Below are 288,358 nucleotides of genomic sequence, written 5' to 3' on the forward strand. Positions count from 1 at the left end.
TTCGTGCACCACCCTGTAGTTATGGTGATGACATATTCAGAGCAATGCTAGTTGCAATATGCACAAAGGATTTATTTTTTGATGTTTAGGCATTAACAATCTTCCTAGCTTCAAAACTGTTCAACTTACCTACTGATTTTTCTTGAATCTCAACTTCCATCTAGAAGGCTGAAAAATCCCTAGATTTCCTGAAAGCACTTCACTATATGTCTTTTATCCAGAAGAACTATGGCTCCAGCTCATATTCTTTCTTGTAAGTGGTTTATTAAATATTGAAACATATGAAGAAAAGAGGAGAGGTCCTCTATTCTGTTGCATATTCCAAGGTTTGCAAGCTCTAACAATAGATAGAAGAAAGCCTATTCAGCAATCTCCTCTTCTGTACAGTTTAGCAAATCTTGATACACAACTATATCTTAGTAATGATTTAGTGTTATATGAGAGGCTCAATGATAACCTTGAATAACTTATTTGCCTCTGATAATCAGGTTCCTTAATTATCATACAGTCCATTCGTAGCTTTTCTTTAATCTTGTACTGGAGAATTAGTACAATCAGTTATTGCATGAACTATGATCAAAGGTATCTTCAACAAATCAGCATGGCATCCTTCATGATCAAGTATTTTGGAATTTTTTTTGGCCCTATATGGAAAAAAATTTGCATTTGCATATGATTAATTTTGATCTAAATAAAAAAAATGGTTTTCAGAATTATATTACTAATATTTCTTTAGAAGTCATAAAAAATCAAATAAAAATAAGTATTGTGGGTCTGCTGTTAAATTAACTTTATTAAATTGTAATTAAGAAGAGTTTGTAAATTTCTAATTCTGAGAAAACTCAACTAATTATTTAAAAAATGTTTTCAATTGAATTATTACATTTGCATCACTGACTAAATGAACTGAGATCTAATGTGATCCACTGTTACAAATTTTAATGAGATCCATTGGTGCCCATACAGTATTATATACTGGTACAGTTTGTTAGGATTGTGGTTATTTTTGTTTAAAATTTATATTTAATCAGTGACTATAAGGAAGGGGTTTATTTCTTGTTTTTTGATCCCAAAAAAACAAGAATTATTTATTCAAATTTTTGATCAATTTCCTCAATTCTTGATGTTGAGGGGCAACTCAAATGGGGTTCCATCTTTCAGCGACGACATTTGGTTACTTCTGAACTGAGCAAATTATTCATAAATTCTTTCCTCGCTTACAGCTTCCTTTCCAAAGCACTGAAATTGTTTCTACCACTGTTTTCTTTGACAGGAAACTGAATTTGAAGTTGGCGTGTTGCTTCTTAGAGTTTGCAATCATGAAATCACCGAGAGCATTGGGAGGGGCTTAAGAAAGCAATCACTCTGCTGCAATGTTTTCCAATGAATGTTAACTGGCCAACTGAGCAGGGAATGTCTAGTAAAAGAACCTAGCCGGAGAGGGCAGCACTGCTAACCCACTTGCCTACAGAAAATAACTTTTTTTTTGGGTCCCCCTCTCTGTACTTTGTTAAAAATTTAAATTCTAATTGTGTTTATAAAAAGTAAAATTCTTTTCAACTGTGTTTTAACAATTATTCTCATCTTGACTCATATGCAGATACAGTTTACGTGTATGGATTTTGTAATGGAAATGGTAAAGGTTTAGTAACAAAATGTTAATGTAGGTATCCTAAATGCAGAATCCTGAACCACAAATTATTTAGTAGGGTTATTAACAATCTGCTTCAATGATTAGTAATTTTCCTAGTGACCAAATGTCTTCAAAACAATTAAACATATATCAGTTTGTGAAGGATATCCATGCAACTAAACATTCCAAAAACTTGTATATGTCCATCACATTTTCATACATTAATTAATTGAGAATATTCAAACAATCAGCTGACTTGTAAATAAAACAACTATATTAAATTGCATTCTGACTTTTCTCTAGTAACTTGACCTTTTTTTACTTTTAATTAATCTGAATTTCTCAAACTACTATTTGTTTTTTATTGACTTTACTTACATAAATTTTTCCAGCATTAAATTCTCCATAAAATGTTTTACCAAGTTTTATTGGTTAATTGGGAATTTTACGAAGTTATTAAACTTAAAATACATTTTTAACTTGAATTTTTTGAGTTGACTTAAAAAAAATATTTTATTTCTGGAAGCCTTTTTTATATTTTTCAGATCAAATAATACACAACTAGTGCCCAAACTATTTTAGTATTGAATTATATTAATAAGAAGCTAAAATTAGCATGAAATTTAATAACCAATAATTTAAAAACAAAATATTTTTGTATCTAGGTTTATGACTTTTCTCATTACTAGTTCTACCATCACCTTCTAAAATAGTATCTTTCATTTTAACACCTTATATATTACTATTTTAACATATGACGAATCCGTGGATTAAAAAAGTGTGGTATGTTTATAAGAGGCCTTTTTCTGCAGATTTAGAAAACTATTTACTTGTTTAGTTAATTTTATCTAGCTTGTTTAACTCCTCATCTCCTTAAAGTTCATTAATCAAAATAATATGCATTTTTAAATCCCCAAATGTTTTTCAAGGTTTCACTCTGTAATGATCCCATAAATGTTAACATCAGGATAATTTTTGCTAGGTTTTGCTATTAAGATTATTCTTAAACAGTGACAACCTTTAGCTTTGTAAGAATTCAGGCTGTTGAAGAATCAGGTGTTCAATAAGGGCTTTCAAATTTATATCTAAAGGTATTGTATAATGAAGAATATATATACCATTTTTATTATATGCCGAAATTAAAAAAACACTATTTACAGAATTTAAGTTAAATATAAATTAATAAAAAGTAATTACATAATCTAATTGTGCACCTGATTTTTGTAATACCAAACAAATAATTATTTATTATAGAATTCTTTAAAAAAAAAAACAATCAACATCACAAGTTTTTTTACAAATACATGTAAAATCTTAAATAAAAAGTAACTTGTTTATTCCTTAATCTTAAGTTCATCTTACTCAGTAAACTTGCAAAATATTTTACCACATTTTAAACTTATATAAAAATAATTTCAGCAACTAATACGCAATTTTTTGTAATTTGTGGAAGTTCTGCCCATTGAAGTATCAGGAGATGGCTATTTTATTTTTTGATATTGTTCTTTTAATGTTGGAAATTCCTTACTGTATGTAATTTAATGCATCAATGATGTCTATGATAATGAAAAAAAATATGTAGATATAATTTATATACAAACTGTTGTGTGGGTAATTTTAATAACTGGCTTTAAGTATTTGTTGTTAATCTTTGAACATAATAACTATCAATTCAAGAGTTCTGTGATTTGATTTATTCCATGTACACATAAGGTTTACTGTTCATAGAACTAGCAACAGACCAGCAAACCAATAGCATTTGGTAAAATTTCTTTTAAATAAATAGATTTTTAAACTTAGATGTTCTTAATTCCATTATCATCTGTTATTACATTATTTATGTACAATTTTTTTTTAATTATATAGAAAGTTTATCCATTATTTCATGCCTAAATTCATTCTTTATATCCTGGAATGTCTTCAAATCCCAGTCCGTTCTTAATCTTGCCAATTCAAAACGATACTTCATACCCTGAAAAATAAACATAATTATATTAATTTACTGCGCACTGACTAAATTATGTTTTCAACTAACAGTATATCAATTACAGCAACAAATAAACATACCTCAGCCTCTATATAAGTGTTTGAATCCAATTCCACTGGATTATCAGTTCCCAATCTATACCTTATAGCTTTCTTAACTAAGTAGCAGGCATATATATTATTGGATTTAATGTTTAAAACACACTGTTCTTTATTTAAATTTATTTCAACCCAATAATGATGTCCAATTGTAGCAGTAACCTCTTTTAAATTTGTTTCTAAAAAAAAAATTGTTAAAAGAATAAATAAATGCAATTTATTAAAACAATATATCCTGAAAAAATTGACTTACAAGTATAAATTTAATATAGGCATAAAAGAATATAAGGTATTTAATTTATTATATCTCTTGGATGAGGTGCACAGTATTGATTTCAGGCTAGAATCAAATAGCAAAAGGGAAAGTTTTAGTTGCAAGAATGGCCATAGATTGATTCCCAATCTTTCTGCTTGACAGCGGCACTAGTAAAGATGGCAACTCCTGAATCAAAAGCTTTCTGTTTTTTTGGAATTTTAGTTACAGTTTAACGTGCATTCCATATAAAGTTACATTGTGATCCTTCGAGTGACAATAACATTCGTTAATGGCGTACTTGGTTTGAAATAACCAGATATCTGTATAAAAGGAAGAGTACGGGACAACTAACGGAATCTGAAGAAACTGATATTCAACATGTGAATAATCTCTCCACCTTGTCGGTATCCCAAAACATCTGTTAGGAAGGCCAACTGTGAACTAGTAATGCCAGTGATGACAGTATAGTGTTTGAAAGAAATGCTTACATATGCATCCATACTTTTTATAGATGTTACAGGCTTTAAATCCTAAAGACTATGGTGTGCATGTCAACTTTGTAATCAAAATGTTGCCATCAAGATGACTTTCTTGATGAATTCTGTTTAGTGATAAGCTAACATTTCATCTTAGTGGAAAAGTTAACACACATAATGTCTATATCTGGAGGATAGAAAAAACCCATGAACTCTTAACAATAAGAAAAGGACTCCAAAAATTAAATGTTTTTTGTGTGATATCCTTATAGCACGTTTACACGCTGTTCTTTTTTACTTTAGCAAGCGTAACAGGAGTTGCTTATTAGGATGTGCTGCTTACATGGCTCTTTCTGTAACTGAAAGATGGATCCGAGAATTTTATTTGTCAACAAGATGGCATGCCTACTTATTGGCATAACACTCTAGAGAGTTACTCTTTTATTCCATTTGTGATTCATTCGTATAAGTCACAGTTATAAAATATTAAATAGCTTTTAAACCCTTATATTCTTTTCTGTACACCTTATACACACATAGCAATATAAAAGCTCATTTAAATCATATCAATACATAATCTCATAATGGAAAACAAAATAATTTTTGCCAATTAAAAAAATTCGGACGCTGATCTCCAGTTTTCAAAGATAAAACCTGTCACTTCTTATTTAATAACAAAACAACAAAAACAAATATAAGAGGCACACATTAAAAAAAATAATAAAACATTATCTGTTAAAGATGGAAAAACATATAGAATGTAAAGCAAAGTTTTTTGTTTCTTTCTTCAAACAAATACAATATCTTGAATTGCAAATAGTTTTTCCTTGCTAACTTACACTGAATATAGATATAACGATATGTTATCACCAATATGAAAATAAAAGATTAAATTATAATTATACTGAATACAGCTAGGTTTAGCATATACAGCTAGCTCTACAGCATATGTTTACATATGGTACTAGATTTTCACTTTATATTACAACATATAACCAGCTTTTAGAAACCAGTAAAGGACAAACTGTAGTCATAATATAACATTCTAGAATTTTACTTTGATTTAACAACAGAATATTATTAATTTAAAATTACTATTATTTTTTTAAATTCAAGCAATTTTTTATTTTTAAATCTTTTATAAATTAAAATTAATAATATTTATAATTGATCCACTTTCACTTAAATGGAACTTGTTTATTCAGACAATACTTAGATCAAAAACTTCACTAAGGATGCTGATAATTATATAAAATGATGATGATGCTGATAGTTATGAAAGACTCTGGAAAAAAGTCCCATTAATTTTAAAATAAGTTAACTTTCAAGTTTAATTAGAGTATTACATTTAGTCATGTTTGGTGCATTTCCAAAAATTATCCAAGTACTTAATACTATACTACTGAGACTATCTTGCGTTATTTCTGTTTTCATTCACCGGTTTTTGCAGTGCTTCAGTATTGCATTCTTGTTGTCCATTATACCTTACTATTCTTACCAAAAAAAAAAGCTTATCTTTATTCCATTCGCTATAATTTGAGATTTATCAGCACAACTTTATCGATTTGTCATAACTGATTCCAATAGTACCTCTATCTAAGAAATACAAAGAAAGAATAAGGAAAGGGAAGGATGTTCCAACTCACAGACTGACTGCCTTAAGAGATATTGAAGAGGATTATTTTGTTCAATATATAACAGAATCAAGTATGAAAGCTGGCACTAACTACAATACCAGAAGATGGTCACAAAATTTCATAAATCAGATAAAACAATATAACCATAGATTATGTTATCCAAATAAGGTAAGTTGAATCATAAAGAATGAAAATCTGTTTTGGTATACATACCAAATTTATCTATACAAATTTGGTTTTATCACTGTTTACTATGGGAAGAATAAATAAACATTTAGGTAATTTATTAAGAAGTACAAAATTATCTTCCTATGGTTTATAATTTTTGATAAACGCTCCTCACAATCTGTTTAATGAATAAAGTACTCACCAGATAGACACATCCACTGATTTTTAGACATTCTATGTGACGAATTACGAAAGATTAGTTGAAAAACTTTATCATGTAGCAAAGAAGAATCAAGTTTTATTGAGTAAAAGACCATTTTTTTATTACTATTGCATTCAACATCATGAATTATTGCAGAAGCAGTAACATCATGATTATCATTATCCATATCATAATCATCCCAAGAACTTTCTGACTTAATGGGTGGTTCTACTAATTGTTTTAATAATTCTGATTTATTTTTCACCAAAGAAAAGAAATATCCAGCATCAAGCTCAACCTGAAGCAAGAGAAATGACTTCATATTGATAACACAATAAAATCAATTTACTGCAAATGAAACTATTATTTATTTTTATATATCTAACCAGTTGCAGACTAATAAATCTTCTTTCATACTTTCTACATTTATGAAAACTATCCCAATCATAACAAACACTTATCAATTGTACTTTTCAACCAGAAGAGCTCACTTATCCAAATAATAACTTTTTTTTATTTCATAATTTATATTTTGAAGATAAATTAAAATTCATATATTTCTTATGAAAGAAGAAAACCTGAAAACATAATCACTAAACTGGAATGTTTGTTGTAGCTTTAAAATTATTGACTCTTGTTTTAAAGTTTTTTATCATTAAAAACCTTTCTTCATTATGTATCCATTGTCACATATAGGATTGAGTTGAAGAGTTTGCTAAATATATAAAAATTGTGAGTAAATTGTTATTAAAATACCACAAATATACAAAAATGATAACATAGTCAATAGAAAAACAATGATATATTTTATCAGTTGTGATAACAGATATTGAGAGATTACACACAGTAAAATTCTTACAAATATCAAATTTATTTACTAACTCGTGCAAAATACTCTCATATTATTTACAAATTAAGTAAATTTTATGTTACGAACAATAATTCTGAGTTTAGTATGAAATTTATGAATTTAAAATTACAAATTTTAAATTAAGATGAAAATGAAATTACAATTACAAAAAAACCGGGTGGGGCTGTGACAGGGTGGACACAGCCCCGTTGGTTTAACATGAAACGTTGCAGACCTTGGATGAAGTTCCTCTGAGTTGCAGACTGACAAACTTATCTGTAGAGTTAAATGGGAGAGCCACCATCATATTTTTTTTGAACAAAACTGAAAGTCTCCAATGGAAAATTCTATTTTCTTCATTTAGCCAATTCAGTAGATAAATTGGTCGGTCTGTATGTCAGCAAGTCACTTTTAGTGTATTGGAGTGAAATAAAAACAAGACAATGACTGTATATTAAATTTTAATTTAACATAAAACAGACACTAAAATTATTTTGACTAATATTCAACAATTTTGTTCAACATTCATCTGTGATATGAAAAGTAAGAGACATAAGGCATAATAAGCAACAGTAGAGATGCTCGCACCATCTGTGTCATTCAGTGAGCGTGCTGTGCCAGCTTTGCAACGCTTCTGAAACCGTCTCATGTGCTCGCTTGGTACCAGACCTTAGGGTACCTGTGTGTGGCCCTTTCCATCAATATGCGCAACTTATATTTCCAATTGACTTTTGCACGGGCTGAGGCTGACATATTGAATTTTTGTACTTTTTTACACATTTACTTTAAATTTAAATATTATTATTTACTTTAAATATTTACTGTAAATATTGTCCAAAATACACTTATTATTACTTAAATCGATCTATCTCGACAAACTCTAAACATAAACACACGAATCACTATGCTATCATGTCTAAGTTGTGAGCTACACTGAATGGAAATGAGCGAGAACTCCAGTTTTGGCAATGTGCTATGCCCCGTCCCTGCCAACCCACTTGCCAGTGATGCAAACTCAATGTAATATCGGCGAGCTGACCATTTAAGTTATAAAATGACACCGCATTTACATCTCTGAGACTAATAATTAAGGCACGATGATATAGACCTTTTCGTTATGCTACAAATTTCTGTTCTGGTATCCGTATGTTTTGGTGTGATTTTAAAGACGTTTCATGTCAAAATCAATAATGAACATTATATTTACAAAAGAAAACTAATTTGTACTTTTAGCAATGAATAATGACTTTGTTCTCTATCCACAATGAAGTCACAAAACAGTTTTTTGTAAAACAATACAATCACAAACAAGAATATACTTCTGATGCACTCTTCATTTGTGTTCTGCTCTTGACTATTGCAAACCATCACTCACTGACTCAGAGCAATAATTACACCTCTGGACCTACGAGTTGCCCTGATTTAAAACATCTGCAAGCCCATCCTCTCCTTTTCATTCAAGTATAACACTTTAAAAACATCTTTTACCACAACTATTATTTTATTTTCAATAATTCTCTCTTGATTTTTCAATTTTCTACTTTTTTCTAATATTTCTTTCTATTGTTTCTCTTGTTTCTTGATTTTTCTCTTTCTACGTGCATTTTTCATTCCCTTTCCCTTTCTCGGGCCATACTTTCCATCTTTAGAAGGTTCTCTCCTTGACACAATATATTAAGCATCATATTCCTTAAAACAAGAAATTACAGACTTAACCACTTACAACTATATTTACAATAGCCTTTCCAAACTGATCCAGTATCACAAAATCTGGCAATCAAAAGTTGAGTGTACAATCAATCCAAAAATATGATTAAAAATCTATTGTTAATAGTTTGAGTATCATGGAACCATTTTTGATCTGAATTAACAACTGAACAAATAATTCTAATCTGCTAAATTAAAAATAGTTTTTTTCTAAATACTCACCTTTCCAAGCGGTACTATCAAGAGAGGTTGATTATCATCAATTTTAGCTATCATTTTACATGATAATTCACTTTCAACAACTGGTGAACATTTAAAATCAACAGTCAATGGGAAATCTTTGGTAAATATTTTATCTAACTTGTGCACGTATGATATTGTTTTGTTATTCCCTAATAACAGAGTCAGATTAAGACTCCATATATCTGGAGTAAATGATGCAATATCACTATCACTTACTATTCTTAATTTTAATTTTTCTTCTGAAAAGCTCTTTCCTAGAAAAAAAATTAAAAACTATTTTTAAATATTATTTTATACATTTTAATTTTATATAAATAATTTAATTAATATATAAATTAATTTATAATCCCTAATATAAAAGAGAATGTCTTAACTGATTCATAATCAACTAACAACCAAAACTATTAAATTTTCAGGGTACCTTTGTATCTTTAAGTAGGCGGGCACTAAGAAAGGATTTTGCAAAATTGGTTTTAAGGGGTTCAAATCGATAAAAGACAAAATTTTGTGTTAACATGGAAATGAAGTAATTCATTACATTTGTCAAATAAGTAATATTAATACATTGCATGTACGCGCAGGGCGACAGAATGAGTGTGAGTGCTCCAGAAAAATGCTGTTAAATTTTACAGCTGTATTTCTCTGTTTAAAATTAGGAATAACAAAGAATTTTACTGCTTAGCAATGATTACTGCTTAGCAGCAATGAACCTATACCGAAATTCATTGAAAACCAACTGAAATTGAAAAACTGGGAAAGAAGGGAGAAAGGGAAGATTGGAAAAGGGGAAAATGAAAAACAGGAAAAGGAACTGGAAAGGGACAAAATAAAAGAGGAAGGGGGAAAGGGAAATGGGAGAAGAGGAAGGGTAAAGGGAAGTAAGGGAAAGTAACGTGAGAAGGAAAGGGAAATAGGAAGGAAGAGCGAAGTGAGCCACGATCCTCTGATCATGATTGGAAGCACAAGTAACCATAGAGCACGGACAAAGCCATGATGGGGATGCTAGATTATTTAGGATTGTTAATAAATTTTTTGTTTATCTTAAATTGTTTATATTAAAAAAAGCATTGCAAGTGAAGCTACATCTATATTGTGGGCGAAGTCATGATGGGGTATGCTAGTTAATACATAATTTAATTTTTATTAAATATATTTATTTTTATTTATTTTTTTAGTATTAATATCAAGATAACTTAATATATAAAGATAAACAAACATGAACTGGTATGAATGTGATAAATTGAAATAGCATCCTGGTATCATGATGACATTTACAGTTTGAAAAACAATTTCACGAAGACATAAATCTACAACAAAATGAACAGAACTTTTTTCAGAAAATCTTTATGTGATATCTGATAAATATTAGTAAAATAAGAACAGAAGAAGAAGACAAAAACAACAAGAATGCATTCTTTATTCATAACTGTAAAAGGAGCTAAGTTGGCAATTTTTTATCTACTACATTTTAGATGTCCATATTTTTATTACTTACATACACATATATAAATTTCTTTTAAATATGTTGTCTAGTATGCTTTAACTAAAACTAAAATTATCAATGAAGATTCTAAAATAGCAAGCTTAATATAAAGTTTAAAAGACAAAACACTTTTTATATAAATTACTAAATTATATTTAACTTGCAATTTTGATATATTATTAGTGATTTTTATTAATAATGAAATGTTTATATATATTTTTTTTTCTCTCTCTCTCTTTCTTTTCTTACCTGCAGAAAACCACGGTTAGGTGGATTTGCCCTTTATAAGTAAAAGGTTGATTTTATAATTTTATATAATAATAATTCAATTTGAAACAAATGGGAAAATACTTCTAGTGACTAATAAAAAAATGTTAATTAAAAATTCCCAACTTTCACAAAATAAGTTCAAGACAAGTGGAGGAAAAACTTCAATCTAATTTAAAAATTCAATTTCTGTCAAGTTAGACTTAGGGTATCAAAATTTATAACTCTTCTGTATGTAAAAAAAAATTGAATGAATTCTTTTTTAAGTTTAATTTACAAGTCATTTAATATGTCAAAAAAAAACTCTCAAGATGTACCCACAATCCCTATTTCCCCATTATCAGAGGTAAACTACGCCTACAAATTCTTCAAACCTGCAAAGAAGTCTGATAATTGTAAACAAGTAATGAACACAAATTCTTTTGTTCAATATGTTGATTATATGCTCACATCCTTTTTTTATTTCTCCCAGAAACACAACTATGGAGATAATTACTTTTGTCAAATTAAAGCAAAAACAAAAGTAACAATACAAAGATTTCGCATTTAAACTACATGTAAGTTGATGAAATAAAGGAAAATCTAGAAATCTGCAATAAAAATTATGAGCTAATAAATAAAATGTGTATTTAAAATTGTTGAACTTTCACTTAAGTGTGTATTATCTCACGCTTCCAAGTAATTATAATTTAAATAAAAACTTTTCCTGATCTGCATTAATAACGAATAAGTCATATTGAATAAGTATGAATAACTGAAATTCTGAGCAAGAGAAAAAAAGGTTTCCTTTGAGCCTCCACTGATGTCTATAAATCTTTAACATTTACATTGCATTACATATCTGTGGACGATGAATGCAACTGAATTTATAAATTAAGGCACCTAAACAATAATAAATAACATTGCATATATAAATATAGTACTTACGTTACTATTAAGTGATTTGTAAAATATGAGTAGCAAAACCATTATTATATTAAAAATGTATTAGTGCTGTTACTTATAAGAAGTTGTTCGATATATCATACTTAACCAAACAATGCAATCTAGGAAAGATTTATTTTTAAAATAAAAACAATTTAATTCATATATCAAATGTTAAAATTTAATAAGTACAATGCAACACAATTTAAAGAATTTGGGTAATGAAAAATATAACTGTAATCACTAATTCTATCATTTTCCACAACAGTAACTGTATGTTTATTCAAATAATAGTAACCATACATCAACTGATTCATATATAACCAGTGCAAGTAATCAAAAACAAATAACTCTTAATATGTATGTATTTTTAATTATTTTTTATATATTTGCAAAGGTTGTTCTAAAAATAATGCACAGATCATCAGGATTCAAATAAAATTTAATTGAATACTGAACTAAGTTTACAGCCCTGTAATATAATTTCTCACCATGTGTAAACACACTTGCCAATGAGGTGGCAGATTTTGGATTCCTGTCAAAAAACATTCTTCGTTGAAGTAGAATTTCCTGTCATGGCAGCTAACTCTTTTTCAAACTGCTGTAAACAAATCTTGGAGTGGTTCTTTTGGGTTTGTTAAAACTGAAGTCCAACTGACTCAAATGAGGGTTGTATAGTAGATGACAACATGTTTCCTAAGCATAAATGATGAAAATACCAACAAGAGAACTCAAAATACATTGGTGTGCATTATCATGCAAAATTTGTACACAACTGCTGATTTTATTTTTTTGGATACAGTTTTTGAACTTTCATTTGCAAAACCTTCCAAATGACATTTCTGTGTAAGAAGCAGCCACACTAACCCTTCACTTGGATTATGTTCATAACAATAACAACACCCTCTTTATCATAAACAAACATCCTTATTTTTGATGGCATGTGATGACATTTCTTTCGTCTCAGAGAATACTGACACTTCTAAGCACTGCTTTGTGACTTCAGTTCAGGTTCAAAATCACATATCTATGTTTCACCAACAGAAATTATTCTATTAAAGAACTGCTTGCCTTTAAAGAACAGTACATGCTTGTTAAAAGTGTTTGCTATTTTAAGAACTGGTACCCATTGCACTGCAACTTTTTTTGTGCAAATGTTTTGTTAAAATGCGGTGTACTATAGTTTTTTTCAATTTCCTTCACCATATGTGACAGTCTTTGCCCCGAACACCATTCCAACAGTAGTGATGCTTCAGTTGTCTACAGCAGTAGATGGTCATCGAGAGCGTGGTCATCTGCAGTACTTCTTCTGCCCTCTTTACACTTTTTATGCTAATGCTGTACGGTGGTATGATCTACAGTATCATTACTACACACTTCCTGTAACAAATGATCAATTATTGGCATAATATTTTCTCTTGTTTTGATTTTGATGTATGCACATTGCTTGAATTTTGTTATGCAACTTTAATTCATTTCTGCCTTGTCTTCAGACTGCATTGATATCACCATGCACATAATAAACTCCAAACCTATACGGTCTGACTTGTGACACTTTAGGCTATAAACTGCTGGTTGCCGCAAGTTGTTCTATGTCTTTGCTTTGGTGTGCATGTGAACAGTGCATTACTTTTGGGACAACTCTCATATATGTAAAAAATATCTCGTATTATTTTATTTCAAAATGAAATATAACAAAAGGCAGTAATTTAAAAAGTTATGAGGTTTCTAAGGAAATAATACTTCTCTGGGAAGGATAAGGAAAAAACATGCTTGACTACCAGAAACAGCACCTAACAAAATACATAATATTTTAAAAAAAGAAGAAAAACAATTTCCAGTTTCTGATAAAACAAAAAAAAGAATATAATTAAATTAGTATAATTTAATAGATTTTATCAACACCATTACCTGAATAACATTTTACTAAAATAGTAAAATATTTATTTAAAAATGTAGTTCTTGAAATTAAAGATATAGCTCTCATAATAGAATCTTCTCTTTGCATAGCTAAATTAGCTTCTTCCAACTTTTTTGTAGTTAACAGTAATTCATCAAAAATCTGTTCTTTTGGCAGAACAAACTTACAAAAATCTTCATTGTAATTCAGAAAAATTTCAGACAAGTCCATCCAATACACACAACAATGTTGTGTTCCAACTAGAATTATATCAGACATGCTTGACAACGTACAAACACTTTGTACAGCTGTAAAAATAGAAAAATTTCATAATTTAAATAACATAAGCAAAGGAAGTAGTTTTATATTTAATAACAATGAATAGAAAAACAAAAATAATGATATAAGTAACTTACAATACAAATAAAATTACATTATACAGAATCAAATTCTAGTCCATACTGAATATTGCAATATTACTATTACTAATAATAATAATTTACAATCTGTTTTAAAAATAATAACTGTAACAAATAAAATTCTATTTGTGTAATTTGTAATTTTTCAAAATTTATAGAACTATTTATAACATCAACTATAAGAAAAAATTAATTTTATTTATTTATTTGTATAGAAGATATTTAACCTAAAATATTTATCTAATTAATAATACAGGTCAACAAAAAAAAAAAATAAATAAAAATAATGTGGAACTGAGGTAAATGTGAATTAGAATGTAATTTTTATGCTGAACGTTAAAATGAAATCAGTTTTTCTTCTTCACCCTCAGGTTTTTTTTTTATCACCTTTAAAATATTGAGAAATTTCTCAAATAATAGAATACAAAAATAATAATTCCTACCTTTATTTTGCAGACATTTATGTTTATCTTAATTTCTTTTTTCTTACTTTCCTTTTGTGACCAGTTAAGTCTTCTCTTTTTATCATCCAGCAGTATTCACTCATTATAGATTCATCCCATCTGCCTTGATAACATTGTTCTTTCTGCAATATATCTTGGTGGAACCTATCTCCTTGTTTGTCATTGATGTCACTCAAGTTTAAAGGGAAAAAGTACAAAGGAGAAAGTAAAAATGAATTTTCAATGACATTCTGCAGTTTCTAAGAGTTCATTTATAAGCTGATCATGATTTTCAGCTTTTTTTTTTCCAAAACAACCAGTAACAACATTTTTGAATGACTTCCATACTGCTAGTTCATTAGGATTCAGTTTGCTGTCAAATATATTTTCCTGAATTAATTTTCTTATATCTGGCCAAATGAATATTCCCTCTTTTAATTTGGTTCACTTAATTGTGAAAAATCTCAGATAAATATTTAAAGCCGTCTCCATCTTTATCTAATGCTTTTACAAAATTCTTCATTAGGCCTAGTTTTATTTATAAAGGTGGTAAATTAATACGATTTGCTTTGACAAGGGGAATATTGAAAATAATTTCCTTTCCTTGGGTAAAGTGATTTCTTTTTGACTGTGTAGTATCTGTAGCCAAACTATATAAGTGTTTCTTGCGCAAGCACAAGAAACACATATAATTCATAAAGCCACTCTGGAGAGCGAGAAGCCCTATTGCTTTCAGGTCAACAATGATTCGCCATGAGTGTTCATCATACTAATAGCTTTTAAAATTTTTGACATACTTTCATATGTTTCTTTCATTGCTACAACATGTGCTACTGGTATAGAAGACAACTTATACGAGTTGTGCAATAGCACTGTCTTCAAGCTCGTTTTGATGAGTCTATAAATGCCAATCATGAATAATATATTCAATATCCAGTTCAGACATTTGCCCCCCTAACATCATGGCAGGAATAAATTAAACCATCTCTTCTAAAGTATTTCAGTAAATTTTCATTTCGATTTCTTTAAACTGAAATTTTAATATCCTTGCTTAATAAATTCCATTCTTTAAGACGTGAACCAACACGTTCTGCTACTTGTTTCGACAAATACAAGTCTCAAATTAGATTGCTCAGTTCTGCTTGTGATGAGGTGAGGGTTCAGTATTTGGTTCTTCTGGAATGTAATTAATATTTACTGAAATTAAGGATTCATCGGTTGAGCCTTCTGGGGAATCAGAAATTTCATTCCAAGTAATTGTAGCAACCAGAATCGGTAAATCAATACCATGAAGTGTCTCATAGCTGAACGAACATTTGGTGTACAATGTTCGCATGCTTTTATTGTTTGAATTGAAACTGGTAACATCTGTTAACCAAAAATAGCAGTTATCATAATGGTTAGTAGGCTCTCGCAAAATCATAAGTATGCCAAAAGAGCAGATGCCCTTTTTTCCTTTTAACCACTGGGTTACTTAAACGTAGCGCTTGATGTATGCTACATGTGGAATCCAAGATTTATCTTGGTCTCCCAAGGGACAGTTAAAATAATGTTTGCAAAGCTGTTTTCAGCAGATTCAATACTGGTTTTCATTGACTTTTTATGGTGAATTCTACGAAAAACATAACAAAAAAATTTGGAGAATTTATAGCCTAATTTTTATTCACTGTAAAATTCAAAATGTTTTAATGAATGAAAGTAAACTGAAATATTACAGAAGTACTTACTTAATTAGAAAAATAATTAAGTTTTAATTTATAAATACTTAATTACTTAAAATATTTTATAAAATTGTTTCACCATGGAGCGCAATAAAATACAACGTGGAAACCCACAACTTAACAATTCTTTATGTTCAATAGAATAATGCCAAAAGTTGTTTGGTCACAAAAAACTTTCACTAAATTTATGGCATCACTTATGAAACAATCTTTATATATGTATGATAAAACCACTACCACAACTAAAGAACATAGCAAGTCATACCTACAGCTGAACTCACACTGAAGAAAATTTCATCACATTGAATTTCTCATTACTTGACTCACTGACATATCTGGCTTGACATGAAATATCATTCAACTGTCATGTATCAAATATAGGTCTACAGCATGCATTACAACATAAATCAGATGTGAATAAGTAAACATACAGACACTAACTTATTTGTATTGTTTGTTCCACAAATGACGGAACAAATAAATTTAAGGGGTTAAAATTTAAGAATGTTACAAGATGGGTTGTTTCAGATTCATATACAGATTCAGCATATAAAATACTATATAGAATACCTACTCCAGATATTGGAGTAGGAAAATCACACATTTTGGTAATGTGTGATTTTTGGAAGCAATGACACAAAATAAAAATTTTGTGTTAAACTGAGGAAAACTTTCACAAAAACGTTAACGTTTCATCTTTTTGAAACAAGCTTACGGAGATGATGCTCTAGGTTTAACACAATGCTATGAATGGTTTTCACAATTTAAAAGTTATCAGTTAATTGAAGATGACCCTCAACCAGGAAGGCCTTCAACTTTAACTGATGACACCCTTGTTCAGAAAATTAACAATCTGGTGCCTGCAAATCGTTGATTGATGGTCAGAGAACTTGCAAAAGAGGTTAGAATCTTGTTTAGATCATGCCGTGACATTTTGACTGAAAAATTGAACATGCACCGAGTTGCAGCAAAGTTGTTCCTTGTTTGATGACCAAGTAGCAGAAAGAACATCAAGTGGATGATGTTAGACAGCAACTTCTTGAGCAAGCCAATGATGATGAAACATTCATGCAAAAGTCATAATGGGGGACAAAAGCTCGGTTTACAGCTATGAAATTGAGACAAAAGTTTAATTGTGACAATGGATTAGCAAAGGAACTCCAAGCCCCAAGAAAGCACATCGTCTCAATCCAATGTCAAAGTGATGCTCTGTTTTTTCAATTTCAATGGAATTGTGTGTACTATCAAGGCGTTTACAACAGTTACATGAAAAAATTCACAAAAAGAAACCAGTATTGTGGCAAGACAACTCATGGTTCCTTCACTGCAACAATGTGCCTGCATAATCAGCTTTGTCAATTCACCAGTTTATGTCAAAAATCAGATGATTGACCCCCTTCAGCCTCCCTACTAACCAGACCTGCCTCCTTGTAATATTTTGTTATTTCCAAAATTAAATTTGCTTCAGGACTGCTTCGTAAAGTGGAAACACTGCTGGAAAAATTGTGTGAATAGGGAATGGGAGTACTTTGAAGGGGACAAGGACTAACAATTTGTAAAATTAACAATAAAAATTAAAAAATCTTTGTTTTGTTACTTTATAATATTGTTGGAATTATAATTTTTCTTTAACATTTTTTCTGGTTTTCTTTTGTTAATTACTAGTTCTAAAATTTCTCTAAGATATGAAGTTCAGTTACTTTCTGAACAGACCTTGTAACATGAAGATACTTTGTTATAAATAATCAATTAGTACTGGACTGTTTTAGTGTAATGATACACACATAACCTGAAATCATTTTAATATTAAAAGTATTTCCAGTAATATTACAAGAAAATTAGTTGGGATAAATAATTTTATGTTAACATCATTTCTGCATCTATTTTTATTAAAACCCAAATAGGTTTCTCAATTTTTAAATTTCTTGTGAATGATTTTTTACATATGAATGGTTGGTTGTTTAGTAACCCTACTCATATTTTAAATAAAAGTTAAACATAACATTTTTGAATAACATTAACATTTAAAAAATAAAAGTGAAAATAAGACTTTTTATATTTTTAGTCTTATTATTTCTGAGATCCATGTCAAATTAGAGCACCAAATTATATTAAAATTAGTATTATTAATATTTAATATCACTATTAAATAAGAAAAAAAATACTCCTATAAATTAGTATTATTTATATTTTATATTTATATTTATTTAAATTAATTCATGATAAAATATACCTTAAAATTAACAAATTATTTTATTTTAACAAATATTTACTTTAATAAATTAAAGCAATTAGTAACTGTTAAAATAATTAAAAGTGTATTTAAAGTTAGTTTTATTTTTTAAAGTTCATTTTACATATTTCTGTTAATATAAAACCATTGTAAGTAAAAAATATTGAAATGGTGCTCACAAAATGAATAAAAATAATGAGCTAAATAAAAGATACATAATATAAAAATCTCACCCTTCACTTTAGACTTTATACTAGATTCTTGAATTACACCAGTATCATCAAATTTTATTTTGGTTAACATAAGATCTGCTCCATCAGAAGAAACAAGAATTGATTGATTCCTGTTAAATAATGCAATATATACTGGGGCTGATATGTACAACAGTTGAGAACTTTTTCCAGTTAGCATTATTAAAAGTCCAGATGAAACCAGCACAAGAATTGAAGAACATTTTTGCAGTTCTTTATCTGGAAAATATCCCACTATTGGTAAGCAATTATAACGGTTAACAAATATGAGTGATAAAAACAGCTACTTTTCTTTCCAATGAAAACACCTACATTACACCTCACTTCATTTTCAACAATGGAAAACGTTTGAAAAATGATAACAGTTAAAGAAAAGGATAAGAAAAGTTTGACAATTCTGGGAAACAGGAGTTACACATCCTGTAAGTTCTTTTTACACTATGCAGTGTAAAAATATACTTTATATTCTGCAGGCAGAATATAAAGTATAAAATTATAATGAAATTAAACACGAGGTTATCTACCTCATAAGGATTTAAGAAGATGTAAAATTGATGGAAAAGAGCTACCCCATTATTAAAAAAAAAAAAAAAAAAATAATGAAGATACAAATATATCAAAGTTTCCTTCAATTTCAACATAACTAATTTTAAAAGTCTATATCAAGTGATAAATATAGTAGTAATTGCCATTAAAATCACAGTTTAATAAATTTGTGTTTTAAAGCAAGAACAGAAATTTTGTATTTAAACAAATATTCATGAACAAGTAATCCTAAAGTGTGTTCAGTATGTAATGTGAGGGAAGAACATAAACAGAATTTTTGGTGATGTGCCCAGAGCTATGTAAATTTAGATTGTGGTATTGAAAGAGACAATGGAAAAAATGAGCTGCAGGGTTACCTAAAAAGGAATAGTTGGTAGCAACTAGTTAAATATTGTAAAAAAGACATGAATTGTTCTAAAAATAAGACATGTATTCTAAAAAGACATGAACTTTTATTTTATTAAACAGTTTAATAATTAACATTGGCTATTGGCCAACTTTTAGTTTTGTTTTAATTTATAATATTGTTCGAATTATCAATTTACTTATTCTGTTTTTCTTTTGTTAATTAGAAGTTTTACAATTTCTCAAACAATCTAAAATCCAGAGGGATTATCTGTGTAAAAGAATAATTTTGAGATATAAATTGTATGGTACATATTTAAGTGTTTAATACAGATAACTATCACTATTATTAGCAAGTAAAAGAAATGAGGATCAAATAACAACAGAATTGCAGGTAAAGTAAGTAGGAACCACCTTAAAGATCGGCAGGTAAGCAGCAAAAGAGTTAAAATCTGATAACTATCCTAATAATGAGAATCAGAAAGGTAATAAAAATTACACAATTAATTACATGCTTAAAATTAGTGAACCTAAAATAAAAGCATATTCCTTCTGATCAAAAGAATTAAATGTTTGGAAATATTTATTTTCAAATTTACTTCATCTTTACATATTTAAATTAGTGTATCATTAAACATTTAAAAAAAAATGTAATAAATAGACATTTTAACACATTTTGTCTAAGATATTAAGAATACTTTATTATTAATAATAATAATATAATTTTAGTGGTATTATTACAGTTGATAGATATTACAGTTTGTAAATCAAGATTATTTCAGTTTCCTGTGATGCTGTATTTCACATACAGCATCACAGTTTGTGGTGCAATCATATGAATAGACTTTGGAATAAATCCTTACCATACATGTGTAATGTTTGTCTACAATCAGCTTAGCTGAGATATAATGTAGGTGTTTAATTTATACTGCATAAAATTCTTAAGTGGTCTTTCAGAGCAAAAAATCCAAAAAAACCTTCATATTTGTAGACAGTTTTGAATTTATCATACATCAATAAATACTAAAAAAGAATCATAACTTAATTTTTGGTGGCCTGGGTTGGTTATTTATGTAAAAAAATTTTTAAACAAGAGATCAGCATTCGAGTTCATCAGTAGGTACTGTTAAAAAAAAACAGACAAAAGTGGATACATAATCTGTTTTTGATCAACAAATAACAGAAAGACCAATAATCCTAAATGATGCTACACACATCATCCTCTCTCCAGCTCTGTACAAATGTACCTTATGCACTACAATATCGTAGAGGTACATTTCACATACTTCTATATTGTTGCACACAGAACATAAATACAGTTTTAGAATAGGTTATTTTGTGCAGGTTACCTCTATAATGGTAGTTGGTTCTTCATGTCCGGTTGTAATCTGTGAAGGAATAAACACTCTCACTTTGGCTGGAATTCCCTCTTTATTACTTTTTTATTAAATTTACTTCTATTTTGATTTTATTTTAATAATATACTGTTAACTATCAATTAAAAAAAATTCAGAAGTCATTATTCTTTTTTCAATAGGAATTAGGTTTGTAGAGATTTCTTCAATCTCTGTTATAAATGTTAAATGGTTATAACCCTTGGAACCCATGGATTTAATTTTTTTGAAATTCAAGTTTGCTTCTTCTTATAAGATAGTGAGTGTACTTGCCAATTATGCAGTTAAATTTCCAAATTTATTATATTTTATGGTTTTCAATTTTTTTACTGAATAAAGAAAGAAAAAAATTAAAAGGTACTTTGTTAAAATATACTAACTTTTCATTCCATACATACATTTATATATATGATTTAGATTTTATTTACTGAACCAATTTTGCAGTATGATATAGAAAAATTTTTACATTCGATAAAAATATTAACATATATTTTTATTGTCATATCAATATTTTAGGCCGTTATCAGAAGGGTCAATCATAAGACCAAATGATCTAGTTTTCTGATCACTTGACAGGATTTCAATTTTATACTTTGCTATTATTATTATTGCACTTCATCTTGGGGTTCACCATCAGCACACTACATCATTCAAAAAGGGGATTTTTCTAAATTTAGTAATTTTATTTCTCTATCTGATTCAACCTTAGCAATTTTTACTTCAAATGTGATATTTTTAAACTTTATATTTTCACTAGTCTTCCAGTTTCCTGTTTCTTTGTACAGTCAGTTCAATTCCACTCCTGATGAAAGCAAGTTCATAAAGTTAAATTCCCACAATTATGTCATGAATAAGTCAGTTACATTACACACAAACACACACACACATACACATGTTTTTCAATTTTTTTATAATCTACATATTTTATATTTTTTTTATAATTTGTTTTTTAAATTTTGGAACACAGGGGACTTTCCAGTACACATTCACAGAAACAATTGCTCTTATTTTTCAACTAAAATAAACTCCATAAACTAAACATGCAGTAACATAAAAAGAAATGGATATACCTATTACCAAAGTTATAATCAATAGCTACAATAGGTTGTAATGAAGAAAATACTGTATGAGCCTGATCAGACTGTTGTATAATGGAAAAAGCCAAAGCTTGTCCACAATTTAATCCAATAACAGGAATTTCCACATCATTCTCATTTAAAAATGGGAAATATTGTTGTTTTAATTCTTCAGACAATGGAACATCAATGCATGTAAACACAACCTGAAATAATACAACTTTACAGTCTTAAATGGAAGATAAATTTTATTATGATGAAACCTATGCCCTGTCGGAATGAAACTACAGTCCACAGATAGCAGTATTACTTTTGTGTAAACTACAAAAACTGCTTTATTTCATACTTATCAACAAATCTTCCTTCTTTTTATTACCTCAGAATGAACACATTTGTTTAGATTTTATTAATATATAAATATAATGAATATATACTAAAATTATTGTTTGTTGCTCAGCTTTTATTGTCACTTCATTTCAATGTAGGGTCAATCCATTTGAAGTGAACCAAAAAACCATAAGCTGATTGCTTGGTCAATTCATAAAAAATTTTAACTTACCCAATTGTTTCCTACATGTTTCAGGACCTTAAAATTATTTTTTTAAATTTTTCATTCATGCAGTTTACCTGTGGTGACCATTTTTGTTACGGTGTGCACATCTATTTCTGTGGTTGTAAGGGTTTACAGAAATAAATCATCACTAGAAAACTGTTGGTCCTGGAAGGATGAAACAAAAAGCAATTTATTCAATTTTTTCTATGTAAAAGATTGGTCCACTGGTTTATTTACCTATCTGTTTTCTTTCTATGAGAAAATTACCAATAAAGTTGAACATGAAAAACGATGAAATTTCACTTTAGATAATTTTTTCAAGAGGCAGGGATGGCATACACAGTTTGAATTATTTGTTTATATGTAGATGTATGTTAGCAGTTTTACCATAAATAGTATTATTGGTTTTATATACATACCCCTTAAGTTTTATGAATTTTTGAAAACTAATTTTTTTTTTAATTCAAATTTTGGCTTCAAATAACTCTGATAGGGCTGGTGATAAAAATCCCAAATTTGCACAACTTGCAGTGTTTTTGTAGATGTTTATGACAAATAAAAAAGTTCCTTGTGTATTGTACTAAAAAAAAGTAATAACTTCTCAAGAATCATGAAAAACCTGTTACAAGCGATACCATTTTGACTCAAATAATTAAGTGCTCCAAGGGGGTTTCTTGTCTTCTTGGCATTTTAATATTTTTATACTTATTACTATAGTTGAAAAAGACTTATTTGAACCGTTCAATTCATGTTAATGTCAATTCGTGTTCATGTTATAACAAGCGCTTTAAGTAATTTCCAGTCATCCGGAACATTCATGTTGCAACATGCTCATTTATGCTTGTTGCAACATTTAGCTTTGCAGTTAAAGATTGGTCAGTCTGACATTAGTCAGTGACCTGAATTTGTGAATTTAGTGATGAAAACCAACTTATTTTTTTACATGTTAATTCAAATGTCACTATTTGTAAATATCATGAAAAAACATTTTTGTCAAAATTCAGTCACCTGTATGGGCAGTTCTGCTGTGACCTTTTGAGAACTCATAAAAAAAAATTAAGAAAACTTCCTAACCTAACCTAACCAAGGCAAATAACATTAGAGCAAGCTCTTAAATAACATATTTTTTCAAATTTAAATTTAGTTCCTGGAAAGTCTCTTCATGTTAACCATTTCAAAAGTATTTTTTCTAAGCAGAACAAAGTACTATATGAATGCAAAAATCAAGAGCAACACAATACACTGCCCCACATCATAATGTTGAACAATTGGATGCTGCTTGTAGCATTTTGGGTGTATCACCTCCATCAAAATTCAAAAAATTAAGCACAGATCAAAGACCATCAGCATTAAAATTTAAAATAAATAAGGTATCTGAAAAATAATAAACTTCCATTGCTACAAAAACAGGCTCTTTCACAGAAGAATAATTAAAATTTTGCAACAATTTATTTTTCTTTAATAGTGTTTATAAAAATAAACCAATATAAAAACAAATTCTTGAAAAAAATATGTATGCTACTCATTGAAATCTCAAAATTTGAATTAAAAAAAAAATAGTTTTAAAAAATTCATAAATATTTAGGAGAAAGTATATCACTACTAATATTATTTATCGTAAAACTACTAACATATACCTACATATAAAAAAATAATTCAAACTGAGTATGCCATTCCTGCCTCTTGAAAAAAATTACCAAAAGTGAAATTTCATCATTTTTCGTGTTCAACTTTATTGGTAATTTTCTCATGGAAAGAAGAGAGATAGGTAAATAAACCACTGAACCAATCTTTTACCTTGAGAAAATATGAATAAATTGGTTTTTGTTTCATCCTTCCAGCACCAATATATTTTTAGTTATGATTTGTTCCGTTTGTTTCATTACAATTATTATTCAGTTATTCAATATTCGAAGCTATCATCAATCAGTTCAGCTGATACCAGAGTGGAAAACAGTAGTATCAGTTACTAAAAATGGCCACAAAAATGACTGAATGTATTATGATGTGAGCTTTTAAAATGTTATATGAAAATAAATTTGGTTTATCATTAAAAATGTATCGATTCAAATGATTTTCACCACCAGCCATCATGAACAAAAACATTACAAATTTACTAAAGCTACCCTCTCTGCTATCTTCATCATATGAAAGTAAACAGAAATGTAAATTTAAAAAAAAAAACAACATATTTTTAATTAGTGAACTCATTAAAAATTATTTTATTTAAAAATATTATTAATAATAATTACCTTATCAACAGCAGCTTCTAAAAGAGTAACAGTATACAAACAACAAAATGTATCTAGCATGTAAACATGTCCTAGTAAATTCTCAGAAAAAACTGAAATGGCAATAAACTTCTCTTTAAAAGCTGAAATAGCAAGTAATGTATCACACTGACTTAAAATCCCTGTCTTAGATTGTACCCAACCAAACAGACAACCTGGAGATAAATCAAACATGTCTATATCACTGGAACACCTAAAAATAACAAAAGATTTTACAATAATCAAGTACAAAATTTATTTACACAACAAATTAAGTAAAATTTAATTGGAAAACAATTTCTTATCTTATTTTTTTGTGTAACAGCATTGGCTTTGATTGTCATAACCATTTTGCCAAAAAATACACCAGGCTATTAATGCTTGACACAAGTAAAAATTACAAAAACAATAATTTTTTATTTCCTTTTGGAGACAGTCCTTTCGTAAGATATGTGGTATCTATCAATACAGTATCACAATGCTTAAATTCAGTAATGTAATACACAAAGATATCTGTTAAATAAGAAGATTATGTTTCTATCTCTTAAGAAAGTAGTGAAAACTGACTATGAACTTTTTGGTAGATATCTTGGACATGTCTGAATCTACATGATAAACATCAACCCTTTTGGTCATTCAGTTGATTGAGTCATTGTTTACTACAGTTGCATATCAGAAAAATGCTAAGTTAAAAAATTTGAAATTTTTAATAAAACTGAAGAATTTGAAAATGCTTTATTGATGGTTTAATGATTTTATTAAGACTACGTATCTCATGCTTGTGTTTGAGTAACACAACTTAATATTCCAATTCAGTATCACACATTGTATATTGACAGACACTGCATGAAAATGTTTGGACAGGATCTCAACATGAAAACGTTTTGTGTAAAGATGATCCCAAGGATTCTCACACCAGAGAAAAGAATGCACAAGAAAATCTACACTGACATGCTGCAACTTGATACCAACCCAAAAAAAACCAAACAACTTTTAATGAAACCTCGAACTTCCAGTAGATTTTGAGATCGAAACAGTTTTGAAAAACTGTTTTTGATCGACAAACGTTGCTAAAATCAAACAACCTCCATGTTTACTGGATATGGTCCCAGAGCATTATTCTAATCTATGCTTAAAGGAACACATTTTGAGTTAGTTGCAGTAAATAAACAATAGAACGGCAGATGTGTTAAAACATTAAACAGAAACTGGTCTGCACCATGCCTTCAAGCAGTGGAAAACAAGAATTCATTGGTATGTAAGAGCAACTGGGGCAATAATGAAGGGAACAAACATCACAATTTTAATAAATATAAATAAGGATGAGTTATTGTATCAATCTTGTTATTTAATAGATACTTCTTGTAAATGTCATCAACAACAAATATGCAAATTAAACAAACTGGGTGGAGTAACATAATCTAAAAGACAAAACTTTCATTTTTAAGGTACTGCGATAGTAGCAGAGAACAAAATAAATTACAAAAAAGCTTGCTAGAAAGCTTACATAGAACTTATTACAAAAGCTTAAATAAAATAGAGAGTCATATAAAGTAGTTTATATTTAGGATTTCAGTCTTTCAGATGTAAACACCTTTTTTTAGAAAAGTAAATTTAATTTATCAAAATTTTACCTACATGTTCAAACTGTAAAATCCTTACTAAGATGCTAAAGGCATTGTGGATTCACACTAAAGAGGGTTTCAACAATCTAGAGTGATCTTTAGACCTAAGTGATGTACCTGTAGTATACTACGGCAATTTACTCTAAAAAATCTTTTAAGATTTTATTTTCATGAATTTCTCTTAAATAACAGAGAACAAATTAATGTTCTCTTAATCAAGATCAGAGATATCTTCTGTTGGAATTTCTTTGACACCAGAAAATTTGTAGATCAACTGACAACTGATAACCTCTATGACAGTGAATTAAAATTGTCATTGACCCACAAAAAGACAGAGATTAAACAGAATTTTTTGTTTTTATTTTTTTACTATGTAGTCAGTCAAAGTTTAATTGTGTTAATAAAAGGCCCTACTCAATTTAGAAGTGTATCATAATTATTCAGAGACTGATTCATCAGTTTAATTTTATTCTATTTGGTGGTACTCATACACAATCACAGAATAATAGCCTGATATAGATATTGTAATGCAACAGATTCATCCCTTTCTGGTATGAAGAATCATATTACCAAGCAAATGAGGTGGTATCAAAAAGTTCCTGGACTATATTCAACAATGAAGCTGTGCAATGCATTTAAGGTCTAAAGCCTACTCAGTCAGTCTACCAGGTTTCCAGAGTCAGTATGGGCAGATGTGTTCAGTCAATGTTTGATTTTATAACTTCATCTCAGTACCAATCTGCTGTAGCTGATAAATCTGAATAAGTTTTTTTTTTTCAGGGGTGAAAAATATTTTCATGTTATCATCACCCAGTAAACAAAAATTAAAAATATAAAATATAACAAAAATAAAAACTTAAACAAAAATATTAAAAATAAAAAAATATGCAACTACTATCACAACTACCTAAAAAATTACTTATAACTACTATCACAGACAAAATATTAAAAATAACTAATATTTAGTATATATATATATATATATATATATATACTTAATATATATATATATATATATATATATATATATTCTTAATATATATAATATATTAGTTAAACTATTATATAATTATCTGATTATATATAATAGATCAGATTCATTGTCATTTACTGTTTCTAGAATTCATTTGAAATTTAGAAAGTGTGAAAGGGAATCTCTGTTTAAATATGTAAACCATAACTTCACTTTCTTTACAAACGCATTTATAAAACTTATATCTGAAATATTATGATATTTCTCTTGAAATTCAAGATTTAACTTGTTTAATTTTGACGTGATATCTGCCAGGACATATAAATCTAGTAGTCATGATATATCATTAAGTTCATGAAAATATGGTCCAGTAGATAATTTCAAAAAATCTCTTATTTCATCTAGCAGACAGCAGAATTGTTTCAGTGTTTTACCTGTACTAAGCCACCATACATCTTCATGAAGAATTATGTCACCATACCAAGTATCTGATATATTAAAAATAATTTGAAACAATCGATAATGTGTAGAAGACGATCTGATATAGTTCACACGAGTTACAACTTTCATGACATGATCAAACTTTAAAACCTTTGCACATAAAGCTTCCTAGTGGATAATGCAGTGATAAGAAATAAATTTTGGAAATGATTCATCCTTAGTACAAAGAGATAGAAATCCATCACCCCTACCAATCACAGAAGACACCACATCTGTTGTTATAGCAACAAGCTTTGGAAGTTACTATCTTTGACAAATTTAAGGAACGCATTAAATATGCTTACTCCCCTAGTCTGACCATGAAGTGGCTACAGTTTGAGAAATGCTTCCTTCATTTTGAAATCATAGAAAATAATTCTAATAAATATATACAACTCGACAATATCAGTACTTTCATCAAACTGGAGTGAAAAATATTCACATCGAGACTACAAATTATTAGAAATCTATTTAAGCCACCTAGCAACAGTTTGATGAGACAATTGTAGTCCTTTAAAGGAAGACATAAGTGCAGATTTATCTTTGTGACCTTTGAGCAGAGATTCAGCAGCTGTGATCATTACTTCTTTTATTACTTCCCAATCACTAAACGGTTTTTTCCTTTTAGCTAGTATGTAACAGATTTTGTAAGAAGCTTCTGTCAAGTTACTAGTGTTCTGAACAGGTTCCTGAACACAGATTGTTGCAATTGTAATTTAGATTTAAGGTCTTTCACTTAAATCAGTTCACAATTCACAGGAAATTTGTTATTTAACAGTTTGTGATTTGTCAAAGATTTTGCTCTATATTACTTCTTTTAGAAACAGACATGCTAGCATTACACAATAAACACACAGGTTTTCCCCTATATTCAATAAAACAATATTGATTCTCCCATTCACTGTTAAAGCTGTAAGTTCTTTTAGCCATGTTAGGACTACACTAGATACTATGTTAATATAATATCTCATAATTTAAAGAACTTCACTTTAAAAACACTGATAACATGTGGAATGTATAACATATCAGGGTCAAATTCATCTCCTTATTGGCTGAAGACTTAATTACTTTGAAAGACAGAAACTCACTGGTTTTTCTAAATAACCAAAAATTCACTGGCCACACCTACAAGAAAATTAATTTAAAAACTCTCTCTCACGAGAAACATATGTTTCTATTTTAGAAACATCACATTAAAACTTATTAAAATAGATTTTAGGAAATACAAATAATGAAAGGGACTCAGTTTTACCAAAGAACAGAAAATTCACTGTCTTTTAAAACTGTTAGGTATATATTTATTAACAACTAACTGGCCAGAAATGACTATCAATAGTTTAATTAAATGTCTGAAAAATCTGTGGCTTTGTGAATAATGCAACAATTACTAGAAAAAAAATCTGTTTTTTTTAGAAAATAAGTTTCAAAAGAATGTCAGTTTGAAATTTATTACAAAGAATGCTTGAGTGGAGAGCAGACCACCAGATGAGTAACAATTAGATAGCTTGTTCTGTCAAGCTAGACCCCCTTGTTAGGAGGATCTTAGAGATACTTATACCATTACAAACATGGTTGTAAGGAAATGGATTTGTCAACAACAATGACAAAGAAATGAACACATATTACAAAGACTGGCAGAATTACTTCTGTTGAACTACTGTAAAATATAACAGCTAAAATATATTTTTTATATCCTTTTCAAGATGTAACATATAATGTTACTTTAAAATATGAATTAGTATTAAAAATTGGTAAATGGACACAGGCACCAAAGATGAAACGAAGGGTGCCATGGCACCCGTAGGACCTGGGTTGGGCAGTGCAATCTAAAAGCACCTGTATTAAGCCGAAGGAAAGCATGATGTACATCACCCAGTATTTTAAGCTATGTATAATGCGCTGAAGAGTAGGCAACACAACCATAATCTAAATGGGAACGAACTAATGAATAATACAAATGCAATATACGTGACCGATTAGCTCCCCAATTAGTGATGCAAAGGACTTGCAGCATATCCAAAGTTTGGAACATTTTGTTTTTAATTGTTTGATGTGTTTGACCCACATAAGGCAGCTATCAAAAACAAACCTAAAAACTTGACCTCAGGAGAAATAACAATTAGCTCTCAATTGAGAGAAACTTGCAGAGCAAAAGGGTCCTGCAGGCTAGAAAAACTAAACAGTTTGTTTTCTTAGGTGAAAAGGTGAAGTCAGTAACCCTAGACCAAGCTTCAAGGTGAGATGTAGTTATTTGCAGTAGACTCTCTGCTGTGGCTGTTGGAACGGGTTGTAATATATATAGCAAAATCATCAATAAATAAAGAACATGAAACAGGTGGCTGTACATATTTAGTAATACAGTTGATAGTTATAGAAAATAAGGTGGGACTTAATACACTTCCTTGAGGCACTCCATTTTCCAAGATGACGTTTAGTTATAAAGTTATCTACAACAGAAACACAGAAATTTTGGTTATTTAAGAAACCCCTAATAAAACCAAGCATATTGTCCTTGACTCCCCATTTTTTGAGGATGTTTAGAATACCACATGGCCAGGCTGTGTTGTATTCTTTCTGATATCAAAGAAGATAGTAATGAGGCGCTGGTGGAGTAGGAAAGCATTTTGAGTAGCTGCTTCCAATGACACTAAATGGTCAATGGAAGATCGTCCTTGTTGGAAACCACACTGTTCTGGAGAGAAAAGATCATGTCTCTATAAGTACCATGTAAGCCTGTGGTTCACCATTCCCTCTGTTACTTTGAATGCTGTCAAGGAAATAGGGCAGTAGATTGAGGGGCATGTTTTGTCTTTACCAGGTTTAAGTACTGGTACAATTATGGTTTCTGACAGACAGGTGGGAAGACTTGTGTGGAGAATAAAAACATAAATATTCAATAGGTGTTGTAGCGCTGAATTAGGAAGGTGTGACAGCATACAAAGACAAATGTTGTCAGGTCCAGGAGAGGTGTCACATGAGTTTTTTAGTGTGTGACAATTCATTAAATGCAAATGGAGCATTTAATTCACCAGACGAATCACCAATGTTTAACAATAATACTTCCATCTGTATCTTGTACTTCTGAAATTCATACATGTTTGATGAAGTGAGAAACACCGAACGGTAACAATCTGCCAAGATACTAGCCACTGCAGAGAGTGACGAAAGGAGTTCTCCTTCATGAATAAGCCCAAGAATAGTTTGTTTTGGTTATCCACAAATTGCATGAATCTTTTTCCACAGCAGACGTGGCAGTAATGTGCGAGATAGTGTCCACGTATTTCATCCATGACTTCCTCTTAGTGTCTAAGAATACCAGATGACATACTGCTCTAGCCTCTCGGTACAAACTCAGATGTTCAGTTGTAGGCCTGCAGTTAAATTTGTGCAGCGCCTGCTGTAGTTTGCTAATAGCATTTTGGCAATCATTCCAACAAGGAACAGAACATCTAGGATTGTGGGATATATCTATTAGCATTCTCAAGTATCAGGAACGTAAAAGAGGTAAGTTGATCAAGAGCGTCTGCACAATCATACGGTGATGGGAAGGCTTTATGGTAATCATTCTAATCTGCCTTTTCAACAATCCATCTCCATGGCCTCCTGTTCACCTTGGGGTCGACACCAAAAGCAGTAATAATTGGCCTGCAGTCACTGCTGCAAAAGTCATCACAAAAAGATCAAATAAAACTAGAGTAAACTCAGTCAGCATAAGGAGAGGTTGATGTTGGGCAATGTACTACCTAATAGGGAAGTGAATGTGTATGACCCATCAATCAGTAGACAAAGGTCCAAGTCTTGTCTCCCTCTGTTTATCATATTTCCTAAAGAGGAGCAGAAAGATGAGCCCCAGGAAATGATGGGCACTGAAGTCTCCTGCCTACTATTAATGATGGTGATAGGATTTGTGTAAGGAGATTTAATATATCAAGAGCAGTGAACTCAGAGTTTGGCGAGAAATAAAAATTGCAGATATGCAATATGAAGGGATAAAGATGTTTACTGCAACCGCAGGATTGAGGATATCTAGTGATATTCTTGTAGCAGATACCTCATTCTGCATGAAAACAGCAACTCTTCCATTCTCTCTAAAAGACAGTTGTCTCTCACAGAAGAAGTTTCTGAACGTTACTGCACCTTGTGGGAGAAAATGCATTTCTTGGAAGTACATTATTAGTGATTCAAGTGTGCAAGTCAGTACTCTAACATCTTCAATGTGGGACCAAAGACCTCGAATGTTCCATTGGATAATGATCATAAATACGGGTAATTATAGATATAGAATTAGAGGTAAATGTAATAAAAATTAATTGTAGGTGATCCAGCTTTTCTTGCAACAGGACAACCGAAACCTTTGAAACACTTAACCTTGTATGATTCTGTAAAGTTTTAAAAGGCATTTTTCAGCTCCAACACAAGTTTTTAAGCTACATGAAAGTTTTGAGGATTGTAGAATATCAGTTGAAAATGACAACTGCTCAAAGAAGCCAACCAAAAAAAAAAAAAACCCAAGCAATTGATGGAAAAAATGTATAAGTTCACTCATAAATGGGGACTAACATTGAACAATTCATAAGTTATAAAAAGCTTCTTTCTTTTTCCTGTTTTGCCTCCGGTAACTACCGTTCAGATAATACTTCAAAGGATGAATGAGGATATGTATGAGTATAAATGAAGTGTAGTCTTGTACATTCTCAGTTCAACCATTCCTGAGATGTGTGGTTAATTGAAACCCAATCACCAAAGAACACCGGTATACACAATCTAGTATTCAAATCCGTGTAAAAATAACTGGCTTTATTAGGACTTGAACGCTGGAACTCTTGACTTCCAAATCAGCTGATTTGGGAAGGCCACTAGACCAACCCGGTAGGTCAAAGTTATAAAATAGCTGGAATTAGTTTAGGGTCTGATAAGAACTTTAACTGAGAACTTGAATGTACACTGTATTGCTGCAAAATTTGTCCCCCATTCAACAACAACCATGAATTGATGTTTGACAGAATCTACGGATAACTATGATCAAAATGTCATCTCTATCATAATGTGTGATAAAAGTTAGGTTAACAGGAAAAAGCTGAGAGAATGCATCAGTCACAGAAGTTTAAGAACCTAAAGTTGCCAAGACCAAATAGGGTGGAGCAGATTCTAAGTGAATTTTGATTATGAGTTCTGTGATCTCATACGGACTATTTACAAAAACGTTTTTTTATCTAGAATTATGGTTTTTTGAGATGTTGAAAGATGTGATATGAAAAACTGAAATGTGTTGCACATATAACAATGCACACTGCTTACACAAAAAAACAGTTTTTGACAGAAAAAATAGGCCACTCATAACTTTTACTTTAGATCAACAATAATGTTAAAATTATATTAAACTATTTAACTGTTTTAAAAGATATTTTTAATTTTATATAAAATAACTGAACGTATAAAGACAAATTTTATAATTCAATTCATCATACTTGAGATCAATCTCTCTCCATATTACAAGAGGTTTCTGGTATCTCAAAAATCTTTTTACTAATTACCTTTGACATAAACATTCTTACTTAATTTATAATTAAAAATAAGTTTTACAATGTAAAAGCAGGTTATATTAACTGCATAACAGACTATAAAACTAATGAAATATTTTTTACTAACCTGTTTTTAGCTTCATCCAAATGATGGACTCTATAATGCAAGTCATAAATTGTACCAATTGAATCAGCGGCATATATACAATGATTTGTCATAAATATATTGATAATAGGATGTGAAAATTTTAAATCATCCTAAATCACCAAAATAAATCAAAATTTAACTGTTAATCCATAAACAACTAAATAAGAATAGCTAACTAAAAGAAAAAAATATTAGCAAAGAATGTGAGATGAAAAATGATAAATTCGGACAAAGACTGTACAAATAACCCAAAAGGAAAGAGGATTGTGGCATTCAAAATTTATGGTGAACGACGGCTAGATAGACTTGGAGAAGAGGAAGTAACATAGTAAATGTAAGAGAAGAGTTGCATAAACTATTCAATAAAGTTAAAGAAAGGTCATGCAAGTTTTTAAGTCACATACTGTGATACTGAAGTATACTTAGATACTAGAGGAATGTTCAGTTTACTTAAAACCCACACTAAAAAATATAAAATAATATTTTTTCAATTCTTAATTTAACATTTTGATTTTTCAGAAGTTGACATCTAATTAACAAACTCATAAAACCCATAACTTGATGCTAAGTAACAAATATATTAAATAAAGAAATTGGAAAAGTATGTCTTTCTACTTTTTATATGGATTTATACCAGATGGGCCAACTCATTACTCTCGTAAAGGTCATTGAATACAAAACAAAAACATATTGAATTCATAACTAGCACTTTATTGAAGCTACATGATTACTTATTACACTGTTTCCCATTTTGTCAATACATTTCTGCAGATGACTTGGGACACTCATAGTTATTTGCAGAGTCATGTATTGGAATCTATTTCTTCAAAAATATTTTGAATAGCATCTTTCAAGTCCTGAATTATTTATGGTTTTGTACATAGTCTTTATCTCTAACAATTCCCCAAAAGAAAAACTCCATGGGTGTAATGTCTGAAGATTTGAGTAGCATTTCTATTGCTCCTCGCCATCCAGTAACTTTCCCAACAAATAACTCACAATGTTTCACACAGATGTTGCATAATGGGTCAAGGCTCCATCATCTTGAAAGTAAAGTTGAAGTCGTAGTTCATTTATAGCTCCAGAATGCCATAGGTTGCCAATATTTCCAGGTGCACCTCTCCCAATTACTATTTCCATTCAACAAAAAAAAATCAAGGCCCAATTACTCCACAACACAAAATACCACCCCAAACAGTAACACCAGGTTGATTTAGTTGCCTCTAAAAACAGCTGTATGGTTCTCAATAGGTACACCAATATCGGATACCAATAGGTACAGCCAGTACTGTGGACATGGACCGTTAATTTGAAACCTCCTTATTACTCCAAATTATCTTAGAAAACAATTCATTATCATCACCTTCTCTTAGTTAATTTAACATTGTCTTGCAAAATTGAAGCCTACGATCACCATCGTCTTACAGTAGGCTATGCATGAGACGAGGTATGTAATGTTTGAATTTGTTCTTATGTAAAATTCTCTGTTCTAGAAATATTCTGTTCAAGAGGTAGCCTATGAGTAGAATTTTTAGGACTCTGGATAACTGCTTGTAAAATTTTAAGCTTCGTTTTATCACTTAATGATGGCTTACCTGACCTGGGGCAGTCTGCTGCAGATACATTTCTCTCAAAACCTTTTACTAAATTATAGACAGCCTTCCATGTTGGAAGAACAATGTTGAAATGTTTATTCCACTCAATTATAACCACCTTTGTACCAGGTTTTTAAAGCAAAAACTCTTTCTTCAGTAAACATCTAACAAGATGTTGTAAACATCTTCAGAAGTTAGAATCAACAATGTTCAATGAACATAACAGCAGTATACACTCTGGTGTTTGTGTCAAAAACTACCTGATAAAAACAAAATATAGTAATTTAAAATTGATGGGAAGATCACAAATAAGATTATCTTAATGTTTACAATGGATAGTGACTTCTGGCCCACCTGGTATACTGATTTTAATTTTATGATTATTTTTTTAGTAATAATTATTTAAAATATGAATTACCCTGCAGTAATAGATGCCATAATGATGAAACGCTACGAGAAATCTGCAGAAAAGCTAGTAAGATAACAGAATTTTATTGCTTTTTATTCTAAGGTTTCCAATTAATTTTCTTGAATTTTTAGACAAAAATAGTTAGCTTTCAGAATGACATGGGATTATAAATTATTATGCTACAACAATCCAATATTTGGCGACAACAAAAAATCTTCCACATAAGTTAAATGAATAAAAAAAATTGTCAATTTGACCAATAAAGTATTAAGAAGTGTAAACCTTGCCTTACCTATATCATTACTTTATTGGTGATTTGGCATAATCTTACATCATTTATGTCGTCAAAACTACACAAATAAATTAAAACATATGGGTTGAATGCAGTTTTTTTTAAAGAGCTACTTCTTTCCAATCAACAAGTTTTGTTACTTAAAGTGTGTTTGGGATTATGTAAATTTTATTCAATAATCTATAAATTTTCAATCAATACAATTTTACTTTTCAGATATTGTAACTACAATTAACTTTACTAAACATCTCAAAATGTTCTTTCACCTAATTAGAATAGTAGTGACCAGTAGTGATATAAGCTGGAACTTGCAAACACTAAAGATTTATATATTTTTATTACAACTTGGTCTTCAAAGAAAGTTCATTTTTTAAATGTTCAACTAGCGTGAAAATGATAATAGAAGATAGCAACAGCTGCAGAATTGTTGAAAAGGTGGAAGTCAAGAATTTGATCTATAACAAAAAAAATAAATTATGGTGAAGAATTTATATGAGTGAGAAAATGAATTTCTTGGAGACAAATCCTGGGGCCATGTGAGGCACTTTTAAGAAATCTTACCATAAAAGACCAGTACTACACTTGTATGCTCACATTCTTCTACAAAAGTTAATAATTTGTGTGCTATTCCATTTTTTTCTCATTCAGAATCGATAACTAAATAAAATCTGAAGAATACGAGACTATTAGAAATGTTTGAAGAAAACTCTGACAATAATAAGATGTTAACAGCAGAAAGTTTTGGTATATGACTACATAAGTATAAAATAAAATTTTAGTAAACAGAAAGGCTTTTATCTATGTCTGCATGCAACTTAGATGTCAGCAAGCGTTTACACACACATTTTAGTTTTACTGGTATGCCAGCAAATGTCAACCTTTACATTCCAAAAAAAAAACTTAGATGCACAATAATTGGTCAGATTTGGGAAAAATAGATTAGGTAGAAAATGACAGTTTTGCATTTGCTAACTTAGCATGGAATGTTTGTAAGAAATGGTTATTATAATACACTGCAATAAAGTGAAAGGTACGGTTGGTCTATTAGTAATAATGCTTATGTGTAAACTGTGCAATCCCATCTGCATTTTTATTCAGAGCCTACAGATAAAACTATAGATTACAATAATGTTCATTCTTTCAGTGTATTTTTAAAGTTTACCTTTTGGATCATTGCAGTGTTATTTAGAAATTTCAAATTTGTTATAAAATTGAACAAATCATTTTCAACTTCTTAGAGATTTATTCAAAAAATTACTTTGACTGGTTGCATTAGCACAAGTTTTGCATTAAGTCAAGCATTGGCAAAATTTCCTTTTTTTATTGATGAATTAATTCATCACAGATGCTTACAAAGCAGCATGTGTATGGGAACATGAAAATCGATACTTTTATAGCTTATTAAAAAATAAAATGTCATGCCTAACTGGGATTCAAACTCGGGGCTTCCAGATTAAAGGCCAAGAATCTATTGGTCTGCCACAGAGTTTGGCCTTTCTTTTCAAGTATGTTTATTTATATATTACCAACAAAAAATTTCAACTGATGTAAACCAGTACAATATAGGAATGCAAAACTTCTTCACTTGTACTACACTACAAGAGATATTAATTGAAATCCTGTTTGCAATGGTAACAGAATAAATGAAACTACTGCACTGTTTTAGTTGTTATAAAATAAGTATTTAGATTACATCTGCCATTAGTCAAGCAAAAACATGTCAAATTTGAAAAAAAAAACACTTTTATACAAGAATAATTAAGATATTTAGCAACTGATATATTAGGATATCAACAATGTCTTTAATCTGGAAGGTTCATGGAATTTTTTACTTGCTCCAAAATTCCTTTTTGGTAATATGTGGATGTAGTTACTAAAGAAAATAAATATAATTAAAATGAATTAGTAATTTAATTATTATTAATTTTCTTAGGATAATGACTCAAGTTATGTCTATTATAATAGTTATGAATACAAGAATGCAATTCATGCTACCAAGTAACTCAAAATAATTTGAATCATATAAGTACCTGGGTAAAACATTAAACTTATTTTGAACCCTTAAATAAGACATGTTATTCTATATACATTCTGAAATAAGTACATCACTAATTATTTGTAACATACCTTTTCTACAGTTTGTTCTTTAAACAAAGCTTTATTTTTTTCATCGATACAATTAAAGATTGTAACATAACACGAATGCCAAACTGCAATAAATAACCTTAAATGATGTTTTATTTTTAAACATTTAATTCCATTAGGAATAAAACGACATCTAGAAACTACTCCAAACGAATCGCGAGTATCATCCATGGTCAAAAATTTAAACCAAACATAATAACAATTTAACTTATGTTCAGATAATACAATGTTGGCTTCAAAACTAATCACCTAAACTTCAACTTTAATTTCCAATAGAATAACAAGAATGAAACCCAACAGTTGATTTATTGGTTATGTTTTTGATTTATTCGTTACGCTTTTGGCGCCTAAACTGTTTCGTAGCCGGCCTCCTTGATACGAGTGGTATTGTCTCGGCCTTTCATCCGGAGATCCTGGGTTCGAGTCGCAGTCAGGGCATGGCATTCTCATACACGTTACAAATCGTTCAACTAATCCTCTCCTCTGAAGCAATACATAACGGTGGTCCCGGAGGTTAAAAAATAACAAACAAAACTGTTTCGTAGAAAAGGTTATCCGAAAACAATGCTACCTAGTGTTACTTTGAGTAAGTACATTTACTAAAAATAAAGCAGATTTTTTTGTTGTAAACCAGGGCATTTCACTTTATCTAATTTTTTTTTCTCAATAACAATTGGCTCTCTTGCGGAGCCATAAAGTAAGTTTCATGACAAAAACATGTGATAAGGGAGTCATTAAGGAACCTCCAAAATAAGTAATACACAATAAACAGTTGCAAGTGTCCAATATGAAATTTCAAGCTCAGTCATAAATTATAAAAATTAATTTCAGCACCATATAGTCCACAAGAACAAACATTAATTTTTTTTTTTTTTGTCTTCAGTCATTTGATTGGTTTGATGCAGCTCTCCAAGATTCCCTATCTAGTGCTAGTCGTTTCATTTCAGTATACCCTCTACATCCTACATTCTTAACAATTTGTTTTACATATTCCAAACGTGGCCTGCAATTTTTTCCTTCTACCTGTCCTTCAAATATTAAAGCGACTATTCCGGGATGCCTTAGTATGTGGCCTATAAGTCTGTCTCTTCTTTTAACTATATTTTTCCAAATGCTTCTTTCTTCATCTATTTTCCGCAATACCTCTTCATTTGTCACTTTATCCACCCATCTGATTTTTAACATTCTCCTATAGCACCACATTTCAAAAGCTTCTAATCTTTTCTTCTCAGATACTCCGATCGGCCAAGTTTCACTTCCATATAAAGCGGCACTCCAAACATACACTTTCAAAAATCTTTTCCTGACATTTAAATTAATTTTTGATGTAAACAAATTATATTTGTTACTGAAGGCTCGTTTAGCTTGTGCAATTTGGCATTTTATATCGCTCCTGCTTCGTCCATCTTTAATAATTCTACTTCCCAAATAACAAAATTCTTCTACCTCCATAATCTTTTCTCATCCTATTTTCACATTCAGTGGTCCATCTTTGTTATTTCTACTACATTTCATTACTTTTGTTTTGTTCTTGTTTATTTTCATGCGATAGTTCTTGTGTAGGACTTCATTTATGTCGTTCATTGTTTCTTCTAAATCCTTTTTACTCTCGGCTAGAATTACTATATCATCAGCAAATCGTAGCATTTTTATCTTTTCACTTTGTACTGTTACTCTGAATCTAAATTGTTCTTTAACATCATTAACTGCTAGTTCCATGTAAAGATTAAAAAGTAACTTTCTTTCTTATGTTCTTCAATTGTTACTGTTGCTGTTTCATTCCTGTACATGTTAGCAATTGTTCTTCTATCTCTGTATTTGAACCCTAATTTTTTTAAAATGCTGAACATTTTATTCCAGTCTACGTTATCGAATGCCTTTTCTAGCTCTATAAACGCCAAGTATGTTGGTTTGTTTTTCTTTAATCTTCCTTCTACTATTAATCTGAGGCCTAAAATTGCTTCCCTTGTCCCTATACTTTTCCTGAAACCAAATTGGTCTTCTCCTAAAACTTCCTCCATTCTCCTCTCAATTCTTCTGTATAGAATTCTAGTTAAGATTTTTGATGCATGACTAGTTAAACTAATTGTTCTGTATTCTTCACATTTATCTGCCCCTGCTTTCTTTGGTATCATGACTATAACACTTTTTTTGAAGGCAGACGGAAATTCCCCTTTTTCATAAATATTACACACCAGTTCGTATAATCTATCAATCGCTTCCTCACCTGCACTGCACAGTAATTGTACAGGTATTCTGTCTATTCCAGGAGCCTTTCTGCCATTTAAATCTTTTAATGCTCTCTTAAATTCAGATCTCAGTATTGTTTCTCCCATATCATCCTCCTCAACTTCCTCTTCTTCCTCTCTAACACCATTTTATAATTCATTTCCTCCGAATAACTCTACAATATATTCCACCCATCTATTGACTTTACCTTTCGTATTATATATTGGTGTACCATCTTTGTTTAACACATTATTAGATTTCAATTTATGTACCCCAAAATTTTCCTTAACTTTCCTGTATGCTCCGTCTATTTTACCAATGTTCATTTCTCTTTCCACTTCTGAACACTTTTCTTTAATCCACTCTTCTTTTGCCAGTTTGCACTTCCTGTTTATAGCATTTCTTAATTGCCGATAGTTCCTTTTACTTTCTTCATCACTAGCAATCTTATATTTTCTTCGTTCATCCATCAGCTGCAATATATCGTCTGAAACCCAAGGTTTCCTGCCAGTTCTATTTATTCCGCCTAAGTTTGCTTCTGCTGATTTAAGAATTTCCTTTTTAACGTTCTCCCATTCTTCTTCTACATTTTCTACCTTATCTTTTTTACTCAGACCTCTTGCGATGTCCTCCTCAAAAATCTTCATTACCTCCTCTTCCTCAAGCTTCTCTAAATTCCACCGATTCATCTGACACCTTTTCTTCAGGTTTTTAAACCCCAATCTACATTTCATTATCACCAAATTATGGTCGCTATCAATGTCTGCTCCAGGGTAAGTTTTGCAGTCAACGAGTTGATTTCTAAATCTTTGCTTAACCATGATATAATCTATCTGATACCTTGCAGTATCGCCTGGCTTTTTCCAAGTGTATATTCTTCTGTTATGATTTTTAAATTGGATGTTGGCAATTACTAAATTATACTTCGTGCAAAACTCTATAAGTCGGTCCCCTCTTTCATTCCTTTTGCCCAGCCCGTATTCACCCACTATATTTCCTTCCTTGCCTTTTCCAATGCTTGCATTCCAATCTCCAACTATTATTAAATTTTCATCTCCTTTTATGTGTTTAATTGCTTCATCAATCTCATCGTATACACACTCTACCTCATCATCATCATGGGCGCTTGTAGGCATATAGACGTTAACAATCGTTGTCGGTTTAGGTTTTGATTTTATCCTTATTACAAACATTAATAACATAGAATAAAAAGAAAGAGGATAAAAGAGAAATAAAGAACAGAAAGAAAGAGAAGTAACAAAGAAATTAGATAAGACACCATTAAACTTGACGGTGTTAGATTCCAATCTGTTACGCAGACCCAAGTCGAGTACATGGACACGTCTCAACCGCCGGACGTCCCTGCTGTTTTCGAGTAGATTAATTGCAAAGTGGTTTACATGATTCTCAAGTCTCTGCAGGTATTTCACACTGTGCTATTGTGCAATCTCACGAACCGACGGGATCTCCAGATAATCGTGAATCTCATCATTCCGCATGAACCATGGTGCTTCGGCAATTACACCCGCTACTTTGCTCTGGAATCATTATATAGCTTCCACATTACTAGTACTAGCCGTTCCCCACAATTCTATACCGTACGTCCAGACTGGGCGCAGGATAGCCTTATAAATTAAGATCTTCTTGGATAACTTGAGGACTGAGTTCCTCCTTAGCAACCAATGAAATTCCCTGTACCTTGCGTTCCGATGTTTCCTCTTCATCCTCACGTGACACTTCCAGGTCAAACGCCGATCCAGATAAAGTCCAGGTACCGCGCAGTCTCCGTTTGCAGGATTAAAACACCATCGAATTACACACTGGGATAGTCATCCCTCCGCATGGCAAATGTGATGTGTCTCGACTTACCTTAATCCTCCATTTTTTTTTGCCACACGCAGACACGGTCTAGCGTCATTTGTAGATTCTGCGAGGTAAGGCCAGGGTCTTCGTTAACGGCCAGGATAATAGTGTCATCGGCGAACGTGGCGACGATGCAATCATCCAGGGCCGGAATGTCCGCAGCGAATATTGAATACAACACATGGACCAGAACAGAGCCCTGAGGGATACCCAACCCAACCTCAAAGAGTCTTGAAAATTCGTCATTACATTTCACCTGAGTAAAACGCTCCTCAAGATAATTCTGCAAGACTAGGAAGTAGGATTGAGGAAGTTGTAGCTTTAATTTAGAGCAAGCCAGCTATTTATCCATACCTTATCAAAGGCCTGCTGTGTGTCTAAGAGCGCCGCCGAGCAGAATTTCCGCTCCTCCAGACGCCCACTGATGACTCTATGGGATTGTTCGATTGTGGTTCGGTCACACCTGAACCCAAACTGGTGGTCCGGAGTTATTCCCTTACTCCCCAACACTGGCCGAAGCCTGTGCAGTAGTAGCTTCTCAAACAATTTAGATAAGACCGGTAACAGGCTAACAGGTCTGTAAGAAGAGACTTTCTATGCAGGCTTCCCTGGTTTTAAAATCATCACCACCTGCGACACCTTCCATTTCGCTGGCAAGACGTCCGCAGAACAGCGTTAAACAGTTAACTAATGTACTCGATGCCTTTAAGGGGTAACATGAAAAGCATTTTGTGCGTCACTAAGTCGAAGCCAGGGGCCTTCCTAAATCGTCTCCCTTGGTTGACTAATTTCAGTATCTCCCTTGCAGAGATCGGTTTAATCGGGAGCTGATTGGCATTGGGATCCCAAGGAGGTTGTTTCTACATAACCGGGGCCTTCTTCATCGTGGGGTCGGAACGTTACCTCTAAGTATGAGGAAAACAGATAGGCCTTCTCTTTGTCAGTCCTCGCCCACGATCCAGAACGCCTCTAAGGCGGGGAGTGTTCCTGGTGATCGTTGCGGTCCCATCGTAGCGTTCCATAAGGAGCATCAGTCCCCATTCAGTTGAGAAAGATTTTCTATGTACAACTTGAATGTCTCGTCCCTGATAGTCTTCAACAACCTCCTCAGTTTCTGCGCCGTCCTATTAAGAAGATTTCTGTCTCTGAAATGCTGCCATTTCCGCCGAAGACGCCGCTTCGAGACAATTAGTTTTGTCACTTCCCTCGGATAGGTATTGTTTCTGACTGAGTGTAAATCTTCAGGTGTAGATCGCCATGCTACCTCCTGCATTACCGACGTCAAAAGGTACGTCGCGTGATCAATATCCCAGGGGTACCGAGTGGAAAAGGGTCAGTCAGTTTCTCTTCAATCCAGTCCTGGTAAAAAAACAAATCCATTCATCTCGTGTGAAGAATAGCCCTTTCCTCCTTATCACCATCGTGCTCAATGTAAGTAGAACCGGCGAGTAGTCCGACGATGAATCATAGTTGTTCTCCACTAGAGTGTATGCAGATGATATACCCGAGGTGACAAAAAAGTTAAGTAAATCCGGAATCTTCATCAGGTCCGTAGGCCAGTATGTCGTCTGGAATACCGATACCACGTCCAGGCACAGATTTTGGACACACCTCTTCAGCGATCTACCCCTGCTGGTTGTCAACTCCATGGGACTCCATGGTCACACTCTCATTACCACTCAAAGCATCTGACAGATTGTTTGCCAAATCGTCTAAAAAGCTCCTTGCGTGCACCCCTCCTTGGGTCCCTATCCAACGACAGTAGCAGACCACATTTCCTGGATGGTACATGACATCCTACAATATCAGATGGCTCCTTGTCTACCGTATCTGCCGAAAGCAGTTGATCCATATCATGCACAAACTAAGCGTACATAAGCATAAACAAAACTAGAAACCATAAAAAGTAAACAATCAAAGAACATTCCTTAGCAATGGAGCAGTGAAACGAAAAGATTCTCCAGGATTATAATTGGAAAAAAAAACTTATACCTAATAATAATTAACTTTCAAAAAGCAACCGCAGATATAAAACAGAATGGAACATAACTCAATATAACACAAAAATAAATTTTAGGTAGAATACACAAACACATGACTATCTCAAAGAACATCTGATTTTAAACTCATGTAATTATTAAAAAAAAAAAAAAAAATATGTGGACACACATAACTTCCTTGTACGCCTATAAAATTACATACACATTTTTTTTTTAATGAAAAGTACATAAAATTTTATTTCATTAATAACTTCTGAAATTTTTTTAAAATTATTGTTATTATTGAACTATTATTTATCATAAACATTATTTTACAATTAGAGATTAATAATTATTAATAAATTAATTTATTTAAATTAAAAAAAAAAAAGGTAAAAAAATAAACGGAGATGAAATCTGATTCAAACTGATGTGTCTTACCCTTGTAAGATCCAAATATTTCATTAGTTAAAATTTTATTTGGCTATAACTGTGGAGCCAACAAAAATAAGTACTACTTAGGATATATTATTGAAAAGCTCTCAATAAGGATTTATTACTGCAGTTAAGAAAAAGTCCAAAATCCAAATTTTTGGGATTTTGGGCTTTTTTGGACACTTTTGGTTCAGTTGACTGCAATCAAAAGGGGAGGTGTACAATTAAATGTGATACAGTCTAAATAAAAAATTTCAACATTCTTCAGCTAATTGTTTTTTAGTTAGGGTTGATACGTACGTACATACGTCATGGTGAAACTAGTCAAAATGGATATTTTCGTTGAAATCTGAAAACCAAAATTTTTTGATTACAGTACTTTCTTTACTTCATACAAGGAAGTAATTAATGAATAAACAAATAGAGGAAGAAAAGTTAGATAGATAAGCAACTCAATTTAGCTCTCTAAATTTGTAAATTTATAAATTCCAAAGTGAAGACTTTATACAGAGAATTTAGAGTACTTCAAAAGAAATCAGAAAAATTGCAACAGCCGTAGAAATAAACCTAACTCATCAGGAGAGCTAAATAATATTTCTTTAAATAAATGGTTACATAAAAGTTCTATCAGATGCTAAAGGAATGTTTTGAAAAATACAACCAAATTAAATTCAAGAAGCAGTAGAGTAAAATACAAATAATAAAGTATAACTTCTTAAAGTATAACTTCTTATGTATAGTCTTGGATATGAATATAGTTATTAAAATATAAAATTAAATAATTCTTGTGCAGCTATTTTAAATTGAAATGCCCACTAAACTATGTAGAAGTATCTGTCAGGGATTAAATCAAAGTCTTAACTAATTTTTTTTTAATAGCACAAATAATAACCAACAATGTAAATGATGTTTGATCATATTTTTTATTTTAATGGCAAATAAATGGCTTGGTCCAATCAGCTAAAAAACTAATTTAATTACCGATACAATTCCAAGTAGTTGTGATAAACAGTGTTAATCCTAGTAGGGAAAAACTGACAAACTAGGAACAAAAATTTCTCAAGGTCTCCATGTGAAGAAATTCTTTTAACTGTTTTTAAAAATATAATCATTGAGAAAAGATTAACTGATTTAGACAATCAGCATGTTGGTCAATTTTATTCATAAGAAAACAGGTATAATACTGTTCTAAGATTGTATGTTAGGTTATTTGATTGCATCAGAAAAAGGGATTTTTTTTTTATTAAAAAAAATTAAATGGATTGTCTTAAGTCCCGTAATTCAGAATTATAAAATAAGAGTTGACAAATATTTTGGTAGTTCGTTTCTAACATCAGGACAAGAAGAAAGGTCCTTTAAACATACATCTGGAAATACCTTCTTTTTTCTGTCCAGAATTTTGTGTTTTTTAAATAGAAATTTATATCACGAGGATGGATTGAGGTATTTTAATGCAATTTGCAATGTCTTTTAAACTAATATTCCCACAAAATAAATGGATTTGTAATTTTATGTTTGTAAATTTAATAACAGTAACCATCTAATTTTTCATCTCATGATAGCATAAGAACTGTTGGTGCTAAGCAAAAATTGTTTATTAGCTCTCTTAAGTAATTCATTGTGAAGAAAATAACCTATAGTTTTCTCATATCAAACCTCAGCTAGATGAGTGTGGTAGAAACTTCTAGATAAAATTTGTTAAAGATTACTTATTTCCATTAAATGACAATTTGTCAATACTACTAAACTGACGTATGACAAGAACTTTATTACTGAAAAATTACCAGTACACCAGAAAAAACCTGTTAAATGTAGAAGTTAAAAATATTTTATATTTATAAAATCATTATTTTCTTTTTTGTAAAATAGGTAAATGAAAAATAGTTTGATAACCAATTTGTCCAAGTATCTCTCCTTTAATGGGTAATACTTACAATTATTTTTCCCTCTTTAACATACAATTTAAACTGTGCCGATTCATAATGGTGATGCACGTTACCTTGTATTATAACATTACTGTCTGTTTAATTTTTTTTAAAAATATTTTTCGTTGGATTAAATTAAAGTTGCCATTAATTAGTAGGATGTATTATTGTGAAGGGCACTTTTCTACTTTAAAACTTTCTCTACTAATAGAACTACACAGTTCCATACTCACTAAAAATGTTATAATTTATAAGATCTTTGATAATTTTTAATTTTTTTTTTTGATTATAATACAACACAAAGTAAATCATACACACAGCAGACAGTGGAACACTAATATCCTCAATGTGTCATAGGATTGGAAAAAGCAGCCAGCAATGGGCAGCTGTTATCAAAGTTTACATACAGCTAGTTGATGTATTTATCTGCTTTTGTAATTAACTGACAATTTAAAAATATTTTCATGTGTAATTTTTCTGGTTTTTAACCAATGAAGATGGTAGGCAATGTAAATGATATAAAACTGTCATAAAATGTAAAAAAATAAAAATTGCAAAAAATAACTGGTTATGTCTGGTATTGAAGTTAAATGACTGACAGTAGATTTAAAAATATAAGTAGCAAAGTGAATTTTTTTTTTGTCTTGGCAGAAATAATGTTACTTCCACAAACATTTTTGCAAGTTTAATTTTATTAATAATTCCTGTATATCAGTATCAGTTTTATGACCAAGCTTAGTGTCAATAGATGTTAAATGGTACTAATTTACGCCTGCTGGTGGTAAATCAAAAAAATAATATTGTTCTAAGGATAACTGTCATTTACTGATACAGCCTTCTTTTATAACAGAGTGATTCTGGTGGCTCAATTATGTGCAATGGAGGACTATCAGGAATTATTTTGCATGTACATGTTTTCAAACAAAATCAGATTTATATCTGAATCCTCTTTCCATTTCAGTAGCATACATTATTACTACAACTGGAATAAACAGAATGGTAAGAGCTAATTACTAATACAATTATAAAACATTTCATTTCTAAAATGATTGTATTGAAATAAGTACTACAACTTAAGAAAACAAATTTTACTGTTAAACTGTAATGTAATATTGTAACTAGGTGAGTAAATTTTTTTTTATCAACTTCCAGACAGACATTCAATGCTTGACTGGCATTTGGGTCAGAACAAACTACTTGATTCTAAATAATTTGTTTTGTGTTTTATTAAATGAATATCACAAATGTACAAACCCGCAAATAAAAATGATAAATAAAAACAGGAATTAGTTGAAAGTGGCTCCAAGTTTTCAATAAATATATTCATTTTTGTTCTAATCAGCTAAAACATTTTCTCCAGTATGGTGATATTTCTAATTCTAGAATTTATTCCTTTTATTATGTACCTTAGGGAAAGATAAAGAATAAAAATTTAATGGCTAATTGTGTCCATTCAATCAATAAATTTTTGATAAATCTAGTTAATTAACTCAAGGTTTGGGGTGTGATGCAATCCTTGCATATATTACTTTAGGTGCCCCATAATTTACAGATCAAAGCTACTTCTCAAACCTTGAGAGATAACCACTTCAGAAATCTACTACCCCCAGTCCCTAGACTTATTCAATTGTGCTGAGGCAACAGTCACCCTGGTCTGTGCCACTGCAATGATGATCCTTATTACTAATCGTACAAAATACTCGTACTAACTAATACATCATACTAAAAACAAACATACATCGTACTTTATTTAACTGTACAGTTAAATTCCAGTTCCAGTTTTTTAAGAATAGTAATGCTACACAGTGTCATATTTGTATTTGGTCCATCAAGTATTAAATAAAAGACAAAACAGAACAAAAAAGAACAGTAACTCTTGAGTTAGAATTAACCTTTTTCTCTAAGCTGTTCTAATTATTTAAACTAGAACGCTTATAGTATTCACTATTATTAATAATTAATTATCTCATTATCAATCATTTGCAATTTGAGTAGATAAAAGAAAAGTAAAATGAGAAATATAAATAATAAAATACAAATAGAAAATAAAAAATGTAAAGTACTGATCATCCTAAATTTGACTGTAGCTGTATTTAAGATGATTCAGAAGTGTATTGTAGCCAATGATCATGGTGGTTATAAACCAATTATTATACCTAAACATGGTTATAAATTCTCTTTAACTTTCCTGTATGCTCTGTCTCTTTTACCAATGATAATTTCTCTTTCCACTTCTGAAAACTTTTCTTTAATCCACCCTTCTTTCACTAATTTGCACTTCCTGTTCATAGTATTTCTTAACTGTCGATAGTTCCTTATATCTTCTTCATCACTAGCATTCCTATACTTCTACGTTCATCCATTAACTGAAATCTTCCTCTTCCTCAAGCTTCTCTAAATTCTAACGATTCATCTGGCACCTTTTCTTAGATTTACACTGGCACCCAATATACCTATTTTATTATCACTAAATTATGGTTGCTATCAATGTCTGCTTCTGGATATGCTTTGCAGTCGACAAGTTGATTTCTAAATCTTTGCTTAACAATGATGCCTCTAACTGATGCCTTGCAGTGTCACCCAATTTTTTCCATATGTATATTCTTCTATTACATTTTTAAACTGGGTGTTAACAATTACTAAATTATACTTTATGCAAATAAGTTGGTCCCCTCTTTCATTTCTTTTGCCCAGCCCGTCTTCATCCGCCATATTTCCTTCCTTGCCTTTTCCGATGCTTGCATTCCAATCTCCAACTATTATTAAATTTTCATCTCCTTTTATGTGTTAATTAGTTTGTAAATTTCTTCATATACACACTATCTCATTATTATCTTGGGCACATGTAGGCATATAGACATTAACAATTTTTGTCGACTTAGATTTTGATTTTATCCTGATTACAATGATTCTATTGCTATGATTTTTATAGTACTCTACTCTTTTCCCTATCTTCTTGTTCAACATGAAACAACTCCTGCCTGCCTTTTATTTGATGCTGAGTTTATTCTAAAATCACCTACTTCTAACATTCCATATTCCAACTTGTAGAATGTTATTATTTAATTTCCTGGCAACTCCTTTCTTGGTAGTCCCCACCTGGAGATCTGAACAGGGGACTAGTTTACCTCTAGAATATTTTACCAAGGAAGGCATCTCACCATCGGGAAAGTCTCATGATTCGTAGAGGGAGCTTGAAACCTTTAACTAATTACAATTATTGCTGAAATTACAATAAATTATGCATGAAAAATACCTGAGTTTCAGTTCAATGCAATCCATTTTACAATGTAATGTGTAAAATAGTCACAAGTGTATCACAGTAAAAGTTATATGCATAATTACAGTGGGTAAATTGCAGTGTAAGTTTACATGAAGCAACTGTAATATTTTCTAACATGGGCCTAGATTCCCACCCAGTTTCATTGAAATCCTTTTTCCAATTATAACTTTGTTCCCCACCCTGTACTAATTAAAATTGTGAGTTACACAATGTTTGTTCTCCAGGAGTGATAATAACTATATTTTACACTGATCCTTTGTTTTTAACTTGGAAAATTTTCAGCCAAAATTGTACTGTGTGTACATTTTAATTTAACTTTAGGTATTAGTCATTTTATTAAACCCATTATGTTAAGAACTGATCAATAATTCATGGATGTGTCAGAAAGAAGACAGTCAATTGCAAATAGGATCACCCATTGGTAGGAAGGAACACAGATAACCTATGAGTCAGACTTGCACCTGAAGAAGCAACTGGAGAGAAGAAATCAAAATTAAGTTAAAATGTTGGGTGGAGAAGGACAATCCACCCATCAAGGTAATATAGTCTTGTGCAGGATCAACTGATTAATTATAAGTATTTGGGTAATTAAGATGTTATTACGTTTCCTTAAACACTACAATATTGTAGCATGTTTGCAGTTCGACAAAGAGAGAAACAAAAAATTTCTTAAATACAATCTATTACTCTAAAAAATAGAAAATAAAATAAACAACAATAATGATGATGATAAATAGATACAACATACAGAATAATAATTCAAATAAAAAGACAAGAGTTATTTAATCGCAATTAAAATAATAAATATCAAAACAGTCCAATTTACTAAAAACATTATGACTGCTAGAAACTAAAAGAACCTAAAGTTCACAGAGTCCACTTTCTGCAAGTATTATTACTTTTACTGTTTACAATAGAACTACCCTTAACTTTATGAAAAAATGGAATACTGTCACTTTCACTACTATTTACCAATAACTCGCCAAACAATTTTCTATATTCAACCACTGTCCACACTTGAATACTTGTGATGTACTCTTCACTGATAATTACCACATTCTTACTGATAATCTGTTATCATGACTGAGTTGAACACAACTCGCAAACTACTGATCATTATCACTTGTTATCATGACTGTGCCAAACTACTGATTCTCTCTGCTGGTCCCTGACAGTATTTATATCCTTTGGCTGCTAGAATTATTCATCATTTTTACATTTTACTCATACTTTTTTATTTATATAGAAAGTGTCATTAAAATTAGACACATAATTATCTCAGATCCTTTTGTGGAAGAGCCTATGAATGGTTTGGAGACCCTTATCCTGAAAACTACAGTTTGAGGTGCTGAAAATAAAAACTAATCAAAAATAAAATGAAAGTTAAGTACTGTTAATCTCTCACAAATTTTCTTTTCATTTATACAGTAAAATATATAAATAATAATAAATTTAATCTGTCAAGAAAAATATTTTTATTTAAATAATAAAAAGAAAACTCTGAATAATGGCCAAATGGGGATTGATATCTAATCATAATGGAAAAAATCAAAATGTGTAATAATAAGAATAAAATCAATTTAAAAAAAATCCTAACATTGCTGATATTAAGAAGGAACAGATATTATAATACAATTATTACATAAAAGTAATTGATAATAACTAAAGTATTTGAGCACATTAAACCAGGTATACCATTCATTAATACTTACGATGACCAAATCCTAAACCTGAAACAGGCACTACGTATAAAACTAGAGGATATTAATCATAGTGTCATATTATTTTATAAAATTATAAAAAACACAAAATAATTCTAACAGATTTTTAATCTAGAATTTTAATATATATGTGTTGATCATACATTACATAAATCATACATTACATAAAAATATGAAATCACATTTAAGACCAACTAATATATCACATTTATTTTTAGTTCAAATGAAGCAATAATTAATTAATCTGTCCAACAGACCAGTAGTCTGGAAGTTGATGATAGATAAAGGCTGGTTTATGATTTATGAAAGATGTATGGAGTAATTCTATTTAAAAAATATTTTTGTTATTTTTCAATTTAAGACGTAGTAATTAATGCTTATACATTTTTTTGAAATAATATAAACATAGCATATCTACACTATCTGATTGATTATCAATTTTCAAATGAACTGTCAAATGAGATTTTGATTATTTCATATAAAAAAAAAAATTGCTGAAAAATAAAAATGAATATTTTAATTTGGTTCTAATTAAAAAAAGTTATGAAAGAATAAAAAAAAAAAAATAGATTTTTTTTTTAATTGACTTAAACAAAAAGAGGAAGTTCTTAGTGAATCCATGTATAAGTTTCTCTTTCACACAAAACAATTTCAATGATTTAAAAAAGAAAAACACTTATGTAGCAGGTTTTCTGGTGGTCCCATCTAAGTTATTCTGTATTACTGAAATGGAAGATATTTTAAACTAAAAATTACATGGGCTATGTACCCATTGAAAGTCAGAGTTTGGTGTACAGTATCAGCAGGGAGAATAATAGGTCTAATTCTTTTTTTAAGAACTATGAACACCACTGAATATTGTTGAATTTTATGCAAATCGTTGAAACGATGTGGAATTGAACTACGTCATGGATATTTTCAACAGGACAGAGACATGTTCCATAACAAACACATAAAGGAAATCATGATTTTATATGAAAACACCCAGTATATATATATATATATATATCAACTCTGCTTGATACCTTTGAAACTGTGATTATATAACCATGAGATCCTGTACAGTCATTTGTATTTATAAGATATTGATGCTACTAAATTTCTATAAAAACTCAACCTTCTTCTTTCTTTTTTCCTGTTTAGCCTTCGGTAATTACCTATCAGATAACACTTCAGAGGATGATATGTATGATTATAAATGAAGAGTAGTCTTGTACAGTCTCAGTTTGACCATTTCTGAGATATGTGTGGTTAATTGAAACCCAACCACCAAAGAACATCAGTATCCATGATTTAGTATTCAAATCCTAGTAACTGACTTTACTAGGACTTGAACGCTGGAACTCTCGACTTCCAAATCAGCTGAATTGGGAAGACACGTTCAGCACTAGACCAACCCGGTGGATTTATAAAAACTCACCAATGCTCATAAACTGAACTATCAACAAAATTTAAAGATGAACTTATCACCATCTCTTAATGAAAACATTTTTGAGTAGTCATTCTATAAGTACTTTACAAAAAATAAATAAATAAACAAACAGATTAAGGCTCATAAAATGCTGAATAGCATTTCAAAATACCCTTCTGAAGCTCTGTCCCAGTAATTTAGGCAAAACATTGTTACATTCTGGCTGTTGTAATGTAGAATTCAATAAGAAGAAACTATATACTGTAAGGAAAAAAAATTCTGCGTATTTACTTTTTTTTTAAATCTTGAGGTCCTATGAGTTATAAAAACTAACTATGGTGCAATTCTGTACGTGTGGAATATGTGATTTGGTATTTACTTTTTTAACATATTTGAAATGGATGAGTAAATCATCCAAAATTTGGTATGACTAGTTTGTATGGGATATTGATGCTATTAAATATTTATGAAAATGGCTTAAGGGGATGGGAAGTATCCCTTTAACCTATGAGGGGACAAATACAGCTAGAAATGTTTAAATTGATATGGCTAGCTTTTAATAACTTCCTCTTTAAAAATAACTCCTTTTCGATTATTTCTGATAGTATAACTCAATATCAATACAACATTTGGATATTTAGTAAAACCTTTGGAATTTTTGCTGTACATCCAAAATGACTCAAAAATGAAAATGGAAAAGTAATAATTGGACACTGAAAACTTCCAACAAACCCTACACTATAATGTTCATGTACTCAAGTAATAACTGGATAGCAGATAGAAAACAATTAGAATTTCCAAAAAGAGGAGTTACAACTGGACTTAAAAACTCACACTTACACAGTTAGCAGAGATGGTTTACTAGTAGGATGTTTTACAGGGTAAAAGGTGAGACTTAGGAAAAGTGGATGAGAGAGGGGGAAGAGGAAAAGAAAGATAAGATTTCTCCATATGTATAAAAAATCCATGTATGAAGAAGATGAGAGGAAGATGTCAAGACCTACAATGAAGCTATCATCATCTTTGGATAGTGATTTAAAAAAGTGAAAAGCAAACTGTCCCTATTATAAGTTTAAGTTTTTACCAGTAATTTAAAATCAGACAAAACAACAGATTCAAAGAAGCTGATAAATAAACTCTCAAAATCAATTAGCTTATCAATAAAAAAAAAATATATATATACCTGTAAAAAATTGTAAAAAAACAATTCTATACTCACTTTCATCAGAAACAATCAAATTTAAATATACTTTTTGTAAAATGTAATGCATATGAATCAACTTAATGTAGACTGGAATAGATATGTTAAGATGCCTTAAAGTGAAAAGAATAACAGATATAAAATTATTTATTCAAGTAGATTTATATGACACTTAAAATTATAAAAAATAAACTTATAAATGCATGATTAATACATGACAATGTAGTACCTAAATGAAACACAAATGGACTACAATAAAAACAAATTACTTTAATTGCAGATCTCATTAAAAAAATAAAAATAATAAAATAATTCCTAATTTCATCTAAAACTGTCATATTTTGTTTTAGGAGTATAAAATACTTGTTTAAAAAAAAAAATAATATTAATTTATTTACAACATACAACAGAAATTTTGGATAAAAAAAAGGTTTCTTCATTAAATAGGTTCCAATAAAGAATTTTTTTACTTGAAAGCAGTGGTCTATACATATTTATATAATCATGGACGGTTACATTTTTAAACTGCATGGGTATAAAAAATATTTACCTAGCCATAATAAGCAAAGTATGCAAAAGCCTAAGATACACTACATAAAACAATTATCATTTAAAACAATAGAAATTCATTAAATAAGGAAAATGCAAAAAATTTCAAGCCATTTACATAATAAAATACTATAAAACATCTTTGAATTCAATGATTATATTGATGACATGCTTAATAGACTAAACAGTTAGATTATGCATAATTGATTGTTAACCTTGAAGTGTAAAAATATATAAATTAAGTTTTTCTAACACCTCTACTTTGAAGTAGAAGTAAATGTTGATGTGGTGCCTATATAATGAATAAGTAAAAAAAAAAATAATAATAAAATGGATCTAGATAAAACTGTACAACTGTACTATACAACCTCTTTCCTTACAACCTCATACTTCAGGTAATAGAATTGCGTACATTGTAGAAGTCAATAAACAACTGAATGTTGGGTGTAGTTTCATTGCTTATTATTAGAATTTGATTAGGATGTTGAAACATAGTAATTCTTTACAAAATTTACTCAATAGATTTTAAAATAAGTGGAAATATTGATTCCAGAAAGCCTTTACAGAGTTACTACTCTGAAATAAGTACTGCATACATTAGCCAATGGTTTTTTTGTACATGAAATGTGAAAACTACCTCTCTTGCCATAATTACTCTGCTTACACGATCACCTTCTATCTCCATACACAAGATGATACAGGACACATAAAATTAAGCAGTACTGGAAAGGAAATTTAATAAACAGAATAATTATTATTATATTAAATAAATCAATAATTAACACATCTCTAATTTATCTAACTGTGTGCAGGTGTATTTACTAGATTGTAGGAAGAGAATGATGTTTTTTACAATCATAGGTATGTAATAAGTGTAATCTCTGAATTTTTTCACGTAGATTCACCCCTGGATGTAACACAAATTTATAGATGCCAATAATAAATGATATGACTAGCCATATTCCGACCATACAATATTAAGAAAGATCTTTTAGAAGCAATATTTCAACAAATTTTAAAAGTTAGTCATAAACACTTTAAAAATAATTTGATTACTGTTAGCATTAATTTAGAGGCAATGGCCATAGCAGTCATTACACTTAACAAAAAACGTTATTTAAAGAAAAAATATTTTAAATATTTTGTAGTAGTGTAAAATCCAAGTTTTTTTTTTTAATGATTAATTCATCACAGAAAACTTGAAATCTTGTACTTAGAAATAAGCACAATAAAATTAAAAATTTTATGTATACAAAATATGTAGATAATTAAATTATGAATGTAACAAGTGAATTCCCAGCATAACTAGTAATCAAACCTGAAACCTTCATGTACGACAGCCTTGAAACCTTCAAGGTCAGATGTACGACAGCCTGTCTTGAAGGTGTGGTGGTAATATTACATAATAATAATTCCTCTTAAAAATCGTCTTGATTTTTGAAAAAAATTAAAGTCAATAATTTGTACGTATTCTTTTATGTATGTTTGGCTTACTCTTCATTGAATGGAACAATTTTGAAATTTTTCTTTTATAGAGTTCTTCTTATATCCTATCATAAGTTTTCCTACATTAATTCAATAGACATTTTTTAAGTAAATAATCTTGTTAAATATGAAGATAATTTTTATTAGTAAGTCAGTATATGAGTTAAGTACGGTTTTGGTATACATCTGCTGTAGCACGGCTGTTGCCATATATGTATTGATTAACTACATTTATTGGCTTGCTACAGATACCATTACGTGATTGTTAGTATTTGTTTACAGTTCCCTGTGCATGTTTAAAACATCTATGAGTATAGACAGTAACGCCAATTGTGAAATATATGCAGTAATTGATTTCTTAAATGTAAGATGTATGAAAGCGGCCAAAATTCATTGATACATTAGTGAAGTGTATGAGGATAATACTATGTCAGATGGAACGGTAAGAAAATGGTTTAGAACATTTAAATAGGACCATACAAAAATACATGATGTGGCGTGGAGTAGGTAACTGTCGTGTCATTATTGATGACCTGGTGCAGAGAGTTAATTGAGAAGTCCATGGGAGTAGATGGTTTAATTTCATCATTATGTAATGAATTTCCTTTAATTTCATGAAGAGTTCTCTATGAAATTGTGTTGTTACACTAAAATTATCAAAGTTGTGCTTGTGCTGGGAACCAAAAATACTGATTGAGTTGTACAAAAACAAATGTTTAGCCAGTGTTTGAATTTTCTCACAAGATATTAATTTTTGCTTGCTTTTTCTAAGCCCCTTTGTAATAACTATATCAAATTTCAATTCTATAATGACAGGAAAAAGTTGGATAGTGATAAATGAGTCAGTGAAGGATACATTTTTTGGAGGTGAGTGAAAAAAAAAATTTTATAGTGGTAAGTGCATAAGTGAACATAACTGCCAGGTTTAAAGTTTCCATCTCTTCCAGTCTTGGCAGCTCCTACTTAATCAAATCCCTTACAGTCATTAAAAATGATTTTTGTTTGACTATCTTAAAGCCCTTCTTGTAACAGTGTGAAACATTAACTTTCTACATATCCACTATTTTGTTATTTTCAACTTTGAAAATAACAACATAGAGACAATTGGGGCTTCTCGTTTTCATCCATAAAAGAGTGAAACAGGATAAGCATAGACTTATTAATAGATTTTTTTTCCAAAATGGACAGAAACTTAAACTTTTGCATGGATATTAATTATGAAGTTCTGTAGTGTTTTGAGGTTTTCATTCTGAATGTGAGCAACATTTAAATCAGTAATGATGTCTATTGAGAAACAACCATGATGAACTATATAAATGAAACTGCTTACTCTTTATTAATTATTCTCCGATTTCCTGAATAAATAGCATAGTTATTCCCTAAGCAGTCTTTAGGAAAAGTAAGGATAAATTTAATTTGACTTACAGTTTTTAAAGGGATAGAAAGGCAAGTCCAAAGCTTAAAAATTTGCTATTTAAAGGTTGGGTACTACAGGCTCCTATAATGAGTATACAGTTTGAATAAAAAAATACTAACTTTGGTCATTATTAAACATCATTTGGAATTTCTATGACTTACATGGGGCAGGCAGTCTGCTTATAATGGAGTTTATTAAAGTCTTTTTACAGGATGATAGGAGGGGACGTCCTATCTCCTTTAAATCCAAAATGGCAGTTTCCAACAAGGCCCTATTTCCAAGTAAATTAATTAAAAAATTTTTTTTGTTGGTTCAAGCAGCCTATTAATACATCTAGTCACAGCAACCAAGTTGTGAGTGTTCCATTTTCATAATCAAGAGGTTTTGGTTTTTTTAAAAAAAAAACCCAAACCTCTATGAGACTTCTATGAAGACTCAGAGAGACTTCTATGTTGTCTATGTTATTTTTTTCTTACACATATCCTAATGCAAATGAAATCTTTGTTTTAAATTATTTGTAATAAGAATTTAGCAAAATAAAATGAATCTCATGTTTGCTGATTATTATTTTACCTGAATAAAATAATTATTAAGTTAACAAACAAATCTTGCTTTATAAAACATGAAAAAATGTTAATAATCTATTTTCCTACATTGTCTGCTTGTTACAATCCAAAAAATATTTTTTTTATAATTAAAAATTATTTTTTTACTTCCTTGTATGAAGTAAAGGAAGTATTGTGATGACGAAAAATTTCAGTTTTCAGATTTCAATGGAAATATCCATTTTGACCTTCCCTGAATCCATTTTCACTAGTTTCGATGTGACGTCTGTACTTACGTATCGCGCATGACTCAAAAACGGTTAGCCATAGGATGTTGAAATTTTGGATTTAGGACTGTTGTAACATCTAGTTGTGCACTTCCCCTTTTGATTGGAATCGACTGAATCAAAAGTGTCTAAGAAAGCCCAAAATCAAAAATAATTTGGATTTTGGACTTTTTATAAGCCTTCATTGAAAGCTTTTCAACAATGTATCATAAGTGGTACTCATTAGTTCCAGAGCTGTAACCAAATGAAATTTTAATTAATGAAATATTTGGATCTTATAAGGGGAAGGGACATTGATTTGTATCAGAAATTTATCTCCTTTCTATTTTTAAAGTTTTTTTTTTTTTTTTTAATTTAAATGTATTGATTTATAGATAATGAATTATTAATCTCTGATTGTAAAAAAAAAATATGAAAAAAAATCAGAAGTTATTAATGAAATAAAATTTTATGTACTTTTAATTTTTAAAAAATGTGTGTTTGGCATTCAATCTAATAGGTGTACAAGTAAGTCATGTGGTGTCCACATCGGATTTGGTGAAACAGCTGATTTTTCGTTTTTGTTTTCATTTTGTTGATGGATACATCATAATAATTTAAAAAAATATACTGTTATATAGATATAAGACATATATTTATATACAGACATATTTAAGACATAGATTTATTTACAGAGCAATAAAGGGACTTTTACTTTATCCTAATATTTCATGTAAGATGGTTGAATTAATAATTGTATAAATATTTGATCTTAATAACTTATATTTTAACAATTGTGTAATTGTCCACTTTATTAAAGAGTTGGAGGATCGAATTTCACTTTCAAATGAAGTAAGTTTAAATGAAGTACAGCAAAAAATGTGTATTGTAATTTAACAATCATGTGGTGTCACATCACATTTAAAAAAAAATTTAAAAATTAAAAATTATTTTAAATTTAAGAAATTTTAGTGTTTTCTTTTATGTAGGATTTTTTAAAATAATTAATCTACCGAATGTAACAGACATACTGAAAACTAAAATAAATTTATTTATTTACATTTTTACAACTTTTATAATACAGTATCTGTTTGTTTCCCATTTCTTAATCCCTCATTTCCCATGTGATCCTATTCCAACATGTTCATAAAAATTTTTAATTTGGTATTTGTTATATTCAAAACAATCAACAGATATGCAATTTTTTTCTATAAATATTATAAATTCTTATAAATATTATTATTACAATTACTATATAAAAAAATCATCTGCATTAGCATGTATGTAAAAAAAATTAAATAAAAAGAGAAACAACACAAATTTAATGCTTGCCATTTGGCTGTTGCTGCTGCTTTTGAATGTAGATATACAAATAAGCTAGTTGAACCAATCAAATATGCTTAAATGGAGTTAACTTGAAAATAGGGCCAAATTGAAAGCTGCCATTTTGAATTTAAACAAGGGAAACTGCCTTTTTTTGTCCTGCAATAGGGCATCAGTAAACTCTGTTGTAAGCTGACTACCTACTCTTGCTAGTTATGAGAAAATCTTTAAAAATTTCAATAAAAAAGTTAAGCCAAATCTGAATATATATATATATATATATATATATAAAGTAGTGTTCATATGTGTGTGTGCTATAGACTAGAAAACTACTGGACTGATTTACACACGGTTTTTTGAAAAATGGTCCACATTGTCAAGAGAAGGTATTGATATCCTCGATCTGACCATTAGAAAGAAAGTAAGGGGTATTTTGAACCAACTACTGAATTATATCCGATAGGTAGCGCTGTTGTTTTGACAATTGGATTTATTCACATTCTGACTTTTATAAAGTGAAAAGTTAAATTTTGTGAAGTTCCGTAATGTTCAGTTTTTTAATGTTTTATCAAATTTTCAATTGTGTTCATTTAATCATATATACTCAAATCTAGCAATAGGGAAGAATTGCCGGGTTAGCTAGTGTAAAATAAAAGAAGTTCTTTATGAAAACTTTTGTATAGATGCTTTATCTATCTTTCATTTAGAAAAGTGAAACTTTTGCAAAGAACAAATAAATAAAAACTCACTAAAAACTGAAATTAAAGAATTAAATAAAAAATTCAATGAATTAGTGCCTACAAAACAAATCTAATAAGTTTTATGCCCAATCATTCTGATTATATGAGTTGATGACTATAATTAAACAACAAACATTGAATTATGCATAACACAGTAAATCATCTTTAAGATACAAAGAATAAAATAATTAAATTTTATTTATGAAAGGTTTTACTGCTACGACTATATTGAACATCGATTACAAGTAAATATATATGAAAAATCTATTTATAAGAAAAGATCATTGATTGAATTTAACAAAACTTAAGACACACTGTATGTTAGTTTTTTGCTCCACCTCTGGTTAAAAAGTAACCAATGCTCTCCTTTGCTAATATCTCTAGTAGGAAATGATAGACGTGAAATTTTAACATGAAAAAGTTGATTTTGTCATACTGTGCTTCAATGGTTAGTTGTTTCTCTCATCGAGATTATTTCCTATCTAGTTCTAAATGAATTACATTTGAATATTTTGTGCTATGATTTACTGAATTAAGTGCAGTTTTTCACACATTCAAAGAGTATTTTAATAACCAAAATAGGTATTCTTGAAGACTTTTGTAGATTATCACAGAAGTAAAGATATATAATCGGGTTACATCTCTATTGCACAGCTCCTCTAAAAGCTGTAGGGAATTGCCAAGAGTTGTAGTTTAATGATAATTTTTATCATTTTGGCTATACAAAAGAATATTTTTTAATTTTTAATTAAAATTTTTTTATAATTTACAAATTCATAATTTTTTCTGCATTCTAAAATGTAGTGTAATGTATGGAATAAGAATTATTTCCACCTCGTTACATTATTGTTTGTTTCCTCTCATGTATGGATGGTAAACTATTCGTGTAGTTTAAATTTTAACCATGTGATTGTCTCTCCATAATGTATTGATTATCAACCTAGACTCTAAATGTTTTGGTTCAATTAGCAGTAGGATTTTTAGACCACTAACTAGTTTTCTTTGAAGATGGTTGTAACAATTTAGATTAAAATTTAAACAGTTATACATTAATAATGATCTATAATTCATATTATATGCAACATTTTGCGGGGCTGAAAAAAAGTTTCTTTTAGGACATGATATAAGTTGAGTTAAGAACATGATCAAGTTAAAAAATTAATTAAAATATTTGCTAACTTTTGATTTAATCATAGATTTTAAATACATTTTAATCAGGTTTTGTATTTGTAATTTTAAAATACAAGAAAGTGAGAATCTTTTTGGATTATTTAGATTTTCATATTGTTACTAAATAAATCAAAACTTGAAATCATAAGCTTCAACAAAATTTTATATAACAATCTGTTATTTTATAAACAACATGTATATTTGAAATTTGAATAATATTGTAAATTTTATTTGTAATTATAAAAAAAAAAAAACCATTAAAAGTTACTTTATCAACGAATATATTTTATTTAATTTCAAATTATTATGTAAAACATTATAATTAGATTAACGGTTCATTAGATTAATGGTCAAGTTCATATTTCATACATTTTATTGTGAGGTGAAGTAACTTTTTAGCTATCAGACTGGGACACTGAAATGGGAAACTTAATTAAAACCATTCTTTTATCCAATATATTATTTTGTGTATACTATAACTTTAATGCATTTCTTTCATTTTATTATAAAGTTATAAATTAAAATGAGCTTTCAGGTAATTCTATCTATTCATCAAAATGTTATAAAAAATGCAATCTTAGTTATAAAACTGTTATAAATTAATCATTGTAGCAATTTTATTTATCCCACTTTATTATACTCTTATTAACTCCTTCCTCCTAGACTAAAAAAAATTAAATTTATCTATAATTGTGTTACCTTCTTCTGAAATATTGTATATTTTATATATATAAATATAATTTTTTAAATTTTCACAAAATTCAAAAAATTCAACATACTGACCACTGTGCCAAGTTTTTAGTTTATATATGTATATAAACTAGCAGCCCTGAATTTTTCATCGCGGAAATCTTGCTTTTTCATAGTAGTTATCCAGTTTTTTCTGAAGAATTTAATAAAAAGAACCTTATGAAAATAAAAATAAAACTATAAACATGTTTTATATCAGTTGAATAGAATATTTACTTGGGTAGCGAAGTGGGGTAGTTACTATACAGTTTTAAGTCTAAGTAAAGTACATAAGATCATAGAAGTAAGTGTTCAAAACTTTTATACTTATTTCACTGCATACAAATAAGTTGCTGTAGCAAGGTGCAGCTGGAAATACTGCTTAGCGTTAGCAACGACAAACTAAAACCAGGTATAAAATCAGGCTTTTAATATATGTACATTATTTGTTTGTACCATCATAACAGCTCAACAGCTGAACCGATTTATATGTATGATCCCATGTTGGAATCCTTATGTTACCGGGAGTGTCATTGGTTATATAAATATATATGTAATTTCTTTCATCATTTCCCAGTATTTTTCTTTTTTCTGTCCAGGTATTTTTCTTCTGTCTTTTTGTTTTTTCTGGAAATCTGAGATGTTTTGGCAATTTCTTTCTCGATAGTGAACTTTCTTTGGTATTTTATTGTGTTATTTTCAATTATTCTACGTATCTTTCAGGTTCTCTAACTATTTGTTGTCGCTTTTTTACATTTTTAAAATTTGTCAATAGCCTATTTGTCAGCACATTAGAATTTATTATTTGTTCGTGATTGGAGAAGGTGATTCTTCTTTGTTTGATAACATCTGATATTTTTTTTCTTTGTTATTGTATTTTCTTTATAACTCATTATTGTATTTTCTTCTGTAGTCTACTTTGTTTTTTATAGATGCATGACCTTACTAAGTATTCCTTATTCTTGTGATTGTAGTTAATTAAACTTAAAACTTAAATTTAAATTTAAGTTTAATTAACTACTACTAAATATCTTAGAAAACTAGTTTCTAAAATTTAAAGAAAGAGAAATTAAAGATTCTTAACGATTCAGAAAATTGTACCTCAATTATTCTGATAGGTACAAATAATAATTAAGATAGTAATTTTTTAAAAATCTTAATAATTTATTTTTATTTTTAAAGAGCTGATAAAATGCATTAATTTGAAATAAAAAATGATATTTCAGTTTAACTATAAAATGGCTACCGACGAGTCATTTTTTCATAATATTATAAGCCTAAATAAAAATGATTGTTCATCAAATAACGAATTGAAACCGAAACACAAAATTTGATTTTAATAATATTAACGTATTTACCTGAGTTTTGGGAGTAGGAAATAACCTCCCCCCCCCATCAATGTTTGTGCAAAAGAAGAAAAGATTTAGTGGAAACAACTTCAAATAATTTTAGGTATCATGTCAAAATGAATAAACGAAAAGAGAATTTCACACATGGTTATTGTCGCTTAACTTGCAGTAAATAGCTTACGTTCAACTTATGTTTTTAGAGAAAAATATTACAATCCTTGCAAATAGATACACATCGATATAAAATGTTACAAATGCAATATAGATGTTTATTTTATATAGGACATATGTATTTGAAAAGAAAAAGATACCGATTTAAAAAAGTAATTAAATAATATTAAAGTCTTTTGTTAAAAATTTGTTAACATTATTAGTATAATTTATTTTAAACAAAAGATACTGCACAAGAAGTTCTAATAAAATGTTATTTCAAAAATTTATTTTTATTGAAATCCCTTAAATTGCATTCATAACTGATCTATAGACAATCTGAAAAATGTATTGGGATTTGGGAAAAAGTTTCATAGTACTTTTCTGGTAGATGGTTTTGGGATTGAAAATACTCGTTAAAGATTAATCAGTACAAAACTTAGTTATTAATTGTACCTACGAAGATAATTTAAAAAAACAAAAGAAAAAAAACGTAAATTTTGTTTTTATTGTGTAAATTAGGGTATCTTTAAAAATGGTAAGAAAAAGAATAATAAATTTAAAAAAATTTTTTCCTGAAAAAATTATTTTCTTAAACATATTTTTTTTTTTATTAATATATTTATCTTAAATTAATATGTTTGTTATATTTAATTAATTTTGTTTCTCAACTTAGTAGAGATTCATTGTATAACTCGTTGAAAAGTGTCCATTTAGTGTTGCTTTCATAGTCTTTCTTATGATTGTGACATATGTAAAACATCTGGTGTACAAATGCTACTACTTGAATCGCTTTCTTTAAGAGTAGTAATGTTCACTTACATACCCAGCCCATGTAGCGCTGATTACATCATCTACTTTTCAACGGGGTTTTCATGCTGATATGTAAAAATAAATTCAGTTCAGCGAAGAAGGTAACGGGGAAATACTTTATTCCCCAAGGGAGGGATGCATTTTTTTGTTTGAGTGAGCACATTGAGAGAGACGCCTGACACAAAACATTGTTGAATATTCGTCTTCAGTTTATTGATAATGTGGAGGATTTGATTCGTAAACTCTTTCTCGAAATAACCCCAAACAAAAATCTGAAGAGAATCTGGGAAACACAGAAGTCATCGTCCTCGACTGACAGTTTGTTCTTCTACAAAAAAAAAACGCACGAAGGTGTGCTAGTGAGTGAATTTTTTTATGTGCCACATGTTTCTCCGTCTTGTTGGAAGAAGCCGTCCCCTTTTCACGATTTGTTAACTGAGCATAGAATTCTACAAAAATTAGTCCCATAATTCAGAAATTCAGAATTATTCAAGAATTATAAAAAAAGAATTGACAAATATTTTGGTAGTTAATTCCTAACATCAGGGCAAGAAGTAAAGTCCTTTAAACATACATATGGAAATACCTTCTTTTTACCTCTGTCCAGAAATTTGTGTTTTTTAAATAGAAATTTATATCTTGAGGATGGATTGAGGTATTTTAATGCAATTTGTAATGTATTTTAAACCAGATTCCCTACAAAATAAACAGATTTGTAATTTTATGTTTGTAAATTTAAAAACAGTAGCCATTTTAATTTTTCATCTCATAAGAGTATAAGAACTGTTAATGATAAGCAGAAATTGTTTATTTGCTCACTTAAGCAATTCATTGTGAAGAAAATGACATATTTTTTTTTCAAACCTTAGCTAGATGAGTGTTATGGAAACTTTTAAAGAACATTTGTTAAAAATTACTTATTTTCATTACATGACAATTTTCGTCAATACTACTAAACTGATGTACGTCAAGAACTTGTAACTCAATATAAATTTAATTATTACTGAAAAAGTACCAGTATACCAGAAAAAATCTGTTAAATGTAGAAGTTATAAACATTTTATTATTTACAAAATCATTATTTTCTTTTTTGTAAAATATGGTAAATGAAAAATAGTTTGATAAGCATTTTGCCTCAAATATCTTCCCTTTAATGGGTAAGAATTACAATTATCTTTCCCTCTTTACATACAATTTAAACTGCGCCAATTCAGAATGTTGATGCACTTCACCTTGTATTATAACATTACTGTCCAGTTTTTTTTAAAAATATTCTTCGCTGGATTAAATTGAAATTGGTATTCAATGGAAGAATGATATACTTTGCGAAGTGTACTTTTCTAGTTTAAAAATTTCTCTACTAATAGAACTTTTATTGTTAATCATGGCGAATTGGTATTGATATAAATTAATTATATAATAATTTCCACTTGCTAACTATTTTTATTTTTATGTCCGAGTGCTTTCGGATATTAATACATCAACAAAACAATTGAGAACTTCATACTAACATGACAGACAATGTCAACATTATTTCTATCTTTTGACGATCATTTGTTGTATTTATAATTTTTGTTTTAAAATTCAAAATTCATTTAATATATTAATTTCTAAACGAAAAATTATATTACATAACACATAAATGTTCCTGCTGAATATCCAAAAGCGTTTGGACATAAAAATAAAAATAGTTGGTGAGTGGAAATTATTATATAATTAATTAATAGATATTTCCATACTCAAAATATTGTTATTTTTGTGGGATCTATGATAATATCATAATTTTTATTTGCTTTTCAATACTAAAAACCTTTATAATAAACTTGATCTGTGGGCAAGGTGATACTGGATAAACCAAATTATAACTTTTAAACATTTTGAATACACCAAATTGTAATTTTTAAACATTTTGAATATACCAAATTATAACTTCTAAATATTTTTGTTAAGAAGTTGAATACTACTGTTTGATTATAATACAACACAAAGTAAATCACATGCACAGCAGACAGTACAACACTAATAACCTCAATGTGTATTAGGATTGGAAAAAGCAGCCGGCAAGGGGCAGCTGTTAGTCAAGTTCACATACCGCTAGTTGATGTATATATCTGCTTTTATAATTAACTGACAATTTAACAATATTTTCATGTGTAGTTTTTCTTGTTTTGAACCGATGAAGATGGTAGATAATGTAAATGATATAAGTCTGTCATCAAATGTAAAATATAAAAATTGAAAAAAAAATTTGAGTACGTCTGGTATTGAAATTAAATGACACTAACAGTCAATTTAAAAATGCAAGTAGCAATTTTTTTTTTTTTTTAGTCTTGGCAGAAATAATGTTATTTCCATAAACATTTTTGCAAACTTAATTTTATTAATGATTCCTATATATCAGTATCAGTTTTATGACCCAGATTAGTGCCAATAGATGTTAAATGCTCTACTAATTTACACCTGCTGGTGGTAAATAGAAAAAAAATAATTTTAAGGATAACTGTCAATTACTGATACAGCCTTCTTTTATAACAGGGTGATTCTGGTGGCCCACTTGTGTGCAATGGAGGACTATCAAGAATTATTTTGAATGTACATGTTTTCAAACAAAATCAGATTTAAATCTGAATCCTCTTACCATTTCAGTAGCATACATTATTACTACAACTGGATTAAACAGAATGTTAAGAGCTAATTACTAATACAATTATAAAAAATTTCATTTATAAATGATTGTATTGAAATAAGTACTACAACTAAAGAAAATAAATTTTACTATTAAACTGTAATGTAATATATTGTTACTAGCTGAATAATTTTTTTTTATCAACTTCCAGACAGACATTCAATGCTTGACCTGGCATTGGGGTCAGAACAAACTACTTGATTCTAAATAATTTGTTTTGTGTTTAATTAAATGAATATCACGAACGTACAAACCTGCAAATAAAAATGATAGATAAAAACAGGAATTAATTGAGAGTGGCTCAAAGTTTTCAATAAATATATTCATTTTTGTTCTAATCAGCTAAAACATTTTCTTCAGTATGGTGATATTCCTAATTCTAGAATTTATTCCTTTTATTATGTAACTTAGGTAAAGATAAATAATAAAAATTTAATGGCTAATTGTGTCCATTCAATCAATATATTTTTGAAAAATTTAGTTAATTAACTCAAGATTTGGAGTGTGATGCTATCCTTGCATATATTACTCTAGGTGCCCCCACAGTTTACAGATCAAAGCTACATCTTAAGTCTTGAGAGATAACCACTTCAGAAATCTACTAACCCAGTTCCTATACTTATTCAATTGTATTGAGGCAACAGTCACCCTGGTCGGTGCCACTGCAATGACGATCCTTATTACTAATTATACAAAATACTCTAACTGTGCAGTTAAATTCCACTTCCAGATTTTTAAGATTAGCAATGCTACAGAGTGTCATATTTATACTTGGTCCATCAAGTATTAATAAAAGATAAAAAAAACAATAACACTTGAGTTAGAGTTAACCTTTTCCTCTAAGCTATTCTAATTACTTAAATGGAACACATACGGTATTCACTATTACTAATAATTAGTTATAATTATCAATCATTTGCAATTTGATTAGATAAAAGAGAAGTAAAATGACAAACATAAATAATAAAACACAAATAGAAAATAAAAAAATTAAAAACATAAAGCACATATCATCCTAAATTCAATTGTAGCATTTAGCTGTATTTAAGATGATTCAGAAGTATATTGTAGACGGTGATCATGGTGGTTGTTATAAAAAGATAGCTTGTCTTTTATGAGTTATATCTTGGAACCACTAGATGATAAAAAACTCAGTTTTTACACAGCCTACATTTAATATGTTTTAAGAAGGTAGTATTCTTTATTATGTTATTCATGGGTTTAAATTTATTTAAAGAAAATTTGTAGGAATTACAGAAAATTAGGCATACATTATTATGTACATATTTGTTGTCATTGAATTTCGATTTTCAGTAATTTTGTAAATAGATTTAATATAAACTATGATTAAAAACAGAACCTTATCAGTTATTTAACGTTCCTTTTTTCATTTTCTTATTGTTAGTTCTAATATGGCAATCGTAAAATAAACTTTTTTCAGCTTTCTTTGAAAGTAAGAATTTTTTTATACGTAACAGTTGCTTTAACTACACCATTATGTTGTAAACATAATTTCAATAACAATGGAAATGAAAAAAAGGTTGTAAAGGAAGGAAAGCAAAAGGAAATCAATTGAAACCAATGAAAACCTTAAAAGATTATTAGGATTAAGTACAGACAGTGTTGTATTTATCTGTGAAACTGTTTCACAGTGAAGTGAGAGTTGACTACATTCCTCTTTTACAAAAACCAGTGATTACTAGCAGTGTTACTAGAAATTTTTTCCTTTACAACTGTTAAAATTATTAAAGTGATGTAATCCATAGAAGTTGTGAAGAGTATAAAGTTTCTTCCCCAACCTGAATTGACCGCCCTTTTGTCATTGATTTTGAATTTACTAAACAGTCTTTTGTTTATTTTTTATTAAATAATTGGGATGACTCTTCTAGAACAGGTGACTGATCAAAGTGCTTAAATAGGTCTTTGCTTTATTCATAAATGCTTCTATTAATTGGATATAATTTCCAAGCTGGAAGTCAGTTTCTTTGCAGTTTTGTTGTTAATCATTATATATTTCTCTTTAGCTTGGGAATGACAAACATTTTTATCGATGTAATTCAAATCATACTAATTTTATCGGACAGTGTTACCAGAATCTCCACTGAAGAAGGTGGGTGACAATAGGGATTAATTTTAATGTAATTATTATAAATTATTTTAATAAAAATTTCCATAAATTTACAGTTCACTTCATATTTACAAAATGTCTGATAAATGTAATTACTGATTTATCAGGTTTATTCTTTGTATTGGTAGAAGACAGACAATAATGTGATTAAAAACAAATGGATAAATAAATTAACACAGTGCATATATTTTTAAATTAAAAACTAAAAAATATGCAGAAAAAAGAAACAAATTCGGTTTTGTTAATAGAAATGTTTAATTTTGACATTTCTTTTAATCTTAAAATAATTTTTTATATAACATTTACACATATTCAGCACAAGCTGTAAGGCTATTTTGAAACACTAAGTTTTTGAAATCGGATTCAATTGATGTAAGATACAATCTCAAATCTGGACCTGTTTGGTTTACTACAGTTTTTATTTATTTAAACATAGTAGTAGACATAGAGCAGTAAAACTCTTTCTACTGACTCTGTAGTCATAAATGATAACAGAAACTTAAGAGTTTCTGACTGTAATAAATCAGGAAGAATTAAGGTAACCAGTGTTTCATAATTCAGCGTTTCAGTAATTCAGGTAACCAGTGTTTCATGACATTAATATAGCATATGATGCATTAATGATCATTCATTAATGTTGCATTAGATCATTCATTAGAATGCACTATGTGATTTTAATTAATTAAAACAGTCTTGTGTTGTTAATGTTGTTATGAACCACTTCTAGATCAATAAATGTGTTTAGTTGATTTTTTCTACAACACTTTCCTTTATTTTACTATTAGTCATACAGTATTGAGTTAATTTGAAAACTGGGAAAAACTTCCTTTTGTTATAAAAAACACTTAAATGTTAAATGTGTTGGGCATTTCAGTTGACAAATATTATTCATTTTTTGCAAATGGTTTTGCGTTTTATGTTTTTTAAATTTATTTCATATATCATTTAGTTCAGCTCTTTCTTCATGTATAATATACAGGATTAGAAAAAATAAATATAACATAAAATAACAAAGAAAACCTACTCTAATTACCAACTCTATTAATTAAAGTTGGATTAATTCTACAACTTCTGGTTTGTCTCTTATCTTACATTGGTGATGTAGGTAGGCATTTTTACTATTACACAATTTCTTCACTTACTTCAAATATCCAACTTATAACTCTGAAAAGATATATACTGCAGGTGAAAATTACTGTGATTCTATACTAAAAATTGGAAGGAAATGTAAATTTTAGTCTGTTTAGAGAAAAAAAACTGTAGTTAACTAAACATCAAAATAAGTTGTACAATTAAGTATAAATATTTAAATACAAATAAAATCAATACACTTTATTTCCAAACAATAATACAACATAATGTGAGGGTTTTAAGATAGTAAACAATAGATGTACTATAACTGAAAAAATCCCCTTCACAGATTAGTTACAGAATAATACAAATCAACAACAAAACTTAAAACTACTGAAATTTGTGATTTTATCATCCTTTATATAATTAAAATTATTATTTTAGCAAAACTGTAATTTTGTTAACAACTTTCATATTAATGCAGATATTAAACACTTCTTTGGCACTAGATATGAAGGTATAGTTTCATTCACTGAACACACTTTGTCCATTAATTATTAATAAAAGTCACTAAGAAATATGATTAGTCTGGTACTAAATTAACTCTATTAGAAATAAAAACATTCACTTTTCTAATCATCTTAATTTTATTTTAACTGTACTTTAAAGCACCAATTCTGCTACAAAAATTTTTTTCAGTAACTTCATTGCAACAACTCACACACATACACACAAAACCACTTCGTGATCTGTCATAATGTTCATTAATAGTCTTTTTTGAACAATTTTAATTTTGATATTAAATTTTACCCTTGACAACACAAAGTAAAAAAAAAAAATTAAAATTAAAATGTATACATTTAATGATGATAAAAATTTTAATGTAAATTTTAAATATCTAAATAATTCATTTTCTATTATTTTTTATGCAGTGATCTTTAATATTATCTACAGAACAGTTGCTTCTTCAGCTATGCTGGTGAATTTCTGGTCTATCCTTGTTGTAAATAGTACCATTTTGTAGCTAGCTCACAAGTAGTATTTTGATTAATAGTTTTTGAGTAAGAAAGTAGAAATTGTTCAGTTTTGTAAGTAAAGAATATTTAAAACCTGATTACGGTTATTTCTTTACTGATTTGTGTGGATGACAAAAGTATTTGATCATGTTTAATCTATTTAAGTCATATGAGAAAACGTTAAATACTATCATTTACTTTCAACTAAACAGAAACTATACAACTCCTGCTTCATTTAACAGCTTTTTATGTTGTCATATTTTGGGGTTACCAGAGTACTGATAAGATTTATATTATTAAAAATTAACTTATTTGGTAACAGCATAAAAGTATAAATGCTAGTCTTTTATATAATTTATTTCATTATGTAATATCTATTTACTTTTAAATTTATAGTCTTTTTATTCCGTTTTTTTTTTTTTTTTTTTTTTTTTTTTTTTTTTTTTTTAATAAGCTTAATTATAATAAAATTAATTTAAGTAAAGTACTTGAAACAATAGTCTTTTTTGTTTCTTTTTTTCCCTCTAACATCAGTGGGTGGAAAACTTATTCTTTAATGGAATTTTATAATTCATTAATAAAATTTCCTATCTATATCACATTTTAAAAACTTGTAATTTTCATGAAAATAAAATGTAAACTCCACATTTACATGGAAAATCCTTTGTTTATTACCCATTCCAATTAGGTATACTTAACTGGAACTGTTGATGCAAACTTTGGAACATAATAATTTTTTTAATGAACAATTACTTATGTTGACTGAATATTATTTTCATATTAATGTTTTTACGGATATTTTGTGATGGTTTAGGCTAGTGAACTTTCACTATTTTGTAAATTCATTTAACTGATTGCAACTAGCGTTGGCAGCACATTCTTGGGGTTTTTTAACTGCTTTAGTTATTTTTATTTTTTATCTTTTTGATAACATTCATTACGTAAATGAAAAAGTTGAGCTTTAATTCTTGGGATTGGTAACCAATCTTGTATTATGCATTTATAAGCCTTTATGTGTATGATATTAACATACAGCTCAGGCATACTTTTTCTTTACTTTATTTGGTTTTCTTATGGTTTTATTTCTGTTATAATAATTTTTATGCATAAACTTGTGTACAGAGAAAAATTAAATTTTTTTATGCATCATGATTTGTATGCTTCTAAAGAGAATGAAGTGTAAGATATATTTATATTTTTTGCTTGAAAAGAAATTTAAAGAAGTTTGCTTATTAAAGGTGAACACAGTAGGTCAACAGATGCGATGACATTTATGTAAGAAGCAAGTGGGAAAATCTATTTTACAGTAGGAAATGTACATCACTGGAGATTACCTTAACTAAACTGCTAACCTTATGATGTGTACTAATAATGTAAGAACAGATAAGGTCAGGTTTAGACTTTACTAGTCTTTGATAGATTCAAAATTAAGTAATTTTTTATAAAAAATGTACTATGCAGTGTAATATACCTTAGTTTGTATTTTTTTTTAACTTAATTCATTAATAAACAATTAAAATAAACTTAAATAATTACTGTTACTAGCATGTAGTTATATTTAATGTTCGTTACTGATTGTTTTATGTAATATCATATGATGGAAGTTAATGGAAGATTATTTAAAAAAATGTTTTTAATTTTTATTTTTTTTTATTCAATGTTTTTATGTTTTCTTAAGTTTTGTCCTTTATAGATCATGTTGCAATTGATTATCATTGAAATTAACGTAAAAAACTTAATGTAAAAAAGAATTATTAAATGATAAATCATTAAAACATAAACACCATTATAAGATGTATTGTCTGAATACTGTTTCTTAAATACGCATTTAAGAACAAAAATACTTCATGTAAAGATTTGTAAATCTCAATTTACAAATTTCTTCAAATATAATTCAAAATAACTTAGAATTAATTAATGATCTAAAAACAAAGTGTTTTCTGATTTTATAAAGTGTTATGATTGAAGATCAAGTTCACTACTATTTGAAGTTTTCAGTATCATTAATTGATTACGTCCTTAATTAGCTCTGTTAAGAAGGTCATCTAACACATGAATGAAGATTACTCAGGTACTATTAACTTACCATACATTATTAAAAATAAATCATTTTTCACCACAACACAGCACATAGACAATAATCATTTGTGATCTATTATTTCATTAAACATTCATTAACTGTCCATTCTGTTAAATGCTTGTGCCCACTGGTCATACCATCTGTGAAGTGCACGATATAATTAATTTCTGTGAGCAGAGAGGCACAGTATTTCTGTGATCCTTTAGGAAAATTACATTATGTGTGTGATATCATAAATTTATTGTGAAATATCAAATAAGATTTGGAGTGATATATCAACCCAAAAATTTGGTGTGTAATGCTCATAAAGGATATGTTTTGAAAAGTGGGAGTCTTATGATGAACACAGTACTTTCAAATCAGTGAGGAGTTGTAGGTGAATTACTAACTGGCTGGCTACTCTGAAAGTAAAGATTTTATTCAAAGCTGGTTTTGCTGGTAATAATTATTGTTGGCTTTTTATTTGCACAATTAAAACAAGATAGTCAGTAACTGTGAGTAAATGCATTGATGCAGAAAGTATTTCAAGTTGTTTCTTTCTTTTTTTGTTTAGCCTCCGAAACCACCATAAGGTATTTCTTTGAAGGCTGAATGAGGTTGATATGTATGAATGTACATAAAGTGCAGTCTTGTACAGTCTCAAGTCGACCATTCCTGAGATGTGTGGTTAATTGAAACCCAACCACCAAAGAGTTTTTACAATAAATTAAATTATCACTGTAGAATTTATTGCTTAGGGCCAAGATATGATTAAAAAGTAATTTAAAGAATTTTAATAAAAATTAAAAGTTAGTGCATAATTACTAAGCTCAATAGGTTAAACAGTAGCTCAGTTAAAATGATCAAAATTAGTTACCGACTTAAATATTTGAATGAATAAAATTTAAATAAGATATGTGCTAGAAGTAACAAAAACAAATACAATATAATTCACTTTTGCTTGTAAATGGACAGTTATTTCATAACTGAATCTAAATCAAGCAAAAGCTGTTTGTCATCAAGAGGTTATTTGTGACAAGGACAAACCAACACTACAGCAAATCTGGGAAATATATTGCTCTACAGTTTTAAAAGACAAACCACATAAAAAAATAAAATTAAATAAAAAAAATAAATTTGATATTTAATTTCATTAAACATTCAATTTGAACATATCTCAGAGTGCTATTTTAAATTGCCAATTATTGACTCAATAGCTGTTTTCACTCAATTAATTATCATCACTGGGATTATTATTATAAATATCATTATTGGGGCAATTAATTATCATCAATGCTTGTAGGAAAATGGCTCTAGTTAGATAATAATTAAGAGCAGACTATAGTGACAGTCACATGGTGATAACCATTTGATTAATTTATTTAAAGAAAAAATACACTTTTAATATAAGCTGAACACTTCGATTGTTAGCCATTAAAATAAGTACAGCACAATTCTTCCATGTGGTTATAACATTAACATATATCAGCATTCATATCCATGTGATATAAGTGATGTTTTGCTACATGATGGTTATAAGTGAAAATTAACAAAACTTAATTTTTAGTGATAAACTGAACCAATTTTTTTTAATATAACATTTAATAACATTAAATTTCTTATCATAATGTACTCAACTGCTTTTGTGGGCATCTTCAGTAATTGATGTTACTGTTTTTCACCTTGGGATCTACTGTTGTTATACAATAAACTCCATTAAAGGAACCGCACAGTTAAAACACAGTAACCAAATAAACATAATCCTGCTAGATCAAAAAACTAAACTTCTCTAACTGCAAATGTTTGAAAGTGAACAAGCAGAATGTAGGTTGAAAATAATAAAATGAACACCAAAAAGCCACTCCATAGCATTATAGAATAATTATTTACCAATTGTCTTGTAGAAGTAAATCTCAAACCCACCGACATTAGGAAATTTATTTTATCTTAGGTAAGATGGTAAACTGCATGCCTACAAACTAAGCTGATCTCCATGGTGGAGCATCTCAGCCTATCATCCGGGGGTCCCAGGTTCGAATCCCAGTCAGACTTGACATTTTTCACATGCTTCAAAAATTATATTTCATATTCTTACACAAAAGATTTGAGCTTATGTAGTGAATTAATTCATTAAGAAAAAAAATTGTTCCATAGTACCTGGAGTAGATATACAGTATCCAGAAAAATGAAAAGGGTGAACTAAAGTAAAATATCACTAGAGTTAGGAATATTAGGTTGTAATTTTCTGCTTTCCACTTTATTTTGATGTTTTACAATGTCTAATAATCATGGACAATGCTACCTAAAATAGTAAATAAATAAAAAGAAAAACAAAAAAATAAAAACATATACAAATAAGTACTGCAGGTGAACATTATGAAATAATAAGGTCGCAGCACAGAATATTAAACAATTCAATTCTAGCATGCTTTTTCATCACATAAAAAAACATCTTCCTAATCAAAAAATCCACTAGTAATTACATTAGCTGATGGCATAGTGAAAAAAAGCAATATCAGTGTCACTGAAAGGACTAACAGTGTCAAGAGCAACTGGAAGTAAGACGTTATAAGTTTAAAAAATGTTACTTTCAAATAACTTTGGTTCAGTTTACCATATACTTAATGTGAAGGTATTCTTCAAATAATTTTTCCTCCAATGAACACCAGTTATACAATATTTTATAAATGTTTATTAAAAAAGGTATAATGTGATTATTATGTGAAACTAAAGTAGGAAGATTCCTCAAATTCACACAATTGTGATGAAAATTTTAATTCAATTAAAACAATATTTTGTTCAAAAAATTGAAAATTTAGGTCTACATATTATATAAAGCAAATCTAAAAACTAGAATTTTTTAACAGAATTGTAAAATTAACACTTTCCTTTTTTACTAAAAAGATCTTTTGGATGATCCAAAAAGTTTCTTTTACAATCATCAACCTGTTGTTACACGTGATCTACAATACTGCCCATGTTTTTGATATACCTTAATGATTGGTCTATTTTAGTTTTTGGCCTATTTCAGAATTTGTCAGTTTCAAAAAGGGTGAAACCAAATTGTCAATTATGTCAAATAAAAAAATAATTTAAAAAACACACTATCTTATCATAAAAAGCTATCAGATATGTTTACTTGAATTCACTTATAACTATACTTGAAAGAGCTGTTAAGCAATAAAAATCTTAAATTAACTGATTATAATGAACTCTAACGAATGAGTGAATGAATGAAGTGAAAAAAATCATAATTATTAAATACAAAAAAAAAAATTATATCTAATATGTTTTTGTTCCAAATCGTGTTAAAAAATATCATCATTCATATAACTGCCTAACAAAAAACAGTTTTAAAATGAGCACCAAATTAGACTGCTATAATACCCAATAATATTACAGGCACTTTCATCAGATAAGAGCCATTTAACCATACAAGTGGTAATTGTATAAAATAATAAATACACTCTGAAATAAGCTCTACATTATTATGATAATGGAGACATTTATTAAAAAATTCTCTAAAAAAACATAATTTAACAACTATAAAACTATAATAATGAATAAACTGTACTTATATTACCAAGTTGATGTAAGACACAGCCGCAAGGTAAGGATTGACTAGTTTTCCTACTCTTGGAGTAGATTGTCTTTGTTTATTCGTTTGTTTTTGTTTTCTAATACTTGAGCAGAATTCATCTGTGGGTGAGATTATTTATTAAAAGAAGAAATACAATCAAAAAATGTAGATGTGTGCACACAGTAGCCTGTGAAGCCATCTCTGGTACTGGCCCAGCGGTGCGTGTATTTGCACGGACGATCTGAGACCTCCATTTAATTTGAAATTGTGGTGGTCTTCTAGTCATTGCAGTTAATCTAGAAACATTTAATGATAAAATAATATTAGCTTTCGGATTAAAAAGTGTTGAATAGAAATATAATAAATTATTAATATTTATGTAAACAAATGTAATTAAAAGTAGGCAAAAAAGGCAAGTAAATACATTTTTGGAAATAGCTGAAGCTTATATATTATTAACAGAGGAGTAGTGGGTGAGAGCTAAAGAAGGAAATGTATACAGAGGTCTGATCTAGTTAGTAAAGGTAACGTATGAAAACTATCCATCTCATGTTGAGATAAGATTTTGATAAAAATAGTTTAAGATAGAAGGCAGTGGAACAGGGAAGTGCAACAGGAAGTGAAAAGAGGTAGAGGAGAAGCTAGTATATAAACTGAATTTGTAGAATGAGTTACTGGTGCTTAAGAAGATAAAAAAAGCAAAAGAAGTACTAATAAGATAGAACATTAATGATAATTGGAGTATTTAGGTTTCTTCATCTGTGTATGAGAGTAATTTGAGTTATTTCAGAGTGACAGAAACTTAATTCTGGATGAAGAATTTCCATTTTGTATACTGCTCATTCTTTTGCTGCTGTAACTTAAGCAGCACAGACATGGACCAGAGGATGAAAATTGAGAGTAAGGTGGAAATTGCTAAGATAAAGTCAAAAAGAATCATTTAACAAAAAATATATATTGACAGGATCTAATTTATTAGATAACAAGACAATAACTAGGAAAGGATAGTCTACTGGAGAAACTTAGAAAATATGATAGTTTGAACATGTTTATAAAAGGGATGAACAGATTACAAAAAAGGCCTTGAAGATTTGAAGAAAATGAAAAGAAACCAATGGGATAGATTTAAATTGGTGATCATGATGATAGAAAAGATGTGAATGAGAAGTGATGGTTAATGAAGAGTTATAGTATAGTTGGAGAAGCTGAAAGTTGAACCCAAGAACACCTGGAAGAGTGAATCAAACATGACTGTGGTGAATATAATATTAAAGTTAATTTACCTGATAGAACAATTTAAACATATGATAATATTTATTTAAAAAATCAATGCTTTTAAAATATTAAAAAAAAGAAATCTTACTTACTTTATAACAACAATATTGAGCTTCCATGGCAGTGAATAGTTTTTGTATCCATCTCTAGAACAGAAAGTGTATAATTCTGTCCCAGTTCTATCAGTGTTTTGTTCAGAGTATTCATGCAAACTTATATTCCAAGCTGAGCATGCACCTGTACAAAATCATAAAATAATAAAAAAAATATATTTTGAAATAAACTTAATAATTTTAATTTACTTATTAGAGAAAAATCTAAAAATTTCAAAATTGAAATTTATAGATTAAGCAATGAGCAGTTTTTTATGTTACACTGATAGACAAAAAAAATCTTTTAATGTTTTTCTAAGTGAGGTACCATTTCTTGAATTGCTTTTTGCACATATTACAGATCTGTAAATACAATTTTTCTATCACCTTTAGTTTTAAATAAATTATGCTTAAAAAAAAATTAAGGGAAAATATAGTTAAAATTTGTAAAATTTATAATTTTGCATGACCATACCTGTGTTAGAATTATTTCGCTGGTGCTTTTCTTTTATAAATAGTCTCAGGCACATCCTGAATTAATGCCCAACAATAATCGGCTAGCATGTTAGTATTCCATTTCTGTTTAATAGTGGCTTTCCATCACTGAAATGTCTTGATGGAAATGTTCACTGTGGTTCGTCACTTACATCTCTGAGGTTGTCCAGGAAAAAATCCAGATGTGAGTGGAGGAAATGTATTTGCAAAGACATATTACATCCCATAGCTCTGTATGAAGTTGTTGATTAACAATATTGTGGTAATTGTCAAATTTTTGTTTGTAGAGAAAAGTTTTGCAAATATCTTTAAATGAAGCCTAAGCTGCAAGCTGAGCTGGAGAGGGGATAAAAATATTTTTTTGGGTTCAACTAAGGGCTCATGAATAATATTCTTCCCACTTGGAGTTAAGTAGTCTTGTTTTTTCCACTCTTTGGTAACATAATGTTTATTCCTAGCTCAGCTGTCCCATTTGCAGAGAAAACACATGTACTTAGTATAGCCTAACTGCATGCCTAACAAAATAGCTATAACTTTCAAATCACCACGTACATTCCAGCTATGTTTTTTATAATTTACTTTTTCAAGAATGTCTTTCATCACATCGTATGTCTCTCTCAAATTAATACCATAATACCAATCATACCATGATACCAATCATTCGATTGGTATCGAAGAATATTTGTTACCATTGTGCAGTAGAACCACTTTTAAACTATTATTCGACGAATCTATGAAAAGGCGCCAGTCCTCAGGTTTATGAACTTGTCCTAAGTGCAACATAAGCTCATCAATATTTGTAAAATAAATCAAATTATTTTCATCAATAAAGTACAGAGGAAGTTCTTTTTGTCAGCTTCGAAGCCCAAAATGTTTGTATTTTTTTGAAGTAAATCCAACCTTTTAGTCTTGATCCAAACAGTTCAGCTTGATTTTTTGATAAATTTAAATCCTTAACCAAGTCATTTAATTCACCTTGTGATATAAGATGTGGCTTATTGAAAGATAAATCAAAATCATTGTTGTCTTCTTCAGTATTGCCTGATTCTTCATTGCTGCTTTCGAAACATACATTCACAGGTGGCTCAGGAACTGAAATAATTTCACTGTGAGGTACAGGCCTGATTGCAGATTGCAATGAAGGATATTTTATTTTACAGTATGTTTAGATTTTTAAAAAATTCCAGACACACTTATTAAACAAAAGTAACAATCGTTTACATGATCCTTTGGTTCATGCCAAACCATATGTGTACCAAATGGCAAAACCTTCTGTGTACCTTTCAGCCATCCTCTTAAAGATACAGTACAATTAGTGCATACAGCATGAGGAGCCCATGTCTTATCCTGATCACCAGTTTTACACTGAAAGTACAAATGATATGCTCTTTTAATTAAAGGTGTAATGTTTTTCTATTTGATTTTATGGTAAACTCACCATATATACAACAAAAGGCATGCACATCATTTACACAGTTTCAAGGCATTCTGACACTGCACTATTAACAAACTTAAGACACCAATAAGACTGAACAAAATTAATTCATTCCTAAATCCAGTGCTTAATACAAACAACACAGCTGTTTTGACCTGCACAGACATGGTTGATCTTGTCCATGAAGGCTCACTCTTCAGTATTAGATATGATGTCACAATATGTAACTCTGATATGATTTAATTCTTTGTCTAGTATTATTTATTTGCAGCTTAAAAATTATGTTAACAAAGTTAAACAATAGAAAATGAGCTAACAAAACACAATATAGGAGCTTAAAATGCTAACTGTTCGTTGGAAAATGAAAAAAATCTGTTAATTAAAATTTACACATTTTTCAAAAGTGGTGGGTGGTAGAAAGATTCTGAGTTTATATTTGTTTTTAGCATCAAAAACAGATTAAAATCATGTATCACGTGTTAGGAAACAAAAATTATGATTATCAGTGTTATTATATGGATGTATGATAATGGGCAAAAAGATCCTTTCCTTGAAAATGAAACTAGTTAAATGAAGCCACATGACTATTCATTACCCTAGCTATGTCAGTATCTCTGGTTCTTGGCTGGAGTTCACTGGTACTTGAAGGAATATAATACTCTGAATTAATTGATAAAATACTGCAGCCATTAATTACTTATTGCGCATACTGTGCAATGCTCAGATAGGAAATGGACTCTCTAGACAAACTTCCAAGACAGATGGATCATGATGAATCCAATCAGATGAATTGGATCAAAAAATCAAATGGATTTTTTGATGTAAACAGAAAAAGGATTTAGAAAGAGGGTGTTGAGAAATAGGCTAATTACTGACCGCAGCTAAACTTCAGGTGAAATAAGATAACAAACATTGAATTCAAGAGTACAAACTTTTATAATATTTTCTGGCAGCTTCTTGCTCAAATCTATACACTCCAGGATTTTACACATATTTATATAATGATATCAATCGTTCCATGTTATGATAGTCCACCTAATGCAGTGCATTACTTTGCATTGAAATATCATTGCATTATAATTTATTATTGCATTTCTTGGAATTTGGATACAGTTCATTCTTTGCATCACTGTTGACAAAATGCTTTACCTCTATTTAACAACATAGCAGATCATATATTCTGTTTGAAAAATAGATATTTAACTTAAGTCACCAGATTTAAAATCTTATGCTTCAGACTTAAAACTTGATGATATGAAGTGAGTTTTGATGAATACTTGAATTTATTGATGTTTGTTTTGTAATTACTTAATAATACTTTTACGTAACTAATTTAAAATAAAATTTCACTATAATTTTATAAACATAACAATTTTGAAACTTAATAACAATTTGAAACTAATTTTATTCTGTTTAATTAAAGTCTTCTTAAGACACTGAAAGTAAATGAAATTTTGCAAAAAAACGAAAATAATAACATAATTATAATTATGTAAATAACTGTTATTTATAAAAAAAAAAATCAAAATCATTATGCTTGTGATACAAAGGAGAAAGTGAATATTGAATATTTACATATGATGAAAAACATATCTAAAAAAACAACTTCCTTAAAATATTTATCACCTCTGCTGCATAGAAGTCCCAACTAACCTTGTCATCAAGTATAAGCTGCAAATAGATTAAATTCTTCCATTAACAAATAATTTTTGGATGAGATCTTTGTTAGAAAATTTAATGAACCTTTATTCTGGTATACTAAAAACTACATTATACTGTAATGATTTATCAGTTAAAACCCAAATTTTGAGACCATTTTACCCCCCAAGAGTTTAAGGGAGAAACCTAAAACTTTTTATGGGCAGCACTTTTTTATGTTTACTTTACTTTCTTGTACGAAGTAAGGAAGTATTGTAATCGTGAAAAATTTTGGTCTTCAGATTTCATTTCCTTTTTTCTTTTTTTAATCTTTTTTTACTTTGTGATACAAAGTAAAGCAAGTATTGCGATAGTGAAACATTTTGTTTTTCATATTTCAACGGAAATATCCATTTTGATCATCCCTGAATCCGTTTTGACTAGTTTCAGTGTGATATCTGTATGTATGTATGTGTGTGCATATGTATCTCACATAACTCAAAAATGATTAGCCATAGGATGTTAAAATTTTGGATGTAACATCCAACGGTTGTAACAGTCTAGTTGTGCACCTTCCTTTTTGATTGCAATTGAAATTAAAATTTTAATTAATTAAATATTTTGATCTTAAAGGGAAGGCACATCAGTCCAAATCACACTTCATCTTTAGTTTTCTTAACTTTTTTTTATTTATTTTTTTAACTTTTCTTTTATTTAATTTAAATATATTGATTTAATAATTATTAACCTGTGATTAAAAAAAAAAATGTTTACAATAAATAAGAATTCAGTTATTCAGTTTATTATTATTCAATGATAAAAAAAAGGAAAAAATGATTAGTGAAGTAAAATTTTATGTACTTTTAAAAATATGTAAATGTAATTTAACAGGTACTACATATGTGTATATGTAATAGATTTAGTGAAACATCTGATTATTTAATATTAATTGAAAATTATAATTTAGAATCGTATTATTTTTGAATTTTCTAGTTTATGTTTAACTTTAATTAATTATTCTGGTATTTCTGTTTAATTTTATCTACATTAAAGTTAACTATAAAGTGACTGAAAAATAGACCCTCACACGAACAACAGTATACTGAGGCATACATACCCAATCTTTAATAAATTGAAAAAAATTCTTACTCTTTTAGTTCATTACTCCTCTGATATTGTCGGAAAATATTCTCCCAAAGTCGGAATTGATCATCATTTTGTTTATTTGTTTTTTGTTGCTAATCATTTAATTGCTCTTTGGTTTGATATAATTTTTCTTGTCTTAATGTGTGTGTTCTCTCTAGTTTTCAAATTTTCTCTCTTTATATTCATCATCCTGTCTTAATCTTTTTATTTTTTCCATGGTCTTGATGTCTTCTTTCTCTTTATATTTATCATCTTCTATTAATTTTTTTATTCATCCCTTGTTCTTAACATTTTATTCCCCTTCATATTCATCATCGTTTTTGAGATATATTTCTTCATATTATCTTTCTTTTTCATATGATTGTTCTTTTTCATTTTTGATTATTCACCAAATAATCCAATAATAAAAATTGCATATTTTACACCGTTAGGTCGAAATTAACATTTGTAACCAGTATACAAGAGTTCACTAAATGGAATCGCTTAATTATTCTTTTTGTTTAAATAACACACCAGAAATCAAAAACTTTTGTATTACTGATCTAGTAGTATGAGTAATAAAGGGACTTTTACTCCATCGTTATATTTCATGTAAGATTGTTGAATTAATAATTGTATAAATATTTGATGTTAATAAAAACTAATATTTCAGCAATTGTGTCTGTCCACATTATTAAAGAATTGGAGGATTGTATCTCATTTTCAAATGAAATAACTTTAAATGAAGTGCAGCAAAAAATGTGAATATGTAATTTAATAGGCGTATAAGGAAGTCATATGTTCACATCAGATTTTTAAAAAATGCATTCCAAATAAATTCTGCATTACATTTTTTGTATTAGTTTTTTAGAAGTAAAAATGATTTGTCAGATAAAACAAATTAATTATGTTTAAATGTATTATTCTTCTGGTATTTTCACAAAAGGTTGTTCTAGTAAAAATATTTACATTGTTGTGAAGAACATTCTACAACATAAAAAGTTTTATTTGTAACTAGTTTGGTGTGTCTATGTTCATGCATGTGTATGGTTTTTTCAAAGATGGATAAAAAACAAGTGTTTTAAAAATGTAATTAAAATTAATTTATTGAAAACTTTAAAATTAATAATTATAAAAGGATACATAAAAATTATATGCATTTTTTAGATGACTGAAAATGTATGAATAATTTATTCAATAAAGTTTGTTATTTTATTCAGAATTTTCTTAAGTCTTCTAATTATAATAATAAACATTATATTCACAAAAATAAAGAATACATACGATTTTGATTTGAAGATAATTCAACAATAAGATTTCTCTCAACATTAGAATCTAGCAGCCACGTACAACTTTGATGGAAAAAATAATTAAGTTGTTCCTTGTCATTCAAACTTTTAGAGTCAATTACACCTGAAAAAATATTCATTCATAATTTAGTAGTATATTTTAACTAATTAGACTAAATAACCTGCAAAAACCTGTACTTTCAGATTTTTTAATTAGTAATAATGTATAATTAATTAATTAGTAGTAATGAATAATTAAGACATTCAGTGTGGGTGCATCTCTGGATGTTTACTAATGCAAACACGAGTGATGGACTAGTTTCAAAATGTTGTCAGTAAACTTGTTTCTTTCAAAATTGTTACAAAGTAAAGTCCAAATTTATACTTCATAATGATCCTTAACTTCTTCCATTTAATCTTCATACATCTTTTATTCTGTTTGTACAAAAATATAAATAAAAAAAAATTCTCTACACACTGAAGATTAATTAATGAGGTATATCGTTCCACTAGAAGCAAGCGTATAAAAAAATATTTATACTATCTTCATAGACCTAAAATATAGACATAACAAAATAAAAATTCTTTTTTCAGAGTTACATCTTTGAGAAGAGTACACTCCAGTAAATGAGTGTTCAAAAAAATTGGTAATGATAATTAATGCTTCAGTGAATATGCTGTTTTAGAAGTCTTTCATAATAAATAACTGTTGACTGTTGATGTGTTGTGTAGATATTGATTAAACAGTCACAATGAAAATGCAATAAAATAACATAAAAGATAAATTTAAATAACAGGTAATGAATTTTGATAGAATATAATAAAATGAGTTTAAATATCAATATACAAAACCATAATAGTATATGAGAAGTTGAAAAGTTAGTTGACTGATCAAAGCCGAGGTCCTGTTCTAACCTATTTTTGACATTTTGTTTGCTTGTAATGGAATTTTGAACAATGAGTTTTATAATTTTTTTTTAAATTTTACATTAAGATCTCATGTTATTAGATAAAACAATAAATGAGTAACAATTTTCATAAAAATTTTTTTTTCAAAATGATGGCACTAAATGACGATCTGTTTTGTGGTAACAGCTGGTTGTCATTTGGAACAGCTATTGGAAAGAGGATTGACTATAAACTCTCACTCACTGATCTGCCTTGCATGTGCTTCATATACTTGCTACTTTATAAATCTTATCCATGTTGTGAATTTATTTATATATCACATTTAAACAAATTTGGAAAAAAGGGGGATGTGTAGGTGTAGTAACTTGGAAATACCTCCTTGATAGTCATCATCTAGTGATGTTTGGTGATCCTGAAAACAGTGCTTACAATATAGCTAATGCAGTAGGATCATTTTTGAACTGAACACACATACACACACACAAATATACATACATGTACACACACAGGGGGAGGGTAGAGAGAGAGAGAGAGAGAGACACACACACACAGACACAAATACACACACATATATATATATATATATACACATACATATATACTCACACAACTATGTACTGCAAAGGTAGTTCACAACTTATGAGAAGCATATATTGAGTATTATACAATGATAAAGTGATGATGAGGAGGAAACATGAGTGGTAATGTACGTGAATGAGCAGTAATGTAGTAGCAATAGAAGTACCAAGGGCTATCATTCATATAGAGTATAGAATGTATCAATGAGTACTCTTAGTGCACTGAACATATAAAGGGCATGCAACATCAACTTTAGTTAAGATGGTTAGATAATGTTTGTATAATGTATAAATTTAAAGTGCAGGTAAGTCACTATTATATGAAACTATGCAAAATAAATTTATTTTATGTTAATTTTTCAATAAATATTTGTAAAAAGACTTTAATTTATAAAATAAACTTTTATATAATTGAAAAATAGATTTAACTATATTTTTGATGACTTAATCACCACAGAAGCTTACAGAGAAGCTTGTGTGTATGAATACGGAAATTTGTAGCGTTTGAAAAATAGCCTGAGTGGGATTTGAATTCATGACCTCCAGATGAAAGGACGAGATGTTATCAATCTACCATGGAGGTTAGTGAAGTCTATTTAATTATTAATCTTATAATGAATTAATCTTCATATTAGAGCCTAGTTTCGAGTTCCAATCAGGAATTGCATTTTTTTAACATGCTACAAAAATTCTTCATCATCCATCTGAGTGTTGTTGCCGAATTAAATAAATTAATAGATAATCCAAACCAAATTTGAAATGTAAAAGACATCAAAACATTTTCAACAAAATTTATAACATACATTGGTTAACTGAAATTACAAGTTATTATAAATATTTATTTTATTTCTGTGCGGTAAAGTAGTGAGTTTGATAATTATTTTTATTTACTTTAAAGCAGGAGAAAATCAAATAAGAAAGTAGACAGCAACTGTATGAAAAATTCTAGATAGGAATGACAAGCAGAAACTTTGAAAACACCTAAAGGAAATTCTACAGCCAAAAACAAATATGTGTATAATAAACAAAAAACTAATTCTGTTGACAAAATTAATAAAAATAAACACTTATTTTTAAGAAATAAAGAAAATATGCTTTAGAATTGAATATTAACAAATTAAAATAATTTGTAATTTAGAAATATTCATAATAACAAAAATAATAAGAAAGAAACTAGCAATGTATAATTAACAAAGTTTGAACATGATGGTGATTGGAGCAAAAAAATAAAATATTTAATTTGAATTATTCTGAAAATTTGTAACTTTCATTTTAAAGATTCTGTTTAAATATGGTACAAAAATAATTATTTCATTATCTACAAACTGATTGTAATACAAAAAAAATTAGTTAATTTCATTTCATTCCTGACACAGTATACCTTTGTATTTAAAATCTCTTAAATTATTTCTTTATATAAAAATCTATTTTGAAGAAACAGAAATTTCTGCAGAACTACTCAATGAAGAAAAATAAAAATAGAAAAGAAAAATTTCAGCAAAAAATGAAAAATACAATTTTACCAAGGGGAATTATATTCCACTTCTAGGATATTTATATGCAGTTTGTTAAGATACAATGTGTATAATATATTAATTCATTTAACTTAATATTTGTAAAATTATATTAATAGTAGGAAAGTGAAAATAAGGATTATTACATTTTTTCATGAGGTGTACACTTCATAAACAGTTTTGAAAAATCTATTAAACAAACAATTTTCTTAATGATTGTTTTTGTTCTAAAAAAATATTTATTTCCTATCATTCAAGCATATGTGGCAAAACCTATGTAAAGTTTTTGTAATGAAAATTAAGCATTTCATGATAGGATATACTCAAAACTGGTTGCATGTTAAAAAATGATCACTGCTGAAAAATGTATCATTTTACATTATACAAATTTGGTCCGTCAAAAACAGTTATATTAGTAAAAAATGTTTTGCCAAAAATACTTAACTTTATGGTAATTTCATAAATATTTAGAATGATAAAATATACAGAAATTCTTTTTAATTAAAATAAGTTATTTTGCTATAAGTATACCACAAAAAAGTGATTTAATTGTTTATTAAATAATTCACTGCAGAAGCTTGTGATGAGAATATGGTATGAATATTTTTTAGCATTTGAATAATATTTCATACTTGACAGGATTCAGAAATAAAAAATTTCAAATGAAAAAAATTGATGCTCTTGGCAATCCTTCTGAAATAATAAAAAAAAATTAAATTTATAGTATTAATGCATCAAAACACATTTTTAAGAATAAATTTAAATGCACAATAAATTTTTACCTAAATGCTGTGTTATGACATGATGGCCACAAACATCATCAGATTTAAAGTTGTACTGAGCTTGGAAAGAAAACCCTTTCATTGTCCAGCTGTAATGTGCAAGTGAATAAACAACTTTTACTGATGACCATGATCTTATTCCCACTGGTAGCCATTCTTCCTGCAAAAATGAAGAAAAATCAAGATTAATGCGTTTTAATACTAAAAAAAAAGTAAAACTGTATGCAGTATCACCCTTCATTGGTTTAACTATAAATTAATGAAACTACCTTACTTTACTAGATCAATTTTAAAATGTATTCTATAGGGCTCATTGGTTAATACCAAACTATTACAGCGGTGGGTGAAGCTTTTCTCAGTGAGACCAAAGCAAAACAATATCTTCAGCATATGTTTGAGATTAATGCAAAATCACAGATCTGAAATGTTCTACTTTTGTCCTGGATGAAAACATTCTGACCTCCCAAAATTGGGATGATACTGAAAATAACTTGGAGGTGCTTTGGCAGATACTATTTCATTGGGTGGCTTTGCTTGGTGTTCTTTTATACTCTTTAGGTGGCAGATTGTTCCTTTTTCTTAATCCATCCATTTATTCTATCCTTGGCCCCTTATTTTCCAAGATTTTCTGTACATTTTGACTAATTATTTATTTACTGAATCTGAGCTATGGATACAAGGACCAGAGATACTTTGTCAGTGGTGTGGTTAGTGAAGGTAGCTCTGTCTACAGTCTTGGCAGTCTGTTCCCTGTTTAGTTGAGTTAAAAATCCTACTTTTGCAAGTGGGGCTGAGATGACAATTTGAAAAGAGATAAGATAAGTAAAGAGATAAATCAGTGAAGTTGTCTCTAATACAAAAATAACGTTGATTAAGTGAACTTGTACCATACGGTCGTGTTGCTGTGCTACTCCACAATAATAGTGTTTTTGTCTGGTTTTTATAGCTCTTTCTTGGAAACAGATAATAGGTATTGTTAGGTAAGTGTTTATTGGATGTGTTTTGAAATTTTTATGATTTTTGGTTAACGGATGGATTTTTTATTGTGATTTTTGTCATTTTGACCTTACTGCCACAGGCAACGAGGAATATAGTGGGTGACTCTTCATTATGCATGATTATTTGGTTATCTCTAGTCAATAACAGATAATATATCAGACGGCAGTAATATAATTAATACAATTATTATTAACAATAGTGGACTATATGATATATATACGATAATAAATAAACAAAGTGTTTCTGATATTACGGGTCCTCTTATATGCGGACGTGTGAGGTGTTGTAGAGCTTGTTTTTTGGTCCTGAATATATTGGTAGTGATAAAAGTGTGCAGATCGTTATCAATCTGATGAACGGTATAGCCACGGGATGGGCAGGAATCCGTTTCATCCCGCTAGGAAGCTGGAGCAGTCACTGGTAAGGATGGGTTGCTCTCTCCAAAGCTCCACATCATCACTGAATGTGGAGATAGAAGTTGTTGGCTCGACCATCGCTGCTACAACGGAATTAAGGGCTTCTCCGACAACCAAGCACCTTCGTGTCATTTCCTCAGATGAGGAAGAGCATTCTGGCGGCAACCTGGAGTTTCTTGCTGGAGATATTGGCTGATGATTTAAGTTAATATATAGACCACAGTACGAAGTGTGAGATTAAGCTTCTCGATAAAGTTCTCACTATATTGGCTTCGGAATTTAGACCTACACAAGTTATCTCCATCGATTGATAAGATAACAATGGCAACACAAACAGAGGTGTATCGAAAGTCTGGTTTGGCGGTTAAATTGGAAAATGGCGCCTCTAACGAGGAATGTATTAACGGTCACCAGGCGTTGGCCCTCAGAATTATTGGCCACTACTGAAGTCATCAATGAGCCGACTGCTACTGATGAGCAGGTGCTTCTTGTGGATTTGGCAGGCCGGACTGATCAACGCTTGCATGATCAGCATTCTCTGGTAGCCCCCTTGGGTTCCTCCTTGTTCTGAGAAGGTAGGGCTAAGCAAGGACAGGTGATCTGGGACAAGATGGAGGGGTCTGTACTCCTAGGCGAAGAATCAACCCTAGTTGGTGGCGTGACATATATGGTTTTTCATAACTCCAGAGAGGAAGATAGAGGGTCTGTATGGCTGACTGCCTGAAGGCATACTGCCTTGTTCTCAGTGAAATGAGTGACCTGGTTTACAGTTTTTCTGGCGACATGGTTGGACACTCATCCCGAAGACTCTTGGCCTACCTCAGTAGGAGCAAAATTCTTCTTGACAAAATTGCTGATAACATAATGTTACATTAGAGGCCAGAAAGGACAGAGGGATAATACAAATATCAGCTAAACTGTAAAAATGAATATTTACACAGAACAAAATATTACCTTAAATCCACCACAAATGCATGACAGAAGTAACCCTGAATCCGTAACAATTTTCAGATGATCAAACTGCGATAAGGGTAATGATGTAGTCATACACTGACAACCTCCATCACCACACAATGTATGACACTGAGACTCAGATTGATTTCTGGTTAATGAAATAATCTAAAAAAAACAATGAATAAAATATATTAAATGAGCTGCTAATTACATTTAAAATGACTGATTATTAATTAACAGAAAGCAGTTAGCTTCACTTTGCAAATTGCATTTCAGAGAAAAGAGCTTTGCTGCAGTTTGATTTGATTAAAAATTTCATTTTTACTGTTTCTTTATGTATGTCTTCCATTTAATTACAAAGAGTAAATCCAGTGCAGAGAGCATAAGTTATAAATAAATATTACTGATTTTTTTTGTGATTTTACTCAGGTCCTTCTCATCAATTCTATCAGTGTAATGCAATTTAATTTAAAGATTAATGTAAATTATGTAACAAAATTTGATATGTTATCTTTAAAAATTAATCTGTAAATATCTATCAGATATAAATATCAAGTACCATTTGCTCATTAATTTCAGTATTTCAAGTACCACTGATATACTGTGGTACTTGACACAGTATATCAGTATATAATTAAGGCTAATTATAGCCTTAATAATATAATTATTAAGGCTATAATTATATTCACTTGGTTTCTCGTAGGTTCAAGATGCTTGCCAAGAAATTTCTAAAAGAGTTGAAAGGGGTATAAACTTCTTAAAGACAAAATTATCGATTAACTTACATTTTAAAATATTATGAGGATTAAAACAGTTGAAAAAAAAAGTTCTAAATACCAAAATGTTAAAAATATTACAAGATTATTAATAGAACAATAATAATTTTATAGTAAATCTATCTGTAAATAATGCTTAATAATTCCTACTACCTTGCTCATGGTATAGCTAAAATCATCAGCTTTAAGGAGCTGAAGTTTGGTAATTAGGTTCCACTTAGATCCTAAGTGTTCAAGCAAGCTTTTGGGAGAGTCCAATTTCTAAGAAAGAAAAGAGTAGCTTAAATCTTCCAAAGGGGATTTTGAAAATAAATAGGGTTTATTGGGTCCGTGGTTATAACATGCATACTTGAGAATGAAAATCTTGTCAGTAGTTTCTGAGAAAGTGAATCACAGGTGTAAAAATATTTAGCAGGTACTATGATTTTTTTTTAATATCTATCTCGATAGCCTAGAACCAAACTTTCATGAAAATCTGATATAATATTTTTTTCAGATATTTTGTATGAATATAAAGTTTCTTTTACGTAATGAAGATTTAATTTTTCAATGAAGGAAAAGGCTTGCTGGTAAAATGTAATAAATAATGTATTGCATGTCGTGTTTATAGTAGTTATAATTTATTCATTCATTTGCATTACGTATGTAGGTATATATATCACAAAGGATTACAGAGAATAAAAAAATAAAATTTTATTAATGGTAAGAACAATTCATGACTAATCACCAAACCTTTGCTGGAAATTGTACCTAGGACCCAAGAATGAAAAGGTAACAACAATTGACCAGTTTATATCTTACAATATTCAGGGGAGTAAACAATTAATTGTTTACATTAAATGATTGTTTAAACTAATTTTCTTTCTTAGAGAATCTCACTATTTTCAGTTACTATATATATATATATATATATATATTTATTTTAAAATGTTGTTTTCCACTACAAGATTTGTAATAAATTAATAATTTTTAAGCTTAAAGCAAGCATTAGCAAAACAAACAAAATTTTTTTTTTACCATGATATAAAGATTTTAGAACTTCACTCTAAGAATATTGATGTGCAAACTATCTCATAATTTTGATAATTACTATATTTTATTATTATAATTTTTTTTAATAATAAATTTCATTGTATATGAAAAGAGATTTTAAGATTGAGTAAAGAGTGAGGTTGAACTAGAATAATGTGTGCACATCATTTTGATAGCTTGCCTCAAATTCAACGTTAAGTCAAGACAAACATAATGTTAGGGCTTGAACATTTAATGTTTTAAAAATATTATGGTTTGTTTCAATGAATCATAATAAATCCTCAATCTTGTTACTTGGTTCTAATTAAACATAAGTTTCTTGCATTTTAAAAACGAAAAAATTTTTTTGATTGCCGTAACATAACAATGCTATTATAAAGTGCACAACAAACTTAAAAACAATTTAGCATTGGCAAGGTAAAATAACATGACAAAACCTACCATGTAGGGTAAAAACTTAATATAAACTATAATTGTTTGATAACAAACCAAACATGTTGCACATTTCATTTTTGCTTAGTTTTAATTTTTTCTGTAAATATAAATATAAAAACAATTTAAATTACAAAAAAAATTATTCAAATCAGCTTGGAAGAATATGAGATAAATGTTCTGAAGAAAAGACTAATATTTTAAATATACTTACTACTTTTTGAATGGTTTAGTTAACTCTTACCTGGATAACAACACTTTGATTAGCTGCAGGAATAAATCTATGGATACATTCAAGAGAACCTTCAACGTTCCAGAAAACATGTTGATTTCCAGAATTATTAATAGTTCCCCGGGATGCAGCACTCATGCCATAATAATCAACATTACACAACGTATCAGGTTGTAGAGTACCACCAATATGTTCTGTTAACAAAAAAGAAGTAAACAAATTGGTTAGTTTAATCAAAGATTTAAATTTTAGTAAGAATAAAATCTGTCAGGACAATTGTAATACAGAGTGATTTGAAACTTCAAAATTAGTATTTTTTAATGGATTTCATTTGATGCTAATAGAATTTAATCTTAATTTTTTATTTAAAAAAAAGGGTGTTTAGATATTTAATAAATTAGAGATGCTTGCTCATGTTCTGCATTATAAACTATTTTAAACAGTAAAATTTAACTCACAATTACAACACATTTCATTCTTTTACTTTCTGGAATCACAGCTCTAGAGCTATGCTGCAAGAAGGAAAGTGTGGTTATCAGTCAAAAAATGGGATATGGGGTTTTTTGCGTTTCTTAATATTTTGTGATCAGAGATTTCAAAAAACAAAAAAGTGGGGGTAATGTTTGTACATATGTAGGTGTATGTGTGTTTGTATGTTAGAAGCTTAATAACTTTTAATCGGATAGACTGATTTTGAAGAAATTTGTAACAAAGACTCACATATATGGGACAATTTATTGGTAAAGGTTTGGGGACATTATCTCCCGGGGATGGGGTAGATAATTTCTTTTGGGTCAGTTTTCTCATAATTTTGATGATTATTATTTTAGATGCTTATCATGTACTATTTAAAAAAAAAAATTGCCCCAAATTTTCCCCTTCCTCAAAGATCGAAAAAAGCTATCTTTTTATTTATAGCATATTTTTAATCAAACTTTTTTTATTTCTTCTTAAGCATAGTAGTACAACTGGCAAAAAATATACTTTGGGTTGGGGAAGCCAATCAAAGTTTAAAAATGTTGATTTAAAAAATTTTTTAAACCTTATTTCGTTTATTTAAAGTTACCTTGTTAGGTAACTCTTTGTTGATTTTATATTTTTCAGTGGAATTTTTTTACTTTTTCCATTTAATATAGTAAATGCAGAAAAATCAAACAATTTTCTTGGGAGGTGGTTTTGGAGCCGAGGAAGCAAAAAATGTAAAAATATAATTTTTTTTGAATTTTTTAAACTTTTTAGTTATCATTACATCTCCCCATATCAGAAAAAAGGCAATTCCAGGAAAGTATAACAACTTTGTTGTCAGCTTTTTTTAAAAACTGAACTATAAGATATCTAAAATATACAAAAAATTTGAAATATCTATGTTCTAAGACACTTACTATAAATAACACTTTTATTGAATGCACCAATTTTTATATCTGATGAATAGAATATCCCAAATATTGTACTGGACCTAAATTTCAAAGGGTAATTGTGCACATGTTTTAAATAATGCATAGAAGCTTCTACACTCTATATAATACTACAACATATAATAATATTAATTAAAAGGAATATTTTAGGGCAGATTTTTGCTGATAGGAATGGCACTAATTTAATCTTATCAGTTTTGAAGATTTTACCCCAAAACACAAAAATAACAATTGTCAGCAAAATATTTATGTTGTATAATCTGATGCATGTGAATTTTAAATATTGTAATTTTATTTGTATTATACACTGATTAACACACTTGCTGGTTAGAAAACATCTAGCTAATAACTATAATAATTCACTATTAGCCTGTTAAAAAAAAAATTATTTTAAATGTTAAGAAATTTTTAAATTATAATCATTAAAATAATTATTTAAAGATAAAATTAAATCTACACTTCTAATTTTGAAGCTAAAACTGTTAAAGGATTCTATTCTGGTAAGTATGGTAAATTAAAAATCCTACAATATATAAAAAAATAAATAGTTACCGTCATGAAAAACATAAGCTCCATCTATAAACTCTTGTTCTGGCTGTGAGGATAAGGCTGCAAATCGGCGGAATAGGAGGCTTAGTATATTTCCTGATGAAAGAAAGGTTTGGTACAGTTGAAACCTGTAAAATAAATTATGGAAAAAATATGTATAGTTTGTTCCCAGAAACACAAAACGATGTCTGAAAACCCCTATTAAAATATTTTTTTTTATTTTTTACTAAATCATAGAAATGGGCTGGTGTGGAAAAAAGAATAATACTGAAATAATTCGACAAACTATAATATTTAATATTTGTAAATTATGTATGAATAATTATGAATACATTACTATACAATAAATACACTACAACGTTTAAATCATAATGTCAGTTTTATATAAAACCTACATAGCACAGTTCAAATTTATTGGTCATCTTCTTTTCTCTTTACTAAGCATCCAGTACTACTTATTAATCAGTCAATTAGTAAGGCTGAATTGTAAAATTTACATCAGATTAAATTATAAAATTAATGTACTTTACTATGTATTACTGACAATTACAAGCAATCTCTTCCAATTCTGATAACAGCATGGTTGAGAATATCAATGCTTTACCTAATTAAAATTTAATAATGCTTTATTTAATTAAAATTCATTTAAAATAAAATGAATAAAAGTGAATAATAAAATGCTTTAATAAAAGTTGAAGACATTTTCAGTTGCCACTGCAACCATCCTCAGTAACTAATGCTATTGTTTCTGATGGTGTTTTTATTTATCGTTTTTATTCACTTTGCACAGACATTTATTAAGCATGTGATTGAAATGTTAGTGATTTGAATTGAGTGTTGTTATTATGAATATCTAGTGTTTTTTATTTGTAAATATTTCATAATGTTCATTGTGCATATTTCATAATGTGTGCATTAATTGTGCACATTTGTTGTGCATTTATTTTGTAATGGTGTGTGTGTGTGTGTGTGTGTTTGTGTACGTATGTGTGCACGCACATGTTTGTGAAATATTGGGGCTGTTATTAATATTGTTGGATTTGTGATTTCTGTGTACAGAATTGCTGATAAATATTGATTGAATATTGGTATGAGGGTCTTTATAGTACTCATTTTATTGTTTATTTGAAGCTAGGTCCATTTTACCGATGAAGAACATTATGCACTTGGAGAAGTTCAGTTTACATTTATTCCAATGGTATTATTGTGTTTGGTTTTCTTTTAAATGAGAAATTATTTTTTTCCTTGTTGTTCTGAAGGTCTCATTGTACTCACCTTCTTTTAATTTGTTAAATATGAATGAATGTTTATTTATGTAGATAATTAATTATGTCATAATTAATATGACACATTTTTCATTTTGTTTTTATTTTTATTTATTCTGTATAGGAATGTGTTAGAGGGTGTGCTGTTTTCCATTTACATGCTTTGTTAACTTTTTGAGGCATTGACTGCTATGTTAAAAAATATCAGCAGTATAAAATAATCAGCAGTACCTATCCAAATAAAAAAAAAAAAAAACAATGTATTTTACTTAGAATTAAAATGCCTGGTTTTATCTGATGGAGCCATAATAATCGTTATGTGATCATAGTATAGGCAGAGTCAGGTATATTTAGTTGCACTGAAAGGATAATCAAACCATGAAGAAGCTGCAGTTTGAGACAAACAAACTGGCTGAAAGTGTAGTTCAAAGTTCCTTCCAGTCGACAGTAGTTTGTCCCTTGCAATCCCCTTTGAAACAACATGGTATATTTATTCCAATGAGAACAGTATATTAATGGTCAATGATTTTGCATTGGCCAGCTTAAATACACGCTTTAAAAATGACAAAATTGCACCTTCCAGAATTTTAAGACTCATCCGAGGAGAGGGTGAGATTCTTAAAGAAGCATGCTTTATCATACTTGGAATCATATAGCATGTGTAGGTATCCATCTGAAATATGATCACTTAATCAGTCCTTAGTGAATTCAAATGTTGTTTAACTTTATTGAAGTATGAGAACTGTTTTATTATTTTTTTAAAAATATGGTTGTATCTTAAATAATTAGTGTTCTAATCCTTATTTTCAAGATATCACTACCTGAAATATTCTAAGTACTTTGCAACCAAAGTTGTCACAAATTACAATTACAATTTAATATATTTTTATCTAGTCTGAAATCTATACACACTCTATAGATTCAGATTCTATTATTATCTGACTAAATATACCAATATAAAATATTTGATTTATGTAACATGGTTGGACTAATAAACTTGGTTTTAAGGGTAAATGACTAATCACTGATTCTGTAACTAGTGTTGAGGGAAAAAACTTTTAATGCTGTGTAGCCTTTATGTAATAGATGACAGCTGTCTAGTTAGGTTAAACAAACCTCAGATTGATGGCTGTACAAAAGATTTAACTTATAGTAAGTATTTTTCAAATAGCATGGGAAATAGTCCAGGAATTCCAGAATGTAGTCATCATCATTAGAAGGCTGTACTATTTGGATTTATTTGTTTTGTAAATTACAGATAAATATTAAAACTGAACTCTTCATTAATGTATATAATCATTCAATTATCTTCAGATGAAATATATTAAAAGATAATTAAACAATTTGTTATAAAATATGATAGATAACTGGTTTAAAAAACAATATATAAAAAAAATAAATACATTTATTGGTCAGCATTATAATTTCATAGAGGGTTTTCTTCTTCCATCTCTCATCACACGTAAGTATTTAATAAATAGTCCAGCAAATTGCATCCTAGCAGAAGATTATAATTATTTGGAAAAAAATTAATTTTGCCATTTTTATCATGTTAATTTTCCCTCTTGGTTTAGCACATCACTGAGATTTTTTTCTAGAAAATCTTGTAGAGATAAACTAAGAACTTAATTAAAATATTAAAAATATTGAGAGGTATATTAACCAACTCAGTCACTGATATATGATAATTACATATATTCATATTTATACATAGTTAATATTTTAACTTTCAGTTGATAAATAATTCTATTAATAATTAGGCACTAAAGTAATATTCAATTAAAAACTCACTTTCCACTAGAATCCCTAGCATGTTTTATAGATGGGCTACAAATTTTCTTCATTGGTTTGTTGCGTTCTAATATAGGACCATCAAACAATTCTATCATTGACTGGCATGATGGTGATCTGCAACAATATTACATTATTAATATAAGAAATATCACAGTAAGATTACTGAATTATGGTTGATTGGATTTTATGGCAACATTAAAAATCTTCAGTTACCAAAATATTATTACTGTTTAGACACTGATAAAAAACTACAAACTCATTGAGAGTTGTAAGTATGTAGAAGTGTTTATTAATGATTGCACGCTTGCAATATTTACAAACATTTAAATTCAGATGAGATTTTAGATTTGCTAATAAATATTTTATTTATGGGTTACTTTAAAGGAATAGGATTAGTAAAATGATTTTTTTTTTACAAAAAAAAAAAAACAAAAAATAAAAAAATAACTTACTTGAATTATTTTATTCAATCAAAATAGTCATGATTGGTAAAATTTGCTTATCCTCCAGAAATGAAAAATTAATCTGAGAATAAATGCTGGATCCTTAAAGGAACTCTTCAGTACTGATCTCTTCAATAATGTGAGTTATCAAATCTTCTAGACTCTTCAGACTAGTCTAGTAATCTATTTTTAAAGTACTACATAAAAAATATAAAGGCTGAAGGGCAGCCACTAATCTGATGAATTCAACTATACTTCACCAAAAACTTGTCTGAGTAAATTCATTAATGTTCATGCAGTACATAAACAGACACTATCTTGTTAAAAATAAAAATGACATATAATTGGGAAAGAAAATTGAAAATAATTTCTAAATAAGTTAATGTTTTATGATAACTATATTTTAAAAAAAACAAATCACATAAGTTGTTGGCTTCTCAAAAAAAAAGAAGCAAACTGTAAACCAACTTTATGTAGTGGTAATATTGTAGCACTGTACTCATATAGATTTATAAATCCATCTTAGTGGAAAAAGCTCAGTTGTTTCAGCACCTATTTTAAACAGAACTTCACAGCCTGTCTGTCACAATTCTATTGTTTTTTCTCAAAATTTGTAAAAATTAATTTTAAAGTTCAGAAATCACGAAACTATTTTTATCCCAGAACTTAATAAAATGGATGGCAAATCAGGAATTAGTTTTGAAATAGCCTTTGGATTTATACTAACCCTGCTTATAAACTATCTAAAATCAACTAGATTTAACAATTGCAGAGGAAGAAATTCTTCCTTATTTTCTAATAATGTGTCTTAAATAAACCAGAATTTTGGGACAGCTGCTCATGTATAAAGTACATAGTTCATAATCCCTTAAACAGTAACTAAATAAAAATACTGTATATCTTTGCTGTAAGATGTAAGAATCATAGGATCTATATCATTCTAAAGAAAAAAAAAATCATCTTTGGTGACCTATTTTTCTAGAAACAGATTCAAAAGAACAAGTAAAGTGAACATTGACTATAAGATTGAATAATTAAAGATCTAGTATGGTGTTATATAAGAAAATAAATATTTAACAAACTGACAATTGTATTTGATGATTAATGCAGTGATACTGATTGATAAATGAGTTAGAATTTGTTATAATATGGGTGAATAGTCCATTATTATAGTAAGCTGTGTCAGATTCAATCCATTAATGCTTAGTTGTAAGAATTCTATTACTGATCTACCATGACCTTCCTAATATAAAGCAGCTAATGCTGTCATATAAATGATGTATAATTTAAAATTTATCAATAATTGCTATTTAAAAATTAAATCTTACTTACTTGAGTTTGTAGTTGAAAAGGGATAAATGAACAACATCATTGAATTTTCCAATAAATATATAAGTACAGTTTTGATTCCAGTCTAAATTTCTTGAGTCAAAATGACCAGATCGTGATTCATTGCCTGAGAATATGATTTCACATGAAGGGCGCGCAGTTGAATGCCAATTATGTCCATCCACTGCAATAAAAATTATGTACAATATTAATTTTTTAAAATTAGGATTAAAACTGGTGAAATGAGATGATCATTATTTTCACTGCCGTTCAATGATTTTCAGTCATGTTGCCCGTGGATTTCAGTAGTAAAAATTTTGTAAAATGATTAGTTTTTGAAGACAAAATGAAACTAATTTAATTTTAAACTATTTACTACATCAATATAATATTTCATTATTAGTTATCAACATTGATATTGATACACTGAAGTTCTAAATTATCGCAGGTAACAGTTTTGAGTTGGGAAGTTGTGCATTTTCTATGATGTCAAAAATGAAATTAGATGCGAATTGTATTCTATTTTTTTTTTTGTTTTATTTATACATCTTTCATTAAATATTTTTGCTTTCATATTTATCATTTAAATAACTCACTTTCAAACTGTATAGAAATTGTTTTACTCGAGTACCATTTTGTTATTGTTAATAATTTTTAATGTTTTTAAAGAATATTAGAATAATTTCTTACACTGATCAAGAAATTTAATAAGAGAAGACTATCTTAAATTAGATTGATGAAAGAATTGCATAATTAGTTCCATGAGAGCTTTTGAAAGAACAATTTCAACCATAGCTTGAAAGTGACATTAATAATTTTTACTACTGAAAAAAAATGTTATCATATGTAAACTACTGTATTAAAAAAATATTATTATCATGTTTGTCATGCTGATTAATGAATTTTATCACATGTTATTTATCCTCTGAAAGTTTTCACTATAATTGTTACAGGCATTTACAAACAAATATCATGGAACACAGTAAGAAAAGAATTAGACAGGAAGTGCTGCAAGTGGAATGTAATTATTAATATCAGAAATTAAAATTAGATTATCTTGTAATAAATAGTATGTGCTAAATTGGAATAATTAACAATATTTCAACAATTTGTTACTATAAATAACAGAGTTAAAAGTGACCAGTGATAATAAATGTTTATTGCAAAATAAATATCATAAGACATTAGATTAGCTTACTTGACTTACTCAGGATGCCCACTTCTGTCATCCTGGATGTTGGTAAAGTAGTGGCTTCTGTAGTAACTGGTTTATCCCAAAACTCAAGACTAGCCAAAAAACCATTGTGATCAAATGGTGGAAGAGAAGAACCTGATCTGTAAATTATAAGATATACATATCTGTAATTAAAACATTAACGATTTAAAGTTGACTTTAGCCAGCACTGCAGTTATTTCAGTGTCGCCTTTAATGGTGCAATTGTCACTGATAGTGATAGTGCCATTATTGGTTGTGTGTTACTACACCCATCTATTACTATCAGTTGTAAACTGTTCATACTTCAGTGCAATATAGTTTTGTTTTTTGCAGTTGTGTTTTTATAAAATGCCTTATTTGAAAGAGGAAGGTTTGGTATATAGTGGAAGCTTATTTGCGTACTGTATCCTTTCAGAAAAACATGTAAAATATTTGGGAAAAAATTTCTGTATGCCAGTATTCCGGCAAAGAGTAGCATACACAGTTTGAACCAATATTTAAGAAGAATTTCAGCTGTTCCAAAAAAAAATCTATAAGTAACACAAGGTAGTATAAAATACGTATTTTGTCTTAAGATTATTTATGATTTGAATTTGAAATCATATTGCATAACAACTGTGCAAAATTTTAAGTCAACAGACTGAAAAATCTTCATTGTTGTGATAGCTTCTCAAAACTGTTGTTGATAAACAGATAGTCCTAATGCTATATTTCATGTCAGATGAGGCATAGTTTCATTTATCTGGGGATGTTAATACAGAATACCCGGTATTGGATTATTGAAAATCCTTACCAGATTTTTAGTGTCTACTTCATGATGAGAAGTTGATGCATGGTGTGCTGTTTCTGGTAATCTTACAATAGGGCCAATATATTTTAATTGAACGGTCAGTCAATTATGTTTTCATTCTTTAATTAAATTTATAGAATATTGCACATTGTAACTGTATTTAGTCTATAGAGTTTGATTTTAAACTGTTCAACTGGTAGTATAGAAAAAATTATACATTTTTCAGCAGGGTGTATAAATGGGTTTTGCACTACTCTGTGGATAGGTGAGAATTTTACTTAAAGGAAGCTGTGCTTGTTACCTGTAAACTGTTTAGTAACTGGAGAAAAAACAATTTTTTGCAGCATGTAGCATGTATTGATCAGTAATATAATCCCCTTATCCTCATTAAAAAATCTTGATTTCCTAATTGATTATGGGTGAGGTGGATATTTATTGCCTGGAGCAACACTTTTAAACCACTTTTTGGGTCTGTTATTGGATTCATTTCATGTTCCTCTAGCAGTAGATAATCTTTTTCTTTGTATGATATTTGTTAATTTATAAGCTGTAACTTTATTTTGAACAAGTTAAGCTTAATTACATAGAATATTTTTTCTGATGGTGTTACGTTAAAAAATTGTTTGATTCTTACTTAATATAAATCCAAGACCAGATGAATTAAAAGCTAGCGTGATGGCAACTGCACCAACTGTCCAGCCAGTTAGTAATTCTAAGGTTTGGTAAGGGTAACTTTTCTTATGTCTCTATCCAGTAAATGCAGAAAAAAGTCTTACTTGGAACAGATTTATATTGAGTGAAACTGAGCATCCATATCTCTTAATAAGATCCACTAAATCATATCTTTATTAACAAAAATTCACCAAAGAAAAGAAAAAACTGAGATAGAATAAATAGATAAAATCTGTTGATAGTAAAATGTTTCTTACGGAAGGTTGAAACATGATTAAAACATTTATGGTTAAAATGTGTAATGACATACAACTATAAAAAAATTGAAGATTCTAACTTAATCAGTGTTAAACATCAAAAGTAAAAGTACTAAATAAAGGTAGATTAAAAAAACGAGACAATATTACATTTTGAACATGTTTACAAATGTGGTATATCAAGAAAGAGAAGGAAGAGATACTCACACCAACAACCAAATAATAATAATGATTTTTAAATGAGGGCTTTGACTAAGGAAAATCTTAGGTTTCATGTTACAATAATAGAGTTATTTTTCATTTAATAAATATATTTTCTACTTCAAATTACTAATAAAAGAAACAGGAAGGGGGTCAACCCTGCTTAGTTCTTATTTCTCCTGTTATATAATCTTCTAAATCCATAACAGTACTTTAACAGAATTAAAATACAATTAAGACAATTAAAAAAGAACAGTAATGTCCAAAGAAACCTACAAAAAGAATTTAACAATTCTTATGACAGTCACACAAAGAGTTAATCTTGTAATGTTAATCCAATAATCTGTTGTAATGTTTCATCTGTATTGTAGTATTATAGGACTTTTAATGTGGAATCATGTGATTTTCATTCATTAAAGATATTTATAAAAAATTCTTTCTCCAAACACACTGAAAGAAAATTGTTTGAAATCCAGTGATCTTTAAAATTCTGTCAAATATTTTATTATTATTATAACCAATCACAGAAACGTTTAAATAATGGACTTGATCATTGTCTGCCTTTTAAATATAAGATACCATTAAAGTAGATAAATTTTTAACAGAAATTTTAATAATAATAAATATAATTTTCTTTTTGTAGATGACCTCAAAGACTCAAAATCTTTTGTAGATAGACACCTGAAAAACTCTAAGCTTGTTATGTGAATATGGAATAAAAATTTTGTAGCATATGAAAAATTTTGTAGCATATGAAAAATTCCGTGCCTGATTGAGATTAATGAACCTTTTACTTGAAACGGTTTAAATACTACTATTCTGCCAAAGGGATTAGTATTAATTAACAACATAAAATTATGCTATATAAATGCAAAAGTTTGTGAATCTGTCTGTTTTTTTTTTAACAGTATCACACAAGAGCCAACCACCCATTGCTTTCAAATTTTCAGGATATATTTGTGTTTTCCCAGGAAATGTTATAAGTTACAGATTGAGGCCCTAGCCCCCCTGGGGGTTAAGATATTAAAGATATTCATAAAAAAATCCTTTTATTCCATTATATTTCTGACACCAGGGCAACAGAAATTTAATCAATAATTCTTTTTTCTTTAATAGTATTTGTAAAATATTTAATATTCTCATAATCTGAGGATAACAAATGCACTGGGGATCCAGGGGGTGGAACCCCTTGGCTACAGATAAACGAATGAAAAAAGCAAGCCCTGACCGGCTAGTTATGCTACAGATTGTACTTTTATTCAACAATATAAAGTAATAATTACTGAACTGAAAGCACTTATTAACTGTAAAAATGTGAGAAGTGTAGGCAATGTCACTGTACACATACAACAGCATTAAGTATAATTTAAAGTATAAGTATAATTTTAAATTTATTGTTTGTTTATAAAACGGTAATGAAAACTGTTTTGTTGAAACATAATGATCCAGTATTTCTGAGAAACAAAGTGATTCCAATTCAAGCAACAATACATGATATTACTAGTACAGAACATTATTAAAGAACATTAAATAATGAACATTATTAAATAATGATTACTGAACATTACAATGGTACCCTTAACTAGTGTTACATTACATTACAGTCACAATTATGTGAAATTCTGTTTAATTGAAAACAGAAGTTAATTAATGTTGACTTGGAGAAATGCTTTCACTTATGCTTTGTCATTTGTAATATTAGGTGAACTGATTATAAATTAGTAGTATGGCATTGTTAATATTAAGCTGAAAAATTATTTAATAATGATTTTATTTTCTGCTGGTTAAAACATACTAACATAACATTCACATTAAAATTAAGTAAATAAACTAAATTTCATTATGAAATTATCATAAATTAAAAAAACTCTTGCGCAGTTCTGTGTAAGAAGACTGACTTTCATTTCCAGTGCCCTCATATGCACTACATACATTCAATTAATGAGTAGACTCTACAAACAAGCATCGTTTCAACTCGCTCACTACTGTCACTTACTGCATAAGTGCCTATGAAAAATATACCACTACATTGTCAACATAACCTCAAATTTAGTTTGTGTTGTCTGTTGTCGACCTAAAATTGAGCGTAACTGAAGAACGACTACCAATGTTTATCAAATTTTCACATGCACATCTTCAGATACACTAATACATCATTTATAAATTTCAATGAAACTGATAGAGTAGTATTGGAGATTTTCGAGCCATGAAATTTAAAAAATTTTTGAAACAATTGAGAGTAACTCAAGAACGACTCAACCAATTTTCATCAAATTCTTACACACACAACTAAATATCAATGCATATCTAACGCATAAATATAAATGCATAACAACGCATATCTAAGTTTCAATGAAATTGGTCATGTAGTGTTGGGAGATTATTAAGTCATAACATTTTATACATGAATGGTATATTCATAATCATCATAGCTCAAAAAATGTAAAGAAAATTCATTTTCAACATCCCACCATATGATTGGAAATTGTACTCAAACTGAGTACTTTTATGTTGTCTGTTGTTAATCTTAAATTCAGATTAACTCAGGAATGATTCAACCAATATTTATCAAATTTCACATGCCTAACTTTATGCACAACCTAAACAAAAAAGCTCTAGTAAAATATACTAATATGAACACACTCTACCGACTTACTGCATTCCTTTCAACTGCTCAGAGCTTGGAATAGAGCTGTAACTGAATTTTGAATTCTGTGGTTTTAGTAGAGAAAGAGAAATTAGTACACAGCTATTGCTAGTTCAATCCCTTTCTATCAACAGAGAACATGTCACAGTCACATGTATTGTATAATGTTTGGTATAAATGTATATGCCATATATTATTGTTTTATATACTCGTGTATGTAAAACAATAATTTTTGTTTATATATATAACTTTATACACATATATAATTTTGTTTATATACATAAACATATATATATGTTTATGTACATACACTGACATGCAGCTAAAGCCCTATAACTCCTATAAAGTAAGCCTTATAACTCCTAAAGTCCTATAACTGTGGATTTTTCTGATGCACGGCTTACACGCATACACACATAACTTAATAAAACTACTTATAATTTTATTTAAATATATATTTTTTCTTTTATTTAATTCAATGATTCTAACTAAAGCGCGCGCGCATACCGCATTTAATTCGAGTAGATGTGGCGGTACTAGCGGTGACGGTCGGCACTAACTAAACTAATGTAATTTCACAACTTAAACAGAACAAATCTCGCTTGTACGGTCGGCAGATGTAGCCGCAATGCTTAACGCACCAGGTACCGAGTCGACCGAGCGATCGAGTTCGAGATCCAACCAGACCGAGTTACTTTTTACACTTCAAATATTATTAATTTATTTAATTCTACCGCTCACCTGTGACGTCACAAGATAGCAGTAGTTTAGAGCTTTTTTTGGGGTGGCGGTGCGATTTTGCAAAAACGTTTTTGGCAAATATTTTTATTTTTTAATTTTTAACAAATGTTTTAAAAAAAAAATGACCTTAATTAGGCGAATCTCAAGATACTGAGCGGGATTTTGCTCTACATCCTCACCCCTTGACCTTTTAAGTTGAAAACTTAATGACCCATAACTGTAAATAATCTGCCCAAGTTTGGTCAAAATCGGTCCAGTAGTTCTAAAGATATAAGGTGATTTAGAGGCCAACCCCGAACACACACGTACACAAACACGCGCGCGCGCGCGTATATATATATATATATATATATACGAACATTAATATGGGAAAATTTCCATTTGGTTTTATGGGTTACTTGGATGTCAAAATCCGGTGAAAATCGCATATGCCCAAATTGGACCGATTACAATACTTTTCCTTTCAGAGCTATAGCTCTGCTACAGCGCTGTCTAGACGGAAAAGTAATATATATGTATATTGGTTAAAAAAGGAAAATTATCTGAATCAATAGTTATAAATTATAACTCTGTTTAACCTCTGAAAAGGAGATAAAAATATATACTGTTTTGAGAATAAAATTAATGACAAAACATGCCAATATGATGTAAAGTTTTATAATATGGAAGATTTATTGTATATTAAATTTAGCCTATATGTTAAGAATTTAATACCGAGAAAACAATATGGCATTTATCACTTTAGTTCATGAATTTATTTCCTTTAGCTTAAAACTAGAAAATCTGGCACTGTATCAAAATAGAAAATATAATTTTTTAAATTCTTTTCTTTGTTGTGTATTCAATATTAATTTGTAGAACTGGGATTATAATCTAATATTGAAAATGAAATCTTAAAAATATGATTATTGTTGTAAAAAAAATGTTAAATTATTTACCTGAACAAATATTATACGTAAATAATAAAATACTAGGAATTTTATAAAAATGTTGGTATTAATTTTTACCTTATAAAGGTTATTAATGTTATCATATTTTCTTAATATAATTCATAAATAAAAATTATTATACATTCTATAATTAAATTACTATAATTCATAGTTACATTATTAAATTTATACTTACGAAAATTCCAGTAATAAATTCGGTCCTGGATAAGTAAGTTCTTGTTTCCGGTTACTACACAGTGTTGCTAATAAAGGACTAGATGTCGTAGGTCCTTGATATATTTTTATATGATCAGTCGAACAGCGACTGAAAATAATAATAATAACAAAAGAATATGTAAAAATAAACTATTATAATAAAGAAATATTAAATTTCTTTTACCATTTCCTATTTAGGGAACACGGTTGAAGCCAAGTATACAATTAGTGAGCTATAAATACGTTTATTTTGATTTTACGGTTCTTATCTTTTAATCAAAACAACTTTTCAGTTTACCATTATTCAAATCGGCGGCAAAATATGTGGTCATTATGTGATACTTAAATAGATGGGGTATATAAAAAACGTTCCACTGACGTAATATCGGTATTGGTTTTTATGAAGTATACGTACATAATATTATAGAAAAAATTTATATTATAAATAGAAATTAATTTTGCGGAAGCAGGCACCGATTCAAAAAAGTGTCAAAGGAATTAATTACGTATTTGGATGAAATTATTTTTTACTTTTTAGCGCATTTTGATTTCGGTTCTATTTTAAAAAATAAATAATTATTTCATAATCTTCTGTGTCTGATTAGTAACGATAAGTTATCGGCGGAATTAATGTGCTTTTTGCTGATATAATGCAGATTCCTCTAATCAACGGCCATTTTGTTCAACCTCCTTGGTGTGAAGCAGAAATAAATTTGCGGCATCAGTTTTTTCATTTTGTGAGCTAACAATAAACATGAGAAAGAAATGACATAGAATTCATTGATTTCTTAAATAACTCGCGTTTTGGGGAAGTTACAATTCGCCAGTTGGAGATGCTTTGCGAAAGAAGGGAGGTACCTTTAACAGAGGAATTTGCAGACGGAAATGCTGCAAGAATATACCCAACTGTTAAATTAATTGAATATAATCGTAGTATGACTGATATGATATAAAAAACAAATAGATTTTATATTATAAAAGCTATTTATGAATCACAAGAAGCTGCACCATATGGGAAATGATTTTTATGGGAAATCAGAAATGATTTTTTCAACAAAAGATATATTTCTATAAAGAATAGGTAAAAAAATATATTGTACACAAAAAGAAACCCAAAAGCAGCAGTATTCAATAAAGGAAGAGGCAAGAGCGGTAATAAAACTGCTGTGGTGGAATATCTGAAATATAAAATATATAAGCCAATAGAGATCGATAACAAAAGGAAAACAAATTATTAGAATAAAAATTAAACATTCCGTACAATCATTAAAGAACAGCAATTGCAGAAAAAATCATTGATTACACTATATTCTACATACAACCGTGTTTGGCACTGTTCTATCATGAACGATAAAATATAATTAAGCACATAATAGAAAATTCATATAATGAAACAGTATAAAGAACCAATAAAATTTATTTTTATTATTACCAATTCTATCAGATGAAAGAAAATAATAAAGACTAGCTAGTATTTATATTTCGATAAAAACAGATTTCAAATTGCATTAAAAAACAAAATTTTTTATAAAGGAATGTAAATCTGTTTTGAAATCTATAAAATTGGTTAATTAATTTCTTTTAAAGATAATTATACTGTTTACTTTTGAAAAAGGTTCAATTATAATTTTTATACAAACAAATTGAAATTTAACCTTCTATTTTTGTTATTCAATCATAAAAGCTTACGGTTGAAGGTAAACTTTCATCCAGACAGATTTATTTTCTTCACCTTCTTTTTTTATATAACTTGAGATCATTTCATTGATTTTTTTTCATTTTTAATGCTGAATTGTTTTAAAAGATTATGGTTAGAGATATACTGAATTATATATTATACAGTGAAATCTCCTTATTTGCACTTCTCTCGTATTCGCAACTTCGTTATTCGCGGTGTAATATTTTGCGATGTCTTTTCTATATGAAAAAACGTGTTTATGCTCACAAACCCCGTAATTTAATACACTTGAAAGATATAATTACAGAAGTGCATTTGTTTGAACAAGACGTGTTGACCCGAGTTTTGGATGATTTTCTAAATAGGTTGGAAACCTGCATTCAAATGAATGGCCACATGAGTGAAATAATTTAAAAAAAATGACAACTTTTAATCAAATAGGTTATTTTTATCTTTATTTGTGTAACAACAAAATAATATTATTTTCTAAATTAACTTTGTACTGCTCATTTGAGAACCGTCCGTTTCCGGTAAGTCACCCTATTCAAGCGAAAATTTTAATAACCTTATTTCGTATAAAATGGTCATTCATTATATAACTCTCTTGATGGAGGAGTCATTTTAATCTATTAATACAAGTATAAATAATTCGTTTTTGTACCGATTACAGTAAGAAATATTTACAAGTACGCTAAATATTTTTAAAGAAATTATTGTTTGAAATTAAACAAAATTATAAATAGATTTTAATTGCGGAAAGAATTTTTACTATTTATGAAAATAGTTAAACAAACAGTATTGCAGAATAATCGGTTTCTGAATGAGCCTAATGTTACGAGAAATGAGTAATATAATGCCTTATACAGCGACTGTCTGTTTCGTGCAAACAAGCTTTTATTTTTATCGTATGCATTGTAGTTCAGTATGCGAAATTATTACCTGTTTTCTTTCTTTTAATTTATGAGCAGTTACTTCAATGTGGTTGTTAATTAAGATATTATTACTGCTTATGTTTTGCTGTGCTGAAATTTGTACGGGAGCTTATCTTCTGTTGTATTCATTGTGGTCATTGGCTACAACTAAATACTTTATTGCGTATAATTTATTTTAGAAGCCTTATTGTAAAAGAGAATCTGTACAAAATGGTTCTGAATCCTGAAGATTTATATTGTATTGGATGATATGAAGGGTCAAATGAATTTTCCACTTATAAGTTTTCAATATATTTTGAATACCTCTGGACAATGTTTCTGTGTTCCATGCTTTGTGATTTTGAGGTCCGAGAAGTTTTGTCGTTTTCATATCCCAAAGTGAAGGTTAATATGTTTCTGTGAGTTTTGTAATTTTGTTGATATGTGAGGAATTATTTACAAACAATAGCTATTATTTAGGTAAAATTTGAATAAATTTCACCTTTTCATTAAAGTTTACTTTAAACCGTTTAAAGTCTATTCTATAAGCCTATATAGTAAAAAAAAAATGTATATATATATTTTTTTCAGTTTAGTAACTTTTTTGTAATATCCTTGCCACTTCATATATATATATATCACTCAGAATTCGTTAAATGTGTATTTTCCTCCCGATAAATAATTGCATTTACATAGTGAATTGACAATGAAATTTTAATTAAAACACAAACCTAACTTTAATTCTAACTAAAAATAAATCGTCTTTGTTTAACCAATCTAAAAACCTTTATTGTAGTAACAAAAGTTATTTATCTTCAGTTATAAAATATAATTATTTTTAAATTTTAAGATTCTTTCTAAAGAATCAAATCTCTTTCCTGGTAAGGAAAACTATAATAAAAATCTGATGTTGACAACACATGACTTCCTTGTACGCTTATTAAATTACATATATACATTTTTTGCTGCATTTCATTTAAACTTATTTCATTTGAAAGTGAGATACAATTCTTCAATTCTTTGATAAAGCAGACAGTTACACAATTGCATTGTGGTGGACACCATATTGCATCAAATTTTTTGTGGGGTCCGTATCAGCATTTTATCTTAGTTTAAATATTCATATTGTTTCACGTCGCTCAAGTAGTTATGTGGTGTAAGTGAGAACGTGTCAGATCCGTAACCATGGACACATCGGTTCGAACCCGACTGCATATATTTATATCCTTTGTAAACTTATTTTTTCAATTTAAATATGTTGCTTTATTAATAATTATTAACCTCTGTAAAAAATTTGAATTATAATGAAAAGTTTACTTCACTAATAACTCCTGATTTTTTTTCAACCAGAGGTTAATAAATTATTAATAAATCAATATATTTAAATAAAAAAAAAAAAAAAGTTAAAAAAAAAGAGATGAAGTCGAATTCCAGCCGATGTACCTTCCCCTTATAAGATCCAAATATCTAACTAATTAAAATTCTATTTGGCTATAATTTTGGAACCAATGAAAATAAGTACCACTCATGATATATCATTAAAAAGCTATCAATGAGGGCTTATTACTGTAGTTAAGAAAAAGAACAAAATCCAAACGTTTTTGGTTTTTGGTCTTTTTTTGTTCATTTTTGGTCCAGTCGACTGCAATCAAAGGAGAGGTGATCAACTAGATGTTACAACAATCCTAAATCCAAATTTCTACAATCTACGGCTAATCGTTTTTGAGTTAGGCGAGATACATACGTACGTACAGACGTCACGCCGAAACTAATCAAAATGGATTCAGAGATTGTCGAAATTGATATTTCAGTTGAAATATGAAAATCGAAATTATTCGCGATTACAGTACTTGCTTCTTTTCGTACAAGGAAGTAAAAAATGAATTAAAACAAGTTTATCTCGACTAAACAGGTATACTGGTTGAATGAAAATTTATTTTTTCTACAGCTGAATTATAACGTATAAATTACGTAGCTCAACATCTATCATAATGGGGTTCATTATGAAACATATTTTTATTATGATGAAGGTGTTCAACCAATCAAAAGCACCTTTTTTCAACCACTGACCAATCAGAAGCGGGTATTGTTTAATGTATCAACTGTTTTTACACGACTACCCAAAAAGGAGTGTAATGTATTTAGGGTGTATGTATTCTCTGTTCATTCTAAGGAGATATGAAATAAATAAACTGCGAGCGTGGTAGTGCGTGTATATACAACACACTAATGTACGCGCCGAGCTGTTGTAACTACCGGGCGTTTACAAACAAATAGTTGTTTATCACCAGCTTCAAAATTGCAGTATAAATTCTCTTATTCCATACTGGATATGTTTTATTTTCTTTTAATTGTAGTTCTGTGTTTCAGTACTTTTTTTGGTACGCGTGAGTGTAAGTGTATATTCGGTTATTGTGTGATTATTGTACGATTTATTTACTGTGCGATTATTATTGATTATTGTGAGATTTGATAGTGTGATTACTCTGTATATGTGTGTACTCGAATAGTTTATCGATATGGCTGATAATTCAGGAACGTCTTTTAATAAGCTGGAGAAAAACTGCTCCTTTTAAAACTGAGCTTTTAAAAAGTTCAATCAACTGCTGGAGAAAAATCGTTGGTTAAAAAGGAAATAATGAAACTTGCTTCTGAATTAACTAGTGTGTCGGTTAGTAGTATTAATAGATTACCGACTGAAATAAATACGAGAGGAAAGGTAGAAACTTCTGTTAAAAATAGAAAACGTGAAAAACCTGTTCTAGGAAAATGGGATGAATTTGACAAAAATGTAATAAGATTGACTGTATATAATTTATTTTTTCAAGATGACCTTAAAAAAATTTCTGGCTGTGATAAAATGTGACAAGAGTTTACCAAAGATTGGAGGTAATTGTTTATACAAATTACTGTTGTCGATTAATTTTTAATTTATTAAAAGAAATAAAGTGTAATTGTTGAACGACAGGAGATCATAATTTGGCGGCATAATTATTAAAAGAAAAAAAAGAAGAAAAGCAAATTATAGAATAACGGGTAGAAATATATTTTATTTTGATGAGTCGTGGGTAAATGAAGGTCACACCACTTCAAGAATTTGGTGGGATATGACGGTTACATCGGTAAAAACAGAATTTCTGTTACGATTAAGCAGGGGCCTGCAACCTTAAAAAAATAAAGGAAAGCGATTAATTGTGGTACATATTGGCAAAGAAAATGGATTTTTAGAGGGAGGATTACTCATTTTTGAATCCAAAAATCTGGAGACTACCACGATAACATGAACGGAGATATTTTAGGAAGTGGTTTAGAAAAGTATTGTTACTATTACCTGAAAATAATATTATTGTAATGGACAATGCTTCATTACAGTGTAGTGTAAAACTGGGAAATTTTCCAAACAGTTAATAGAGGAAACAAGAAATTGCTTTACGGCTGCGATAAAAAAAATCCACTTTGGAGAAAACAATTTAAAAGCAGAACTTCTTGAACATGTAAAACACAATCGTGACAAATTTAATAAACTTTTAATCGATGATTTGGCTGAAACGAAAGGTCATACGGTATTAAGGTTCCCCGTTATCATTGTAAATCACAACTGAGTTAGTGTGGTGCCAAGTAAAAGGTTATGTTGCTCGAAATAATAATACATTTAAAATGAAAGACGTTAAAATCCTGCTTGATAAAGGCGTGAACGAGCTATCAACCGATAAGTGGAAACAGTGCGTAAAGCACGTTACAAAAGAAGAAAAGAAAATGCGGGACTCTGACAATTTTCTCGATGTTGTGGTCGACGAACTAATAATTGATGTGTTGGAGATGATTCGTCGTCAACGCCAACGTCTGGCAGTGATGAAGAACCGGATATAATAGAGGGAATCCAGTGTTTGTCGGACACTGACAGAGAATATGATAAGCAATTTTCTTAATGTTTCGAAGTGGTAAGATTTTGTTCAAGTTATATATTTTACTTATTAAATTATTTTTATTAATATGGTAATTATTGTTTGGGATATTATTGTTTTCGTAAGTTTTATTATATTAAAAATTTTGTGAGGAATTAAAACGTTATAAGTTTAGTATAAAATAAATATAAATTAAATAAATAATTAAAGTTAAATACATAATTAAATAGATTATAATAGTAATTAGAACTATAATAATTATAATTAAATTAAGTGTAAAGTGAGTATAACATTTTGTGAGGAATTACAAAAAACTGTAAGTTCAGTATGCATTATTTTTTAGGCACACTGTTCTAAAGCACTCTGTCATCTGCAGTATGTTTATATGATATCTTCTTAGAATGAACAGAGAGTATGTATATATGTATGTATATCTGCTTGTTCCACCGTAGCAGCTCAACGGCTGAACCGATTTAGATATATGATCCCGCTTTAGAATCCGTACGCTTTAGAATTCGTTACAGCGAGTGTCATAGGCTATATAAATATGTAACAAGGAAAAATTTTCATAGAAACATAAGTCTGAAAACGCATTGTTATCGAGTTACGGCTAGCAAAATATTTGCGCGCGGATTTCAGTTCCCCCGGTGAAATTTCAGTATTTTAGAGGTAAACTTGATGGCTTCTTATGTTTTTTGACCTTTTTTTTTCTGTTTAGTCTTCGGAACCACCTTAAGGTATTAAAAGTGGATGAATGGATATAAAAGTGGATGGATTAAAAGTGGATCAAAGTGGTATTAGTGGATCAATGGATCAATGAGGATAATATGTATGAATGTAAATGAAGTGTAGTCTTTTGCAGTCTCAGGTGTGTTTCAGATGTGTGATTAATTAAAACCCAACCACCAAAGAACATCGGTACCACGATTTAATATGCAAATCTGTATAAAAGTAATTGCCTTTACTAGGATTTAAATCTTATAACTCTCGATTTTGAAATCAGCTGATTTGCGTTGATGAGTTCACCACTAGACGAATCCGATGGATTACGTTTTTCTACCTGACTTGAATAAAACAGGTTCCAGAACTTTATTTACCGGTGGTTTTCATGATACTCAACGTAAAATAGAAGAATTCGATGATGAAAAACATTTTTTTAAGTTTGAAGTACAATAACTTTGTTAAATGATTAATAAATGCGTAAGTTTTATTATAAAAACGCGTTGAAAATTTTATTCTGAGAAAATTGATTTAATGAAGTTTATGAAAAACAAAAAAAAAATCAATTTTTATTAATAATAAACTTAAGATACAAAAACAGCTGTTTTTAATATAATAAATTTATATCTTTGAAAAATTAAAATATTTTAAATTTACTTTCAAAAAATACTCACTGTGGTTTATTTACTCACTCTAATAATTTATTAAATGACTACCTAAAAGGAGTGTAATGCATTTAGGGTGTATGTATGTTTGTTTCACCGCAGCAGCTTAGCGGCTGAACCAATTAAAATGTTTTACCCCGCGTTGCAATCCTTGCGTTACCGAGAGTGTCATAGGCTATTTAAATATGTATGTATGTACATATGAATAGGGATACGACCCTATATATATATATATATATGTTTAAATAAATTTAATAAGTTTGAAAACAGAATTATACTACTTACAAATACAATATAGAAAATTTTCACCCGCAAGCTCTTTAATTATTCTACATTACTAATTATCTTATATTAAAAAACAATGTTTGTCAGTAATGTTTTTTTGTAGTTGTGTTTTTTAATTTTTAATATTTATCTCTTGTTTTCTTTGATTTTAATCCGATTTAGCAGTTACCAAGCAGAGGTTAATTTGAAAACACACAAATAGGTAACTAAATTTCTACATTTTCTTATATTACAACCGCCAAGGCTCGTGTCGTAACTTACTTCGCACTCGTGCATTAATAGCTATAATTAACCGCTCATTGCGTAACGTACTATATCATTTTAAACTAAAATATAAGTCTTAATTTTATTATAGGTAATGTTTGTATATAATTTTAAATAAATAGGAATCAATCCGGTAATTGTGGGGCTATAACGAAAGAATCCCTTAAATTGTAATGAGATTCAAATTCAAATTATGATGTATCTTTACGGAAAAAATTGAGATAAATAATTATTAGGAATAACTTTTAAGATTTTTTCAAATTTTGATTTGCGGGTGTCTTTTCGGTAACATAATAAGAAAAGTAAGGTAATTTATCTAAAAATAAATAACAAAAAAATAAAACTAAACAAAAGTTTAACCTATAAATACATCATCGGTAACGTTTAAAAAGACCTTTTATTTGAAAATTACCAGGTGGTACAAAAATTTATGTTAATTAGATATGCGGTTTATCCTTACGTAACTTTTGCGTTAATTAAACTGCTTTGATAACAAGCACGCTACACGCACTAGTAGCACGCAGACGCTACATAAGGCACATTACAGTAGTAGGGTTGCTTAGAATGACCGGTGTAATAGTAATTAGCAACTCTCTGATCTTTCAGCCGTTTAAAACTTGATGGTTTCAGTAAAGGAAGGAAATGTCGAGAGAGAGAGAGAGAGAGAGAGAGAGAGAGAGAGAGAGAGAGAGAGAGAGAGTGAGAGAGAGAGAGAATGAAAAGACATACCAAAAGACAGACAGACGGATAGATTGACTAACATTAAGACAGAGAATAAGAGAGGATGTCAGTGTTATATATATATAGAACTCGTTTGATATCTCTGGCAATAGTAAATTGCTCATTAGCACTATAACCATACTACGTTTTTTACTTTGAATTCAGAATAATATTAATAATAATAATAATAATAATAACAACTCAAATTATTCTTTCAATTTAAAACAAAATTTTACAGTTATTTCATTTACCCTTTTATTTGTGTTACACATTACACCTTCAGAAAAAAAAAAAAAAACAGAAAATTGCACAATAAAATTACTTTTTTAATTTATTAAAGGTTTTTATTTTTTTTTCTCTTATTAATCATTAGTATTATTTATTACTGAAGTCTTTATAATAGATCTGTTTTATTTTATTTTATTTTTAGTTTTATATTTAATAAAAGATAAAATCATGTGTATTTTAAATTATAAATACAAAAAATATGTTTTCTATTTATAAAAGTAGAAAAATACGTACAATATTACTTTTTTCATTTTTAGTGAAACATTAATTATTTAATATTAAAATAATGTTTATTAATATTTTTTTAAAAATTGAATTATAAATATTTTCATTAAATCCCATGCTGATTTATTACATTTATAAATTTATTTATTTATTTTTTAATAATTTTTTTTATAATCGCATTAACAATTAAAATCATTAGCGGCTTATAAGTATAATGACACTGTAGCGGTAAATTTGTAGTCTTGAACAAATTCAGGTCGACTATTCCTGAGATACGTGGTTAATTGAAACCCAACCACCAAAGAACACTGGTATCCACTATTTAGTTTTCAAATCCGAATAAAAGTAACTTTATTAGGATTTGAACCTGAGAACTTCGACTTAGAAATCAGCTGATTTCCTACGATGAGTTTACCACTAGACCAACCCAGTAGGTTAAATGTTTTTAAAATTTTTTCTTTAAATTTATAAATTTATTCTATTACTAATTTTTTTTACTTATTAAAATTACAACAGTAACACTAAATATTCTTTTTAGAAAAATTAATTTATGACTGAATAATATAGTTTTGAAATAAAATAAAATTGTAACAAAAATAAAGCTGCCAGAAAAAAAAAATTAAAATATGCAAAATAATGTAATTCATTTTTTTTTTAATTTAATTTTTTAATTAATGGAAAATTAAAAAAGTTAATCATAATTTACATACTATTCATTTGATATTGACTTCAAAAAGCTGAAATTTAAAGAAGAATTGTTGAAGTATTTGTCTATTTCTTGAAATCGTTTTTATTATTATTATTATTAAATTAAAAAAAAAAAAAATTATAAAAAATATGAATCGGCCCAAATAAAGCGGTTCGTATGAAAATAATTCGATTGAAAGAAACTTACAGGAAAAAACACTAAGGCTTAGTAAAAATAAAAGAAAAAACTTAAACTGACTGCTGGCGAGTGTGAGACAAAACTCTCTGAAATACAGGATATGCATTCCTTTTACCCTAAGTTTTCCTACTAATTTTCTTTTATTTTCATACAACAATCCAGTATTATGAAACGATAATGACAAAAAAAGAAAAATATCTTTAAATTGCCGATGTAGATAATATAACTTTTTATCCAAAAAAAGTTTCCTGTGAAATGCGATCATCAGAGAAACTTTTTTAATAAAATTAATGAGCGATTTAAATAAATCCAATCGATGAAGAGTAGGCTTTGAGCGTGAATAAAGAAAAACGTGCGGTACGAACTAACAATTCCTTATTTTATTGAAGCCATTTAAAATCGAATTTTCTCTGTGCGTAAAAATAGCTGCCTTTACATTTAAAATAATATAAATACATACTGCTATTTTTTTAACCAACTGCTAGAAAAAAATTCTCAATTTTTCCTATTTTATGTAGTGTAACGAAGGCTCATTCTTCATCAAACGGATTTCGATGATTTTTTTTAAAAAGAGTTTATGAGAAAGTTCGTATGGTGGTCCCAATGTTAAGTATTTCTAGATATTTTAAGTTGAAAATTGTTTAAACTGTACATTAAGACGATCTGTACATATTTTTAAATTTATATACACCTAAGCGAGTAAATTAAAGTCCATTTGGTTGAAGGGGACCTGGAACGGTTGAACATCTCAGAAGAAGAAATCAAGACAAAAGGAAACTTAGGGATAAAATTAAAAATAAGAAAATTGAACAGCGGCAGAAAAGGGAAACGATAGGAAGAAGATGGATGGAGGAGAGGAAGAAGAAACATAGTGAACGGATGAAGAGGTTTTCGGAAGAAAAGGAAAGAATAGAGAAGGAAGTAAAACCACGATTGGCTCAAGTTCATGAACTCTCCCGCTGCCCACTGACATACCTAAACAAATGTTTGTTCTGGGAGAAAATTTACCGGACCAGAGTTGGAATTTCATGGGAACTTGTGAGGGCGGACGATCATTCTCACGTTTCGAGTTGGTTCCGGTCCGGCTGGTAAAGAAAAAGAGTATATAAGTACTCCGGGGAAGACCAGTTGAAATGAATTCTGCGAATCAATTTAAGCGAGATGTTACGACTTCAGTCTGTAAGATGTGAGTCTGCGAGATATCAGTCAGCGAGAGTATTCTGTGGGGAGGTCAGTTAAGGAGCGAATTTATATTGTGAATTAAGTTGGGCGCGATTAGGGTGACGTTACAAGTGGAAATGGTTCGGTGAGTTACCGTAAGACTATATGTGAAAGAGATAATGTATTCATTCATAAGTTGTTAGGGTAGTTTTATTTGTGAATAGCAAAGGTATTTGGAGTGGAAGAATATTATACTTGTCTTATCTATTGTTGTTAATACAAGACTAGGGGTTAAAAGTGTTAAGACTAGCGGTCATGCAAATATCTTTTGTCAATGGGACTGAATTCTGGTTTTCATTATTTATTTACCTGTTAATAAATCCTGACAGTTACTTTAAATTCTCTTTTGTATGTAATCACTGTTATTATTATTATTATTACTATTGTTATTGTGGTTGTGATTACCACCATCGTTATTTGATTATTTATTATTGTCATTACTCTAATTATTATTGTTGTTGATTATTATTATTGATTTGTCTTGTTTTACTTATGTTCTTTAACCAATAAATTGTAATTGTATTAACATTCTCAACTGTCAGTCTCTCAATATCCTGATCGAACCGCGAAGACGCGACAATATGGAGAAGTCTGATATAACTTTCTTATTCAAAGTACCTTCACTTGAAAATTCCAGAAATAATCACAAAACAATTTGGTAAACATAGGTTAATTTATTAATTATAAAAATAAAACATTTTAAACGTTCCATGAAGCTTTAGCTTACGATCGGTAGCTGTCTTTTTACATCATTTGTGGGATATTTTTCATAAAAGCAGCTAAGTAAAAAACAACCAATCTAAAAGGTTAAACATAATACTGATTCATACGTTCTTTAAATTTTGATTTGAGCTGGAATAAAAATTAAAACAACTAATAACTTAACAATTAACTAATAGTTAATGTCCATCTTCGATTCAATTAAAATCTTAAGTAACTGTTACGAATCATCTTTCTTTTTTTGTTTCGTGTCCGAAACCACAGTAAAGTATTACTTAAGAGGATGAATGAGGATGATATATATGTGAATGTAAATGAAGTGTAGTCCTGAACAAACTCAGGTCGACAACTCGTGTGATTAATTGAAATCCAGTCACCAAAGAACACCGGTATCCACGATCTAGTACTCAAATCCGCATAAAATTAACTGCCTTTACTAGGATTTGAACCTTAGAACTCTCGTTGAACCTTTGAACCTTAGAACTCGTCATCTGCGATGACGAGTTCACCATTAGACCAACCCGGTGGATTGTTACGAATCATTTAATTTACTGAAATTGGCCAACGTTAATAATTTATGAGTACTTATTAATTTATATTACAGTTACAATTTGATTATTAACTTGTGATAGATATAGCAAACTTTTTCGGTTTTTTAAATAAGCAAATGTTAAATATCATACCTATCAGGACAAGTCATACCTTGTCGTACTTAATACGTAACATTCATCCATCTATTTAACATAAAGACATAAAAAAAGGAAATAAAAGAAATTGATTTTTTTCTTTTGTAAACATTGCTTTACCACAAAGTAAAATTTTATTTTTCACACCTTAGAACGTAACGGAAGATTTTCTTTTACTTCACAGCGAAAATTAAAAAAAAAAAAAATGTTTTTCGTTCTTAAAATGTCAGTAGTACAATCATAATAGTATGTTTTTCTATAACTTACTATATCCAAATAGGGTGTAACGGATGAATTAAATCAGGATTTCAAAATCTGTCAAAAGAGGAAAAATTAACCGAAAAGTTGATGATCTATATATTTCATTAAGAACTACCCTGATAACTATCGTAGACAGGGTATATATACACATGAAAATCTACGTTACAATCAAATTCTAATAAAAATATTCAGCCTTTTTCTGTAGAACCTTTTCATACTCAAAGTTTCTGCCGCTTCCGGTCAGACTTATTCAATATCCATCATCTTACAATGAAAAATTATTGTTTTTGGAAAATCTAATCTGCTATATTCTCAGTTCCAAGTTTACCAACATTATGTATATTATATATATAAACAGTTGTGTTAAAATATTTTATTAGCAAAATCTGTATGTAAATCATTTAAATTCATGAAAGGATTTGTATGTAAACTTTTCACTCATAATCACACCCATATATTTATTTTACGAACAGATCTGTTTTTCATTAAGGAACGTACTTGCACAATTACAATCTCTGCTCCAACTGCTTTTTCCTATTAATATAAATATGAAACTCAAAGATTTATTAATCGCAGTAGAAATTAATTATATATATATATATATTAAAAAAAATCAGTTTTTACTTTACAATTATGTTTATGCGAGAACACCCTGTTTAACTTAGAGTCAAATTTTTTAATAACATTTCGTAATTATCTTATAATTGAGTTTTTGTAAACAGGAATAAAAATAAAGAAAATATAATCAGAAAAATGTGTAATTAATTTTAACCTGTTTTCAAACCAATTCTATCTTAAAACTGAAACAAATTATACTAACTTCGAAATAATACAAACATATATTTCTTAAAAGGGTTATAATATTTTCGAAGAATCAATGTTATGCGAATCTTATATAAAAATACAAAGACGAAGAAAATAAGATTTTACTTACGAAACAAGCTACTTTTAAAATTTAATATTATATTAATAATTATATTGTATGTTGTACAAATCTTCCATTTTTTATTTTGTTATATAATTATTTTATTTATTATATAATAATACTTGTTTTACGAGGTAAAATATTTAATTAAATGTATATATATTTGGGAATTTTTAGTCAGTAACGGTGTCTTCCAAATTAAAAATTTCTATATCATCAGGAAAATCCCCTTATTGAGAACAGAGTTCAGAATAAGTGGCAATTATAACTTATATAAAACACTGTAAAGTGGGTAGTACGCAACAATTTTCTCTAACATAGAATATTAAAAAAAATATATGTATATAATATTTTAGAAATTTATTATCCAAAGAAATAAAAAACAAAGAACTACCATCAAATTACACAAGATGATTTTTTTTGTCTTCAATCCTTTGATTGGTTTGATGCAGCTCTCCAAGATTCCATATCTACTGCTAGTCGTTTCATTTCAGTATATCCTCTACATCCTACATCCCTAACAATTTGTTTTAAATTTCCAAACGTTGCCTTCCTGCACAATTTTTCCCCTACCGTTTTTTTTTAACCCTACATCCCGGGGCCGGACATCCAATTAATTATACTCGGTCCGGGGGCGTGTCCTTTAACTCAAAGGAGGCCTCCCCACCCACCGGCTAAAAATCCGGCACGGCAGATCGCCCCACCAGGTTGGATCTTCTGTTGACTGCCTCAAATCCCCAGCGAACGGTAACCAGGCCCGACTATGTCGTTCCCAGCCCGCCCGTCAGAGACCGGGTCTCGGTCATTAGCATTGACTGCCTCTATCCACGGGAAGGGGAAGTACCAGGCTCGGCTATGCCGTTCCCAGCATCCCCCCCTCCGCAGCCGGGTCTCGGTCAACTTTTTCCCCACCTACTGGTCCCTGGAGTCTCCACCCGATCATTGTAGGCCTCACACCTAAGCATGCGACCACTCACGGATGGGGCTGTCCACCCTTCTCTACTCTGACATCATCTAGAATTCTCTTCTCCTCCCCTCTGCCACTTTGGCGGTGAGGACTTCGGTCACGAAGGTCTCAAACTTCCTCCAGTTGGCCTCTGACCCTCAAATAAACGTCAAAAGATTCTCTACCTGAAGCCATTAATCCCGGCCGTTCTTCTCTGATTCTGCCATTTATTACACACAAATATGGTGTGTTCTGCGTCATCCTCCCCGTCACAATACATGCAACGGGGAGAGGACCTTCTGTGGAATTTGTACAGGTAACTTTTAAAAGCACCGTGCCCCGTAAAACATTGAGACACGTATAATCGAGCTCACCGTGCCGCCTGTCAAGCCAAAGGTTAAGATTCGTGACAATTCGCTTGGTCCAGCCTGTTCGGTCTCCTGACCGCCACCTCTCCTTCCACTATCTACGGATTATATCTGCGGCCTCAGACCTACCCTAACCGTCAAAATAGAACGTCCGTTCCAGGGCCAACAGCTCAATCGGAGGAACCGACGACAGGACGCAAGTCGCCTCATACGAGACCGTACAATATCCTGCGATGACAGCAAGCAGAACACTCCTATGAACACCCTGAAGGCTCACAATATTACGCCTAACGTTTGTGGCAGCGATCCATCCATACCGGGGCCGCATATAGCAAAGAAGAGGCCACTACAGAGGCGATGAGTCTCCTCTTCTATGTCTAGCCAACAAGGCATTGACCGAACCGTTTCTACGGCCTTTAGGCAGCAATACAGGACGTGGTCCCTGAATTTCAGGTTTTTGTGCGACAGGACTCCCAGTTAGCGTATACATGCCCGCCTATTTATAGTCTGGCCGTCTACCCTTAAGACAAGGTTCCTTACCGGACGCCGAACAGTAAACATGATATATTCGCATTTATGTACGGATAGATCCATACTATGATCACCCAACTATGTTTAAACCATTTGTAGGGCTTGATTTCCTTTTGCCTCCACTTCTTACGTAGCTCCGCTTACAAGAATGCACAGATCGTCGGCCTAAGCAATTAGTTCAGTTGTCGCCGGCATGGGAATCCTCAAAACACCGTCGTAAACAAGAATCCAGAGGAGGGGGCCTAACACTGATCCCTGTGGAACTCTTCGGCCAAGACTACAGTTAATCGGACCATCCAGTCTCAATCCTCATTTGCCTGTCATACAAATATTCTTCGATCTGCCTTCTGATGTAAGCACTGACCCCCTTAACTGTGAGAGCCGCCATTATGGCTTCCCACTCCACTGAGCCGAACGCGTTGCGAACGTCCAGTGAAGTCATGAGCGGAATCTGCCGCGTTCGCCATGTCCCACTACGTACTCTTCCTGCCGAGGAGACTAACCACCTGAGCGCTTGTAAAGTGGAACGCCCTCGCCTGAAGCCATATTGATTAGTATGAAGTCCATCCTTAACATGCACAAGCTTTCAGCTTATATGGTGAAATAATTAATCATCCAAAAAAAAAAAAAAATTGGATGAATATTGCAAGGTATGACGCGATTTTGATCAGACAGTACGTGATAAATAAAAACATTTAAAAATTGATTTTTGAAAAGCGTATAATGCATATTTTAGAATTGTGTAACTTTATTTTTGAAGGATAGAGCCTAATTTTATTTATATACATATTTATAATAGGTAACTAGAGTAAATTTAATTGGGTTTGGTTTGTCCTTGCAAATGTTTATAGAATCAACACGCATAAATAAAAAGAAAGTATTATATATATATATATATATATATATTTATAAAATTAATTTTGTAGAAAATGAAAAAAAAAAGTCAAACTGGAGACGGATTTGAACTCAAAACAAACTGAACTCAATCATAGCATTACGGTGATTGGCACTTAACATAACCTATGGTATATATATATTCATTTATATAAATGAATGCTTATGGAACCAGAAGGTGAGAAAAATAATAAAAATTTTCGGAACCTTTAGTTTTTGGAAAGTATAAACGGATGAAAACGTAATATGTATAAACTAAAAAATTCTCTAACATTATTTAAAGAAAAAGACTCCAGTTTTACAAACACAGATTAACAACGAATAGGACTAACGATTTTTTTTATTTATTTTTTCTTTTTAATTATGAAGATAATTAAAAAGTAAAACAAAAGATAAAACACAACTGTTTGTTTTATTGAATCACCTCTATATCTGCTATGTGAACGTGTAAGTAAAGTTGTTACATTCACAGCTTTTGTAAGCTGCTTTTTAATTTGTTTAATTCTTTTATCTGAAACTAATTACCTGCAACACAATAATTATCACCAGTAAAATATTAAAATTAAAAAATAAGTAACTTTTAAATAATTAGAATTAATGTAAATGTAAAATTATATTTAAAAGAAACTTATATAATTTCCAGTGGCAAAAATAACAAAAAAATTAATTATGGGCTAGATTTTGATACGGAAATTACATTTGTATACTTATGGAAATGACACCTCGTTATTTTAAAAATTAAAAGCAATTCACATTCTTTCATTAGTTTATTTACTCACAGAAAAATTAAAACATTTTCCTCGTTGTCGTGTTTGACTTGTTCCGGGGTTGGGTTAGTTACACATAGACAAAATAAAACAGTTAGTTTTTTGTCGTATGTGACTTTCTCCGAGATTGGTTAAGTGGCAAGGGGAAACAAAACCAAAGTAATATAATAATTAGAAACCGGAAAAACATACTTTTAAATTCTATTTGAAAAATACATTATGAATAAAGTTTTTTTCCCAATCTTTATACCCCTGAGAAACTGAAAGGTTGCATTGACATTTATGAAAAAAGTATGATAAAAGTTTAAGTTAAATTGTGAGAGTGACAATAAGTATTTATAATTTTAAGAAATCAAAATGGCGAACGGATTCTCTAAGCAAAAATATTATTGCTTGAGATTCATTAAATAAACGAAATGTGTAAAAAATACAAATATTTGAGAACCATTTTATTTTAAAAATTTTTATTTTTTTATTTTAAAAATATTTTAAATATGATATCACCAATATAATGAAACTGTATGAGCTATTGGAGACGGTCGTGACCAGCGCCGAATTTGGGGTATGAGTGATTAACAAGAATTCGGAGGGATGTACCAATAATAACCCGCTTCCTTTATTCTTTCCGTTGGGTCCCGTTAAGCTGCGTAAAGTAAAGAAAAGTATCGTAAAAGATTTGTCGATTGAAGTGCTCCAGGTAGAGGAAGGCCCCAGTATCTAATTTGGTGATTGGTAAAATGTTTTGTAAGTTACCATCTTTAGGATTCCCATACATACATAACCCACTTGTGAAGTATAGCAGTGAACAGCGACACTTCGGATGACACGGTTCTCCTCGAAATGAATGGTGTCCCAGATTACTGTGGTTTTAAAACCGAATAAATTTAGTATGATATCTTCGTACAGACCTATAAGCTTCCTTCCTATTCTTTTAAAGTTCTTTGAAATGTTGTTCCTTCGAAGATTACGGCCAGTCTTATAGAAAGGTAACGTTATCCCTGATCACCAATTTGGCTTCAGAGGCGGCTATTTATCCATCGAGAAGGCCAACAGAATTGTTACTTGATTAATGTGTGCCTAAAAAGAAAGAAATACTATACGGCAACCGGCAACCTTCCTAAATTTTCAACGGGCATTCGAAAAAGTTTGGCTTCCCAGTCTCCGTTTTAAACTGAAGTCAAGCCTATCTCAACCGGTCTGTCTTGTGTTACGTAGACGGGCGGTTTTCTCAATTCATATAACCAAGAGTTGTCTGTCTGCATAGACAATCTATCAGGCGTTTCGCAGAGTTCTGTTTTAGGTCTGATTTTATATTTGATATACACTACAGACCTTTCCAGTAGCAGATAATACATTTGCGTTCTTCGCAAACGACACAGCGAATTTGCTATTAGACGGTGAACCTGACTTTAATTCGAGCCAACTGCAAGCTGCACTCGACCTTATCAACGAATAGCTGCGTAAGGGAACTGTGAAAGTAATTTAGCCATTTCGAGTCGTGTGACATTTACCACGAAGAGGAGCAATTGCTCTCCGATTTAAGTGGACAATAATCTCATCCCTTATGTGGATACAGTACGGTATTTAGGGTTACATTTAGATCGTCGATTGACCTTGACGAATCACTTCAGAGAAACGACGAGATAACCAAATGCTAAACTTGCACGAATATACTGGCTCCTTAGTAGACGGCCTCATTTGTCCTTGACGAATAACTTGTTAAAGTTTTCCTGAAATCACTATGGTGTACAAGTATGGGGAACTACTTGTAACACTAACGGTGAAATCAACCACCGGGTTCAAAAGAAGGTGCTCAAGATGGTATCAGGGGCTCTATGGTTAGCTAGGAACGATGAGGTGTACGGGTATCTTGGGATGCCACGTGCTCCTGAGGAGATATGGAGGACCAGAAGAGACTACATATCACAGCTGGACAAGCATGTGAATCATCTGGCGTTGAATCTACTTGACAATATTGAGGAAGTAAGACGACTAAGGAGGGTACGGTACTGGACCTCGCTAATATTTGAGAACATGAATGATCATTGACGTGCATGACTCGTTGGATGATGCAATAGTTATTATGTTAAAGACAGTTTAAACTTTGAGAATGCATATTGGAATTTGATATATGTTGAAGCCGGTAGTTTATTCCTAGTCGGCGGACTGATTCTCTGCTGAGAATTTGGTGTCTTTATTGTTTTGCAACTACTGGTTTTATCTGAATTTAAAATTTGTGACTTGGTTGATTTTACTGTATTGTGACTTTTATTGTTTTATCATTTATCTGTCTTTATTGTTATTTGATACCTTTGTTACCTTGTTATCTTATTACTTGTTAACTAATTACTTCGTTTTTATTATTAGAGGTGATTTTGGTTTGTTTGGCATTTATCCCGCCACCACCCTATTCGGTCGCCCTAAAGCATAAGTAGCCGTTTGTGGCACAGACAAACGACTACTGAGTCTCGAAACAGTTTAGCGACCAGTATCCTAAATAGCTCCTAGAGTTTACCTAACAGGTCATGAGAGGTGATGCATATTATTAATATTGAAATTGTGGTGGGCTGTTTGGATGATCTCCATTTTTTTTAGCAAAAAATGTTACATATGTTCGCAATCCTTTTGGCGACCGATTGATAGAATAAATTGCTCAAAAAAACTTTTTTTTGTTGAACAAAATATTTTTTTTATTTTCTTAACAATTTAAACAGGAAATTGTTAAAAATTTAAATAATGTTTTATTTTTTTATTTTTTTAAGGAGTTAAGCTCTTTTCTTAAACGATTTTTTTATGACTAATTTTTTATAAATTATTATTTCTTTCTTATCAAGACTTCCCGTTTGGGAGTAGAGTGAATCTCTGCCAAACACTCAAACACAAAAGTGAAAGAACACAAGAAAACGACAGACGGTAGTTATTTACAGTAATGGTTAAGCTTCTTATGAAAGGTCGCGACTTCTCGCATAATAAAAAACATACATAAAATGATAATAAGTAATACCGCTTTGTTATGCAGTTTTCTTTATATAAAAGCTATTTTCATAATTGACATATTTACATGTTTTTTACTCCTTTCCCATCCCGGAAAATGAAACCGCTATTTTTATTATTTTCTGACAGCAAGCAAACGTACGTTTCATTTCTTCAGATAACGCACACTATCAGGGTTCAGAAAATACTAGCATATGTATCAAAAGGTTTATTATGAAAAAACTGTCTAATAAATTATACATATAAATGCAATAGAATGTGAATATAATGCTATTAATGATGATGCCATAATAACGATAATGAATAATTATTAATTACAAACAAAAATGATAATTAAGGTAATTATATTGTTTTGTGTATTACTAAGATGTAGGTAAATACAGTAAAATTACAGATGAATTACGATCAGCTGATCTATGATAAGGTAATTTCCACTTAAATGGGAATAATACACATGCGGTAATAATTATTAAAAATAATAAATAATAGAAATTAATACGTAATTATGAAATATATGAGTCTATATAAGATTACACCTTGTTTACGTGTCATAGTCATACAAATCACCCTCATCTTAGATGCCCGTGGGGGGGGGGGGGTTGCTTATTGTTCACTAGTGGAACAAATTGCAATGTACACATTAGGAGAAATAAAAAAGTACATATGAAATAAGTATTTTTTCCCGGGGAAACTGTATTTTCGGTTTTAAAGACAATGCCTTTGTTGTTGGTATCGGAGACAACGACGGTCCATTGCTGTGAGTGTAAAGAAATCGACAACTGCAATCTAAAGGTAATTTTTATGTATTGTGTTGATTGTTTATTAAACTGATCTAAAAACATACTTTTTTGTTTATTTTATGTTATTATATACTCATGACGAAAGTGATGAAAAATTTTTGGAAAAAAAGATTACTCGCCACGGGACTGATTCAGTTACACAGTAATAAATAGCAAAATAATGTTAACTATAAATAGATGTTGCTCTTAACGATTGACTGGCTTGCTTGTTTTTTTTCGAGTTTTTTTTCTAAACCAGTTTGTTATATTTTGAAACAACTCCTTAGCGAGTAAATTTTTTCGTGTTTTTGCACGACTTAATTTACTAAATATTTTTTCTCTGCGTTTGACGCAAAAAATTGTATTTTAGAAATTTTTGAGAGTAGCAAATAGTATTTAATTTCTTTGTATATCAATTTTTTTCAGATTCCGGGCAAACAATTGTTTTTTTTTTTTTGAGAGTTACCTTACACTGTAACTGTTTTTGGGGGGTTTGTATTATTCACCATTTTTTTATATTCTGTTTTTGTGATATAGAATCACTAACACTTTTACAATGAAACTGTGTTTTTTTTTTGGTGGTTGTGATAAATTTTAAGTTTGAAAAAACTCTAACGATGACGGCTAGCCATCGAAATTACTAAACGTTTGTTGGACAGCAAAAATTGAACCTGTACAAATATTAAATACTTTTTTAATAATTTCATGTTTATATATATATATATATAAAATAATGTAATATAAAATGAATGAAATAAATTTCATGTACGAAAACTTGGAATCCTTAATTGATACTATGAAAAAGAAGCGAATTTCTTTCTGTGCACACTTGTTAAGATTATCGCAGGATAGGATTAGTAAGAAAATTATCGATCAATTTTGGTCTTTAAAAAATCCGCCATTATAAATCAAAGAAATTAAAGAAGAAATCCAAGAATTAAATTTGACTTACGAAAATTTACTTAATAAATCCGAAAAATTAAAATTTGTTATTAAAGATCCGAATACCAATTTTAAAGTAAGAACTTTTAATTATACAAAAATGGTTTATTCAGAAGAGGATCGTAAAGCAAGATCATTAAGAACGACTAAATATTGGGAGAAAGTAAAAGCTAAGAACTTAAAGGCCAAAAGATAGGCAAAAAACTTGAATTATTCTGACACTAAAGTGGTCCTCTTTGCGGCCTTAAAAGTAAAAAAAAAAAAAAAAAAAAAAAAAAATGAATGAAAGGAAATCCTTTACAGAATTTGTTTTACATTAGTAGTGAATAAAAAATTATAGCGGGTGTCCTTTAAAGGTGAAGCCAAACTTTAGGAAGTGATTCTGCTTAACATACTAAAGAAAAAATGCCCAGTGAATATAAATCCGAAAACGTATATTTTTCTATCCGTCTGCCATTTTGTGTGTTTTTAAGGAAAAAAAAAATATTTTTCAAGAACGGTTGGAGAAAACGCAATTAAATTTTGTACTTTATTAAAATTCATTTCTTAATAGGAAAAAATAACGATACTGTTCGTTGATAAATTTCAAAATAGCAGTCGTTTCAATTTTTCAATTTTAAATATCTTAGGAATTATTAAACTTATCAAATTGTATTTATTATAAAAATTAAGAACCATTTATTTGTGAACAAAACGACACCTTAGTCGTCAAAGTCCGACGACAAACAACAAAGTTATTGCAAAAGTAGTGTAAATCTATTTGGCGGCTATCTTGTTTTTTTATTATCGTAATTCACCTGATAACTAAATCAATTTTCAGATTAAAATTGCTAAATTAATAATTTTAATCAGAAACCACGACAATAAATCACGATAATAAAAAAACAAGATGGCCGCCATATCGTTTAGGCCTACATTTTGCAATAACTCTGTTCTTTTCATCGGATTTTTACGACTAAGGTATACTTATTTTCATATAGAAATGCTTCATAATTTTTATAATACAACACAATTTGATAATTCTAATAATTCTTAAAATATTTAAGATTGAAAAATTGAAACGACAACGACAAACGACAAAATTTGTCAGCGAAGAGTACTGTTATTTTTTTTTTTTTAATTAAAAAATGGTAGTTTAAAATAAAGTACAAAATTTTATTTCGTTATCTCCAACCGTTCTTGAAAAATATTTTTTTTCCTTAAAAAACATAAAATGGCAGGCAGACAGAAAAGTATGCGTTTTCGGATTTATGTTCACTGGGCATATTTTCTTCACTATGTTAAGTAGAATTACTTCCTAGAGTTTGGCCTAATCTTTAAAGGGCACTTTGTATACATAAACGTTGGGAATTCAATTAATAATTTGAGTATTTAGTTTACGTTATGAAATATGGAATTTTCATGAATAAAATAAAAAATCCTTCGTTTGAGCCGTGGAAATAGTATCATATTATTTTTAAAATATTATCATATATATTTTTATGCTAGTAGAGTTGTTGATAATTTTTAACCTTTACTTTCAATTTTGATTTTTTTGGTTCTATGTCTTTAATTTTATTATCCGAGAAGGGAGCCTTTTGCACAACCCATCGGAATTAGGTAAGTTTTATATAGTTTCTTTATTCGATAACTTTATTTTAACTTTTATATTTCAAAGACTTCGTCTGCGGTATTAGTTTTGAGTTTTATTTTACCTTCTTGACTCTTGTTTTAATAAATTTTTATTACATGATTAATATTAATTTTACACCTTATGAGTTTTATTATTTGGAGTTATTTTACCCTTTTATTAATAAAATTCTGGGCGATGATAACGCCCAGGCATTTTTTGCCCACAAACAAAAAAAAAAGAAAAAACCAAAGGTCCTGGGTTTGAACCTGGACAGTGTCAAGAAAATTTACAACACGTTAATCTTGGCGCAATATCTAAAACCTTAAGAGTCGATACGAATCAAATATATAAAAAAAATACTTTAAAATATTATTTAGTAATTGTGAATCCCATATAGTAATACTCGATTAAGAAAATTCCTTTATTATAAATCATTTGATTTTCTTATTCCACTTCTTTTATGAAAGAATAAATAATAATTTATTTATTCTCCTTTTATAACTATAATATAGACGATTCTATGTTTTATTATAAAGTAAAAACTTTATAAAAAAATAAATGATATTTTATCTTTGATAAAAATTTGCAATATAATAATTACTAGTTTATTACAAATTAAAAATTTGTTTTTATGATTTTGGGAAACTGAATAATAATGTTTAAAATATGTCATATCTTATTCTTTCTTAGAATCAATATTATGTAACTTATTTAATGAAAAGAACTTAATAATCAAGTTATATTTGATTCATCTTAAAGGATAGTTTTATGAATTATCCATGTGAACATAAATGAAATTATATTAAGTCTTGAGCGGTTTGATAATGCGGTTTTGGCAATTATACTATCGTGCGATTTACGGTCACAAGAAAACAGTTCGTAAAATTTACGGTCGATCTTCACCCAAGCAAAGTAAATCAAGTAGGCCATTAGTTCTTTTATCGGTTCCATTATTTTTATTATTGTAGTAACAGAGTGTTCTACTTTATTTTGAAACTCTGATCCCAAATATTCAAAATTTACAAACGTATTCTAACAAGGAAAATTATAAAATAAATTAAAAAAAAAAATCATGTCTAATCTTAGTCGGTAATTGATTTGATATTTAGAAACAGCATACTAATCAAACCATTACAGATAACACAGCTGGTTGGTTGTTCATTTAGAATCTTTTTTACAGCGAAGAGAAGTATAACCTTAACAACTATATTTATTTTTAAATTTTAATTAAAATGTAGATCTTTATGTAGGAAGTTATGAGTTAAGTTAATTGAACTTAATCGTGGTTTTGTATTTTATACGGGAATAGTTTATTGAACTATTTGTTTAAGATAATTTTCGATTATATGGAAATGGTTGGTCAGACCAACCATTTCATGGAAGGAACTAGATGTACGGATTATATCTATACATGACTTCTGCTAATATCGAGAACAGATCGTTGGGTTAGAGTGTATCTACTAGTGCGACTGCACTATTACTTTTCACACTGTATTAGTTTTTGAAAACAAGTACACTGTGCTAAGTTCTATGTTATAAAAGATAAATTCTTATTTTCATCATCGACAAAAATTTGAAAAGGAAATACGAATGAAGAGTTAGCTGAGAAGCTGGTTAAACTTTGTTTGAATTGGATAAGAAATAAAAGAACGATATGCGTTTGACAGTTACAAACAAGACTCAAAAAGTTTTGATATAATTTAGCGAACAATCATTTTTTTAACTTCAGTCCATATTAGCTTGAGAATGCTAAAATTCTTATTCAATCGTGTAAATTTTCCATGAAATATCTCCTACTAACTAATTTAACATTGTCTGAACACTTGATGTTTTAATAATTCTATTATAGATAACTCTGGAAATATATCACTGACAAAGTGTGATTCCACCTCAGTCGGTATGCATATTTTTAGAACTGTCGGACCTGAATTACTGAACACTTGGATCATTTTATTAAATTTTTTTTATATTCACAAAATTTGGTGTGTGGTATACGTTTTAAAAAAAGAATGAATAACAACTCTTCTATTTTTTAAAACTATTTTGAACGTTAAACGAAATATTCAAATTCATTTTTTTTTTGTGAAAAGGACGAGTAGTTAGTTGGTTTGAGTAGCGCATAAAAAATTATCATATCTCTGTTTCTTCCCGTACTACAGATATGGTGTTTGAATCTTATGGGGAAATAAAATTTGTACTGGGTTCTGGCAGTTAAGATCCACTGATTTTACACGGCCAAACTTCTTTTTATGGCAATATTTAAATTATATTTATCTACTGGTTTACTTAACACCCACTCCCCAAAAGTGGATGAAGATGAAAACTACCAATGTAGTCCAAGAATGAACAAAGGAAAACTAAGAAAAATTGGGAAGGATGAAGTAAAACTTACCGATAAGTACACTGACAATAAATATCGTAATTTCTTACAATTTATGAATTTTCAATGAAAATTTATCAAAATTTTAAGGAACATATTTTAATTTTCTATTTTATTGCTTTTCCTTAAAATACTGAAATATAATAAACTAAAAATAGTTCAGCTAAATGGACTCTGACAGTGTAAAAAACAAAAACATAATAACATTAAAAGAGAGGGAGATGATTTCCGTTTAAAATTTAATAATAAAATGTTTATTACAGCAAGTTACAACAGATTTTCTTTTCCTTGAAATATTTTACTATAATGCATTCTCAGGGAGTAGTAAAAGTTCCCGCTTGGAGGAAGTTAAAAACCTTTTTTTTCTTTTAGTTTTACAACATCGGACATATTACATTAGACAAGTATTTGCAAAAGCTATTACTCTTTCGAAAAATTCATATCTCTGTTAGTAACTATTTTAGGGAAACTTATTTGTGTAAAATAATTTTGTGACTGACGGTACATTTAGGATAAAATCTCAATCACAATAAGGGCATAGTAAATAATTTTAATTTAGTATACTGGCTAACAAATTATTATAAAAATGTTTCAATAAGATCGATTTTTAAACTACCTTTCATAAGATCATAATTAAATTATAATAATAAACTTTAAAAGAATTTTCAGCAAATTAAAACAAATTTAATTACCTTATAAATAGATCGAAACTAAAATTGGTTATATAATACAAATACCAACTCAGGCATACTTGTAGAAAAACCAAATTAAGATTCTTTGATCTCAAAATACCATCAGGTTTTTTTTTAATAACGTTTTATAAAAGCGCATCTTTTTCTAGTCAAAAGCAAAATATTTTTTAATTAATTGCAGGAAAATTTAATTAAAAAACACGTATTATGAATTTTCTACTCCTTTTTTATTTTTTAACTTTCAAATTTTACGGGATAAAAACTGTTGAAGTGAGCAGATTGTGAATATTTCAATATCGGCCTCTTCAACTACTTCGGATCTACTTACCGAGAGAGCTATCGATATTCAAAGGCTCAGAGAAAGTAAAGATATTGAAAAATATTGAAAACAGAATTTATATTCTTAGTCTACAGTAGGTACGCATTCTATATCTCAAAACTGCATTAATGGATACTGCGTGAAGGATATAGAAATTCATTTTTCATTTTTTTACTCGTATTTCATTTAACTATATTTTTATGTTAAATCAAATTTTCATTCATAAATTAGAATATGTAAGAGAAGAAATATGAATTAAACTTCCTCATAATCGTAAAGAAAACGTCTCTTGTTTTTTTAGACTTCATTGAGCAAAATTCTAAAACATTATTATTATTAACAAAATATAAATATTAAAAATTAAGAAACATGACTGCCAAAAAATCATTGCTCTTTAATATAATTACTCATGTAGGATAAGTAAAAAGCGTGAGGGTAACAATTTTGTATTATATAATGTTTTGTCAAATTTTTTAAATTTATTTAAATATGTATATATATATATATATATATATATATATATATATATAGCCTATGAGACCACCGATAACGTAAGGATTCCAACACGGGGTCATACATTAAAATCGGTTCAGCCGTTGAGCTGCTCTACAGTGGAACATATATACATCCATACATACACACCCTAAATACATTATACGCCTTTTTGAGCAGTTGCGTAATAAATCATAATATAAACCACAGTGGGTATTTTTTAAAAGGTAATTAAAAATATTTTAGTTTATCAAAGGTCTAAATTTATGGTACTAAAAACAGTTGTTTCTAATTTTACAAATTCAAAAAAGTTTTTTGTTAAGTTTGTTGTTAATAAAAGTTAATTTTTTTATGTTTATCATAGACTTTATTAAATCAATTTTCTTAGAATAAAATTTTCTGCACAATAGAATTAACGCATTTATTAATCATTCAAGAAATTATTGTACTTGAAACCTAAAAAAACTTGTTTTCGTTACCGAATTTTTGTTTTATGTTGAATATTACGTAAACTACGGAAAGTAAAGTTCTGAGACCTGTTTTATTCGATTGTTCAGGTCAAAAACATAAGAAACCATCAAGTTTATCCCTAATATACTGAAATTTCAAAGAGGGAACTGAAATACGCGCGAAATTTTTCCCTAGCTTTAACTCGATAACAAAGTGTTTTTAGATATATGTTTGTATGAATTTTTTTCTTTATTTCAATCTCTAGAATGAGTCTCGAGATTATTTCTCTTTCCTTTCGAATCATCTGCACACACACACACACACACACACACACACACACACACATATACATATATATGTATATATATATACTTATTTATGTAACTTATGAGACCCCCCCGATAACGTAAGGATTCCAAAGCACGGTCATCATCTAAATACTACTTATGAAACAATTAACATGTTAAAATTAATAAAAACATTTGACTACAAAAATATTGCAGGCGAAGAAGACTAACTTTGCAACAAATTTAAAATAAATAAATAAAATAAATTTCATTAAAATCAGTAGAAGAAAAAATAAAAATTTCTTTACAAAATTAGGTAAAGAAAAATGTGTGACTATAATGTGATAATTATTTATAATTATGTGATTGTAATGTATAGAACGAATCAGTTACCAAAGATATTTTTTATATTTGGGTAAGAAATGACCCAAAAATTATTAAAGAAAATTGTCTAGAGCTATCTCTAGCCTCTTTTTTTTATAACGGTTAATGGATTGCACTGGATAGATCAACTAGTGTTGGGACTGATCACCAAATATTATCACTTGAACATCATCACGAAACATAATTTAAAAATTAATTAAAACTAACGTTTCACCTTTTTATGTAAGCGTATATGAGGAAAATTCCCCCAGAAGCTTTTTTTAATTATATTGATGACGTTCTTCTTGGAAATTGTTGACTAATCACCTTTTTCAATTCACATGATCTTAATATTCTGAAAGATCTTTAAAAATTTAACTAAACAAAGGAACTTATATCTTCTTATTTTTTTAAATTTATTTTTTTTATTTATGATAATTCATGCATTGCCAAGAACCAAATTTATCGATTTGTAAGATTCTTTGTTATTTTTAATAGGAAGTTCCTCTGGTTGTCTTGTGATAAGATTTTTTTAGACGTAATTTGAAGTTATTTTAAACGAAAAATTGATTATTTTTGGAAGTGATGTAGATAATTTAAAAATATCTTATATTTATTATTTTCATACTTAGTATTGACTTGTTTAAGCGTTTTATATGTATTTATAATAAATTATAACTTCTCGGTTGGCTGTTAAAATAAGAGAAATACAAAATATTCAGATTTCAAATAAATCACTACACAAATAATAGAAATAAATATAGATATGCAGATAAAACATTTAGATCAGAAATATTCCATTTTATAATTCTTCAGGTAAAAACAGCAAAATAATAAATAAATAATATAATATATAATTATATAATATAATAATAATAAAATAAATATAGATACGCATATAAAATATATGAATTACAAATATTCTACTTTATTATTCTTCAGGTAAAAACATACATTTTACGATACTATGATATTATTACTTTTTTTTTTTTGTTTTCTAAGGGGAGGTAAAAAGCTCTGCCAGTCATCGTCAGGCCCACACCGAAGGCAGTGCGGGGCTCCCACCCGCTAAAAATCTTTCCCTCTTATCATGCAGGGGCCGGATCTAAACCATATATTATGTACACAGCCCCTGCATGATCACCCAGGCACTCTACTATCCAAATTTAGATGATCGGTAGGCGTCTGCAGGGTCGACAAGCGACGACTCCGAGGAGCCCCCGCCGACCATCCTCAGAAGCTGGCCCCCCTTGATCACCCGGCATCAAACTCCATGTCTCTATCGATCCGCATCTCCTCAGCCTCTCGTCGCATCTCCTCATTGGTCTTCTCTCCTATCATAGTTACAGCTGTGATATTATTACTTAAAATAAAACAAAATATAAAACAATAATACAATGTGTTTCGCTTTCAATGCGAGGCTATTTCATGTACAACTAAAAAAAGAACATAATTGTAGAACAAAAAGAATTTTAAAATGAAATATTTGTGATCTAAATATTTTTTTATTTGCGTATTTATATTTATTTCTATTACTTGCGCAGTGACTTATTTGGAAACTGAATATTTTGTGTTCCTGTTTTATGTATGTATATAAAACCTTAAGGCATTCTGACTTTGGAAGTACTTTTACTGAAAATATCTGGTAATTTACTTGAAAAACTTAAGGTGAAAAAAAAACCAGTATATATTCAATTATTTCAGACAGCCATAACTGAATTAGGTAGTAGTAATTTAATAATGCATGTATTTTCCTACATTCCTTTTCATATTTTTAATCAAAACAAAATTTTTGGATAATAAGTTTTCTCATTTTCATTTCTTATGAACGGTTTATTTTTATTCAGGTGGCACTTGGTTTTTATTTATTAATTTATTTTATTGCTTTATTTATTTAAACCAATAATTTTTTTAAAACTATTTAAAAAAATCATTTTGCCATTTTCAAGTTAGCTCCAACTTAAGGTTCGATATTACTTGTTGAGAGTGATTGCTTTTATTTTATATAAACACGACTGTAATTGTATTATTTTGGATATTTAAAACTGCTAATCTTTAAAATCTATTACTTAAAAAAATTTCTTGATGGAGAAGCTACGATCAAAGACTAGATAGGTTTATATTGAGTAGAAATAGTTAGATCAAAAGATGACGATAGCTTTGTCTGGAAGAATATTTTCCGGACTATTTTAGTATGCTTTTTATTCAAAATATTTTTGATAAGGAAAATTTATCTGTTTGCCAGATTGACTTTTAATTAAAAATAATGTTAAGAAAGAAAGGGTTTTCAAGGTTTCTTGACTTCAAGATTGCAGGATTCAAACTCTTCATCAGAATCGTTTAACAAATAAGCTGGAAAACCTTCTAATAAAGAGAAATATTATTTTTGAATTAGATATGTACTATAGTTTTGAATGCAGCATTTGGTACAAGAAAAAAATGGTCTTTTATCAATATGTAAAACTTGTGTAAATATTCAGAATATTTTTAAGATAATTGGTTAGCCCATTACAACAATATATAAATTGATTCTGACCATACGGAAAGGGATGCTATGAATAATGAATGGAGATGATCTCAGGTAGTTGAGATTACTATGGATAAATTGGTGTGCAATGAAGAACTCAAAGAATAGGAAAGCTGGTCTTGATGATGTAAATATAGAGCTCATTAAGTTAGAAAATGGAGGACTAATTCTCCATTTGCGAATTTTACATCTTCTCAATGGCTGCTGGAGGTATTACAAAAATTGTATCTAAAGTTAATTATAAAGTTGAATCATTTTTTTTTGTGAATCGGAAGAATCACATTTATGGGCGAAGTGTTGGATTCACTAACAGGTTCCGCAAGTTGTTATTAGAAGTGCGTGTGTGTGCCTGCGCCCTACCGACTAAACCTCTTATCTCACCAACTCCCCTCCCAGAGCCGGACCCACAATTAAGCATTATCACGGTCCTGAAAGTTGCCATCGCCTCTAATTTGATGGAGCAGCACCCCACACAGGTCGCTCCCGACGGGTCTCGATTCTAGATCTTTTTAGCTCGGGGAGCAGGAGTCCCCTGTTTTCTCGCCGCCACCCACCCGAGCAAACCGGACGAACAGCAACTCCACACAGGGCTGTCCCTCAACCCCTTCCTCACCAGTCCTTTTGCTGCATTACCCCGGCGACATAGAGTAATAGTACTCTTACTTCAGCCACATAAAGAGATAGTAGAGAACCAATATTTACTCTCTAACATCTTGCTGACATTGTTCTCAGTGTTCAACGGACCCACCAGCAACTCGTGTGCCTGACGTTCACCAGCTCACCCGCCACACTCAAAAATTACATGTTCAGGACGTGTCCGTCTCGCCACAGTACGGGCACTCCTTATTGTCCGACCTCCACCTCCCGTACAGGTAAGTCCTAAATGCTCCGTGGCCGGTCAAAAATTGGGTGAACCAATAACGTTGGATCTGGCTGTATCTAAAATTATCTCTATTTGAGTATTAATTAATAAAATTTTGGAGCAGGTGAACCGAATTTAAATATATGGGTTTGGACTTATAGTTTGATCGACATCAACATGTCAGAAAAATGAAATAAATTTGCATGTTTTGTAGTCTATCCATAGAAATTAAAAAATTATCATCAAAACAGAGGAGATTAAGACATTATGAAGTAGTGGCCACATCTTTTTTAACATACGGATGCGAGTTATTGGGAATAATTAGAAAGAACAAGTCTCGATTTTAAGCGGATAAACTGCGCTTTATAAAGCTGTGAATGAATTTTCTAGGAATACCATATAAGAAATGAGATTAACCGGGAATCACTAGGTATTTTCACTATCGATGACATAATCAAACGATATAAATACAATGAACTGAACATTTTTTTTTTTTGAACATCTACGCATAATCTACCCCTAAAACTCTTTTATTATGCACCAACACGAAGAGATATAGGTCGATTATTGAAAACGTGGGCACCGAAACAGGCCAGTTGGATTAATCTATGAAGAAAAGAATTGCAAAAAAAAGCAACTTTGAATTTATATATATTTTTACTTTTTTATTTTTCCCTAGTATATTTTTTATCTCTTTTTTCCTATTTCTCTGCTCCTGGATTACCATCTTAAAATTTTCACTAACCTCAGCGCCTCATAACCGACCTAAGGGAGAGAGAGGCTGATCCAATCGACTTTTTAAAATAAAAAACACAGTTATTTACTTTGGAATTTTTACTATTTTGGTAAAAAAAAGTCGGCTCAGAATAATATATTAAACAAACTTTTATTAAATTTCAGCATTATGAAATTAGTAAAACATCATACTAGGGGGTGAAAAGAAACGTAACCTAAAAGGAGTTTGGTCTTAATTTGATTAAACTTATGAAAATCAAGACCATTTTTAATTCCAAATTGTTGCAATTTTTGTTGTTCGAAGCATCAATTTTAAATAAATATATATTTTCTCTTTTTAAGTGTGTTATTATTAAGTATTAGTTAATATTATAAATTGAATTGCTTGCAGAGAAGTCATAATTTATGAAAATTCCCCCAAACTTTCCCTAATAAAAATTACGAGATATGAGGGCAATATGAGTAAATTTAATTTTGATCTAGAATAACAGTAAAAATACAATAGGACTAAAATAAAAAAATATTATATGAATATGATTCACTATTTCATGAATAAAGTAAACATTAGGCTATGTGCTAATTACGTAATGCAATTTCAGAGTTTGCTGGCGTAGTATCCCGTATTGCATTAATTTACTTGTGTAGCCAGTATAAATGGACAGTATACATTTACGTTACGTCAGAGTCTATAGTACTAATAGTTAGGTTTGTCTGTGTATGCGAAATAAACTTCGATTATTAGTCCCAGTAGCTATGGCGATCGGTAGTTCTAAACCTCCATTCTGTATGCATTAGCAGAAAATACTACTCTACACTAGCAATTTAGGCAATTTACCCAAGTACATACCATAACAAAATTAATATAGTTAATATAAAATCTTTCGGTAAATTACTTAGAATAATCTTTTTCTGAGAAATAACAATTTGATGGAAAATTTAATCAAATTAGCCTGTTGACTCGATTTATAACAATATTATTAGGGTAATAAACAACTGACCGGTTTAAAAAAAAATTATAGATGAGTTAATTCTAACTGTTATTATAATCTATGCTATTTCGTAACCTAAAATATTTATTTAATATACAGTTTAATAAACATTTACAACGACCTTTGAAGGAAATATACTTTTAAAATTAAAAAAATATCCTATAGAAAGAAAGAATTCATTTACCCTTCTCTTGAAAAACATTCTTTGTGATTTGTACGAATAGAGTACCCCTGAATTTATCCCGATAAGCACCTTTTACTTAGTTTTGTTTTTTTCTTACAGTCACCAGTTAAGATAATGTTCCTGATATATTTACTTAAGCAGAGTGGCAACCAGAATACCGTCCTTTTGTCAAGCATATTGTAACTCAAACAGAATTCTACAGTTTTTTCACGGATCAATTATATCTCAAGGTTGAACACACAGCGCATCGTCGGATTTATTTCTGGGAAGATAAGAGAAAAGGACGATTAGGAAGAAAGAAACCAACTTCCTTAGAGAGACCACACACAAGACAAACAGAATGTGCCAATATTTAAAACAATGATTCAATATACCCTTTTAGCTTTTTATATCTATTTCACCTAAATTTTCCCGAGAAATCTCTGCAGATGTACCTCGAATCGATCCCGAATATCTTTAAATACTCCCTTCAAATTCTAGAGTTATATTTAGTGAACTGAAAAACAAATGGTAGGTTTTGTATTGTGTTGAACCCTCTGTCCATCATCCTAAAATCGGCCAATGACCTCATGTACATGGTTCATATAAAACTTCTTTCTGACACCAAGAAGGGTGTCCAACGGCTTGTTAAGCTGATAGAGAAATTCAGCGTCGACATAAGTATGAGGTTTGGCTTAGACAAGTGCATGCCATGTTAATGCCATGAGAAAAGAAGTTTGGTCGCAGATGGATAATTGTAGTGTGCTGTTTATGGATCCCCCTTCAGTGATGACAGCTCTGCAGCGTGGGAAAACCTACTGGTATTTTGGTTTCATTCAAGATATGGGAATCAGTCACCGCCACGCGAAGGAGGCCCTTACATCTTGCCTCAAGGGTCGTGTGCGTGCTGTCATGAAGTCGCAGTTGAACGGGGACAATAAAGTGAAGAGCATCAATAACTACGCTGTGCCACTGGTTGCCTACAGTTTCGGGGTTCTGAGATGGACAAGAACGAAGCTTGAGGGGCTTAATAGGCTTCTTAGAAGTGAATTCACCGGGCACCGAGCGCATCACCTGCGCAGTTCTACAGCTTGCTTCTATTTGTCTAGAAGCAGAGGTGGAAGAGGTGTCGTAGATTTCCTTGAGGTTCATGCAAAATAACTGCAGAACCTCAGGAACTATTTCCTAGGGTGAAGCGAATCCAGCGTGCTTTATCGGAAAGTGGAGAGAAGAGATGAAGGTCTGACCCCATTTCACCTTACCGACAATGACTATGCCCCTCTGAACGAGCTTCCTGATGAGGATAGAAGATGAATGCATGGCGCGCAAGTGAGCTTCATGGGAGATTTTCCGCCTCCGTGCTGGATGAAGGGGTTGACTTTGCTGCCTCCTTTGCGTGACTGAAGGACGCCAAATCGTTTGGGGAGACTGAGAGATTTGCGTTTGCAATCCAGGATTCGGTAGTCAGCACATTCAATTATCGGAAGCATATATTCAAGGTCCCTGCCGTGGTTGTAGAAAATTGCAGTTTGAGTGGGAGAACAAGCGAGTCTGTAGAGTACATCATTGGCGGCTGCCAAATCCTGGCCCCAAAAGAATACAAGTCCCGACACAATAATGTGGCTCGCATTCTCCACAGAGGCTGGCCCTGGATCTGGAACTTCTTGATATGTCTGTGCCTTACTACAAGTATACTTCTCTATCCGTGTTGAAAAATGACCGCTATAGGATTTACTACGGTCGCGCGGCTCTCACGGATAAGCCAGTAGCTCACATTTGTCCAGACATTGTTTGATTAAAATCTGTAAAATATCACCTGGATCATCGATGTGATGATACCACTGGCCTCTAAAATCCAGAAGAAATATGCCGAGAAGCTGTCAAAGTACATGGATTTGGCGGATCAGGTTAAGGAGGTTTGGATCCAGTGAGAGGTTTATAATAGTGTCCATCGTCATCGGCGTACTTGGAAAGATTCCGCACTCACTTCACAGATCACTCATTGGTGTTCAACTTTACCTCTTCCTGCCAATGCAGAAACCAGTGATTTTAGACACGTGCGCATTGATGAGGAAGTATATAATCTCCGAACTTGGTGGATGATGAGCCTGGAGCTCTGACATATGCCTAGTTGCGGTTGCCACAGAAAAATCTGTGTGATATCTTGATTTTACTTAGTTACGCAATAGTTTTAATCCCTTTTCTTGTCTCCTTAAGGTCAGTGGGCCTATTTACCGGTAAAAAAACCGTGATATAATAATATTAATAATAATTAAAATTATTTTTATTTATTTATTAGTTTACAATCATGTTACAATCATGTTTGTATTTTACTGATGCAAATATCTGCCGAGGCATTTACATCGGTGGCATCCCAACCGAGGCCTGGCTGATGACTGTGAGATGTAATCAGTTAGAGGGTCTAAAGACGACCTCCGGTAAAGCCCCTCAGGCCTTGGAACGGAGAGGGTGGTGTGGCGACCGGTAACGTCACAAGGTGGGTGTCTTCCTCCTACGGGGTTGGGATGTATTACAATCATGATGAAATTTCAGCTTTTTTGAGGAATTACATACAAAACTCTTTCTATTTAATCTATAATATTAATTAAAATACAGTACTTTATAATATACAATAATATATTAATTAGTTTTTACATATTTTCTTATTGGAATAATATTTCTCCTATGTTACAAAAACATTGCCTTTACGTGAAGATTATTTCAATTTTAATGTCTAAAATGAACATGAATATAAACTAATTTCACATTCAAATCAAAGCTCTCTATTCTGACAGATGGAACAAAAATTTTAGTTAAAGGTTAGGCTAATGTCAAAAACTGATGTCTCAATTCAGTCTTCAATTTATAAAAGCCATTTATAGTTCTCAAATGAATCAGCACTTCATTTAGATAAGAAGGAACACAAAAATTGGGTGCTGACTTCCCATAACTCGTGAAATATCATTAAAACATGTAATAGTTTCTCTTAATTCATAATTCGTTATTTTATTTTTTTTTTATAAGTATTAACAAAATAATACTTCAAAAGTACAATGTAGATCAACAAGTTATGTAACTTCATAATTCCATACTAGACTTATCAGTATGTCCAAGTAAAACTTTAAAAACTTCTAATTAAAAGGTTTTCGACCGGATTCAAATTTTACTGTGGTCCAAAACCATAAGATGTAAGACGATATCTTATAACTGATTCAACTAATGCAAAATATAGAATCCTTTTTACTGTGAAAGAAAAATATATCAACAACCTGATAGCATTTAAATAAGTCTTAGCCTTTTACATAAAAAAATCAGCTTTAGTTTGTGGGAAAATCCTTTTTTAAGACTTAAATGTTGAAAACCCATTCTGTTACAAATAATATTGGAGAGTTAATACGAATAAAATTTTAAATATAAGTCCTTTTTCTGAATATTGATCAGAGAGGATTGGAAATATGATCTACTCGTACTTGTAGTTAAGAACGATTATTTAAAACAAAATTTTCTGCTCATGTCGAAGCACGTTTAATCGTAAATAATAATGTTATTTTGTCAGAAACCAATGAACACTTAAAGGAAATAGTAAATGACATGGATTTTTAATAGAATAGAAATTTGCTTTGAAAAATAATAAGATTGAAAAAAAGGCCATGGAGAATAGCAAAAAGGAATAAGAAATGAAATAAATAGAAACACAAGGATTTTGTTATTAAGCCAGTAAAATCTTTAAGGATGGTTGAAGTAATGCATTCATAATAAACAAATTGAGACAAGGAGAACGTTTTTGAAAAAATAAGTCTATTAGAATCAATTATATATCTAAAAATTTGGAAGAATGTTTTGAAAAAAAAAACCGTCAAGTGTAGCTCTGTGTGGCCGTGAAATATGGTTAATAAGAAAAATAGAAAGGAAAAGAATAAAGGCTTTTGAAGTGGTAAGTGATACAGAAGGATTTTGATAATCAGAGTTAATTAAATTTAAAATAAAGAGTTCTGAAGTAGGAACTGGTAAAGGAAAGAAATGTATGGCCGATTTTAGTAAAGAAGTGGATTTTAGTAAGAAGAGGTTGGTGGACTTATTAAGATTCAGTTTAATCTGGTGATAAACAAGTGTGTAAAAGATCATAATAAAGAGGAAAACAAAAAATTAGACTGTAGAAAACAGATAACTGAAGATGCTGTGCAATAAATAGGTTGAGATTAACTTATTTCGCACAGAACAGAAAAGAGTGGAAAATAACATCAAACCAGTCAACTGACTGATGGTTTATATTATATATATATATATATATATATATATATATATAATAGAGATATATATATAGATATCATAGATATAATAGAGATATATATATTTCTCTCTATATATATATAGAGAGAAAATAAAGAAAGAAGAATCTAGAAGGAACGACGAAGGGATTCTTTCTAGAAAAGGACTTATAGAAAAGAGTAGAAGGCGCGGGCAATAAAAAATTAACATTTGAACCGTCAAAAGGATGGATCGAGTACTAGTTTTACAGGCCAGCAAGTATAAATACTGCCGGGGACCAGCGGAGAGACAGTAAGTAGTTTTTCACGTTCGAGTTCGGTGCAGAGTGCGATAAATGAGAAAACAGTAACTGTTTGGTAACAACGAGTGAAGAGTACGTTACGACTATTCCATTTTGGACAGTGATTGTAAACAAGAAGCTGTTCGGCGTGTTATTTGTAAACCGAAGTGAAACTGACAGTATTCTATTCATTCATAAAGTGTAGAGTAGTTCTTTCGTAAACAGTAAAAGTAAATAATACTTGTAGAAAGTGAATTGTGTGGGTTGTACGTTTTCCTATTGTTATCTTATAGTTAATTCAAAATTAGTTTACTCGTATATTAGTTATAAAGTTTTTAGTAAGTTGGACTATATTTTAGTATTTATAATTTAATTATCATTGAATCAATTTTTTTTTTTAATTTGAATTACTATTTTGTAAGTTGTATATATTTATGTAATAATTTGTATTTGTAAAAAATCTTTACGTCCTTTAGTCTCTCAATATCCTTGTCTAACGTTGAACACGCGACAATAATATGTATATATTCAGTTTTCACTTATTTTTGACGAGTTAAAACAAATTTGGTTTTTTGGCTAGGGCGAAAAGCAAACTTAGTTTATTAACCAAAAATAATCACGGTTTAATTATGAAATTTTCCCATATGAAGTGATTCAAAACTGGTTTTATTTGCATGACTGAGGAAAACTGTTTTATACTCGTATTTCAAGAAAATCGGTGCTGTTCTAGTTACAAGGCGTAAACAAACATACTATCCAAAGAGATTAATATAATCTCCTGCAGAATAATTGAATTAAACAAATCAATTTTTTAAAATTTATCTTTTATTTCCCTTGTAAGTAATATTAAGCAGATCCTTTCTAAAGTTAATTATTTCTTTTTCTTAGAGGATTTTGTAATATTAATGATAATGTTACGTTACAGATATATTTTTTAATCAGTTACTTTTTATCATGATTTATTATCACGTCACGTCTTCATAATGTTTTATTGACAATTAAATTAAATATTTTTTGTATGTCTGCAAATTCTACATTAAATATATTCGATGTTTAATATATTTCTCTCTATAAATTTCTATTCTATTTGTCATTTTATACTCGAATGAAGTTTGAAGTCAAGGTGGAAAGGTTTCGTTTCACTTTGTTCTAAAAGGACAAATTGACCCTCACCCAACTCATCGTTCTCGACCCTCCCTCATCTTAAGCTTATTTCTTTGATACAGTCCATCTCCTCCGAGTTATTTTGACACCTTTTATCTCTTAACACAAAGACGTCTTGATCAAGAACCGTCTTCTTTATTCTTTTTTAAGATATGTCTCAACCAAAGCTATATTTTTCTTATTTAGTCTAATTTCTAATTATTTAAACTTTTTATTTTATTTTTTATTCAACTCTTTTTTATTTTATGTTTTTTTAATGTATTTACAGAGTTACCTTAGGTACGTATTTATGATTACATTTTATTATAAAAAAATTAAGATTACCCAGTGATTCTCAATAAACTTTGACTTGCGATTCTGGATATACTTAAAAAAAACACCTACTTTTTGATAAGTTAAAAAAATACTTAAATGCACATTATACTTAAACGCATATTATTCCTAAATTTATTATGAATTACTATAATAACTGAATTAACAGAGTGAAAAGTTTATTTTTTAAAAACTACGGTTAAATGAAAAGATTGATGTTTTCTTGTTCTCATATTAAAAAAAAAATATTTACAGAAGAAATTAATAAATTAAATTTTAATGATGTATAAATGTTTTAAGATCCCAGAAATTCACCTAATGAAAAATGTGATAAAATAAATTTCCTTTGGGAATTTGCCCCATCTTGAGAAAATAGCAAGCAAAATAAATTTCCTTATTTTTCTTATAATATACAAAACTAGAGTTGTTATATAAAATTGTTCACAACTAACGAATTTCCAGACATAAAGATATTCGTTAATGAAGTAATAAAATTTAATTATGTGTAATTTAAAAATTTATAATATGATATATCTGAATTAAATGAAATATCCAGCTCGTTAACAATTTAGATCCAAATAAAATAGTCTTTTTTAGTGTATTCAAGATTATAAATCTGATGAATTTTCTAAAGGAAGCACTTTTTTGATAAATAGACACTTAGTTTAAACATCAAATACGATTCATGCTCTAAATATAACTTGTGATTTATCACACACTAAATGATAAAATTAATGACCGGCACAAAAGATTAATAAAATTATTTACCGACCGTAAAACCAAAAACGGGATATATATTCAGGCTATAAACGAGTACGATCGGTCTATAGGTGGTAGCAGTAGAGTACAGGATGCGATAAATAAGGATTAGTAACAAATGGGGGAAAGAAAAGAGAAGGAGAGATAGCATTTGCAGTCCTTATTCCCCATGAGGAAACATGCGGTCTTCCATGTCAGAAGCAGCATCTAGCAAGTAAAGTACCTTCTGGTCACTATACAGATGTAACGAGACTAAAGACCGCTCTCCTGTGTAGTAAAGGGATTTATAAAGCGAACTGTGCATACAACAGTCTAACCTCAAAGAGGAACAGACTTAATATGCTTAGTCGATTTCTAGTTATAACGAAACATACTTTTGACATAGAATAGTAATCTAAGTTATTTTTTGTAGACATAAGTACACTTCAAAAAAGTCATACATCTTAATTATTTTAAAGTACATTTTATGTTATAAAATAGTATTTAAAATTATTTAAAAAAATAACTTTAAAATAATTGTTTAACTTTTTTAAAAATCACTGTTTCAAATATATTACAAAAAATAATACTTTTTATTTTAATTAGAGACATAGTGAAAATTAAATAAATATTTAAAAAAATAAAAATTAGTTTTACTTCGGTGTCGAAAGAGCAAAATATTTACTGGAATTTAAAACGAAATAAAAAAAATTGTTGTAGAAATATTCCCCTGCTTGCACAACAGTTTTTAAATGCTTTTCTTTAACTTTAACTGTTGCAACTTTCCCCCCAAATCTTGCAACCTTAATTAAAATTCATTTCCTGACGTAATACAATGGTGAAATGTTACACCGACGTAAATCAAGCGAGAATACAGTATTCCATTGTTGATTTCATATACATTTCTATATTTTATATACTGAACATTTATAATGTGTATAAGTTGTCGAAGAAACAAGGGAGACAACTTGAGGAAGGGAGCTATATCGACAAGATGTAACTACACATCCGATTGATTTTGACTGTGGATTCAGTATGTTCCAGATGGCTGTTGAAGCGGATTTTAATATAATTAGTGTAGATATTTATTTATTGTTTTGTTCATTTTCTAATGTGTACGTTGCAATCTGTTCAACTACTGATCAATAAGCAACCCCCCTCCCCACACGGACCAATGAGATGAGGATATGTATGACACGTAAATGAGGAGCAGTCTTGTACAGACTCTGACTGACCATTACTGAGACGTGTGATTAATTGAATTCCAACTACCAAAGTACACCGGTATCTAGTGTTTAGTATTCAATTTCGTGTAAGAGCAACTAGCTTTTAGGATTTTAACCTCAGAATCTTCGATTTCGAAAATCAGTTATTAAACGATTTGGGACAATGCGTTAACCACTAGACCAGCCCGGTGGGCTAGTATAAATTTACCTTCTAAAATTTATGTACGCTAATCATATGATTTAGTTATAAATAACTGGTATCATTATTTATAATAATGGAAACTAATTCTCTAGGTTATAATATAAAATAAAACTGGATATAAATATTTTTTTGTTCGCTAAAAAATTAAAAGTTACTTGTCAGTTTAAATAAATACTTGTACAATAAAAAAAAAAAAATATGGTAAAATTAACACTTTACGAAGAGATTTTATGCTTAAGAGAACTTAATTTGTTCAAATGTGATTTCATTTAAGTACAGCTAAAAAGTAAAAAAAAATTGTTTTCAAGAAAATTATTTTTAAAAAAAATTTCTGTTTATGCATGACTAAAAAGAAAAGTGTGAGGCATGGTCTCGTATGCAACGACTTTATAATTAGAACACGCCCCAGGTTTTACTTTTTAGTAATGCATAAAATACAAATTTGTTTAAAAGTAATTTTCTTGAAAAAAATTTTTTTTACTTTTTATAGAACGAATTGTTTTTTTGAAGAAAAGCTTGTTAAAAAAATAATTAATTTTTTTTTGCTTTCTACTTTTTATGCACATTATAATTATTAAAAGTCACCGACGAAGAAAAAAAGTGTAAAAAAACCATTTTCTTTTTAATAAAATTAAGTATTCAGTTCCAAATAAATTACCTAAAAACAATAAGATAAGATAAAATTAAAAAAATATATATATAAATCTGACATGGAAAACTGACTTAAAAAGCAATACATTTAGGGTTGTTATACCGATATCACTTTTTAACGAAACCATTAACTATACCACGTTTCGCTACCGGGTAGCATTACCAAGGGACTGGATGTATTTTGAGTCTCTCTCTTGTTACCAATATTCATCGCCATTTGTATTTATTACATAACTTATTAATGTATTTGCTAATGAAACTTCGATTAGGCGCTGTTTTCAAATTAATAGGTAGACTGTATCGTGACAATTACACACAGTGTCACTTTACTCGTGCATTAGTTATATACTCGTGCATTCTAGCAGAACTAGGAAAGCATTCCGATTATTTAAAGGATTTTTTTTAGTTTATAGAGCATCTTATTTTTTTATTTAAATTAAAATCACGTAGTTAAATTTGTGTAATATAATGATATTTAAATTTTATTTGAATGATATAAATAGGCCACAACTCTTATCTGTGTACGGTCACATCAGATGAGAGAAAAACTATGTGCGCAATTATTTCAAGTCCGATTAGACAAGCAGTACTGACAGACAATGAACGACACATGTCACATCGGGAACCGAGATCTTTCCCTGAAAATATTAATCAATATTATATTGCTTTTTTATCAAAATGGTATTTTACCCTGATCTAACACACACACACACACACACACACACACACACACACACACACACACACACACACACACACACACACACACACACACACACACACACACACAACAACAACACCTCACCACACCACACCACACCACATCGCACCATAAAAAAAATATTCTAGATTTTAGAGATTGAATATTAGCTTTAACATGTCCAAAAGTGGATGAAAATTCGTTTACTTCTCGGTATAAATTATGCATGCCAATAAATACCCCAAATACTGTTACCATGGTTTTGAACCTACACTAAGTTACCATATTGGAATATATCACTTTAAAGTGAAAAATTTCACTTCTTCATTACGTTTTGAATTTTTAAAGTTTATCGTGTAATTAAAAACAAAGATAACTTCTAAGAATGCATTAGACCTTAATTTGGAAAATACTAATTTATTTAAAATCTTTTATAATTTAACTATAGTTGCATTTTACACTGAATTCCGTCTACTTTAAAAACAAAAAAATGTAATGCATACCCATCATTAAAAATATAATCATCTAATTAGAACGATCCAGCAGCAAGGAACAAGTGTCCAGGCTGTACAATAAATAGGGAGATAAAACATCCCTAGACATTCTTGCGTTCCGTTCCGTTCCGTAGAACAAATATACAGAACCAATCCCGTTCTCTTATCTGATTAAACATATATATTTCCTAAGTAATACTACAAATAAATTTTCTAATTAACATCAGTTAAGTTCAATAATAGCCGTAAATTTTGTTTTATCATTACCCAAGTGAGTAAAATAGCAGTTTTGTAATACGAAATTATAATATGATAAACGCATTTGAAATCACAATTTAAATGAATGATTTATGTAATTTTCAGTCAGTTTAATAGTAATCGACGAAGTATCACGCTTAGTTTAATCAAAGATAATACCATAATTACAATTATAACGTATGTGTTGCTTGTTTGAATAGATAACTGTAAAACTAGTAAATACTTCAAATATAATTACCTAGGTCATAAATCACACTACATAAATTTAAAAAAAAATATAAGAGACTATCTCTAATCACCGAGATATATTTTTTTTAGATCTAACTGATTTACTTTTTAGAAATCTTAATGAGATTTCTTTTTTAATATAAATTAATGATTTTAAAATCCTGCGAGTCATTTAGTTTTTACATAATGTTTACATTCAGTACGAATTTCATTAGTATTTATAATCTAATTAATTCTGCTGAAAAACAGTGGAGGTGCTTGAGGACGTAACGCCTTTATTGACAAACGTACTATAATAAAATGAAAGGTAAATTATTCTAATGTAAATAAATTAACAAAACAAACCGAGATAAATTCTAAGCTTTCCTTCGATATTTAATTTAGGCCTTTTAAATCAGTACAAATAAATACTTTTGTAATTCGTTTTTGTGCTGTTTACAATGATGCATAAGATGAATGCTTTATCGATGGAAAAATTCTGTGTGAAAAGTTAAACTTAGCGTTAAGGAAGAGATTAATGAAATGTTTTATTTCGAGCATGATGCTCTATAGAACTGAAACGTGGACGATGAGAAAGGCAAATAGAAAAGGAATTGAGACTTTGGAGATGTGGGTGTGGCGTAGAATGATAAATGCCAGATGGTAAGACCATATAAAAAATGAAGACGTGTTAAGGAGAATCGGAGAGAAAAGGAAAATTCTAAATGTGAGCGATAGAAGGCCTGGTGAATGAAAGGAAAGGAAGAGGAAGGAAGAGATTTTAAATGATGGATGGGATTATGGAAAAGGAAAAATATGCGGAAACAAAGAGGTTAGCAAAATATAGAAAAAGGTGGAGAGCAGCAACCGTGACAGGACCTCCCTAATAGCAAAAAATTATGAATGAATCGATGGAATGCTTAAATTTTATTTTATTATTTACAATAAAAAATTTAATTTATAGCTTTTTATATCTATTTTATTTATAAATTAAAAAGACTTAAAAAGATGAATACATAAAAATTAGAATTTTATTTCGGTTGGGATAAATCGGATTGTAATTTCATTTATTATAGTGTTTAAATCTTTCACATGTTATCTGAAACTGAATTGAAATAAAGTGATCAAAATCTTTCTAGCGGTTAATAAAATATAAAAGTGATAAAAGAAATAATACGTAATGTAAAAATGACATTGTTTTGTGGAGAATTTCTGATCTATCTAAGCCGGATAAATTAGAATAGTACTTTAATATACGCTTAAATGTTTTTGCCAGGAAGTTTAGAATTGATGTGTTGAAAATCTGTGAAAATCGGATTGCGACTTTTAAGGTGTATTATTTAGACAACAGTACTTAAACGTCAATTTTGCTTTCATACATTAATTTCATCAAAATACAAAAAAATGGAAAATACAAAATTATCTTTCTAAAGATCTGAATCTGAACCTCCTTTTTTCATTTATCACTCTAAATTGTTGTAACTGCAATAACGTTGATCTTCTGGTTCAGAGGATAAACTTTGATGAAATGAAGCATTAGTGTTTATTCTGTAGGTGTTGTTGAAAGCTGATTACTTATAATCCGTAGCGCTTCTGTGTTCCACTCCAATTCTATTGATAAGGATTCACATAACTGATTATATGTTCCGTGTTTTCAGTAGGACACTTAGTATGCTGCTCCTGTTCTTCTTTTATTATAAAATTAAACATCTAAAAAACGCAGTCATTAGCACACAAAATCTGAAATTTAGAAAATCCTTTCACAACTTAATGAAAAATACTCTATTCAAACAAAATGTTAAAAAAAAATAGATTTTTTAGAGATATACAGACTGTTGTTATCGTTGGACAGTAATTGAGCCAGTAACGCAGTCTATACTAGAATGAAAAAAAATCGATTCAAATTTAGGTGAAAATTGATTTTATCTTGGTTATTAGAAGAAATACACTGAAATCTAAATTTCATACAGAGCTAAGCCTAGTTGAAAAATATTATTTTGTTTTGATTAAAAAAAACACTTTCCCATCTAAGTAAAAGCTACGTAGAGAATGTATTTTTTATAAAGAAATTTAAGTATTGTAAATAATTTGTTTTTTTACAATATATTTGTAATGGAGTTTTTATGCCAATGATGCGTTTCAAAAACGCATAAGGCATAAGCCGAAGTACAAAAAAAAAATTAGATTTTTTGTCTTAGACAGTAATGGTGTTTATAATACTATTACCGTCTGAAAGTAACAAAGTAAAGATGTTTGTATTGCTGAGTAATAAGTAAATTACAGTATTTTTGAGAATGTTAATGGTTCTCAAATTTTCAGGAAGGATAATGTTTTGTGTTAAGTCTTATATTGTTATTCGGTTTTATTATAAGACGAAAGCTTAATGTAAAATTCGTTCATTTAAAAAAAAAAAAAACAAGTTCAGGGTAAAAGATATGTTAAATAAAATCAGTGTTTTTACATATTTTTGGATACATTTTTACTTTTCTGGCTTCATATCTCTAAAGCTAAGCTGCTAGAAAGAAAGCATCATAATCAATGAAACACAGGGTATGAGTTTTTTTTCGAGTTTCAAGACCCAGGGAACCCCAAAAAAAATAAATAAAAAAATATGGGGGTTATATTCGTACGTACGTACCTGTGTTTGCGTGTTCGAAGCTTAATAACTTTTGACTGCGTAAATAGATTTTCATGACATTTGGCACAGAGGCTCGTGAATATGAGACATTTGTTTGGTAAAAGTTTGGGGTCGATATCTCTAAGGAGTGAGGTAGATAGTTACTTTGGGGCCAATTTTCTCAAAATTTTGAAACCACAACGCCTTTTTATATTAAGCTTGGTACATATGTACATCTTACCATTGAAAAATCAAGTCAAAGTGCCAGGGAGATAAGAACTTCATCTGACTTTATTTCAAAATTTTACTCCTTAAATAGCAAAATGTTTTCATATAATTTATTGGTTCAAACTTGAACCGAACTATATGGTTTGGTTTACATTACAGACAGCGATTAGACAATTATGTGAATTTTCTAGCAGTTAATCTCCTGGAAAACAGTGAAGGTAAGTGGCAACTGAAACGTCTACGTGTGCTGGACTTGGAGTATTTAAGTGACATTTAGGCTAGTTCGGTGTCATATATATCATGAAATTTATTTCTATATCTTAATGAGGAACCTAGCTCGTTTCTACTAATTTCCGCGGACTTGTTACATTACTACCATTACTATTTTCTTTATCTTTATATATTATCAATAATGTTATGGTTTATTTTTTTGGTTTGTATTTTCATTAGATTTTTTGTGATTACTAGTATTATTATGGCATTCTTTTTACATTCACCGGTAAAGCCCAATTAATCAGAAAATTGTATACAGTGATATGTTCACTAGGATGTTAGTAAAACGTGTATTGAATCTCAATTGTTCAAAGAATTCGGTAAGAATATTGTAAAATCATTCAAAATCAGAGTCTGGACGAAAGAGTAAATTATCATCTCAACTTAAAAGAACGCTTACTCGCCTAGTAATAGAAAATGAAGCGTCGTCGGGTACGGAAACAAGTAAAGAGAAGACGCGGTTAGTCAGTAGACTGCAAGACGCTTAAACACTTCTTTGATGAGTTATGAATTAAGATGTGTAATTAGACATCTTGAGATCAAAATTATTGTTAAATTTAATAATTTGCCATTTGAGGAAATCGATATTATCTTTAAACAGGGTCGAGACACAAAGCATACAGCGAAACCAGTGAATTGGCTCAATGATCAGCAATTTAGTATTGTAGGTTGATAACCTTATACGATTTTAATTCCACAAAAAAAACTCGGTCCCATTAAAAGAACCTGCTGATTATTTTGAACCACCAATATCGATTAGCATTAACATTCTTTGAAATAATATCAGCTCGCAATAAGATTCTATAAGTAAGAATACCTTATAAATTTAGCCGAATGTTGAATCCAGCGATCTAATTTTTCAGAGCATATAAAATTCTGATGTGGATCGTCTTTTTGATGAGTGGGCAACTTTAATTTAGATGAGAACTAAAAAATTGACGCACTTTATTAAAAATTATTAAAGGTCAAAGCCAATTCCAAAAATAAAAAAAACAAAAATAAAACAAGAAAGAACTGAAGGAATGGACGAAAACGTTACTCAAGTGACAACTTAATTTCCTGGAATTGTCCGACGAATAACTCACTTTTTAAAGGATTTGAACAGTTAGCTTCTCCTTTAAGTTTTCATAGGAGAGATATTTCTATTATCGGTAGGGTCGTGGAAAGAAAAATCTGCTAGAAATTTCAGTGGTGTAGGCTGTTTTTTTTTTAGCTAATTTAACGGCTTCGATTTAAATTCCCTAAAAATATAATTTTTATTTATTTGATCTACAGTTGTTTTTATCTTTACTCTGTATTATCATCGTATGTTATTTTTTTGCCAGAGACAAGCGTCTTGCACTATTTACATTCCCCTCTATTTTTAGCTAAACTTTTAAGACATGACAGCTCCCATTTTAGTTTGTAACTTTTACTCTTTTTCGGTTTCTCAATCTTGCATATTCTATTGATTCATCTAACACTGTCTTAATCAATTCTTTTCCTCTTATGATATGCACCAGTTATTTACCTCCATTTTAGCCATCATATTGTAAGCCCAGGATTTGTGATCGTTTAATTAATTAATACTCACGAAGGAATCTATTTGAACTTTAATTCAATCTTGACTCTTTTTGAAATATAAATAATGGATTAATAATTTTCTATGATTTTATTTATTTCTGACTATATTTATGGCGAACTCACTGATAAGATATTTGTCCTAACAGTCCATTAATTAAACAGAATTAAGAATCATTGGATAACACAGAAACATTTTACCATTTGAAATAAATTAACAATATTGTTGTAGGAATAGAAGCATTAATTAGTATACATATATCCCATACGGGATGTTAACTTTGTCGTGCTTTAGTTATAGAATATTTTATGATAAGGAAGAGTTGGTGACTACCGTCAATGACCGACCGAATTGCCCGACCACATTAAGTACCTAGTTGCCATAGTAACTTATCCGATAGAAGTTTCGGGCAGTATCTTATGTATTTTAATATTCGTATCACTATATTAGAATTAATACAGTAGTCGTAAATACACAGTTATTAGTTTCAAATTACCCACTGTATCAAATGATTTCAATTATTTAAGGAATTGTAGGAATTCAAGCCAGTAATTTTCATTACAATAATATGCTTATTCTCCCGGTAATACAGCACGTACACAGTAAATTTTACCAATGTTGGAGAGAATTTATGAATATTTAAACTTTGTACTTCATCGCTTATTCTATTTGCTAATTTACTGTTTCATATATAATGTAAGTGGGCAAAAGTCATTCCACAGAAATGTGAGAGGATAACTACACTTTGTCCCGGTAGATATTGTTATTTATCTAGTACTCCTTATATTAATGTAATTTCCAGTACACACAAATAATGTATTAAACTATATATTATGCAGTTCTTTCGTTATTGCTATAGTGTATCACTTGCAAAAGAAAAAAAATACATAAACAAAAATAATATATTATTCATTTAATTTTTAGTCAAGTTTTAAATATTTAAAGAAGCTATTTTGTATGATATATATATATATATATATATATATATATATATATATATATATATATATATATATATATAGTATTATATATATAAGTATTAACTATTTACTTCCTATTTCTCAATTATCCATTTTAGGTATTTCACTTTAGTCTTTCTTTGTTTACCTTAATAAACAATCTAATAAGCATATTAACTAACCCAATATTAAAGTATGTTTTTAATATTGACCAATCCCATTCTACTTTTAATGAGACTTAGTAGTAATATATATAAATATATATCTATATAAATAAAAACGTAAATGATCGTTTGTTCAAAATCTTAAATCTCCGGAAGTTCTTCACCGATTGCTTTGAAATTTTGACACAACATTAAATTCGAATACACGCATGTTTTTATATACCTTTGATGTCACACCTGTGACAGGTAAAAACATGTTTTTTTTTCTTTTTAAAAACAGCGCTATTTGTTGGACGTAAAAGCTACACACGTTATACTAAATATTTTACGATTCCATTTCAATCTTTCCGATTTGTGTGTCCGCTATAGACTAAAAAATTGCTGGAAAAATAAAAAAAGATGAAAGTCATGATGGTAAAAAGGGAAGAAGGGAAAATGAAAAAAAGAAAAAAAGGGAACAGGAAAAACGGGAAAAGGAAATGGAAAGGGGAGAAGAGAAAAAAGAACGGGGGAAGAGAAATTAGGGAAAGAGAAACAAGGGATGGAAAGGGGAAGGGAGAAGAAAATGGGAAAACGGGGAAAGGGATGTGGCAAAAATGAAAATGGGAAAAGGAAAGAAAGAAAGAAAGAGGAAAGGGTAAAAGGGAAAGGTTACATTTTTTTGTGAAGTTCCGTAATGTTCATTTTCTTAATGCTTTATCAAACTTTCAATTGTGTTCATTTAATCTATATATATATATATATATATATATATATATATATATATATATACACGAGGTGCTACCCAAAAGTTCGGGGAATTTGAATTTCGCGCGCGAACCAGTGCTGGTACGACCTGCTGCCGCTAGATGTGGTTAACAGTACTCTGTGAATCAGTGTTCCAACAGCTGTGACGGTGAGAGGCTGCTTTGTTGACTTTCGTGCGGTTGCGTAACGTTGTGTTTTACTGCGTCGGCGAATTTCTAAATGGCAGATTTTAGATTTTAAAGAGCAAAGAACCTGCATCAAATTTTGCTTCATGCTTAAAAAAACTGGTACAGAAACCCATCGCATGCTTGTGGAAGCATTTGGTGACAATGCTATGAGTAAAAGTAAAACTTTTTTATGATACAAACAATTCAAAGATGGACGAACGACAGTCGATGACGATGAGCGTTCAGGAAGACCATCAACAAGCGCAACACCGGAAAACATCGCGAAAGTGCGAGGGGCTATTGTTGCAGATCGACGATCTGTTGAACAGATCTGTCGCTGTTGAACAGCGACCAGAAACAAAATCGCGTAGCTGTCAGTAGTGAATTGAAAAATTCAGCAAGAGATGACCCTAACTTCATCTCCAACATCATAACCGGTGATGAGACATGGGTGTACGGGTATGACCCTGAAACTATGCAGCAGTCGTCGCAGTGGAAGTCGCCAAGTTCACCGCGGCCAAAAAAAGCACGCCAAGTTCGCAGCAAGTGAAGTCCATGATGATTGTTTTTTTCGACATCGAAGGCATTATCCATAAGGAATTTGTTCTTCTTGGTCAAACTGTCAATGGGATGTTCTGTAGTGAAGTTTTGAAGCGGTTACGTGAAAGCATTAGGCGCAAACGTTCAGATCTGTGGGGTAACAGCAGCTGGGTTCTGCAACATGACAAAGCGCCCGCGCACACATCGCTAGCGAATTTCTTGCCTTCCCAAAAGACGGTAGTGATTCCCCACCCATCCTATTCGCCTGACCTTGCCACGTGGGACTTTTTTCTCTTTCCGAAAATTAAATTTCAATTGAAAGGCCGTCGTTTTAACACAATTGAGGAGATTCAGGAAGAAATGCAGAACGTGCTTCGAACAATTACACCTGCAGACTTCGAGGGATGCATGGAATCATGCAATCAAACGCTGGGATCACTGTATCAATGTCCAAGGGGATTACTTTGAAGGAGACAGTGGAAATTATAAGTTATGGTAAGCTATTTTATTTTTATGGTAAAATTCCTCGAACTTTTGGGTAGTACCTCGTATATATACCGGGTGATATTTAAGTATGGATACAGCTTTATACTGCATTATCTGAGAGGTATTTGGAAACAGAAAGAAGTGGGGTTCTACATAGCTAAAAAAGTTTGCATTGTGATGGGTTTTTAATTTTTGTCCGCCATCTTGTACCCGCCATATTAATTTTTTTAAATAGGAAGGTGGACAAATGATACATGATTTCGATTTAAAATTTTACAAGAAAAGGAATGGTGAAATCCGATATTTTGTTAATGCCTTCGTTATCGAGTTATAATCATTCAAATTTGCAATGAAGAAAAAATCGTGTTAACAATAAATAAAACGATGCAAAACGCGTTGTATGAACAATTTTATTACATTTACATTCATAATGCATACACTAACGAAATTTTTAAGCATTGTTACAATATTGATAATAATAAACAATAAATAATAAAGAATTCATTAATTTATAAGGAAAAAATTTCATAAAAATCAAAAAAAAATTGTTCATAAATGCGTCATGAACAGAGGGATTTATTTCCAGATGGTTGTATTAAAACCGGATCTTGCTTCGGTCAGTCGACAATCATTTTGGAAATTTATTGTATTTTTTTTTAAATTTTAAAAATATGCAAAAAACATGTAGTATATTGGAAATACATTGTCGATAGTCATCAGCCACTAATATTCAGTGTTCCTGGAAACAGTGCTAAAAATATTTGTAAAACAGTAAAATTATATTTCAAAATTGCTGAATATTCGACAATTAATTTCAATTGATAATTAATTATGTTTTTTACTTTACTGCAATTTTATTTTATTAACTCAATTTCATTGTACTCTCAATTTGTAAAAATGTAGGAAATGAACGATGTTTACTGTCGGAGAATTAGTAGTAATTTTCGATAAATACATTAATCATTGAAAACTCTCAATTTCAGAAAAAAATGTACGATTTTTTTTCATAAATTTGACCTTTCTGTGATATAAGGAAGTGGTTTTTTTGTGGTGTCGCTGAACGGTACGGTCGTTACATTGTTTTATCAATTTATTATTTTTTTTTTTAAGTAAGTTAGAAAATTAAATAAAATTATTTACTTGGAAAAGAACTATTTTTTGGGGGGTTATGTTTATTATGTTTTCTAAACTTATAATTAGATTTTATGGTTTAAATATGGTATTAAAATAATTATTTACTCCTGTACCAAATTATATATAAGTATTTCGTAGTTTTTGAAAATTAAACTTAATAAAAGATTTGTAACTACAAAACTGACTCAATTTTATAAGTTAGTTTACTTCTATTTATGTAAAAAGTACGTTACACAATAAAATAATTGTCGTATATTAATAAAAAGAAACATTTCACGGTAAATAGGAAAGAAAAGATAGTTAATACAAGATGTGAAACCACCTATCTTTTTTCTTTCACAAAATATTATTTTATAATCTATTAAAAATTTACCGCAATTTTTAATAAAACAATTTCTCTTCCTTGTATTAACCAGATTAAGCTATCATGACGATATATAGATTGGACGGTATATTTGTTTGTTTCCTATACTTTCAGAACGATTTTACATGCATTATGTGGCTATAAAAACTGTGAAATGTAGTGTAAATTAAAAACTTAACTGCTGAAAATAATGATACCAATTACGGTCATTTGATAACATTAAGCTCTATCAAATATTAACTCAACCGAAGTAAGCTACGAGGTTTTGAAAAATTTAATTTTATGTTTCTATACGATTATGCACAATGTTTTTCTAATTTTGATAAATTATAGAATTTCTTTCTTCCTTAAGAAAAAAATTTTTCCTTTGGAAAAAGCTTAAGATTAAACAATAATTCCTTTTTTATTAACAGATTTAAACAATTCTATTTTCTCATTAATGTTTATCGTATTATTTAAATGTTTTCCTTGAATTTGCATCAGTGTGATTGAAATTAATTATTCAACAACATAAATGAAAACTGATGATGATAGTTTAAAATTCGAAATGGCAATTTATCTTCTTATTCTTTTTTTACGTATATGTCTTTTGTATGTATCTAGTGGGGATAAATTATTTTAGTAACCGTTTAGTAGAGCTCAATCTGTATATCTGAAATACTGAACTATTATTTCGTTTTGATGGTAGCACTTTACTGAATAAAATCAAACTTAAAATTTTAAATAGGTAGAAATATTTTAAAATTAATTTCAAATCAGTAATTTGAATACCATGAGAATAACATATACATTTTTTTAACCGGTTGATTTGCATCAATATATGTTTAAACGGATTAATCACTCAAAGAGAAAAAAAAAATTGTTTTTCTTTACAAGAAAAACAACGAGAACGAAATATAATCTACATATGTCAGTATACAGTAAACACTGCGATGAACGCAGTGTTTACTGTAATATCAGTATGAAACTGATATTACAGATTAAGATGAAAGTCGGTTTGCAACATGACAATACTGCATACGCTTACTAATGAAAATGTTAACGAGGTCAGCATGTCTGTATGCTTGTCTGACTTAACATCACTGCTAAATACAGGTAGACAGACATTTTGCGGACTGTATGACCTTTCTACCAAATCCTCAATTATCTCAAAATGTTATTGAAATAACCTTTACTGCTGAAAAATAATTATATTGTAACCTGAGATATATATAAAAAAAAAAATTAAACAATAATAAGAAAAATTATTTTAAAAAAACATTATAACTTAATTGTAGTACTTATTTTGTCGTTATTACACAAAATAAATGTGTAAATATACTTAAAATAATTGAAAACGTTTACACATGAAGTTTAATCATAACGGTTCCGTTAAACAGAACGGATTTTACTAATCCCTGAAATTATTATACCATTATTTTTACTTTATATAATATTAATACATTTAAGACTTAGATAAAACTGGATTTACTGTATTTTAATTACAATGATAAGCCCCCAAAAGTACAAAAAACCACTGAAAAATAAATAATCCATATAAATAATCATATATTCAAATTACGATAAATGTTAAAAGCAGTGCAGATAAGATTTTAACTAAGTTACATGAAAAAAATATGAGATATTTATCAATAAGTACAAAGAATTAGAAAACTCAAATTAGTAAATGAATGATACAAAGTTTAAAAAAATAAATCAGAACATATTAGTATTTATCCACGAGAACTAAAATTATTTAAAATTTTATTGTATTACTTTCAAAGTAAAAGAATAATTACTGAGAAAACAAACCGGGCGCAACTTAGATCATTACAAAATACCAGACTAACTCAAATTATTGAAATATTAACTAATACTTCAATAGGACGTGCTAGTACTAAGATAACTATTCCAAACTTTAGCCTATACAAAAATAAACATGTAAGTAAAGCTTAATAATGTTCTAATACCAAACAGTTTATAAATATGTAAATAAAGACTGTTTATTAAAATTCTTTGAAGAAAAAGAACTTAAAAAAATCAAACTAAGTTACGCAAAGAGAATTTGAACATACATTGCTTAAATTTGGAGAAAACCTTGCATTCCTAGCAAAAGGTATAGAAATAGAAGATTGAACATCCTAAAGGAGACAGCGGAAAAAAACAGGGCTACACATATCTATTGAAAAAAAAAAAGATTACGTAACAAACCAAAAAATGTTCCCAAATATTTAAGATCAAAATGTCTAAAAATAAATAAAACAGAGAAATTCAAATAACTAGGCGAAATCATTCAACCAAATGGATTAGATAACAAAAATGAAGTAAGTATCAGCAAAAAATACGGAAAGCCTACGCCCTGAATAAGAATAAAAATAAAAAATAAAATAACGAAATACGTCTAAATACCTCAAAACAGAACGACTCATAGAAGCCGTGAGAAACGAAGACCACTCTTTTATTAACATTTAACAAGAATGAGCTCTAACAGACTAACGAAGATGATTTATGACAAATGTGAAGAGATAAAACTAATGTAAACAAATTTGATGTCTGACGCCAATCAAATCAAAGAAAATATTAAAATTGCTGATATAAAATCTACAGACATAAAACACGGAAAGAAGGTATAAGGCTATGAAGGGATCTAGATAGAAACATTATAGTATTTTGAAATGGTCAGTTTGAAAGTGAAAGCAAGTTGGAAGAGAAGGAGACCGACCAGAAATGAACTATTAAACTCTGATCCTATAGTTACGATCCTCTCCAAAAAAAATCCGGAAAATTTCCCACTGTATGAATTGCTGAGGAGAAAATTTAATTTGTCTTCATCAAAATCGGTGCTCGATACTCTAATTTTATTAAATTAATTGCTCTAAAATCAACGGAAAACATATCAATGATAACAGCAAATATTGATGGTAGTTTTATTAAATTAGATAACCAATATATACGTAAATGATATATAATCATTCACATCGTGAAAAACCGAAATTAGAGAATGTCAGTTTTCTTCGGTAAATGTCGAAACATACCAAGTACGTCGGTGAAAGACCGAAATATTTGCTTATATTATTATACATTTGGATCTTCGCCGGCATATATCAACAAACACAGATATGCAGCTTTGGTGGGGGTCGAAACGATAACTAGAAATTAATAAAAAAATCATCCAATACCAATCTCTAAGGTAAATAGATTACGAGACACCTTCTTAAAGAAAAAGAAGTTTAAATTTAAACCAAACATAACCTACGCTCGCTTTACTTGTTAACACCGTCTAATTAATCTTAAATATACAAATTATATATGTTATTCTCCAACAATGGAGGCGATTAATCAAATTCACCGCATTCAGCATGCACTGATGGTTAAAGGCGAATAAAAATATTTTTATAAAAAAATTGAACAAAGGGCAACAATCTGACCATTTATTTGTATCGTTATCCACGTGGTTAACATATTCTTTATATATTTACATATTCTTGAACGTCCTAAAGGAGACAGCGGAAAAAACAGGGCTACACATATCTATTGAAAAAAAAAAAGATTACGTAACAAACCAAATATTTAAGATCAAAATGTCTAAAAATAAATAAAACAGAGAAATTCAAATAACTAGGCGAAATCATTCAACCAAATGGATTAGATAACAAAAATGAAGTAAGTATCAGCAATATACTGATTGACTCTTTCAATTTATAAAATGTTGAAAATTTTATTAATTTTTTTTTTGTGAGGTGATTAATCGTCTCCATTGTTGGAGAATAACATATATAATTTCTATATTTAAGATTAATTAGACGGTGTTAACAAATAAAGCGAGCGTAGGTTATGTTTGGTTTAAATTCAAACTTTCTTATTTTTACGAGGGTTTCTCGTAATCTATTTTCCTTAGAAATTGGTATTGGGTGATTTTTTTTTTTTTAATTTTTGGTTTTCGTTTCGACTCCCAACACAGCTTATCTGTTTTTAACGACAAATACTAGGGAAGGTCCGAATAAACAAATATTTCAATTTTTCATCGACGTATTTGGTGTGTGTCGACATTCAGCGGAGAATATAGACAGATATTTTCTAATTTTGGTTTATCACAGTAAAAGACACAAACAAACACACACACACACACAGATTTAATAGGGCAGGATTATATATATCCTACCCTACTAAAGGGCATTTGTATGTGTGTGTGTGTGTGTGTGTGTGTGTGTGTGTGTGTGTGTGTGTGTGTGTGTGTGTGTGTGTGTGTGTGTGTGTGTGTGTGTGTGTCCCTTAGCTTAGCACCAGAATGTGCCAATCACTAGGGGAAAATCCCGATCGTCAGTACACGTCTCATGGTGGTCAGGTGTATACTTGTTTATTACTATATATCGATATATCACATATATAAATATTTATTTATTTATTTAAGTGTTTTCCTTCATAAAATAATGAACTATAACCAAAAATTAGTCACCGGAATGTACCGATCACTAGGGGAAAATACCGATTCCTTAGTATCGATTTCTAGAGTTAAATTTATAATTTAACTTTTGTTATTTGGTTTGTATGGCATTTCTCCCGCCACCACCCCATTCGATCGCCCTAAAGCATAATACCGAATGTTTGTGCCACAAGCGACTAATGAACCTCGAACAGTTTAGCGACCTAAGTAGCTCCTGGAGCTAACCTAATTGCGTGAGCGAACTAAGCGTGGTGCCACACAACACTCGCTTTGTGTTCTACAGCTCACTTGTCATATATTACTAAAAAACAAAACAAAAATGGGTAGGCGCACCTCGTCAACTAATAAAATATATATGACACTCAATAAATTAATTTACATTGTCAAGACAGCAATTCGCTGCCACGCCTATCTCGCTGAATTCCAGCAAGTACCTGTCCACCATAATAAAGCGCTTTGAGCTTTATTGGCTGGTGGCCAGCCATCACTCTCGGGTAGCTTCCCACAGCGGCACGGTAAGAGTCATATTTCCCCGATAAACTACTGATGCCGATTGAACAACGCAACGTCATCAAGTAACGCCCATACGGTCCGACAATGAGGCTCTCGCCACAATGACTCGCCGCTTATGAATGGCCAATTTTCCCCTTGACCTCTCAGTTCCAGGGTGGCCTGAGTTCTGGCCTACCCAAGAGCTGGGCAGTCGAATATTATGTGTTCGTTCGACTGGACGTCCCCACAGACGCACAGCTCATCAGCTCCCATAACTTGTTATATCAATTTTCATCATTCAAAAAAAAAAAAATTATACAAGATGTAATCAATTTTGGACACCTAATAATCGCATTCAGAGATGCCGCCCGCCCGGAGGGCGAGTCTGCGGTACGTCTCTGCAGTTAATACACACACACACCCACACACATACACACAAAAAACACACACACGAGAGTTATATATGTAAATACTGATAATTATAATGTTTTCACAGATTAAGATGAAGTGAGTTATACGTTGTAACTAGGCTGAGAGGGCGAGGTGACGGTCGACCGTTAAAGCACAGATATTTAGTTTCTGCTTAGTATGAGACAGATTATAATTACTGTGATGGATACAGTGTAAAGTTTGAATAAAACATATAGTTTTTATTACAAACTACAATAAAAATCTTCAAATTTCCTTCTCCTCTCTTGTTACAATTACTTACTGTAACGAAATTACGGTTATTTTATTGATAAAAACCAAAATAACATTTCTGTTACCGGTTTCCGCATGTGTATGTTCGTGCGCGTGCGCGTACACGCACACATACAGAAGACGTGCGTTCATTGCCGCTGAGACTGAAAATACATACATATAAATATCCGGACAAAAGCACACATCGGTTGTTACAATTATCTGCAGAAATTTAAATTGCTTTACATCCGAGTAGTTAACCGCATAAAGTTTTTCTTTACTGAACACATTACAATCTAGTCGATGGGTTACACGTTTTTAACTTGTCTTTCCCTTTAAACCTAAAACAACAACTGATATCGATTGAACACAACTGAATAAGGATGAACTACCATACCACTACCCTAACGATTTTAAATCTTTCATATATTTGGCATGTCAAAAATTTGTGTTTAGGAACCTCTGGGATCAAATTTCCCTTCAAATTACTCATACAAACTCTTGCCACTTGCTTAAATTATGCATAGCTACGGTAATATAATAATCCAAAATAATTTAATTTTACGGGTCTTGTTAGTATAACGTAATAAATCTGAGTTTATTATCCTTCTATTTACCAAACGCCCGAAGCGAAATTTATATAATTCATTATTGAATTCACCAAGAACATTGTCATTTCATTTGCCTAAAATACTACTGCAGTACCAGTGAAGTCCTCAAGAAGAACTTAAGAACATTAGCGCTGACAGCTCTTAAGAAAATTGCAACGGTTCAACTGGTGAATGAATTTTAATATAGTATTTTCAATATTAACATTTAATTTACAAAGCATTCATAAGATATTTGGCAATATACCTCAATCGTATACGTCCTGTCTCTTAAAACTATTTCTAGTGTAGTATTGGTTTTTGGAGATGATGACAATGGATCAGTCTTATAATTTAAAGAAGAAAGAGAAATAATAGAAGTGCTGCCGATTAATCACCATACATTTTTGAAAATCCTAAGCTTTAAATATAATTGAAAGGAAATTTAAATATAATTGAAATGTCCTGTGATTCGGCATCTACAAGGATATTTTAAAGTATTTTAGGAGTATATTTCTGTGTCATCTGTGTGAGTATTCATCACTCGTGTAAGAAATTAAATATTATTTTCAGGGGTTAGAAAAACCCGTTTTTTTTTAAATTCTTGCCCGCTGGATTTATTTGGCCTTTTAAGGGTTTTATTGGGCTTAAAAAAATTAGGCTTCTTGGTTTTTCTCTAATTTATTTTTAGTAATTTTATGAATATTCAGTAAACACAAAGATCTGAAGTACTTCATGCGAAATAATATTTCTTAAAAACTTGTGGTACTAAATTGTTAGATCTATAAAAATGAGTAAATAGGGCGAGGTTAAGATTGGTTAATGCGCATTGAATCCAACAAGCTTGGCGACCAGGCCGTATCGTTTGGTTCCGTGTTACGCACTAATAATTAATGAATAAGAACACATAATCTGTTTATATTTTATTATACATGAGCTTTTATTTATTAATTGTTAGTGCGTAACACGCAACCATACGATACGGCCTAGTCGCCCCAAGCTTGTAGGATTCAATCTTATTATGTTATCGTAAGATGTGTGAAATTATGGTGGGCAATATGTTGAGACACAGCTACTGGCGATTCACTCGGCTCCTGACGATTCACACAGCTCCTGGCCGTTCACTCGGTTCCGTACCGCACACAGCTCCTGGAGATTCATTTGACTCCATCTACACTATATTAGCCGGCTCAATACTGGAATCTGCCAGTCTCTTCTCGTCTCGATCTGTCATTTGAAGATTCATATTGTTCAGTCAAGATTTACACAGATGTTTTGAAAATTCATAACTTGGTTCGAAAACAAGTATCAAGGTTAACATTTTTTTACTATAGTCTGTTCTTATTAGAAGTATACTACGTGAAAAAATTAGATTTTATCCTAAGCCCTATCAGAAATATCATGACTCAAACTTTCAAAAAATTGAAAAATTTTAATTCTCAAAAATTCATAAAAAAAAGGAATCACATATTAATGTTTTTACTCTAGCTATGATGAATATGGTATTAAATGTAATAATAATAATAAAAAATTTAATTTTGAAATTTTCACTCTTCATTGCAAATTTAAGCTCTAAAAAGTGGAATCTGTTAAATTTCGATATCAGAATTTGGAGGTAATTTTTATTTATTAGACTTATTAAGGATTTTAATATAAAAAACCCAAATTAAAAAGAATAATTTGATGAAGAAAATTATTATGGTACAATGTTTTAGCGCAATCCAGTCTAACGATATAAAGTTTACTCTGGTGTCTGCAATGTCAAAAGTTACGACGCTCTGCTAAGTAAAAATGGTCATCATTTACAAACGGGCTGGAGTAAATATAAAAAAAGACCTGTTCTGGACTACCAGTAAATGTTTTACTGTAAATGTATACAGGAATAACATAAAAAAATAAAATGGTGAAGCAACTAAGAATATTTTGGTTGGATCAGTTCATATGGATTGACTCTTTTGTAAAAGTCCTCGTTTCTTGTCTTGCAAATACTGCATCCACTGAAAGAATATTCTTCACTTATGAAATTGTATGGTCAATATTGAGAATCAATTTAGGGAGAGAAAAACACTAAAGAATTAGTGAAAGAGTACAAATTTCTCCATATGAAAAAGATTAATTTTCGTTATTTTATATAATATATATTTTATTCCCAGAAAAAAGTTTTAACGCAAATATTTTCAGTAAATAGCTTAATTTTTATAGTTTCTAGGTTACTAAGAGTTGTTAAGTATTATAAGATTTTCTGAGTAAATATATTATATCAAATAATTACGATGTAATTGTCTGTATATACCTAACTATAACATCCTGTGTTACTACTGATACATCAAAAGGGAAAATGGATTTTATTGTGGTTTTTAATTCCTTGTTCGAAATAAAGAAAGTATTGTAATCGCGAAAAATTTCGGTTTTCAGATTTCAACGGAAATATCCATTTTGACCATCCCAAAATCCATTTTGACTAGTTTCGGTGTGACGTCTGTATGTACGTAAGTATGTATCTCGTATAACTGAAAACCGATTAGCGGTAGGATGTTGAAATTTTGGATTTAGGACTGTTGTAACATTTAGTTGTTCATCTCCCCTTTTTATTGCAATTGACTGAACCAAAAGTGCCAAAAAATGCCAAAAATTCAAAGAAATTTTGATTTTGGACTTTCTCTTAACTGCAGTAATGTCCTCATTGCTTTTCAACGATAATCGATCAAAAGTGGTACTTATGTTTATTGGTTCCAGAGTTATAGCCAAATAAAATATTAATTAATGAAATATTTAGATCTAACATGGGGAAGGCACATCGGTTCGAATCAGACTTTATTCCCTTTTTTTTTAGCTTTTTTGTAATTTAAATATACTGATTTATTAATAATTATTAACTTCTGATTGTAAAAATAATCTTTTACGATAAATAATAATTCAATAATAACAATAAAAAAATATCAGAAATTATTAATTTATGATATTAATGAAATAAAATTTGATATATTTTTCATTTAAAAAAAATGTGTATACGTAATTTAAGGAATTCATGTGGTGTCCATATCAGATTTTTTAAGTGTGTTATTTAGAAACAACTCTGATGGGTATTTTAGAGTCGGATTGTATTATAATAATCTTGATTATTTTAGATTGAATTTTAGAATTTAATTTAATATGAATGCTTTTTGATCACAAATATGTGATGAAAACTGACAGTGTGAATTAAATTTAAAAAAGTGATTCTAACTATAACCTAAAACTCCCCCTTTTAAGAAATTCAGTTATAGAATTTTTCTAAGTAGTGCTTTTAATTATTATACAAGTATAGCAATCATTTAACGTCCACCTAGATTGGTTTGGGATAAGTGAATTAACTGGTTCATAATATGGATGACTTTAGAATAAATATTGAATTTTAATCTAATCGGTCAAAGCTATTTCGAGAGGTGACAGTGTAATTGGAGGTGAGTTACATCGTTGTTATCTTATTGCATTTGTAGAAAGATTTATAATAAACAGTTTGATTCAATAATTAATAGCTATTGATTTATAAGCATCGCAAAGCTTACAATAAACATTGATATATCTCGTAAAATTGATTCGATAAAATATTCTGAAAATCTTTACATGCAAATTCCTCAGTTTTAATCTGTACGTCGCGTAATTTACTATAATTACTTTTTATTACTAGTAGAGTATTCTTCTCACTGTAATAATTCCTTTTAGTATGTAATGAAAAACTTTTTCAAATCCATAATGGACATATTGTTGAAATCCTTTTTTTTATAGAAACGAAAAGAATAGACTGCTGTATGTTTTACTGTTGTCCTGACAACAGACCAAAGCAAATATAGAGTTGAATATATATAGTCTACCTATTTTGTACAGAAAAAAAAATACACACAAAAAAACGAGTGGCAATACATGTTAACTTTAATTAAAGAACAACATAGAAAATCAATCCAACAAGAATAGTTCATAAATTGGACAAAAAAACTCGTACAACAACCGGTTTGGTATTTCGGATTAATTCCCGTAGTTTTAATAATTTAAAATCAAAAAAATAAAAATTCATTCTTATCTTTATAAATTAATTTATATCAATTTCAATGTGATAAAAAAAGGCGTAAAAATAATGGTTTAACTGATCAGATAAATCTTATTATACCACCGATTTAAATTGCCAGTGAAATTTTAAGCAGTGATTCAATTATTACTGACCAGTCGGTTGTATTAGAGGTGACCACATCATGATCAGTTACTATTCAAGAAGTTCAGCGATGATACCAATATCCAATGCCATATTTGATTCATGTTGTAACTCCAATTTATGTAATAACTACGTTGATACAAAACAAGTGTTTTTTGATAGTTAAGGTTCAATAAATGTTAATTCACGAGTGGTTACTTAGCTGGAGTAAATTTTCACGATCTTCAAACTGAATTTCGATACAATCTATTATGAGGCAGTTAATCTCGTCTCCAACCGTCACATGATTTTCATATTCAAGTATTTATTATAAGACAGAAAAGTATATTGTTTGTAATACGTTTTCATAATTTATAAATCCAATATTATTAGTTGATTAGAAAATACAAAAATAATTTCATAGTTGAAACAAGATTTTTTTTCTGGACGCAAAACAAAGTATTGTCATCAGCGTCCGGACACGATATTTATAAAGTAAATAAATAAAAAAAAAACATTAAAATTTAACAATTAAAAATTTAATTAAAAACTAAAACCAGTAATAAAAATACACAACGTAAATGGAAAACTTCTATGACTTATGTTAAGAGCGAAATAAAACTACAATGAAATATTACATTAATAATTTAAATTAAAACGATAAAATTATCATCTGCCATACGCCAAATGGTATAAATAGCTGAAACAAGCTGTAGTAAAAATAAAATATTTGAATATAAACGGACGGCCCTAAAAAATCGTCGATAACATCTTCTCATTTTTTCTAACATATTTCGGAAGTTAGCACCTAGTTTACACTTTCGATGCAATGAAACATGAAATCGATGTTGTGGCACTCTATGCGTGCGCTTTCTTTTTTAACTTGTAAAAAGTAGAGCAAAATGGTGTTTACATGCTGAAGTTAATTTAGCAAAATGTAGGTTTTCTGAAAATAATAGCTGTAGATGTTGAGTAACTCGTAACAAGGAACAGTTAATTATTACAACTTTAAATTTGGTTTGTAATCCTCAGGATTTATTCTTAGTTTATAACATATGTTGTTAAATGGCAAGAAAAGCATTTTGTTCTTTGTTTTTATTTTAATTATAATTTAGTTATGGAAAAAACAGACAAATATAAAAATTCACGCGCGTATTACAAGGGTTAGTCAAACATAAATCGAACTTTTGTCTTCACGGCTTACGTACTAACATGAATGGGTTGGTGAGGAAGAGAATTGACGGTGGAGATGTGGAAAGGGGACAGACATCGACGACTTTTTTCATTTTTCAACGTGTAGTTAGCATTTTAAGCTCCTATATTGTAGTTTTTTAGCACATTTTTTATCGTTTAACTTTGTTAACATAATTTAAGGATCCCGGATTTTTGTACATCAGCCAGAAATTTCCGAATGTAAGTGAAGTAAAAATTAAAGAAGGAATATTTGTTGGTCATCAAATAAGAGAGTTGGTCAAAAGTGACGTATTTAACTCGATGTTAAATAATATAGAAAGTGCTGCTTGGGCTTTTTTTAAAGACGTTTGGAAAAATCGTCTCGGCAAACAAAACTCCGGCAATTACCACGATGTTGTTAATCAACTTCTTACTTCATACAGAGCTATGGGATTAATATGTCTTTGAAAATACATTTCCTCCACTCACATCTGGAGTTTTTCCCTGAAAACCTCGGAGACGTAAGTGACTAACACGATGAACGTTTTCACCAAGACATTTCAGTGATGAAAAGCCGCTATAAAGGGAACTGGAATACTAAAATGCTAGCCGATTACTCATTAATCCGGGATGTGCCTGAGGCTACTTATAAAAGAAAAGCATCAGCGAAATCATTCTAACACACGTGTGGCTATGCAAAATTATAAATTTTACAGATTTTAACTATATTCTCCCTTAATTTTTTTTGAAGCGTAAATTATTTAAAACTAAGGGTGATAAAAAATTGTATTTACGTATCTGTAATGTACGCAAAATAAGCAGTTCAAGAAATGATATCACACTTAGAGAAACATTAATCCTTTTTTTTGTCTATCAGTGTAATAATAATAATGAATAAATATATATATTATACAGAAGGAGTGTAGAAGTGCGTAGAATTACTCAAAGAAGAAGAAAGTAGTTAAAACAGCTGAAAGGTATAATTATCTAAGAGAGTAAACAGCAAACTTTAGAATTCAGTGAAATTTGAAACATGATTTAAAATACGATTCAAGCATTTTCAATTTTAAGTTATAAGAGATTAGTATTAGATTTCTAAACTGAATAGGCAATCCTTATAGGGTTCAACTGCTCCATTATAATAATTATACATAGCCATATTGTAGTTGGCTGCACTTCTAACGATGTTCCACTCGAAGCTATTCGCTAGTAATCCACAAGCACGTACCCTTTTCGATATACCAAACACTTTATTCGGTTAAGTTTAATGAATTGTTGCATAATTCATACGAAACAATGTGCTATATTAGCACAATATGACGACATTAATATTGAGAATTATTACGGTAGGAACTTTGTTTTGTATGTGTAAGACGGTTTTATTAAAAATACTTTCTTTAAATAAAGTAGATAAATTAAAAAACTCCATCGAAGTGTGTGAAGTGTAATTTATAATATGTAAAATCTTTTATTATTTACAAAATAATTTTGCTCTAATATGAGTACAAGACTTGAAACTATTTAAAAAAAGTTCATTACTAATTCTTTCGTTAAAATAAAAATACTTCCTTTACCAATACCACAAATTGTGTAATGTAATGGCTAAATATTTACTCTTTCAATGTTACATTAAATCGATCCATGTTTGAAAGGTAACGAAGAATCGGTGACTGAATATTAGGTGTCAATAACCAAAAAGTTCGTAGATGACCTGACTTCAGATAAAATTCACTCCTGCTGTTGACGCTGTCATCTTAAAACAACAAAATCCCATGCCAGGCTCAGAAGAAAAAATGAGAGATGAAGTGGTTTCTCATTTTCAAATGTATTGTAACAGGACCAGGGTAACGGATTCCTTCCAATTAAGAAGAAAGTATGAGAAAATAGTAATGAAAAGAATCCGGAAGAAACTAAAAGGGATTCTTTTCTCAGGCTTACAGTTCAGTCTAACAGGTCTATGTAATATAGACAATGCCACCTCTAACAGATGTTGTTCAACGAGAAGGGTTACCGGACCGGAATAGGAATTTATGGGAAAACATAAGGGCCCGGACGATGAAACTATTACGCTTCAACAGGAATGAGGAGGGTACTGGTTCTGCAGGCCAGGGGATATAAATATTACCGGGACCGGAGGGAACAGTCAATAGTTAAGCGGGTAATTCTGTGAGTAGTTAAGCGACTAGTGCTGGGAGTAGTTCTGCGAGGCCGTTAGGTGTAGTCGCGATTAACAGTGAATAATTCTGCGAGGCCATGTTTGACGCGATTTAGTGACGAGCGGAAAATATGTCACAAGCATTCCAGTGCGGACTATGGTTGAATGTAGGAAGTTGTTGGGTAATTTACTGGTAAACATTAGTGAAAGTGACATTATTCCATTTGTAAACTGAAGGATAATTTTATTGTAAACAGAAAAAGTAATAATATTTTCAGAGAATTGAAGTTTATGAACTTTAGATTTGTCTGATGCCATCTTGTTAATTCAATATTAGGTATTAATATTAGCGGTTATACGGGTCATTCACGGGAACCGGATGTTTTTGAAGTGGGTTGAACTCGGGCGTTCGTGGTGGGAGGGGCACGTGGCTGGTGTCTGACGTTTCCTTTGTTCATAGCATTTACATCTTAGTCGTTGAGATGGAGCCGTGGACGCTAGACCAACGCCTGTACGTGTATGACAGTTTTGTGCTAAGTGACGAATCCGTTGCTGTTCAGCGAGATTTCCGCCGTCAGTTTAATATCCATCGTAATGCAAGTGTCCCTTCTCGTAACATAATATTGCGATGGGTAAACAACCTTCGAACAAGTGGTTCAATATAGAAGAAAAAACCACCGGGTTCCCGACGAACTGCTAGCACTCCGAAGAACATCGAACGAGTAAGCGAAGCCATTGTCAGAAGCCCATGCCGCTCTATTCGGAGGCATTCAGCAGCGCTTCAAATGAGCAAAAGTACGGTAAGACGAATTCTGCGTACAGACCTGCATTTCCATCCTTACAAGATAGCCGTTGTGCAGCAGTTAAACGAGCATGATTTCACGCAGCGATTACAATTTTGTCGACAAATGCTTACCATTTTTGAAGCAAATGAAAATCTGTTATTGTTAATGAGTGACGAAGCCCATTTTCATCTGAATGGATTCGTCAACAAACAGAATTGCCGGTACTGGGCAGAAAGAAACCCACATCAGCTTCACGAGAGACCACTTCATAGCCCAAAGGTGACTGTCTGGTGTGCAATAGGAAAGGTCGGTGTTATTGGACCATATTTTTTTGAAGAAAATGACGCTGCCGTAACTGTAACAGCTGATCGTTACATTGCGATGTTGAATACGTTTTTAATCCCTGAGTTACGAAACCGGGGAATCGATTTTCAAAATGTGTTATTCCAGCAGGATGGAGCTACAGCGCACACAGCGAGGGCAATGATGGCTGTCCTCCGTAACTTGTTTCCGGGACGGATCGTTTCCAGATTCGGCGACATTCCTTGGCCCCCTCGGTCCCTCGACTTGAGTAGTTGTGATTTTTTCTGTGGGGGTTTCTGAAATCGCGTGTGTACGGCAATAAACCGTGTACATTGGAGGACCTAAAGATCGCAATTCGTCATCACGTCACCCAGATTGATGTAGAGACATGCTGCAAAGAATTGAGGCCAGTTACCGTGAAAGGCTACAACAATGTATTGCCCAAAATGGACATCACTTGCCGGACATAATTTTTCGTTCATGAGTAAGTAACAAATGCTTTGATTTAACAAGTGTTTCATTACCAATAAAACTTTTTTAAAGTAAATATTAAATTTTTTATGATTATTTTAAAAACATCCGGTTCCCGTGAATAACTCTGTATAATGTTTTTCAGTAAATTGGACTGTATTCTGGTTTTTATTCTCGTAATTTAACTGTCTTTAAACAAATTTTGTTCGAATTACTATTTCCTCTGTCATATATTAATTATTAATATTATTATTAGCATTGTTGTTATTACCGTTATCATTAATATTATTTTTATTCGTTTATTTTATCTTCTATGTTTTTAGAGTAATAAATTGTGTTTATAATAAATTTTTAGTTTATTAGTCTCTTAATATCTTGGCCGAGACGCGAAAAAACGTCAATATTATTTCAACGACGGCATGCCAAATCCATCGAAATGCAAGATATATTCAGCTACACAAGTGATACCTTGAACATCACTTTTTTCAAAGAAAGTAACTCTGGGTAAAGATTATTTTATTACAGTATTAATAAAGACTACGATAGTTATAAATATTGTAAAACAGCAAATTATGTATTCGTTCCATCGAGAAACAATGTATTTATTTAGTAAATGTAAACCGATTATGTAGACAGATAAAATAATATATTTCAATAAAAAGCGTTAAAGTTAAAATGACTTATAAGTTTAATGAAATTCATTAAAATTTTAATTCTAATTTTAATTTTAATTTAAAGGCTCGGTTCGAATCAGACTTCATCTTTTTTTTTAAGTTTTTTTTAAATTAATTTTTTAACCTTTTTTTTAAATTTAAAATGATGATTTATTTATTAACTCATGATTGTAAAGTAACTTATATAATAAATAACAATTATTCAATAATCAAAATAAAAACTAAAAATATGAAAAAAATCAGAAGTTATCAGTGAAATAAAATTTTATGTACTTTTAAAAATGTGTATATGTAATTTAATAGGCATTATTACATATGCACATATGTAATAGATTCGGTGAAGTATCTGATTATTTAATATTAATTGAAAACTATAATTTAAAATCATATTGTTTTTGGATTTTCTAGTATAATTTATGTTTAATTTTAATTAATTATTCTGGAATTTCTGTTTAATTTTATTTGTATTAAAGTTAACTACAGAGTGACAAAAAAATAAACCCTCAAAGAACAACATGTACACTGAGGCATACATACCCAATCTTTAATAAATTGCAAAAAATTCTTATCTTTTAGTTCATTACTCCTCTGATATTGTCGGACAATATTCTCCGATCTTCGGTTTGATATATTTCTTCTGATCTTAATTTGTGTACACGTTCTCTGGTTTTCAAATTTTCTCTCACTTTATATTCATCATCGTCTCTTAATCTTTTTATTCTTTCTTTGCTTTAACATTTTTTCCTCTTTATATTCATCTTCTTCTTATTTTTTTTGAGATATATTTCTTCATGTTTTTTCTCTTTTTCCTGTATGATTGTTTCTTTCTCATTTTTGATTATTCACCAAATAATCCATTAATAAAAACTGAATATTTTACACTGTTAGGTCAAAATTAACATTTGTAAACAGTATACAGGAGTTCACTAAACGGAATAGTTAAAATATTATTAACTTTTATTTATACGACACACCAGAAATCTGAAACTTTTGTTAATCAGCAATTCACGAATATACGAATAATACTGATCTAGTATTACGAGTAATAAAGGGACTTTTACTCTATCGTAATATTTCATGTAAGATTGTAGAATTAATAATTGTATAAATATTTGATGTTAATAAAAATTAATATTTCGACAATTGCGCAACTGTCCACTTTATTGAAGAATTGGAGGATCGTATCTCACTTTGAAATGAAATAAGTTTAAATGAACTGCAGCAAAAAATTTCTGTTTATAATTTAATAGACGTACAAGGAAGTCATGTGGTGTCCACATCGATTTTTTTTTTAATTTGCTGTCATTCAACCGTATTTTAAATACATTTAAATCCTTCTTGCATATCATTTCCCTGTAAACTGATTTACCGACTCATGAAGTTTTTCATAATAAAATCTGCTGTCTACATACATTTTTATCTTTCCGCATACGGTTTTATTAGCTTTTGAGCTTTATATATTTAATTTAAAATACGAGTATACTACTAGAACAAAAATACTAGCAAAATATATTTCTAATATATGTAGCATAAACTTTTACCTTAGATTTATATAGATTTTATAAAGAAGAATTTTTCTTTTCTACATATATATTCAATAAATTCGATAAAATTGATCAACTGTATTGATCACGTGAAATATTACTTTGCTCACTCGCTCACACGTCGATTAAAATATTTTCTAACACTTCATTACTGGAAGTTAACATTTTGCATTCGGTTTAATGTAGGGCTTATATGTTAAAAATAAAATCAAATCATGAAAAGTGAAATTAGGTTAACCTTATTCAACGAATCACATTTTATAGCTCATTTCAAAAACTACCTGATTAGTAATAGTCTATTTTAATTTATTTCGTTAGCTAAGCCTAAACAAGGAGTAATCACTTTTTCTAAAATTTTACTTTATGACTACTTTTATGGTAAGATATACGAGTTAAGTGAATTGATTTCTGACGATAGTTTATATTATTGGTTCATTGATTATGGTCAGAAGCTGCTGACTCGAAAAAATAAATGAGAGACGAACAGCAACAACTTCTCAAAAAATTGTTCCTTAGTGGAAGTCAAAAAAAAAAATTGCGAAGAAGAATAATAACTGACGGAATTTACTGATAAACAAAAAAATCCTTTTTTTCATATAATTTCCTAGATACATAGTGGCTGAAATCTAAAACAACGATAATTATAAAGATATTCCGATTAATGGCGAGCAGATTATACTACTCCACGTGAAACAGCTGAATTTAACATTTAACTCGATTATATGAATTCAGAGATTGATGCACGGACGGAAAACGTCGAAAGGTTGTAAGAAAGAGAAAATTTGCTAAATAAACCATATCAACGTACAGTGAGGCATCATTCAAATTCGTATTTAACAGATTTTCAAGGCGCCAGCATGTTTCGAAATATCCTTCAGTATAGATTCTTTGTGCTATTAAAGTTTTTGGATAGTAACCAATCAACCAATAAATTAAGTAATTATAAGAAAACAGCTGAATTGCACAAATTAATTATGCAATGAATTCCATAATTAACTTAAATGATAAACGAGTGCCCGTCTTCGTTAATATCTAAGTATCTTCCCGTAATCCCATAATCTGTGAATATTGAAATTGGATGTAAGTAGTTTAGTTATAATCTAATACTTAACAAAAAATTCAAATGCGGAAGTTTTAGTAATCGTTCGTGAATAACTTAGCAATGAACGGACCTTTCTTTTTCCTATTTAGCTTCCGGTAATTACCTGTCATATAATACTTCAGAGGATATATGAATGTAAATGAAGTTTAGTCTTGTACAGTCTAAGTTCGACCATTCCTGTGATGTGTGGTTAATTGAAACCCAACCACCAAAGAACACCAGCATCCACGATCTAGTTTTCGAATCCGTGTAAAAATAACTGACTTTACTAGAACTTGAACGCTGGAACTATCGACTTCCAAATCAGCTAATTTGGGAAGACGCGTTCATTACCAGACCAACCCAGTACGTTTAGCAATGAGCAGACCTAAATCACTAGTGCAGATTGTTAATAGGATTTAAGCGGAACTCCAGGTAAAATTTAACTTTTTTTTTACTGTTTTGAAAGGAAATAAAAAAAAATTATTTTTCCTTACTGTCAGTTTTGGTGCCGTCAATTAGATGTCGAAAGTACTATTACATTAGATCTGCCAGGAAGACTCTTTTGTTGATGTTTGGGTCTGTTAATTTTTTCCAAACTCCTAGAAAACTTAAATTTTGCTTGGTATTCTGCTTAGATCGTAAAAAATCTTTCGATAAAGATCAACTCTCTTTGGTTGAGAACTCCGATTTTGCAGTTGTCAAGACGATCGGCTTACCTAATCTGGAAGATGGTTCAAGGAGATTAAAATCTTTTTATTTTTTATCTGTAACTCTCTCCCACGTTAGGATAAACTTTTATTATTATTATTATTGGGTATTCATATTTCTAATTTTACCCTAATATATGGAATGAAATACAGAAATTATAGCGTTTCTAAAATGCCGTATGTAACGGGATTCTAAACTATAACATTTCAAGATTCAACCAGAAGTGAAGAGTACCACAACTAAAGTTTGTATTTTATTACCTATCTGTCTTTTATTTTAATTCTAAAGTTATTTTACTTTTAATATAAACTTGTTTTAGTGTGAATTATTTCAGAAATATTTAATTTTCTGTAATATGTAATTATAAATAACACGCTAATGATTTGAGATAAAATACAATTAAATTTAAATCAAAATTTTCATTTCTGCCTCAAATTTTCGAATTTTTTTTAATAAAACCGATTAGCCTAAAAGTATTATCTATTTCAGAACCATTTTTTTAGAAGTGTAACTTAATTAAGTATTTAAATTTTTTTCATTTAGCTAATTGATATAATTATCCCTATCTTGATTTAAAATACTTCAGATAAACAAGATTTTTTTTTTAAATTTCGATGTAGATTCCGTCACGTATTACTTAGTGTGTTATAAAATATTATTGTGTTATCTTATTAATCCTAATTAATAAAACTTTGATCCAATATATAAAATTCTGTATATATAAAACAGAATTTGGTTTTGTTATTCTTTCTTATAACAAAGATTATTACGCAGAAAATGATGGGAAAAGTAAATACTCCGTTCCTGAAACCATTTAATTTTATTTCAGTTTAATTTAATAAATTAATAATAATGAAATAAATTAAAATAATTTATTAACTAAACTAATAAATTTAATTAATTATTTAATTAAAAAGTTAGTTTTCCACCATTTTAGAGTCTTACACTTGATATTCAAAATTTATATAAAGTTTTTTGCATTTTAGTAAATCTTACATTAGAGCTTCACGTAATAATAAAATTTTTTTTAAGTACAGAAAAATTAAAATTTGTAATGAATTTCTAAAAATACAAACATTAATAATAAGTTATAAGTAAGAAATATCTTCTAATTTGAATAGGCACTACTTATAGTAAATAAAACAATATTTCAGCTGACTTACTTGTGAGGAAGATATAAAGCAAGAAAACGTATTTTAACCCAAGTATGCATTGAGCTGATCTTAATATGATATCTACATTTACGTTTCGGCGGATATAATCCAGGATATCCAGGGCTTGCTAATTTACATAATCCAGGCTCACTGCACAAGAAATCTTGATACAACCAATCGCAATCTGTAAACAGCAAAAACAATAATTACAAACAATACGTTATATTTGTTTAATTGTAAATCTTAGTTATTTGTTTAATAATACGTTTATTTCAAATACTAGATATTACTTCATCGTTAATTATAATTAATTATTCTAATTCACATCAAACAGATCAGAATTAAGCAAATTTTACTGATTTAAGTAGATTTCAAATCTTTGTATTAATACCAACAAAGTTGTGGAGTGTTTCTTCAGATGTCAGTTATCATTAATTATCAGAGCATAAATCATCATGAATTTCCTCTCTTGGTAAAAATTACAGATATTGTTTTGCAACTGCAAGTACAAATAATAATGAAATGTTTGTTTGATTAAAAGTTCGTCTAAACTACATCAAACTTGAAAAATAATAAAAATCACAATTTTTCATCTTGTATATATTTTATAAACATATTTTACGTTCCATACATCTTTACAAAATCTATGACCTATTTTAAAGTATATTGATAGTGAAATAAATACCAAATCAAACGTCTATCGACGTCTATATTTCTAACGTCTATCGAAATAAAACTAAATTTATTTACTAGTTATAAAAACTGATTATTATACGCTTTAAATCAACATTATTATTACGAATGGAAAAATTATATGTGTTAGTAAAACGTATAATTCATAATTACATAATTTGTAAACTTTAACTTGTAAATATTTTTTTATCAGTAACTGAACAACTTTTATGGTTTTTATTTTTATAAACTACAATGTAAACCAATTATTTTAAGATTTTGACAAAACTTGGTCAGATTACTTCTATATACTTGGCATTGATGTCTCATTTATTAACAATTAAAACATAACAATATTTACAAAAAAAGGTTTGCAACATCGTATCCCCACCCCAAAAAAATGCTGTTGTCTGCTATGTTGTAACGTCACAGGTGAGCGGTAGAATTACAGAAATTAGTAATATTTAAAGTGTAAAAAATTAACTTGGTCTGGCTGGTTCTCCAGCTCGATCGCCTGGTTGACTTGATATCTGGTGCGGCTCCACCAGTCTACCGACCGTACAAGCGAAATTTGTTCTACGTAAGTTGTGAAATTTAGTTCATGCTGACCGTCGCCGCTAGTACCGCCACACCAGCATGAATTAAATACGGTATGCGCGCGCGCTTTAGTTAGAGTCATTGAATTAAATAAACGAAAAAATATTATATTTAAATAAAATTATAGATATTTTAAATTAAGTTCTATGTGAAAGCCGGGCTTCAGAAATTCCTACAATTGTGTAGTCAGCTTTTTTAAAAAAAAACTTTTCTACTACATAAAATATTCCACTTTAAATCAATTTAAAAATTAATTAAATGTTTTAATGTTATTATACAGATAAAAATATGTTAAAGATAAGCAGCTTATATGTGTATCTTAAAAATATATTATTCTAAATTATTCATATAAAATTATTTCTCTAGTATTTATCATAATAAAATTTCAATTTAAATGTTTAATAGTTTGCCACAGAAATCGAATAGAAAATTTTATTAGCCGAACTTCATTTTAATTTTATGACATAAATACGTCAAAGTTCTTGTTTTGGCCTATACGAAACAATTTGTTGAAAATGCATAGTATTTAATCCACCTTTTCTGATGATTACTTAAATTTGACAGGTCTTTAAAAAAGTGAGAGGAATTTCATATGTATTAAAGAAAAATGAAAATTACTGATTAATTAAATTTTAAGTCCACTTTTTTATGCCAAATTTCATTTATAAATATAAATTTCAAACTATAATCATTTTATATTCGAGGTATAGTATTTCTTTTTTGGTATTCAAGAATATTTAAGATCACAAGATATCGAGAGTGAAATATAAAAATAATTTGTTGGAGTTACTACCTCTACTGTCAATTAAATGCTTAAAAATCAGAGCTGATGCGTACGGTTGACTTTTGTGTACTCCGTAAATTCCTTATTTTTCTGCAGTTTTCTACTTCATTATTTCGTTGTTTTTCGTAGTTATTTAGTTGCTTCGAATTGGTTTTTATTACGGTTTAGTTGCTTTGTTTAGTTTTCGTTGAATTGTGTTTTGCTGCGTGTTTTTTGTTACGTGTTTGTGATTTGTTACACAATACGTACAATAATTTGCGTTATCTGTTGTTTATTACTGTTTATTGTGTTATTTTTTGATAATTAAAGTGTTAAAAATTTTTTATTTTATTTAGCTTAGCCTACTGTAAGGAGGATTTATTTACTTGGTTACCCAGTTAATTTATTAATTTGTTTACTTAGATATACGGAGATTGAAAAATCGAAATTTTTGTTTATGTTTGACATACTTTTGCAATTTTTAAATCAGTTTTTTCGCTGGGAAATTTTGAAAACTTTTTTCTGTCCTGTCAGTGTGGCAATATTTACCTCTTGACTTGGACAGCTTTTCCATCCCATGAGCGTCTCAATAAAGGTATGTTTGGAGTTTATTTAATTAATTTTCCTCGTTAATTATTTATTGGTGGACTTAATATTGTTTATTATTTTATGTTATTATTAAACTATGGCCGACTCCGAGCGGTCCAAATATGTTTTTCCGACTGATGAAAGAGCCTTTTCTCCTGTTGTGGGAGGCGATTATGCAGAAGGGGGCCTCTCGAGTTCAACTACGGGATATTTCTGAAAGCAGTGGGAGTGACGGTATCGAGGAAATAATAATTGAAGAATTTCGGCGGGCTGACCAAGTGCTCAGTAGTCGCAGGGGAAAGGGGAAGAAGAGGTGTTGGTTCGGCGTCAACGGAGAATAGATCTGTCGGTTCCGGCTGCCGTGAGTGCTACAGGTAGCACTCCTGATGAAGATTTTCTGCCCCTCCGCATGAGGTCAGATGACGATGTAGTGGATGGCCAGCATGTTTTTGAAGGCGTCAGGAAAACGCAGGTTGCGTTTTCCCCCAACGGCCACTGAAGACACGAAGAAATCTAAATCTGGTGACGAGGGATTGCACTCTTCCGATGAGACCCCTGACCGAGAGGAGTATATATCACCCCGGGATGTTTCCTGTATGGAGGAGGAAAAGCAGGAAGACTATGTTCATAACTTGGCGGTTTTGCTTAGCTACGTCAAGGAGTTAAGTTCACTCGTTCGTCAGGATGTAACCACGAAGATAAAAATCAAAGAATGTTCTGCACATATGGAGGGCAGTGTTCGCATGCTAAAGATGTGTGAGGAATTTTCGATGAGGCTGAGAAGCCTCAGTAGAGAAAATCTGTTCGGCCGAGTATGGTGGAGGAAGCGACTCAGACTTTATCAATTCAGACGTGTCGACTCAGACTCCAATTGGGGGTCTTCAGCGGATGGTAACATGGTTGGGTGATGACCTCTGGCGGGCAGTGGATGATGGTGTGACCTAATCAGACTTCGTGCAGCTGGTTTTGAAGGGATGGTCCGAAGATATATTCCAATATTTTACCTTGGTGAAGAACATTGCAGGATTGGAGGGAGAAACTTATCTCGCCTGGGTTGTCGACTTGGCGACCGGGATTGATCATTCGCACCATCAGCAGATATTCTGGAATTGCGGAGGGACCGTAAGCGGGAGGCTCGCTGTCCTTCTTGCAAGTTGCATGGACATGCACCCGGGGGTCGAGGTTGTAAGGCTTCACCCGTGTTATGAGTCGGTGGTGCTTGTTCTGGCGTTGTGTTTTCAGGGGACAGTCTCGTCTGGGAGGGGGGGAAGCTCCGACGTCCCACCATCAATGACAGGGCGAGGACTTCCCTAAAGCACCTCTGGGGAGAATGTAAAATCGTAGTCCCGGTGGGGGATCCCTCTGGAGGTTCCTCATTAGAGGCGTGGCATGACAATAAACGACCAGTCCCGGCAGTCTGGATAGGGCTTTGTTCCTGCCGAGGTAGTTTGAGCCGATGGCACCCCTCGGAGCTTAGTTTATGCTTGGAACTTGTTAATTACGTGTCAGGCTCCGGTGTGAGGGGGGAGGGGGAAATAAAGATGAAAAATTGCTATAAAATAAAATGATGGTGAATAGTTTCTTAAACCGGTTACGACGGGCGGCTACATTTATCGAGTTAAAATGTCAATGCCAATTTAAAGCTCTGCAATCACTAGACTGCATCGGACAGCTGAATGAAAATATAGATTATCCGATCGATATTCCTCGACGGTAGTTGATTGGTGTTAGTTCAGTTTGTTTTTTGATTTTTTCAATTCTTCATACTCGCTGCCTTCTTATAAAAATACACACACGCGCGCGTATAAATATCCAAAAAACAACCAAAGGATAGAAATTAGTTATAGTTAGTTCCATTACTTACGGTAATTTAACTATAAAAAAATAAATGTTTCAATGATATAGAAAAAAATTAAATCTTACTTTAAATTTAATTAGTTTCGAAATTAGGTACATAGATATTTTATAACTATTTATTTCAGTAAAGTAATATTTTAATACTGTTTAGATGCGTTGTTTTAAAATAAGAGAGGCTGTCAGTTAAAAGATTTTAATATTCGTTAAACAATTGAATAACCTGGTTAAATTTACCCCGAGACCCAACACTTAAATTTTAATAATTTATTTCATAGAAGAATTATTCGTACGGCCATTTCTTGAATTTTAGGAAAGGTTAGTGCATAGAAACGTGCATGTTTGGTATAAATTTATTTAAAATAAATAAAAAAGTAAATTAACGTTTGTTTTATCAAAGATATACACCGACATGAGTGTTTATATATTAATAAACACGTATAATAGTATAGTTTAGATCAAAGTGCTGTATAAATATTTTATTCTCATCGGTACATAATAATGCATTGTACAAATCATGTGATAATATTTTGTTTACATAAAAGCAGAAAGCATAAAATAAAAGATAAACAGTAAAAGTGTTAAAGTGCAAATTAATTATTTAAGTATAATCACATGAAATAATGTTAAGGTATATTATTTAATAATTCATCGACAGAATTATATCGTTTCCGTAAAAGAAAATCTTTTGATTGCATTTTAAATAAGTTAGTAGGAAGATTCTTTTTACAGAACTGCCCAAAAAGGAGTGTAATATATTTAGGGTGTATGTGTGTATGTTTGTTCCTCCGTAACAACTCGACAGCTAAACCGATTTAAATGTATGACTCCGCGTTAGAATTCTTACGTTACCGGGAGTGTCATAGGCTATATATATACACTTTATATAAATTATCGGCCTGGTTCCTCCAGTTTTCACGGAGATCCAACGCCGACCAGATAAGATCAAGCTGAAAGATGGTCTTCGTACGCATTAACTCGTACTTCGAGCACTCATAAAGAACATGGTAGGTGTCATCCAATTGTCCACACTGAGGACATCCCAGAATCTACTAAACCGAATTTCTGCAGTCTGTCCCTAAAAGCACCATGGCCGGAAAGAAATTGCGCCACATATTTATTAGGGTATACGCAAGACGCTTCCCGCAAACCAACAACATTTGGGAAAAGATCATACGTATAACGTCCACCCTCTATTTCATCCCATCTGGCCTGCCATAAGGCATTGCCATGTTGTTCAATTTGTCGAACTTTATCCGAAGTCAAGTCACCGAACTTCTTAGCAACATACCGTTGCTGTTTCTCAGACGCAATCTAGTTTATCGGTTTCACGCCTGCAATCACCAAGACTGCCTCCCTGAAATTGTACGGTAACCACCCGTTACCGTTAACAATATTACTCGTTGAGCTCCTAATTCTTCTTAAATTGCAGTTTCTCATCAAGAAACAACCCGAGGTACTTTTGAACCTGAACATACTTTATACGCTGGCCTGCCATAGAAACACGGACACGCTGACTCGCTGCCAAACGGACTTTGAGGAGCATCATCGTGGTCTTTCCCGGACTAAACGTCATCTTGTGTTGATGACCTCAAAGTTCATTCAAAGTTCACCTCAAAGTTCAAAAGCATCTTGCAAGCCCGAGTGGCTCGGGGTTCGTTTACTCAGCTTCTTGTTGCACGTCGCATTCGCTCACGGTCTGATTATTGTGTGTATCTGTGCTATTGGATATTTCTCTAAACCAAGAGAATTATAATTTACAAAAAAATAATACTGGACCATATCTATTTTATAGGTTATTTCCAGTAAGTTCTGTTTTTATACATTGATCATTAAGTACGTAATTAAAAGTAATAACAATGATAATAAGAAAACTATACGAATATAATTTTCTTGGTCATCGAAGAATATCATTTTCTTTCACACACATTTCAAAATATGATCTAAAGAAAGGGTCGTAGTTTTTATAGAAATAAGATCTTTTCTTCTAAAAGTTTTTTGTTAAAATATACTACAAGAATTTAATAACTTATATTTAATATAAATAGCGGAAGATATGTTAAAACATTTATTAGAAATGATCAAGGCAGATACTTTTTTAAATCTTAAAATTTCTGACAGAATATTTTTTTAAGTAGAACTTATCGTAAGTGAATGAGAGAGTTATAAATTATTTTTCAAAGAGAGTACTAGCCTTAAGAGAAAATTTTAAATAAATAAAAGCGTAGAGAATATTAGACTAAGATTTAATATTTTCATCCACTTAGTTTAATTAAAATCGATTTTAATTTATGTAATTTAGCCGGGGAAAACAGTTAAAAAATTAAAATTTGATAAACTTTCATAAATAATATATTAAATAATAAATATTACAATTAAATAAGATATCAGTAAAAGAACAAAAAATGTATTTTTAACGGGCTTCAAAAAAGTTCTCAATTTAAATTATATTTTTTTTAAAATGAACTTTCAAGCTTTATCACGACCAAATGCACCCACCGATTTTAATTAATTTTATTTAGATTTTAGAGGTAGATAAGGTGGTCTTTTTGTAAGGCTTTTTAGAGAGCTTTATTGAAAAATATTTTAAAAGTAAATTATTTACGTAGACGATTTTTTTGACGTAATTATTACCTAACAATGGCTTGTTAAGTGGTAATTAAATACATAAATCTATTATTTTGATATTAAATATAAATTTTATGTGAAAATTAAAGAAAAATATTCTGAAAAATTAAAACATAATATTTTTTTCTAGTCGTTTTATGCATTCCGTTTTTAATTTCAGTCAAGGTGTAGATTTAACGCCTTTACGTCTCTTGCAAAGACCTTTTTTTTCATACAAGAAATTTTTGTAGACCTCCATTTAAATAAAACTACTTTGTAGTCCTATATTTATGTAAGTAAATTAAAAAAAAATAAAACCATTAAAAAGTAAGCTAAGACAAATGAGTTTTTAAAAAACGTAACCCAACTCAAGTCAAGTCAAAATCTGAAGTATAAAAAAAAAAGATACTCTTTAAGCAGTATTTTAAAGTACATTACAAATACTGTGTTAAATAATTTTTAAACTACTATATATGTATTTATTTTTTTTGGCTAAATTTCTTTATTTACTTACAATCAATAAAGCTGTAAATACGTCATATGACTGACCTAATATAAATTTATATAAATATTTTTAAATTAAATAAGTTTTAACTACGTTAAATAATATTTCATTATTATTATTTTACGTTAATAAATAAAAAACAGTTGTAGAAAATTAAGCTAAAAATTTGTGAGAACAAAAATTCAACTAACTGCTTCAATTTATAAATTACGGATTGTAAGTAATTAACAGTATACCAGTATGAACTTATTTCAGGATTTTAAATTAATTATTAACGTAGTCTATTTCTTAGGTTACGATAGTTAAACGTGAAAATTATATTTTGTGATTATTAAGCTTTCAGTAAATAGCTTATTTATTGTGGGTTCTCAGGTTCGAATCCTGGTAAAAGTTATACGGATAGAAAAAAGTACTAAATAGTGGATCCCGATGTACTTTGGTGATTGGGATTTAATTAACAACATATCTCAAGAATGGCTGGCCTGAGTCTGTACAAGGCTATACTTCATTTACATGTGACACATACCCTCACCTAATTGGGTCGAGGTGGGGTTGATATATAAAGTTAATGATATAATTTTGATATATTAAATTTTATATTATTTAGGGTGTTGTACGAAGGTAAGTCAATTATTATCCGCAAAGTAGTTATAAATTTTATTGCAATACAAATAGGAAACCTACATGTACATCATTTTTCAACATAGTCCCCTTGCATTTTAACGCACTTGGTCCATCGTTGTACAAGCTTCCTGATGCCCTCATAAAAGAAGGGTTTCGGTTGAGCTGCGAGACAGGAATGCACCGCTTCTTTCACTGTTTCGTCCGAGATAAATCGATGGCTCCTTAATGCCTCTTTGAGTGGACCAAACAAGTGGTAGTCAGAAGGGGCAAGATCAGGACTATACGGAGGACGAGCCAGTACTTCAAAGTTGAGTCTCTGGAGCGTTTCAGCAGTGTGGTCAGCAGTATGTGGATGGGCATCGTCGTACAACAAAACATCTTTCGACAGCAGTCCTCGGCGTTTGCTTCGAATTGCAGGCTTTAGCTTGGCAGTAAGCATTTCACTGTAACGCGTACTGTTTATTGTCGTGCCCCTTTCCTCATAATGTTCCAGTACCGAGCCTTGCAAGTCCCAAAAAAACGTAAGCATCAGTTTTCCTGCAGATGGTTGGGTCTTGATCTTTTTTTTGCAGGACGAATTTGGATGTTTCCATTCCATACATACTCTGCCGTTTACTCTCAGGGTCGTAATGATGGATCCATGTTTCGTCACCGGTGATGATTCTGTCTAAGAAGATTACCATACTGAACCAAATGTTTTTGGCAGATGTCCAAGCGCGTTTGTTTATGCGACTGTGTGAGTTGTTTTGGGATCCATCTTGCACAGACATTACGAAACCCAAGTCTGTTGTGGATGATTTTATAAGCAGAACCGTGACTAATTTGCAGACGATGTGCCACTTCATCGATAATTACTCGTCTATCTAAGAAAACATGTCACGTGCAAGCTCAATGTTTTCCTCATTTATGGCGGTAAATGGTCGTCCGGCTCCTTCGTCGTGCGTAACACTTGTGCGACCATTTTTGAATTTTTCAATCTCTTCGTAGACACACCGTTGCGGCAACACACTGTTCCCGTACTGTACCGAAAGTCTTCGATCAATTTTGGCTCCAGATACACCTTCCGACCACAAAAAACGGTTCACCGAACGTTGCTCTTTGGTGCAAACAGAAAGCGGAGCAGCCATGGTTAACGGTAGGGCGGCGATAATGAAACTAACCTAGCAGCATCAAACCTGCTCAAACAACAATTAAATCACGCTTGCGTCATCTACGCAACACGACAGTATTACCAACATAAATAAAAATATAACAAAATTGCGGATAATAATTGACTTATCCTCGTACGTGTAATATTGAAAATTAAATTCATTACAACTCTATTTAATAAAAAGTGTTTAATAATGATACTACTTAAGATTTTGAGCAGTTATATTTTTAATAAATTACCATTACTTTACTTTGAGAACATTTGAACAGATTAAGCTAATAATACATCCAGAAATTATTTATTTATAACTTTATTACTTATAGTAACAAAAATAAAATAGTTGTAGTAAGAAGTTTTTTAGGAGGTCACTCATTAAGGTGGAGGTTTACTTCATAAATATTATGATACTCTTCATTCCGACAAGAAAATCATAAGAAAAAAGTAAGGCTATGATTAAACCACACAAAATAACTGTTTGCAGAAAAGTTAAACGTAATTTTAATTTAAAATTGCACAGAACATTCAATGCCAAGAAGGTAAAATATATTCGAACTATAGCCACCAAAGATGAGTCCTCATAAAGGCTTCTACTTGTATAAAATATATCTATAAATTGATCATTTTGTGAACCAATAAGGAAATGTTTTCTCAAACCTTTCCTATACTTCAACTAATACAAACCAAAATGTTTGCAAATTTAAATTATTTCATAAAATTGGGAGTTTTACAGATGATGATTTTACTGAAATATATAAACTTTAAAACTTTTGAATTTGTTCGATTTACGGGTAAATTATGTATTGTATTTTCATGAAACTTTCTATATTAAATAAAAACTGGAGACCATATCACCTTTCTTTTTTTGAATACATGTACAAAATATCGACAGCACATTCTTTCTTACTTAATACAGCGCATATAAGTTGAGTTTAATTTTTTCATTAACTGTATTTATTTTCCTTATTTATCAACATATTTTAAAAAATCTAGAAAATGAATTATTAAAATTTAATTTTCCATTATCCTATTATGAATATTGAGTTTATTTCACTCCGGGTCGATTTTTTAATTTGGGAAAACTTGGAAATATTTGTTTTACATTCCCTGATATATAGACATATGTACGCCTAATATATTACATAAGGAAAATTTTGCCAATTGAATTAAATTTTGCATGCCAAGGTTTTTAGAAATCTGAAGTTTCGATCAAAAAAATCTAATGCAGACACCACATGACTTTTTTGTATGCCTATTAAATTACATATACACCCTTTTTTTAAAAAAAATGAAAAGTACATAAAATTTTATTTCATTAATAACTTCTGATATTTTTTTATTGTTATTATGAATTATTATTTATCGTATTTTTTCTTCTTTACAATCAGAGGTTAATAATTATTAATAAAGCAATATAATTAAATTAAAGAAAAAAAAAAGGAGATGAAGTCTGATTTGAACCGATGTGCCTTCCCCTTGTAAGATCAAAATATTTCATTAATTAAAAGTTTATTTGGCTATAATTATGTAACCAATGAAAATAAGTACCAAAGTACCACTTATGACATACCGTTGAAAAGCACTCAATGAGAGCTTATTACTGGAGTTAAGAAAAAATCCAAAATCCAAAAATATTTTTGAATTTGGGCTTTTTTGGACACTTGTTTATGTCGATTTCACTCAAAAGGGTAGATGCACATCTAGATGTTACAACAGTCCTAAATCCAAAATTTCAACATCCTACGGCTAATCGTTTTTGAGTTATGCGCGAGATACGTACAGACGTCAAGCCGAAACTAGTCAAAATAGATTCAGGGATGGTCAAAATGGATATTTCCGTTGAAATCTTGAAAACCGCAATTTTTCGCGATCACAGTACTTCCTTTACTTTGTACAAGGAAGTAAAAAAAAATAAAAATCACAGTTTCAGCATTGAATTCCGGAAGGTATTATATAGGTATAGGAAGGTATTATTTATATATATATATATATATATATATATAGTACATATTTATGCAAGTTGGTCTGTTTGTTCCTATATATCTCAAGATAGGATGGACTGATTTGGATGAATTTGGTAAAATTGATTTCTGTACATGAGGCATTGATACCATTTAATTTCTATCACAAATGGTCAAGGGAACAGAATTGTATTGTTCTTGTAGGTCCCGTTGCTTAAAATCTTATTCAAAGTGTAGGTAAATTTTCCACATACTTAATGCATCTTAGGTATTTAAGATACTTTCTGATGGCGTCTGGTCTTTTTTAAATCCTTTAAAAGGTGGAAGAAAAAGCACTTTTTTTTTTGGACAAATTTATTTTACTAATTAGATGATTTCATTACGTCTCTTTGGTTATATATTGAGCAATTTCACTCAGAAATGGGGGGAAGATAATAAGCTTACTATTTCTTTTCTGTCATCGTTTTATTTAATATTTTCAGAACGATTTTGATAAAATTACGAAGACTTATGGATATGATTCAATGATGTTATTTAATTTTGGTTACACTCGGTCAAGGGGCTAGGAGAGAATGATTAAAATGGCCCCTATTTCAAAATTTTACTCAGAGTACAATGATTTTTCTTTAAAGTGAATTAGCACATAAAATAGTTCTTATGTCTGTTATGTCAGTATCTCCTATGAGCTTATTCGCTTTTTGTTGAAACTGTATATTTTCCACAGTCAGACGGGTTGCCACCTCATACAGAAAAAAATGATAAATTATCAAAATTTTTTTAAAAAGCCAATTGTAGCAATTTTTCTAACCAGGTGCATACATAATTATCTTTTCATATTAAACAATCTTACTTATTTTCTTCTTTTGTCAGATTGAAATTTAATTTTACAGACATTAAAGTTTTCGCCATTGTCAACAAAATTATCAATATCAACATAATATGCTCATGGGATAAGTTACTCAACTTTATGCCGGTTTTTTTTTAACTTTTATGTTTTTTTTTAACCAAATGTTTTGTTAAAATTTTTGTTATTTCTTTTTCAAGTAAGCAGTTGAAATAAATATTCTCTTGAATACTGTCAAATAAAATTGTAAATATTTTTATGGGGGTCTGGGCTTTGCTTAATCTTTAATAACAACAAAAATATTTTTTTTTTTGCTAAGCACCCTTCAACTTATCTCATAAACAATATAATTATGTGAAGGTGGAAAATGTTTATGAACGGTACATAAAAATGGAAATAAAATTTATTTCTCATTTTATTTAATTAATATGAGAACAGTATTATTCTTTAATAGCAATAATATAAAGAGTTTTACGTTGTTATGAAAGGTGAATGTAGACCGTTTGTTAACATTGCTATCTATCTGTGCGTACGCATACTTGTACGTGAGGATGTTACAATCCTGAAGGCTCTAATACGTTTTATTCTCTGATTAAACTATTAAAAAGTCAGAACTTCTCCGCTTTATTTTTTCAGAAAAGTATATTTTATTTGTTTGTTGAAATAGTCGGTTTTGTAACGTTACACCAGACAGAAACTCTAATGTAGCTTTATTTCCTTTGTGATTTGAGAGTATGAAGTCATTTTATTGCCAAAAATAACGTTTACTCAGTTCATATGACGTCATTAAAATGGCAATAACGATGTTACGACCTAGGAGAAAAGATAACTGTAAATGGAGGAATATAACAATGGGAACGGGATGAACATTTTTCAAGATATAATAAATAGGGCTGGTTATTCTATCCGGTTTTGCTTTTTATTATTTTATCTACGCCTACTTGAAAAACTGATTTATACAAACATAAAAATAATTTTTACAGTATAAGAAAAGTTTTGAGATGAGATTTTGGATAAATTTAAGTTTTACATTATAAAAAATTAAAACCGCGTACTTTATAAACTCGAGACCGGGGTTTTTTTACAATTGTCAGTAAAGTGGTAAAATTTACTTTTCCTTTTGAAAGATTATTTATAAAAGGGTATTTGTAGAAGAAAAACTCTATAAATACGAAATTTTACAACGCAGTGATGACGCAGACAGTCTCTTAACATTTTGTTAGTTTAGGAAATGTTAAGCTACTCCTAATTTTTCGTTTATTAAGATACATAAATGTTATCATTATTTCTGGAAGAAAATCCCCATAAATGTACAAACTTAAGTAAAAATTTTACCATTAATATCACAGAGAAAGAAGTTACAGTCATTTAATGATTTAGAATTTAACTTGTTGATAATTATTTTTTATTCATTAAATGAAGCTTTCTGGTAGTTTGAGCCTTTATTTGAATTTTCCTACTTCAGTTATATTACTTTCCCGTTTAGATAGCGTTATAGCAAAGCAATAGCTCTAGAAGAGAAAGTATTGTAATCGGTCCAATTTAAGCATATACGGTTTTCATCAGATCTTCATGTTTTAACAGTTAAGGAACCTAAAAAACCGGATGTAAATTTTCCGGATGTTAATGTTCGTATGTACGTGTGTTCGGGGTGTTAGCCTCTAAATCACCTTATATCTTCAGAACTACTAGACCGACTTTCAAATTTGGTCAGATTACTTATATATATATATATATATAGGACATTGATGCCATTAAATTTTCAACTTAAAAGGTCAAGCGTGTGAGGCTGTAGAGCAAGATTACCTTCAGTATCTCGGGTTTCGTCTAATTAAGGTCATATTTTGCTTAGGCAGATTTTTTAACAATTAAAAAATAACAATATTTGCAAAAAAATTTTTGTATAATCACATCCCCACCCTAAAGATGCTGTTATAGTCGATGCTATGTTTTTACGTCACAGGTGAGCGGTAGAATTAAATAAATGAATAATATTTAAAGTGTAAAAAGGTAACTACTTAGTCTGGCTGGGTCTCGAAATCTATCGCCCGGTTTGAATCGATAGCTGGTACGTTAAGCCTCGCGGCTACATCAGCCTGCAGACCGTAGAAGCAAAATTTGTTCTATGAAATTAGTTAATACCAACCGTCACCGCTAGTACCGCCACACCCGCATGAATTAAATACGGTACGCGCGCACTTTAATAAGAATCATTGAATTAAATAAATGAAAAAAATATTATATTTAAATAAATTGATAAATATTTTTAATTAAGTTGTGTAAGTCGTGCATCAGAAACAACCCACAGTTGTAGGACTTTCCTGTCACGCGGCTAAAACCGTGTTCCTACAATTGTGTTGTCAGCTTTTTTTTAAGCAAACAATTTTTAAATAAATGCAGTAAATACTTTTTGTTAACTTTGTAAAAAAGTTAATAAATAAAGATTACTGTGTATACCATTTTGATAAAGGATTTATTATCCATTTTATATTTTTAACATACGAATAGATCAGCTGTGAAGAAAAAATGTTTAATATTAATTGTTGTTCAACAGATTACAGGAAAATCAGTTTAGTCAATATAAACTGATGAAATATACTAATATATTAGTATATACTAATATAATATAATAATAGATATATATATATATAATACTATTATATATTATATATATATATATATATATATATATATATATATATATATATATATAATAACTAATATTATGACGGTTCATAAATAAACGGAATCGGAATAAAGTGAATATCTTCACAAAGAAAAGTAAATATTTCTTTCTTTAGAATAATTATTATTTTTAAGTAACCTCAAATCTCTTATAAATCCAACGCCAGAAGAACGCATTCAGAAGTAACTTTAATGCGGTGGTATTATTGATACCAGAACAACACCATTCACTTTTCGCCCAGCAGCGGTATTACCAACAATAATATAACATTCCATCGCAAACCTTGTTAATCGTTTTCATGTCATAACTTTACAGCAAGCATTATGTAAATTTGTTAAATTTACCCCCCCCCCCACAATCTATTAACACTGCGATCCAAGTGCACGTCATACAGAGTAGTTTAATGTAGCCTCAAGTTTCTAACTTGTTTTGTTCATGACTTACTGGATGAAATCGATAAACTTGTGGATAATATAACTCATATCTTTGTTATCAAACAGAATGGGAAAAGGAAACTTTCACCCTGTGATATGCACACACACACACACAACCTCGAGTCTTTGTACGTGTCTTCCAATGAAATTCGTACACTTATCTAGTTAGAAACTAAAAAACTTTAACTGTAAAAATGTAAATATTCGTTTGTTCAAAATCTTACATCTCAGAAAGTTCTTCACAGATTGCTTTGAAATTTTGACGCAACGTTGCATTCGAATACGCGCATGATTTTATATACCTACTATTTATATACCTAAGATGTCCCACCTGCGACAGGTAAAAACTACTTTTTTTAAAAAAACAGCGCTATCTGTTGGTCTTAAAAGCAACACACATTTTATTCCATTTCAATGTTTCCGATATGTGTGTCCGCTATAGACTAAAAAACTACTGGACCGATTTACGTGCGGGGAAAAATGGAGAAAGGGAAAAATCGGAAAATGGAAAAATCAAAAAAGGAAAAACTGGAAAAGGAATGGAAAGGGGTAAGGAAAAAGAAGAAAAGAGGGAAAGGGATAATGAGTAAGGGGAAAAGGGAAACAAGGGAAAGATAAGCTGGGAACGAAAGGGGAAAGAGGATGAAGATGGGAAAATGAGGAAAGGGAAAGGGAATATTGTAAAAATGAAAATGGGAAAAGAAAATTGAGGAGAGGCGGAAAAGAGGAAAAAGGAACGGGGTAAAGGGAAAGGGGGAAAAGTAAGAAAGGGTAAAAGGGAAAGGTTAAATTTTGTGAAGTTCCGTAATGTTCATTTTGTTTGTTTTATCAAACGTTCAATTGTCTCATTTAATCTACATATATACTCAAATCTAGCAATAGCAAAGCATTACAATTAAAAAAGAAAAACTATTAAGTTATTAACATACATATATTCTGTTTTATTAAAAATAATTTTAAATTAATGTTCTAAGTTACCAATTTACTTAGTAATAAATTAGATACAACTTTAAAACAGTATAATAAAACTAATAAAGAAATATTACAATGATGATAGGAAATAATTTAGAAAGAGAATTTTTTTTAAGAATATGTAATTTACATTTGTCCACTTTTTCAAATTTAAAGATTCTTCGTGTAAAATTTTAAACAAGTTATTTTACTCAGAACATTGTAAAAATATTTCGAATTTTTTGATCAAATAAAAATTATTCAAGAAAAATAATTCTATCCGACGGTCACAAAAGAAGTCTTTTTAAGATGTTAGGATTTAAGATGTTAAGATTTTCGACTTTTAAGATGTTACGTGCTTTATTCATTACATGATGCAGAAATATAAGCTTTGAATTAAAACATTACAAAAAATTTATAAAAACTTTAAAATGTGGTTGTATCGAAGCTTTCTGAAAATATGTTGGCAGGACATAGTCACAAATATGGAGGTTCTGAAAGGATGGGAAAATTGCAAGAATTAGTTAATTAAGCAAGTAAAGTCATGAAAGCGACAATATTTAGATCGATTTATGCAAAGTGAGAAATGTAATGTAGTGCAACTTGCATTTCGGGGAAAAAGTATCGGAAGGAGAATAACTTGATAAAAGAATTTTAATTTTTAAAGAAACCAGATTTTCTTCGGAATAGTTGAATGGTTCACAACGTTGTGGGCTAACTTGGAGAACGAAGAATTATCACACCAATCACGTTAATAGTAGCTGTGGAAAACTAAAGGTAGCTATCATAATTGCCAACCTTTATAATAGAAACGTTATCTAAAAGAAGAAGAAAGTTAAAATTAATGATTAAAATATAATTATATTAATAATCTTTTAATTATATTATATTATATTTATAATTATATTATATTTTAATCAGTTATATATTTATTTCAGCACCATGTAGTCCACAACAACAAACATTAATAACAAAGAATAAAAAGAAAGAGAAGTAACAAAAAAATTAGATACGACACCACTAAAATTTACGGTGTTAAGATTACAAATTATTACGCAGATCCTATGTCGAGTACACGGAAACGTCTCAACCTTCGGACGTCCCTCCTGTTATGGAGTAGATTAATTGCAAAGTGGTTTACATGATTTTCAAGACTCTGCAGGTATTTGATACTGCGCTGGCTAGCAATCTCACGAACCGAAGGGAGCACCAAATAATCGTAATCGTTTCAGCTAACCGTATCAGTTTGAAATTTCATATTGGACTTTAAGTTTACTTGCAACTATTTATTGTGTATTACTTATTTTGGGGGTTTCTTAAGGATCCCATTATCACGTGCTTTTGTCAGGAAAATTACTTATGGCTCCGCAGGAGAGCCGATTGTAATTATAATTGTTACTGAGCAAAAATAAAAACTTATAAAAAATTATTGTAGTTGATTTTTAACTGCTATCAAAGCGAATGTAATCAAATAACGAACGGAATTTGTATAAACTTATTAAATTTTTCAACGATTTAGTAAGATCATTTACCAAATTCATTACGCTTATTAATAATATAAATAACCTTTTGTATATTATTTCTGTTTCTTTTATACAGATTGTCTTCCCAGCTGCAAAGAAAATAATTACGGTCAAACAGCTAATTTTAACGTTTAACAATGATTTTATAATACAAATTTTGAATTGTACAATCTAAAATTATAAAAATTGAACTATTCTACTTTTTAGAAAAATATTTTTAGTTAAAAAAAAATTTAAATATGGTTTTATTAATAGAAAGTGAATTAATTGCTGAGAAATTCTTAGTAAATATGAACCACGACCATTCTATATCATCAAATGGAAAAAAGGATGTTTCATTCAACACCAACAACTTATTGAGTCTTACCTACCGGGTCTGGAATTCTCGAAGCTTTCCTTTATATGTTATAAAATAGACAAGAAATAGACTTTAATTTCGAAAATATGATGATAAAAGCAATATGTAAGTATTTTATTTACTATAATTTTAAAATTCATTGAATTTAGTGTAATTACTATAAAATCAAGCAATATATACAATAAGGATTTCAAGCTAGTCCTTAAATTATCGTATTTTTCACATAAAACTAAAAAATTGTTAGGTATATATAAATTAATAAAACAAGTTAAAATTTCATTAAATAGCAGACGTTTCAATAAATCGTAAATATTTCAGTTTCATGATTTACTCTAGCATAAAATAAAAAACGCGAGACAATCTGGTTTTGAGAGAAAAATTATGAAATTTGTTCCATTTAAATGTAGTTAAAAAATAAACAATCGGTACTTTTGGACTTCATTTTATAGAACCCGGGAAAACATACACGTAAAAAAAAGTAGTTTTTTTTTTTTGTTTTATAGAGCAAGAAAGTTTATAGATTTATTTCAGGTCTACAATTGATTATATTAGAATAAATTATTTACAAATGCAATGATATTTCATAGAGAGGGCAATTTCTCCACAACTTTCTTACTTGTTATCCAGTACAAAGAGGACATGAATTATAAGAAGATGAGAAGAAGGATAAGTAGGATGAGGAGGAGGAGGAGGAGGAGAAAGAATAAGAAGATTTACTTTACAGTTTTGTAGACGAGTCATTAAGAATGCCTGTGATTTAATCGAAATCATAAATTCGTTTCAATTTTGAACATAATAATACTTTGAAAATTATATAATTTTTTTTTTAAAAAGGCTTTACTTAGATTTGCAAAAGAAATCATAAATAATGTCAAAGTGACAATATAAATTAAAGATTGACATCTTTATTCACCAATTGAATTTTTATTCGGCTATTATTAATTAAATTTATGGTAAATTTTATCTATGTAACATTTTATATTTGTATATATATCTTACTCCTTTAGATTACTGTTTATAGGGATGACTAAAATGCGAGATATAAAAGCAAAAGTAGACACACGTGATGAACTGATCGTTCGCATTCTCATTACTATTGCCCTCAGCAAGGAAAGCGAAGATACCGTTCGGTTGGAGACAAAAAATGTAGCGAAAAAATTTGAAAAGAGAAAATATGTCGATGGTGGAATTTTCGAACATTTATTGTAATTTAATACAAAATTTTCATTTTTTTAAAGGTCTAATCTACTCTAAATCTACTGTGCTAAAACAGCTCTTTTTAATTTTTATAAATTCTTTATTTTTTTTGCTTATTGTATGGAACGCTTAAACATTATTTATTATCTATTATTGTACTTTTTTTTTGTCTTCAGTCATTTGACTGGTTTGATGCGGCTCTCCAAGCTATCTAGTGCTAGATATACCTATCTAGTGCTAGTCGTTTCATTTCAGTATACCCTCTGCATCCTACATCACTAACAATTTTTTTTACATATTCCAAACGTGGCCTGCCTACACAATTTTTCCTTTCTACCTATCCTTCCAATATTAAAGCGACTATTCCAGGATGCCTTAGTATGTGGCCTATAAGTCTGTCTCTTCTTTTAACTATATTTTTCCAAGTGCTTCTTTCTTCATCTATTTGCCGCAATACTTCATTTGTCACTTTATCCACCCATCTGATTTTTAACATTCTCCTATAGCACCGCATTTCAAAAGCTTCTAATCTTTTTTTCTCAGATACTCCGATTGTCCAAGTTTCACTTCCATATTATTGTACATTTATTGTATATTACATGCATTTTTTAAAAAGAAAATCCTAAATTAATAACAGATTTTGATAGTAGAAATGTAGTAGTGTCTTACCGTTTTTGATATCAGTATCGTTTTGTTAAAAATAGTTTTATTTATATTACAGAAATTTTTGTTTTTTGTGCGGAAGAAATGATGATATCTGCGAGACTCTTACCGTACTGTTTACAGTTTCATTGTAATTTTTTTGGATATCACTGCGTTTTATCAGATTATTCTTTTATTTTTTATGAATTACTGATTGTTATCTTATGGATTTATTATTAAAATTTATTGCCTTAGAACAAACAAATTGAATTTCACGGCCGATTTTTTTTTGTTGAAAAGTCATATACCATATTTTTCCTACCATATTTAATATTTTTCCTTTTTTAATAAACGTACTCTAATGACCTTCACGAATCAAAAATCCGTGATGTAATATTGAACTTATTATTTTGTAAGTGTAACCTTCGATTGTTATCGTTAAATTCCATTTTAACAATCGAATTTATTTCTGCTTTATTTATTCCTTGTTTTAATTTGCTATTAAAACAAGCTATATTATATTTTACTTTAAATTTTATTATTTCAAGCAAATTATCAAGTTTTTGTACGCTACCTAGTACTATCAAGTACTGCTATCTAGCGGCGGGATTCGTAAAGGTACATTAAAAAATGAATAAAATGGCATTAGAGTCCCGCGGTTCATCAAATGGAAAAAAAAGTTTATCAAAATTCGAGGTATTTTTTGAAAGTATTCTTTATTACTAACCCAACTGAACTGAAATATAATGTTTTCACTCTTATTTTTTCCCCCATTTTCATTTCACTGTTAGGTTAGGTCATATTTAGAACTGTAAACCTACTAGTTCATTGACGTAGTCGCCTCTTACCGACGAAGTTCTAACGAACTCCGCGATATATGTTTATAAAATGGATGTAAAAGTATTATAAATACATTACTGAGAGTGTATTTGTTTTACAATAAATTTACATTTTATACAAAGACTGAAGCATATTGGCTCAGATTTTGATTAATATTTGACTATTTTCTGGGGATCATATAAGAATGACCAAACTGATTCCATTTAGTTTACAGCGGTATTATAACTACGTCGTACCCACCGGGTTGGTCTAATGGTAAACTCGTCATCGCAAATCAGCTGATTTCGAAGTCAAGAGTTTTAACGTTCAAATCCTTGTAAAGGCAGTTTACTTTTATACGGATTTGAGTAGTAAATCGTGGATGCCGATGTTCTTCGGTGGTTGGGTTTCAATTAACCACACATATCAGGAACGGTCGACCTGAGACCGTACAAGACTACACTTAATTTACATTCATACATATTCTCATTCTTCCGCTGAAGTAATACGGTGGTTCTGGAGGCTAAACAAAAAAAGGGAGAGCTAAGTCGTAATATAAAATTTTATCAGGAAGTCCTTTTCTTTTTTGAAGTAGTAACTGTTTTTATTTTTTATTTTCCTCAATATGCATTTTACTTAAAGAATTACCAATAATATTAAAAAAAAATTAAAATCTGCGACTATTGTTTTTTTTAATTTTTTATTTATTTAAGAGATTTTCTTGGTCTTTATGAAATACTTTTCTCTTCTATTATTTACGCTACTAATTAAGAATGCGTCGTAAAAGTTCTAAAGTAAAAAAATTAAAGAGAACAAAATTTTCATCAATTAATAGCTGACGCAGTTTCTTACGTAGTGTGCGTTCTGCCCTACGTATTTTAAATAATTAATTTTTAGATCTTTTTTAATTTTAGAAAGGAACTGTACGACTAAACTTTTTATTTATTGTTCATTTACAAGAGAATATTTCCATTTATTTTTAAAAGACAAAAATGACATTTAAAATTGGATTATCTAATTTAAGAATAACTTTTCTATAATTTTTTACTCATTTCGAATGGTTTATTACAACTTATTTATTACTTACGAGAAAATATTTTTTTTTATTGAAAAATTTCACGGGTAATAATTACTGAAAATATAATTTCAATTAATATTTTTAAATTTAAGCAAATAGCTCCGTCTCTCTATGTAAAAATATTTTTTGTCATTTATTCTCTGATGTCAGCATTTAAAACTCGAATTAATATTTGAAAACATAAATAAAATTTGAAACATTTCTTATTAAAATGATTTTTTGAGATTTCATTTGAGTTGTCCCTTCTGGATTTAATATACCAAAACTGGAACCCGAAAAAACAGTTTTAAATCTCAGTATAAAAAAAATTAATCTATATATTGTTACAATAATTATAATAAAACATTTTTTTTGTTTAAATACACAAAATACATCTGGTTTCATTGAGTTACGGTTACTAGTGCTTTTATTTACGTATAGAATGCCAATCCTAGTATGAATATGGAGTTGAGAGGTTTTGAAAGTAAATAGAAATACGAATAATTTATTTTACTTTTATGTTGTAATATTTAGTTTTCAGTTTGTATGCACAATACCTACATATATTGTATGTGTAATAGTAGTACCTAAATTGCACGACAGCGACCCCTCTGCTATTGCTAGGAGGCTTAGATCGGTGATACAGTACACAACAGATCTACAAATTTGTGGGTTGAGAAACGGATGATTGAAATAAGGATTTTCATTCACACGGAATAAGGAAGATATACAAATAGAAATTTTCTACCGCATGGCAGATATAACGTAATAAACTCCTTACCTGTTCGTTGTGGGATACTCAAGGAATATTATTTCTTTTGGCAATAATTCCATTAATAAATAAAATATTAATTTTAGCGTTTACTACAACTTATCGTCTTTGTACGCAATAACTCGAGAGATTATTTGGGATTTGTTAATGCGTGTCTAAAAATTTTACAATAGAAATATTTATAGCATATAGTTATTTCCTAAGACTTGTTACATATATTTTAAGCAGGTGTAAATTACCTTGAAACTACTGCAAAAAGAATAATATGTTACGACTTTCTTCATTATTACATTATATGTATGTTATGGTTGATTGTATTTATATAAAATTTATGTACTATAGCTTTTTTTATACTAAAAAAAAAAAATAAAACAATGTTTAAAAAAAAATGTTATAGAAAAATTCATGAATTTTTACTAATCTGTAAACTTAAAAGTAGTTATTCCTTTTATATTTAACTGTACGTTTCTATACATTTTTCACTGAATGAAATTATATTAAACTAACTTGGTCTAAATCCTTGGAAAAATTTTATAAAGTATCTGGATTAAAAAAGAAGCACAGGTTATTTTAATGATTGTCTAATGTCATTTAATTTAAAATACCCTACACATCTTTTAAAAATTTTATTAAAATCTAGTTGGGCATTTTCTGTCTAACATTTACTGCATTTTTAAATTCCAAGAAAATTTTAAGATGGCAGTACGATCAAATTGGAAGTATTTATTTTGTAATATACCCCAAAGTAAGATGTCAGCTATTACCCACATTTCTACATTACAACTTCTAAAAAGTTAAAAATTATTTTTTCTATTTTTTCTTATGAAAAAATTATTAAATAAAAATATAGGAGTGTATTCACTTAATTTTGTTTTAAACTTAACATGATAATTGTATTTTTGGTTTTTCTTCTAAAGTAATCTTTAAAATATTATAAAATAACTATTTACCAACGGCATCACTGTATATGGTAAAATCTACCATTAAAAATGTACGTTTATAAGACGTAATACATCATTCTAAATTTAAAATTAGTGTAGCATATTTTATAAAATAAAATTTATGCGGAATAGCGTTACATTAAGGTAAGGAATTTTTCATACGCTATAAATTTCCATAAAATATTCCCCACGGACAAGCGGTAAGACTACGTTAAAAATTAATCACCGCAAAAAAGTACCTGTGTGTTCTACTCTTCTTCCACCATGTGGTTGGTAACCTACTCCAAGACTACTGTTTACTGAAGTAAAACTGAAGTAAGCCAAAAATTGTGAACGAATTGTTGGTTCCGTAATCCTGTAACAAAAAGAAATATACGAAATAAATATAAATACAAAAATGATATAATACAATAACACTTGCTTTTTCAGTAAAAATAAAAGCCAATTGAATTTATATATAAATTTTAATCTAGCGTAACAGTGTTTGAAAAAACTGCGGTATTACTACTGATCATTACTGATAATTTTCTTTCTTTATTATCCTCAATTATCTTTCATATAATTCAGTAGTCAATAAGTTACAAAAAAGCAAATTTTAATGGCTAAAAAATTTATCGAATTTATTTATTGTGTGACTAGAAAGTGGTAGATAAACCATTGGTTACATAAAAGAAAGAAGCGATAACAAAGTTGTTATACTTTCCTGGCCTTTGTTATTATACGTTCGTAAAAGGGTACGTACGTAATAACCTTGGTTAGTACGTTACAAACAGGAGTTAAATACTCAGGCAATAAAGACGTTTTATTTATTATAAAACAAAACGCCTGTAAAAATAAGAGAATGATTCCAATTTTTTTTTAAATAATTGGAAGCATCGTACCTAGAGAAGTGGAAAAGTAATGGTACATGAAAATAAACCAAATATTTTTAAAGAAATAAAAAAATCGATATTTTTAAACTTTGATCGGCTTCCTTGCCCCCAATATTGTCAGGAAAGTATTTTTTTTGAGAACACTTGCACTACTACTATGCCTAGGAAGACAAAAAAAAAATCGGTTAAAAAATATGCAATAAGTAAATTGGCCCATAAACACGAATTTCTTTACAAAATTTCATCAAAATTAGTTTATCCAGTAAAAAGTTATTAAATTTCAAACAGGCCAACAAAAATATATGTGTACGTACGTAAGAACATAACTCCCCCCACATTTTTATTTTTTGGGGTCCTCTTTCTTTTTCTGTTTAGCTTTCGGAACCGCCGTAAGATATTTACTTCAGAGGATGAATGAGGATGATATGTATGAATGTAAATGAAATCTCGTCTTGTACAGTCTCAGGTCAAGCATTTCGAGATGTGTGGTTAATTGAAACCCAACCACCAAAGAACATCGGTAGAGCATTCAATCTAGTATTAAAATACATTTAAATTTTTTATAGGTACTGGGTCATGAAACATCGAGATACAAAAAAAATCTCATACCCTATTTTCTGACTGATTACCATACTTTCCTTCATGAATCATAGTTCTAGAGTTCTTATTTAAGAAAATTAAAAATAATGATACATTTAATATAGGAATACAATCTTACAGAATAATAAGGGAAAACTGAATAACGCATGAACAAAGGTTGTTTTTATTTTTCTTCGTATAGAATAAAATAAAAATATATAAAATACGTTGTAACTTTAAAATTATCATATCTAAATCTAGAAAATTGGCATCTGTTTGCGGAATAAAATAGAATCCTTCGAAATAGCGGGAATTTAGAAACCGATTTGTGAAAATAATAAATGCAATTTAGAATACATAGGGTAAATTAAAATAAGGATTAAAACTAAAATAAAGAAACTTTTGATTCATCGAGATAGAAGACCAGAAGAAAAGCACCATGTTGCCTTAGAACTGTTACAAAATATTTTATTGGAAACGAAGGTTTAAAAAAATGTATGTTACAAACAGGAGTTAAATACTCAGGCAGTAAATACGTTTTATTTATTCTAAAACAAAACGTCTGTATAAATAAGAGAATTATTCAAAATATTTTTAAATAATTGAAAGTATCATACAGAGAAATTATTGAAGAAATAGTTCTCTCTCGCTGAAGAGATAAAATACCTAAATTTCAGATCGAATTACGAGGTTTTCACTTCATTACATTCCTAAGGTTTTTCACCTTATTCTGAAAAAAAATTGTAGAAAGTGAAAGAGGAAAGGATAATACCTATGATTCATTGTAGATTATTTTGTTAAGTAACTAATAGAATCGTTTGGTTTTTTTCTTATATAATTTTTTAATCTTATATCTGCAAACGCAACACTTTCAGTGAAATAGATGAAGTACAGGATTTATTTCTTCTTGATAACCAATTTAAAATAAACCAAAAGTTTAATTTAAAATCTTTAATCTCACAACTACATCAAGAGACAATGTCTTTTTCGTTTGTTCTGGATAAACCGCGAAAACTACCTAATTAATTGTCACTGCTATATTTATACGCGTATATGTAATATATATATATATATATCCTTTATATATATATATATATATATATATATATATAAAGGATATAATAAAGAATATAGAATATACAGAATAGTATAGAATATAGAATATATAAAGGAATATAAATAAATAACTTAAATCTTCTTTTACTAAATTTAATTTCGTTGTCTATATCGATTGTTATTGACTATGTCAGTATCTACATCTTCAGAAAGTAATTATGTGTTTTACTAAATTTAATGTCATTTTTTAATCTGGGAGCGACCTTCTGGGAGCGATATTTCTCCTTCACGCGAACAAAGTACCATTCTGCAGATTTTTATATACTGAAGTAAAAACTTCCATCAAGGTAAGCCGTAACATAGTTGGTATAGATTCGACTATCAAATAGGTATTAATATTTTCATAACTCCTAGGTCGACGAGGCAACGGGTAGAAAGAAAAACTTCTAAGGCTACTAAAATTTATGATCCAAGGCAATGTGAATCTACGCCACAGTGTGGCGTAAAGGCTTAAAAAGCAACGTTTATGCTCAGCTCAGAATCGAATACAACCTTGGAGAAATATGTTAAGTCTCAAATTAGTTTCTGATTATCAGTCTGACAATTGCTGCTTGAATTTGAAAGATATTCAAATAGGTAACAAGATTAAAATACGTTAACATTGCAATGCCAAAAAATTGAATGATAAAACATTCAAACTGTGCTGAGGGTAAAATAGTTTTTCATAACTTCAATATCCTTCTGATTTCATAAAAAAATTGATTTTGGGAACATTTCCTTTATCTAAACATTTTACTTTATTTGGTAATAAGTCAATAGTGATAATTCTGAAAGCAACAGCCTACATTAATTACAAAACTATTTCATTTTTTGAAGTTCTTTACGCAAATAGCGTGGGCGAACCCGCAATGGGAAATACTAGTTTAATATTTATTGTTCTTATTTGTATATATTCATATATAAATACACTTTTATTATTAAGAATAGATCATTTTCATGAAGAAGCATGATGTTACATTTAATGCATTATTTGTATGTTCTTACGTAATTTTAAAGTTTACTTTAGCTAAAGTACACAGAGATTCATGTTAATCATAAAAAAAAGAAACAATTGGTGGGCTGCTCCGTTAATGGATCAGTTCTTGATTTTTGTGATATATACTCGTTTATCCCACAATACAAAAGTCCAAATAACATAAAATCGGGTGGGGCTGTGTCAGGGCGCACGGCCGTTGATTTAACGTGAAATGCTAAATGAAACGACCAATTTATCTGTAGAATTAAATGGGGGAGCCACCAAAGTATTTTTTTTGAACAAAACAAGTCTTTAATGGAAAATTTAGTTCCTTCATTTGGCCAACTCTACAGATAAATTGGTCGGTCTGTATGTCAGCGAGTTACTTTTAGTGTATTGGATTGACGTAAAAACGAGACATTGACTGCGTACTAAATTTAATTTTAACATAAAACAGACACTAAATGACTAATATTCGACGACGATTTTGTTCAAAAATGATCGAAGTAAGAAACATTAGGTATAACAAGCAGCGGTAGGGGTGCTCGCGCCGTTGGCGTCGTTTACTGAACGCACAGTGCCAGCTTTGCAAAGCTCTCGAAACACTCCCGCTCGTTCGGAACCGGACATCGGGGTACTTGTGCGTGTCCCATAACATCCCCTTTTCAACGATATGCGTAACTTATATTTTTGGCTGGCTTTTGTGAGGGCTGAGGCTGACATTGAATTTTTATACTTTTTTACATGTTTACTTTATTTTTTACACGTAAATATTGTCCAAAATACACTTATTATTACTTAAATCGATCTATGTAAATCTACTTAAATCTACAAACTCTAAACACAAACATACGAATCACCGCGCTATCACGTCTAAGTCGTGAGCTACACTGAATGGAAATGAGCGAGAGCGCCAGTTTTGGCCGATCTGCACTGTGCACTTTCCCCGCCAACCAGCTTGCTAGTGACGCAAACTCAAAGTCGTATCGGTGAGTTGACCGTGTAAGTTATAAAATGACACCTTATTTACGTCTCTAAGACTAATAGTTGGGAGTAAATAAGGCAGGACGATACAGACCTTTTCGTTACGCTACAAATTTCTGTTCTGGTACCCGTATGTTTCGGTGTGATTTTAAAAACGTTAAATGTCAAAAACCTTTATTTTTATTGAATTAGATTCTGTTTTTAAAAAAAATTAACCTTCATTGATATTACCATATCAGTGATATGCAAATTAACTTCTTCAATAACCTTCAAAGACAAATATATAGTATGTGTACGAGTATAAGACCTTTACTCATGCATCTTTGATTATCCGGTGGTGTACCATAATTAGTTTTGTAATTTAACGCAATAAAATTTCAGTATCATGGTGCCTGTTCTTGACAGTTAGTGCCGATCTCCGTGGCGGAGTGGTAACGTCACAGTATTTCTTCTGGAGGTCCCGCGTCAGGATCCCGATCAGGCATGACAGTTTTCATACGCTATAAAACTCTATTTTCCATATCCCACGCATAAGCTTTCATCTTATATGGCGATATCATCAAGCAAAAATAATAAGAAGTTAATATCTATATCAGATATCAGTCATATGGTAATGTCTACGGCGATGATTCATGGCGTTTTATTAAGAGGAAGGAAAACCAATTTTATGCAACAAAAGATTTTTGTTATTGTTAGGCTTTTCTATTAAATTTATTAGATTCTGCTACAAAAAATCTCAATGATACAGGTAAATTAACATAATATTGCACGAATAGTTTTTATAATTAAAAATATAGTTATTTTATAGGTATATTATTTTAAATAACATATTATTAAATTTACCAACTTGATTGTATGTTGTACTGATTCTTGATAATGAACTTTTGCATTAAATTTCTAAAATTTTTAAGTGTTATTTATTTAAATTTACTTCTTTTTTATCTACGGTAATCTTGTAACTTCAAAATATTTACTACATCATAAATTCTTGATCATCTGATTTATGCATTTCAATCTTGTTTTCCAATAAAATTTTATCCTGAACTGTTATAAAAAGTAAGTAATCTTATTAGTCTTACTACATGACTCAACAATTTAGGTACAACATTTCTATCCTTTTTTACTCATCTTAAGACGTACATTAAAAATTTACCTAATTTAAACCTAATTTTCAATCAAACAACCTTCCTAATTTTCAATATCTAATAACATCGAATGTTAATTGCTTCTGATGTTTCGGTACAAAGTGCTATATTTCACACCTACTCTTCTAAATTTTTTCTAATTCTAAAATCTATGTATTCAATATAATCAAATTTCTTGGTTAGATGAAGGCCCTTTTAAGTATTTCCAATCTGTCTTGTAATAATTCTTTATCCAGCCGCTATAAATTTTTTTTCAAAAACTAAATTTTGCTATCACTGTTATATTACGTTCTCCCTATCTAAATACGTAATCTCTTACTATTCTCGTTTCTGTTACATTTCATTACTGGTTTCTTTAATCTTACTTATTTTCACTTAATTTAGTTTAATTGAAAATCTACTTTGTTCAGTTTTCTCATTATTCACTTCTTGTTTCTAACAATAAAACAATCCTATCAACGAATTTTAGTATCTTTAAATTTATATTCATTATAATCTAAATTTATTAATTTACATTACAAATTTTTAATGCAAAAGGAGTTTCCATATAATTAATATTTTTTTCTTTTATTATATATTTGAGGGGATACAAGGGGGGAAAAAAGAGTGTATTTATAAATAATATTGTACGTGACAATTCATCAGGAATCTATTGTAAAATTGTATTTCGGTAAAGTAAGAGAAATAATATTAACAAGTTGAGAGATCGCTTTTCATCGTACCCTACCTACGTCCGTTCATAAAAAGTACATTACGTATCGCTCCAACGGTCAGGAAAAGGTCTTTCACTTGCTATCAATCTTCTTGAAGTAGACGAGGAAGAATGAGGTATACGGGGTAACGAGAGAATGGATAGAAAGCCTATATAAAGAAGAAAATAATGTTACAGATAGGTAAGGAAAGTAATTTTTTTCTTTTCTTACCGATTTGTAAAAGAAAATCGATTGAAGAGCAGTACACCTTTAGCGTCACTAATAATTGTTTATTGAGTGTTTTCAAATATAGCAGATCATAAATAAAATACTATTTTATTTATTCTTCTACATAAAGAATTTGTTTTCATAAAAAAAAAAGTTAAATACTATATATATATAATAAATTCTATAATTTAAATTTATTTGCTTATATTTAAGTTTTATACTAATTAATTTAATTTTTAAAATGATTTCATTTTTTCCCATTGGTATGAATACGCAGGCAGTTTCCTTCGGACAATCCAATTATTAATAATTACACATTGATCAGATTTTTACTTCCTTGTACGTAGTAAAGGAAATATTGTGATCGCGAAAAATTTAGGTTTCCGGATTTCAACGAAAATATCCATTTTGACCATCTCCGAGTCCATTTTGACTAGTTTCGGCGTAACGTCTGTACGTACGTATGTATCTCGCATAACTCAAAAACGATCAGCTGTAGGATGTTGAAATTTTGAATTTAGGACTGCTGTAACATGTGGATGTGCTCCTCCCTTTTTGATTGGAATCTACTGAACCAAAATTGTTTAAAAAGTCCAAAATCCAAAAAAAAATAGATTTTGGACTTTTTATTAACTGCAGTAATAAACCCTCATTGAGAGATTTTGATCGATACATCATAAGTGGTACTTATTTACATTTGTTCCAGAATTATAACCAAATAAAATTTTAATTAATGAAAAAATTTAGTCTTAACAAGGGGAAGGCACATCGGTTCAAATCCGACTTCATTTTCTTTTTTTAATTTAAATATATTTATTTATTAATAATTATTAACTTCTGATATTAAAATGTTTTACAATAAATAATAACATAAAAAAAATTACTTTTTATTAAAAAAATAAATAAATAAAATGTATTTTAATAAATGTAATGTAATTTAATAGGAGTACAAGGAAGTCATGCGTTGTCCACATCATATTTTTTTTTCAAATGATATTGTACATTCTATCCAAAAAAAGTACAATGAAATTGTATACTGTACGGTATCATTTCTTCCGCTCAAAAAACAAAAATTTCTGTAATATAAATAAAACTGTTTTTAACGAAATGATACTGATATCAAAAAAGGTAAGACCCCCCTATATTTCTATTATAAAAATCTTTTTTTAATTTTGAATTTTCTTTAAAAAAAAGTACATGTTAAATATATGTAACAGACAATAGATAAACAATAATAGATAATAAACGATGTTTAAGTGTTCTATGCAAAGAATAGAAAAATTTGTTACAAAACTTTTATCGGTCCGATTTCATTTATATACTATAACACATATTTTATTTACAGAAATAATAAAATTCTTATAATTATGCACATAATTAATTCTGATGATCGCAGCTTATAATATAAATATAATAAAACCTACTACCAATTGCTTTGTTTGTGTGATGAGAGTGATGCATATTATCGATATTGTATTTTTTTTTTTTGTTTTATGGGCCGCACAACGAAGGTTCGTTATTAGCACCTGGAACCATTGTTTCTACAATAAACAAACTAATTCTATAACAACATACATTGTTGTTATATCCATAAGTGTAATGGATATATAAACTAAATAATAGAAAAATAAAAAAATAAAATTAACAAACAAACCGTACAATAACTCAGAAAAAAAACATTGTATTTGAGGTGAGCTCTCTTTGAATAATCTCCTGACACATTACTCTTAGCCATAAATTTTACTTATGGTCGCAATCCTTTTGGCAACCGATTATAAAATAAATTGTTCAAAAAAAGAAAAAAACTGATCGTATGAAAATCACTTGGAGCTATGTCATGACTAAAAATCATCTGAATTTTCCCTGGTAATGGCATGTCACCGTTACAAAATATAGATGCGTATTATTTTGTGTATAAATGTAGATCGTGTTGCGCGTGAATCGAAGTAACGCGTTTCACAAACTGCTTGTATAATAATTCCTTATAATATGCAGTAAATCTGTGAGAAATTAAACCGTTTCCAAATGATCATAGCTATCCCATTTTTATGCAGAAGTTTATTTTGTTTACACTTAGTGTTATTTTTCAGTGATTAAGGATTAACCACTTACGATATTGTTGTTTTGTCACCGGAGTATAATATGACAACTATGTTTCAACAATATAAAAACCAAACTGAGAAATATATCTATTTCTGTATTATGTATCTTGAACAAGATCAAAAATACTATATCCAAAATCATATGTTTTTGTAATTGATTACTGAATTATGTCTATTAAGAGATATATCAATTTTTTCCAAAATGAATAAATAATATAGATATAGTAGATTTATATAATAAAATAATTTCGTGTCAGAAATCCTGGAGAGTTATGTGATGGAAGCGAATCTTTGTTTTAAATTTATTTTTCGGCAATTTAAAATGAAATTATTTTTATTTTTTAATTGATGGTTCCTCATAGATAATGGAATTTTTAATCAGTCACCACTTGACTGATGAAAAATGCCATTCCAAACCTAGATATTTTAATTTTAATAATTAGTTTAACAGGGTACACTGTATGAACTCAATTCATAACAATGGAATTTAAGAACACTTAAAAGAGAATACACTTAACGAGGATTATAACTAATTTCCTGAATTTACCACAAATAGGGATTACAGCTGATTGACGATAAATTTAAATATCCTCCATCTGATTCATTTATGGCATTTTAGCTCTTTGGATAACCTAATTTGCCGTTTCATTTTGTGTGATAATTATCTAGCTTATTCAAAAACTGAATCTAATTTCTTACTACTAATACAGAAAAAAAATTATCAATAATTCCTATATCAAAACAAAATTGGTATTTTAGGTTTTTTCTTTCCTAACTTGTAGCTTGATTAGACACAAATATAATAAGCCTAAAATATTCTAAGTCACGTTTTGAATTCAATAATATTTGTGATCAGTTTCCCTGTTTTCAATTAAATGAATTAATACATTCAAATCTGATGAAATTAAAAGTTTGTTGGTCGCTCTATATATAAATTTTAATTTATTAATAAAATGTTTTCTAAATGGAGATTTTGTAAAATAATTATATAAATTTTGAGCTTATTATAGAACGAAGATTAATCTGTTTAGGAATTCTGTTTGTTTATATGTTTTCTGCTTCTTTAACTTCAGAATGGCCGAAATACCAGTTTTCATGTAATAGATAATTAACTACGTTCTTTAATTGCTCAAGTGATATTAAGAAATGAAGACTTTTAGAAAATGTAATTTCGGACAGTAGGTGCATTTTATATCTAATAAAATTTTTTTATCGAATATATATCTAATAAAAAAAAAAATTTATCGAATAAAACAGTTTAAAATTCACCAACATTAATCTTTCTTTAAAAAAATGAAAATATTTACAAAATTATTTTAAGAAGACAAGACATGTGAATATGATGAAAAAGCCTAAAAGTTAGATAATTAAAATTTACCATTCGTAATTTCTATCACAGAAATAAAAAATTGTATTTGTAAAATAAAAACCGTAGTATTTACAGTAGAAAATAGTATTGAAAAATCAGAAGAAAAATACCAAAGGTTTTCATTTTAATAACTAGTTTAAATACTGTTTTTAAAACGTTTAAACGATCTATTTGTTACTAAATAATAAAATCATAATTTGAATGACAATACGTTTATACTACGCGTAATTTGAAAAAAAATTAATTTGGTATTGGTTTTCGAGATCTCGGCGATAATTTTTGGATAAAATATTACCACCATTAAAAAAAGTATTTAAACAATTTTTGTTCTTCTTTCGTAATTAATTTCAGATCAACTAAGATGAGAGTCACTTTTTTGTCATTCAATGATAACTTCTACACTTCTTTCGCCATCTTTGTCTGGTAATCTTAATCAACGTCATGGACACCTTGTTCCACAATCACTTGGTCTGCAGCATATTCCCAATGATAAGCACGCCGAACTGCTGTCGGTTATGCTTCCCTATGGTGTACGAACCGATCGCACACGAACGCCATATGTTCTGAGGTATCCTCCTCCCACCAACAATCACACTCTACCGTGGATTTCAACCGTTTACGAACAGAGATATACTTTAAACATTCGTAACCGGTAAGGAACTCGTACCCGTACGAGCAACCAAGGTCAACTCGTACGCAGTTCCTTGTTTTTAAGAACCAACCATCTCTGGATGGCCGCGATCAGGGTCCATCTACCTTTCTTCAAATGATTCTAACTTTTAACTAGCTGGTTTTATTAAACTGAAAAACCTTTTAAGCAAGGGAAAGAAGTCGTAAAAAAAATTTACCAAACACGTTAACACGTTAAGTTTATTTGCTACCACCTATGTTAACACACTGTTTTTGTAGAAATGCTAAATTTATGTAATTTCAGGCAAGATAAGTATAGGAAGCAGATCTTGTATTTAAGTGATGCATTGATTGTATTCTATAATCATACGGTTGAAGAACATCACGTAAAAATCAGGTCTAACCTTATTATTAAAACATCTTTAAAAAGATTACAAAACACATTAATTTTACTGCGGTCAAAAGAAAAGATATAGTTATTCTATTCCATATAAATCAAAATATCCATTTATTTGTTTGATTACAGTTGAGGAATATGTTTCATAAACGTTTGCTCGATTAGTCTAACAGTCCGGATTTTTATGAGTTAAGGAAGAAAGGAACTAGCTACTACGTCATTAATCTTAGCTTATAATTAATCATTATTGATTAGGCTTTAATATAAAGCCTACTAAGAAATGTAGTACAAATAACAAAGATGGACCGCTGAATGTAAAATTAGGAAACAAAAGATTACAGAGGTAAAAGAATTTTGTTATTTGGGAAGTAGAATTACTGAAGATGGGCGAAGCAGGAGCGATATGAAATGCCGAATAGCACAGGCGAAACGAGCCTTCAGTCAGAAATATAATTTGTTTACTAAAAAATTAATTTAAACGTCAGGAAAAGATTTTTGAAAATATATGTTTGGAGCGTAGCTTGTTATGGAAGTGAAACTTGGACGATCGGAGTACCTGAGAAGAAAAGATTAGAAGCTTTTGAAATGCGGTGGTATAGGAGAATGTTAAAAATCAGGTGGGTGGATAAAGTGACAAATGAAGATATGTTGCGGCAAATCGATGAAGAAAGAAGCATTTGGAAAAATATAGTTAAACGAAGAGACAGACTTATAGGTCACATATTAAGGCAGCCTGGAATAGTCGCATTAATATTGGAGAGACAGGTAGAAAGAAAAAAATTGTGCAGGCAGGCAACGTTTGGAATAAGTAAATCAAATTGTTAGGGATGTAGACGACTAACACTAGATATGGAATCTTGGAGAGCTGCATCAAACCAGTCAAACGACTGAAAACAAAAAAAAAAAAATTATATCTAATGACAGCATATGTGATAATAAACTGAGATAGCACTCAAACCATCGATAAATTACCATCTACTTGTAAATATTAAAACGTTAAAAATAGCTGATTTTTAATAAATTTTTTTTCTTCTGAAAACAAATTACATAATTCAACAATTAAAAATAGTATTAGAATTTAATAAAAAAACAGTATTTTAAATTTATATAATTTTTATCTGCTTTTTTACACTAGATAATCCACGTGAAAAAAGTTTAGAAAATCCTACTCTTCATTATTTAAAACCCGTCGTGTCGTTAAGCCACTGTGATAAGAGGCTAGAGCTTCCATAAGTTTCTTATCATACCCTTTAAATCTGTTCAGAAAAGCCGATATTTAGGATTAAGCTAACGGCAACAACAATCGATACTTTACAAATCTGCACAAAAACAAAAAACAGACATAAAAATTTAAATACAAAAGAAATTCATATAAAGTTCAGTTGTTCTATAAAAAAGAAACAGAAGAGCTTCTATGTAGTTAATTAAAAGAATAAAATAACTTAAATTATTGTTATATAATAATCTCTTTTTTTTTTCTTTTCTTTTTTTTTAAAATAAATCTCTTTCCCTTAAATTAAATATAAATTCTTTTTCATCAGATTAAAATTAAAAGATGAAAGACGGTCCCAGTGATACATGCGATAGAGAGAGCTTGCCTGCTACACAAAAAGTGCCGAGTTTGAATCTCGGTTGAGTATCACGAGCAAAAATAATCCTTATTTTTATGTTAATTAGATAAAATCTATACTAATAATAATTCTTTCATACTGAAAGGAGTTTTTTAATTTGTTTCTTTACGCCATCTGTAGCAATCTTTCTAAAGCCTGTGATGCGTGTAAAGAATCTTAGATACAAGATGTAAGAGTTGATTTCTCTGAAATTAATGCTGTCCAGTAATCAGCCAGTCTGTATAATAGAGAAAATGAAGGGTGTATGACTTTTAGTCCTGATTTTCGACATAATACATGTATTATTACATTAATAATGAATTTACGGGATGAGAAACTAATGTGGAGAAATATGTTAATATATTCCGTTCAATGACCACGAGAAATTAACTTTCCTTAATAAAAAAATGTTTAGAGAGTAATTGGTCTAATACCGAATAACCTAAAAGTTTTATTTATGTCATCAACAAAAATGATACTGATTTATATTAAAAGTATTAAATTAATAACACAATGTATGAACTTAATTAATTTTTGCGATTAGAAAAAGTAATCTGACAAAGTAGTATCAAACAATAATATTTATAAAAATTAAAATACCTTATTTTTTTATTTCTTATTTATTTATTATCATGATTTAAAAATTTTACATTCATATTTTTACTTGGAAGATGATATGGATGAAATAAGAGATATTATAGACCCTTACCAGGAATCGAACCCAAGACCAGCTGATTTGAAGTCAACATGCAAAAAATTACATCAAATGACTAGCCTAGATAACTTTCTGAAACTTTTTGTTTAATTATAAGTTATTTAATTAATAGTAACAGATGAGCTCAGCTCAGAATCAACAAATTCAAGCCGGAATTCAAATCTTTGGAAAATCGGTTTATTAACTGAGCTATCATTATTATTCAAAAAAGTATTTTTACATCAAGAGAAATTTATAAATTTATGAAGTTGAACGTTTAGCGTTAAATATAGTTTTGCTGAGGGAATTATATAAGTATAATGTCTGATTTTACTCTTGTAATTCCAGTCTTACCAGTTTCCTTTCATGTTGCTTTGTCTTTCAAAAGAAGTGTTATGTCTTCATTAAATTTTTCCTTGGTCTTTATAATTTCGTTCTCAAGTAATTATGAAAAAAACAAATTACTAAATTAAATGTAAAAATCTTTTTTAATAAACTAGTCAATGTGAAAGTTACAATAAACTTCAATTAACGTCACTGAACCTAATTAAAAAGTAGTTTCAAATTGGTGTAAAAAAAAGAAGCATGTTATGAATTAAAAGCGTACGTTCGCTTCAATGGAAAGTCTCACTGATATGGAAATAATACCAACTCATGAATTTAGATTTCTTAAATCGCGTTCTACTACACAATAAATCCACCGAGTAGATGATTCAACATCTTTTATAGGTAAATTTTGATAAATATGTTCAAAATTTTAAATTCCTAATTCTGTGTATTTACTACATTGATTTGTGAAAAAAACAAGTTAAATAGCTATTCGGTAATGATTAAAGTAATATTTAAAACAATTACATTCGTAATTTTTTAAATGTCTTATTATTTATTTATTTTTTATTATGACCTTGAAAACATTACATACGTAGCTTAACTAGAAAGATGAGGTGGATAAAAAAAAGTGGTAAAAAATCAAAGCAATTTTAAAATATGTTCGTAATTTGCAATCAAAACTATAGATACGAAGTGTTCTCCGAACGTGTTCGCCAAACTTCAGGAACTGATTCTGGACATCAAAATAAGCAAAAATGTTCATATCCACATAAGTCTATTTTGCCTTGTTTTCTTTTTGGACGCCATTTTGTGATTTCCAACAAAAAAGTGATTTCTCAGGAACGGGTAGAGTTACTTTAATTAAATTTGTCAAATCTAAGACTAGTATCTTGTTCTACAAAATAAAAAAAATTTTTAAAATCACCTTCAATAATTTAAAAATCTTAATGTCATCTTAATTCTTTAATCTTCAATATCTTTGTAACAATTTGTTTAATGAAATTTTTACTAACTGGAAAATTTATTAAGCATTTTATTCTGAACAAGATGACACCTCATTTGTAAAAATCCATTGACAAACAATCGTTTTGGTGTCCTGAATCAGTTCCTAAAGTTCGGCGAATACGTCCCGCAACACTCTGTACTCAATATAATGAAAGCAGTTTTATATCAATTGGAAAATTCATTAAAAAAGTTCAATAATTTTTTAATTCTTTAATTCATATATATATATGAATTATACAGCTGATTCAAAAAGGACTTCAAAATTCTAAAAGAATATAAAAATTTATTATGATAATTAATAGATTCGGTGAGTCTCATTTCGTAGCAAAACACATTTTGTTTCATATAGTTCATTAGTATCGAATTCGACTACCAATGGTGTCAGCAGTTTTGTTAAAAATGGATATATTTAGTGGCGTGAAACGAGCTCGCTGTTGTTTTTTTTTACTATTTACACTCAGAAACTGCAGTTTAACGTAATTTTCGCACAGGTAGGAAGTCTCCAAGTAGACATACAATTTATTCTTGGCACCAAACCTTCGTTGAGACAGGTTATTCTATTATACGTACCGGGTTGGTCTAGTGGTGAACGCGTCTTCCCAAATCGGCTGATTTGGAAGTCGAGAGTTCCAGCGTTCAAGTCCTAGTAAAGTTAGTTATTTTTACATGGATTTGAATACTAGATCGTGGATACCGGTGTTCTTTGGTGGTTGTTGTTTCAATTAACCACACCTTAGGAATGGTTGAACTGAGACTGTACAAGAGTTCACTTCATTTACACTTATACATGCTCTGAAATATTAACTGAACGGTAATTACTGGAGGCTAAAGAGGAAAAAGAAAGAAGGTTAGTTCTATTAAACATACAAAATCATCAGGACGCCCAGCATCCCCGAAGCTGCTGAGGAACAACTCAGAGAAAACTTTGCTCATAGTCCAAAGAAATCACCTCAAAGTGCGTCACTGGTGAGACCGGCATTCTACAAACGACTGTTTGGCACGTATTATGTAAACGATTGCGCTTAAAGCCATACAAATTAACTGTAGTTCAACACATTAAAGATGTAAAGATTAAAGTTAGTCGGCTGCAGTTTTGTGTGGAAATGATTGATAGAATTGCAGACAACGATACATTTTTTGACCATTTAATTTTTAGTTACGAGTCACATCAGTGGCAAGGTGAATACCCATAACTAAATCTAAGTTAAATTATTTTATTTTTTAACTCATTCCAAAATAAAATATACTAATTTCATGCATATTTAATCAAGACATATCACAAAAGGTTTTACGACAGTACTCATGAAAATTTAAATAAAAAAAAAATAATCTCTTTAATAGTTTCCAGCATTGTAGCCCACGAATTTTACAATGTTTTCAATGAATACTACTTTATGATGTTACGTACTGAAAGAGAAATATTAATTTATAGATATGATTACTTATTTCTTAAGAATAAATGTTTGAAAAAGAGAATTATGTTTACGTACGCAAGTTTGTACGAATGTAATATTATACTCCTACTCTTATATTATAAAAGAAATTACAGTATGTGAAGTAGTAAAAATGTTATCTAATATCTCTGAACTAAGTGTATTTCGTACATATTGAGGGGATCGAATACATCTTTAATAACTGAATCTTCATAGTACATAGAATCATGTTTTGTCATTGTGTTAGAATATTGAAACTCTTGAATATTACTTGTAAGTTCATTTCGCTATATTATTAATCGATTTAGTGTAACCATTATTGCATTTACCTTTTCGTTACATATTATTCAGACGTTTCCTCTGTAATAGTTTAAATTATTCCACATTATTGTAATAATTCATCACATGCAATGTATTTTAATAACATCGAGATTAGAAATATACTGTGTACGTGTCAATTAGGATATCATTTTCACGAAACTATGCAATAATTCATAAAAAAACATGTTTTGCAATTTTTTTTATGGTATCTTACTTCAAAACTTATTGACCTCGTTAAATTCTTATCCTTTTTTAAGTTAATTACAAAGATAAAAAAGCTGATACCAGTATTTAGTTTAAAGTTTAGTAGGGAAGAAGTTAGAAAATGTTGAGGAAAGTTTAAACGAGTATACGTAACAGATTTAGCGCGTAGAGCTTAGGGTTGAACTGAAACTTACAGAGTTATTTATGGGATCAGATAGAATACAGGAAGAGAATATAGCGACTAAAGAGGTGAAATAGCAAATGCTATACGTGAAAAGCGAATGAAAAGTGCGCTTAGAGTTGGCTCAAAGGTGTTTTACTTAAATCTGAAACATTTAAAAATACGTTATTTACTGCTAACGTGGAACTTTAGTAACTTATAATAGATTATAAAGCGATGCGATATACTCTTACAGACTCTGATTTATGAAGTGAATAGGGGTGAACCTCCAAGAATGAATTATTTAACACTTACAGAAGTCAGAAAAGATTCATCTTCATTAGCGGTTAATTAAAGTCGGTGAATTGTGATAGAAAAATTAGCAATTAAAACTGTATCGTTAAAATTTGAATATCGACTTTATAAAAGGAAACATTTTATCTTCAAATTAAAATATAACTAATTGTTTTTTCTTTTTTATTAATTATATTATTTAAGAATAATTAAAACTAATCATTTTAATGCTTTATCCTGGATCCATCAATATTAAAAAAATGTATATACAAGTGCGTCCGGGTGTAGGTATAATCACCTAAACAGAATCGAAAATAAATTACTTTTCATGATAGATACTCTACTACTTCACAAAATTGTAAAATCGAATTTCTTTTAAACGATTCTGCATATTTTAATAAAAGAAAAAACTTTTATTTTAGGTGGACTAAAAAATATTTAGCATCACAAGCAGTTTACCCAAAATTAAAAAAGAGAAATATAAACTTAGTGCCTGTTCTTCTATGTTCTTTTGCGAGGCTTTGCGATTTACTCCGCCTTGAAAGTTATCGAAACCAGTAGTGATGACAGCTTCCTAGTAATTATCCTCTAGGAGTGAACTTGAGAGCTTGAGCTGCAAACATTCTGAATCCATCGTCCAGATTATTCATGATATCATTTCAAGGATAAATAAGACTGTGGTACTGATATGGATCCCTGGCCATTGTGGCATCCTCGGGAACGAAAAGGCCGATGAGGCTGCCAAGAGAGCTGCAATAAATGGCATCCGAGTACAATCGACATGTGAGAGAGACTTCATGAGATCAGTCCGTGTAAAATTGGCGGGCTCAGTTGAATTGATCCTGGCTGCTGAGTCCTCCCACGGCATTATACAACATCCGGGAGGATGTGCTCGCGAAACCTCCATTCCCGAGCAACAAAAGAGACCAAGTCATCTTAGGATTGGATATACCAGGCTTACCCCACGTTCATCTACTTGGCTCTCCTTAGAAGAGTGAGGCTTGCAAGGTCAAATGATCCCTGTACCACCTGTTAGTTGATTGCCCAGTCTATGGAACCATCCGACAAAACTTAGACCTGGGTTCGGATATGAAATTTCTATTAAACCAGAACGAAGGTATAAAACGTCTGTTGCGGTTTCTTTCCTACAGTGGAATGAAGAATACTATTTAGTGATTTTTGTCGATTTATGTATTTTATTTTGTATTTATTGTTGTTCCTTGTCTATTTTTGTTATTTATTGTTCCTATTTCTTTATTGTTTATTTTTGTTCCTTATGATTTTTCTTGTTTTATATAATACTATATGATAGTGTTACTGTAGTCGCTAATAAGTATAATTGTTGATGCGACTATAAATAAAAGCATTAAAAAAAAAAATAATAAATAAAAAAAATAAATAAAATAAACATTGCATATATATTTAGTTAAAAATATTTTACACTTGAGGGTAAAATGTTAAAAATTTTAACTGGATAAATTTAATGTTGACACAGTGTACCTTAATGAAAAAAATTAAAATTATTTCTTTTTTTCGACCATCTCCATGAAATTTATATTTATGATCAGACCCAATATCAATAATCATATTTATTAGAAAATGTGTAAAATATTCTGATTTCTAATTTAACTTTCAAATTTGTTATTGCAAATTTTAATGATATTTAACATATTTTAAAAAAGGGAGATGTGTAAAACTGTATTATATAAACTGTATATATATATATATATATACAGTTTATATATATAAACTGTAAACCCTCATTTTTTTCTAAATACAAAAATTTGAATATTATTTTTACTTTATATCTGAAATTCCTGTCGTAATATTTTTGAGAAAAATTAAATGAACCTTTCTTGAAACGGAAATTACTTTGTTACGTAAGCAATTTGAATATATTTTTTCTTTTATAGCCACCACTTTTTAGTACTGGATTTGTAATTTGAAAACACAGAGTAAATTATAATACTTATTATTCCCTGTTCTCAAACAGCTTCAGTTCTTAATTAAATAATAGTAGAATAAGAATGTAATACCCATGTAATCTACCCATTATCTTTTTGTCTCCATATATTTTTTATACGGTCATTTTTTCTGTTGCCATATGTATAACTTAGATAAAATTAAAGAAATAAAAATAAAAAAATTAAAAAAATCTTAGTAAAAAATAATTGCTTTCAATCCTTCCTTAAATTTTTACTTTTTTATTAAACCAGAGCTCATTTAAAAAAATAACTATCAACAACATTCAAACCCTTACTTTGGTATAGAGTTCTAAAAGTTTAGAACTCTATACGAGTTCTAAAAGTTGAATGTTATGGAATATTTTCCTTTACATTCTATAAGTTTTTTAAATTGGGTTTATTTTTTCAAACAATTTTTTAGAATGCAAATCATATGTACAATTTCAATATCATTATTTTTATCTAGTTTATCATGTTCTTGTATTTATTTTTAATCCTGCTATCAACTGTTGCAGAATTATTAACAGTTGTTATTTCTTAATGAAACATCAAAATTACGTTTCGCAAAATCAGTTCATATGAGTTTCAAGGAATGTAAATGTATGTTTATTGTTGTAAGAAATATAATATTTTAAAAATACTGATACCCTCACAATTTTTGGTAAAGATATTGTTGAAAAAACGTAAGTTTTTAAAGATGAAATTCTTAACATAATTTTAAGAACAGCTTACCAAAACTCCATTTGACTTCTTCAACCGCTTTCGGCTATTCTACCATCTTCAGGAGGAATTTATAATCTATAATAAAAATATAAATTTCATATAATAGAATTAAATACATAACAATTGATCGTCATTTTGTAATGTTAAAGTCATAGGTTAAAGTAACTACGTCCGCTTTATGACTAGTTACTTTAATTGTTGACTTTAACGTTATAAAATGACGATCAATTATTACGTATTTAATTTTATTACGTGAATTTTTTTTATATATTTTAATTATAAATTCCTCCTATAGATGGCTTAACAAAATTCCAAATGGAATTTTGTTAAGCTGATTTTAAAATTATGTATAATAGTTATTTTACCATCGGTGCCATGTTCGAAAAACTCAATTTAAAATTCTTAAAATTGTCAATTTTCATTCTAAAATTTTTTATCAGAAAAATATTCATTATATTTAAAAAATAAATAAAAATAAAATAAAATAAGAATTACTACATAAATAGACTACTTAGAGCACATAGACAAAAAGAAAATCGGGTGGACTGTGTCGGGGCGCACGGCCGTTGGTTTAACGTGAAACGTTACAGACCTTGGATGAAGTTCCTCCGAGCTACAGACCGACCAACTTATCTGTAGAGTTAAATGGGAGAGCCACCATCTAGTTTTTTTTGAACAAAACTGAAAGTCTCTAATAGAAAATTTTAGTTCCTTCATTTGGCCAACTCTGTAGATAAACTGCTCGATTTGTATGTCAGCGAGTCACTTTTAGTGTATTAGATTGAAATACAAACGAGACATTGACTGCGTACTAAATCTAATTTTAACATAAAACAGAAACTAAGTGGTACATGATATTTATTTCGACTAATATTCGACGACAATTTTGTTCAACACTGGTCTGTGATTTGAGAAGTAAGAGACATACAGCATAATAAGCAGCGGTAGAGGTGCTCGCGCCGTCAGCGTCGTTCACTGAGCTCGCCGTGCCAGCTTTGTGACGCTCAATTTCAGAAACTCACTCGCTCAGTTTTTCAGAAACAGTTTCGCTCGCTCGGTCCCACACATCGGGGTACCTTTGCGTGGACCAAACCCTCCCCTTTTCAACGATATGCGTAATTCATATCTCCAGCTGGCCTTTTGTGCGGGGCTAAGGCTGAGATATTGAATTTGTATATCTTTTTACATGTTTACTTTAATTTTTAACACATAAATATTGTCCTAAATACATTTATTATTACTTAAATCGATCGATCTGGACAAACTCGAAACACAAACACACGAATCAACGCGCTATCAAGTCTAAGTCGTGATCTACAAAGAATGGAAGTGAGCGAGAGCGCCAGTTTTGGGCAATTTGTGCTGTTCCCCCTCCCCATCAACCCGCTCGCCAGTGACGCAAACTCAAATGTGAGCTGACCATATAAGTTATAAAATGACACCGCATTTACTTCTCTAAGACTAATAGTCAGGGAGTTAGTTATTATGGCAGGACGATATAGACCTTTTCGTAACGCTACAAATTTCTGTTCTGGAACCCCTATGTTTCGGTGTGATTTCACGTCAAAAAGTGGAAAAAAGGTATGTTCAGTCTAAAATTTGATTTGTTGAATTATACTATCTTGAAACAAAAAATTAACTTACGGTTACCTCAAAAGTCATTCTTGTAACTTATCGATAGATAGTGGTCAAGGCTAAAAAATCGAAATGATACTACCCACTCTAAAATTCACTGCTATAGTTAATAGTGAGTGAATATTGTAAGCAATTTAATATCTGTTATTTACCATAAAGGTTTCATCAACCACTACCAAAAACTATATTTTATGGAGGATGAATTCAGATCCGTTTTGCCAAATACTCTATCCGAAAAAAAATTTGTGTTCGTTTCTACTAGTTCAAAAATAAATCTGCGACCGTCATTTCTACTATAAAAAATAAGATTGCTAGAGAAAAGCGTTTTCAAAAAGCTGAAGTTTATTAAAAGAAAAAATCAATTAGGTCAATCTATTACTTTTACGCTGTACAATATTTACGTTCTAATTGTTATCCTTTTGATCTCAAATATGTTTCCATAATCCTATATATCCTTCTTATCATATTCCAGTGATAGTGTGTTTTTATTAATTTCTATAAAAAACTACTATAACTGTTTAACAACATAATTTTATTCGTCCTTTCGTAGTAAAGCAGGACTTATTGTAAATGAGTATTATGACGTTAACATCTACACATCTCCTAACGACTTGAAATTATTTAACAACCATATTTTTATCGATTAGTTTATATTTCTTAAAAATGTATGTATATATATGATGTATTTGTAAAGTTATTGTTGTGACGTGAGAAATAAATTTACTAAGACTAGCCACAGATATTTATTAACAGTCAGAGAAAAATGAAATTTACGGCAAAATCTTACACTAAAATGATTCTTTTAAAAATTTTTAATACTAATTGATATAACAGGCTAAATAACTGCCTTATTTTCATCTACAAGCTACACAGAGTGTATCACAAAGTTCTTCCGGGTCTTTCATAACCTATTCTACTCATGAAAATAATTGAAAAAGTTCATATAAAACATATGTCCTAAAATGCTTATTTCCGTATTACGGCTAGTAAAAAATTTCCCTCGAATTTTAACTAGCCCGGTGAAATGAGGTTGTACTGAAATTTTTAAAACGTTAATTAAGGGGCAAAATATGATTTTTGACCTGAAAATCGAATAAAATAAGTCGCAGAATCTTATCTGCAGTAGTTTTTGATAACTCTGGGGTGGAAACCAATAAATTGGGGTAAAAATCCCTGTTTTTTTTTGTGTTTTACGTACAATAACTGTTAAATTAGTAATAAGCACATAAAACTTGTAGAAAATTTAATTCTGAACAAAATTGTTTAAGATAAATTGAATAAAACAAAGAAAAGTAAGAAAAATTCGAATTTTATTTAGCAACAGTACATTACTACATTTGTCAGTTAAGTACTTTTTAATGTAAACAAAAACAAAATTCTATTTTGAAGATGTGAAAAATTTGTAAAAACAAAATTTACTGTTAAAAAAATAAACAAAAAAAACAGGAAATTACACAATTGTAAAATAAAAATAAATAAATAAAAATTACTTGATGATAATTCTTTTTTATTAATGACAAAAATACAATAAATTATTTGAAAAATTATTATTTCGAAGTTGGTAATAAAATAACGACAGCTTATCAACAATGCGCAATACTGAATTAGTGTTTAAATTATTCTGTAAGGTATATTAAGTACATCGGGTACTGTGAACTGTGCTGTCGTTTGCGAAGGTTTTCTGTGAATTTTAGTTTGAAGGTTTTCTGTGAATTTTAGTTTGAATGTGATCAGTTTGCCATTGAAGTAATGTCGTACAATTACAACAGAAGAATACGCTGATATACTATTTAAAACGTGACGAAAGTCCTCGGAGAATTTTGTAATACTTTCTACTAATTTTTTGAAAAAAAAAAAGATTTGGACTTCGAAATCTTAATGTAAAAAAGTAAAATGGGATTTGTTTCTCCTTATTTTGTATGTTAAAAACACACACGTTTTCTTTTTTTATGTAATTCCAACTACTATAAGTAAACTTCTCGCTATTTTAAAACATTAAATACTAAAAATTAAATTTAAGTTAATCTAATTCCATTCGATTAATCTTTTTTCTGTAAATTACTATTTTCAGGTGATAAATAAAAAACTGAACAACAAAAATTTCTTCATTTAAATACCAAATCGTATGTCTACTTATAAAATTTAACAGTTTATTACAGTCGGGAACAATAAATTTAATATAGAAAAATCATTAATAAAACTCCAAAAGAATAAAGTGAATTACTTTCAAACAAGAATTTAAAAAAAGAAACATAAATTAAAACTAATTTAAAGTTTATTGGTTAAAATATATTCGAAAATTTACATTTAACTTAAATAGAGAATTAATAGTAAATGAAACTGTGTTAAGTTACACTAAATAAATAGGCATAAACATTTGTATATATGCTTGTTTGCAAATGTAACTGAGGGCAAATACAGAAGCTTCTGTTGAGATTTGAGTGAATTAGTTTTACTCCCATGTGACTAGTTAGGAATGCTAGTGGTCATTCGTATTTGCAAACCAATTGAAAGCGACATTGATTCCGATCGGTCGATTAAGTTTATTGTGATTGTAATTTTTATTACCGAAGTGTAATTAAAAAAACAGCATAAAATGTTAAATGTTGTTTAAAAACTATGATGTTTTTAAGTAATTCCGGATAGCAAATCTGCACTATAAAAACGTTCTTTTGTAATATTTATATGTATTCACATTTTCATACTAATTACAGATTTCATCCAATAGTTTTTTATTGTTGTACATTTTTTGTTTAAATATTATAGTAATTAATTAATATTTAATAAATTAGTAAATATAAATTAATAATTAGTTATAATAATATACTTATTTATAGTTAATTTTTTTTATAATATTTTTCTTGAAATAGCTAAAGACATTAGTAAATTTACAAGAAGTAAGCATATACTTTAATAAGAGTAAAAAGCGTTTTACAGAAAAAACTTACACTAAGATGATTCTTTTGAAAATTAGTAGGTGCAACATAAGATAATAAATGAGTAATTAATTAATTTGATAATAAAATGCAGAAAATGTGTTATGTCATAAAATATAAACATCAAAAAATATCTGGTGCATCTTTATTTAGTCACACCTGTAAATAGCTGCGTTACTTGGTGATGTAGAATCTGAAAATAAGGTTCATGCAATTGCAGTGAGCGATGGGCGGATGAGGGTAATAAATATGTAGTCTACTAAACATTCATACTATTCAATCATAAAAGCTGGAACAACTAACTGCTATTATCATACATAAATGTATTTAATATTTTAGTTTTGTTAATACCAGATACCACAACAAATTCTAATACTAATATATTGCATTCCTTTTATTGTATATTTAGTGTTTATATTTAGTGTTTAGATAAAATGTAACCTTTTGACTTTAAATTATTGATGTTATTATGCGGCTTTAATTACATCCTAACTATAAATTACAGCAGCCAAATCTGAAGAAATGTAGCGATTAAAAAAAAAGTTTTAACTAGAGTACAAAGTGAAAAACGAAAAAAAATCATTTAAATTTGAGCAGTTTAAAATTAATTGAATAAAATTATTTCACGTATTAAATGAATGTCTGTCCTCTTCTACATTATTTTAGTTAATATGAATTTAAAAAAAAATATATTTATATATTTTGATTATATTTTTTCAAAAACAAAGAAAAACTCAATTTTTATCAAAGTTTAAAAAAATCAATTTTGATATAAATCCCCGTAAATTCTATAAAATAAAGAAAAAAATTAAATTAAGGTTTTTTGAAATGGATAGTTACGAAGCCTATTTTAAAAACATTCTTTACTGCTGTTTATTGTAAGTAACTAAACATTTGTTTTAAAGCAATAATCAGTTTTACAACAGAGATTTCCATAGGTAACCATTTATAATTTGGACAGGAATTAAATGAATGGTTTTAATAAAAAAATTCCCATCAGAGCCTACTTCATTTTAATAGTGTATTCTTTTTAATGTACTATTATTAATTAGTCAACCTAATTTGACGAATTTTAGGAAAGAAAGCCAAGGATTAATTATTACATGAACGGATAAACAAGGAAGAAAGTAATACGTATAAACTAATTATAGAAAAAGACTAACTACAGGGTACAGAACTATATAATTAAACTTTCAAGCAACACAAATGTATCATATGACTATCTTTCCTTTGCCTCATGTCAATCTTCATTCACTTCTATTTCCAACTACACTTTTGAGTTTTTGATAGTTCAAATTTCCTTTTAGAACGTCTAAAATTTCTTCCGTACTCTATTCTTTGAAATTTCTTCTTAGTCTTTTAGTACTTTTTTAGTTAATTATTCTCCTTTTAGGATTTCAATTCAAATCCCTGGCCAATTAGCTATCCTATTCTGAACTTTTCTGATTAAACTTCTATTTTCGTAATTGTTACCGTTTCTTTATTTTATTCCTGTGTTTATTCTTTTAATTTTCTCCAATCTCATTTATATATTAAATAATTATAAAATTTTCCTTTTTCTTAATGCTCGTATTTCTTCACATACATACAAAAAAAAAAGAAAAGAAATTGACATATAACAGATAAAGTTATAAAAAAAAAAAAAACATAAAACTTTACAATACGCTCCTCAAGTTTTAACTTCATCATGTTATTACTAAATAATAACATTTTCCTGTTAAATGCTTTATCAGTGTTTGCTTCTCTAGTTTTTATCTAATTTTCACTTCTGCAATCTTCTATTACCATATTACATAGCAATATGTACTTTTTTACTTTTTCAATATTTTCTTTTTTGTAATTAATGTATTTCCTTCTATTTTCATTACTTTTATTTTCTTAAAATTTATTTACGATCCATATTCTGGTAAAGCATCTTCTAATTGTTAAATCATGTAATGAATCAATCTGGGCTTGATTTCCTTAAAATTAAAATTGTTTTGCAGGTCGTATGTCGATGTTATAATTTCCATTTTCTGTGGCGTACACTTGATTTCTCTATTCTTTTATAGGAAACTCAGATCATACCTTTAACATATATATTAAACAAGGTTGGAGATAAGCAGCGGCCACCATGATAGGAAGATTATTTCTATTTCTGTTTTAATCGTCAAATTTTTCCACACATTCCTTCCATCCTTAAAATATATACTTTTACGTTTAATTAGAAATATATTTAAATTAAAATATTACTACAAAAGAAAACGATAAGGCAGAGAAAGACGTAAAATCAGCTATGTAACCCGTAACAAAAGTATAGTAGTTAAATATAAATAAAAAAAAATTTATTTGTATTTTTAGAAATAATTTTATTTAAATTATTTTCAAAAAAGAATTTCTATAAAATACGTAGGTACACACACACACACAATGCCGGAAAAATCGTGTTGACAATAAAACAAGGAAAAACGTACTGCATGCACAATTTTATTGGATTTTACATTCATAATGCACACAATAATGTACTATAATATTTATAACAGTGCTATAATATTTGTAATAATAAACAATAACTTATAGTTAACAATACAACAAATTAAACGACTATATCAACTGATATTATTTACTTTATTAAAATATTTATTTAAACATTTTATATAAATGTTTTTGATCGTAAATTATTAATGCCATAAATTTTGAAAGCATACTATTCTACAATAAATGTTCAAAATACTTCCCTTCTACAGCTTGGCAGTGCACTAATATGAAATAATATCCGTTTATAACTTGTCGTGGTACATGAGCAGATTCATCAATTGTATTCTTTTTCTTTCAATTCGTCAATTTCTGCAGATTTTTTTTTGTAAACATTTTGTTTCAGGTGTCCCCAAAAAAGTAACCTAGCGGACACAGGTCTGCGGACCTGGCAGGACATTTTATGACTCCTTTCGAATTATCCAGCGATTTGGAAATTGTCCATTTAAAATTTGTCGTGCCCTTAGATAATAATGAGGTGGTATGCCCCATCTTGCTGAAACCATACGTTATTATTTAATTCTTGTCCAAAATTTCACGGATATTTGGTAAGATTCTACGGCTAACAAGTTGCATTAAGCATCTCGTGCAAGACTGTCATCTAAAATAAAAGCCCCTACAATACAATGATCAGCGATTCTCTTCCAAACGTTCTCTTTCTGAGGGTGATGTGTATGAGCTTCCAATATCCATCTGGGATTATTATCGCTCCAATATCAACAGATGGCCACTTAATATAAAAGTCACTTCAACAGTAAATATTATTAGATTAGAAAAATTTGCGTTTATATCTAATTTTTACATCATAATATCACAATATTCAACTCGGTGATCAAAATCATCTTCCGAAAGTTCTTGCACCAGATTAGCTTATAAACGTGAAATTTATTTATTTTAAGAATTTTTTGAACTGAAGAATAACTGATGGACAACAAAAAACAGCTGTTGGACAGCAGCTTTCCGAATCGATGAATGAGGGTCTTCGACAAAGGTCTGTAATACATCTAATGACTTTGCATCGGTTGTGACAGTTCTTTATCTACCGGTGGGAGGTCGATTCTTTACAGTACCGGTTTCTTCAAATTGCTGTTCTGTTTTGATCACAATCGATTTATTTATTGATTCTCTGTTTGTTAATTTGTTATTAAATAAATCACATATCTTTTTTAAAGGCCGAACTCTGTCACCGTACCCGTACATCATTAACACAGTGATTCTTTCGGTTTAACTTAAAGAAGGTATTATTTGAAGATTTAATAAAAGTAAAAAAAAAAAAAAAAAAAAAATGAACAAGGAAACTAATAATTGAACGGCTTGGCCTATAAGTTAATTTTTACTAGCCCCATCAAATTTTACCATTACAAGTATTTTAAGTAAAAAGATGAAATGAGGAGTTAATAAGTTGCATTGTTGTAAATTAACAGACGATTTACTCAATTAAATTTGTGATATTTTTTAAGTAAGCATTTCCAGCTGATTTGTTTCATTTACAATAAGTAACAAATATCAGCTGATATTACTACTGGAAATTAATTTTTATTTAGAAAATATCAGTTTATATAGTCGTTTAAGTTGTTTTTATGTGGTTAATTATTAGTTATTTATTATTATTATTAATATTGTAGCACTGTTTAAAATTCATTACTGTATACATTATGATTGTAAAATATAATAAAATTGTTCACGCAGAGCGTTTTTCCCTCGTTTTATTGTTAACAGGATTTTTCTGTCATTGCAAATTTGAATACTTATAATTCAATAACGAAGGCATTAACAGAAAACGGATTTCATCATTGTTTTTCTTGTAAAATTTTAAATCGAAATCATGTGTCGCATGTTCATCTTGTTATTTAAAAAAATTAGGTTTGATTCAATATGGCGGGTCCAAGATGGGGACAAAAATTAAAAACCCATCATAATGCAGATTTAAAAAAATTAGAATCCCATTTCTTTTTGCCTCCAAATACTTCTCAGATATTCAGTATAAAGCTGTTTCCATATTTAAATATCACTGTATAAGCTACATTACAGTATGTAAACGTGAATAATAGAATGTGTTCCTAGTAATCAATTGTTTCTTAGAATTATTATTAAGTTGAAGCCTTTGTCTTTGTGAAATATTTTAATTAGTTCTCTCGTAGTTCTCAACCTGTTACAATGCGTATTTAACGAGTAAAGTTCTCTTGTAGAACTCACCAGGTTAACGTGTATTCATAACGTTATTTAATTACAAATTATCAGGTTCGCTAAACATTGTACAATTAATACGCATAAATAAGCCATACCTTTGTTTAATTATTAGTGTAAATAAGTAAAGATTGTTCTTTAAAAACATTCTTCGTTAATAAAAAACTTACAAACACACACACACACACACACACACACACACACACACACACACACACACACACACACACACACATATATATATATATATATGATATAATAATTTGATGTACTTAATTTTCCTGTTAATGAGTTGCTAGAATCTATATTTTAAATAAATTATAAAAAATTTCTTTGTAGTGTTATGACGAATAAAAATGAAAGAAAACATAATTTAAAATTCATGATGGATGAACTGGCATGTACTCAAACACAGAAGATTTATTTGAATAAACTTTTCAAACATAAATAAATGTTTTTGTTGAAAAAAATAAGAAAATGTAATGTTAAGAAAAGTAATTTCCGTCTTGCCTCATTATTTTCACATTATTAGTTCGAATATCGATTAATTAAAATAACAATGGGAATAAAACAAAAGTTAATTTTTATTATATATCATTTCTGTCATTTTTAACTTTTCATTAACCTGAAAGTATATATATATATATATATATATATATATATATGTTTACATGTGTGTGTGCGTGTGCGTGTGTGTGTGTGTGTGTGCGCGCGCGCGCGTGTGTGTGTGTGTGTGTGTGTGTGTGTGTGCGTTTTATTAAAATTCACACACTTCCTGATTAAAGTAAAATTATGTACATATCGCAACCATCACAAAGTGTGATTTTTATCTACCCATGGTAATTAAAAATTACCACAAAGCTTGAAAATTATAGAATGACATCTAAAATTAATGAAACAATGTTCCGTTATCTAAAACTCACAGAAGCATACATATTATAACCTAATGATTAGAGGCATGGGACTTCAAAAAAACAAACATGTAAACTTATGCTATACGATTACGTAGCTTATTTTGCCTTTTAAACGTCATTGTACAATTTTATATCATATGAAATTATAAAATTTATAATTAGTGTCATATGAATTATATGAATCATATATAATGAATTCTGCTTATTTTTACAATTAAATGTAAGGCTCTAAAATCTAATCAGTGTGTAAAAAAGGGTTTTATTATAACAGGAGTTGAATTTGAACTCCCTCATGCTTTCTTGCCTATATTCTGTATCCTTTATATGAGTTCAACACGCGACACGAGTAGGAAAGGTTGAGTTTTTGTTTAAGCTCCGCTATTTGGATATTTATTTGGTGTAACGTTATCGTTATAGTTTGTTAGTTGATTGTACTCACTATGACTTGGTTTATGGTTTTGTACTTGTTTTAGGGCTTCTAGAGTGTTTTATTATTCTTATTTGGTATTAATTTGCGTAGGTAGCCTGTTAGGCTATCTTGGCTAGTTTGGTGTGCAGTTTAAATTCCCTTTGAACTGCGCACCCGGAGGTGAAAGCAGCATTTCTACTGTGTTTTGTTCTATATTTGTTTGTTTTTGTTGTTTAGTGTTGCTTCAGTTTCAGATATTTATTTATTTTTAAGTTAGCTGTTGTTTTATTTTTAACAGCTGTTGTTAGCAACTACCTTTGTTGTGCGTAACGTCGTCGGTGTATGTGCTTGTTATTGACCAATTGTTTTTATGTGTTTATGGTTTATAAGCAAACATTATTTTTGCTTATTTTGTGTTTAGTGTTAATTAATTACCACTGTTTAGGTTATTACTTTTGTTCTGTTAATGATTTCCGAAAGTCTGAAACTGAAGTAAAAAAGGGTAAGTCCAAGCGGGTAAACCTCGCAAAGAGATTACGGAGACGATTGAGGTTTGGTTTGACGACTATTTATCCTGTTCTGGTTATGAGGGTGGGAAGACTCGTTAAAGTAACCAGACACTCCTCTGGGTGGAGTTATACCCAACAGTCCGGACCGACCTAGAGAAGTAGAAGAAAAAAAGGGTCGTTTCCTGAACAGGCATGCGAACTGGAAGAAATTTGTTGATTTACTTTCGACCAGGCTCCGAGTTTTGGATCGGAGTCTGGATGTATTGGATTTGGAAGATCTGGCAGTTGGTTTGTCGGCAGCTTTTCTTGATACCGCTGAGTGTTCAATTCCCTGAAGTTGCGGTTGAGAGAGGATTGCATCATGGTGGAATAGGGAGCTTTCCTTCATGAAGAGGGTGGTTTGTCGCTTGCGGAGGACTTCTCAAAGTAAGAATGATTCGGAACGACGGGTCGTCCTTGTTGCTGAATACAGGGCATTCATAAAGTTGTTGCTGAGATGTCATTGTTTTCATAATGTCCGAACTGCGAAAAGGGAATCCTGGCGTTCCATTTGTTCAAATTTGGCGTAATTTCGGATGCTTCTGAGATTTTACACAAATTACTAGATGATTTACTGCCTGGTAATAGTGAAGCTGGAGAGACCGCATGCCATCTGCGGGTGCGGTGACATGTCGCTCAGTTCCGAGGGGGTGTAGTGTCCTTGGAGATCACCGAGTCTGAGATGCATCAAGCTATCTGTAGTTTAGGTAGGGGTAAGGCACCAGGCTTTGATTGAATAACGGCGGAGCTTCTTGTTCGCTCGGTTGAGGTGAGTGTGAGAGTTGTTACACGTGTATTTAATAAATTGTTGTTTGGAGGATACTTCCCTGTATGTTGGAAGAAGGGGCTTGTAAAATTGTTGTTTAAAGGTGGCGTCAAGGTGGCCGCTGTTAGTTCGTCGTATAGGCCTCTGACGTTACTTCCGGTTATTGGCAAGGCCCTTGAAAAGGTTCTGTATCTGCGTATAAATGAGAGGTTAACCACGCAAAGATTGTTTATAGGGAATCAGTACGGGTTCGTCCCGGAAAGGATACGGAGGTCGCCATACTCCCTGTGATGAGTGTAGTAAAAACCAGTGGGGCGGAATGTCCTACGGACTTTCCTGGACATATTCGGAGCATTCAATAATCTATGGTAGCCTTCTGCTTTTTATCAACTCAAAAAAAAAAAAAAATAATAAAGAATGTGCTGTAAGTGAATTGCAAGTTATGCAAAGTTACTTCAGTCATCGGGATGTGCAGCCCCACGAGGGCGGCCATGAGGTTGGCAAGACACTGTCTAAGGGATGTTCCCAGAGCAGCGTTTTGAGTCCATTATTGTGGGTGATGGAGTTTGATTCTCTCCTGCGGCTGAGGTTGCTCAGCGGTTGTTGTATCATGGCTTATGCTGACGATGGGCTCCTGCTGGTCGAAGGAAGCTCGCGGAGGGAGGTTGAGCTCTGACGTTGGATCTTCATGTAGACTGGAGGAGCTAGGCCGAATTGGCAATAGTGGAGAGTTTTGTAATGTACTTAGCAAAGGAAAGGACTGCTGAGGGGATCTAGAGCTCTGTTTGGATTTCTCTTTTATTATATTTTTGTTGATGTTTTATTTTATAAGTTATGTTTTTGTTGTTCTTGTCCTTGGTTTGTTTTGTTTCAGTGTTGCTGTGTTATTATTGTTCCATGTAATATTTTTATGCTGCGTGTTGTGTGTTGAACTCACTTTTACTTTCTACGGGTAGATAGTTCAATTCCTTTTTTAGTTAGGTATTTTCAGTCTTGCTTAAGACTCGGTGAACAGTGTGGGATTGTTTTGAGTTCATTAATTGGTAGTACACAGATGGGAATGTCACTCGTGGCATTCGCATCACTGGCATCCTGGCCGAGGCGGACTGGAATATGTCAAAAGTTGACGTTTCGAAGATGACCTCCGGTAAAGCCCATAAGGGCTCGGAACGGAGGGGTAGGTGGAGGGTGTCTTCCCCTGCGGGGTCAGGATGTATCCTTTATAAGTAGAAGTGAAGCTGAAGTAGATAAATGTAATATAACTTTTTGGTTTTTGTAGTAAACACAAATTTGTTGGAGGATGCTCAGATAAATGTCACTGATAATCATGTATAATTTGGTGTGGATTTATCAGTTTTAGTGCATTCATATTTAAGGTATAAGGTAGGTGAATCGAAAATTAAAAATAAATAGGATTTTATTTGTGTAAAATTTTGAGAATTGAAAAAATAAATGCATATAGATGGAATAAAGGTAGTAAATGAGGATGATTATTTATTTATTTTCCCTTTTGAGTTTAAAATTATTTCTTTATTTTCTCTCTCTCTCTCTCTCTCTCTCTCTCAGACACACACACACACACACACACACACACACACACACACACACACACACACACACACACACACACAGAGAGAGAGAGAGAGAGAGAGAGAGAGAGAGAGAGAGAGAGAGAGAGAGAGAGAGAGAGAGAGAGAGAGAGAGAGAGAGAGAGAGAGAGAGAGAAGACACACACACACACACACACACACGCGCGCAGAGAGAGAGAGAGAGAGAGAGAGAGAGAGAGAGAGAGACAAACACAGATAAAGCGTTATGCTAAATGACTAAAGAAAAATGGATTTGGAGTAATCTTAGAATCAGTAATCCTGGTCATTTCTGTTGTTAACCACTCATCTATAAATATAATAAACTAATTAAATATGATAACTAGGGTCCTACCCCTGTGCGCACACATCACGCAAAAACTACCTTACAGGTCATTATTTTCAATTAGAAATATCACGATATTCCTAATCGGGATTAAAATTTAAAGATATTCATTAAATAAATAACTTAATCTTTTTACTTCATTACATTTTTTTTACCACGGTAAACGAAAAAGATCTCCAAGTTCAGATCTATATAACAATCATCTAACCTACGTGTAAAAAGTTTATTATTTTATTAGTTTATTATTATTACTGTAACTTGCTTTAATTATCACAAATGGAGAACTTTTATGGGTTTTGATTGCTTATTTTGGCTATCAATATTGGATTGTTAAAAGTTAAAAAAATACGCCTTCAAGAAAGAGAAGTAATCTTTCTTATTATTAAAAATCTGCTAAAAGAATGAGAGCATCTCGTTCCTCTGAAACAGCTGAACAACGTGATTCTCGGTTTGCTGCTGACCGAGAGCGCTGCGCTCAGATTCAAATTGTAAAAGATTTGCCAAGCGAGTTGCAGTTAAATTCCTCACGAGTTCATATTGATGTCATAGTAGAGCTGCTATGGTCCCATAAGGAGAGAATTGGCTTTAGCTATAATGCCTTTTGTCCCCTGTTTTTTTTAAAGTTTATATAAATAATTTTTTTAAGAAATGGATAGAGAAACGTTATAAGGTGGGATTTAAATTGGGGATGATAGTATATGTACTCTCCTGTTGATGACCAGGACCTGTTGGCCGAAGACTCACGTAATATAGGATACATAACTCTGAAGTTGATTGAGGAATATGACAAATGGGGACTTGATATAGATATCGAGAAAACAAAACACATAGTCATTGGTAGTGAGGGGAATGAGATTAGTACAGAGACGGGGTGATAAATATAGTTCAAGAATATAAATATCTTGGTACGATTTTGGCATCTGATAAGAGATAGATAATGATATTTGGAAAACGCTGATAAAGGTAGATTGATATCAACCATTTTTCACCCGGTTTAGAGGAAAGATAGAATATCAAAAAACTCCCAGAAGAGGGTATTCAGTTCCTTTGTTGAAAGTACAGCCACTTACGGAGCAGAATCATGTACTCTCCATTCAGACTCAAGAAGTGACGGCATTGGAGATGAGTTTTTGGAAGAGGAGTTGTCAGCTGGCTATTCGGGATCGAGTTTCAACGATGGTATCTTGAGGAGGAGGAGAGGACAGTTTTATTAGCTAACAAAATCGAAGAACGACAACTTACCTGGTATGATCATTTGAGATAAATGGAGGAAAATAGAATACCTTGGAAAGTCCATTCATGGATTTCAGCTAGACGAAGGAAGAGAGGGCATCCCAGGCGAGAATGATGAATGGAATTGTGGAATTCTAGGACCTGATCCTATCCATGGAGGATCCTACTATGGATAGGAGAGGTCTAGTGGACGATGAAGTATTTTACAGAGGAAAATGGCGTTTTGGGGTTGCGAATAAACGTTATGCTGTAAACGAAAGCCACAGATAATAATAATGTTATAAGAATAATTCATAAACATGAAATGAAAAAAAAATCCCTGTCGAAAATTTCATTGTAGCTTATTCATATGAAATAAAATTACTGTCAAACAGGAAAAACGTTTATGGTAAAAAAAAACTACGTAGGGTGCTCTAGTTAAAAAAAAAACTTGCTTATTCTACAAAGTTCCATATTGTAATCAATTTATATTAAGTTATTATAACTTAAGTAAAAAGAAAATTATTGATTTAAAAAAAAACAAAAACAGAAAAAGTAAACTATATGATCTTTTTATAACTTAGTTCTCTAAATGGGGTTTTATGTAGAAGCTTCACGAATACAGAATAATTTGCTTTTCATATTAGCATTCATCCAATATCACAAAGACAAAGAATTTCGTTATACCTTATTTATAAAAATTCAAGATACTTTTTTACGTTCTTGTACGAAGTAAAGAAACTATTGTGATCGCAAAAAATTTCGGTTTTCAGATTTCAACGGAACATTTTGATCATCCCTGAATCCATTTTGACTAGGTTCGGCGTACTTACATACATTTTGACAGCTGTACTTACATACGTATGTATCTCGCAAAACTCAAAAACGATTAACCGTAGAATGTTGATATTTTTTCGGATTTAGGACTGTTGTAACATCTAGATGTGCACCTCCACTTCTGTTTGCAATCAACTGGACCAAAAGTGTCCAGAAAAGCCCAAAATCCAAAGAAATTGAATTTTGGACTTTTCAGCAATATATCATAAGTGGTACTTTATTAGTTCCAATGTTATAGTCAAATTAAATTTTAATTGATGAAATAATTGGATCTTACAAGGGGAAGGTACAACGGTTCTAATTCGGCTTCAGCTCCTTTTTTCTAACTTGTTTTTTAATTTAAATATATTGATTTATTAATAATTATTAACTTCTGATTGTAATAAAAATTACAATAAATAATAATTCAATAATAATAATAAAAAATATATGAAAAAATATCATAAGTTATCAATGAAATAAAATTTCATGTGCTTTTCATTTTAAAAATATGTGTATATGTCAGTTAATAGGCGTACAGGGATATCACAGTCATGTGATATCCACAACAAATTTTTTTTAATTTAGTAAAATAAATATTTATTCAATTTATACAAAAAATTGTGGTTTTCAAAGTGTAATCGTTTAACCTCTGGGACCACCGTTAGGGATTGCTTTTTAGAGAATGAGATGAATGATTTGTAGCGTGTAAAATTGCCATTCTTGACTGAGATTTGAACCCGGGACCTCCAGATGAAAGGTCGAGACGCTACCGCTAAAATTTCATAATCATACCTGTATTAAGGTCATTGCATTATGTACGCTTGCCTTTTTCTAGAGCAACTTTTGAATTTTTAATAGCTCTTATTTTATTCTAAACGATTTTGGTTCTAATCCTTTACCGAATCCTTTTCCTGCACTTTTTATTAATTTTTCTTTTCTCTCGTTTTATTCAATCCATTTCTCATGGTATCCTACAACCAGTTGGCTTCTCTATTCTGGATTCTTATATTTTCATTTATTCTTCTCTTAATTTTACGTAATTTTTCATTCTATTTATCTAATTAATTTTCTCCACTCTTCTCATACCTTAATTTCAAAAACATTCATCTGTTTTTTATTTCTTTATCAACAGTGAAATAGACTCCAAAATTAAGTAATTTTTACAATACCGTTCTTCATCTATTTATTTATTATTTATTTTTTTATTATAATTATTTATTTTTTTATTGAACGCTTCCGTAGTTATTACTATTAATAGTTAATAGTTTTACTATTTTCTTATTTTTTTTATAATATCCTATTACCATGCTTCCTTAACACCTGTATTGTTTTACTAGATATACGAGTATTCTTCCTTCTCCTGTAGAAAATAATTATACTAAAATTATCTCTTCCTGTTAAATTTTATTTTATTACTATAATGTATAGTCTCCTTTAATTAAATAATCATTAAATCTTCTTTTTTATTGGTTTTGTTTCTATACCCATGACTATGGTTGTTAATTAAATAGGTTAAATTAATTAATTAAATTAAATAGGATTTTAAATAAAACACGAGGTGGATAGCTCGGGTTGAACTATAGCCCGCATAGGAATGACGTAATTATTCACTGCGAAATAATGGAGAGGTGGAGGTCAGACAATGTATTTTATGAGGAGATTTACAGTTTTAGAAAGATCAGAAATACTTTGTTTCGTTGTGGGGTGTTACACAGATTTGTATACTAAGCAAGAGCATCCGGCATAAATTAAATTATATAAAGGCAATAAGATATTAGTATTAATTTTGTCTATTTTCTTATTAAAGTAACATACTTTACTGTAGCTTTTTCAGGTAGGGTTTCATAAAAATAAACAGAAACCTAAGTAGTTCTTGATAAAGATATTTATTATTAGAAAAATGAGCTTAATATGACGATTTTCAGCGTGAAATTTAAAAGATAAGTTTAAATTTTTTATGTAATTAATTATTATAATCCAGTCGGTATCCATTTTGAAATAGGCAATTTGGAATTTTTCCATAGGATTACTGATTTTTGCTTTAATGCCTCCAGAATATCATCGGAAATGATTACCGTATTTCGTTATGAGCCAGTTGAAAAATATATGCTTAAATTTTTATTAAACAAAATATTTAAAAAATCGTAAAAATATCCACTTTTTCGTACAAGGAAGTATTGTGATCGCAAAAAATTTCGGTTTTCAGATTTCAATGGAAATATCCATTTTGACCATCCCTAAACCCATTTTGATAAGTTTCGGCGTGACGTCTGTACGTACGTATGTGCGTATGTATCTCCCATAGCTCAAAAACGATTAGCCGTAGAATGTTGAAATTTTGGACATCTAGTTGTGTACCTACCCTTTTGATTGCAAACGACTGTTCCAAAAGTGTCCAAAAAATTTGGATTCTGAACTTTTTTCTTAACTGCAGTAATCAGCGTTTATTGAGAGCTTTTCAACGATACATCATAAGTGATACTTATTTTTATTGGTTCCAGTGTTATAGCCAAATAAAATTTTAATTAATGAAATATTTGGCTATTACAAGGGGAAGGCACATCGGTTCAAATCCGACTTCATCTCCTTTTGTTTTAACTTTTTTTTTGTTTTAATTTAAATATATTGATTTATTATTATTGTTTATTAACCTCTGGTTATAAAAAAATATATAATAAATAATAATTCAATAATGGCAATAAAAAATTAAAAAATTGATAAAATTTATTAATGAAATAAAATTTTATGTACTTTTCATTTAAAAAAAAATTTGTATATCTAATTTAATCGGCGTACAAGGAAGTTTGTGCTGCCCACATCAGATTTTTTTCTTCTATTTCCTTAGATAACTTGATAACTGTTCATTTTAGAAAAAGGATCGACAGAAAAAACAGTTTTGTTATTAAATTTTAGACAAAATATATCGGCTGAAAATCGAAAAATACGTTATTATTGATGCTAAAGTAGAATAAATGTAAAAAAAAATACAAGATTTTTGGGAATTTTTTCGAGTTATATTATACATACGACCTTCAGATTTTACCTCAAAGAACTTTTTGATGTGATAAAGAAACACACAAAATTTCTATAAAGTCGGTCTGACAGTTTTTGCACAATAATTTTGCAATCCAGATTTTAAAAAAACGCGGGTTTTCTAAAATGTGTAGAACCGGAAATAAAGTCTCTAGATACTTGAAATTTAATCACATTTAAAAGACCACTCAAAATTTCAAATGCATTAAGATACATTTAAATCGGTTAATTATGAGACCCTTGGGAATTATTCAAAAATACTTGCAATTTTGTGTTTGAAAAATAAATTATTATTTTTGTATCAATAATAATGTATTTTTCGATTTGCAACCGACGATATTGTGTATAAAATTAAATAAAAAAAACTTTTTTCCTCTTTCAATATTTTTTCTAAAATGATCAGTTATCGAGTTATAGGGAAATAAGAGAAAAAAATGGATGTTTTTGCGATTTTTTTTTACACTTTGTTTAATAAAAATTTAAGAACTTTTTCAACTGGCACATAACGAAATAATCTTTTCTGATGATATTCCCGAGGCATTAAAGCAGAAATTAGAGATCATATAGAAAAATTTTAAACCAAAACAGATACCGCCTCTAATTATTTATTATAATATTATTTATTATTATTATTTATTTGTAATTATTCAGACCTGATTAGCGAGTATTTTTTTATAATTTCTTTCCAAGAAAGTTTGATGATATAATTTTAACTGCCAGATAATAATAAAATTAAAAAAGCGTTGTTAAAATAATCTACAAGTCAATCGGACAGACGATTTTTGTAGAACAGTATTCTTTGCAATACCAGGTCAATTTTACTTTGTTAAAAAATAAAAATTTGTTTTTGAATACATATTTTATTTATTAGTGTGTCAAATATCACTTTTAAGTTGATAATAAGAATTATTTAATTTTTATATAAAGATTCCATTGCGAGATTTTTTTATTCTTGTACAAAAAAGGATAGAGAAGTTAAATTAGTGCAGATATGAGACTTAATTGCAGCAGTCGTCTTAGACCAATATCTGCCATCAGGTGACCACACATATTCGGAATAAAAAATTATTTTCTTTAATACAGTTTCAAATAAATATTACCTGAAATTTTCCAATTTCTGAATTTTTAGTTTGCAGGGTTATGAGATCGAATATAATGAATCATCTGCTTTATACAATTCTAAATAAATTGAACCAAAATGATTAAATGATACAAACTTGACATTAGTAGAATATATTTTTCTATTCAGAGATTAGTCCTCTCTCATTTTCCTGTTTAGCCTCTGGTAACTACCGTTTAGATAATACTTCAGAGGATGAATGAGGATGATATGTATGAGTGTAAATGAAGTATAGTCTTGTACATTCTCAGTTCGACTATTCCTGAGATGTGTGGTTAATTGAAACCCAACCACCAAAGAACACCGGTATCCACGATCTAGTATTCAAATCTGTGTAAAAATAACTGGCTTTACTAGGACGAACGCTGGAACTCTCGGCTTCCAAATCAGCTGATTTGGGAAGACGCGTTCACCACTAGACCAACCTGGTGGGTTTCAGAGATTAGTCCTAATCTTTTTTTAACTTTTTTCCTCTAAGCATTGATCAAATAAACGCTACGTAAAAAGATTTATTATTTAGACTTATGGTTTGCAATATGTGTAATTAAATAAAACAATTACCGCAAGTACAACCACATTAATTGTTTATACAATTTTATTATGACTTCATGATAATAAAAGTTTTGTCGGTCTTTATAATCAACTTTGGTACAGTCTAAAATAAAAGTATTTTACTAAATTCGTTACACCAGATTGCAGTTTACATATTTCAAATTCAGTCCAGTTTACATATTATGCTGAACAATACAGTCTACCAACACCCGTTGCAATAATTATTGATCTGCGCAATATAAACACACGTTATTATTGTTACTACACAATTTATGAATATTTTTATTAATGATATATATTTTGCTTTTATTAAAATATATTTTTTTAAAAACATTTAGCTCCTCCCGTAAATTTATTACAGAACAGAGATGTATTTTTGATGAGAACTTAAGGGTAGAAGACATTCTATGAAGAATTAATGTGAAAGAAGTTGCCTGCTATACAAAAGCAATTAAAACTGAACAATGATTATATAAAAAGTGAGTTTAATTCCAGTTAAGTGAATTGTTAAAGGAAGAGCAAAATTAATAAATTTAAATAAATACTCATTGTATGTCGAGTTAATATTAGCTCATTGTACAGTACGGAAGAAGATGACATTATTAATTTTAAATTTACTCGTTCTAATGGAAATTAAGAAAACATTTTTCATAAAGGTATTTTTAAACTAAATAAATTAAAATACGGGTACTTTATCAAGAAGATGCCCGCCAAAGAAAGACGATCTGTAGTTAGTCAGTTAGCTGTTAGATGACGCCACTGAAAGGCTATATTGAATAAGAAAATAAATAAAATTATAAATATAATCTATAAACTTAACCTACGAAGCGAGCTTAGGTTAGGTTTGGTTAGATTATATTTATAATTTTATTACGATACTTCTGGCGCCATCTAACAAATAACTGACTAACTACAGATCCCCTTTTAATCATCTTGTGGCGGGTATTTTCTTGAAAAGTACCAAAAGACGTCTTAAATGGTAAAAATTGGATTGAATTAACATATTATTGTCAACCTTTTTTTTTTTTTCCACTCTACTCCCCTGGGCCGGTCCGACTGGTTGGTATTGCGCCACCCAGGGGAGTGTCTGGTAAACTCTAACGAGCCTCTCTGGCTACCGGCTGAACGTCCGGCATGGCAGGTCGGTTCGCCGGTGTCAGCTCTTTTGAGTGATTTTGCCCATTTGGAAACCACGACATACCTCGAATAGCCGTTACGTGGCACCGGGTCTTTTCTTACTCTTCTTCTTCATCGGAACCTATCTAAACCCTTGGAGTCCTCAGTGGATCATTGAGAACGACACACCTCAGCGTGCCGTCTCTCACCACTGAGGCTGTCCACCCTACCCTATTCTACACTAGTAACCTAATCGCCTTTCATCTATATCCTTCTGCGACAATGCAGAAAAATGTGTGTTCTGCATTGTCAATTCTCTCACAGTACATACATTCTGGACCTGGCCTTCTTCCAACACGATGGAGGTACTCATTGAAATTGCCGTGACCTGTAAAAAACTGCGTGATATGATAATTTAACTCACCATGTTCCCTGTCTAACCATAGTGCAAGATCTGGAATCAGCTCCTTCGTGCGTCTGGCTGGCCCATCCTCCTGCCATCTATTTTGACATCTATGTGTAAGTCTATCTTTTGCTTCATTTGCTTCGAGGCCTTGCGTCCTCTCGACTCTATTTAGGGCCATTAAGTCTATTGGTGGCACCCAGACAACCTGCGTGGATGGATTTATTGTCAACCTGCGTGGATGGATGTATACGTATGAACTAAAAGGGTTTAATTATTAAATGCCTTATAATCCGTGTTTTCGTTAACAAGTCTTTTTTTTACTTTGAAATGTTTTATCTTCGTTATTGTTTTTGTGTTGTTTATTTTCAACTGATATTTTGTACTTTATTATAATTAATTCTCTCTAACCGTTTACGTTAAGATTATTGTCGGCAAGTAGAATAATAGTTTTTGTTTAATTTATGGAATATTGTTATGAATTTCTTTGTAAATAAAAACAAATTATTATTGCAATTTATATATATTTTTTAAAGTAATTATGAAAAGCTGTGAAAGCAAAACATTAAATAAGGAAATTGTGTGAACATCAAACTTTCTTTCATTCTCGATATTTATAAAAGTTCTCCAGTTATCTGATTATTGGTCAGGCATTACATTAAGCATTATTCAAGATTATGAGGTGAATTAATCATTAAAAAAAAATTCTGGATTACATATATATATATATATATATATATATACAGAGTATCCCATATAAAACGCAACCCATTAATCACTCATCCATGAAATTTCAAAAGTCAAGTTTACTCCCTTACTCGTTAGTGAAATGGACTCGTCCAACATCTGAACATCGCGGCGACGCAGTAGAACACTACCGATAGTAACAACAATGCGATCATAACGTTCAATGTATTGCTAGAGACAAGATGGTGTTTTCGCTAGATGAACGTGTTTTCATTGTCGAGTCGTACTTCAGTACGAAATCTTGGAAGAGGAAGACAGACACTGCTGGCTACAACATGACGGTGCGACATCGCACTACGCATGTTCAACTTCTGATTTCGTTGAGGAATTCTTTGGTAATCGTGTTATCGGTCGAGGGTTGTGGCCACCAAGATCTCCAGATTTGACTGCGGCGGATTTTTTTCTATGGGGTTACCTCGAAAAAAAGCCTACAGCAACAAACCACGAACACTTGAACGATTGAAAGTCAATATTGAACAAGCTGTATTAAAAATCCAGCCACAAACTTTGAAAAAAGTTGCAAGAAAAGCTGTAAAAAGAATTGAAGCTTCTATTCAAGAAGATGGCGGCCACTTCCAACATTTACTCTAAATTTAAGGTAATAAATGGTAATAATAAAAATTACATTTACATTTACACATGCCTTTTTATTATTTCAATACCTACCAATATAAGGTTGGGTTGGGTTTTATATGGGACACTCTGTATATATGAATGATGCAAATGTGTTTCTAATGCAAATGTGTTACGAGAAAAATCGTAGAAATTTATTTAAAACTGTACCCGATCAAAATAGCCCAAGACTAAATAGCCCCGACAAAATAGCCTATTCTAAAATAGGCCAAGACTATATGTACAAACACAAATAAGCAATGGTGTGGGTCAAAACCATATCTAGAAATTGAAAAAAATTCACCCGATTCTATTTTCTAAGAAAATAGATAACCAGAAACCCTCGTAAAAAAAGGAAGTTTAAATTTAAGACAAATATAACCTACGCTTTCTTTGCTCGCTAACTTCGTCTAAATAACGTTAAATATACAAATTTTCCCGGAACTATTTAGTCTTGGGCTATTTTGACGGGTCATGATTCAAAACGTCGTGAATTTTATTAAGCAATGTAGTATATTTTAGTAAATAATGTACACAATGATTCACGAACAATGTAACAAATTTTCACTTTACGTTCTATTATTGAAAACAAAAACAAAGTTAATAAAAACCGTAGGTCCATATAAACTCCCTTCGTTAACGAATGTCGGCTGGTGAACGGTTTCACTATGATTTCTTAGTCGTCGGTAAACTTAAGCCAGACTGTAATTCTTTGGATTCAAATTAAGGGATGAGCTTAGTGATTTTATAAGAATTTTATACATTTTATTTTTAATAGACTTCGTACTTCTTACATTCGGATTTATTTTCTGAAGACCTTTTAGTTCTGTGACTTTATTAATACAGTTTTAATCAAATTTAAATTCTCTATAATTTATGTTTAAAACTTTTTGTGGTTATTATCCGTTTAACAAAGTTAGTTTATGACAAACATAGAACAATGTGTTTTTCGATCGCAATCTCTTGTCTTTTACCTCAGATATCTCATAAACTACTAAAAATACAGTTGTGGGGGCTTTTTTTTAATATTTCAGATCAGATTTCACACAAAACCACTAAATTTGGCCGTTAGTTTGTGTCACAAGAATTATAGTCTGGCTTAATTTTAACGAAGGCACAGAAATTAGGGCGAAATCTTTCACCAGCCGACACTCACTAACGAAGCATTTCTACGAGTAAGTTTATACGAACTTTCTTCTTTATTTTCACCAATAGAACGTCTTGAAAGTTTTTCACATTTCTCATGAATCACTCTGTTTACGGTTATTTACCTTAGACAAAATAACTAATTAATTTACCTAGTGTTTGTTTTATAACTTTTAAATGATTCAATCCACAAAAAATCTCAAAATTACATTAATTTCAAATAGATTTGTATTTTTATATAATTATTTTTTCTTTATTAAAGGATATCAATAAATGGTTATCAGGATTGAACATATACTATTAGCAACTTGTATAAATAACTGCGTTTGATGAATTAAATTGATCATTTACTCCTACACGTATGGGATTAATAAACTCATAGGGAAATCCGTATTTAACAAGCACGCATTCATTCTAGTGTGTAGATAACATAATAAATTGTTTGAGTACATGTTGTGTCTGAACGAATAAGGCGGGGGATGAAAGAGATAGATGCACAGGTTGCATTAAGGCGCTATCATTTGGGATCCATTACTAGAGAATTACTTTGGCTGTTAGCTGTTCTACACGTTCTACTAAACCACTACCATCTTAGTATTGTTGTTTACAAGCAATACTACACTAATAATATAACTAAATAACACTCTAACAATATTAATGCATTAAATTATTAAGTGTTAACAAATTAGATTTCATGTATAATTTTCAAATAAGTAGATAACTAAATAAAGCATACATATAAACAACGCATCTAAATGAAATTGTTGACTGTATATTTTTTCACTGAAAAACATTTACCGTGTCAGTATTTCATGAGAAGTAGTAAGGTTTACATGCTTAATTAGCTTTTAGTTGAAAACTACCGATGATAGGGAAAATGTTGGTTTAAAAATATTGAAATTTGGCATAGAAAAATGAAAAAGTTTATTTTATTTTTAGGCAGTTGATATTAATTATGTTTTTAATTATAATTTGATGTGTTTTATACGAACACAAAAAAGTAGCAAAGGCATGCAAATATAAAAGGTAGCAAAATATATAATTTGAATTCATTTAATTAAACTTTTTGAATACAAATTTGATAAATGAAATATATTGTATAAAGTTTTCATAAAAGATATTACAGAACAAAATAAGACCACCCATGGAATTTGTTACTATTATGAATAAGTTATTCATCTTCAGTTTGATAGACAAAGATGTAAAGCGACTGAAACAGCTTTAAAATTATATGACAATTCTTAATTAAATTAAAAGTTATAAGTTTATTATTGTATAGTAATAACATAATTTTACAACAGTACAATATACCGGAAAAATATAGGTTTTCTTCTATTTTTTTATTTCAAAAATTGTGAATTTAAAATCTGTTCCGTTTAAGTAACCACACATAATTTTTATTAAAAATAGCACTGAAGAGGGGTTTCCAGTCAACACCCTCAATAAAACGTACGTACATAAATAAAAATATATAACAAACAACATATACATAAAAGGTCTATATAAACAAACACACACTTGCATTAATTGGGATTTCAAAGATTTAACAGATCATAAATGTTTAATGAAAAAGAAAGCAAAAGAGAATCCATAATATTATTAAACAACAGGTAGAGATAAACAAAGTAATAGCATAACAAGTCCACAGAGAAGAAATGGATTGGCGTAAGGTTTCTTTCTAAGGCATAATGAAGACGTTTATCACATGTTTGATAACAAACCAGTTCAAGTGTCATTGAGATATCCCAAGTCCAGCACATCGAAGTGTTTGCTTTCAGTTGACGGATATCTTCACTGTTGTCTAAGAGATTAACTGCTGGACAGTTCACACGACTTAGACAGTCATATGAACAGGCAGCAGAAGCAAAGGCAGTAGAAGTTGCAGGTAACGATTAGACATCACTGCCTGCAACTTAAATCGAACCGTTTGTCACGTCAAGAACATAAAGCAATCCAAGATAGTCGTGAATTTTCTAATTCTTAGAGAATCATGGTGCCTCTGCAATGGAACTCGCCAACTCGTTCTGAAAATGTTGTAAAATTTCAACGTTACGTTTGTACGTCGTGCTCCATAGCTGTATGCCATATGTGAAATGTAGTGTCATAAATATAAGTTAAATAAATAAGATAAACAGAATATCGCTAAAGGGTTTTTTTTTATTGTCGATTCTAATCGAGAGATAATTTCTATTCTCATAAGCCTCAGTTAATTGATTATTTGATTATTAAAATTAATTTTATTTTATATCTTTAACCTTTTGTTCTAATCATTCTACGGTTCTTTGATCTCTACGAGGTCATATATGAGATCCCAAGAGTTTTTTTTTATAGAAAAATAAAAACATTCACTTGAAAACTTGTTTTATAATGGAAAAACTTTTATTATTTTCATTTTCATAATAATTTCTTTACTTATTTAAATTTTAAGAAAATAAATTACTTTATAAAACCATTTGCTTACAGTTGTAAAATATTTTCTTTTTTTAAACTAAAGTAACAAAGAAATTTTTTAGTGGGCCTATAATTGTTTGTTTAAGAAAAACATTTCCTGTGTTACTGTAAAATAATAGTACAGCTGCTGTTTTAGCAACGAAATGGAAGAACCTGGCTTATTTCTAACAAGAATTTATTTAACAGAAAATTACTTTTTCTTAACTATAAAGGAAGAAAGGTTGTTCGACCATATTTTTTATATGTTTACTCAGATGCGGCCTCACATCATAACAGATTACCATGTATGCAAAAAATTACTTTTTTAATGTATGAAAATAGTAAAAAAATGTATCTTACCGAATTTTTATTATTAATTGTTTATAATTGTATGCTCTTTGTTATGTTGTACGTTTTATAACGTTGTCTATATGTAAGTATAAAGATGTGGATTCGTATAAGTATGTACTTATATTTTTTCTACCAGAAGAAACTAGGATTTTATGAGTATTTCTTTAATTAAAACGTGGTATAAAACTGTGGTAACACCACCACAATTTTGAAAGTGAAACAAAGCATTACAAATATATTGTTAACAAAAATGACAATTTTGTTTTGTTTATATTCATTATATTTATTGTTTTGTTTTATTCTCGTAGTTTACGAGTACATTATTATGATTAAATTTTATAAATTCTGTATGAGCTGGAAAATTTAATTAACAATAAACTAAGAACGTTTACTTATTACTGTTAATGTATTAAAACATTAATGTAATAGTGGAAATAAAATGAATATATTAAAAATCAGGTAAACATACGTATAGGCACTTACACAGGCACCCAACACACACACGCACACACGCGCGCGCACACCCCCCCACACACAGTTATGCAATCATGATTTTTTTAACACGAATAATTGCCGGGAAAGCATTAAAATACATAAATAACTAATCATATGCACTGAGTAATCAATACGTGAACATAAAAAAAATCGACTTTTTTCAGTCAAAAAAAAAACATTAAATATTTAAAATGATGAATTATATCTACACACAATATACAGATTTTAAGTTGTAATGCGTTGATAAGTACAGGTACATCAGGAGAATAATTCATAAGTTTCAGTTTTGTTTATCTTTGTTCACTTTAGAGTAGGAATTCAGGGTAAAAATATTGAACATTTTTATTAAATCTTTGCCGATTGGTTTTCTTGAAGAATAAAAAAAGAAGAAATAGACAATTTTGATGTATTAGGCGATAACAAAGTGAATAATATTCTCTGCTTTCATAATATTAATTTGATTATTTCCCCTTTAGGAAAGAGATAAAAAATTAAATACTTATAAATTCTCGTGCATAAAAAAATAAACGATTTTAATTCAACATCGTGTTTTTTAATTCAAATACAAATATAAAACTGTTAAAAAGTTAACATAATACCAATGAAAAGTGTTTTTATTTGTGACGTAACTAAGAGAATGGCTAAGTTCGTAAAATAATACCATTTTATTGTTATTTTATGTGATTCTTGGTAAAAGGAACTATACTTGACTCTGATTATATAGTACATTATAAGTTTGCTCATTTTTACTGACTTTATTCATTATATCCGGAAAATCTGTTTTAAGTATGGTTACAATAATTTCGTTATTCAGTAGGTCAAAACATCAAGTACTTTAACTGGTTGCCTAAACTATTTATTAAAACAGCTAAACATAACGTAAGTTCGTGATTGGTTGTTATTCTATGTGTCAACAACGATCGACATTAGTACTGGTCAATGTAGTTAGGGAATGCGATTAACCCACCGGGTTGGTTAAAAGATTGCATTTTATTTGCAAAGTTAAATTTGATATTAGTATATACAGGTATTTTTCTTGTTAAAAACAAAATACTTCAATATTTTTTCTATCGCTTTTTAAGTGAATACAGGCATATATTATGTTTAATACTTTGTAAGTACTAATTTTTGATTGTAAACGTCATCATTTACTATTACAAGCGTCTTATAATAACAACAAATTTATGAATGAAAATTTATTAATGTATCAATATTACAAAATTATTCTTTATTTGGTAAATAGTGCAGGTTATATTGAGGCAGTGACGTATTTTACTTCATTTTAAATTAAGAACATTTAAGACCGCAGACAAAATCAATACCTGTAAGAGATAAGTATGTTACATTGGGGAACGAAATTTTGGAAAATATGCTGACGTATAATTGCTTCGTAACCTGCTTATATCGGGTCACTGTACAAAAGACATCAGATATTAAACGAAAATTATATTTTATAACTTTCGTAATTTAAACTTGATACCTATTCTTTGCAGGACCGAGGTTCTTTATCCTCTACCTATGATTAAACTTTTGTCTATAAAATATTTAGGGGACTATGCCATATACTAGTCAGCACTAGTTTTAATATAATCATTATATTTTTTCAACGATTTGAGTCCATAATTTCAAATATTCCATGTTAGTGGTTTTACAAGATTATTATATACCTTTTAAAAACTATTAATGATACTTTCATAATGTTTTTATTTTGAATAGTAATAGAAATATAAACGATAAAAATAATGGTGAAAACTTACTTTTGATGAAATAAAAATCTATCAGACTGTTGCCCTTCTTGACGAAAATGTTTTTTTAATTTAACTCTCGTCAAAGAAAGATTTTCATAAAATTAAATAGAATTGCAGAATTTTATTCGATAAAAAATTACTCACGTCCTCCTTTATTGAAAACTGTTTAAAGAAATTTATAAAATCATGTTTGATGCTGAATAAACTACTATTCATAAACATTTGATTTGAGCTATAATGAGCAATATGTTTTTTATACAAACAATAAATTTTTAACAAGAGTAAGTATGCCTTTTTTTGGAACTACTGAAAAAGAAAGATAATGCTTAAAAAACGGCAACACAATTTTTTTTGAAACGAAGCAGTAATCTAAGTTTATAAAACAACTAAATTAAGAAAATAATTCAGTTTTCAATTTTACAAATAATGGATATTTATTTATAACTGCCCTAACGGCGTTTCATGATTTAGTAGTGTGTCGGTATGTGTTTTCAAAAGTAATTCTTCTGGATCAGCTACTTTCATTTATATTTTTTATTTTATATCTATTAAAAAATTACTAATAAAAAAATAAAAAGTAAACTCGTTAACGTAAAATTATATAGTTCCGCTTTTTAATTTTATTAACTACAAAATTGAATAATAAATTAATTACAGCAATAGAATTTCGTTTCTAAAATTATCCAATTAGGTAACACAATTTTATCGCTAAAGAAGTTCTAGTAAAACGATGATGAGGAGAAGTTCCGTGATAAAGAGGCGAGGAAATAGTATTTCAAATTGTTAGCCAGGACACAATGAAAACTATATACACAGGTACGTAACCGTAGTGAAGTACAGTTAGATTCGCTGAAATTGCAGGATTACAATTTGAATTCGTGTAGCGCCGACAGTCATTACGTCCAGTTCTACAAATCTCTATTGCGAACGAACCTTTATCGTTAAACCCGCACAATCATCCATTTTCATTTTCCTTCCTTGCCCAGACCAAACTCCCACTTTGCATCCTATTTCCTAATTACTTTCAGCTTTAACCGTCGTCATTCCCGCAGCAAACATTATTAATTTAATAAACATTTATTTTAATTTACAAAAATTAAATTTTGATAAATTATACTTTATTAATAAAATAAAAAGAAGAGATTAGTTTAAGGTTATTTGGAAATAAGTCCCACTGATTATGGTAAAAAAAAAAAATGGCTGTCATACCTAACTTCGCTTGATCTCTGCGAGCTGAGTAGCCCGTTACTTATACCTTGTCACAAACTACTAAATATTCTTAAAATTACTACGGATAGCTTAAAATTTAAGCCCTCTCTCAAATATTATTATAGTTGTGACTTTAATTTTATTATTTAAAGAAAAATAATTCCGTGCTATAGAGAACTAATATTTATAGGGTATGTGTGTACCCTTTTCTCACTAGAAAAGAGTATTTTAATTTGTCGCACTATTTCTTTCAAAGTTTTTTATGACTTTGATGTAGGTAAAGCACCTGAGGTACAGGAAATACCAATCAGAGTTTCTTCTACTGAGGGTGTTTACTATACAACCAGCTCCTGAGATGAAGAGAATGAAGGTGTCACTTGTAAAGTTCAATATCACCTTCACTTTAATCGACTTGATACGTTGCAATATATATTTGATTCGGTGAAAAAAAGCTACAAGAAACTACTTCAATTTTCTGTGTCTCCTAATAATTCTAACATAGAGTGGTTTTTATAATAAAATAAAATCTTTTAAGCTCTGACAGAGATTTAATGATTGTAGGTTGATGCGTTCTTGAAAGTTATAAACAAAAATCTCAATTATACTTTAAAACCGAGATTTATTCGGTGTTTTTATATGTATTTAAATTTCCTTGAAAGGTGTGTTTGTATTCTAATCAAAAAAATGTTCTAATACAATGCTAAAGTGCATAATAGACAAGGAAATTTTTCTATTAAAAGAGTTGAAGGAGCTTGGAATACATTTAAAATAAGTTATATTTTATACAGAAGAAATTAAATCTATATAAATAGAAATGTAAATGTTCAAAATCTTAAATCTCCAAAAGTTCTTCACCGATTGCTTTGAAATTTTTACACAACATGGCATTCGAATACGCGTATGTTTTTTAAAATCTACTATTTATATACCTAAGATTTTACAACTGTAACAGATAAAAACGTTGAAAAACAGGGCTATCTGTTGGACGTAAACGCTACACACATTATACTAAATATTTTACGATTCCATTTCAATGTTTCCGATATGGGTGTGTCCGCTATAGACTAACAAACTACTGGACCGATATACGCGCGGGGAAAAAGGAAGAAAGGGAAAATCGGAAAAGGAAAAACTCGAAAAATATAAAAGGTAAGAAGGGGAAAATTGGAAAAAAGGGAAAAAGAAAAAACGGTAAAAGGAAATGGAAAGGGAAAAGGACAAAAAAGAAAAAGAGAAAGGGGGTAGAGTAAGGGGAAAAGCTAAATAAGAGAAAATGGGGAAAGGAAAGGGAAATTGGTGGAAAGGGGAAATTGGAGCAAGGTGAAAGAAAACTGGGGAAAGGATAAGGAATAGGGTAAAAATGAAAATGGGAAGAAGGAAATAAGAGAAAAATGGGGAAAGGAAAGGGAAATTGGTGGAAAGGGGAAGTTGGAGCAATGGTAAGGGGGAAATGATAAGGAATATGGTAAAAATGAAAATGGGAAAAAGGAAATAAGAAAAAAATGGGAAAAGGAAAGGGAAATTGGGGGAAAGGGGAAATTGGAGCAAGGTGCAAGGGGAAATGGGGAAAGGATAAGGAATATGGTAAAAATGAAAATGGGAAAAAGGAAATAAGAGAAAAATGGGGAAGGAAAGGGAAACTGTGGGGGAAGGGGAAATTAGAGCAAGGTAAAGGGGGAAATGGAAAGGAATATGGTAAACATGAAAATGGGAAGAAGGAAAATGGGGAAAAGGAAAGGGGGAAAAGAAAATGGGAAAAGAGTGAAAAGGGTAAAGGGAAAGGTTAAATTTTATGAAGTTCTGTAATGTTCATTTTGTTAATTTTTTATCAAACTTTCAATTGTGTTCATTTAATATATATATATATATATATACTGAAATCTAGCAATAGCGAAGCATTACCGGGTCTGCTAATAAAAAAATAAATCATAAAATGAAGATAAATTTTAAATTATTGTTGGGTAATAGGCTCAAATTTTCATTGTACAGAGAATTGATTTTTAATAATAACTCTTTACAGTGATGAAAAATTGAGATCAATAAATTGGTGTTTCAGGGTAATAATTTTGAATAATAATAATTCAATTAAATAAATATTCTGACTAGTCGAATTTATTATTATTATTATTTTTTTTTTTTTGTGAAATGTATTGGAAAAGAAAGATGTTGTTTATATTATTGCAATATTCTCTGCACTGCTGAAATTTTGATTAAGATATTTAGAAAGAAATCAGCGTTAAATGGCCTTTGATGATAAAATCTTTTTTAAATATAAATGCCAGTTCTAAAAATGCATGAAGGTTAAACAGATTAAAAAGTTAATTATTATTCTTATTGTTACTTTTAATTGTAATTTTAATTTTTTTAAGATTAGACAGGAGCAGTATTACTTTGACAACCGAGTAGGTTTATTAATTTTATTTTTTTTTGTATTTGATTTGATAAAGATTAATTATTAAAATATTATCTATTTATTTTTTTCAGCAGCAGCTTCTGTTTTTGAAATCGTATCTTCTACTGGGATTTGTCGTGTATAAAGAATATTTTTAAGGCAACTGGATTGAATTACAACTCTTAGCTTAAATTTTCTATTTTTATATATATACTTGTTGAATTGTTGTAATTTAGTTTTTTGACGTATTGTATTAACAATCTGTACTGATAAGTTAGTGTTTTATGTTTTAGTTTGGTATAAAATTATTATTACAATTGTCATTTTGTACTAGTTGATATCGAATCAGTGATAGCAACCTCTGTGATGGTCTATGAACTAAGAGTATTGTTCGAATGTATTTTTATAATGCATATAATTTTTCTTTAAGGGAAAACTCAATAACACTATAATTATTATTATCTCTGCTTTTGAAACGCCAAAATATAAATAAAAACTATCACGTACATACCTGTTCATATAGAATTCATTACATTGAATTTTTCTATATGTATTGTGTTTTCTATATGTTTTCTGTATGCGATCTCGATCTCAAAATATCAAGAAATACAAAACTTAGGTATTATTTTTATACCAATCAATGAATGCTACACAGCTGTCTTCACCGAATAACTAAAAAAGTTCTAATAAAACTCGAATTGGTTTTTAATGATGTATTTAAATACATATTGTTCCTAAAATTGGAATGCATGTAGAATTATAATGAATATTTCTTTTGAATATTTTTGAAATATATATTTCTGAATATTTTTTTCGAATCTTTAATAAAAAATTGTAAAAAATTAAAGTTACTTTTTGCATATATTATTTAAAAAATTAACTCATAAAGTGGTTTTACCAAGAATTTTAACTCTTTAGATAAATAAAAAACGATGTTATGATAAAATTTCGTCTATCTTAATAGTAAATATTTCCACTGTTAGCTATGTTGAGTGAACAATTTTGTTCAATTCATTTTAATCTGATAAAAGAGTGGTGCCACAGCGTATGAAAAAAATTCCTTAAAATTTCACAGTGGATATGTAACATTTTCCAACAGAAGCCATTCTCAAAGATTTATACACTAAGAAAAAAAAAATTCTTAACCAAGAAATGAATAGAACACGAGAGAAAATCTGGCAAAATACTTAATTAAGCTTAAGAAGTAGGCTGTACCTACTATTTAAGTTTAACTTTTATAAAAAAAAATCATGCTGTAAATTAAATTTGAACTTGTGTTTAGATAAGTCAGAATAATGATTAAATCGTACAAAGAAATGCTATGAAATCAATGAAAGCTGACATATACAGAGTGTCCTACGAAGAAACATTCATGTTCTACTGATAAAAAATAATGAAAAAAAATCATATAAACATAGATCATATAAACGCTTTGTTTTCGAGTTACCGCTAGCGAAATATTTCGCCCGGATTTCAGCTCTTCTAATAAAAAGAGGCCCTACTGTAATTTTTGGGCCCCAAATTAAGGAGTAAATTTGGTGATTTCTTATGTAATTTGAAACGAGAAATAGGATAAAATAGGTCTTAGAACTGAAATCATAATAGTTTTTAATATATCCAACGTAAAACACAGAATTCGGTGTTGAAAAAATTTTTTTTTTAGGTTTGTAGTAAATATATTTGGTTAAGTGATTAGTAAATGCGAAAGATTTAGTAAAAAAAAAACTTATAGAAAAGTTATACTGAGAAAATTAATGTAAATACAACCAATAAAATTAGATAACTTTTAGAAATCGGTTTTTTATTGAAGCAAAACAGACGAAAAATAAACAGAAAATCGTATTATTCTTTCTGTACCTAATGAAAATTACTCTTAAAATAGTAAAAAAAAAAAAAATAAAATAAAAAACATGAAATGATAAATGGTAACAGAATAACAAACAGTTAGTATAATAGAAGTATTACAATAACTGTTTGAAATTCCTTCCTTCACAATTACACAGCACTCTGACGTAAAATATTTCCGGTGACTTTCCGTATCTCCTCAGGACAATGTTTATTAGGTACATAAGTAATAATACGATTTTCTGTCTATTTTTCGTCTGTTTTTTTTTTCAAAAAAAAAATAATGAAGTTTATATTTACATTTTGACTATATTTACATTAATCTTCTCAGAATAAAATTTTCTACATGGTTTTTTTACTAAATTTTTCACATTTATTAGTCCTTTAAAGGTATTGTACAGAGTGATTCAAAGAAACGGGAAATTTAAAAAATTAAATAATGTAAATTAAAAAATTTTTCTAGAAAATGAATTTTTTTTCATGTAATTGTACAAATATTGCCATTTTAGGATACATACATTTTAGTTTATTTTTTAAAGATGACATCTTCCAGTTGACCTCTTCTTCTACGTAAACCCTCACGAAGTCTCTTCGTTAAATTGTTCATGGTTTGACGTAACATCTCAACTGGAATTTCCGCAATTGCTTCTCGGATCTTTGCCTTCAGTTCTTCCGTTGTAGCAGGTCTACTGTGGAACACTTTGCTTTTAAGGTGATCCCACAAAAAGTAATCGCAAGCTGAGAGGTCAGGCGGGCGATCTAGGAGGCCATCTAATGTCACCATTTCGTGAAATGACGCGTTGTCCAAACAATCGGCGTACAGCTGCCATCGATATTCGTGCAGTATGTGACGTTGCTCCGTCTTGTTGAAACCAGGCTGTGTTAAGAGTCGGTGGAAATCTCTTTTGTTGTTCCGCAACAAAGGTTTCAAGCACGGCTACGTAACAAGCTGACGTCACTGTAATCGCAAGACCGTTGTCATCATCAAAAAAAAATGGGCCTATAACACCGTAAGGTGACATAGCACACCACACGGTCACTTTCTGGCTGTGCAACGGACGCTGGTGTAGCTGCGTAGGATTTTCTTGTGCCCAGTATATGAAATTTTGCTTGTTAACAAATCCACTGATGTGGAAATGCGCTTCGTCTGACATCCACAGTTCGTGAACAAACTCTTCGTTATCGTTTATCTTCTGAAGCATTACATTACAGAATTGTGCTCGAACAACTGCATCGTTCGGTTTCAGTTCCTGGACGATCTGCAACTTGTACGGATGGTATTGCAAGTCCTTCACTAACATTCTTCGAAGACTTGAACTATGCGATTGTAAAGATGCTGAGAGACGACGGATTGACCGATGTGGACTTCGTATGACAGCATCTTGTAAAGCTTGAACATTCTGTGGTGTACGGACGATTCGCTCACGGCCTGGAGGTTTCTTTTTCATTGCCGAACCGGTTTCCTCAAAATTAGATATCTATGTTTTAATTGCATGTGCTGATGGAACACGGTCGTGCCATCCCAGATTAGAATGACGGCGAAATTCTCTACGTTTTGATAGCAAATTCACGTTGTGCACAACTCCAAGGATCCATTACAACTAAATGGAGGTTAGGTTAGAGAGGCTGGCGCCACTTATCAAGTGGTACCAATCACCCACGGCTACCAACACAACTTTCAAAATTTCCCGTTTCTTCGAATCACTCTGAAACTCAAAAAAACTCTTTTTTCGACACCGAATTTAGTGTTTTACGTCAAATATCTTAAAAACTACTAGAGTTACAGTTCTGGAAACTGTTTAACCTGCTTCGCAGCTCAAATTATATAAGAAATCACCAACTTAATTTATGTTTCAAAAATTAAAGTAGGGCTTCTTTTTATTAGAAGAGCTGAAGGTCCGGGCGAAACATTTCGCTAGTCGTAACTCGAAAAAAAGCGTTTGCAAATCTATGTTTATGAAATGTTTTTCATTATTTTCACCAGTAGAACATGTTCTGGAAGTTTCTCCGTTTCTTCATGGTACACTATATATCCAGAAATTCCTAAAATTAAAAAAAAATCATGAAAAATGTAACAATGTATATTCAAGTAGGCTAATAGAGTTTTATTGTAATGCATGTATGTCTAATAATTGTAGTCGACCTTACTTCAGTCATAATTTACTTCTGAAAATAACATGACGATTTTTATGAATAACAAGATTTCTATTCTACGCCTATTAAGAAGTGTAATATGAAAATTGGTTATTAATTGACTTTTTTAATAAAACCGTTGCATATCAGCATACCAAACCGTAGGAAAATCATACCCGTACAAGTGACATCTTTTTTCTGTTCTTTATAGATATCGGTTATATAGGGAATAACATTAATATGATAGAAAGAAATTCTTAACTCTTGAATTTCTGATGCTTTAGAAGATTAACAATAAAAAAAAAATATTAATACGGTAATGTAAAACAATAAACTAATGTATTACTTTTTGTCGTGAAACAGTGCATTAAATATATACTTATTCAACTCAGTTGAAGTGTTTATTACAACAATGGAATCTAGTTTCGATTAAACTCGGTAAACCTGCATTTAAATTTTGTTTTGTTAGATATATTTTAACTATTTTGAGAATATTTAAAAAAAATTAATTTGTCCAATACAGGTTGAAATAAAAATTCTTTCTATAAACATTTTAAATAAATGAAAATATTTTTTTCAATTACATTAAATGTTTTATAGTTTATTTTTTATTAAATTATTGTTTAAATTTTATGATTAGTAAAATAAATTAATAAAATATGAGTGGTTATTAAGAAATAATAAAAAAAATTAACCAATATAAAACAACTTTACATTTACTTTATTAGCTATTATTTTTATAACATAAAATTTTTTTATTATTCAGTTTTTAATAAAAAATATTGATTTACCACAAAATTTTTCATACATTATTAATTTATTATTTTGATATTCTTAAATTTTTAATTTTTTCCTGTCCTTGAATATTAAAAAAATTAATAACTTTTTACAACGATGTTGAATTACTAAAGATGTAATATATAGTACTGGATACTGTAATTTCATTTATTGTAATTTATTTAAAAATTTAACAATACACCCAAACAAAATATTATATTGAAATAACAATTCATATTCATCACTTGCATATAAACACTTTTATGATTATTCAGATGTAGAAAGAGAAAGAAAAATCAGAAAAAAATTGATCTAAAAAACTTTTAGTAGAAGTGCCAGAAGAAGAAATGAAACCTGCATGAATATGAAAAGCTAAATTACCATTTCTAAAGCTTCCTAAAAGATACTTTAGCATCTTACTTCATAAAAGCACGAACCTTTTCACAAAAACCAATCTAAAAGTAGTCTATGTTTGGAGTTATAGCTGTCCTCTAAAAAAAAAAGAATAGTAAAAGAAACATTCACAAGTTTTACTTGTCGATAATAATACTAATAGTAGTAGAATATTTGAAAAAAAAAAGTCTTTCTGATTTGTTTTTTATTATTGAGCTAAGGAAGTGGAATGTACAAAATAAAATTAATAATTGTTTTATTCGTTTCACCGTTAATTTTATTCACAATTTGATAAAACAGTTCGATAATCTTAGGAAAACATTTTTTTGAATAAACTGAAAACATGCTGAATTATTAATAAAATTTTTGATACTATGAAAATAAGTACTTATTTACCATTTACCGACAAAGGAAGATTGACTGTTGAATAGTGCGTAAAAACTCTGTTGTTTTATAATGAAACGAAAAGTGCGGTGCTTACACAAAGACAGTTTCGTGCACATTCACTGCACTTCAATGCACTCGGTGGTCGCCGTCATTTAAAATAATACGTAGACTTTACGAAAAATTTAATAGTGGTGGTTCAGTATTTGAGAGAAAGCGAGAACGGCCTGCCGATGTTCGTTCTCCTCAGAATGTCAAAGCTGTCAGAGCAGCGTTGCTGAGGAGCCCGGACAAAACAAAAAGAAAAGTAGCAGCATAACTTGGGATTTCTAGGCGACCTGGGTAGCAAATCTTAAAAACTGATTTGTATTTGTATCCGTACAAAATAACTGTTGCCTAAATTAACGATTGACAACAAACATCAAAGAATGAAATTCGCTGAACGGGTTGTGTGTGAACAGAGACGTATTGTTGAACAATGTTTGATTTTCCGATGAGGCACATCTTCATCTAGACGAGGTTATTAATAAACAAAATGTGCCGTTTGGGCTCCTGAAAAACTACACGTGCTTCATGTAAAGGTGCATCGCGTTCCATGAATTACGGTACGAGCCGCTATCTCAAGTCACGGGGTAATAAGGCCATTCTTTTTTGACCAGACAGTGAAGAGTGAACGTCATCTAAACATGCTGCGTAAAAATTTTGTTTCTCTGCTTCTTACAAAAGAGTTTAAATTATAAAACGAATGGTTCATGCAGGATGGAACGAGACAGAACACAGCTAATGTTGTTTTAGACTTTCTGCATGAAACTTTTAATGCAAATGTCATTTCAAACGGATTTCCTAATGATTTTGCGAGTGGACAGAACTGGTCCTGATTTGAATCCGTGTGATTATTTTTTTGGGAATATCTAAAGGAAAAGATTTTCCCTAAACATCCTCGTGCAGTGATGGGACTGCAAGTGCTGGATCATCGAGGCGTAAATCGAGATAACCGAGGACATGTGTCGTCGAGTTATTAACAACATAGGAGTTCGTGATGAAAAAGTTGTTAGACGTGATGATGGTATTACTGAACATGTGATAAGCAGAACATTATCTCCAGGTATATAGTAAACAATTTTTTTTGCTTTTCTGTATTGCGATTCAAACAAATATTTTTTAACAAAACCAAATGTTGGATCTTTTCGTGCGCCACTCTGTATGAATATACTTGGTCGGAGACATGCAGATGCAAACTTCAAATTAATGATAATGAAATAAATTATTTTTATTTTCCTGTGTACGTTGCAGTCTGTTCAACTAGAGAACAATAAGCAACCCCCCCCCCCCCACGTCCGAATGAGATGTGGATGTTATGTATGACATGTAAATGACGTGTAGTCTTGTACATATTCAGGCCGACCATTCCTGAGACGTGTGGTTAATTGAACCCTAACCATCAACTTACACCGGTATCCACCAGAAATCAGCTGTTAAACATCTGATTTGCGACGAGTTAATCACTAGACAAGCCACCAGGCTTGTCTAGTGATTAAATAAAAATAATCTGTTATTTTCTATGGCTACTTTTCAATTAAAAGATATAAATAAAATATCAGGTTGGTTTAATACCCCTACCCTTATTATCATTTATTAATACACAAGACACAACATTGAATGTGTTAAATGTCAAGATATTAGTAGGTAAATCACGACACATTGTTAATAAAAAAATTCCTTCATATTATATATACAAAAGATGTATATATAATGTATGTTCAACCTTTATCTTGTAAAGTAATGGTTAGCTCCACTCTACTTCACATTATGACTACACTAGTACGTTCGCCTCGACTTACGCTGCTGATCACGTGTTTATTCATCGCGTAATGTAATGCACTACAATTAATGCCAATCAATTGGCGGTGCACATTCGGATATTGACGCGTTGATCATCATAGATCCTCTTTAAAATTTTATTGACATCCAGGGGGTTGATATCGACCTCGTTGAGAACCCCGTCTACAAATAATAGTACAAGTATGTAAACTGAAATCAACACAAGCAGGAATTTCTAAAACAGATTTTAATGATATAGATCTAAATAATAAAGAAAATTACCTCTCATTCCGATGAACTCATACGGAAAATTACTATGAGATTCCACAAGATGCTAGGAACCCATTTAAAGATAAAAATTCATTTCTGTACCAATAGTTAAGTGATTTAGGTTGAATGTTTAAATTCAATAGAGTAATAATAAAATCTATCATATTCAATTGATACTTTGAAAAAAGTAATCCGTCGAGTTAGAAATCTACATAACGAATATAAACATTTGAGTTACTCGTTATTAAGTATTTCCATAAAACTCATCTGAGAAAAGGGAAATTTTTCATTCATAAGATGTATTTAAATAACGAAAAAAAACTTTATTACAATAACGAAAATTTAATAGTTACAATTTAAAGCCTGGAAATTTATAATAAATGGTAAACTCTATGTTTAACAATACATTCGGTCTCATGATGAAAACAATAAAAAACTACTTCACTTTTTTAAAAATAATAAATGGGATTTATTTTTCGAAACGGTTCTGCGATTTTTAAGAGTACTGTTATCTCATATCATTATTTACAACACTTTGGTTATGGAATCTAACGAGCATATCACATAAAAAAGAATTTTAAGAAAGTAACGAAAAATAAAAATACATCAGAAAGCTATTATTCTTCAATAAAGGGAAGGTGTCTATGCAGAAATGCCCAAAAAATGCCTGATATAAGTGATAAATATATAAGATTTCTTTTTGTTCCTAATTTTTTTTGTAACAGAATAAAGAATTTGAAAGTTAATAATTTATCATCCTTTCTGATGATCCACCTTTCGAACAGTGATGATTTCATTTAAATTGGTCTTGATTTCTCGTATAACCAATGAAAAACAGAAATCGATTCGGTAGGTATAAAAAAATAAATTATGGAAACCATTTCAATGTGATAAGAATATAGAAACCAAAAACCTAATTAAAAAATTCAATGTATAAAGAGATAATTTAATTTTTTTAATATACAAAACGACGTTAACATGAATTTATAAATGTATTTTAACGAGGAAGATGAGATCAACGTATTAATTAAATATCTATGTTTTAACATATTAAGATTTTCATTAGAAAGTAATATTTATTTATATCTTCTCCACTTTTTATAATGTTATGTCATATTTTATCTTAAGAATCACGAATATAAGCATAAAAGAAAAAAATTGATATTAGGAGTTTTAATTATGTAAGAAATAATTTTTTTTCTTTTAAATGACATTACATTAGTAATTAAAGAAAATTGTAGGCAAATAATAATTATACATCAATAAAATTAAATAATAATTAACTAATCCTGCTATACTCAGAGTTCTCATGTGTCAGTAACGGTCACTATGAGAATTAAATGAATAAGATTATCAAGCAAAAAGATTATAAGCCGCTGAAGAACTACAAAAAATTGACAACGAAGACGACCATAAGATTAAAATAAGCAGAAAAACACTTAATAAGTGCCAAGCGTTTCCGGAGTCCTGTTTAACCCTTTTTTTTTTAATTTTCATTTGAAAACATGTCTTGAATCTCTTCTTTTTTTTTCTTGGCGAGACCTTCGTCTCACCACATTTATACACTACGTTCGTTAAAACTAAAATACCTTCATAATTGGCAAGTAAATTTCCTTCTTCTTTTTATTTCATAAGTTGTAATTAAAAACCTGACTGAATGTAGTAAAATCATGTTTTATTTTGAACGTTCAATCAAGTTAAAATTAAAAATTTGGTGATATGGGATGCGGTAGTCGACCGGCTACCTAAATAATTGAGTTACTCTTTATAAATCTTAAAATAAAATATATACAGGTTGAATAAATAGTAAAATAAGAAAAGGACAATTTTATCTATTAATCAGATAAAATTAGTATATCAATCTTATAAAGGTAGAATGAGGTAAAAAATTTTAACCAATTGGCAATCGATGTGCGATAGATACAAATCCTATATTGTTTCTTCAGAAATTTAACTTTTAAAATTATATAAAATTGAAATAATTCTAATAAATCTTTATGAAATAACAAATTTCCGGTTTTAAAACTGAAATAAAAAGTTAAGTTCTTGAATTCTATTCTTGAACAAGAAATTATTTTCTATTCGACTGGTGACGAGAGTTCTATATATCCAGTTTAGATTTTCTCTTTTTATTCCTAAAAAGATTGTAAAAATAAAATTAATTATATTTGTAGATTGAAACCGATGAACTTAAATAGGGAAAGAAGATTTTCATTGTCATTTAATTGTAATTTTCAATAAATGATTCTACAATACAAAATGCGATAATCCATAAGTAATTCCTTTGTACCATAGGATCGACTTTCGTACTTCAGAGCGTCTGATAATATCAGACAGAATAAATACAAACAATAAAATTTGTAATTAAATACAGAAAGAGATGATAAATTTTCATCAATCCAAATGACTTGACATTAAATTTATAGATTTATATTTAGTTTATTGATAGTAAATTTATTAGAAATTAATATTTAATATGTACTAGCAGACCCGGCAATGCTTCGCTATTGCCAAAGAGTGGGAGAGAGAGAGAGAGAGAGTGTATAAATGAAAACAATTAAAAATTTAATAAAAAAATTAAAAACTGAACTTCACAAATTTTACCTTTCACTTATTCTCCTTCCCCTTTTCCCTTTCCAACTTCTCCCTTTCACCCTTCCCTCTCCCAGTTTCCTTTTTATCCTTTCCCGTTTTCCCCTTTTCCCCGTTTTCCATTTTCCCCGCGCGTAAATCGGTCCAATCGTTTTTTGGTCTTTAGCGGACACACATACGAACATGCCTTTTATATATATATATATATATATATATATATATATAGAATAAAAAAGCTGTTTGTATATTTGTTTGTTTGTTTCGTAAATATCTCGACACCGGCCCCACCTAGCGGGTATAGTTTTTGCAAAAATATTTCTTTTCACCGTAACTAATATTCATATTCTGAATATGAACCAATTCGGTCCATAAATATAATTTTTCTAAATATCTCAACCCCAGCGCCATCTAGCGGATACATTTTTTGCAGAGATAATTCTTTCCATGTAAGTAACACGTATTCTGAATATGAGGCAAATCGGACCATAAATACAATTTTTCGAAATATCTCGACGCCAGCGCCACCTAGCGGGTCCAAACTAATTCAAAAACCTTCCCTGGCATGCGTCCAGTTTCATCGCTATCGGATGAACGGTTTAGGAAGGCATAAGAGACGTACAGACAGACAAACATCATTTTTATATATACAGATTATAAGGTTTAGATGTTTATCTCCTTATCCTTTAAAATACGTAAAAACTGAAAAAAAAAGTTTTGTATAAAAAGTGATAAAACATATTAAAAAAATTTTAATAATAAAATTATTTTTTAAACCCAAATTGATTATAATGATTGGGATGTACAGAGATTACAATTTATAGAATATTTGTCCGTACTCTTTTACCTCAGCATAACAGTTAATAAGGGTTATTTATATACGTAAGAAAGTTTTTTGCTTACTGAAAATTCAGTGAGTAATAAATTTCAGGCAGACAGCAAATTATTAAGGAATCATTTGTACTATTTTAGATAAAATATTCAAGTCTCTCTTATTAGAGGGAAATTGTTAAAAATCATACATTATTGGGTTTATTTTTTTTCTTTAATCCTTTGAATTTTGATTAAAAAAAACCAAGTGAAAAGTCATTTTAAAATAAAACTTAAAAATATTACAGCAAATTTTACAAAAAATTTCTCTTATCAAACCAAACTGGAATAAATATTTGAATAATTCTCTCCCTATCATACTTTAAAATCGAACTGTTATCAGTATAGGCATTGGACACTTAGTTTATTTTTTTTAAATAAGGTAAATATGTTATAACATCTACAAGAAAATACAATGATTACTAATAAAACCAAAATATGCGTCGCATATTAAAAATAACAGTATCGATCATTGCTAATACATTCCTTTTACAGTCAAATCAGGAAGCAATGTGAGAATAGATTTCCTTTTAGTGTGCTTTAAAAATATATAAAAACAATTTTAAAAACTGTATAAAAACTGACGGAATTTATTAAGAAATAATAAATTTCATAAAATATTTTTGTAATTTACATATATCGACATCGTACAGGGATTCCAGAACAAACTATTGAGAAATATAACAGAAGCGTCGTGGTTTGCGAAAAAAACATTGAAATATCTGATTATCTAGGATTGCCAACCTCATTCGAGAGGAGATACGGCGATTCGGTACAAGTACAAAATGAGACTGAACAAACATGTGAGCTGGCTCGCGGTTAACCTTCAGGATAACAGCGAGGACATTAGACGCCAAAAGCGACTGTTATATTAAATCTGTAAGTTCTCTCCGAGATTTGAGGTGAATCAATTACCTTAGGGTACTGTGCATCGTCAAAATTCTTCATTTCGTCGCGACTTACTTTTGTCGTTCTTTAACATGTTTCATTGTTTCTTTTTTCAATTAGTTATTATTTATGTGATCGATAGACTATTTTTTGCTGTTTCTTTGCTTTTAATGATCTGAACTTTATTAATGTTCTTTGGATACATCTTTGGATACATCTTTGAATGATTTTATTCATGTTTATTATATATATATATATATATATATATATGTACTGTATAAAAAATCCATATATATGTACACATATACAGTTTTTTGAGGTATTTTAATGATTACAAATAATTTTGTTTTTGTATTTCAATTTGTTTATGGTTCTGGCAAATTAAACACTGAAGCAAAAAAAAATTATTATACTTAATATAAACTGCTTACCAATATATTATTCCTTTCCCTCGAGCGCTTTCGGCTATTCTGCCATCTTCAGGAAGGATTATAATTTATGATTGAAATATATAAAACTCACAAAATTGTTGTTCAATTACTAATTCAATAATTATTATTTATTGATTATGACTATTATTATTATTATTGATTTGTTTTTATTAGTATTGAATTGTTATTTGAATAAAAATTGTGACACTATTACAATACAGACGTAGTTACTTAGACCTAAGACTTTACCTTTTACAAAATGACGATTGATTGTTATGCATATAATTTAAGTATGTGAGTTTCATACTTTCATATATTTCAATAATAAATTTTAATCCTCCCTGAAATCGGCAGAATAGCCGAAAGCGCTTGAGGGAAACGATTAATGTATTAGTAAGCAGCAGTTTATATTATAGATAATAATTGTAGTTTACCAACGGTGCCATGCTAGAAAAAATTAAACTGATTTATGTATAAAATGAAATATATGATTCTTCAATGTATGTAATATGCTGGAGCCGACTAGATACCTTTGTAGGCAATTCAAACTTTGTTTAAATTATAAAATTTGGTAGATACTCAATAAATTTATCAAAAACTACATAAAGACTGAAGAAATTTAATCAGCCACTATCATTTTAAAGAAATAAACATTCTTTTAATTATCTGAAATAACAATCTTACCCAATTAGAAGTTGAAGTGTGATAGATAAATCTCTGTTTTTTTATATATTTTTTTTTTTTGTAAAAATAATAAAAAAACAGTTATTCTATTTTTATAGAATTTTATATATATATATATATATATATATATATATATATATATATATATATATATTTTATATATATATATATATATATATATATATATATATACACATATATATGTGTGTGTGTGTGTGTTTTGTATTCTATAAAAATAGAATACAAAACACACACACACACACACACACACACATATATATGTGTATATATATACATATATATGGGTATAAAAAATTAAATTGTTTCATTATTTAAATTAAAACTGTAATAAATGATTCGGATAAAAATTATTATGAATTAGTATATAGGTGAGTCAGAAATACGGCTGTACGTTTTATCGCATTTTGAAATGACACTTTGTAGCTATTAAAATTGATATAGAGTCACTGAAAAGTAAATTCTTCAAATTAAAAAAAAAATATACAACAATACCACTCAGACTAAGTTTATTATCTCAAACTACTTGCCATTGACAGCTAAACATAATCGGTCACGCTTTGGAAGGTCACTTCCAAAGCGTTGTGGTCACATTACTTGCCGATACATAACCAATGGAATGACCATGAATTTATTCTTCAATTGATTTTTTTCAGTAAGACAATATCTTGTAATTTTTGTATGTAAATATTTTCCTGCAAAATAATCCTAAAGCTAGTAGTTGCAGGCTATGAGATTGAAGAAGTTGGCTAGCCATTCTGTTTCATAATAAAAACTCTCCTTCCCAACTGCCAGTAAGTAATTTGCCATTCAACTTACTGCAATGGAGTAGTAAAAGACTGCACTCATTTTTTGGAATGAGAGATGCTCGTTTTCATCAATTTGAATCACTGGCACTACAAGTTCACGAAAGATTTCACAATACCCGTTTTCATTAACAGTCTCCTCCAAGATTCCCAATCTTTACAATCGGGGAGAAGGAATATTAGGGAATAATTGCAGGGAATCCAATCGTTTCCAAAACTATGTCAATCTATATTTTAAATGTACCTCTTCAAAAAATCGAGGATTCTCGACAAAAATTTAATGTTAAAATCAAGTCTCACGATAATTTTGGTATGCAATCGCTTTACGACAATTGTAACTTGCTACTGCATTTTCAATACTATCTTGAATTTCCTCTATAATATACAGCAATACACCACATTTACTCCAAATGTGTAGTCATATTTTTGTCTCACTCTTATTTATAACTACCATAATCTGAGTTTCATATTGTGTTTGTATTATTTTTTTGTGATATCCTTTATTAGGAAATAAAAAATATAAATATATTTATAAGAAAATCAGTTCTGATGGTCAAAAATAAATGTTTAACGTCAACCTTGTTTTATAACCTCGGATGATATTCATCACTTGAAGTCGGCATGTTACCAGAATTATTTACTTTTTTCTAAATAGCATTGAAAAGTTTCCTTATGTGCATTAAGAAGGAAGTCTACCTTCAGAATAATATTTTTGCTGTTCTGTTACAGCAATGAGTTTTTTATCCCAATAATTTTTTTAATAAGCTTTAAAGAGAAATAAAAACCTTTCAGAGATATTCATCCCATCCCTTAAAACAGGGCGTAACGTAGAAAAATTGCGCTTTATTAGGAGGAATATTTCTTCGTTATTATTACAGATATTTTATTCAACCTAATGCAAAATTAAAGAGAAAACTCTTTTCTATGATCTGTAAGAAGCGTTTTAAAATATATTTTGCTAAGAAACAGAATAATTTTAATTTTTAAATAAAAATAATCATGAATTTTTTTGATTATGCTTACTTTCAAAATCTGACTATCAGATTACAGAATGAATATTTGTGAGCAATCTGAAAAAAAAATTAGCTATCACGGTTGAAAAGATATATTCTTTCTAGTAATACACTACATGAAAAAACAAAATTTGCGGAAAACGCTGTTTGAAGATTGTACTTAACTTTTACTCACCATATTGACTAAAATTCCCGTGCTCCATATGTGAGGCCTTCATCTTCTTTTTTATTTTATTCTTCGATAATTTTATGGTGCTTCATCATAATTATCATCAATCGTCCTTGTATTTTCTGTAGTTTCCAACTAACAGGCAATTGAAAAATAGATTCATTCTTTTGTTTTTCGCATCAAATTGCTTCATGACATCAGTTTATTTATTTTTTTAGATACAACATACGCGTAAAAAAATTACACCTAGTTGTTCAAAAATAAATAGAGATTAATTCTGGACAAACAAAATTTCACAAAAAACATTTGTTTTAAGATTTTGAAGGTAGACTCCCCCCTGCATTAATAACGCCCTTATTCAAATTAAAAATGTGTTGTTTAGTTTAACATGGCTGTAATATTTATTTTTCCATTCATTTATTGCCGTAATTCAAACTAAATTTATCTTTATTATATTGATTATCTACCTATGAAATAAATTTTATTTCTTGCTTTTATAAAAGTACTTTTATTTTTTTTTAATAAAGAGAATTGTATCAATCGTTAGCAGTATTATAAGAAACGATTTTGAAGACAAAAAAAAAAATAGAAATGTATAATACAACATTAATTATCATACTAGGAAAATTTAGATTAAAACGTTTTAAAGTTGACAAATATATACCTGCTTATTATATTCACTTAATCAGGCGAAAAATATTTTCTTTTTGAAGATGTTTATCATTTTTATTTTTACTTAGTTATTTTTAACAAAAGATTTCCAAGCGAACAGGATTGATGAATTCAATCTATTATAACTGTTACTAGGAAAAACCTTGTGCGTCTGTATGCGCGTGCGAGGTTTTTGTTTATTTATACCATATTTTTTGATAGGCTGCTGAAAGTTAAATTTTAAAATAAACGATAACAGAATAACATAAGAGAAAATATTTTTATTAAAAATTTATCCATAACCAAACAAGATTATAAATTGTAATATAACCTTTACTTTTTCCAACATAAGTCTGCACGTATAAAAGTTAAACAATTACTATAAGTGAAGCTTTAATCAATTTCTGAAGTATTAAAGTAAATCTCACTTCTTTTCAGTATATGGAATATTTGCCCGTACATTCTCACATTTACTACCAGTTTCAGAGTTTTATATCCGATAAAAAATCATATTTTAAGATTAATCACATTTTAAAATTATATTTGATATTAAAAATAAATTTACTTTTATCAATACATCGTTGATTACGTCCTATCTTCTATAAATATAAATTAACGTACAATACAGACGCCCAAAGGTTACGCCCAACAGCGATAATACAAAGTTAATCTAATTCATAATTGCCGTATTACGAACAGTTGTTCGGCTTGATGTAATTATATTGCTAGCAGTTACTCTAGAACGATTTCTAAAGGAACAATTGAGCAAGACCTCTGGTTTGCTTATTACACAAATATCCCTAAGGACTTAAATTATTAACGTATTACGTTTAGTCATTGTGAAAATTGTAATTAATCAACAACAAATGCAATTTCCAATTATAATTTAATCCTATCACTGAAAAGCGAAACATAGGCAGAAAGGAAGGTGAAAATGGTTATACAAATTTATTTAGAGATCAAGTTATTTATCACAGTTTTATGTGGTATAAAATATTGCAGATCTATTTTAAAGAAATTTGAAATATATAAAAAAATTGCGCCTTTACAAGATAAGAAAGCAATAATTGTAAATCTAATATTACTAGTAAAAAAGAGTGGATAATGTCAACACATCAGATGAATCAATAAAAATTGTTTAGCATGAAATACCGGACGATTCAAAAAGAACTTAACAAATTTTTAAGCATTCAAAAATTTATTTTGATAACTTACAGATTCGGTTGAGGTCTCATTTCATAGCAAAACATAAATTTTGACTCACGTAGTTCATTAGTACCAAATTTGGCCACCAGTGTTGTTAAAATTGGGAACATTTACTATCACGGAACGTGCTCGCTGTGTGTGTGTGCGTGTGTGTCTGTGTGGTGGTGGTCACGATTTGTAGTCAGCAACTGCAGTTCAATGTAACTTTCGTAGAGTATACGGTTGCGAGCCTACTAGGAAGCACACAATTTACTCTTAGCACCAAACCTTCATTGAGACAGGTTGTTCTGTTAAACATACAAAATCACCAGGACACCCACACGTCCCTGAAGCTGCTGTGGAACAATTCAGAGAAAGCTTTGCACGTAGTTCGAAGAAATCAACTCAACGTGCGTTACGTGAGACTGGCATTTCACAAACGACTGTTTGCCGAGTATTACGCAAACAATTATACTTGAAGACATACATACTAACCGTGGTTCAACACATACAGATGAAAAAGTTGCTCAGCTGCAGTTTTGTGTGGAAATGATAGATATAATTGCAGACTACGATACAATATTAGACGATGGAATTTTTAATGATGTGTCAACGTTTCACATCAGCGGCAAGGTGAACCCCCATAACTGCTGAATATGGGATAGCAAAAACCCTCATGAAACTTTTTAGCACATTCGTGTTAGCCCTAAGGTCAATGATTTTTGTGTTCTAGCCAAAAAAAAAAACTGTACGGTCCTTTTTCCAGGAGGCAACCGTATTGTTATATGGACATACTTCAAATTTTCTAATACCTCAGCTAGACGATGATGACTAAGACAGACACAATTTCTATCAGAAAGATGGGGCATCACCTCACTATCGCCTAGGAGTCTGATATTTTCTTGATACTCGTTTTCCAGGTCGGTGGTTCGGTCGTGAAGGACCAATTACATGCCACCTTGCTCCCTATATTTGTCCCCGCTAGATTTTTTCTTGTGGGGTTTTATTGAAGATCGGGCTTATGTACAACCTTTGCCTGTTGATCTGGTTGAGCTAAGACTTTGAATTAACTTCGCAGTTGCAGAGGTAACTCCCGACTTGCCGGCTACAATCTGAAATGAAATCGACTTCAGGTGGGGTATAAGTCACATTACAAATGGAAGCCATATCGGACCATAATGACTGTTGCATGACAAACTTGATGTGTTTTTGTATTAAATGAGATCTCAATCGAATCTTTAAGTTTTCTCAATAAATTTTAATATGCTGTAAAAGTTATGAAGTTTTTTTTTAATCACCTGGTATTTAGGACCTACAGCTTAAGATTTGTTCAGACATACGAGGTCTGTAAATAAAGTAATGAGATTGGTTCAAAAACACTTTGTATTTACAATCCAATTATACATGGACTCTATCACCTTCGAAATAGTTCCCTTGGGAAGCCAAGCAACGCTTCAAACGTTTTTCCCACTCTTCATAGCAGTGTTGGAAGTGAAAAACCGAAATTTACTTCAGATGGTCGGTTGCATATTTTTTTATGTTTTCTACTGTTCCAAAATGGTGTCTATCGAGGTTTTTTTTTAAATTCGGGAACAGGAAAAAGTAAAGCAGGGACTAAAGTCAGGTGAATAAGGTGGTTGAGAAACTACAGGAATGATTTTCTTTGCCAAAAACTCATTAATTGAGAGTGTAGTGTGACAAAGTGCATTGTCATGATCCAGCATCCGGTTGTCTTTGATGACTGGTCTCACGCGAGCAGCTCTTTTTCCGCAGTCTTTCAAGAATTTCTCGGAAAACATATTGTTTTACAGTCTATCGTGTTGGCAAAAACTCATTATGGATAATGCCATTAATGTGGAAGAAATAAATTAGCATGGATTTGATTTTTTATTTGCTCATTTTTGCTTTTTTGGGACGTGGTAAGTTTGAAGTGTGCCACTCTTTGCTGTGGCGTTTTGTTTCTGGGTCGTACTCAAATATCCAAGATTCATCACCAGCAATAAAACTTTTTAAAAAATCAGGATCAGTTTCAATTCGCCCAAGAACGCGGCACACTTCCACCCTACTGTTTTTCTGTTCAATAGTGAGGTTTTTTGGGACAAATTTTGCACAAAATTTTATCATGTCCAATTCGTTTGTCAAAATTTGATGGACTGGAGTATGGTTGAAATTTAATTATTCTAAAATCATTCTGACATTTGATCACCGGTTGTACCGTATCAAGTCTCTGATTCGATCAACATTGTCGTTATTTTTTAACGTTAACGGTGTTCCAGAGCGTGGATCTTCCGAAACTGATTTTCGGCCATCTGAAAATGCTTTAAACCAGTTAAAAACTTGGACTCGTGACAGAGCTCTATACGCCCTTTTCAATTTTGAAAATGTTTCAGTAGCATTCTCACCGAGTTTAACACAAAAATTGATTGCACAATGTTGCTCATAATTAGTATCACTCATTTTTGTAACGCACAACAAAAACTCGTTTCACAAAAAGTTGTTTACCTCTCACGTGGCAACAACACACTAAAATTATTAATACCTAATATAAATCAGCTATTCATATAAACATATTTTTACTAGTAACTTTACAGTGTTATTACTTTCCCTGCGAAATAAAACTAGTCTCATTGCTTTATTTACAAACCTCGTAATTCAGCTGTTTGATTCAGTTTTATTCTTATTCCACGTCGTATTACATTTTGATCCTAAGTAGTGTTTATGTTTGCATTATTCTTGAGAGGCTAAGTCAGAAGTGTGATTAATATAGGTTGTTCATTTACAAATTGTTTTCATTTGTTGAAATGTGAAATTAATATATTTTTTTTATTTCACAGAATTAAAATTTTATTTAAAAACAAGGCTTGTATTTTTATACTGAAGTCTGATATGCGTTCTGGCCGGCGAAACGTTTCCTACGGTTACTGGAATTAGTTTATATACTTTCTCGCTAGTTATGTTTACTACTGTGAAAGTAGAAATAATGGATTTTAGCTATTGAAATAAAATGCACGAATTTAACAAACAGATTAAGATCAGAAATAAATTCGACAAATAAATTAATCCAAGTCTAAGAGAAATTTTGAAGAACTTCTACATTGTTAAGATCAAGTTATATAAATCAAGTTGATTCGTAGTTATGAAACATTGATTAAATTATATTTGTTTATGTTGCCTGAAAAAAAAAACGTCATTTTAGAAAATTATAATATATATTTATAACAAACCAGACTTATGTATGAATCAATATTTTGTCAATGCTTTTGTATAATTCATTACAACACGTTGGCTTATATCATCATCTTTTTTAAAAATAAAATTGAACAATTTTCTTTTACAGAAGTATCATTATTACTATTATTTTTAGTATTGCCTTCTTAATGGTTATTTATTTAGCATCTTTAGAAATGTATTTTATTACTAGTTATCTTTTTATATTTTAAATTTTTAATACGAACTTTAAACTACTGGTACTTTTTATTTAAAAATACTCTTGTATTTTATAAAAGTAAAAGGAATTAATAAATTTTTCTTTGATACATGCAGACAAATGCTGGGGAATATAATTTTTTATCTGAGAAAATGTTACCTAGCTATTCATGAAGTAATCTTTATGATGTTCTATCTTTATTATATAATGATCAGAGTAAATATTTATTTATTTCTATTTTCGTTTAGTTATCATTAATAGTTGTATTTTTAATATTTAAATAAATGATTGATTTGAGTGTAAAAAATATAATGACGTTTGAAGTCAAAAAGAGAAAGATTTAGGATAAAATATTCTGTATATATGGATTATAAAAGTTATTTAACATACAACCGTAAAATTTGGCGTGGTGTCAAATGGGATTTGAAGTAAACAAAAGTTTTACTTTACTGGAATTATTAGCTTTTAAAATAATAATACCTCTGATAAATCTATGAAAAAATGAACAAATTCCCATCCGTAATAATTTGAGTTAATTTTTTTTAATATTTCACTGTTTTAACGAATAAACTATAAATTTATTGCATCATTTTCATCTAAATATTGCGTTATCCAGCTATTTTAAAAATTATTATAGAAATGCATTATTTTCGCCAACATCCTATCATTATACTACAATAATAAAATTGTCAATTAAATAGTTGATACGTAGAAAACAATTCATTTGATTACAAGTATATGAAATATAGAATGATAAGATTCAATTGTTTTCTGATCGTTAATTGTTTATCGATCATACAGGATGATGTAATCAGAGACTCAAACTATTACTATGAAAAATTACACTTTAATATTCGACACGCTTTCTGTTAAACTTTACCACTTACTTAGTAATGGAGTTGTACAGACTAATCAAGGTCTAAAAGGATTTTCAAAGATCAGTATATAGATTAGTAAAGAATCATTCTTATCGCAACTCATGGTTATTCGGCTTTAAGATAACATCTTTAAGAGTAAACGTATATACTAAAACATATACGCGCGCGCGCGCGCACACACACAAAGTTAATTATTACTGTGTAGTATAATATGTAAAAAGTATGAAAGGTTAGTAGAGTACTTGGTTGAATTTAAACGCACTTCGCTAATTTTATATTCGTTTATCAACCTGGTACGGAATAGTTTTTATTACTTAAGAATATAATTTAAAAAATAAAAATAATTAACAATATAAAGGTAAAAATAATTTTAAACTTAAGAACAAGAGAATTTTATAAATATCAGGTTTGGTACCAGAATTGTTACCAACAGAATTGTTACAAGATTTTTTCTGTTTACTGTATAAGGTTAAATGAAGTGACTGAATTGTTTTTGTCATTTATAGAGTTATTAAACAAAACTTTAAGTTTAAATATCCTATTTTCCATTTACTTTAACTTTTTAATTAATTTTTTGAAGTTAATTTCTTTTGAAAGAAGCATACATTTACAAATAAACTAAAATAATAAAATAAATAAAATAAAGATAATAAAATAATAAAATAAAGATAAGTATTTTTTATTTTGATAATTACATTATAAATAGTATATACCACATTTTTATCTCCGAATAATTTTTCTTATTTTTTTAATTTAACCTATTCAAAAACGCCTGCGTTACATGGAAAATGACGATGAAAAACTATAGTAAAGTTTTTGAGATATTTTATTTAAATAAAAGAGCAAATTTTCCAGTTAAAAAATTTCCCTAGATAAACTAACAAACTGTTCATTAATTACAAAAATTCATCCGTTGAAATAAAAATCAATTAGTTTTTTAATGTTTCGTTCTATTAATAACGTACAATGTCTACTTTTAGATAAGCTTTTAAATAATTGTTGATCTCTGTGGCATAGTGGTAGCATCTCGGTTTTTCAACCGGAAATCCCAGGCAAGCGTGGCTTTTTTATACGCTACAAAATTTCATTTCCATATCCCAAGCACAAGCTTTCAAGCTTATTATTTGTGCAATATCATCAAGCAAAAATAAAAAAAAATAAATTATTAAAATTATTATTAAGAAAAGTTAATACTAAAATTTTACATCACCTCGTTAGCTAGTTCTTAAAAGGAGAGAAAGTAAGTAAAATGTTATATTTTATTTAATAAATTGCAACGTAAGAAAAAAACATCAAAATTATACTCTAAAATATATATATATATATATATATATATATATATATATATGAGTTTAATAAGAGTGAATGAAGTGGCTTAATATATAGAATTTTTATGTTATAAAGTATGTCAAGTTAGTATCAAGTGCCAAATCACTTTTGTTGAAAAAATTCAAGAATGCTTATACAGCAGTAACAGATGTTATTTTTTTCTGTTATTGTCACGCCGTTATATCATTGCTACGGTTTTCAAAAGACTCTCAATGAGAATTAAACTTGTTAAACATTATATACAAGTAGTCTACAGTAAGTTCTTTTACTTTCAATAGCAATTTTTCTTTTAATCTAAAGAAAACGTGTCCTTAATTGTCAATTATCTTAATAAAGATTTGTTTTAATTTTTATTAAATAAATATTGTTTATTTTATATATATATATATATATATATATATATAGAAATATAGAAAGAGAGAGAGAGTGATTAAGAGAATATGTGTGTGTGTGCGCATTATTTTTTATAATAATGCGTGATATCAAAAATCGTATATCAATTAAAGAAAAAGGTTCTTAAAATAAATACAAGATTATAAACTGATAAAAGCTATTTATATTTGCTACAATAATAAATCTACAAAGATGAATGATTTTTCAGTTGTGGTAAAAAAAAAAAAAAGGTTATTAATTTTTATTGGAGACTAGCTGATTTACAGTATTTCTCCAATTATCCGTTTGTGTTTGATAGAAATAAAACCCTCAGTTAAAGCTTTCAAAGGTCATTCTTAGTAATTTATTTCAAATCTTTAATACGTTACAAATGAATTTTTTTTCCTGCAACCTAAGCGAATAAATAAATTAAAAGTTTTAATATGAGATAGTGAAAGAATAATAGTGAATATTTTAATTAAAGTTGAACTGTTTTTAATAAGATTAAATCAAAGTGTAGATATCCACTCATTAATAAAGATTGTCAATAGAAAGGGGGTACATTAATTTGTTGTTTGATACTGTCAAAGCCTTTTTTCAAACTATGGCGTAAGAAAAAATCTAGGATACACGTCGTATTAACCATAGTTGCTTTCTCTGCGAGTAATGATAACAGAGTTGAACAGAATAAACTAAGGTTGAATACCACGTAATTTGAGTAAGTATGTTCATATGCAACGGCTCAGTGAATATGATAACGGGAACTATATCTATATAAATTATAATTATGAAATTTGCTTAAGTTCTTATTCAAAGATACCATGAAGAAAGGTTTATCAGCACAGGTTGATTATGCGTAATTTACGGTAATATTGTAATGACTGATAGGTTTTTGAAAGAATGGTGTAAGAAATTCAAGGTAGAAGGTAAAATTTCCATTGTCACTGATGAAACAGTTGAAAAAACATGAACATGCCGCTAATGATAAACACCGCTTCAAGATTACTGAACTTAGTGAAAATCTTCCTCAAATTTTAATGTCCCTTTAGATATTTTAGATTCTTTACAAAAGTTTTACAAGTAGGTTTTCGTAAGTGACGTGTACGATAGGTATCGAAACAACTAACAGATGGCCCCAAAACAAAAAAATGGAGCCCAACTGCCACTGACTTTTTTTCAGCAATACCAGAATAGAAGAAACAATTTCTGAATTTCTTGACAGTACTGACACAAGACACGGATTTGATTCACCAATATTGAAAAAAAAAGTTCAGTAATGAATTAACACTCATCTGCCAAACAAGTCCAAAAAATTCAAACGTATTCGAACAAAATAATGATGACTATCGTGTCTTGGTAAAAGGGTCTTAGTAAAGGAATCTTGTTTGCAGAATTTATTAAGCTGGGTATAACAATAATCGCAGACTTTCATTGTGAAATATCGATAAAGCTTAGGAGAACGATACAGATTAAGCAGTGAGGAATGCTAATAAAAGGGACAATTTTATTTACACGACAATGCACAGGACATAGCTTCACACCACTGCTACCAGTGAGGGTATACTAAACAAGCTAAAGTGACAGATTTTTGATCATCCAGTCCTGATTTGTTATCATCTGATTTTTATCTGTTAACAAGATGTTTGGCATGTTTGGCAACATGTCACTTCAAAAGCAATGATGAACTCATAATTGGAGTCAATAGAATGGATGGATACTTCTACCACAATGTTCTTTGAAAAAGGAATAGACAACTGGCGTTAAGATATGACAAGTGCTTGAATTTGGCTGGAAACTATGTCAAGAACTCATATAAGTATCTGTGTAAATTTTATATAAAGTGAATGTAAAAAAAAAAAAAAAAATGTTATGTGTATTTTTATTGCTCGACCAAAGGTTAATTTATGAATAGCCTTCTCAACAAAAATTATTTAATAATTTATAATAATTAAGAATTTATAAAAGTATATTATATATTCCTCTGGGTATCAGTTTATTTTATTTTTTACTACCTTGTTGTACGAAGTAAAGAAAGTATTATGATCGCGAAAAATTTCGGTTTCCACATTTCAACGGAAATATCCATTCTCATCATCCCTGAATCCATTTTGACTAGTTTCGGCGTGACGTCTGTACGTATATATATATATATCGCATAACTCAAACACGGTTAGCCGTAGTATGTTAAAATTTCAGTTTTAGAAAGTTGTTACATCTAGTTGTGCCCCTTCTCTTTTGATTGCAATCAATTGGCCAAAAGTGACCAAAAAAAAAAAAATACAAAATCCAAAACAAATCTGAAATTTGAATTGTTTATTAAGTACAGTAATAAGCCCTAAATGAGAGCTTTTCAACGATATGTCATAAGTAGTACTTATTTTCCTTGATTCCAGAGTTATAGATAAATAACATTTTAATTAATGAAATATTTGGATCGTACAAGGGGAAGCCACATCGGTTCGAATCCAACTCCATTTCCTTTTTTTTAATTTTCTTTTTAATTTAAATATATTTAAATTAAATTAATGTATTTAAATAGATTTATTAATAATTAATAACCTCTTGATTGTAAAAAAATATGTATATGTAATTTAATAGGGTGCAAGGAAGTAACGTGGTGTCCACATCAGACTTTTCTTCATTATCAGAAAAAACCATGAGTATACCAATTCCCGGATAAGCCCAATTATTTTAATGTTCCAAATTAAAATTAAGAAATAAGTTTTTGATTTTTTTTTAATATACATCGTAAAAGTATAAATTATAAAAAAAAAATAGGAATTTAAAAAAAATAGTAGAAATAGGAATTTTTATTTATCTTATGCTTGAAATTGAGAAAAATTTAACTTTAAAACAGCATAAACTCTAAATATTTTAATATAAAGAAAAATATAAAATGAAAATTCGTAAATAGATAAGAGTTTAATTTGATAAAAAAATCATAATCAGAATATATAAAAAAAATTGATTAAAAGTAATTAGAAATATAAAAGAAAAGTATAAAAACAAAAATGTGAATAGATAAAATAAAATAAGATTGACATTTAATAAGTATTAAAATAAAAATATATCTACCAGTAAGTATCAATGGCATCTTTAGGAGAGAATTTAAGTTAAAACTTTATTTTAGAAAGTAATCTTTTCCTTTCAGCTTCTCAGCCTTCTACAGTTATATACATATACATATATATATATATATATATTTATTTATTTTGTGTTATAAGTTCCAAGCTTTTTCTTGTTATATTATTATTTACTTTTCATTGGTGTATGTTTTACTTTTTTTATATACATATTTGTTTTAGACATTCCTTTACTGATGATCATTTTTTAAGAGTTAAGATTCTTATACACTCGTATTTACAAGTTTTTCTTTTTTTTGTAGATGGATTTTTCTTGTTTTATTTTTCTTTTATAAAAAGTATTTCCTTTGATATTTTATTTTAATAATTGTTTGGCAAGGAAGTTCTTTGGATAAAAAAAGGAGTTTATGGAATTTTTTCAAGGAAATATTTATTTTGTTATAATTATTTATTATGTTTTATTTTTCCTAAAGTTTTGGCTTTCTGTATACAAAACATATATAATTATGGCTATACATTCCTTTTTAATGAAATTCTTTTTATCTTCTAGCAATTATTATTTAACAATTGTAATCCAACCTGGGTCTGTACATCACAAGAAACCTTTCCACCTCGATGAAGGGAGATCGAATTCCTAGTTCGAAAACTTGTTTTTTTGTTTCCACAACTATTATATTTAAAATCGACACCTTAATTGGTACCATAAGTTAATTGTTTGGTGATAAGTACATGATATCGGGTTCTTAATGAACTTCCATAAAAGGTCAATCCATAACAAAAGCTATCAGTAAGAAATTTTCTCGAATTTCATTAGTTAAATAATATAAATGCCTTCACTTTATAATCAATTAAAACAAATAATAACCAACAAACAAATAAACAGGGCGAAAATGTGGTGAAGGCGCTGAGCAACATGATGAGAAATAAGGGCGATCCTCAGACGGGTAAGAGGAAACTGTTGGCCAGTGTGTACTCTTCTGGGGTGTTATATGGAGTTCCTGTATGGCTGGAGCGTTGTCAAGGGCAAGGAACGTGAGGCGTTTGGTTATGCAACAACGTAGGCTGAACATACGTGTTATCGCAGGGTATCGTACGATCAGCGCCGAGGCGGCTTCGGTTATAGCTGGAGTACCGCCCATAGACTTACAAGCGCAAATGACAGCTGCAATAGTGAATGGAGGGGACAGAAAGGAGGCAATTGACGGTCTCTACATGGCTTGGCGTGACAGATGGCGAGATTTGGACAAAGGAAGGTGGACCTATGGGCTAATACGAGACGTCAGGAACTGGGTGGAGCGAAAGCACGGTTTTCGAGACTACCTGTACAGGATGGGCAGATGCCATACAAGTCGCTGTCACGATTGCGGCGGACTGGATACAGCAGAGCATGTAGTATTTTTTTGCCCTAGATGGCGCAACTTCCGCGTAGTGCTCGAGGGTCAGGGTGTGGAGGGGGGCAACAATATAATCGAGATAATGCTCAGCAACAGCAACAAGTGGGAGTGTGTCTCGACTACGATCGCATAAATGATACGAGAGAAGGCCAATGAAGAGAGGCGACGGCAGGCTGAGTTGATGCGAATCTATGGAGGCTTGAAGTTCGATAACGGGTGATCAAGGGAGGCCATCTTCTGGCGGTGGGCGGCGGGGGCTCCTCGGGGTCGTCGCTCGTCGATCGCCCCCTGGGGACGCCTTCCGGTCACACGGATTCGGATAGTGGAGTGCCTGGGTGATCATGCAGGGGCTGTACATACCATATGGCTTAGATCCGGCCCCTGCATGGTAGAAGGGGAGGTTTTTTTAGCGGGTGAGTGCCCCGCACTGCCGTCAGTGCGAGCCTGACGGCGGCTGGCAGAGCTTTTTCCTCCGCTACGGAAAGAAAAAAAAACAGTCAATAGAAACAAACAAATAATCAAGCGACAGCGAGTTGATAGACACATAACAATGTAGAAATTGACAAGAAGAACATATAGCTATAATCAAAAAAGTAAAAGTAAACAGGATGGCGATAGTAACTACCATTCAGTAGCCCCTAAGTCAAACTCATGAGACGTTTCAACGCTGTTATCAAGCAGATTGATCGCTGGGTAGTTGTGATTTTCTAGACTTGGTGGTATTTAATACTGTAATGTTTCAGAACCTCATGAACCGTCGGAAGCTTCAGGTATTCGTGAATCTCATCTCCATGTGAACCATGGCGCCTCCGTAATTGTCATCGTCACCTTATTTTGGAACCGTTGTATGACATAACGTTATTATAATTTGTTGTTTCCCACAATTCCAGACCGTAAGTCTAAATTGATCGTAGCATAGCTTTGTGAATCAGAACATTATTGCAGAATGAGAGGTGTGAGTTTCTCACCGATCTAAATGCAGTCCTAGATACCCCACATTCTCTGTGGGATCATTAAGAAAAAAAAATAAAAAGGTTGTTAATTATACTATGCTTTAGTATTTTACTTTATTTTTTGAGAAAATCCATTATCTACGAGTAAATTCTGAGAAAAATCGAAAGATCGAGGAAACTGTGAAAACAAACGTACAAGAATTAAGGTACAAGCTAATCTGTTTTAGTTTTGTATGAAATGAAAATAATATTATAAAGAAAACAGATTTAAAAAAGAATTCAATGAAAAACCTTCAATTTAAATACACAAATAACTTTTTTTATATTAGCTGAATAAGTCAACGATAAAACGAAGCAGTAAAAAAAAAAAAAAAGTTTTTTATCTATTTCTATTGTTTGCCATTCAGTAAAATGTTGTTGTACCTTTATATTAATGGCTGTTCAATCGATTTTCATGAAAAAAGTCAAAAGATAGGGTCACTGATCCTATAAATTCAGAACTACATCAGTTTTATCCTAGGTCTACATTAATAGTGCTGGACGGGTCTTTTTTACAGTCGTATATTTATCTGTAAATGTTTCCAGTGAACGGTGATCCCATTGTTTCTAACTTTAATTTCTTCCTTTTTTAGTTTAGAATTATACTCACAAAAGCCTCGGGAGTTGTACGTGAGTAATTAAATGAAAATAAATTACGCGGTAAAAAATTTAATATTCAGCGATCGAAAAGCTAACCAATACAATATTTATTTGGTCAGTTGATTATTGTTAAAAGAAAACTGGGGGATTTTTTTTACTATAAAATATAAAATAAAAAAGAGTTAATTCGTAACACTCAACAAAAAATGAAACTTACTTATTAACACAATCTAAATATTAATTTTAATTTTAAATATTGGGAAAAATTAAGTTTAAAACAATGTGTTTCTTCAAATTTCATGTTTCGTTCTTAAAAGATTTAAGGACTAAATAACTTTAATGTAAAAATCATTCC

The 288,358-nt window shown here is 29.7% G+C and overlaps 2 protein-coding genes across 2 annotated transcripts; both read right to left on the reverse strand.

The window, feature by feature from the left end:
- Positions 1–2,612: 2,612 nt before the first annotated feature.
- On the reverse strand, positions 2,613–38,774 carry LOC142321486 (uncharacterized). The gene is made up of 10 exons (XM_075359612.1): positions 38,254–38,774; positions 33,810–33,940; positions 25,065–25,296; positions 22,261–22,465; positions 18,881–19,117; positions 13,843–14,139; positions 9,237–9,511; positions 6,458–6,755; positions 3,701–3,897; positions 2,613–3,605 (listed from the first exon to the last, which is right to left on the reverse strand). Exons 1-10 carry the CDS (start codon positions 38,440–38,442, stop codon positions 3,492–3,494), a joined length of 2,175 nt encoding a protein of 724 aa, XP_075215727.1. The 5' UTR covers positions 38,443–38,774; the 3' UTR covers positions 2,613–3,491.
- A 32,214-nt stretch (positions 38,775–70,988) lies between these two features.
- On the reverse strand, positions 70,989–207,491 carry LOC142320832 (uncharacterized). The gene is made up of 12 exons (XM_075358807.1): positions 207,475–207,491; positions 206,208–206,323; positions 182,436–182,610; positions 107,812–107,940; positions 101,370–101,497; positions 100,166–100,346; positions 98,388–98,504; positions 95,335–95,459; positions 93,380–93,561; positions 90,896–91,060; positions 88,527–88,686; positions 70,989–71,550 (listed from the first exon to the last, which is right to left on the reverse strand). Exons 1-12 carry the CDS (start codon positions 207,489–207,491, stop codon positions 71,546–71,548), a joined length of 1,500 nt encoding a protein of 499 aa, XP_075214922.1. The 3' UTR covers positions 70,989–71,545.
- Positions 207,492–288,358: the final 80,867 nt, after the last annotated feature.

Source organism: Lycorma delicatula, chromosome 3 (genome assembly GCF_047948215.1).
Source record: "Lycorma delicatula isolate Av1 chromosome 3, ASM4794821v1, whole genome shotgun sequence".
NCBI classification, from domain to species: Eukaryota; Metazoa; Arthropoda; class Insecta; order Hemiptera; family Fulgoridae; genus Lycorma; species Lycorma delicatula.

Coding starts and splice junctions, on each gene's coding strand:
- LOC142321486 (XM_075359612.1), bottom strand. CDS start 38,442: ATGGATGATACTCGCGATTCGTTTGGAGTAGTTTCTAGATGTCGTTTT. Junction 3,898..6,457: donor TCAGTGGATGTGTCTATCTG/GTGAGTACTTTA, acceptor TTTTTTTTTTAG/AAACAAATTTAAAAGAGGTT. Junction 3,606..3,700: donor ACACTTATATAGAGGCTGAG/GTATGTTTATTT, acceptor TTTATTTTTCAG/GGTATGAAGTATCGTTTTGA.
- LOC142320832 (XM_075358807.1), bottom strand. Junction 101,498..107,811: donor AATTTATTACTGGAATTTTC/GTAAGTATAAAT, acceptor TATAATTTACAG/ATCAGGTTCTTCTCTTCCAC. Junction 98,505..100,165: donor CTTTTCAACTACAAACTCAA/GTAAGTAAGATT, acceptor ATATTGTTGCAG/ATCACCATCATGCCAGTCAA.